Source organism: Phasianus colchicus, chromosome 1 (assembly GCF_987193195.1).
Source record: "Phasianus colchicus chromosome 1, bPhaCol1.hap1.1, whole genome shotgun sequence".
NCBI lineage: Eukaryota > Metazoa > Chordata > Aves > Galliformes > Phasianidae > Phasianus > Phasianus colchicus.
This window is the reverse complement of record NC_143436.1, coordinates 180238854-180527211: the sequence shown is the minus strand read 5'-3', so window position 1 is coordinate 180527211 and position 288358 is coordinate 180238854. Positions and strand designations below refer to the sequence as shown.

At 39.5% G+C, this 288358-nt stretch overlaps 7 protein-coding genes across 21 annotated transcripts; 4 read left to right on the top strand and 3 right to left on the bottom strand.

Annotated features, from left to right (window-relative positions):
• The first annotated feature begins 46421 nt into the window (after positions 1-46421).
• On the top strand, positions 46422-93839 carry RNF17 (ring finger protein 17). Of its 4 annotated transcripts, none has more exons than XM_031610556.2 (38): positions 46422-47417; positions 47686-47774; positions 48352-48425; positions 50374-50432; positions 51949-52004; positions 53322-53421; positions 55298-55378; positions 56482-56582; positions 57334-57505; positions 58770-58846; positions 59522-59596; positions 60558-60826; positions 63499-63576; positions 65779-65940; positions 67079-67268; positions 67528-67693; positions 69022-69212; positions 69779-69917; positions 70347-70500; positions 71191-71306; positions 73512-73632; positions 74781-74895; positions 76981-77202; positions 77610-77760; positions 79547-79665; positions 80485-80575; positions 81082-81197; positions 81497-81786; positions 82889-83052; positions 83828-83947; positions 84961-85041; positions 85699-85824; positions 88586-88696; positions 90221-90377; positions 91112-91247; positions 92140-92329; positions 92695-92796; positions 93165-93839. In XM_031610556.2, exons 2-37 carry the CDS (start codon positions 47695-47697, stop codon positions 92791-92793), a joined length of 4749 nt encoding a protein of 1582 aa, XP_031466416.2. In that variant the 5' UTR covers positions 46422-47417; positions 47686-47694; the 3' UTR covers positions 92794-92796; positions 93165-93839. The 4 variants fall into 4 exon arrangements, with proteins under 4 accessions (XP_031466416.2, XP_089989997.1, XP_031466415.2 ...); XM_090133871.1 differs by lacking the exon at positions 46422-47417 and adding an exon at positions 47429-47563 and having other exon boundaries at positions 73512-73557; XM_031610555.2 differs by lacking the exon at positions 46422-47417 and adding an exon at positions 47429-47563.
• A 2390-nt stretch (positions 93840-96229) lies between these two features.
• CPAP (centrosome assembly and centriole elongation protein) lies at positions 96230-112828 on the bottom strand. Its single transcript, XM_031610560.2, has 15 exons — positions 111804-112828; positions 110709-110832; positions 108211-108343; positions 106638-106743; positions 104686-106300; positions 103219-103351; positions 100940-101105; positions 99836-100078; positions 99034-99133; positions 98563-98657; positions 97832-97930; positions 97583-97723; positions 97402-97486; positions 97153-97273; positions 96230-96571 (listed from the first exon to the last, which is right to left on the bottom strand). The coding sequence occupies exons 1-15, from the start codon at positions 112236-112238 to the stop codon at positions 96379-96381; spliced, it is 3789 nt and encodes a 1262-aa protein (XP_031466420.2). The 5' UTR covers positions 112239-112828; the 3' UTR covers positions 96230-96378.
• An 895-nt stretch (positions 112829-113723) lies between these two features.
• PARP4 (poly(ADP-ribose) polymerase family member 4) lies at positions 113724-156659 on the top strand. 3 transcript variants are annotated; one of them, XM_031610559.2, is made up of 36 exons: positions 113724-113866; positions 113964-114115; positions 115193-115325; positions 116908-117103; positions 118018-118141; positions 119162-119231; positions 119805-119918; positions 120543-120692; positions 121895-122032; positions 124000-124173; positions 126883-127043; positions 127404-127541; positions 129381-129479; positions 129712-129895; positions 130310-130472; positions 131019-131143; positions 132827-132958; positions 133175-133261; positions 133731-133895; positions 134761-134807; positions 137671-137749; positions 138166-138303; positions 138881-139076; positions 139310-139380; positions 140989-141176; positions 143593-143692; positions 144949-145119; positions 145516-145596; positions 147293-147373; positions 148334-148429; positions 149255-149410; positions 150415-151035; positions 151546-151647; positions 153483-153585; positions 154475-154607; positions 155932-156506. In XM_031610559.2, the coding sequence occupies exons 3-36, from the start codon at positions 115200-115202 to the stop codon at positions 156080-156082; spliced, it is 4860 nt and encodes a 1619-aa protein (XP_031466419.2). In that variant the 5' UTR covers positions 113724-113866; positions 113964-114115; positions 115193-115199; the 3' UTR covers positions 156083-156506. The 3 variants fall into 3 exon arrangements, with proteins under 3 accessions (XP_031466419.2, XP_089989991.1, XP_089989992.1); XM_090133865.1 differs by lacking the exon at positions 113724-113866 and adding an exon at positions 156521-156659 and having other exon boundaries at positions 113921-114115; positions 155932-156126; XM_090133866.1 differs by lacking the exons at positions 113724-113866; positions 113964-114115; positions 115193-115325; ... (2 more) ...; positions 119162-119231; positions 119805-119918 and adding an exon at positions 119958-120197.
• Positions 156660-156833: 174 nt separating this feature from the next.
• On the top strand, positions 156834-176720 carry MPHOSPH8 (M-phase phosphoprotein 8). The gene is made up of 14 exons (XM_031610562.2): positions 156834-157059; positions 160587-160742; positions 161598-162452; positions 165079-165175; positions 166194-166439; positions 166886-167011; positions 167098-167186; positions 167944-168084; positions 168863-168949; positions 170668-170822; positions 173061-173215; positions 173998-174125; positions 174808-174891; positions 175181-176720. The coding sequence occupies exons 1-14, from the start codon at positions 156841-156843 to the stop codon at positions 175220-175222; spliced, it is 2580 nt and encodes an 859-aa protein (XP_031466422.2). The 5' UTR covers positions 156834-156840; the 3' UTR covers positions 175223-176720.
• PSPC1 (paraspeckle component 1) lies at positions 172867-238080 on the bottom strand. Of its 8 annotated transcripts, XR_016463389.1 has the most exons (13): positions 237570-238080; positions 235524-235825; positions 233063-233158; positions 231167-231363; positions 226988-227072; positions 225387-225495; positions 207543-207600; positions 203262-203431; positions 180624-180727; positions 179750-179867; positions 178759-178865; positions 178382-178507; positions 172867-173253 (listed from the first exon to the last, which is right to left on the bottom strand). XR_016463389.1 is itself a non-coding variant. In XM_031610563.2 (9 exons), exons 1-9 carry the CDS (start codon positions 237945-237947, stop codon positions 199880-199882), a joined length of 1581 nt encoding a protein of 526 aa, XP_031466423.1. In that variant the 5' UTR covers positions 237948-238080; the 3' UTR covers positions 188894-199879. The 8 variants fall into 8 exon arrangements, 1 of the variants encoding a protein (XP_031466423.1); XR_016463394.1 differs by lacking the exon at positions 178382-178507; XR_016463393.1 differs by lacking the exon at positions 178382-178507 and having other exon boundaries at positions 172867-173248.
• LOC149920268 (uncharacterized) lies at positions 238038-242337 on the top strand. Of its 2 annotated transcripts, none has more exons than XM_090133870.1 (2): positions 238038-239651; positions 242253-242337. In XM_090133870.1, exon 1 carries the CDS (start codon positions 238038-238040, stop codon positions 238443-238445), a length of 408 nt encoding a protein of 135 aa, XP_089989996.1. In that variant the 3' UTR covers positions 238446-239651; positions 242253-242337. The 2 variants fall into 2 exon arrangements, 1 of the variants encoding a protein (XP_089989996.1); XR_016463395.1 differs by lacking the exon at positions 242253-242337 and adding an exon at positions 239852-241205 and having other exon boundaries at positions 238445-239651.
• On the bottom strand, positions 241935-252956 carry LOC116244219 (maestro heat-like repeat-containing protein family member 2B). 2 transcript variants are annotated; one of them, XM_090133868.1, is made up of 31 exons: positions 252754-252956; positions 252367-252488; positions 252107-252229; positions 251815-251980; positions 251582-251680; positions 250925-251076; positions 250430-250573; positions 249839-249931; positions 249587-249656; positions 249358-249471; positions 249199-249272; positions 248801-248920; positions 248559-248666; positions 248211-248370; positions 248043-248083; positions 247740-247881; positions 247286-247338; positions 246849-246956; positions 246452-246571; positions 246136-246258; positions 245845-246000; positions 245528-245650; positions 245138-245217; positions 244597-244732; positions 244389-244481; positions 243905-244000; positions 243617-243740; positions 243313-243422; positions 242716-242868; positions 242305-242459; positions 241935-242197 (listed from the first exon to the last, which is right to left on the bottom strand). In XM_090133868.1, exons 1-31 carry the CDS (start codon positions 252776-252778, stop codon positions 242146-242148), a joined length of 3435 nt encoding a protein of 1144 aa, XP_089989994.1. In that variant the 5' UTR covers positions 252779-252956; the 3' UTR covers positions 241935-242145. The 2 variants fall into 2 exon arrangements, with proteins under 2 accessions (XP_089989994.1, XP_089989995.1); XM_090133869.1 differs by lacking the exons at positions 241935-242197; positions 242305-242459 and having other exon boundaries at positions 242578-242868.
• Positions 252957-288358: the final 35402 nt, after the last annotated feature.

Below are 288358 nucleotides of genomic sequence, written 5' to 3'. Positions count from 1 at the left end.
TTAAATAAAGCCTAATTTTTCATTAAAGTTTCAGAAGTTACTTTAATTAGAAAAGTCTTTTAAACAGTACTTTGCTCATATATAGCACAGCAATCTGATCATGAAGAAGCAAATTAAGTATCAGTTCCCAGAAGGCCCACCACTGCTGAAAGTCTAGTCTTGTTCTAGTCTCTGGATTTCATCAGGAGAACTCAAAGCTTTCACCACAACTTCATGATAAGCTCCTTTCTATCATCTTGTGACCTTGGGAATTTTTGCTGAATGTTGGCAATTTGAATGAGTGTGTAATCTATACAATCAGAAAGTCATATAATAGTACAATACAGTACTGATGTTAAGTTTAGGGCATCTGTGAATTCAAACCCTTTAGCACCTTATTGAACTGACCAATATTATTGCCCTCCTTGATTATCACAGTAGGACCTCAGTTCTCTTCTTTGTATTTGCCCAGAGGAGCTCTTGCTCAGCCTCTGCCATCCATCGGTTCTTAAAACAAGGACACAGCTAAGAATGGATATATTGCTATCAGCACGAGACCTGTCAGGTTGTGGTCCCTTGTAGTTATGATGTGCACCATTTTCAGAAGGATCAAACAGACAAATGCCAAAGTCCCAGACCTTTAGAAAGCCTAGACCTTTATTAGCTTTGCAGGAAGACGTAAGTTACATGCTTCTAAATCATCTTTGAAAATTCAAGCTCTTGGTGGTGGTGTTTTTTTAAAAGTCTTCTGTAACTCTGTTTTTCACAGAAAAAAAATATTGGTATTATCCTATGAATTGCACACAGTGGGTTTTTGACAGTGGAAGGGGAAAGGATGCAGAGAAGAATCTGTCAGCATGCAATACCTCATTGTGACTAGAGGATTTATAGAATCACAGAATCTTTAGAGTTGGAAGGGACCTCTGAAGGCCATCTATTCCAACTCCCCTGCAGTGTGCAAAACACCACAGCTAGATCAGGTTGCCCAGGGCCTGATCCAGCTTCACCTTGAAAGTCTCCAGGGACAAGGCATCAACCACATCTCTGGGCAACCTGTTCCAGTGCCTCACCACCCTCACTGTAGAAGATTTTTTCCTTATATCTAAGCTAAATCTGCACTCTCTGAGCTTGAAATATTTATTTATGAAATAAATGATGTGTCTTACCGGAAGCAATGCTGATCCTCTCACATAAACTAATGTGCTCCAAGAGGTAAAGTGATGCCAGGCCTCTGTGCTACAGCTGGAGCTTTTTCTCTGGCAAGAGGGGAGATTTCTGAGAGGAGACAAGGGCACAGATCTGCATCATGCCCTTGCACTAGTGAGTTAATTCTGCTTTCAGTCCATGGAATACCTACAGTGAAAAGGGAAACTAATTGTGACTATCCTCAGAAACCAACATAATTGAAGCCAGACTTCTTCACTGCTGTAAACAGAACAAAAATAGCAATGCCTCTGTCAGCAGGCATGCAAAAGATGTCAGCAGGGATTTGGTAGGATAAGAGTTAGGACACATGTAACAATATGGTGGGTAGATGGGAAAAGCAGACTGCAAAACGTACAGGTTCAGACGGCACAGCCTGAGCCATGCTTTGCACATTCCACTCACTGCCTCTGAACGTCAAAATCCACTAAGAGGAGTAAGAAACAGACAGTAATTCTGCCTTGTTAAGATGCATCATAAGGAAAGGTCAGGATGCCAAAGCCAGATTCGTAAGTTCTGCCTGATCTGCAGCCACGCTGCTGAGATGCTGCACATCCCACAGTGACCTCAGCCATGGCACCAAAGGAAGGGCTGGGTCACGGAGAGAACCCTGGGGCATTGGTAACATGGTATTTAATGAGAGTTAAAAAGAAAAGGGTGAAAACAATTTATAGCAAATCCTCAAGTTGATTTTTAAATGCACGATTTGTGATGCACAATCTTCATCTGTCACATGAACATAGAGATTGACACAGTGGAACAAATCAGTCCAATTTAATTAATTAGCTGATGCTTCAGAGGAAAATATACGATGAAATATTCAGTCATACTATACCCCGTGACTGGCCTGTGTATTGAAACATAAGGATTACTAATAGTTGTTTTCTTAAACATCCATTTTATTTCCTTGTGGGTGCCCTCATTTTCCATATTATTCTTGCCCTAGTACCCTCTTGATTCCAAAAAATTTTACAAAAAGAAACAAAATATATTTAAAAATGCAATCTATACTTTGCCTTTCACTTCAGTTGAAAGGCATTTCTATCCACTGTGTTTGCTCACACAAGTGACTAAGAAAAAGCAGCAAAGAGTGTTAAAATATCAGTGATGGTCGCCTGGCCTTCCCTGAAATTTACAGATAATGACTTGATTTTCCTAGTGATTGCAACCCGATCTCAGGAAAAATCCCTCAACAATTTTCATGCAATATATAAAAGCTTTCCAAATTCTGTGTCATCTTGTATGTTTTTCTAGTGATTAGTGGGTCTATTTTAAGTGAGTAGTGGGTCTGAATGCCTCATTTTGGAGATACTTAGTTTTTTTTCTGTATGCAGGCTGGTTTATGCACTTTTTAAAGACAGAAATAAATGAATAAATTTGCTGATAATTAAAAATAATGTATAACTAAATTTACAGCTACAGTTCTTATGTGGTGAAGCAAAATTTCTCTCCTGTGAACAGTTATTGGGGGATTGTTTATTACAAATCCGCTTCTGGCAGAGCTGAGGACCACTTCTGAAGGCCTTGAAGGGCCCATGTAAAAACTGCTTCTTCAGTCTGTCTCTCGATAAACTACCTAGCAAATCCACTTGCCATCAATCTCCGATCTGGACAATTGTTTGGATTGGAAGGGACCCTCAGAGGCCACCTAGTCCAACTCCCCTGCCATGAGCAGGGACACCTACAGCTCCATGAGGTGCTCAGGGCCCCATCCAGCCTGACCTTCAGTGTCTCCAGGGATGAGGCATCCACCACCTCTCTGACAACCTGTGCCAGTGCCTCACCACCCTTATCATAAAAAACTTCTTCCTTATATTCAGTCTAAATCTCCCCTATTTAAGTTTGAACCCATTTCCCTTTGTCCTATCACAACAGACTCCACTGTAGAATCTGTCCCCTTTTTGTTTATAGGCCCTCTTTAAGAAATACTTGAGATCAGGAACTGTGTTGGATGCTTCAACACCAACCTGTTCCCAGGACCCTCTGGCAATGAATGCTTCCAGGACAGCTTGCTGGTGGGCCAGGGCTTTCGCCACAGCTCATCTGTGTGCTGAGAACTGAAAGTTTAATTCGTAGCCTATTTAAACAAACAGTAATTACACTTATTCCTACAGGCTCTGCCTTGGGATATTTAGTGAACAGCTTTTAGCTATTAGCTTGGCTCATTGCTAAATCACTTACCTGCAGGACCACTGCATGCCAAATTCTTCACCGTTTGCATCCCATCCAGCAGACACTGGCCTTGCTGGGCATCATCTGTGTGCCACAGGAATGGAAATAATGTTCAGAGTGCTTTGAATAAATTAACTTGTCATTGCAAATCTGGCACTCCTTTGCTCTTGTCAGACTTCCTGATACCATATTAAAAGATCAGTTGCTGATACCAATGACAGCTTTATTACTGCTAAGTGACAGCCTGCGTCAGCAAATCAAGAGGAAGCACAGCAAGAATGTGAAAAGGTTGAAAGCAATAAAGACAACACAACTGTTGCCATGGCAAAGAGCAGCATCCAGCAGCTGGCAGGACCACTGCATGACAGCCACTCTCAAACGCTTCCTTCTCCTCGGTCATATTTGTAAAGCTCACAGGGAGCAGGCAGGAATCTACCCGTACCGATGATTGGAGTTTGCATCTTCAAAGCTCACAGGGAATCTGGCTCCCACTCTTCCAAAGCCACGCTGTTTTCCTTTGTCTCTGTGCTTCACACACTGCTCTCTGTGCTGCTTTCTAGGCAGCTGTGTGGATAAAGGAAAACACGTCACTCACAGCATGTTGTTCAGTTCTAAAGCTTTCCAAATCTCTTAGTTTTTATTCTGAAAATTTTGCCTCAAAAACGTGGCAAAAAACAAAAGAAATGGCTCATTTAATGTAGGAGGGAGATTAAAACTGGATAAATGTCCCTTTAATTGCCAATATTCAATATTAATTTTACTTTTTGTCTATTTTGGATAGAAGCATTTCTTTCTGTTGAGGTTCATAGCACAGCCATCCATCTGCAATGACCTCAATAGCTAAATAAGGAGGAAGGATTACAGAAGCAGAAAAATCTTTTTTTTATGTGTGTGACTGAGCCTGATCTTTAATATCTTTACTGATGATCTGGATGAGAGAACTGAGTACAGCTTACCCTCAATAAGTTTGCAGATGACACCAAGTTAGGAGGAAATGTCCCATCTGGCAGTGTGCCCAGGTGGCCAAGAAGGCCAACAGCATCCTGGCTTGTATCAGCAATGGTGCAGCCAGCAGGAGCACGGAGGGGATCATCCCTCTGTACTCAGCTCTGGTGAGGCTGCACCTCGAGTACTGTGTTCAGTTTTGGGCCCCTTGCTACAGGAAAGACTTTGAGGTCCTAGAGCGTGTCTAGGGAAGGGCAACAGAGCTGTGAAAGGTCTGGAACACAAGGCTTACGGGGAGCAGCTGAGGGAACTGGGGTTGTTCAGTCTGGAGAAGAAGAGGCTCAGGGGAGACCTTACTGCCCTCTGCAGCTGCCTGAAAGGAGGTTGTGGTGAGGTGGGGGTCAGCCTCTTCTCTCATATAACAGCAGCAGCTAATGACCTCAAAGTTGTGCCAGGGAGGTTCAGGTTGGATGTTAGGAAAAATTTATTCTCTGAAAGAGTGGTAATGCATTGGAACAGGCTGCCCAGGGAGGTGGTGAAGTCATCATCCCTGGAGGTGTTCAAGAAAAGTGGAGATGTGGCACTTAGGGACATGGTTTAGTGGGCAATATTGATGATAGTTGGACAGTTGGACTAGACAATCTTTGAGGTCTTTTCCAGCCTTGATAATTCTATGATTCTGTGATTCTCCTTGTATGCAAGAAGATGGCAGAACCCCACCTTGCCACAAACAATGCCACACTAATAGTGACTTTGCAGTACTGAGGATACAGATTTAAGCTACTTGGCTCAAACTTAACAACATTGTCTTTAAATTCCTTTTTGGAATAAGGCACATTAGTACTTTATGTATTCTAACTATAATTTTAAATGAAGTTTTTACCAGAACAAATGCATCAGCTCACTGGCAGAAACTGCATTAGCAACTTCCCAGTGTCTCATGAAGGCAAGGATGGCAAACCCAGCCAATTTAACACAGGTTGACAACTGTTAGTCATTTATGCATCTCCTCTTACTCTCTTCCTAATATGACAGATACTGGGCTAAAACTTAATCTGTCTTTCAAGTAATGTCTTTGCAATGCTAAATGAAATGACACATTGCAAAGTAACAAAAGAAGTGATCATTTGTCCATATATTCTGTTATAATCTGTCCCCATGTGAAAGTATCTCCTACTTAAAACAGTTTTGAAGGGGGCAAATCAGTAAATTTCCCATAAAGACTCGTGTAACTTGTATCTGCAACTCCATAAAGATCCTAAAGCACACATCCTTCATGTTATCTTTGTAAATCCTATTCCAGCTCCCAGAACTCTAGTAGCTATCAGGAATTTAAATGAGGCTCTTAGTATATACATGATTGCAAAGTCCTTAATGTGTAAACACAGGAGTTCTGAATCTTAGAGAGAAGAAAATACACTTTTATAGCAGTAGAAATTTAGCATCACCACTTTCTTTTACATTTACAGGAGCACTGTGTGAAAATATAGAGAGCAATTTGGGCAGGCCTCCCAGCGTGTGCTAGGACTGTCTCTTTGTAGATGTGTGGTATTGGGCACCCATGCTTGGAAAGAGTAGGCAAAATAAGAACAAGGGTGTCTTGCATTCTTACTGTAGGAAAATTTTTCCAATGAGGACAAGATATGCAGCTCTAGTTTAACGGAAAACAGGGAAAGCAAAGCACTCCCAGAAGGCCTGCCACAGCCCTTGAGCTTCCCAGGCAATGACCTCTACCTCCCCAAAAGAAACTTATTGCAAGTGCTATGTTGCACGACAGCACAGAAGTCATTCATCAGAAAGGCAGGACAGCTTATAAAAGTGAATCCTTCTCAACCACATCCTCAAAATATTCCACGTAATATTTTAAGAGAGGAACATCATCAAAGAACTGCCCATTTAAAGGAAGGTTTTGATTATTTAAATGTTTTGCTATTGCTTTTTCTGAAATCTTGTTATGTGTTCATTTCTGCAAAATCACTTGCACCTTCTTGTTTCATGTTGCTATATAAAGGCTACAAATCCTACTAGCAAGTCTAAGCAAGAGTATATCTTGCAAGTCATAAGAATCAAGAGCTTTCGTGAGACTGTGAGTGGAGGACCATCATCAGATTCAGGCATTGTACATGGGGAGTCTGGATGATCTTATAGGTCTTTTCCAACCTTAGTGATTCTGTGAGTCATCATGGGGAATATGGCAGAGAGCAGATTGGAGAAACAATTGTTTTGTTTGTATGTATGGACATACACGTATACTGGAAGTGTACAGCAGAGAAGCTATGGGATGTCCACAACTTGAGCTCTTAGAAAAATGTCAGACAATTTGCTAACAAAATTATACAGGTCCTAGGGAAGACAGATGTGCAAACAGTCTATCAAGGTTCTTTCTTTTGCATTTCTGAAGTGCTAGGATTTTGAAGGTTCTTGTGTAGATTAAGAAAAAATTCCTCAGTAATTTAGTTGGATAGGCTGCACAGTGTGGGAAAGAAAATTTGTTTAATTATGCTTAATTGTCCTGAGCAAACAAAGTAAGAAAATGGCAGGATCCACACTACATTGCCAAAGTTCCCAAAGCAGCTTGTGACCCACAGCTCCAAAGTGTGATGCAGATGTTGTCCGGGCTTCATAGAAACAGCCTGCCTCACTCAGCTCCATCTTTAACACAGGTTTTCCTGCTGAGAATTAGGAGGAAAGAGGACATTTTTCCCCTTCAATTTTGACAGTCTCTTTGAAGCATCTTACCATGTTAGCTGAAGCAGGACTAACTGAGACAGCTCAGCAGTGGGTCATCACTTGCTTCCAGGTTCCTTTATGTGCATGAATTCTAATGCCACACACAGCTCACAGTTTAATTTCCTTTTCCCTCAACAAATAAAAGCTATCTTTCTTTTCTGTCCTAACTCTTTAATTAATAGATTGCTGGATATCAACATCTACTTCATTTCTATTAGTCATGCCATCACTACATCATCTGATTGCAATCCCAGGAAATCACAGGACTGCAGGGAGAAGACACAGTGGGAGGTAACCGCTGGCCTAGGAGTGCACAGATTGCAAGACACCAAGGAAATTAGAAATTAGAAGTGCCCTACACTCATCTGCCCTGATACAGACCAAGGACTGGATTCCCAGAAGCTGTTCTTCTAGAAATTCTCCCAGAAATGCAGCCCAGGAATAAATAATACATAAGAGCAAGCAAGCCAGCAGCATGCAGATGAACCAGCTCTCAGATTCAGTAATGACTCAACTCAAAGCCATTAACACCAAATACATATAACATTGGCATATCCTTGGGAAAACCAAAGCCTCATAATCTGGGAAAAAGAATTCCAGGCACTTTTTGTAATACCATGTACTACCAGAGGGCAAAAATAAACATATCTGCTCAGAATATTATTTTTATTACAGACTCACAGAGATACTCTAGAACAGGTGGACTGCATTCGCAGTTTCAGCCACTGATTTCACAGATTACAAAACTACATCTACTAGCAAAGTTCTTTTTGCCAGCCTGAAACCCCTCCTTAGTGATCCAGGAAACTGGAAGAGCTGAGAGCAGCCTTCCAATATCAAAAGAGGGGCTGTAAGAAAGAAGAAAGAAGGGGACAGTCTCTTTGGCAGAATCTGTTGTGGTAGGACTAAGGGAAGTAGTTTATAACTAAAGAGGGGAGATTTAGATTGAATGTAAGGAAGAAGTCTTTTACAGATGGCACAGGTTGCCCAGAGAGGTGGTGGATCCACCATCCCTGGAGACACTCAAGGTCAGGCTGGATGTGGCTCTGAGCACATATTAGAGCTGTAGGTGTCCCTGTTCGTGGCAGGAGAGTTGGACCAGATGACATTTAAGAGTCCCTTCCAACTCAAATGATTCTATGATTCTAGGATTCTACTGTCCTTTTCACTTTGACAGGGGCCATCAGCTCTGGTTCTTTGTGCGAGCAACTTCATCCCTCCTGGGGACATACAGTGCAATGGTGTCTGAGCCCTCAGGGCCTTTCCAACACTTTCTTCCTGATGAAGAGCACACTTAGCTGTAACTAATAATGACAGGCTGGGTCCATCATAAAGACTATCTGCAGTCCCCTGCTTCCTCTTGAAACCCTTCCTCAGCATCGCTTGGGCATCAGTCCCTCTTCTGCAATGGCTTTCACTCTGACTACCGAAGGAAAGTGCCTTTTGCCCTGCACTCCTTAACTTACCTTAAGTGAGCACAGAGAAACTGTCCTCCAGAGCACTTACATGTTGGTGGTCCACAGCATACATGATGGCATCACTTGTCATGCCAATAGAAGAAGTGAGCATAACAATTTAACCAAACCAGATTTTAAAACAGTGTCTTTGCCTCTGTTTAATGTGTGGTGTGTTTTGTGTCTCTGCTTTTGCTTTCCTGCCTCAAAAAATCCTGGCACTTTAACAAAAAATTAGGAAAATGAAGCATGCTCTCAAGCTAGAAGTAGATGAAGATCTTCTCCATGTTTCCATGTGAGGCATTTCCAACAGAACTGAGGGACACTTATGATACAGTTAAGCCATGCTTGCGTAACAGCAGATATAATAAATCTGCAGGCATGGTAGCAGAAGCAATAATATTTTTATACTGCCGTCTGGAAAAGCTTATTAGTATTTTTTCCATTTTGCAATTTTTTCCATAGCAGCATTGAAGAATGACACATACTCTACCTGTAGGTTTATTAGAAAGGCACCACATGCTTTCTACATGAGAAGATATTCACAGTATTTTCATCACCGAATCAGCAGTTTCCTAACTCCATGCAGCATGTTTACCCAGCAAATACGTGTTCTGGACACAGCACTTGCCAAATGCTGGTCACTGGGCTGTTAGTGCCCATTGTTTCCTGCCAAACAAAACTGAAGCATGTGCTTTTTTAATGAAATTGCACAGAAAGATATGCTAGAGCTTTCTATTAAAAAAACATGGAGACTCTATATGAAATCACAGCTCTTTATTCAAGCCATATCACAATAAACTTGATAATGTTTCAGCTTTTCTATTACTACCAGCTGTGGATGCAAAAGCAAGCCCAAACTACTCTCAGTACAGCCTTATTTTGCCCAGTATTTTATATGTAAACTGTGACCAAAATGTTTTTACAGAATTAAATACGCAGCGACAGGGAAAAATAGCAGTCTGAGAGGGGAAAAAAAGAAACAAAACAGCAGAGTCTTGCAGATTAAAGATGCAGAGAGCCACAGGTATTCTTGCAGGCAGCCGCAGCACAGGATCACAGCCAGAAGGATGCACAAAGCCAGGGAAAAGGTTCACGTCAGCTCAGAAGAAACACCAAAACCATGGCTGGACCTTCTGGTGCACGAAGCTCTTCTCCCAAGGTGTTCTCTGGGAATGAGGGCAGCCCTGCAGTACTCAGCACACCAAGCCAGTGGCCATACCTGAGGTTGAGGTTTCAGATGAAGCAGAATAAAATTAAAAGGAATTTCCAAATAATTTGTCTGACATAAAGAGGCAGACGAACCAGATGTACATTTTTCTACAATAAATTAAGTTAAGCATGCAGCTGTGAACCCAGAAAATGCATTTTGAATCTACTGCTATCTGTGGATGCTGTTCTCTGCCATGAGCTTAAACAAATTAGATGAAATAGTAATGGAACAAAACAGTCTAAATTCACTGTGACTGTCCTATTAGACATGCATGACAAACTGCTGGTAAATAGGTATTTCAAAAACAGCAGAGCAACACTAAATTAGATTTGTTGTGGAATGTCACGTTACGTATCATGGAAGCATAAAAGGAAAATTTCCGTTAATCTTTATGACTTACAAGAAATTGGTACATTAGGCAAAATACTGATGAACATTAATTGCTGCACATTTGCATGGAAGTTGCTCCTGAAAGCCCATCTTCCTTTTCACACAGAAGAAAGCGGAGAAATTTAGCATAAACAGTTAAATACACCTTCCTTTGTAACTTAAAAGGAAGTAAAGAAAATTCCAAATTTGGAAGAAAGGACTGATTTACATTATTTAAACATGGTGAAGAAACCTACATTTACTGCAAAGCAAACGCTGCAGAAAGAGACTTCCCATCATTGTCCAGATTGTGGGATAGGTGTTGCAGTAACAGCAGAGATGCTATGGGGCTTTGGCCCTACATTTTTAGATTCCTGGATCTTAAAATGAATACCTTTTGAGTAATCATAATGTAATTACTTAAACCAGGCTACTTAATTAAAATAGCATGTTAATATAATGATCTTGTCATTTCGATTTTGCTCTTAACTATCTTCCCTTTTTCCCTGGGTAATCATCATTACAGCAATGACAACAATAAAAGCCCATATGTTTCTTTGTCTTGTGTGCTGCTGATTGACGGAGTGTGGTGCAAGCTAATGCAAAATGAGCACTGGAACATTCTGCCCCACATAAAGAGCCCACAAAGAATGATGTGAGAACAACTGCTGCTTGTGTAATATAAATCTAAATTCCAATGTTTAGCAGAAAAATCCTGTACAGAGCTGCAGAGACGTTGTATCTCCTACACAGTACAGCTCCTGTTAAAAAAAACAAAAACACCTTGAAAAGATACCCTCATAGAAATACCCCGATGTTCACATATCCATCATGGCATTGATTAGTTAAAGAAAGAACCAGCTACATTCCTACCTAGACTGACTAAATTTTTTCTGGCATTTCAAATACTTTATTAGCTTCAATCTGCATGTGAGAAAAGCACTGGCATACACAGTTTTCATAAACTTGACTCAGATTGGTGCTCGATTTAAAGTTTCTTGGATTTGGTTTCTTCAGTGGGGTTGAGCATAATTGTTTCAGAATAACACAATCTGGGATATGGATGTTTCACCCTTTTTCAAGCCAGTCCCATACTGGCAACTAAACATCTCTGTTTGCATCTGAATATGTGTTCCTTGATGTGTGGCACGTAATCACATTGTTTTTCTGCAGTGTTCAAAGAATGAAAGGTAAAAAGTGTCACTGGAGTCCAAAGCACTCATGAGTTTGACTCCCATCACAGTTGTTGATCACAGAGAGACTTTCTCTCCCAGAGAATCTTGGCCTCATTAATGTTGACATTAATCCTTGACAGCAGACGGGAAGGACTGGCTCCTTAATTTAAAGCAGATCCATTGATTGCATTCATAAACAAGAAGGAAGAGCTGGAATTTCTGCATGACCTTTATCCTCCCCCTTCATTAAAAAAAAAAAAATCAAAATAAAACAAATCTTTTGACCCCATCTGGATGAGGTTTATGGATTGGGGTACTGTACTGTAACCACCAGCCCATCTCCCTGCATGAAAACCCACTATTGATGGATCACAGTCTTGATGGATTGACCTTGATTTTCTCTTTCCAAGTGAAACTGTATATGCTGCCTGGAAAAGAGTCCAACAGCTTGTTTAACTGTGCAAGGAATATCTTTGGGGTGGAGGCTGCACTTCTTGCCAACACCAATTGCCTTGCAGAAAGCTTTCTGGCTTAGGAAGGACTAAATGCTTCAACACCCATTGCAGCTTTTGCTCTTCTGTCCTCAAAGATGTGTAATCTACACTTGGGCAGGTACTCTAAATGAGGTGGGAGATCTCCCTTGGGGACAGAAGAAGGCTTCTTTATGAAAACCACCTGAAAGCCTCCTTCAAGGAGTCTTTTCTCAAGGCTGCAGATGATAAACCTCTATTTCTGGCATGGCAAAGGGAAGACAAGTCCAGCGTCAGCACAGTTTCCTATTTCACATCACAGCTGACCTCTCACCATGGCACATACTCCAAGTATATACCCAAAGCACATTTGTTGTTTCTGGAAGAATTAAGTCTGACAGGATAGAAGAGTTGCCCATCAAAAATTCAGGGTAGCCATTTATCAGAATAGATGTCAAAAGCATTAACCATAGCCAGTCAACCAAAGCTTCCTTGCTGATGAAAATAAAAAAAAATTTGATGTTGTAGATAAAGATGACAGACTTGACTGATAACTGTTGTTCAGTTTCATGCAGTTAGTATTTAACTTCATGGACAAAATCACCCTGCATTTTCAGCGCATCATAATTTTGAGGTAATTAAGATTACAAGAATGAGAATTTGAAGAATTTTTTTCTTATCTCTTCTTCTGAAAAGGAATACAAATCATAGAGATATTTTGGAGTGAATTGGTGAGGAATAAAAGAATCTTGGAATGGAGCCAGTCCTTCATTCCTTTGTTGCAATGTGAAGAGGAGACCTGACTAAAGTAGCACCATTTTATTCAACTTTGCTACTCTATTCTTGCCCAGACATACACAGAAGGGATCTAGGATGCTGTAAGTCAGATAAAGCGAGACAGAAAACCACAGAGATGGTCAGATCTTCTCAGAAAAGTGCTTCAGTTTCCAGGGCACCTTTCTGGCTGCCTATACGTAGTGATGTCTCTGTAGAAAGAGCTGCCACATATTGACATTAGCAGTACTTTCACTGTCTTTTTTTTCAAGCATATGCTTTTTTTTTTCAAGCATAAAACTTCTAAAAATAGAAAATAAAACAATTCCATGATTCTATAAACTTCTTTACAGAAAGGGTTGTTAAGCACTGGAATAGGTGCTTAACCTTCCCAGGGAGCTGGTTGAGTCACCATCCCTGGATGTGTTTAAAACCATTTGGATGTGTTACTCAGGGACATGATTTAGCAGAGGGTTGTTAGAGTTAGGGTAGTATGGTTAGGCTGTGGTTGGACTCAATGATCTTTAAGGTCTTTTCCAACCTGAGCAATTCTATGATTCTAAACTTCTTGTATTTAAGGCAATAGATGACAGAACTCAATAATTTTTTTTGTGGAAATACGAAAGTAGAAAAAATATGCAAGATAACTGAGTCTTGCCTTACTGTACATTAAATGTTTCATAAAGACTCTTATGAGGTAAATAAGTTTTCTCTCAAAATTTGTTAGGCTTTTTGTCTCCATTGATGTTGTTCCAGAGTCTCCTTTCTATGATGGATAAAACTGTTCTCTTCTTTTTCCACTTAAATTTACTCTCACAGCATGAAAGGGAACAGTTAGGTGGCTGAAGAGAGAGGAGCAAGTCTGTGAATGCTTGAGAGTGAGGTGGGCTAAGATCTGCCTTTCTCTTGGAGAGCATTGAAAAACTCCCAACCAACACACAAAACTTTCCAGAACTTATCCCTCCCAGTCTCTCAGCTTAACCAGAGCCTCCCAGATAGGCGCTGCCCAAAGCTTCCTCTAACACTTCTAGCCCCACAAGAAGTTGCCAGGCCCCTCCATTTGCTAACCTCACCTTAACCCATCACTGACCCTCGCACCAAAGTTGTCAATAGTTTTTAACTAATCCTAATTCCTTCTCCAACATTCATATTGCCCTTTCATTTTCTCCTCTCCCCTCCTTTCTGCCAACTCCAGTTAAATTATAGAGAACAATAATGTCCACTTGCTAAATTCAGCTCTCTAAGTCAAACCTAGCTCTTTTTTATATTCTCTCAGAAGATATCTCTTCTGCTTCCTCTATAGTGAAAGCCCTCCTTTGTGCCCATTCCTTTGTGACTTAATTCCTTCAGCACTTGCACAACACTCCAAGGGAGCACTTGTTGATGACATTATATCCAGTGGAAACATCTTGCCTTGTTCATCATGGGAACATGTTTGTGTATTTCATGGCCATAACACAGTTGTTGCTCATAGTGAACCCATGATTGCCGCTAATTACATCCAGCTCTTAGAAACATGGCTCTTTTTTTCAGTCAGATCTCTTTTAGTGATGAATTCTTACGTTACTGCAGATGTTTTTCTACTACTTTCTAACTGCACTGTTGCTCATTTTTTCCCCCATTTTTACTGCAGTTCTGAAGATGATCCCGTTCTTTCATGGAAGCCCGTGCCCTCAGTTTGCTCTTACATGATCCCACTGCCTGCAGCCATCACACCTTGCCATTCCATGGGCACCCCCATCTCACACGCTGCAGCTGTGGCAGACCCAGAGGAGAAAGAAATGAACAGATCTGTACTGCACTTTCTTGCATAGCACTTTCTTATTTCAAATTGAATTTCTGTCACCTGTTAAGCAAGAAAGGTGATTGCACTGACACACACCATCTGTGTACCCCAAGATGTAAGAAAGACCTTCTGCTGTCATTGACAACAGTCCAAGGGAGATGTGTTTTACGTATCAAAGTCACATTTGGTTTGGGACAGGAATGCATTTGGAGTTTCTGTTGTTTCACAGAAGTCTTCATCAGTTTTGTCTATTAACACTTTGCAGCTGCATTTTTTAAAAGGCTTTTAGCATACTTATTTTAATCCTAACAATAAACATACTGAAATTGTTTTTTCAGCTTACAAATATCCCCACTCTGAAATTATTGAAAGCCCTTTGCTGACATCAGCTCTGAGCAATTCGTGATGCTGGTTACTTAAATTTAGATCAGTCACTAATTCATGTTGGGGAATTGAGTTAGAATTACAGCAATGAAATGCCTCAAAGACTTGTAGGAGGATTATTTGCAAACTCAGTGCCATATACTCAGTTCCAAGAACTGGCATTTACTGAATGTATTTATATGCACCCCAATTGATCTTTTCATAGTTTCTTGAAGACTTCAGTTGGTTGAGATGAATAAATAAGAAAATACAGTGGATATGAGCAATGTCTTACTTAAATGACCTGAAAAGTTTATTTTGAGAAAGACAATTGAATGACTATAGAAATAGAATGACATTTAATGTGGTGTAGAGATAAGAAATGATTGAAAGATGGGATGAACAACACCAGAGTTAAATGGAAAGCAGTACTAAAAGAGCCATAATGAATATGAAACAGTTAGAAGTGGAAGAATTTGGAGAGAACTGGAGGGCAGCTTCTGTACTCCTACTCCAGGAAGCTCACTTAGTGCTACAAAAACCCCAGTGCTCACCCTCTGCAGCAGATGAAACACCAGCATTGTCAGCATGGAAAGGGATTTGGGTGGGTACCAATAATAATATCTGCAGCACTTCTTATTATGAAAGGATTTATTTTCTAACACATCCATATAAAGCCTCCCTGCATGCAAGCTTTGTGAAGGGAAGGAATGAGCCTTCTGATGTAACCACATAACTCTGAGGCAATTCCTGCACACCTGTAAGTGCTGAACCTCACTCGCATACGTTTTAGAAGCAATCTGCTTGACTCCCTCAAAATAATTGGTTTTATTATTTAAATTCTTGGAAGGTAAATTAATTAATTCAGTACAAAGTGAATAAAGAAACATGAAGGAGTGTGGAGTGTGAAATATGTATGCTATGGTCGTTGCTAAGTTGATTGGCTTCATAATGGTGAAATGTAGAGCAAAGAAGTAAAACTGCATCCTGAAGATCTTCTGCAGTAGACACTGCATTAAATCTCTGTATTACCTGCTACTCATAGCAGCACCACTACTCACTCGTAATTTGATTTCTTACTAAGCTCGTCTTCCTATCCCCAAAACATTGCGGGCACTTGGGTAAGGCTTTTCATACAGTAAATGGAGAGGGTGAGGCATATTTTATGGGAGACTGTAGGCATTGCATTTTATAGTATTGTGATAAAATAGTACTCTGCACAACTTGGCCTTTTCAAACCCCAGACATGAAGAGAGCAGGAGCTGCTCATGCCAAAGGTCAGGTATATGGACACATGCCAGCATAGGCACCCAACCTGAGTCTTCTCCATGGCCTTCCCAAAAATTGCTTCTCGTGAGGTACTCTTCAGTGGATAGATATTGATAAGGAGAGGAGAACAATGAAGAGAATTCGCAAATTGAAAAAAGCAAATCAAGAGATTGTGAGGTTTATTTTAAGAAATAAATGAAAAAATAAGAGCACTGCTAAAGAAAAAGAAAGCTGAGGCACTTCCCTGTGAGAGGTGCCCTTTGGCTCCCACCTCACCCCTCTCAGCCTCATCACAGCATCCTCAGATATCAAGGTACCTAAAGTTGTGGACTAAATTACAACTGAAAGGATATTTCAGGATTTAGAGAGTACAGTCAACATTAATACCATTGATTTTGCATCTATTTGGTAACTTGAAGAGTTTTAAAGACAATAAGAAGTAATTCCAACATCTTGGGACTAAATAAGTTTGCTGCTTTTGCAGCCTAAGCTTTTCTCCACTTGTTTTGCCTATTTTATTGCTAAGAAGATTCAAACTAATTCTGATCCATCAAACACCTCTTACAACGCCTCAGGGAAAACTTGAGCTTGAATCTTCAATATCAGGCAAAATCAGACCTGGTAGAGATTCAGCACATCACAAATCGTGCTGGAAAAAATGAACTTTTTCATGAAAGGATGATTCTCTCAGTCTAGACCTCCTTGGGAAAAAAACTGATGTAACAGAGTGGTTATGGTTACAGTTAGTAGTTGTGAACAGAGTAGTTCACAGTTTAATATAAGCACAAAAAAATATTCTTTCTGATATATCTGAAGTTATTTTATTCTTGCCAAAGAAAAAAAATGTGTTGTATGTTATTGTGCAGATTTTAGTGGTTTAAATATATGGTTTCTTCAAACCAGATACTGTATCCTAAAAAGCAAAATTTGTTATTTCAAAACAGCCCATAGCAACCTTAAAAGCAACTTAGTTTTTCACAAACTATATAGATATAATTTTATTTGTAAATTAATGAGATTAAATTCTTGTGGATACAATCAGTTCTCCTTGGAGTTGCTTGGAAACACTGACCTGACTGGAGATGTAATCTCAGCAGCCATAACTAAGAAGTAGAAAGTCTTTTCCATTGAGTGGCAAAATGTAAGTAGTGATTCACAGTGGTTTATAAGCAGGGAGATTAGCATCTTATAGCTACAGATACCACAAAGCATATTTCTTTGAAAAGATAGATTTCTTTTCCCATGAAAGGGACCAGAAAAACAGAGCAAAGCCTTGAGTTGTTGAGCACTTAAGAGGAAACCCCATAGCACCAGAAAGAGTCAATCACTTCTGCAAAGCAAGTGTCTTCCAGCAGCCTCATGTATTGACTTTCAGCCCATGGAGGTCCCTGAATTGTTCCAGGCAATAATGGCAGAAGACAACTTTCCCCTTTTGATTTGTAAGCAACGAAGACAGTTACATGGAACTGTTCAGCAGTCCCATTTCAGATATGTTATTTTTAAATACACTTTCCCTCGTTTGCTAAGCAAAAGGGCTGAAACAGATGGTAGAATAACTGAGGGAAATATAAAATTAACAAGATGCAGAAGTGCTCACACTGGGATCATGGAGGAAGCTTACATTTTCAAATCCAAGAGAGAAGCCAGAAAGCTCTAGTCTATCACTGTCCAAACTCTCTAACTGAACAGGCTGTACACCCTGTGTTTGGGTGCATGCATAGTCCAAGAGTTCAGCATCTTCCTACAGTCTCTTGCAGTCCAGATATTAGGCACATCATGCTGTGCTTTTACTTCAGTAGACAGAGTTGCAATTCTGCAATGCATCAGATGTGCAACTTTCTCTCAGGCATATCACAGACTCTTGCCCCAGATTCTAAGCAAGACCCTCAAAATAGGCAAAGTTTTTTACACAGATGTAAAAACAGTACAGCATCTTGCTTGAACCAAAGCTAGAAAAGGCTCACCAGAAAGTTCCATAAAGCTAATAGAAAGCCAATTGCTGATTTCTGTGTAATTTAGATCAGGCTTTAATTGCATTACTTATAGTTCTGGAATCCACAGGTGTAGAGAAGCTCTGCGTACAAATCCTTAAAAAACGAAATAGAAAGGGAACACCCTATGATTTCTCATTCTAGTTACAAATTTTGAAGTAAAGGCAAATAGTCAAAATAAATACATGTTTTCACAGCTGCTCATAATAGCTTAAGATATATAAAGCTTGAGTTCTAAGTGATTTTTCTACTTTAGAACTGCATCATAACTTCCGCCCCCGTATGCATTTGCTCACAGAGCCTGCTAAAATAATTTGCCAGGAAAGGGAGAGCCTTCCCATCTGTTAATGGTCAAATAAGATTGGAACTGGCTTTACCCATTTTTTTAAATAAAAATCTTGTCCCCATATTGCCATCAATTTCTTCTCATCGTCTGTCTTGATGTGTGTGAAGTATTTTCAGTTTCTGAGCCAATCCTTAGGTAATGAGTAACAGGAAGAATAACAACTTAGGCAAGAATCACTGGAGTCAGAGAGGAAGAACACTAAATGGACAAAAAAAAATTCTGCCTCCTTACACACTTGTATTTAGATATACTTTTTTTACAGTTTCAGAACATTTTATAGCACATCAGTTGTCAATGTTGCAGACCTCCATGTTCCTCCTGGTTCTTGTTAGAATTGGCTGTAATATAACAGTGCATCTTACCACAAAGCATTTTGTCACATCACAAGCATTTAGGATGAGCACTGTTGTATGTATTCATCCTGGTTTTGGCTCTGGCTCTTCTCTCTTTACCAAAGGTAGTAAGACATTGTGGCTCTGCAGTTAAATCTCTGGCTTTTCTAAACAAGGTTCTGGTGTGGAGCAACAAAAAAATGGAACCTACTAACCTGTCAGGAATAGCATCCTGACTGTTATTGAGTAATTAGGATTTAAGAGGTTCTTAAGAAAGTGAGGAAATGTAATGGGACTTCTGCTGTGTAAAGAATACAGAATCACAGAATCACAGAATCACTAAGGTTGGAAAAGACCTATAAGATCATCCAGTCCAACCATCCACCTGTCACCAATGGTTCTCATTAAACCATATCCCTCAACACAACATCCAAACGTTCTTTGAACACCTCCAGGGTCGGTGACTCCACCACCTCCCTGGGCAGCCCATTCCAGTGCCTGACCACCCTTTCAGAGAAGTAGTATTTCCTAATATCCAGCCTGAATCTTCCCTGGCGAAGCTTGAAACCATTCCCTCTAGTCCTATCACCAGTTACACGAGAGAAGAGGCCGACCCCCAGCTCGTTACAACCTCCCTTCAGGTAGTTATAGAGAGCAATAAGGTCTCCCCTGAGCCTCCTCTTCTCCAGACTGAACAATCCCAGCTCCCTCAGCCGCTCCTCATAAGGCCTGTGCTCCAGACCCCTCACCAGCTTTGTTGCCCTTCTTTGAACACGCTCCAGGGCCTCAATGTCTTTCTTGCAGTGAGGGGCCCAGAACTGGACACAGTACTCAAGGTGCGGCCTCACCAGAGCTGAGTACAGGGGAACAATTACTTCCCTACTCCTGCTGGTCACACTGCTTCTGATACAAGCCAGAATGCCATTGGCCTTCTTGGCCACCCGGGCACACTGCTGGCTCATGTTTAGCCGAGCGTCAACCAACACCCCCAGGTCCATTTCCTCTACACAGTCTTCAAGCCATTCCACCCCAAGCCTGTAGCGTTGCTTGGGGTTGCTGTGGCCAAAGTGTAGAACCCGGCATTTGGTCTTATTAAACCTCATCCCATTGGCTTCAGCCCAGCTCTCCAGCCTGTCCAGATCTCTCTGTAGGGCCTCGCTACCCCCAGGCAGATCGACACTTCCAGCCAACTTGGTGTCATCTGCAAACTTACTGAGGGTGCACTCAATGCCCTCATCCAGGTCATCAATAAAAATATTGAAAAGGACAGGCCCCAGCACCGACCCCTGGGGAACACCACTCGTGACCGGTCGCCAGCTGGATTTAGCTCCACTGACCACCACTCTCTGGGCTCGACCCTCCAGCCAGTTCCTTACCCAGCCAAGAGTGTACCTGTCCAAGCCACGGGCTGCCAGCTTCTGCAGGAGAATACTGTGGGAGACAGTGTCAAAGGCCTTGCTGAAGTCTAGGTAGACTACATCAACAGCCTCAGCAACCTACACAGCCCCAGGTCACAACCAGATATTTTTGGCAAAGGAGGTAATTCATATTTGTTCAGTACATGACAGAAATAGGAATGGTCTCATTCACATTTTGATAAAGAAGCAGCAAAGATGGAAAAACTCTTAGATACACAGCTGAGGTATTGCATCTCCAAAACACTCGTGCAAAAAGGCAAAGATGCAGCCATTTCCTTGGGATGTAAAAAGATATACATCATTTTATGCATCTTTCCATAGGCAGGTAGTTATGAAGGATTTAATCGAAAGCAATATATCTTATAAGCAGATACAGCACTAGTACAATTATGTATGACAATCACTGTTCCTACAAATTGATATTATTTCATATTTTAATAAATTCTTATCGTGAGTATCCTCTGTTTATCTCCCACTTACATCTACTTTCTGTAACGTGCAGGCAGAAGCTTTTCCCATATTAGCTTAAAAACAAAATGGTTGCTGGGTAGTGGATGGGGAAGATTTCTTTTGATTTCTCTCACTGTAGCTCAAATATCAATGCTCACTCAACATCACTGTCAATCATTCCAGACAATATGGGAAATCAGTCTGTTCAAGAGCAGTCTCCTTTCATTCTTAGGAAAAGAGATAGAATTTTGCTCGTTTGGACTCATTAATTGTAAATGTTGCAAGTGATAAATTAGATTTTGAGAAGTTTCATAAATTTGATTTCTAAAGTCTGTTTATATTCACACAGCATATATTATCACTTCTTCCTCATTTAAACAGTTTCATATGTGTTCCAAATAGATGGAATAGTGCCTGAGATATGAAATGTTGAGATAGAGAGCAAAAAGGTCATGCACTGCAGATAATGCACCTCAAATCCTTCAGTTCTGTCATTTTAAATGTAACACACTCTGTACAATGGCTGGGCTTGCAATAAAAACATATAAGCAAAGGACAGGTGCCTCAGGCTTTCAAACTTGGATAGCCAGATCACTATTATGTTCATGGACAGGCCGTGAAAAGTGAATGCCTGAAATGCTAGTACTGCCTGAAGAAGGGGAAGGCATTTTGCTACCTACAGTATGAGATGTATCCAGGTATGCTCATACTGCTTTCAGCAACACTGCTCTCTTTCAGTATTCTTCTAGTGGAAAGCAAGAATTAGAAGACTAAATTTTCAAGTGTTGCAGATAATTTTCTATCCCAAATTTTGGAAATCATCTGGATGAGCTTAGTGAAAAACAAGAACCTCAAAAGCTAAAGAATGCTAAGGGAAATTTTTTTCCTGAAATTGTGTGTCTCAAAGAACAGACATGACCAAAGTCTGTTTAGGACAAGTGAGTAGCTGGATCAGAGACTCTTTGCCAAAAGGTGTGTGGTCTGCTATCTTGGCTTCCTGAGGCCCAAGTAAGCATTTGGGTATAAAACCTGAGAGACACAGGACTTACACTATAGACTTGAACGCACGGTAGACATTTATTATGATCTGATGGGGATAAAAAAGTACATTAAGCTGAATTTTTATGTATTTACATTATTTCTTTATTGAGACTGATGTAAGACCATGTCCTGGTGTTGTTGGGCCAACAGATGCGGGGTTTTCTGATTTAGAGATCACAGAAATGCTTTGGCAAATTCTTCTCCTTCAGAAGTATCACTAACTCCAGTGATCGTAATGTTGTCCTTTGTTCGACGTGTTATAAAGAAGAAAAGAATCAAACCGAGGTATTTCCACAAATAACAGCTGTTGTGTTGACAGCTGCCAAACTTTGTCAGAGTTCAGGTAAGCAGAGAGAAGAATACAAATATCTGGAACTGAAATGGGGTAGCGAATAAAAATATCATAAATTTTCAAACACTGTAAGAGCAAGAAATAGACCAGAGACCAACAGAGATGAGATGATGAGGCTACAAAAGAAAGACTCAGGAGAAAAAAAAAAAAAAAAGATTTGAAGGCATAGCAGAAAAACGAAATGTGTTTCCTAACTGCATTTGCTTTGGGAAAAAAAAAAATAATAAAAAAATAATAATGAGAACACTTGGTAAATACATGGAAGATCTGTCTCAATTCAGAATATCTATAGAAGTGGTTACAGGGTGAAAGAAAGAACAGGAACAACCAGACAAGATGGTAGGAAGTCATGCTGGTAGGTAGAAAGCTAAAATTACTAGTGGGAAATATCAACACAACCTTCAGAAAGAGTCTTGTGAATCTACTTGCATTCTCTGATTACACTTCCAATAAAAATACTGACAAAGGAAATGTATTTGATGTAACCTATTTTCCACTCCAAAATGCTGTTAAAGAAACAAACTAACATAGACAAAAGGAAAAATCTTCACATAGCTAATGACTTGAAAGCAAAGACTAAGCATATATACTTGGTTTTAATGTTGTGGGAAATCACCATAAGCCTCTGCCTCGGGCCACACTGTTCCCCATATCTATAAATAGGTAGATGATATGCAGAAAGGTTGTCAACATTTGTTAAACAACCCCAGATTTCACAAGGTAACAGAAATGCCATCTGACTGCAAAAATGCAGATGGGCCTTACCACTGAGAAACAGAGGAAATGGAAGATCAAATTCAGGTAAATCTTAAATGACACAGAGGCAGAAAACCTTAGTTATATGTTTATGATGCCAGTCTCTGAGATGGTAGTTGCCACTCAGGAACAAGGCTATTAAGTAATTCCATGAAGTAATTCAATAACCTCATAAAAATACAAACTATTGTTTTTGAAGTACTGGAAGAGAAAGTATCACAGGTTACAGTACAATCAACCACATCTTCATTACTGCAGGAAATTCTTACGCCTCCATATCAAAATAATAGAAAAACAGCATAACTAAATGCTGCTCATTTCTTACGTTCTTACCCAGTATTGGCCTTTCTTTTTAGCAGGGCTTCATGGGCCTCCTATAATCTAATGAATTTTTTTTTTTTCTTTAATATCTTACAGTTTATCCATCTAAAAAAAAATTGTTCTATTACTGTAATATAATGCTTCAAATCCAGTGAGTAGTGTACCAGGAACACTTCAGTCCTCGCAAGTGGTGAGGCAGTGATTTCAGGATTTACAAGTCCTTTTAATCTATTAAAACTTTCTGTGCATATAAGAGTTTGAAAAAAACCCAAAATGGTAGAATTTAGAAAGGAAGATGCATAACACTTTGTGCTTATGCCAGTTCACATTCATTTCTGTCTGTAAGTTTCTCAATGCTTTTCTGTATTTTTAAGTTTTTCCATGGCTTATATATCTCATGTCCTTTCCCAGAGGTTGTGTCACTGTAATATTCAAACCCTATATGTGGTAAAGACATCTGTGAGAATTTTAAACACCCACTCTGAAATTGCGATCTTAACTTAGGCAAAATTTCCTTTTGAATAATGTGAATGGCAACTCTTGAAAAAAAGCCAGAGGCCTGTAGCTGTAAGCACAGGAAGAACTCAAATTGCTTTAGAAATAATGAAGTAAGAGCAAGTGTTTTTCAGCACACTTTGTACTAGGACTGCAATCTGATCATTACATCCACACTGTCCCCTTCCAACACAGAATATTCTATTATTTCACAAATAATCAGGTGGCCTCATTCTGAGCAATATGATTTCTCTTAAATACACTTGGACTGTTTCAAAATGAATTGCATGATTTTTCTTTGTTTCTTTCTACAGCAAAGTAGTATCCTAGTTTGACACTTAGGGATGTCTCAAGGAAAACTAAACAAAAAGATGTAAGGCAGTAACTAAACACATCTCCCCTTTACCACCAAATAAGCCCACAAAAATCTGTCTCACATATGTACATTGTATAGGCTTCCAGGACATTAACTAAAAAATAAGATGTCAATAGATGCTCCCAACACCATACCTCAGGGTTTCAAAGAAGCATAGGAACAGACAGCTAGACACTGCAAGAGAAGCTGCAGAGTGCTTTCCGATGAAGTTAATAGCAATTGACCTTCCCCAGGGAGAGCCTTCCAGCTTGAATTTCCCTATACAGTTCCTGAAAAGTATATTGGTCTTCATGTAAGAGATGCAGAAGAACCAGCAGGTGCTACATACATATCAGGAGACATCTCTGAAAAATGCTGTAATCTGCACTTGAATGCTGTAATCTGCACGGGAGGACACATGGCTCATGGCCATCCTGTTGTCCACCAAGACACGCAGGTCCTTCTCCACACATCTCCTCTCTAGTAGGTCAGCCCTACCTAACCTGTGCTGATGTGTGCAGTTATTCCTCCCTAGGCACAGTACTCTACATTTGCCTACATTGAATCTTACAAGGTTCCTCTCCACTCAACTCTCCAGCCTGTCCAGCTCTCACTGAATGCTTTCCGGTGTCTCAGCCACTCGTCTCAGATTCACATCATCAGCAAATTTCCTGAGCATGGACTCTATCCCATCATCCAGGTCACTGATGAAGATATTGAACAAGGCCAGACCCAGTGGCCTCAAATTCTCCTTAAGTCTTCCTTTTCCTATTAACATATGCAAAGAAGTCTTTCTTGTTGTCCTTGATCACTCTCACCAGATTTAATTCCAAGTGGGCCTTTAGTCTTCCTTGTTTAATCCCTGCACACCACGAAAATGCTCCTATATTTCCACCATGTGGCCAGACCTCTTTTCCACTTTCTATAGAATTTCTTCCATTTTTCCATGAGCTCTTTGCTCATTCATGCAGCTCTCAGCCACCTTTTCCTGATTTCTTACTCTTAGGGATGCACTGATCTTGAGTTTGGAAGAAATGGTGCTCTTGGACCTTACCTTCTAGTGCTCTAACTCATAGGATACCTACAAGTAGGTCCCTGATGAGGTCAAAGTTGGCTCTCCTGAAGTGCAGGGTTGCAATCCTACCTATTGTCCTGTTTCATGTTAGATCTTGAATTCCACTATCTCATGATCACTGAATCCAAGGCTACCCCCAATCTTTGCATTCCCAACCAGTCCTTGTTTATTATAAGAACAAGGCTCAAAAGTACACTTCTCCCTGTTAGCTCCTCCACACCCGTGTCAGAAGATTATGTTTCACATACTGCAGGAACCTTCTGGTCTGCATGTGCCTGGCAGTGTTGCTTTTCCAGCAAATATCAGGGTGATTGAATTACCCATGAGAACTAATGCCTGTAATCCTGAGGCCCCTTTCAGCTGTCCATGGAAGGTCTCTTCCTCGTCTCATCAACTTCCTCCTCCTGATCAGGCAACCTCACAGGCTGGGCTGCAGGTGTGATACCTGACCTCCTTTCATGTGCCTCCTCATTACATCCAGATCTGCTAATTCTACTTTCCTTGAAGCCAATGGTAAGAAAGGTGAGAGGGCTTGTGTATGTGAAGCATCAGCAGAGAAGGAGGTCTAGCTAGCATAAATCACAAAATCAGAGGAACTGGAATTAGAAATGGTTCCTGAGGAAAGGTCTCCCTGCATTGCATTGACAATTCAGTGAGGTACACACACAGTTACCAAAAGCAGGCATGGAGTTGGTAAGCCAGTGTTGGCCCAAGCAGTTGGAGCTTTCCATCAAGAGGAAAGTGAGGGCTGCAGTAACAGCCCCATTGTGTCTGTGCTGAGGTCAGAAAGCATCCCACAGCACCTCCACTGCAACAGCATCCTCTTGGGAGCTCTACTGTTTATACAGAGCACAAAGGCTGGCCTCTAGTGATGGAAAGAAGGAGAGCAAGTGCACATGTCAGAAAACATGCAAGCACTCGCATCAAAGTTGCTAACCCCCAGTAGGAGGTACTTACCATACTCTTGTAGTTCAGAAAGGTGCAGTGTATGCCATAAGAACCCTACTGTGCACAAGCTCCAGTGAAGACCACTGTGAAGATGAGAGTTTTCAGGCTAACTGGGAGGTAGAGTAGGGTTGGAGGTATCAGAATTGATAACACACTATTTTTTCTCAAAAACCTTCATTATATATACCGTGTAATAAAGACATTCCACAATGTTTTTGTGTAGAAAAAAAGTCTGAGGCTTTTGGATGATTGTCTCTTTGACTTTGCTCTGGAAGCTGGTTTAACCTCAGAACCTTTGCTCTGGAAGCTGGTTTAACCTCAGAACCTTTGCTCTGGAAGCTGGTTTAACCTCTGCTGTGTCACTATTACAGAGTACTTTAGGCATGCACAGCTCATTGTAGGAGAGGGAACAAACAAGACGAACTCTCATAAATGCATTCTCTCACTTACAAATACATATAAAGTGCTAGCAAAACTGAATCTAATTCAGTCTAACCTGATCTTTAACAAGAATGTTCCAACTAAGTATTGAGAAGAAGAAACGTACGTTTACTGGGACAATATCAAGCATTTAGTGATGGACTGAGTAAGGAATATGTTATTGTCAAAATAATTGGGCTAACTTAGCTTTTCTGCTAAGTGATTTCCTATGTTTGATTCTCTATAATATCTTCAGTTATTTTACACAACTCATGTGACATTGTTTTACTCATGATTAAAAAGAAAAAGAACACCGAGAGAGAAAAGATTCAGAAACAAAAATAAATAAACAGAAGTTTCAGTATAAATTCTTGTAATGTCAGGCAGGCAACATGAAGTGATAATTGTAGCAGCATAAAGAAATTAATTCCAAATGATATATCTTGCTTTTTTGCTGTACGAAGGTGGAAAAGTTCTCAAAGCACTGGGTCTGCCAGAGGCTCTCAGCCACTCAGGAGCTAACAACTGCCCTTCAGAAACGTGCATATGGCAAAAAGGTACACAAAATACTGTCAAATCAAGGCTGTACAGAAGTCGATCCACTGGGAGCAGACTCTTTCTGGACTCATGCTACTGATATAAAAGTGCCTCTTTGTAAGCCTGCAGGTTTCTGAAGAGATCTGGATTCATGCGCCTATTTTGGCATCTTCTGGCACCCTTCTCAGGGGCCTTGTTTGTGGTCTCAGAACTCTTGCAATCTTAGTATTTAGAACTTCCAAAGTGATCTCCATAAGCTGAGAATTTAGAACAAAACCTTTTTTTATCAAACTGGTACATTTGGCGATGTTGAGTGTCTGCTTTCAATACCAAGACAAAGACACACACACACAAAAAAAAAAGTCTAACGAATAAGCTTTACTAATACATGCACAACTACACAAATCTAAGCAATGATATGTAGTCACATCAACAAGATCTCACCATTGAGTGTGCAGTGGTCAAACAATACACTGGATCTGCAGTTTTGCTATTCAGTATGAGAGGTGGTGGTAGGATGGATATCTCAAAAATGATAAGAGAGAACAACAGTGTGAAAAATTACACCGATGAGGAAATAATGAAAGAAATAATTTTCTTTATACAGAGTAATTCACCTCATTATTTAAAATATTTTTAAAACTGTGCTTGGAACATAATATATATTCCTGTCTCTTTTTGCTAACAAGTGATGAAAAGGGGTTTCTAGGAGGATGCTAGGAGTGTGTAAGGTTACATACCTACCGGGGATCTAAATGATTCAATAAATGGCTGCTATGTCAGGAAATGATTTATTAAGATATTTGTATAAATGTTATGCTTATTGGTTCTTTGTGTTACTACTTCTGTGTCCATCGCTGTATATTGAATTGAAGATTTCAGTATCTTTTGAAAGAAAGTAATTTGTAGGTCAAAGATTGCAGTATTACACATGCTAAAGAACAGGTGATGCTTAAATCTTGATAGTATGCTACTATAAAGTATCATTTATCAGCTCAAGGATTCCACACATATGAGCAGATTAGGTTCATTGTACAAGAGAAAGGAAATAAGGAGAAGCTACTTCCCACTGTTCTTGCTTTTCTAGTTGTTAAAACTCAGTGCCTGAACTGTGGTATCTGCATCCTGCTGAGCTGTGTTCAGTTGCTGGATAGGTGTAATATTTACATCAGAAAAGAATTAACTTGGTTGTTGTTACTTCCTCTTTTTGTTTATATTTATTTTCATTTGTCTCATCTGTGAATGGCCATTTTCTTACTTGTTTTCTACACATAGTGACATTTCTTAAATTCTATCACTGGTGGATAGCATCAACAGAGAAAACAGTTTTGAGCAGTACAGTGTGACATATTCACTTGCAATGTTGATGCTCTTTAAATGGTGTCAAGCTGACTAGAACTGAAACTGTCCAAGTGTGTTCTAGGTCAATGCATTTAACCATAATACTTTGATTTTGAAAATTCTTGCAATCAATTTTGTCTTGTAACTTTTGTTAGTTATGACGTCTGTGTAATACATCCTTCAGATATGCCCTAAATTACAGAAAGTAGTTATTAATAACAAGTCATCATTATTATTATTCATTATACTCCGTGTTAGCTGTTAATGGCCATGTTAACAGCCTTTAGAACCGCATCCAGTTTTGCTTTAAAAACTGTATATTATAGAAAACCCCTCATGCTCCTAAGCAAGTTTTTAAATTCGCTGTTAGCTCTTTCCACCTGTTTTTAGGATAAAGTCTCCAGGATCTACATGTTGAATCACATAATGTTTGTCATCTGCTAACTTAAAGATTCATATACTTTTTAGAAATTTAGAAATCTACAGACTGACCAAACTCTATTCACCTTGCAATAGATAAACTGATAACCGATAAACCTGCATTAGATCAAGCTTTCCATTCCTTAATATCAAAGCTCTTTCTGGATATGCTACAATTGTTTGAACTTTCTGACCCTTTGCCAAAGTGATGTGAGGGCTGGACAAAAGACCATGTACAGGATAACCACCACTTCACCACTATTAATGAATAGTGCCTGTTAATGCACTCTAAGGTTGCGTTTCAGATCTCACCTAGAACTGAATGGCTCTCAGCTTATATTCAGTTCATTATGTTATCACATCTTTGTCATTTTCTCTGCTTTCATTGGTAGTTTCTCATTTGCCAAATTCTGTATATATATTTTTAACTCAAGTTTGCAAACACGTGAGTTATCAGTGCTACATGTAGGTATTTGTTCAGTTATACCTTTGAAAATGAAGTGAGAGGAAAATTTTCATTATAAGAATATGAAATTCATTATGAGATTATGGAAAGCATGAGTGGAGATTTAAAAATTAAGTGCTCCTTTATCGTCCCTTCTTCTTGTACTACAAGTTCTGAGCCTAATGATTTGATTTGCCAGACAAACAAGTAGAGATAAGGAGCCAGAGATTATTTTAGGTTCATTAAGATGTCTTGAAAAAAGTGATATGGTGGATGGGGATGGTATTAGTAATATAGCTCCTCTAATTGCTCATATGCCCATATCTGTTTCATATTTTCTGCCACACATTCTGTGGTGATGATTGTGCTGATGGACACACAACAATATTTCAGGGTTTCATTCTTTGTTTTCTGCTTGCATTTTTCTGCTTGCCAGTTTGCAAATGTCTTTTTTCAAGTCTAGTTGAAATTTTCAGGGTCATGTACAGAGGTGCCAATCACCAGGGAAAATGTCAGTTTTGGTTTAGATGTCAGAAAAGTCCCAGCTATTGTCCTGTCTAAAAAATAGAGTGGCTGAGTACATTTCTTACTAAAACATAATCATATTTACAGCTTTTTATAATGCTTAAGATATATTACGTAGGGAAATGTTTCCCACAGAAATTCAGAAATCATTACTGGGTCCAGTTCTCTGCTGTATTCCTTTTCCTTTTTGTTTTACAATTTCATTACTGTAAGTGAAGTCAAACTGACAGAAAGCTGGTGTGAGGGAATGGAACAGCAGATCCCCTCTGAGTGCCCTGATTGTCTTGCAATAATGTGTTGTGACTGGAGTACCCTGTTCTGACATTTAGAGAAGATAATGTAGCTGTGAAAATGTCATGTTCATTATCAAGATCTGAATGTCAACATCCTTTGACCTCCATAGGGATTGGTAACTCCAAAAAAGTTGTTGTGTTTTCCTTTCCTGTTTGTCTTCTGAGCAGAGTTACTGCTGTTTCAGGAGCTGCACTGACATTTATTTGAGCGGTAGCCACCAAATGTATCCTGGAAACAAACATATAGAAACTTGTTAAGGCATGCTGGTAGTTAGGTGCTTCAACCTGTGCTACTGTTCCGAAGGTCTCCATAGGCAGATGTTTTGTAGAAAACAGGTATCTTAGAGGACATCTGAGCAAAACTGATAATACTGCCTTCTTGGTTCTTATGAAATTCTTGACTTCTGGTAGATTATGCAATGAACCTAGGCCAGACTGAATGTGAGATTATAGGCTCTTCATATGGTGGCTTTTTCTGGCAAGTGACTGATTTGCACAATGGCTAGAAAAACTGCTGTACTGCAAATGCTAATGCAGTCTGTGACCTTTGCATAATAAGAACATTGATTGTGGATTTTCCAATGGTGCATTCATTAATAAAGCATAGGGAACAGAACTTGTACAACGGGTGTGAGGCAGATATAATTAGTCACTATCCTTAATCATCTCTTCTGGATGACTGAACTGCTACACACGCATTTATCTTGGAGGTATGGATTGGGATAATAGATAAGAACTCTACAATCTCATTAATATCCAAGTAAATATATGTTTTCAAGCATATCATGCTTTTCAAAATGATGATAGACACTTGTCTACATCACTGTGAGTCAACAGATGGGACATGTTCAGTAGGTTATTGAGTCTTCTGTGAGAATGAAGGGTAATGCCATACTGAATGTTCTCTAGAGTTCTCTCCTATTATAGCAGAGCCACAAAGAATGAATTTTCATTGAAATATCCTGTTAATGATCTGCTAATTTGTACTGCATTTTACTGAAAGAGAATACTGACTTCATCCTAACCTAGCAAGGAAGCCACTCTTCTTCTGGAAACAGTGCTTTCCAGGGGGGGGAGAAAAAAAAAAGTAAAATGTGAAAGTTCCCATAGGAATGTGGGAGACAACATGTATTTTGGTAGGACTTAGAAGTAATAGCACTAGTACCATATATATTGTATACAGAAAGAATCCTCCTCAGGCTGCATTAAACATGCTATTGGGCCATGTGAGATTTGAGAAGGATCCAAAATGTAAGATAGTAAATTAAGAAAGCATACTCTGGCATAATCATACAGGATTATCAGACATAATAATCATACCTAATTACATTATATGCATCATAAATCCCATTGGTATCACAGAAATAGATAAATAAAGTAAATATTAATCTGTGAAGCACTGATTAGGCCATTTATTCCAACTATATGAACATGTGAGAAGGCTGAGCTCAGCCACGCTACTTTTGTTAAAAGACATTTGATTCTTTTTTGAAAAGGGAATCTGAGATTCTTAGTAGAAACTTCTATAGTCTCATAGTCATTTCATCTCTTACCTCACTGCAGAGTTGTTTTGGTAGCTCTTCAGCAATGCAAGGCTGTACAGTCACACAGACCTTTCCTGTAAGAGGTTAGTTTTAGATAGAATTTAGACTCAGGAGTGGACTTGGTAATTATTTGAGGCTGAAGATATTGCTAGCTATGACATGCAGGCTGTTGTTCATCAGTGGCAAAAATGCAGAGCTCATGGTGGTGGCTATGTTGAAAAATAGTGTTTTATAGCTGAGAATTTTCTATGTCAAACAACAGAGCTATTATGCTCTTTGTATCTGTGGCTGTTTCCATGGAAATGGAGGCATTACTTTTGGAGCAACCTACATAACTGTATTAGGGCTTGAGAGTTGGATAGTGGAGGGAAATATTATAAATAATAATAAGAAAAAGAGAGAGAAGCCTTTTAAGGAAAGGAAAAGAAGGAGCAGAGAGGCAAAACTGAACAAAATTCAATACAGTCTAGAGTAGACCAGTTTTTCTCAGTGAAGTGCAAATGTAAACAAAAGGTATCGAACAGATAAATCGTAAGGACCTAAGTGTTCACATTCAGCCTCTGATCCCTCTGCATTTTTTCTACTGATATCAGCAGTTAAGAGTTCTGTGGTTTGGGAATTTCTGTGTTACGTTTTTAATTAATATTTAGCTTCCTCACACCAGAAAATAAGACAAGCTGGGGGAAGGAGCAATATGTACCTGTACTTTTTCTTTCTGCATCCACTGTTTATCAGACATTCCTTGAGATGAAAAGGGACCTCTGGAGATAATCTACTCCAACAGCCTTGCTCAAGGCAGGATCACCTGGTATAGGCTGTTCACAGCCATGTTCAGTCAGGTTTTGAGTATTTTTAGGGAGAGAGATTCCACAACCTCTCTGGGCAAACTGTTCCAGTGTCTGACCACCTCTACCATTAGAAAGATTCTTATTATGTTCAAAAGGAGTTCCCTGTTACTCTAGATGTGCCCATTGCCTCTGGTCGTGTCACTAGATACAACTGAGAAATCTCTGGCTCCATCTTCCTTACACATTCCTATCAGGTATTTATACACACTGATGAGGACCCCTGAGCCTAATGGTCTTAGCACAAAACTTTATCACTCAACAACATCTGAAAAAGATTGCCACTAGACACAACAGGTGCAATAGCAGCCACAGAGGATACATGGCAGAAGTGAGTAAGGGCTGCTTCTATGCAGCAAAACATTTTTCTTTCTCAGAAGTGTGTAGCACAATTAAGAATCGCACACTGAAGACTTCTTCCCCTTCTTTGAAGTGAATTTAACTGTATCACCTTGCACAAACATAGTGCAGGATAATAATCTATTATCTTCTATGTTTTTGTTGAAGACAACATCTGTAACAGCTATCCCTGTTAAATAAAATCTTTATGTTTGTTTCAAATTTCTGCAAACACCTTCTCATTATGAATTACTTGCTTCTTGCATGACTCCTTAGTGATGAAGCACTGGTATTCCTGAAGGACAAAATGTGTTTAGTGTCACTCTACTTTCTCCATCCCAAATATTCCATGATTCAGGCTAAGATCAACATGAAACACAGATCTTGTATCACTCATTCAATAGCATGCATTGATCACATTGCTTCCCAAAAGGGAGAAGCCAGAGGAACACCTCTGGCACAACAGCACATTTGTACTAGAAAAAGATCCACTCAAATGGCACTGCTTACATCAAGGGTGTCATGCCCAAGAGCTGACAGAAACCAAGGCTGTAACAACTTCTCCTGAACTTTGTTTAGAAAGGTCTTCAGGTTGCTTTGTTTACTGAGTAGATCCAGCTTCTGAGATCAGAGAGTAAGCTAAATATTTAAAAGCACTGAGACAAGTAAACTTCTATATGACGTGTCAGAAGCTTGGGTTCCCATGTATGCATGGGCATGAGAATTGCTAGGGCCACACTTTTCTGCCAGTCTTGTGGAAGCGCAGCACTTCTGTATATCTAAGCCATTGTTAACATAGTCTATCAATTACATTAAATGAGGCCTTATTGAAGTCAAATGATTATTTTCACTTCCTTCTTTGATGCTGCATACAACTCAACCACTATTAGCATTGTAGCCAGAGCAAGGATAAAATAAAGAAATAAAGGAACAACAAAAGTTGTATCTGGATTTTGATGGAAATTATGTATATTACACAAAGACATCATATGATTCACGCCTGGGACTAAGTAGCTCTCCTCCTCTCAGTAATTATGTAGGTGTCCAAGGTAACATGTTTACAAACGCTAGTGATCTTGGAAATACTTATACTAAACTAGGAGCCCAGTTTCCTCTAGTTTACATTTTCCAACAACATCTATTATGGCTTGCCAAAGTCTTATTTCTTATCAACCATCTGCAGATTTCTCTGTTGTGAAAGAAAAAAAAAAAAAAGAAGAAGAAGAAAACTTAATTTTAAAGTATTACCGTTGATACTTTATCCTGGGGAAAGGACAGGCAGCAATATCCATCAGTCTTTAAATCCCTTTGTTTACTGTACCACTAGACTTTACGTAATGTTGTTTTTCTTCCTGAAATACATCTGCCAGTGATATGAAATGATTGCACTGTAATACCCTAAATGTTTTCATCATGTGTAATTATTTATTTTCTTGCCATTTTGAAATCCTAGGCAGATTGCTGACTTGATGATCATGTTTTCCTCTAGAAAATACTTAATAGGCAAAGAAAAAAGCCTTAAAAGGACCAGAGAATATTGTTTATGTAACCTGCCACTTGAGCTATCAGAGGAATAATACTAAATTTTATTAGAAAAATACGAACAAGTTTTTCTTATCACCAGCTATTAACTGTTATTGTTTGTCTGAAACCCTTATCAAGTAATTATAGCATTAATTACAAACAGAAAATAAAATGAAATGAAATAAAACGAAGCAAAACAAATGAGTAAAAGCCAAGCTGACTGAACTAATATATTGTCTTTTCAAACTCATCAAAAGGCTGAGTAGTATTATTAGTTTAATTGAATGCTTCTAGAATTTCAGGTACACTAACTCAATTCACAGAAATTTGTGAACAAATTTTACAATGTAGGCCTTAGATGTTAACTTGGATGAGGAATGAAGATAAACCAGTAGTGGCACCACAATCCTGTTTGTTTGTGGGGAAAAAAACAAAACAAAATGATATGAATGTTGCAAAAGATGGTATTGTTGGAAATATCCCAACAATTTATCAGACAGTATCTCTGATAAAGCAGATTTTATTCGCAATTGCAATGGCCAGTGTCCTGCAAGCAGGAGCACATGCATAAAACAGTGTTACACCTCTTATGCCCTATTACTCAATGGTTATCTCTTCCTCCCCTGGTTGCTCACTGGCTGAGTACTTTAGGTTCACAATCTTCCTGACACTCAACTATACATACGGATACTGGATAAACATAAATTTTTTGCTAGCTAAGCATAAATCACTAATTATTTAGTTTCTAACATTTTCTCACTCAACACTCGGTCATTATTTCTGGACATCGGCTCGTTCTTGGTTAGAGATAAGTTTGGAAGGAGGATAGAGGGGAGTATCTCGATGCCTGCCTGTTGCATCCCAACCTACCCACAGAGCAAGGCAATCCAGCCTTGTGTGGAGATCCTGGCTTCTTTAATGCTTGTTAAGTCTGTTTTTCTTTTGCTGAGAGTCTCTTTTCCAAACAGAATAGCCTTACAATATGCTTTCTAGTTCATAATACTATACCAAACTGTTTGCAATATTTAAAAACTATTGCAGTTTTGCAAGCAAGAATTAATCACATAATTCAATGATTATATTTCCAATTTCCTGTTGTGGTTAACAGAAAAGAATAGGTAGTGTCATTCAGCAGTTTCGCTTTAAACATCTTGAGAATGTAGACTGGTATTCTAAAAGTGACTGCTCCTCTTCAGTTGTTACAAGAGGATGAATTATGTCTAGGTTGCAAACATTTATGTATCCATCCACTTAAAACCAATTCTCGAGGTACTGAATGCCTGTTATGGCTGCAGACATGATAGCTTTTCATCACAAGTAGCAGAGAAGTGGCATTCTGCACTCCACTGGGTCTCACGTTCTTGTTAGCTGTTTTAGTTTCAGCTGCGATGGAATTGCTTTCTTCAGAGTGTCTGGTATAAGGATATGTTTTGGTTCTAGGAGAAAAACAGTGTTGATAACGCATTGGTGAAAAACTAATGACATATGCGAAATAAGTGTGTGTGCACAAATTTTATTGTATGTATGCTAAATCATCCTGTGCCACAGTTGAATTTAATTCTTCAGAAACATAACTCTATAACTCTATAATAACTTTATAACTCTAAAATATTAACTTACATATTAGGCCTTCTTTGGATTCTTGGGTTCAGAATATGTTAGTATGGAAATACAAGCAAAAATATACTGTTTCATACCAAAAGACAATTTGAGAATGTGGCCTTATCTCTGACATTGACCACAAGTGGCTGTTTAGAGCAAATACATAAAAATGGACAAGGGTGGCATGATGTATCTTTTAGCAGACTTGATAGCTATCAACACTTACAGATATAAAAGCTACAGAAAGTCATGTCTACATCACCCTAACAGTTCAATTATTGGACCATAAAATTGATCAAATTTTAATACATTTATACTTCTGTAGTAAGTAATTTTTATTGTTAAGTTATGGATTGTTTTCAAAAGTGCTTCTTGTTTAATATAAGTCTACCACTTGATCATTTTAACAGATGCCTTCTGGTTCTCATGAAGAAATGAATGAATATGCCTGCCCACAATCTCACAGAAAGATATAATATACTCTGTTCCTTCATCAATATTCATCCTAAGTTGCAGTCTTCCCATGGAAATCTCTGTATACTTCTAACCATTCACAGTGACCTTTATCTCTGCCTTCAACTGAGAAAAGAACAAATGCTCCTGAGGGTGCTTTGGAGTCATATTTTCTTTACTGTTCCATATTCCATATTGCAATTATTAACCTCAATTTTATGCTCAGCATCATATGAATGTATTAATGATAGCTTTTTAACCAAAAAAAGTTAGCTGTATATTTCAATCTTCATTCCAGAAAATATCAGAATGACAGAGAGAGATAGGTACGTGAAAGAGGAAGTAGTAGCCAGCAGTACCAGCCAAGTTAAACAAGAAGCCTTTCTGTTCATTATATTTTCTTGTATTTTGAAAGTGAAACTTAAAGTACAGGTCTTTTTGTCTTTATTTTACTTTTTTTTTTTTTTTTTTTTTTTTTTTTTTTAATTCAACCTAAGTTCTCAATGTGATAATTCTCTGTATGCATAGTAACAAGACTTTCAAACAGCAGATGTGCACTCAAAAAGTAAGCAATACAGCAATCATTTCTGGGAACAGTAGGTACAAGTGGCATACAATCATAGCTTCCTCTGGGACCACAAACACAAAGTTCTTTGTGTTTTTAATATAATATATATAATTGTATAGGGAATCATAGATTTAAAATTAAAATGCTCTCATTCCTGAGAATGTGCCCCACTTGCTTAGCAGCCTCTTGAAATTTTGATTCTCCGTTTGTCACTGATTTCATTAATCTTCTTCTTTTTAACGTATGAATAATATCAAAAAATCTTAGGACATGGAGTATCTTTTAGTAAAACGCTTAAACATTTTTCCTAGAATAGCCAGAATTCTTAGTTATTACAATGCCAGAGATTTGAATGGGTATGGAACAGGGCAGTAATACTTTTCTGTTAAGCAACATCACTTTTATTGGTAATGCAACAGAATTCACAAATGGTATGTGACATTTCTCATGGGTAGTCTAACTCCTTTATCTACAGTTTGGGACAGAACATCACAAAACAACAAAAATGCACTAAGAGAATTGATGACTGAATAACCAGCTTGCTTGAGGTTATACAAGGAGTAAGTGGGAGATTATGATACTACACTCTGAGTTCACAACTTTCATAATCCAAGCTCAAAACCATCAGACATAACCTTATTAACTATAGGAATAGCACATATTCTCCTTTCATTAATTCCCATTTTCAGTGCATTTCAATGCAAAAGTGTTTGTACAAATGAATCTTCATTTCAGAATCAGGATAATCAGGAGCACTTTAATTTCAAGGATTTTTAATTTTCTGTTTGTTTCAAGATATGAAAACGTTTATATCACATTTGTTCTTTGTATTAAGGAAAGTTTCCTTTTATGGACTACTGTTTCCATATTGATTTTACAATGGTAACTCTTCCATAAATTATAACAAATTTGAGACACTTTCTGTTTGAAAACTAGATCTATAAGAGAGTGCAGCTCTAGCACCACTGACAGTTGAAATAGGAATTACGAAAATCCAAAAGGGAAATAAGAGGAGAAGACATTGAGATATGGCATGCAGTATCTGATAACTCTCACCCTCAGTAGATGGAGCTAAATGCACTGAGACTAACAGAATTTCAGCTTTGCCGTGGCACATGATTTACTCTCCCATTTCAAGGTCTTTTGTCTGGCAGTTCATCTGATGTGCCCTCAGCCTTTGCCACATAAAAATCAAAATGTGGAAATGGCCAGAAAATGATTTAAAACAAAAAGCATAATTAAAAAGCCTGCAGTTCAAGACCAGGAATGTGCATTTTCAAACAGTCAAACTAGTGAAATAAAAATCAGGTGCATTATAAAAAATCATAGCCTCCAGTTGAACAAGATATTTGAACATGAATGACTAATCTAGAAATATAAATGTTCCTTTTAGCTTCAAAGAAGCAAACTGATTTAAGAAAACTATTCATAGTCCTAAAACTAGGTATATGATGACATAGCGTGCTGGATGAAGGTCAGGGGTTATCAGATGTGTCTCGAGAGTAATTCAGCATACAGTAAGAGACTTAAACACAGGTCAGCTCCAGATTAATTCTGTGTTTTTGAAGATCCCAAATCTGAAACTACCACATTATCTCAGTGCATGAAAACAAGTTGTTACACCAAGATACAGCGAGCCCCAAAAAGATGATTCAGATTCTGCATTCTTTATGCCATCATGAACAATATTTATTATAGAATCACAACATGATTTAGGTTGTAAAAATGCTTGAGATCATCAAATCCAACCATCACTCAACACTACAAATACACCACTAAATCATGTCCCTAGGTGCTATATCTGCACATCTCTTAAAATCTTTGGAGGATGGCAACTCTACTTTTCTAGGCAGCAAATTCCAATGCATAACCACCTTCTCCGTGAAGAAAATCTTCCTGATGTCTAATCTAAGCCTCCCTAGGTGCAACTTGATGCCTGTCACATCTCACATGAAAAAACGAAACCGACATCTACCTCACTACAACCTCATTTCAGATTGTTGTAAGCAATGAGGTCTCCCCTCAAACTTCTCTTATTCAGACTAAACAGCCCCAGTTCCCCAGATTCTCCTTATAAATCTTTGTTTCCAGTCCTTTCACCACATTTGTTACTCTCCTTTCAATGCATTCCAGATGCTCAATTTCCTTCTTGTTGAGGAGCTCAAAACTGACTGCAGCATTCAAGATGGAGGCTTAACCTGCGCCAAGTACAGAGGAACAATCACCTCCATAGTCCAATTGCCTGATCACCACAGAACTAACAAAATGTTAAGGAATATTGAGGGCATTGCTCAAACGTCTTTTGAACACTGTCAGGCATGGAGCATCAATCACCTCTGTAGGATTCTGTTAATTCCTCTGTAGGAATTAACAGAATCATAGAATCACAAGGTCGGAAATGACCTTCAAGATCATCTAGTCCAATTGTCCTCCCCCTACCATTGCTACCACAAGCTACTAAACCATATCTTGTAGCTCCTCCTCCTCCTGAGGGGCCCAAAACCGAACACAGTACTCAAGGTGTGGCCTCACCAATGCTGAGTACAGGGGATGATTACCTCCCTGCTCCTGCTGGCCACACTATTTCTAATGAAGGCCAGGAAGCCGTTGGCCTTCTTGGCCACCTGGGCACACTGCTGGCTCATGTTCAGCCCAGCATCAGCCAACACCTCCAGGTCCCTTTCCTCTTCACAGTCATCCAGCCACTCAGCCCCAAGCCTGTAGCGCTGCATGGGGTTGTTGTGGCCAAAGTGCAGGACCCAACACTTGACCTTACTGAACCTCATCCCATTCACTTCAGCCCAGCGATCCAGCTTATCTAGATCCCTCTTAAAGGGCCTCCCTACCCTCAGGCAGATTGAACCACCTCCCACCTTGGTGTCATCTGCAAACTTACTGAGAGTACACTCAATCCCTTCATCTAGGTCATCAATAAAGATATTAAACAAGATGGGCCCCAGCACCAACCCCTAGGGGACACCACTTGAAACGGGTTGCCAGCTGGACCGAACTCCATTAACCACTACCCAGTGGGCACAGCCCTCCAGCCAGTTCCTTACCCAAAGAAGGGTATACCTGTCCAGGCCACGGGCAGCCGTTTCTCCAGAACAGTACTGTAAGAGACTGTGTCAAAGGCTTTGTTGAAGTCTAGTTAGACTACATCAACAGCCTTTCCCTCATCTACAAGTCTGGTCACCCAGTCATAGAAGGAGATGTGGTTGGTCGAGCACAGCCTGCTTCTCATGAACCCATGCTGGCTGGGCCTGATCCCCTGGACTCCACGCGCATGCCGTGTGATATCACTCAAGATGAGAGTCAGTTCCAGTGTTTAAACAGTAGATAAATTTTTCCTAATATACAATCTGAACCACTCCTTGTCCAGCTTTCTAACCTCACATTCTTTCTATTTTAGCAAATAAAAACAGTATTACTATCTTGCTCAGTGATTGTTGGGAATTTTCTTATTCATAGGGCCATATCATGCATTCATCTCAGCATCCATCATGATATACAGCACATAGATGTTGATTCAGAAAGACACTGAAAGAGAAGGGAGAGGAGAAATAGTTTCTCTGCAGGTGAGGCATTCTGGTTACCTTTACACAAAAAGTTGCAGCGAAGGTATAAGCTAAATCTCTCATGTTTTTCACACATAATCTCTGAAGATTCAAGAAGAGACCACATCTGTTTCTCAGAGTGCTTATGTTTTTCTTAAGCCTTTGGCTCCAAGACCACTGATTTTGACTGGCTAATAATTTTCATCTTTGAAAAACAATCACACTTGCGGCATGTGGTTGCAATATGTGTATAACTATCTTCAATCCAGTTAGTTTGGACAGTAAAACATGAAAAAACAACACTGCAAGCTTCATTGTGGACTGAAAAGGTTACTAAGGCACCTGGCTGCCCAGGTTACCATGTCCCCACTGTTTTGCAAACAAATTGTGTAAAATATAGCTGGAGCTGTTCCTCCATGCATGAGCAGAAATAAGGCAGTCAAAACTACATGCAATCTTTACAGTATTGTGCATTATAATATTTTATGCAGTATTCTATTCCACAGACAATAAAATCACTATTAATATCATCCATCAACATACTTGATTTGTGAAAGCAGTTGCATGGTGCCATGCCCTAGTTTTCTTTTTCTTGGAGAGTTTATAGTCATTTTAGAATACACACACATGTAAGCAGTTGAAATATTTGTTTCCAAAAAGTGTTGCTTGGCATTTTTCTGTTTTGGGTTCACATGCTATTCACATATTGCTATTCCTTAGGCTCTAGTAAAGTTTCCTGAAGACTCTGTGTACTTTCAGTATTTTAGAGCTACATTTTAAAATGATCTGAACAATAAAGGAGAAGTTTAAAGTTACCCTGTATGACTGAGTGAAAACAAATTACAAGCCTACTCACCAGCGTGTTCCTCTCAGCTATGTGTTTAGAACCAAAGAACATACGCTTTTTTTTTTGTCTGTTGTACTAACTAAACAGTAATTTACACTCCAAAGATTTGGGGGAGGGAGGAAAGAATATTTCATGAAGAAGAATCTCAGATTTTTAATGTGAAACCAAGTTTCTTAAACATTTTAAAGACCAAAGGGAAAGCTTGGTTTGCAATTTGGGTTGCAATTTTATTTCCCATGGCTGATATACAACCTGCATCTCAGAAAGATGTCAACATCTTTTACACACATAAATATAATCGAAAGAATGCCAGACAAACTTCAGTGACTACACAAAACCTTGAGCTAGACCCCACACGGCAATGCAGTCTCTCTGATATCCTTTCTGTATCTGGGCCCAAATTTGTGTCTTGCTAAACAAATAAGTTTTAGAAGTTGAATGATGAAGACAGAAAAAGGTTTTCTTCTTGTTTAAAGAGTCTTTCTTTCCAGATGTCTTTCTCCTATTCATACGGTGTGGTTATAGTCTTTTGAATAGTAAATCAAATTGGTAATACATGCTCAGCCTTGCTAGTGGATAGACATGGAGACATGGAGCTGCAACCTTACTTCTGCTGGGCTCCCAGATCTGGCAGCCAAGCACAACAGACAAAGCTAAGTCACAGTCCAACCTCTGGCTGCCATTTTCCTACATGGAAAAACAGCTGGAAGTTCAACAAAAAGTACTATGTCACAGTCACAATAATGAGTTTGTAAGAGGAATGTTAAGGGATGAAAGCTTGACTCAAATGTGAAAGGCATCTTATAAAAATCACAGTAATATTTTTAATCAAAAGCTTTTATAACCATGAGTTTTCATGCCATATTTCTTGTTAATACATCTGGAGACAGATTTACCAAATTTCTTACACTCTGTTTAAGTCAGGAAAAAAAAATGCATGTAATGAAAACAGTCTCTGATCAGCACTGAAGGACTAAACTGTCCTCCATTACACTTACAGATGGTTTGTTTTAACTGGCAGGGTGGGTGAGAAAAGGATACCTGGCAATTATTAATTTTTATTTTTATTATTTATTATTTTTATTAATTATTATGCAATTAATTTCATTAGTAGAAAATTAGATACATAACAGCTACTCAATATAAGCAATAAATAACTGATAGTATGAGGAAATGCCCACTGAGAACAATTACAGACTGTATTGTTAAATGGAAGGATATATGCAAGATATGTGCAAGAAATCTAAACAGTTACATAACTGCAACATATGGATCCAGCTCACTGCATGGTTCCAGAATCATAGAATCATAAAATCATAGAATAACAAGGTTGGAAAGAACCTATAAGATCACCCAGTCCAACCATCCTCCCATTACCATTGCTACCACAAGCTACTAAATCATATCTCATAGTTCCTCATCCAGACACCTCTTGAACATTGCCAGGGATGGCGACTCCACCACCTCCCTGGGCAGCCATTCCAGTGCCTGACCACTCTCTGAGAGAAAAAGTTTTTCCTTATGTCAAACCCAAACCTCTTCTGGTCCAACTTGTGGCTATCTCCTCGTGTCCTGTTTGTTGCCTGGGAGAAGAGGCCAAACCCTTCCTTAGCACAACCTCCCTTCAGGAAGTTGTAGAGTGCAGTGAGGTCTCCCCTGAGCCTCCTCTTCTCCAGACTAAACAATCCCAGCTCCCTCAGCCGCTCCTCATAAGGCCGCATAAGGCTCCAGATTCCTCACCAGATTCAATGCCCTTCTCTGCAAATGTTTCAGGGCCTTAATGTCTTGTGAGGGGCCCAAAACTGAACACATACTTGAGGTGTGGCCTCACCAGTGCTGAGTACAAGGGGATGATTACCTCCCTGCTCCTGCTGGCCACACTATTTCTAATGCAGGCCAGAATGACGTTGGCCTTCTTGGCCACCTGGGCACACTGCTGGCTCATGTTCAGCCAAACATCAACCATCACCCCCAGGTCCCTTTCCTCTTCACAGTCATCCAGCCACTTAGCCCCAAGCCTGTAGCGCTGCATGAAGTTATTGTGGCCAAAGTGCAGGACCCGGCACTTGGCCTAGAAACACTCGTGGTAACACAAGGAAGGGTAAATATACATCTGGGACCAGAAAAAGGCGATACTTCCCTTTTCAGAAACAACACAGTTTTATATCAAACTTAACTGATCCTGAAAAGTCTGTTTGGGCACAGTGGTGAGAGCAACATTTTGGCTGAAGATGAGTACACATGAATGTTTGAATGACAGTAGGCGGCTAACACTGATGTATAAGTCAGCTACTTATAATGATAGAAACTTCACAGAAGATGCTACAGAAGAAATGAGGCAAATTGGGTCATTTTAGAAATCACTAATATGTACATACTGGTTAACTAAAAAAAACCACCAACAACAAAACCCTGACATTCTTTGCAAGTCTGATCTCTTTTGTAGTATATCATCTAAACCTGCGATACTTCAGAAAGAAAATTTAAAATAGCATGAACCAGAAACTGTGGGTGATGAGTTGAGACCAAGTACAGTGTGCTCCCTCAGGTATCAGCGTCTTTCTGTTAGGCACCATAATGTCCTGAGATTACGTGTCTAGCCTGTGTAAGCCTCAGAAAGAAGACAATTCAAATGTTAATCCTCTGGAATCATTGGTAAAATTATTCTTCCAATAAACCTGCACATCCCCTATGTACAAACATTTCTAAACATTGCTTTTAGTCTCCCTTCTTTAAACATGTGTAGCCCTTCCCACAACATTCATAGGAAAACTTTTTCTGCTTTCCATAGTGATTACATACCAAATAACAAAGACTTGTATTTGCAGAATCTGACAAAAAGAAAAAAAAAAAAAAACCTGTCCATCTTTAGTGCATCCTATGGTTAAATTTAGAAAGCAAATGTTATTCTGAGAAAGGACAAGATGTAGAGGATGAGAAAAAAGGGCGCTGCATGTTCCTGGCTGGAAAGATGATCTACAGAATAGATATATGCTTTCAACCTAGATTAGACTATGATCTTTAAATATAACCACGCTGTTTATACCAAAGAAAATAGTCTGCTCAGTGTTACCATTGTACTATATTGTAATTGCTATTGTAGACAAAGCTACAGAAGTGAATGAGATCACCCTGAAGTCAGCCCACCCGCGGTTAATCCATGCTGCCATCTTGTGGCTCCCGAATAGATTGACTTTATATATATAGCGTTTTAAGTATTGGAGTGTAAAATCTGGAAACCATGGTAATGTTCTCTCAACAGCTAATTTCACAATTAGAAAATGTTCACTCTATTCTGCATAATTACTGTTGTCTGTTCTAAAATATTAAACCATGTTGCCACTTTTGTCTTCATATTCTCAGTGGTATGAAAACAAAATTGAAGAGATGAAGTACATGTTTATTATTTTATGTACATGCTGACATACATACAAACAAGATACACATGATAGAATAACGTATATGTATGCATTCTATAATTCCTTCCAGTTTCTGGGAGATGCATAGAGAACATCAAGCATAGCTATATTTTTATGAATTTTAACTAGCAATGAAAAGTATAATGATTATATACTAAAAACAATTAACATAAAATTTTAAATAATACGAACACTTGTTCTTATTGTTCATTCATTTGTTAAATGCAACTAAAGTTAAACGAAAAGCAAGGATGAGCTATGATTTAATCAAAGAGCTAAGTAGGCCAAATTAGACTTCTCGTCAATGAGCCAGTTGGGCTGCTTTCTAGACAATTTTAGGCACTCGGTTTTAAATTGCATTCAGATTCTGAACACAGAAAATCTTTCCCATCATTTCACTTTCTCAGGTACATTCAAAACAGATCTGACATTACCTACCCTATATTTAACCCATTGTCTACTATTCACCATGTTCTTAAGTAACATTTATTAGAGGTTTTTGGTTGTTTTTTTTTTTTTTTTTAACAAGGAATTAGCTCAGAGTATAGAATAAAATGGCAAATTTCACATTCACAATTCATTTTTCAAGTTTGAAATAGAGGAAGCGGTTTTCAAAGCTAAAGAGAAGGTGAGAAAACTCCTTAGATGTTAACTTCATTGTGATAACTGGTTGGACAATCTAAAGGATAAAACCACTGGGATTTATAGTGAAAGAAGGGGAACTAGCTCCTGTGGGAGTAGTCAAATATGAGTTAATCAAAGATGTGGAAATGATAATGTGCCACAGAACTTGTCTAAGTTGAGTCTATGAATTTTGATGTCAATATATATTTCAGTTCTCACTCATGTCTTTCAAAAATATTTTACAGAAGCCTTCTCTAGTACATTTTTGATGTATTAGGGTGGGTTTGGTTTTGCAGTGATGTATCTTCATTTTTACATTGCACTTTGCTAGCTACCTTTGTGTAGAGACATCTCACTGAAAAGGTGGTAGCTTCCAAATCAAGGTGGAAAGTTAAAAGTAGACCACTTCCCAATGTTTTCCACTTCTAGATGTTGAAGATGCCATCTGTGTGCTAGAGACAGAAATGTAGAACTAAAAGACAGCAGCTTGTGAAATTGCTGGAGTTGTCTGGAAAGGGAAGGTATTTGGGAATCTCTCTTCAAAACTGGAATATAATCTGGTGTTTTTCACAGAATCACAGAATGGCCCAGGTTGGAGGGGACCTCAAGGATCATGAATCTCCAACCGCCTGCCACAGGCAGGGCCACAACCTCCCCATTTAATACTAGACCACTTAAATACATAGACCAGTTTTTCTTGAGTTTAATCAGGTCCTGGTTAACAAAGAGGCTTCTTGCATAAATTGCTGAATCAGATTAGGATAACTTCTAGAAATTTCTGTTCTTCACAAACAGATCATGCTGGAAAGCACATTCAGGTGCACCTGTAGCATTCAAGCTCACCTGGTTTTATTTTCAAAAAGCAGAGAATGTAGTACCATAGGATTGTGTGATGTGGAACTTTGCTGCTCTTTTTAAGTTTTTTTTTTTATTTCCATTGAATATTCTACTCAAGGGATGGAACAATCCTAATATGAGGACAGGCTGAGAGACCTGGGGCTGTTCAGTCGACAGAAGAGAAGCCTCCAGGGGGACCTGAGAGTAGCCTTTCAGTATCTAAATGGGGGTATAAGAAGGGAGACAGATTCTTTAGCAGGGACTGTTGTGATAGGACTAGGGGAAATGGTTTCCAACTAAGAGAGAAGATTTAGATTGGATTAGATTGGAAAAAGCTTTTCACAATAAGGGTGGTGAAGCACTGGTACAGGTTGCCCAGAGAGGTGGTGGGTGCCCCGTCCCTGGAGACACTCAAGGTCAGGGTTGGACGGGGCTCTGAGCACCTCATGGAGCTGTAGTGTCCTGTTTGTGGCAGGAGAGTTGGACTAGGTGGCCTCTAAAGATCTCTTCCAACTCAAACTATTCTATGATTCTATGGTGAAACAAGAAACCTAAGAAGACATCATGTGATGTTTTCAATTCTGCTTTATTTTCTTCATCAAAACTCCAGTCTAAGAAACTTCAGTACACTTAAGATGGGCTTCAGAAGAAAACTACTTTTACTGTGTGAACAGTGGAAAGACACAGATAATCAAGGGCTTGTTAGGTAACCTGCTTCTTGGTTTAGAGGCTTGTGGTAGCAATGGTAATAGGAGGATGGTTGGACTAGATGATCTTGCAGGTCATTTCCAACTTTGCAATTCTATGATTCTATGATTCTCTTTGGAATCTGGCCTGGCTTATGATTTGGCAAGAAAATCTTCTAAAATTGAAAGGGGATATAAGTGGTCTTAGCTGTGTTTTACTATTTCTGAATTAAATAGAAATGTGGAAATTAGCATGATAATTTTATGATAGCCAAAACAGGAATGATAGTACACTGAAAGTTGTGCCAGAGGAGGTTCAGGTTGGATATTTCTTCTCAGAAAGCATGGTGAGGCACAGGCTGCCCAGGAAGCTGGTGCAGTCACTGTCCCTGGAGGTGTTCAGAAAACATGAAGAGGAGGCACTGAGGGCCACGGTTAGTGAGCAGGATGGTTAGTGATCTCAGCGGTCTATTCCAACCCTAATGACTCTGTGATTCCTGATCTGAAAGAAATGAGAATGCGTATGGAAAACAGTAACGCCGAAGTGTGACTTGACGACTCTTAGCCATGGCAACGCCTCGTTTTCACCGAAGAGCCTCAGCCCTTGCAGCGCACGCACGGCGGGGGAAGAGGGTGGGAGGAGGTGAGGCCGGGCAGCGCCTCACAGCGCCGCGGCGCACTCTTCCCGCGCGGCCCACAGCAACCGCCTTCCCGCCTCGCTGGGATTGGCTGCGCCGGGAGCAAGGGCGACGAGGCGCTCGGTGATTGGTGGCGCCGTCGGTGCTTTGGTGCGCGATCGGCGGTGCGAGGTGTGTGGGTACTCGTCGCAGCCACGAGCGCTGCTGGGCGGCGGGTTCGGTGCTGGCAGCACCGCTGTAGCGGTGGGGCTCCGGCTGAGGGGAGGGACCGCCTCTCCTCTTATATTCAGAAGGCTTTATTTTCAAGGAGAAAACAGGTGTTTTCTAGAACCAAGTCTCTTCCCTTTAAGCCTTGCCATGGGATGTAACCAGCAGTGTTGGCTGAGAAGTGTGTAGTGCACGTTTGTCACTTTTTTCTTCTTTTTTTTTCTGTTGAAAGTGTGACGACATGCTGAGAGGAAAGCAGGGAAGCCCTGTGGATGGCGGTAATGTGGAGGAGCAGAAGAGGAGAAAGCTGAATGCTGTCAGGTGTGTGCCTTGAAGGCTGGTGAGATCAATCTGACTGAAGTTCTGACAGTGTAATTATTGGGAAACAGTACTGAGGGAATGTGAATAATAATGTCTGTGCTGGGCTGTGAAAGTATTTTCCTTTGTAACGTCTGTAACATTAGCAGTCAGGTATACCTGAGCACTTAGCGTTTAGGAGGCTTGGGGGAAAACATTGTGAATGTCTTGGGATATTTTCAAGTATGGAGGTATTGGGATATGAGTATCTGACATTGATCTGAATGCGTCCTGCAAGTAGAAAGCTCTGTTGGTAGGTTCAGTATGTAGTTAAATTAGTTATACAGGATGAATGTCATTCATACTGTTATACAGTCAGTTTCCTAGTGGTGGTTCTAGTGATCCGGTTCCTTAAAATCTCCAGTGCTGCCTTTGTGGGTGACAAACTGTTAGTTTGTTGTTTGTGGCTCATATACTGAACCTTCCTCCTGTGTAATGCCATTTGGTAAAATTGGGCAAGTAGTGTTCTAAGAGGGCTGGAAATCACCAGTATTTGTGTTATGTTGGTGTCCCTAATGGCTTTAAACCTTTGTTTCTGAAGGCAATGCCTTAAGATTCTAGAAGAGGACTTCACAGGACCAAGTTACAGGAGTGACTTGAGTCGTATCTCAAAAGGTATGAATATGAAAGGTTAATTTTTTGGCTCTCTTATTTCCAGCAGTTTTGCACGGTGTAGTATTTATTATTCATTCACTAGCCCTATGGTCTCCCAGTGACAATAGATAGCCTGCAAGATGTGATTAAAGTTACTCTGATGCCTTCTCTTAAGAGTAGTAAGTTCTGTTGAGTATGTGCATGTGTAGATACTTCATGAAACATGATTTTTTCTTAATGTACCTGCATATTTTGAATGTGTGTTTTCTTTTGCCATTTTATTTTCACTTTCATATTTTTATCCCAGTAGCAATAACATTATGCAGCTAATCATACAGATAATACCGTAGTCATTAAACACAAGTAAGTTTTCTGTATTTTCCATATAATTTTTGTGCATTTGTATGTGTGGACTTACATCATGTGTGTCCAACCTTCAGGCTTGGCTGGGCCACATTGGGTGAAGAAGAATTGTCTTGGGCTGCATGAATATGCTCTGAAGTTTCCCATTCATTTATATGGAAATTAGAACTGCTACAAAGAGCACGATAACACTGTTTGACAGAGCAAATTCTCAGCTACAGAACTCTGTTTTTCAGCGCAGTCACGACAATGAGCTGGGCATTTTCCCTAGCCATGAACAAGAGTCTCCATGCTGCGCTTGTAACAATGTGCACCAGTAGAGGTGGCCCACGGTCACCACTGCTGAAATGCATTACCCACTGCCTCACCATGCTCACGTGCACTGTTTGGTCTCCATAAGTATTCAGCAAGCATCAGTGAATGTCAGTGGGTGCCATTTTTTCAGCATGGAGGAACTCACTGACATATCCTTGCTTCATACACACTCGTGTCAGATGCCATTTTGTCAGACCTCCTCTCTGCTGCCACCTGTCACATGGCCACAGATGCAACAGTATGGATGAGAGGGATCAGCCTCTCCTGCCATAGCACCACTATCTGCCTCTGATGTAACAACATAAAGTAGGAGGCATTAGTTTTGGAGCAGTCCTCACAAAGTATATAATGTAGTTCATATATATAAGTAACAAAAGTTATTTTAATCTTCAGTATACTAGTTTAAATTAAAATCAAAAACGTAAAACAGGTGGGATGTTTGACACTTTTTTTGAAACTATTGAGTCAGTCTGGTTCAATGGAAGTAGCTGCAATTCTAATTCTTAAGCTGCTCGTTAGAGATTTTTGATTTCTTACTCTTCCTGTATTTCATCCGTGAAAATTGTTCTTCACATATGTGTGTACAGCCATGCCAAAAAGCCGTGACATGAGTAAGGCATGGTTGTGAATAAGGCATAGTTGTGAAGCAAAGGATGTTCTCCTTTGTCAAGAGAGAACTTAAAAAGTTTGATAAAGAGGCATGATTGAATTACTGAGTTGAATGTCTGATTGTAGCTCTAAACGTTCCAGATAAAAATGTGCAGGGAGTGTATTTATATTAATTGAAAACAGTGTCACAAACATCTTTTTTTGTGATCTTGAAACCTTTTTTCACATTCTTTCATTAAAACAGAAAGCATGGCTGTGTATTCTTCTCTGTTCAGAGCACTGTTGTTAGCCATGCCTCAAAATGCAAACAACTATTTGCCATCTCTCAAGTCAGCGTTGCCCTCCCCGTGCTGTAGTTTCAGTCAGCACAGTGTTAATAGCACACTGACAGTTTGGTTGTTGCTGAGTGATGGGTGTGTGCCCAGTGCTGCTGTATGGTGTAGAACTGCTGCCACTACAGTGGAGTTTGGGTGGCATCATGAGCTGTGCCAGGCTGCATGTCAGATGTGCCAGGTTTTCATAATACACCATCACAAAGGCGAGTGTCCAAATTCCTGTTGACTTCACTAAGTTTATGTGCAAAACTACTGTAGTGATCATGTATTCCTGATTGTCTAAGTGGTCAAGATGCCTTCCAGTTTAAATCCTGACAGTCAAGTGCTGTCTGTGCTTGCTTTTACAGAGTTGTGCGATGTTGTGAACAATGAAGAGACTGATTTGGGGGGTTCCTCTTCTGCAAAAGTAGGTTGATCTAAACCTTTCTGTTCAGAAGTCATTGTGATGCTCTGAAATAGTGGTATTACAAGGTCTTCTAGTTTGTTGTTGAACGTGGTTCAAGTAAACTCAGCTCCCGTCAGAGATAAGTGTGTGCTGTCTGTGGCCTCCAGCTCTCCAACCGAGTCTTTGCTGGCACATCTACAAGTGCAGCATAGATATGCAGTTCACACCTGGCAAAGTTCAAAGCCTGGTTTTGGGAAAAGTTACTCTTCATGGCTGTTGTCAGTGTTCCTTGTTGCCAGCTCCATTCCACTTTTTCACTTTGCTCATTGCTGTGCAAGAAAGGAACCGATACATGTGTGTTTAAAATACATAATAGTTCTCCCTTTTCTGTCAGTTCCAAATGAGCTGTTGGAATGGGTCCAGTAGAGGGCCACAAAGATGATCAGAGGGCTGGAGCACCTCCCATATGAGAACAGGCTGAGAGAGCTGGGGCTCTTCAGCCTGGAGAAGGCTCCGAGGGGACCTTATTGCGGCCTTCCAGTACCTGAAGGGGGCCTACAGGAAGGTTGGGGAGGGACTGTTCATAAATGCATGCATCAACAGGATGAGGAGAAATGGCTTTTACTGGAAGGAGATAGATTTAGATAAGACATCAGTTAGAAATTCATTCTTGTGAGATTGGTGAGACACTGGGACAGGTTGTCCAGTGAGGTTGTGGATGTCCCCTCGTTGGAGACATTCAGGGCCAGGCTGGATGGGGCTGTGAGCAACTTGGTCTACAGGGAGGTGTCCCTGCCTATTGCAGGGGGTTGGAATTAGATGATCTTAAAGGTCACTTCCAACCATTCTATGATTGTGTGAAAAAAAAATAAATTATTTAATTAAAAAAAAAAAAAAACCAGTAGTGTGTGCCTTACAATTATCTCTCTTCTAGCATTTTTAAGAAAATGCTGTACTTGTAATGCAGAAAGGATTCACTACATGCTGATAGCATTCTGGAAGAAACCCATGTTTTGGACAAACACTTGGAATATTTCTTAGGTGTTTTTAATGTACCAAGGATAGGATGTGGGCATTCTGGCACTTCCATTGTGAAACTCAGATTTGGCCAAATGGCACAATACAAATACATTAAGCCTTTAAGGGAATTACACTGTGTTGTTAAATTTTATTGAAGTTATTTTAGTGAAGTTGTTGAAAAAGTTTACTAATGCAGTATGTGGGGAGCGTTTATTTGTTTTGCATAGTAGTGAGGAAAAGTACTTAGTAAATAGGAAATGAGCATTTTACTTTTACTAGGAACATTATTTACCACAAGGAGAATGATGGCTACAGAACTTCAGCTTGAGATCTGTTTTCTTGCACCACTGGTTGCTCCTGTGAGCAGTGGTTACTGTCAAGCTTGGTCTCATAGAAATACGTAGAGGGGGTAATTTACTGAAGGTAGAAGCAGGCTTGTAGGGTGTTTTATGTTTGTTTTTTTACTGGGATTTATATCTGTATTTGAACTTGTTCTGCTTTTTTCTTCTGACTGTAGACCAAAACTGACGTTAAATTTGGACTGTGTGATGGCACCTCAGAAAGGGTAGCAAGGTAAACCTTTTTTTTGTGTGTGGTTAGATGCCATGAAGGGTAGGAGGGTGTAGTAGGAATGACTGAGTGTTTTCAACAGCTTTTTGTTCACTGACTTTTTTGGGTCTATTATTTTAATTAAGATTTAAGTATGTTAGTACTAATGTGTTCCCAGTGTGGCTTTTTAGTGCTGCTAACACACAACTGAGGGCATCAGACAAGCACTGAGGGCCTCCTGCATTTCTGATGTTCAAATGCAAGTCATATTTCATTGAAAGGCAAAAAGAAATAAGCCTGGTTTGGCTCAAAAATACTTGGATCTGAAGGTTTTCTATGCTATTAATGGTAACTCCATGATAAGGGATCTGGGAGATGGTGGAGAAGTGCTGAAACACCACAAGCACCAACGTGGGTCCTCCAGTCCTTCCTGTGCCTCTGCACATTCTGCCTAGGTGACCAGTTCCAGCTATGAAGGTTAGATGACAGCAAGGTTCTGTGGTCACACTTAAATTACATTAATTTACATACTTGGCTTACCTGTATGTGAACTTCATGAGAGTATTAAGGAGAGGGTATGTTTCCCTTAATGCCATTGCCATTGGAGGTTCATTGTGATAGAAATAAAAATAGTCAGAGGTGATCTTTTGAAGTTCCTTTAAAAGTATCTGAGAGATAAGTGCATGTAAGAAATATTGCTGAACTTCATAGTAAGATGCAACCTCAAAATATCAGTTCTGGCTGCCTTTGCAGTAAGGTTCTCCAAGTTCTTTTGCAGTCCATTAGAAATAAGCTGAGCTCAAGAACAAAGTGGTCCTTCCTCTCTGCAGTTTCGTTGGTTTTTGTAGGCTGGTTTTGTGAGACTCTTGGAGGAGAGCTGGGATATGTCACTACGATAGCATTTAACAGCCTTTCTACAGTGTCAGTAGATTGTTTTGAGATAATCTGTCATCTGTTAGAAAGATTTTTAACTGCTTCATCAATATTTAGATGGGATATCTAAAAGAAAATGTTTGGGCAAACAATGAAAAATAAATGCTGGAATCTTAGTAGTCATACATGTTACTTTCATCTAGAGTGTAGAATCATTATTGACCTTGTGAGCTTTTGTTTTGCCTTGCCAAAATTGTTCTATAAAGTAGTAGATCAATTTTAAGATGGTGCTGGTAGGAAGGAAACTTCAAAATGAGGTTTGTCTGGTATATCACCATGTAAATTCAACTCTGTGTGCGTGTGCTTAATGAAATGTTTGGAAAGGTCCATTGAGCATTAAAATCTTTGGGGGAAGTTTGTTATTTTATTGAGAATGTGTAGGTTTTTCCTTGGAGTTTTGTTTTGCAGGCCCTTCAGATCTATCACTGGAGAGAAAAATGTTGAGCGCTTGGTTTCCTCAAGCAATGGGCAGAAGTCTAAACTGTCTCTCGTTCCATCAGCAGACACGGTGTGTTGATGTTCCATTTCCTTATATTTGCCCTTAATATTTTTGTGTGCATGATTAATACTGCATTACTTAAAATAGGAAAGTTTGTAACTTCAGTAGTTCTGACTTGACATGGATTTCTAGTGCAGCTGTTACATTAACAAGGTAAAAGAATTCTGCATGCACCTAAAAAAAAAAAAAAAAAAAAATCATAGCTGAAGAGGGTTAATGTGTTCAGTTGGCTGTGCTGCTATGTATTTTGAATTTAATTTGGAGAAAAAAATTAAAAACCTACACACTTGAGGCTTTACAGTATTTGGTTGAGATTTTTTTTCTTTCCTCTCAAACTCAGTGTGCAGCACATTCTTGAAGGAATCTAGTAGTTTCTCATGGCAAAAAGACTGTTAGGCAAAACAGTGTTTGAATAAAACAGTGTTTTAAGAGAGATCTGTAAGTTTTCTAAGCAGGTATTTCTGAATGAAATTTGTAAAGTTTCAGACAGGGTGAAAAAACTTTATGCGTATTTTAAACTGAAGAATAAATAGGAATTAGTGGTATAGCTTCTACCAGTCCTACTTCTTGCATGGAAATCATCCTGTAAGGTTACTTTGAAAGCATGTTAAGTTGTAAGTGTCTGTCTTGGTTTCTTACGTAGTTTTTGTAACAGTGCACATTAAAGTTTGAATTTTTTCTGAATATTTCTGGAATGTGTCTGTTCAGAATACATTTGATACGTTAATGCTGACAGAATAGTAAAGCAGATAGCCTTAGGTCATCTTTGGAATACCTTCAGTCAGTGATCATAAGTAATTCCATGGTATTTTTACCTATTACATCTCCTTATGTCTTCAAAAGAAGAGTGGTATTGGTTGGCAAAGGGAAGTGTGACTTGGAGGGTTTTCTGAACATGAAATACAGTTTAGTAGCTTAAAGACTAGTAATGGTGATGGGAGGATGGTTGGACTGGATGATCTTGTAGGTACTTTGCAAGCTTGTGATTCCATGATTCTGCCAATTCTCCTTGAAAAGGACACACAATTGATTTGAGCTGTTCAGATATCGATAGTTGGAAATATCTTCCAGAGATGAAGGTATAAATAAATGTCTTCAGTTAACTACGTGTCAGTGTGAATGTTTATCTCTCCCAGATCGTGCAAAGGTGGTGCTTCCTTTCAGTTCTCCTGGCGTTTGGTTAGAAACAGAACTGTTTCAGGTTTTCAAACTCGAGTTTTAACCTCTGTCTAGTTTGTGTTTGTTCTCCTTAACTGGTAAGGAACTCTTCAGAGATTGAAGACATTTGTATATTAAGTTGTATTTTGGCAGAATAAGTTTGTTTTCTAATAGTGCCAGACTTGACCAGTGCTTGACTCTTTTGGGGCATCCTGAACAGATGTTTTGTTCTAAGCAAAATGCCAGAACTCTAACAGACACCCTTAACACAAGCTTTAGTATTGCTCGTGGCAGAAGAATGCACTTCTGTATATGTTTGTATTTACTTCTATTTCAGTTGATAACTCAAATACTTGTTTTTCTTGCATGACACTGGGAACTTGTTAATTTTTTTGCTGTTGTTTTTATACCCCCCCAAAAATCCATAAATATTGCACTTTGAGAGGACTGCTGTATTTTTTTCTTTCTTCAATTTGGCATACTTTCTTTGCTTTGTGTTAGTAATTTTGTTCTGGTTTTCCTTCATGAGCTATATTTGATTCATTATTTTTCTGTGTGCATGCATGCAAATAAATTGTATGTATTCAGCAGAATGTGATGTAGATGCTTTAGAAGATGGATGGTACCCAACTCAACTGCTTGTCTGTCAAAGCTGCAAATAGGTTTAGCCCATGTTGTCTTCTAGTCACGTAAGCAACTCACTATTCATTGGCCAATCTTTCCCTAGGAAAATGAAACTCTAGAAGATATTGATGAAGCTTTGTGGGCAGGTGTTTGTAATCTCAGCTGCTTACAAGATGCACATGAGGTGGGTGAAAACAAACATTTTGGGTTTTGCTTAATACAATATTAGCCAAGGTAAAAGCTTTTTGTTTTGACTACTTGCACACAAACGCGTTGTTCAAACATGCTCTTAGTGGCTTTGTTTCAGGATCTTCTGCACTTAGGTGTTAATACTGTTACTGTGGGTGTACTGCATTAAACTCCAGGCTGAATGGAGTACTTGAGCCTGTGCATAACTCGAGTTACTGTGTCAGTATTTCTGCTGTACATCCAGCAGAGCTATATAAGCTATTCTTTGAGTGTTACATGTGCTTTTCCTTGGATCAGGCTGAAAATCAGCATTCACTTATGCTCTGGCAACTGAGTTAATTCTCTTTTCTTTTGCTTCATTTTGGATATGAAGGTGGAAATTATCTGTGGACAACAGAAAGTAGTACTTTCCTGGAACAGACATGATAGAAAAATCCATGCATTTTTATTCACAATGTAATAAAGAATTCTGAAATGCTGTATAGTGCTGTTAAGAGATTTTACTAGTTGTCATTAACAATCACTATTTCCTTTGTACTTTTAATTCTTAGTAAATGTGCCATGGAAAAGCTTGCATTTCTGTGTATGCTATTTATATTTCACGTGTATTGTAAGATAGACAGGCACAGAAATGTTCAGTGATCCAAAAGCTTAAAGCGAGACTCATTCTAGTAATCATGGCATTGAAGTGTCCTTAAGACCTGCCCAAGGCCACATCCAGGCAGCTCTGGAAGACCTCTGAGGAGGAGAAGGCACAGCCTCTGGGCAGCCTGCGCCTGTGCTCTGTCACCCACACAGCACAGAAGGGCTTCTTGTGTTCAGAAGAAACCTCTTATGTGTCAGTTCCTATGTTTTTGTTTGAAATTAGAGAAAACAGAAAGGGTTAATAGGCTCCTGACTATTGTTGTATGTTATTTATATAATCATCTTCTGATTTCTTCTTTTATAGAAACCACAGTACACTTCAATGTAACTCTGCTGTTAATTACTGTCTTTCTGTTAATTGATTCTGTTCTGTTTCGTTCTGAATTCAAAATTGGAAAAAAAATAACCTGAATAATGAACAAATACATGTTTATTCTGTGCTGAATGAAATAGATGCTGAAACACTTGGAATTGGAAGTGAAGCAGGAAGGAGGCAAAGTTTCAGAAACTGTGGATAGAAAACTTGATGAACTTACTACTTGTATCCTGTCAAGGTAGTGTTCTCTTCTGAATGGGATGTGCAAGTTGTTTCAAGAGCTTTTCAATGTTCTTCAAAGCAATTTCATTCAATCTTGGCTTTACTTGAATTTTTTTGCAGTATTTTTGCCTGTTCATAATTGTATGTGAATTCCTGGAGCTGGTTTGCGTAGTTGGAAAACACCAGCATATGCAGCCTCTGTTCTTCAGAAAAATAATAATAATAATAATAAACCTCACAGTATTAATGATGATCAGTTTAATAGCAAGGAAAGCTTAAAAAAAAAAAAAATTGCTTTCTACAAATGTTGACCTGAGGATTCTTATTTCCTCATCTTTAAGAATATTTGTCTTTCAGATTAATAGATACTTAGAGTGCTGTGTGCCTTTGTTGCAAAGCTTAGTACTCCAGAAGAACATCTGAAAGGCCGATCTTCAAACTGAGTTGTAGAATTCAACAGTTCAGTTATCTACTGGATGTGTATGGAATTTTCTGTAGGCTTGAGTGGAATTGTGATTTTAAATATGGAAAAAAATCATTTATCCAAAGGAAACAGCTTTTCTCTATAAGTTCTCTTAAAGTTCTTTGCTTTCTATGACATCTGTATTGGGTTTCTATGCTGTCTGCTTTTTACTGTGTGAAGTAAACTGTGTTTTGGTGAGTTGCATCCAGCTAGTATAACCAGTAATTGCATTTCATAGTCAAGAGTTGGAATCTGATGTGAAAAGTGCTTAATAAATTTCTGAAAAGTAATGTTTTTAATACAGGAAAAGGAAACTGCATGCAGAATTAGTGAAGAGCATTGACAACTACAGTGTTGGTATTGCAACAGCTAAGCAATACATAGAAGAGAAGAAAAAATGCTTGATTGGTGCCATTAGGATCGCAAAGGAACTAAAAATTACACCTTCTGTAAGAACCTATTGTGACCTGACACAGGTAGGGAAAATTTGGTAACAATACAAATCTAAATGTGAGAATTTTCATCATCTGTTTTTTTGATTTGTTAACTTAAATACTGAGATTTTTGCAGTAATGTGTTCTGTACACCTCTGCATGCATCCTGCCAATTAAAGGTTGATCCTGGCCACAAATTTGAATCTTGCTATTGACATGAAACAAAGAAGATGGTCTGTGCTTCCTTTATCTGTAATGGCTGCTGGAGGAGAGTGAGAGGAAACTAAGAGAGCTTTTCAGTGAAAGAAAGGGCAGTGTTGTCATGATTTCACGCTCATCTCAATCCTTGTCCATTCTGGAGATCTCCAGCCTTCTCACTGAAATATGCCAAAATTCAGTATGCTCTGCAGAGCCTCCTGATGCTAGACCTTCACTTGCATGATTCCTCTACATTAGAACTGTTAATTACAGAAATACATGGTACCTGCCGTATTGTATCAGACCAAAGCTCCATTCAGTGAGGTCACCTCTCCTTGCTGACAGAGAGGAAAAGATGTTTGGAGGAATTGTCTGTGAATTTGGTCATTGAAAGGTTGATTTCTGTAGTGTATGGACTTTCATTTGTGTATTATGTGTATGTTTGCGTATGTAGTGACACTTTGTTCCATGTTTTAATACTTAAATGTATATTGAAGAACTTCCTCTGTTGTTCTAAATTGATCACCTTATTGTTTCATTTGGAGTTTTTTAATTCTTGTGTTAAGCAAAATCATGGAATCATTGTTTGTTATTCAGTCATTTTTCCATGCAGTTTGATTTTTAGACTGTCATATTTTCTGCATCCCGTGTCACTTCCCATGTGCAGAAGCTTGGTGTCCCACATCTGACCCAGGAAGGAAGTCTTATCCCTTACCCCTTTCTTTTTGGCATTTGTTCTTAACTTTGCTCAACCTGAACTCTGGGACCTTGCACCCACAGTTATCCTCCTGTAGGCCCACCTTTTTATTTAGTAGTCACCTTCCAAGTGGCTGTCAGGGCAAAGGAATAATCCAACTCTTGCTTCTAGTTACGTGCTGTGGTTACAAAATCCCCAACTGTGAGTGTTAGTAATCCAGGAAGACGTACCTAAGAACTGGCTACTGTCTTCTAATGAGTACGTTTCTGGGTGGTTTGCTTTTTTTTGGTTGGTTGGTTTTTTGATAGAATTAAAGACATTTCATTCTGACTTTATCAATTTGTAAATAAAGGTTCTTGCATGACTTGCTTTTTGTATAATAACAACCAAAACTGCACTTGCTAATTTCAGGTTATTCGTGATTTGACGTTTCCAGTTGATACTGAGCTCTCAAGAGTGAAGAGTTTGAAGGAAAAAACAGTTCCAAGGTAAAGGACTGACTGAAGTGGATGGTGTATTGAGAGCAAAATGGACACACTGTTTTTTTTAATTGTAAAAGCTTTTCTGTTAATAGTAAAGCAGCAGAAATCAAGCTGATTCATTTGCATAGTTCTAAAAAGTATTAGTTCAGACATCCACAAATAAATTGCTGGAAAGGCACAGTTGCCTTCATCTGAGGCATCAGGAGAAAGCACATAAAATGTGCTGATGTGTAGAGAAATACATATGCATTGAAAATACCCTTGACAGAAATCTGCCACTTCTAAACTTAGTCCCCTTCCCTTACAACTAGAAGTGTGAGAGGAAAATGTTGGTTGGATTCTTATCCTTGCTATCCGTTCTTACCTGCTGCAAAGATGAGTGCTTCTTGTTGTCTGAGAAGAAATCTGTGGTGCTGGATCAAGTAGATGCAAAAACTGAGCAAGGAAATGTTGGTGTGCCCTGTGCATGAGAAATAAAAAGCAAGGGAAGGCAGGAGAATTTCTGTTATGTGTGTGAAAACAAATGAGCTCAAAGTTCACAGGAGTGGAAAAATGACGCTGGAGTAATTAGTCTCTTCTTTTGCCTGTCCATGTCAATTTTGTGCCAAAAAGCATCATGTGTATTAAGCTGCTAGTGATACAAACATTTGTGGTGATGGCTGTGATTGTTTTTCTCTCGAGATTGTTCCTGAACACAGATGAGATTATGTCATTATTACAAAATATGGGGAAGATTGAATGGGAAACATCGGTACAGTAAGTATTTTTTTTAATGAAGAGTAATAGGTACAGTAATTTAATAAGTATAGTAATTTAATCGTTCAATGACTGAATATAGAGAGTAAATGGGAAAAAAAGCTAATGTTTTGTAAATGTATAATGAACCAAACTGAAACCTGAGTATTTTGTGTTTCGGTCAACATTTCATTAATCCATTTAGGTTTCAGTTTTGATGCTTCTGTTGTACTTCTTTTTTCACATAACTGTTATCTCCCTAAAGCAATTCGGTTTTCTCTAATTTTTTTTATGCTGTGTGTTTTTCAGATTTGGCATTTATTGATAACAATAGAAATGTTTATCACTTCAGCATATGAAAATTGGCTCATGTTACTGTAAATAAATCTCTCAAATCAATGGCAAATACTAAAATTTGTAATGTTTTGGCTTTGTAATCTAAACTCTGGGTTGTCACAGACCCAAATAAGTGACCTAAGATGAATAAGAAGGAAAATACTTTCAAGATTACAATTGTTTTTATGTTATTTGTCTCTTGGATTTATTTTTTCCTGCAGCCTTAGACAAAAACCTGAGAAAATGAAATGGACTTGCTGTGAGGGCTCTTCCAGTTAGCTCTGGTTATATTAAAAAGTGTTACTACATGCTGTAACTGTCAGTAGTAGGGCATCTAACAAGCCTTTTGACTTTAACATGAACTGCCTGTCATGCTGCCAATGTTTTTCAAATACTTCATGTTGTGTATACTCAGCTGTGCCTAAGAATATGTACCCAATAAGTGCCAATCTTTTTTAGGTTTCAAAAATTGTGTTGCTGTTCTGCTCTCTTGATATTCAAGCACTGTATAATACAGTTTATTTCAGCCAGCATTTATGAAGTGTTGTTAGAGTATGAGGATGTTGTGTGAATAAAACCTGCACTTTGACTTATGTGTTTCTCTGAAAACAGACTGGATTAATTTATCTCGTTTTCCCAAATACAGTGAAGATAATGGACAGCGTGCCCTGGCCTTTGATGACAGAGAAAAAATGCTACACTCTGATAACCGGTTACCTGTAGACAATATGTTTCCAGTACATAAAAGAGAAAGTAAAGAAAAGGCTATGGCTAATAAACTTGGTATTTGTGAAGGAGTGAAAAAGGTTAAGGAATCACTTCCTGTGGTACCTCATCAGAATATTCATGCTGTATCCAAGTCTCCATCCAGCCCTGACGTAATAATAGAAGAAATATATGAAGATAATCTAGAAAGTAAGCTTCTTAATACCTGATGCTTTTAGTTTTCAGATGTCGAGCGTTTTTATCAGCTGTGCTTGTAGCTAGCTCAGAGCAAAGTCTTCAATAATACTTGTATTTCATTATCTTTGAATTATTCCAGTACCCTTTTTTTTGTCCTTTAGCTTGGCTAAGCAAAAACTCCCAGATGTTCTCCTGAACAGGAGTTACGAGTGACCTCCACCTGAACAGTTCCTTGCCTTTCTCAGTCATTCAGGCTCTCTCAGACTTTCTGTCAGTAGTTCCTGGAGGGTGTGTTTCTGGCCGTTCTCTGGGCTTCAGAATCTAAGGCATTGTCCTAACTGGCAAGTACGGTTAAGCTCTTCAGTTTGTAAGGTTTTTACTGGACTCTGTTATTAATGAAATGGCTGGGAAGTGTCCCTTCCCCTTTGATGGGCACTTTTGAGACTGCATATGGAGTGCAGCATGCAGTTCTGGACCCTGCAGTACTGAAAGTCTTGAGTGAGTCCAGCAGAGCCTACCAAGCTGGAATCCTGGAGGTGCACAGTAGTAGAGCAGAAGGTACTAAGAACAACTCGGAACATGAAAAATTCCACTGAGATGACAGGAAATAAAAATATTACAGGGGTGGTCAGTAACTAGCATGGCTGACGATAATGAAAAGAGCAATACTCATTTAGATTTTAAAAAAATATATCAGAAATCATAAGGAAACTGAATATTCTCAGGCAGAATAAGCCATTGATGTTATTGAGGTTGATGGAGCAGTTTTAAAATCAGCAGTTACTGTCCTTTGAGAGTAATTGAGTGACTACAGAATTTGTGGAATGCCCAGGTAGTATTTCTGAATGGTTTGCTGTAGAAATGGGAAGGGCCTGAACCTCTGTGAACTGATGATACTGATTTGTTGCCTTCAGTAACAGCTGAGTTAATGACAAGAGGCTGTTAAGAAAAAAAAAAGTCAGGATTAGGGTTTCAAATGATCTCAGGAAATGCTTATGGAAAAATAGATTATCATTTGATATTGTTGAATCCAGTGTATTTCAGTCAGGCAGAAGATGTTACTTGTACTCAAAGCTGGAAAATGGCTGTTATGACATCAAATCTTCAGGAGACCTGATAAGTGTTTGTAGTGAATCATAGCCTGTGGCTGCCAGGTGCTTATTCATGGACAGGAAAAGAGCAGTAATAGTAGATGAGATTGCTTGCCGTCTTGTAAAAAGGACATTGCATGACTCACTGATTTAAAAGAAAATTCTTAGAGCAGGGAAGGATTTATTTGTAGAAGCCAATCTAACTAAACAGGGAAATTTCATACTGGGGGTTGGGTCTCATCCTTTCCTAAAGCTTTTCTTTCCTCAAGCTTTTCTGAACAGTATTGAATGATAGTAGTCTTTTTCACTGCCCTTTGGAACTCAGTTGTAAATTGAGGCATTTGTGCTTTACAGATGTTGATACCTTCCAAAGGTCTTGCATGTGTGCTCCCTCAGTGAATAATCTAGACTTTCTACAAGGCCTGAATGTCTGTATTCCTGGTCTCTGTCCAGAGCTAAAAGAATGTGATAGAGAAGTCTGAAGACGATGAACCCTTAGGTTTCTGTTCAGCAGTCTTGTTTTCTCCTATGTTCATAAGGGAGTATTAGTTTTTTCAGATCCCAGTATGTCTGTTTCCTGAGAGCAGAGGGATTACTGCCTGTGTTGGCAGCTTCTGTGCTCTCTCTGAAACAGCGGAACTCAGACAATTTTCCATTCATATTGCATTGAACTACAGGTAAATGGAGGTTACCAGAAACTGTAGCTATTCCTGTCACTGAACGCTGAAGATTTTAGCTACCTGTTGTCACTCAAGTGATATCCTTGCAAGGGTTCATGATGTGTTAGATGAAAACTTCTGCATCAGCCACTGAGTGCTGTACTGTAGATAAATGCAGTGTTTCATGATTCAGGGCATGATTCAGAGTATGTTCTGGAGTGTCTTCCAAAAGTATGCACTCCAGGGGCACTTCTTCTGTCACATTGCCCATAGGAATGATAAGCTTCTCCCAGAGCTGAATCTTAAGGTCGCTGTCAATTTAGGTATGACAAGAAATCCTTCTTGCAGCCTTAAAGGAAACCTCCAGTGATTTATGGATGTACTTGGAAGGCTGGAGTGCAGAGTATATGTACTAAAAGGCAAAGTAAATATCCAAAAGCTATAAAATATTAAAAAACTGGTGAAAAGCCAACAGCAGAGATGCTGAGAGGACAGATGTTGGGTGACATTGGTGGCCTTAACAGCTGCTTGTAGTCATGGATTAAAGTGTCCTTGGAGCTGCATGCACATCTGTACAAGCACTGTATGCCATTCTTGAAATTCAAAATGGAGTAACTGTAGTTAGTTGAAAGAGTGTGGTTGAAAGGATGCCTGCTTTGGGATAGATGGATGAGGCTTTTTTTTTTTTTTTTTTTTGAGACTTTTGTAGAATAAGTGTGTATTGTCAGCATACTGCAAAGGCAAAAAACATAATTTCTGATGGAACAAGCAGATACACTGTAGTAGCGTGGATACAATTGTGAGGAAATTTTGATGGTTTTGTAGCTTATTACTGTAATATGCATCACTTCTCATTATTTTGTTGGCTGCTTTACTCCGTATGTATAAAAACTAGCATTGATTATACTTTTTTCTTCCTAAAACAATAAAACAGAGTTTCCCCCAGGAAATCATCATGACAAACAGAGGAAGAAACTTTTCAAGAAGGAAACATACGCTGAACACAGAGCTGGTTAGTTGGTTTTGTTTTGTTTTCCTGTCAGGTAAACAGATATATTTGTTTCAAAAAAAAAAAAAAAAAGCATCCTCTAAGCAGTGAGGCAGAGCTCTGGAATTACTTGCAGAATTAGACATACACATCAACATTGTAATTGAGATCAGGAATGTACTAAGAAATGGATTCTGATTTTGGCCTGTTAATGTGTATTTGCTCACATGTAAGAGTAGTCTTGGGTCACATGAATTACTTTCAGTTAAACTGGTCTGGGATTTGCTTATCCAGCTGATGTCATTCTTAGGACCAGTAGTTTTACTCTGCAGAGGTGCTCCCTGGTTGTCTCACTTCCAAACTGTATTATCTTTCAAGATCATAGAATGGCCTGGGTTGAGAAGGACAACAATGATCATCTAGTTTCAACCCCCTGCTGTGTGCAGGGTCACCAACCACCAGACCAGGCTGCCCAGAGCCACATCCAGCCTGGCCTTGAATGCCTCCAGGGATGGGGCATCCACAGCCTCCTTGGGCAGCCTGTTCCAGTGTGTCACCCTCTGTGTGGAAAAACTTCCTCCTAGTATCTAACCTAAACCTTGTACTTAATGAGAAGATGTAATGCACCCGTTCCCAAGCAACTCTTGGAAACTCAACATTGGCAGTGTTCTCAGCACATGGTAGACACTCAGTGCATCTTGTGGGCAGTTGGACCCATTTCTTAAATCAGTAATTTATTGAGTTTTGAACTGCTGCTTCTTTCCATGTATGTTTAGTATTCTGAATTATGAGTGAACGTGCACCAAACTGAGTTGTCTGATTACTTGATTCACAAATTTTGTAGTCATCGTTGAGTATAAGAAATAGTGATAAAGGTTGAGTAGAGATCCCAGTGTTGAAGAAGGAAACTGACATAAAAAGTTGATAGAGGAGGAAGCAGATCTGGGTCACAGTATTGGCAAAGAAAAGATGTTGAGAAAATGCACCGTTGTTTCCTATGTTTCAACCTCAGAATCATGTAAAAGCACTCCTAACCTATCCGTTTCATCTCAAGTAACTTGTAACTCCACTGACTGCTCTATGAGAAGTCTGGGCAGAATGGTTAGGAGATGGTGACTTCCAGCATAGGTGATATGGAAGAGTTAGTGTACCTGTAGGTTAAGTGTTCTAACTCATTTGGACTTCAGGTTGGAAGAATCTGTTCTTCACTATGGGAGATGTCCAAGAGTAATCCTGGGTCTATTCTGGATGCTACATTTCCTAAGTTTCAAAAGTACAGTTCAGTGTACTTTCTGTGGTAGTTTCGAATGTTGGATTCTTTATATCACATTTAGCTATGGTTGGTTGTGGCTCTGGGGAGCACTGGAGTTGAGTTCTTCAGATTTGTCAGTTACCTGCACCCAAGCCAATCACACAGGTGACACTGGATACGGTAGAGATGGCAGCTGTTTGTAGTAATGATGCACTCCCGTCTTTGCAAGTATTGTGTTGTAAAATACCCTTGCAGGAACTGAGATGCTGGGCTTCTAAACCAATCACACCTATCCACTCCCTTTGGTGACCAGCTTTAAAAGGATAACTCAGTATTTTGGATCTCAAGTCAAAAGGGAGTTAACTGCAGTACATAGGGTCAGGGTGCTGAGTCAGAAGTAGTGTTGTACAGAAGAGAATCTTTAAAATAGTTATAGGACAACCAGGACTGCCAGAGTTCAAGGAGCATTTGGACTCTGCTTTCAGACATATAGTTTCATCAGTGCCAGAAGTTTGACTCGATCCTTCTAGGTCATTTCCAACATATCCCAATGTTCTTTGTGATATTCTTCGGTCTTCATACAGTGGTACAACAGCTGTACAAAAGTCCTTATGATTCCTGCTCTTACAGATAGGTGTATTAGGCTCTCAAATCTACTTTCTAGAAGCCTCTAACAGAAGACTTGTGTTAAATAAAGGGATAAGAGGTCTGAATTACCTACTTAAGATCAAGAGGCCACTTTGTAAGAAGTGAGAGTTTTGTGGAGTGGTTTAAGGGAGGTAAATCTTAGTGATCAGAAGAGCAGATTTAATCAGGTTGGAAGTACATAATTAGAAACAGGTAGGAGCAAACTGTTTTGGTTTGAGCGGTGTGGTTATAAGATGTCATGATTGCAGTGTAAACTTAGTCATGTGTGTAGTAATCTCTGTTGGAACCACTTGAATGGTGTTTTATGTGCTCTTTGTCCTGCTCAGATTCAACAGAACTAGTGTTTGTAAGTCATGTTGTAAATCCGTGCCACTTCTATATTCGGCGATACTCACAGAGGAAAGAAGGTGCTTTTTTGGAGATGAAATTGAATAATTTCTGTTGTAATAAAAGTTCATATTTCTTGCCTTTGGATGTTTTGGAACCAGGTAAATTAAATATTTCAAACATTTTTTTAAAGCCTGAATTAGTTTAAAATACTACCTTGCATAATGTCATCTTTAGTAAAATATTCGTTCCTTATTTCTTTCTGTTTTCTATTCATTTACCTAGGAAAGCAGTCTAGGATGTTCAAAAATCTACAATTAATGGGGGAATGGAAGGGAGCGTTATTCTGTACTGTTCTGTAAAGTGGATTTAAATCATACAAAAGAAAATTATGGAACAAAAAAATGCATCTTCAGTTCTTTAATAATTTCGGTGCTTAAAGTAACTAAAATTGTGACAGACAGGTTTTCTCTGCTGAAGTTTTCCAGCATTGGGTGATACTTTTTAACTATTAAGGTCTTTTTCAGTATACAGATTTTAATGACTAGACCAGATTAGTTCTTTGAATGCTTCAGTAAGTCTGCTTTGTCTTAATGCAAGCTGTTTTCCTTTCTGGGGGATAGGTGGTGTTGTTTACAGTTCACTAACAGAATAGGAGCTATTCTAGAAGTAAAAATGAAAAACAGTAGAATAATACATTGCTAAATCATTACAGCTGTTCTCTGCCTCACATGTTGTTATTTCTAGAAGGTGTTCAGAAAAGTGACAAGTATGTTATAATCCTGAGTTGGTAGTGTCACTGAAAATTACCTTGGAAAGCATGAATAATTTTATTGGAGCGATTTTCTTTGTGAATTTTGGAGATAGCACACCCAAACTCTTGGTTTTATGCAGAAGTAGGGAAATTGTAGGAAGATTTGAATTTTGGAACTTTTTGATGTTGTGAGGAAGTGGTTTAGACTTTCTTAAAATGGTGAGCTTTGACTGTATTATTTGCAAATGAACTAGGCTTTAATTGGTTCTGGCATTTTGGTAAAAGGTACGGAACACTTGCCAGAAATGATTTCTGAATACAAGCCAGCCACCTGTAAGCTGTGCAGGCAGCTGTAATGAATGTGGGGAGAACTTCTGGCAGATACGAAGGCAAGGTTATTAACATCTTTGTGTCTTCATTTTAACAGCACGTCTTTCATGGAAGGTAGAAAGCAATGAAATTTTTTGAAGATCTGTAGTAATATTTAAAGCACAAACTATCTGTATAGCCTTAATTTACATTTTTTATTATTTGTTTCCATAAAGGTGTTAGAGCTTTTATAAAAAGGAAGGAAACTGGAATGTGGTGCCGTGGAACTATCACTAAACTAATTCCCATAAAAACCAAAAACAAGCAGAAGTCTGGTGGTCCAATGAGATGCAGAGTTTGTGATATTGCAGTGATTGAAATATTTCTGATCGATTTTGGGAGTTCTGAAGTATTAAATTTCTCAAGGTACGTTTACACTGGGAGTTGTTCATCTGCAATGATTGTCCTTTGACTGTTGGTACTCAAGAGGATCTCTGTGAAGAAACAAATCCTCAGCCAGCCAATACTCTTGGCACAAGCTGCTGATTGGATATGCACGTGATACTGGTGTTCTGTAGCTATTTCCCACTATTAGCTATTTTTTTTGAAGGGGGGAGGTGTTTTTTTGAGGTTTTTCTTGGCATTCCTTTCAAGTTGGTGCTATCTTTATTTCTACTGGCTTTAGATATGCTCCTGCTGAAAGGTCTGATCTTGCTGCTCTACAAGCTGTTCAAACAGATGACATTTGCTTGCTTATGAGGAAGCCTGATCAGCGTATTGAGGCTGAACTTGCAGCTATTCCTCCTTTAGCAATACTGTGTTCATTGAAAGATATTGTTCCTAAAAATGCAGTAAGTAAAAGCTGTTTCTACTACTGGATAATGATTTTTTTTGTTAAGATTCATATTAAAGAATTTCAGAGAAAGATATATAATTATCTTATTCCAGTATAAACAGAAGAAAACTTCTAACAGTGTGTATGTGTGTTTTCGTATGTATACATTTATATGTATATATGTACTTTAAAAGACTGGTTACACTGCTTTATTTGGAAGCAAATTTACAGCAGTCTGTCTTTAAAAGCCTCTAGGTTTATAGATATATATGTCAGGTTTCAATCTGATTTCTTTGGCTCTAGGCTTGTCAAATTGAAAGACAAATTTTAGAACTTATTTCATGGCTGGCTGACAGCTATGTGAGTAGTAACTTTGAAAAATCATCCAAACAGAGAGAGAGACTCGGGATTTTTAAGATAATTTGTTCAGAGGTTTTCCTTTTGTTACTTCAAATTTTGTGCCACAATTTAGAAAGTGTTAACTATCATTATAGTAACAAGTAACGCTGTTAGCCTTTATTCCCTTGGAGAAAAGGGACGTACATTGCAGCATACTTTTTAAAATATTTGCTTACTTATGAGACCCTCTTTTATTTTCTCAGCGTTGGTATGAGAGTGGATTATGTGCAGTGCAGTTCTGATGTATATTTCTGATGGTATAACCTCAGGGTTGTTTTATCATTTCTTCAAGGTTTTTTGCTTGGTTGTCTGTTTTTCTTTTTTAACCTGATATTTCCTGAGATGTTTTCAAGTAGGACAGATCAGGAACAGTTTTCACAGATCTGGATAAGATGTTGTGCATGTGCTTGGATCCTAAGACCCAAAAAAGAGAAATTTTGAACTGTCAAATGAGAAATGCTTTAGTTTGATCCAAGGGAAGTAAACTTAGAGAGGCTGCTCCAAGGTAGATAAAACATCAAAAAGGATATTGTGGAGAGAAGGAATGTTCAAGCTGGCCAAATTAGGTTGTGCATTTGTATGAAGATAGAAAAGAACAAACTTTCAGACAAATCAGGAGAGTAGGAATGCAAATCATGAGATGAAACAACATACGACTGTTCAAGTTTATCTATCAAAAAAATCATGGGGAATGAAATCTTGAGGTTTGAGTTTAAAAGAAGCATTGCAGAAATTGCATCCCCGTGATTTGACTTCATTTTACAGTTAAAAATGTTTTAGAAGTCCTCATAAAATACTATCTTGTGCTTTCAGATCAGTGCTTAGATGGAATACTGAATGCTCTTCTGTTCGTCTGCTTCTGTGCTTATTTCCATGCTTATTTTTTTAATGCTTTGTTTGATAGTCTTAGACCTCTTCAGTAGCTCTTTGTTCTTTTTAACATAGAGTGAAGGCTGGGGAGAAGAAGCAAAGAAAATATTTCTAGGAATGGTAAATAATAAAGTTGTTTTAATGACCGTATTTAGAGAAGAGGACGGCGTTCTCTTTGTGGATTTAAGAAAACCTCCATGTAATAAAATATGCAGTGACATGCCCACGTCTCTCAAGGATACATTAGTTTTCTTAGACGTGGCAAGGTACGTGGTCTCTTCTGGTCTTTGCTCTTAAGTCACAGATGAAAATGGCAAGCTTTGTAAAGTTCACAAAGCAAGTTGTTTTGGAGGGTTAAGAGAGCGGGAGATGCTTTGGTGTTTGGATACAGCAGTCTGCAGGTCTTCAGGAAATTCCACTGCAGGCAGAAAAGTGTATGTATTTGAATGTAACTAGCTGTGGTGATAGCAGTGAGAGATGGTTTTTAGGGCTTCTGCACTAACTGTGGGAAAGTAGATTTTAAAATGGTTTTGTCAGTGTGGAATTCAGTGGGTGCTGGTGTTTTTTAAGACAGTTTAAATGTACAGTGCTGCTTCCCAGATAACAATATTCTCAGGAGTCAGCTGCCATACATCATTATTGCTATGTTACATTTGTGGCAGGAAAAGCATTAGACCTGGTGTCACAGACTGAAGAGAGTTCAGGCTATTCATATGACTGTGGAACAAGTTTTTTTTTGGAGAACATATTTGTTTCTTTGCAGTGAAATCAACACGAGTCTTCCTTCTCAGTTAATTTTCGCATAACTTATTTATAAACTTCTTTATCTTAGGTTTAAATCGCATCTTCCCAACCACTTAGAAAACAATACAGTGTTGCAATATAGTGCACCTAAGATGCCACAAGAAAGAGAAGTGTTCTCTGTCACAGTTTCTCGTATTAATAGTCCGAGCGATTTTTATCTCCAATTGGTAAGCTTAGAAATGTACAAATATTTTTATGTTGAGCTAATTCAACACTTCAAATGAGAGATGGTTTCTAGTTAATTTCTGTAATCAGTATAGAATTCCTAGAATTAACAGATTAATTCCTAGAATGCTAAATTAATCATAATAAAACCAGGAATTTCTAGGTCTTTTTTTTTTTTTAACTTTTTTTTTTTTACAGTATTAATTTGTGTGTGGGTACATAGTATTTCATTCCTTAGAGTGGTGATTGAACAAGGCAGTAGTGAATAATTCTTTAGGCTCTTCAGTTCATTTTACGCATCCATAACTGCTTTTCCAGAGGAAAACATTACATTACCAGAAAAAACGTATCCCTTAAAAGAGCAAAAATACAATTGTAGAAATTAAGAAATGTTTGACATATCATAGAATGTTTAATTTTTCCTATTTTAGGCAGGTAGTCAGGTGGATTTAGCGTTTCCAGTGAAAATTGAGGAAATCCAGGAACGTCGGAATAGCAGAGACAAGACAGTTGCTTGCCCAGTTGAAGGCCAAGCTTGCATTGCAAAACACAAAAGTGGCAATTGGTACAGAGCACAGATCATAGGTGAAGTATTGATTCTTTAACTGTAATGCTGAGTTGCGGAATCAGATGTGATACTGGAGCAGAGTTGCCCACCAGATGTGAGAAGGAACGGATACTGTTTTCCACTGGGCAGTCTTAAGCTTGTAGCTTTGTCCATAAATTCAGGAGCACTGATGTGTGTTTTATGTATTTATTTTTTTCCTGTTAATGGAATGTTTTATATAGTCTAGTTTAAAAAAAAATACAGTTAATTGTCAGAATCTTCTTGAAATTCTGTTACATAATTAAATACCGTTTCACTGAGTATTACAATTTGATCTTCAGGTTTGTCTGTTGTATCCAGTCAGGAATTGCAGTTGGTGTGGGTTGATAATTTCCCACAGTAGTCTCCAAGTGCATTTATTTGTGGTAATCTCCAAGTTTAACTTCCCTGTATGCAAACTTGCATATGTATCTACTTGTAGTTAATGTGGCAGCATCTTTGGAAATGATATGTCGGGTTCAGAATGCTAAATCTTATTGTCTCAGGAATTTGAAAGAACTGGCTGTTAAAAATAATACAGTTTTTACATTAGCTTTTGGAGTACTTGAAAATACTATGTTTTCATTGGGGGGGTGTAAATTACTTTGGAATTCTAGTGCTTAAGCTTAGACTTGATAGTCCTTGATTTTAATAACTTGATTTTGTCTGTGGGTTTTTTTTTCTTGAAGGGTTGCCACATCCTGAAGCAGTTGTGGTAAAGTACATTGACTTTGGCAGCATTGCTAACGTACCTCTTAAAGACATACGTGATACAGCAGATGAGTTCCTGTGCTTTCCAGGAAAGGTAAGCTGGTGATTGCCCAAATTAAATACTGAAAATAAATAGAATCCCAAGGGATAGAAAGGGAGTTAAGGAATTGTCAAAGTTATGAAGTAAATAAAATGTGAAGCAAGTTCCTTTACAGATGGGTTTGTGATACAACATTTTAGATGTTTTTTAGGCGTAGATTTATAACTTTTTTTTTTGGTAATTAAAAAAACTGAGATGATGGGGGTTTCAAATAAAATCTAGTATCACCTTGGGGTAGGTGGCATGTGTATATATTTATTCAAATAACTTCTCTTACACCATAAAAGGGATAATTTTTACACTTTTCCATTTCTAAATAATAAGCTAATCTAATTGCATTTTTGTTTGCTTCAAGGTATTTGAATTTTTTCCTAACTTCTGCATCTTACAGGAGTTTCTCCTTTAACAAGAGAAAATCGTGGAAAAAGAAATGAGAAAGCGTTCATTAAATAAAAAATACACATAAGCAGAAAATAGTTACTTTTCTTCCACTGCTCTGGTTGCTCATACTTCTGATGCTGAACTTTAGAACTTCACATGTTGATAGTCTTTCATAACCTGCCATAGGCAACAGGGCTAATGATTGCTGCAATGACAGTCAGCCAGCTTCTGTTAGTGAAAATAGGGTTTGGTTGTTCATATGTCGGACAGAATGTTTCTGGAAAAGTTTCAGCAAAAATAATTCAGCTTTTATGACAGCAAGGGAAAGGAAACAGCGAAAACGGCCAAATGTTCTCATAGTTGCAATGTCTTAATACTGCAGATCAGATTGATTAATGAATAAAGGTGCTGGGATTTTCATAGGCATTATCTCATCATCCCAGTTAGGTACTTATTTCTAAAGACAATAATATCTGTAAGGTAAGAAATACAAATCCTTAGAAAAATCTGTAAAGTATTTTTCAACTATTGAATACCTACTACTGGGTCATGTCACTTTGACCAGAAGGGAGTGTGGGCCATGAAGGTACTGATACAGAACGGGACACGAGCACTAAGGAAACTAATTATTCTCAGCATTCTTCATGCCATCCGTAGGTTGGCAAGAAGTCTAACAAGATACATAGGTCAAAAGTTTGCATAAGAAATAAATTTCCTATAACTATTACTTCCAACACAGATATATGAAGATCTGCAGGCCTGCTTATGTGTTGCTATGATTTCAGATCTTTCCAATTTAAAAAAAAAGATTTGAAATTCTTTGAAATATGAATGAACACAGCATCACAAAATCGGATGTTCAGAAGGCAGGAGTACCAGCAGTGAGGTTGCTTGTGCAGGTCTGGTGTTGGTTTTTACAAGAGATTTGAATTGGGCTGTTATAGGAAAAGTTGGACTTCTTACAACCCATTAATACAGTTTGCAGGTATTTCAATGAACTTTGCTGCTGCAGAAATGTTGCTGACCCTGAAATGAGCAGTGCTTAATGTAGTGCTGGGTTTGGCATCCACAGCCCTTTTCTTTTAATGTTATTTAAAATCTCCTGTTTTATTCCTCACTGCCTGTATCCTAAGAATATCTTCACTATATACTTATTTCCATTACATTGTTGTTGTTTTTTTCCTTCCTTCCTCTGCCTGCGTTACTCTTCTTTCTTTTAGTGCAAAAAACGAGAAGGACGGAACAGTGCCATCCACAGTTAACTTAAAATTGAACCTTAGTGTGGCCACTGATGTTTGAAATAAGAATGCTAAGGAATAATTATTTTGATCAAAGTACTTCATCAGATTTCCTATTTGTGTGTTGTTTTGTTTGTTGTTTTGGTTTTGTATTTTGTTTTTGTCTTCCTAATAGCTTTCCAAAATCTGGCAGGAGTGTTCTAACAGTTTCTGCGGTATTGTGATGTCTCTGTATGCAGTCCTTCAGACTTCCACAATGGTACAGCCATATTAAGCTTAAATGCATTAAGTGCATGTCACTGCATTCTCTGTGTTAGTCTTTCTCGTTGTCTGCAGTCAATTTTAGGTCTTTATAAAGACCATAAACAGGGGGCAAGGAGAGTTAATCTCTGTTCAAGCAAGATTCATCCCTGCAGTCCACCTGCAGGGATGGAGGATCACATGGGTCTTGGATACTAATAATGTGGATCCAGAAGCCTAGGTCGTGTTGTCTTTGCTGTCTTGCATAGCTGTGATTTTACTGCAATAGGATGATATTGAAATATGTGCTAGCAGGGAATTAATTAGCGTTTTTCTTCAGGTGATCAAGTGCAGGCTGGCTTACATTGAACCTTGTGAAGCAGCAGGTGAGTGGAGCAAAGAAACCACAGGAAGGTTCAAAGAAGTGACTGAAGATAAATTTATGGTGTGCTCAGTTGTTGGTAAGTTACCAAGAGTGCATCAATTTCTGCTCCAGTATTGTTAAATTTTCTCACATATAGAAATATATTTCACATGTAGAAGTAGCCTGGAGAAGAGAAGGCTGCGGGGTGACCTCATTGCAGCATTTCAATACCTAAAGGGAGCCTACAGAGGGGAGGGGAATCAACTCTTTGAAAGGATTGATAACTGCAAGATGAAGGGAAATGGTTTTAAGTTGAAGGAGGGGAGATTTAGGTTGGATGTCAGGGGGAAGTTCTTCACAGAGAGAGTGGTGAGGTGCTGGAACAGGCTGCCCAGAGAGGTTGTGGATGCCCCGTCCCTGGAGGTATTCAAGGCCAGATTGGATGGGGCCTGGGGCAGCCTGGTCTAGAATTAAATGAGGAGGTTGGTGGCCCTGCATTGTGGCAGGCCGTTTGGAGATGCATGATCCTGGAGATCCCTTCCAACCCTGGCCATTCTGTGATTCTGTGGTATGGTTTTCATAGCTTAAAAACAGCATTCATTTGAAATACTCATAAGTAGGACAGGTAGCCCAGTGTGAGTGATTTCAGGCAGGAACTAATTGAAGCAGAGCTAACAGACATACCTGTGATTTTTATTTAGGGCCATGCTAATATTAAGGGATTTAAATAGTCTGGTTTATTAAGATTGGCTTGTTTCCAAACCTCCTAGCTGTCTTTGGCAGTTTCTGACTTTGTTGGTAGCTGTGGATGTGATCACTGCTGCTCTAAAATATCCTCCCCTTGTGCCTCAAAAATTGATTGCTGTGTGTGTGTATGTGTATGTATATACTGCTGTATAATTTTTATATATGTATGTGCCATAATATATTTTTTTCTCTATGCCATTTATTGTTAGTAGGTAATTATTTTTCAACACCCATGCAGTAGTGGTTTGGAGCCCCTATAGTAAATGAAATTACATGCAGCAGGTGGTTTCCAGTAATTATTGGTGTCTTTTAAGTTGATCTTATAGTTATGTGCAGAGATACGCTTCTATATATTGTTGATTTTCAGAATCATCAGTCAGGTTTAATTCCAGAAAATTACCTTTCTTCTTATTATTTGCCGTGACTCTGAACCAATAGTCTTTAATGGATCTTTGATTGCTAATATTGTTATTTGTTAATTATGTTATTAATTCACAGAGATCTTAGATAATGTTTTGTCTGTTGAACTTTTTGACTCCCGTGCTGCTTGTGGAAGAGGCTCAAGTATAAACTGCCAGCTAGTCAGAGAAGACCTTGCATCCTACATACCTGGGTAAATACACTGTGCATAATTTAAAAGTTTTTGGAAATACTAGATTTCTGTAACAGAATATTTGGCTTCATTGTATCACCTTCAGTGATTGGAATTTACCACATTTGTGAAACATTCATCACAGTCATCAACTGAAATAAGTTGTGGTTCTGCTGCTGCATAACTGAATTCTCAAACCAAATCTTGCTTAATAGATACTTTGCTAAAGTGTGATGGAATCAGAAGTAGCAGATAAAGTGTTTGCATCATGCTTCTGATGTGCTTGTAATGTGCCAAATCTTCCCTGACTGGTTATTATGGTTCACTTTCCCTTACATTAAGAAATACCACCTTTGTTTGAGCTGCACCTCAAGTACCTCATCTCTTTGGAATCTCTGTTATTAGACGAGAAACTGTCAGATATGCCAGCCATGGACAGAGAAGAATTGGGAAGTCTCATGGGAGAGATGAGGCTGATAAAGAGATTACTCTGCCACATATAATTTGTTTGCTTTTGGAAAAGACAATCCATGAGTTATAATTATGAAAATCAATTATTCTTTAGTTAACTTTTTTACTACTAACCTGATGAGAATAAAAAGATTCTTAAATATGGAGTTTTCTTTCAAAGAAGAAAATTTCTGAGTTCTGTTGGTTTTGGTCTGTTTTGTTTCAGGAGATGGCAAGTAAATGGATTTTCACCTTAGTTCAGAAATAAACTAAATGCTAGGAATGCTTGTCTTGAGCTGGTGACAATTTTTAATAAGTCTTGGTAAAGTTAGGTGGTTTTATCGGAACTTTAATAGCAGAATTGTTGTCATGACTGTATTTTCTTGTGTTGCTATTCAGCTATAACTAAAAGCCTTGCTAGCCTTAATTAAATACGAGTTTCTGTGTTCCTTCACTAACTTTGTTTTTGTTTTCACTCTCTTCTCCATATTTGTACTGTGGGTAAAATAGAATCAGGAATAAGAGAACTCATGGAGTCAAAATGAAAGACAGGAAAAGTGCTTGCCGAGTATTGTTGCTAGCAAACAAACTCAGCTTGGGGAATTTAACTTGACTTCTTGCTGATTAGAATAAGTATTTTGTTACAGATTCAGATGTTGGCAGACATAATGCCTGTCCTTCCCTGTTCAGCCTCACTCCCAATGTCACTTCATTTCAGATGCCTGCCCCCAGTTTTTAAGTACTGAAACAGTAAGGAATGCTCTCGGATAAAGCAGTTTGCTACCTGTGAAAGACAAGAGTGGTGTTGGATCTCTGAAAAAGTTTAGTCTTGGAAGCCCAGAAGTGCAGTTGAAGCTTATGCTTGCTGTTTCCTTGGGGCTTTGTTACTTAGAAGAAGTCAGTTCTGCATTTAGAGATGATTTTCCAGCTCTTCACATGTCTTTAGTTGATGCTGTTCCAGTCATTTACTAGGCCAGGCTGTTGCTCACATAAATTGGCAAATACCAGCCAACTTCTGATGGCTTTATTCTGTTCAGTTCACACCATTAGAACAAGTTCGTATCAAGGTATTCTTTGCATGATCATGCTGAATTCAGTTCTCCAATAAGGAAAATCGCTGTGTTGTGTTTATGTTCTCAGGGAATGTTAGAAAGACAAATGCTTCACTGGTTTGATATTCTTAATTATTATTCTTAATATTTATTACTTCTGAAAAGAATATTTACTCATCGTAAAGGCGGAATGTTGCAAATTTCCCTCAGATGCAGCATTGATTTCTAGAAGTGTGATTTTAATGATTTGATATTCTGAAGACCAGATGGTGAGCATTGATGTTTGGCAGTCCTTTTTATATCAGACTTGCTTCTCTTCTGGCAGCCTACATTGCATTGTGCTTTTGTCTTATAGTAAGATTTACAAGAAGACTTCCTGAAGATGAGTAAAAATAAGTTACCATCCTGAATGTTGCAGAACGAACATTTAGAAATGCTTATACTTTTTGTTGGGATTATTATTTTTTTCTTTTTTATATTACTCTCTTCTTGACTCTTCATGTTGAAGTATTCCTGTCTTGTTGAATTATGACTATTGAGCAATATTTGACTGTTGAAAAAGTGTTTGAATTGTTTGATCCTGATTATTTTATACTCCATTTAGGTACATAAAAGGTACTCCTGCAAGTTCCAAGGAAACATGGGACACTTCTCTGGAAGAAATTCCTGAAAAATTGAGAGCTTTAAATCCTGTAAACATGAAAGACCTGGACAGTCAGGATTTCAGATCACTTTCTAAGAAAGAGTTACAGGTGATAATTAGTCATGTTGTGTCTCCTAGTAAATTTTTTATCCAGTGGCTGTCATCAGAAAGCAAACTAAAAAGGTACTAAAATTCAAATGAATTTTCTAGAGTTAAAGCATTTGTGTTACTTATTTTTTTTAAGTGTAATTAGAGTAAACTCTGCCATTGAACTAGTCATGGCTTTAAATGGATACCACACCCTTTCATGTTGTCAAGAGAAAGTAGTCTGTTTTTCACATAAAGGGATACAGTGTCCATGATCTCTCTGAAGAATTCAGCTGTTGAAGGGTTTTAATTGGATTGTGTCTGTTTCACAGCTTCATTTCATGTATTTCTAACATGCCATAAAGAAAAACTACAACCTTATGCTTCTGTTAAACAGCTAATAAAATTTTACAGTGTGCTAGTTAACCAGTCATTGGCTAAATAACATTCATAGCTCATTTGAAAAAATTTTACCACTAGAAAAATGTATTTTTGAATATTAGTTTACAGGAGAAGATGGATGCCTTCTACAAAGAATCCCAGCCGCAGTCTGTGAAGTGGGAAAATAATATGCACTGTGCTGTTTATGTACGTGATTTGAAACAGTGGCATAGAGGTCAGATAAGCAGAATTGTCTCTGAAACAACTGCTGAGGTAATCTCTCATTCTTACTTTCCTAAAATTTGTAAGCATTCGTTGATTAAAGTTTGCATCCTCTGCATTAATACTTTCTCATACAGCCTTCTGATCATTGTCAAGCTGCAAATAAAGTTACTGCCCCGTCAAAGCTCAAATGCTCTTTGCAGGCAGCCTGATAAATGAAAAGGGTTGATGAGGTTTACTTTGTGTTTACACTTTGCTTTGCAACATGACATAGACTCTCAAGCTACAGCCTAGCAGGTTACCTTAGATTCCAGTGGGAATGTGAACCTGTCTTTGTAAGTCAAACTTAATGATCCTTGCTTAAAAAAATGGGGCCAATTGGACTGAGTGCTACACCACAGGAACAAATGTAATCATGTTCCTTGAACTCTAAGCTGGTGGTGATGTACTGTTCCATGTGAGTCTAACATCTGCCTTCTCACATAGTTCTATTTCAAATGTGTTTGGTTGCATTTCTTTGTCAAGAACAAAGAGTGCTGGGGGAGGCATGTCATTAATAGGTAACAACTTGCATCAAAAGTAAGAGTAGTCTTACAGTCATACGGGGTATCCAGACTAGTTTGCAGCTGGTTCTTTCAAGCTTCACCACGTTAGTACATGGGACTTGCTAGAAGGAACAAAAGCGTGACTTCATCTGCTTGTTTTGCAGTAGATTATCTGCTTCCTGAGGCTAAAAACCCTCAAAAAAGCAATTTTAAAGCAATTGGAAATGCTGGAATTACACTATTCTGTCGCTTATTAGCACTAATTCAGAGGATAACAATTCTTGTTGTTCTGTTATATGAAATGACAAAGGGGCAGTCATCCTTTATGTGAGATAGCTGCTAGAGCATACAGAGCTTTACCTAGGGATAAGGAATGAGCTGGCTTAGAGTTTATGGTTTTGAGATTAGTGGCAAACCAGTTGGATTTGGCAGTTGTCTGCAACAGATCAACTAGGAGGAAGCAGCAGAGACCTACAAACAACTGGGAAAAGCCATGTGTTCTAAGACTGTGGTCCTTACAGGCTTTTATATGTTAGAAGGGCAACACAACAAAGCACAAGCAATCCAGGAATTTTTTCTACAGTGTGCTGTTAATTTTATGACATAGATGACTGATTAAGGAGCTGAAATTGGAAGGTTCTTTTGAAACTGATGCTTTTGAACATGTGAGAGCTGGTCTGGGACATGCGGACGGCAGGCAGCCTTGGCTGCAGCGATCAGGAGGCAGTGGAATTTGGGATCCTGAGAGGAAGAAGCAAGGCAAAGAGCAGGATCGCAGCCCAGGACTTTAGGAGAGCAAATTTTGGCTTCCTTTAGGAATCTGCTTGAATGGTACAAGTAGGGAACATCTGAAGTGAACAGGGGTCCAAGAGCTGGTTATTTTCAAAGATCTCTCCAAGCTGAAGACAGGTTCATCAGCATGGTTTTACAAAAGAGAGAGAGAGAGTGGGGATGTTGTTTTGACTTTAGCAAGGTTATTTTAGTATTTTTGGATTTACACACTTAAATTCACCAGCATAACTGAGACAGCGGAAAAGAAATGAAGCAGGTGACAGTCTTTGAAGTTGTTCAATCCTTTATGAAGACATCAGTGCGATTTGTCATCTCAGCACTGTGACAGACATCTGCACAAATGCCAGCTCTGTTCTTCATGTGGCGTCTGTTAGGAATCTTGGTAATATTTGTCTCAGTCTTGCTTACCTGTTCAGGAATGCTTTAGGTTACCAGGTGTTACAGGTAACACCAAAAGTGTGTGTGTGTGTTTGTTTCATTGTATTTCTTGTTTGTAACAGGTACTACTCTATGATTCTGGAGCAGAAAAAACAGTGGATATCGGTTGTCTGAGAGAACTTCAGGAAGACATGAAGAGAACTGAAACATTAGCAATAGAGTGTGCCTTAGTAGATATAAGGTAGCCTTCCTTACCTTTATGCTGAAATAACAACATCAGAAACCTGATAATGATAGAACTTAATTTTTTCCTGTAGTAGTACTGATGATCTGTGATTTGAATATGATGGTTTTGGTATGGGGATGCAGGAAGAGGGGTTGGATAAAGAAGAGAAGAGGTGGGAGCCTCCTGTCATCTTTTTTGTAGTAAAGTGTTTGTTGGGGTTTTTTTTAAGGGTTATGGTAGATACCAGTGGAACAAAATATGATACATAAAGAAAGAATGTTTTATAGGGTGAATTATAAAACGCTAGGGAGATGCTACAGGTTTCCTAATTTCTCTGAAAACTTGTTTTCCTTGACATGGAATTTGAGATGAATTAGATCTCATGAAAGTGTATAGGAGATCTTTCTTTTATAGACTACAGACAAGGAAGAGAACTGGGGTATTCTCTCCTCCATTTTTTTTTTTTTTTTAATATACCGTAAAGAAGTATTTGTAATACTCCATGAATGGATATAAAAGGCTATTTGCAGGTGAAGTATGCATTTTTCTTGATTCTTTTAAGACAGATATTATATTTTTAGATTGCATGGTTCTCAGTTTAAGGTATGGGATGTCTAGATTTGAATCCTTTCTGTCCTATGGATTGAGAGGCAAAGTAACTTTTTACAGTGTTGACTGTAATAGAGTTTGAGGTTTGTTGGTTTCTTTGTTTTTCCCCTGGCAGTACAGGCAGTCTAAAAAGAACATCAGTACCTCAGCAGAGGGTAGGTTTTGTGCTTAAAGTTTGGGTGCACTGCCTCCTCTTTCAGTAAAGGAGATTATTGTTTCCTTTAGACCAACAGGTGGAAGCATGCAGTGGACAGCAACAGTGTGTGAATGTATATCCTACTACCTAACCGGGGCAAAAGCGAAAGTAGTAATACAGGTTTGTAATCCAGATCGGCACTGCAAGTAGTCATTTAGCTTCTCACTTCTTTTTTTTGAGAATTTTCACTCCTCTAGGAGTCCTGAGAGGAACATGCTTAGGTTGTTGTTTGCTCTAAGGTTTTTTGTTGTTCATTTGTTCTACTTCTGTTTTTCACTAGAACATTCATGTACCCAGAATAGAGGGGGGAAAAAAAACATCTTAGGTATACTTAGTTACTGAAGAGTAGTATTTGCATCTACATGATCTCTGGGCTCTGGCAAATCCAGCAAACAGCTGAGCTTCAAAGCACAGTTTTACTCTGTTACTTCTTTCAATGCCATGTTTGGAACAGTGTGTAAAATGATGAGGACAGTGATATGGGCTAAGTAAACTTTGTATGTTCTGATTGGAGCACAGGCATTCAGAGTGTCATTGGCAGTCTGCCCTGATGAAGTGAAAGAAGTGCCAGTAGTTGAGCAGAAGTGCATATGAGAGCTGTAAAACACAATTATAACTTCTTGCAGGAAACCATTGAGGGGAACACATTGCCTGTGAAAATCCTTTGGAAGGATGAGGCAGGACAACTGATTGATTTTTCAGAACACCTTATTGAAAAGGGTTTGGCTTTTAGAAACACAAGGTTTGGATACATTTTTTATATCCTTTCAGACTCTCAGATCAACATTGTGGTAAAATAATTCAACTTTCTGTTTTACTTTTTATCTTCTACATTGTACGTAGCAACGAAACACCATCTTAAGTAATTTACTCACATAACTTCAGAATTTTATATGTTCCACATTTCTGTTTAAGCTGGTAGATGTGAAATTTGGTGGTGTGTAAACAAGGATTTGCCAACTTTGTGAGTTTGGTGTTTTTTTTTTCTTGCTTTCCACATTGTTCATCAGTTAATATATTGATATGATTTGGTTGTGCTAGAACTGATAAAGCTGCTGTGGCTTATGCAGTCCCTAAGAAACATCCTGAAGTATGTTTAGAGCAAGTGAACCCTCAGCTGAACACCTGTAACTCAGAACCTGCATGTGCAAGAAGCAGCTCTGATGAACAGGAAGACATTAATGTTTCAAAGAATGAACAGGAGTCCAAACTGCCTGTGGAAATAAATAAAACATACAAACCTCCCATTATACCTGAAGAAAGAAACTTTCAGGCTGTAGTGAGTTGCGTTGGAAATGATGGAACTCTTTATATAATACCAAAGTCATCTGGTAAGTTTACATGGAAGGAAACCCATGTATGTCAATGGATCCGATTGTGTTAGTGTATCAGAAAATGCCAGATGTGTTTTATTGTATGTGTTCTGTATTGAAACGTAGTTCTGAAAGTTTCCTCTTAGGGAATGCTGTACTTCAGATACGGTAAGATTTTGGTCTTGAGAGTGAGGGCTGTGCCAACCATTGCAGCTTTGCTCCTTTCAGACTAAAAAGCCCAAATCCCCACCAGGTGGCGCCGCGCACTTAAACAGACCCAGATCAGCTGTCCTGTCCTTCGTCGCCCCATAGATCGGGAGCCCCGCCATCGGAACAGGCAGGCTGCCTGTCTTGCTTTTCTACGCCGTGTTGGCTAAAGCAGCACGCATTTTAATTTTTTTTTAATGCGTGGTTCTCTTATATTGCTGGATTTTTTTTTTTCAATTTGAGCCCAGGGTTTTTTGTTTTTAATGATTTTGGTATGGTAGATTCTGTATCTCTTATTTTCTGCTGCAACCCTTTGAAAGGTGCACTTCAATCTGGCAGGTGCAGCCAGTCTTCAGTACCATGGTAATCTGCTGTGCTGAGGAAAAACAATTTTGCCAAGAGAAAATTCCTTTTGTCACTCTACAAATCTATTTAACTGTATGAAAAACAAATTACAGTAATCTCTCTGGTCCAGCGCTGTGTTCTTACAATGTTCCTTCAGAGTATATCTGGTGCTGAGCAAGATTTTTTTGGCACGTGTTCTGTGGTGGCTTTTGTCCTCTTGTGTCTGAGAATCTGCTGGTTTGTTCATGCGGAGACTCTTGTATTCCTCTTGCTAGGGTGTCAGCTGCAAAGTTTATAGACCCATTTTTTCAGAGTTTAGAACCCACAGTTATTAATATTAGAAAAGCAACTTCCTTCTTGTTGAAGTGGTAGCTGATTTGCTTATAATACAGATTGGACATACCTACTGTAACAGTCTTGTAAAACATCATTTTGGAATAGCAGATGTACTTAATGCTTATACATATCTTTGAATGTGCTGTCTCTCTTAGGTCTCTCTTTAGTGATCAGAATAATTTGTACAGACTTTGAATTTCATACTGTGCTGCTTTTTTTTTTTTTTTTCCAGAAAGTGAACTAAAGAAATTGATGGTTGAAATACAAAGTAACTTTAAGTGCCTGGGTCTTCTGGAGCCTTATTCTTGGAAAAAGGAAGAAGCTTGTGTTGTAAGAGGGTCAGATAGCCTTTGGTATCGAGGTAAAGTTGTAGAACACGGTGGTGGTACACTGCAGGTAAGTTTGATTGTATGTCCCATGTGGGTGTATGTGAACACATACATGTTTATTCTGTGTATTTGCAAATAATATATTTCAGTGCTTCAAATTTCTGACTCTTTCTCTTCAGCTGACTTCTCTCTCCAGATGCTCATTCTGTTTGAAGCTGATCAGTGTTCAGATTTTATATTTATCTTAAAGATGAATCCTGTCTGCTTATTTCAATTTTCAAATTTTTCCCATAGTTTTTTCTGTTAATGATAAATGTTCTTAAGTAAAAGCTGTCTTCAGTCCGTTGATTAACTGCAAGTAATCTCATTTGATTTCCTGTGTATGTTCGTTTTTTTTAATATTTTTGTTATGAACATAAGCAGAATGCATTGAAAATACTTCTTTAGTTTCCATCTGACCAGCCAGTAGTGGTTGTCTGTTTGAAATCTTTCTATTGCTGTGGTATAGAGCTCCTTTTTCTACTTAACTGCTACTATTAACTAGTCTCTTCTGTCTGCATGTGCTTTTTTTACTATAGCAAGTCTGGCACTTTCCTAGTTCACAGTGTTATTTTTAGTTAAACTGTTGTAGATTATCACGAGGCAGATTTTGTGTAAGACTAGATTCTGATCTACCATGGTGGTTCTTTAATCTTTTCCTTCATTTCTACTTCGTCACATTACACACGCATCAGTAAATGGTTGTTTATCTTCCAGAAGAGTGGATGCTGTAAATGAACCCTTTCTTTAATTGAACTTGTTCTTAAAAACAGGAATGATTTTAGGAAAACTTTTTCATACAGGTACAGTACGTAGACAGTGGTTGTATAGAGAGGGTCCCTCAGTGCCACCTGTATCCAACTACATTGTATACCTCTATTCCTCCATTTTGCATACCATGTCAGCTCTACAAGACAAAACCAGTGAGTAATGCTAAATTTTGAGGCTTTTTAGCAGGCAGTTATTCAAACTGATAGTAATGTTTTGTCATATAAAGGTTGAGTAGTTTGCTTGTATTTTTGCGTGCCTCTGAGAATTCAGAGTAGCTGAGGAAGATCATTTCATCAGGGCAGTTTTCTATCAGAAAGTGCTCGATTGCTTTCAGAAGTGACCATGCTTCAAAAGCAGCCATCATTGGAACAAAGACCTTGTGAGACAGGACGCTGCAGTGGCTGGTGGTTTGCTGCTCCAAAGTGGCAGTTTGTTCTACAATAGCAGCAACAAAAAGCAAGTCCTGGCTTTCATACTGCAGATCAGAAAATTGTATATTTCCAGTTCTTGGGAAAGTGATTCTATCATTTTGAACATAGCTGCATGGGAAACAATTTGTTTTGCTAAACTAATATAAATAGTTGTTTTAAGGCTTTTTTGTTAGACTCAGTAAGTAATTCACGTGATAAACTGTGAAGATGTTTATGTATGTTACCCATTTTTTAAGAGGTGCATTTAAGTGTAGACTACTGAAATAACTAGCTGACTTTTAAGACTTAAATTACTAGAAGACTTCAGCAGTTCAGTTGATTAATAAAGGTAAGCTGTGAGTTAATAAAGGTGTGTGGGTCAGGAAGCAAATAGATACTGCTTAATATTTGAAATATTCTGTCTTCTGCTCCCTGCTGTATTCAAGTATAATTCTGTGTCTTTGGATTATGTTTCACAGAACTTATACATGTACATGATAACTCACATAGTACCATCCCTTTCTGAGCCACTTCAAGATTTGAAAATTGCTGAATCAGCATTGCCACCCTGTAAGCTTTAGTGTACCAAATAGCAGAAAAAGTTACATTGTTCTAGACAAACCAGATTGTGTGTGTTTTCAGAGAAGCTGTTCAATGATAGGCACATCTTTTTGTAGTAGTATTTTAAGAATAATAAGAGCATACTATTTGTTAGCACATGAAAGTTCAAGAGTTTCTTCCTTCTTACCAAATAGATTGGAAGTTCTTGGCAGCAGGATGCAGTGGATCTCCTTCGAAAGCTACTTAGAAATGAGGAGGTTGAAATACATGTTCAGGTAGTGTAATTTCATCATTGGTGTGGAATGAGGCTTATCTTTTTTCTTTGTACTTCTAAACCTGCATTATGAACACTAGCTGAAAGAAGGTAGCAGTAAGCGTGTTGCTTAAATAAAAAATTTTGTCATCTTCAGTCTTTTGTTATGTGTGAGAAGGAAGGAGAATCCAAAACTAAAATTGCTTTCTCATGGTTTTCAGGCCTTAAAATATATCCTTGTGATGTAAACAATTTTTTGCTGATGTTTGTCTTCTGTTGTCATTCTGACATAGTAAATTCTTCTAAATCCAGCTTTTAAGTGATGAAATTTTGACATGTTAAGCATGGGCGTGTCTAAATTCATATATTAGCATTACAAATAGATATTTATTTTGTCTGAAAAACCTGACATTTCACATAACTTCTAATTGTGAAAGGAAGAAACTTATTATGGAATGAGAAACATGAGATAATGTTTCAGTGTTACACTGAATAGTCACCATTCCAAGGCAGACTGTCATGTTCCAGTTGGTCATAATTGGTGTTAAGCCATCCTTACTGTATTTGTACCTTTGAATGTATGTGCATGGTGTCGTTAGATTAGCATTTCCCAGCCACTATTTCTAAAACCTGACTGCTGTTATTACTGTTGTAATCTTCCTCTGCCTGTTGTAATCAGGAGCTCCCTGATAGTCCCTGGGGAAAACTGTCCATCTGCCTGTATTTCAGTGGAATGTCAGTTTCTTCCTTCATGGCAGACCAGAAGTACTGTGTTGTTGATGACTGTCAGGAAATAGCAAAGCAGGTGAGGTTTTTGTCTCTTGCAGCTATTGGAAGGAATACGTGGTTACTGTGAATGTTGATGATTTTATTTTCTTACACTTCTGTATAGTTTTGCAGCAAGACCAAGTATAGCAGCTCCTGAGCATAACAAATGTAGGTGTGATAGCTGCTAAAATTGTATGAAACAGTGAATGGCCAAAAGTTTGTTCTTGAACCTGGTACTGAAAATGGATTTTTAGTCTGCATTTCTGTTCAATTTGTATGTTCCTCTAAAACTTAATTTTTAAAGGATAGGAATAGTATGAAACTCCTGTCACTTTGAAGGGATTAGTTAATCCTAGAAAAGCATCTAAACACAAATTCATGAAAAAGTTGTTCATTGTCTCATGTAAGATATTGTGAGTTGGCTGCTCCAGGTCAGATACATGTCTTAAAGTTCACCTGTATAACTGACTTCACCTAGATAGGGCCTCTCTTCAGATGGGAGGAGGTCGATGTGGAAAGTATTTTCTCTTCCCCCACATCCTAACTCCTTATAAATGCTGCTGTTCACTTCTTTCCATCTCACTGTGTCCCAAGACAATCAAACTGGCGGAGGAGGGGAAAACTGATAGGAAATTGAATGCTCTCATTTCTTTCTGGGAGCAAAAGTTGGCAATGTCACCAGCAAGGTAAATCAGATGACGAGTGAAGGCTCTCCACGTAAACCCAACAATCTTTAGAATTAATTAGATTGTCCATTTCAAGTCTTTAAAGTATTAATTCAAGTGATAACTACTTTCATCTAAATCATTTCCCATTTATTTTCCGATCAGTTTCCTAATATCTACAATGAATTTGATGAAGTGCTTGAGAAAGTAGAATGTAAAGAGTAGTTGAAGGATATTTAGTAGTTGAACTGTATTTTTTTTTTTCCAGAGTGAGTCTTACTTCAGAAAATAATTCTGCAATATAATGTATAGTGCTGTCAGTCTCTGCCAATGCAAGTCTTGGAATGTATGATGCAGTTCAGAGAATGTCTGTGTGTATTAGGACTGAGAAACCACGGAAAACGTAATGAAAAGTAATCTCAATGTTTTCATGATGTCAGCACGTGACACACAGCTGTCACTGAGCTAAATATGAATCTTGAGATTGTTCCATGTAAATGAAACATGGAGAACAAAATTTCAGAAGGAAGCTGTGAGCAAAGAGCAGAATTCAGAAAGCCTGGAGTACTTTCTTCAAGCAGATCCTTTTCAGGAATAAGTTGTTCTGAACAGTTCATAGGACAATGAGTATCACAGATGTACATCTCCTGAGCCAGAAAAGGAGCAAGGCATCTGGAGCTCAGGCTGGTTCCAGAAACTGTTTGGAATAACAGGTGGATGAAGCTTGCAGCTCTGGGTTTATCTGTAGAGACTGAACAGCCATCATCACAAGCCTGGTGATAGGCTGACTAAAAGATATCATTAGTATATAAAGCATATCCATTGTAGGTTTTAGTGTTTTATAGGGTTTTGTAACCTCATTTCATTGCTTCTAATCTGTGTGTTTGTTTTTTTTTTTTTTAAGCATACTGATAGGCACTGTGCTGTATTTCTTTGTTCTAATTCTGTTAGTAATGGTAATAAGCTGGTTATGCAGAATCCACTACACCTGTGACCTGGTACAGTGTGTTCTTGTCTTTAAGATAGTTTCCTCTAAAGCTGCAGAAGTTGATTTTAGGAGCTGCTAAGACTACAAACTTGTCTTTCCTTGTAAGGAGCAGCGGAGTGCACCCCAAGTGTCCTGGGGAAGCTTAGAGCAGTGATTCTTATTGGAGGTCTTATGTACTTGTGTTCATGTGTATACATGATTGCATGCATATATGTGTGTGTGTATGTATATGTGTATGTGTATATACACCTATATATATATGTATATGCCATTTGGGGAGACTGCAGGTTTTGATTGAATGTCATTGTAAAAGCATGCTGCTACGTGCTGCCTTGTGCTCGGACATGGGCGGCTGCAATCTTGCTTCATTCAACAAACAGGTTTTTAATGTGTTTGTTCTGAGCTCAGATCAGACTTCTAGAAATGCTTTTTTTTTTTTTCTTAATAGCATATATAAACTATTTCCATCCATTTGAAACAAAATCAGCTCAATATTCCTTAAACCAACCATTTCTGTCTGTATTGATGTATTTATTTTGTATCTGTATTTTGCAGTACATATTGTTCCCTTTGCTGTGAGGCTCTTGAAATCTGCAGATATAAGCTCTTAATCTGAGCATCTGTTCCATCTTAACCTGCTCCTGGAATTGACAGACTGTTTTTAGTTGTTGTTGTTGGAGGTTTGGGGGTTGGTTTTTTTTTTGTTGTTGGTTTTGGAGGCAGAACTAGGGAAAGTCTGACTGTTTTAGATCAGGAGAGAGATGAGCTCCAAACTGCAGCTGATGTGGTAGTTACTTTCAGTCTACTGACAATAAGAAAAAAAGGCTTAAAAGCAGAAAAGTGAATCCAGGTCTTTAGACATCATGAAGGGGCTGAGGTTGGCAGGGACCTCTGGGTCCATCTGGCCAAACCTCTGCTCCAGCAGGGAACAAGCTGAAATGTAAGCTGAGTCTTCATAGCTAGGTATAATCAGGTTGCCTGTCACAGCGTTCTTGATTTTTATATGTGTATGTTTATCAACAGCACACTGTTCACATTATCAGAATGATGTTATTACAGTAGTATTTGAACGAGAAATCATACAGACGCCAGTTTGCATTTTTGTAACAAAATATAATGCTTGACTGAAGTTTGTCTTGATCTAGGTGCTGGTTGAAGGACACACTCTTGTTTTGCCTTCATACAAGTTGCCACCACTACCTGTTCAAGGAGATATCTTTCCTGTCAGGGTAACCCATTTTGTGACCCCTAAGGAGGTATGATTTTTGAACATCTCATGTGCACTGTATTCAGGAAACACTGCAGTCTCATCATGCTGGTGAACAAGATATCAAAGCTTTGAATTTCAGAAAATACCAAAAACAGTGTAGCATTCTTTTATTGCTCCAGGTGATTAGGTAGTTCAGCTATCTGAATGAACTCTTACTAGGAATACTCTTAGGAGGCGAGGGAGACAGAGAAATAAATATTCCCTATTGACCTGGCGAGAAGTGGGGTGGGGAGGGGAAGGAATTTTAGGAAATAGAAGGCTGTAGTGTGGTACGTATTAACCCTGTATAGTAAGAAACTAGGTCATTGGGTTTCAGTTTCACAGAACACTAAGGATTTTTCTCTTTATTCTCCAAAAATGAAATTGCTGGGATTTTGTACACTGTGAACCTTTTCTTTGTTCAATGATTGGTTGTCGATTTTCATACGATCCATACATAGCTGTCCTCTCTAGTCTCCCAGGCAAAAGGCTGAATATTGGCTGATTAAATAAAAGATGCCTGTGTGCACTTCAAATGTTGGATGAAATACAAAACCAGAAGCAGTGAGAAGCTGATTGTGATACAAAATCTGATGTTTTTTGAGCATATTGTATACACTTTTTGAGCACTTGTATACATCATTTTGGTAAACCAAAAGAAAAAGTTTGACATTCTTGAAGTGATTGTTTTAAATTCAGCATTATGTTTTGTTGTAAATTCACCACATTTAATTTACTTAAAGCATCTTAACCAGAAATGTGTATTCTACATAGTCCTTTGTTTGGACTAAATGCAGGATGCAAGTATCTGGATGTTTTCTTTGATTGTCTGGTCTGCTTCCTCTCTTATGGGAGAAAAATTATGATGAGTATTTTTTTGTTCATTTTGTGCACATTATTTGAACTCCTGCTTCTGATCATAGCATATAATCATAAGCACTACACTCTGCTCTGGACTCATTTATTTAAGCACCATTGGTGGAGTTCTAGTTTGACTGTATGTTTGGTACAAATTAGAAAATTGATTTTCTTCCTGGCTCAGAAATACTAATAACTTACTCATCAATTATTAGGACTATCTGTGGAATATCATGATGTTCAGAGATGGCTCAGGTGGATTTCTTTGATTTTTGTTTTTTCTTCTTTAGACCCAGAGCATTATGCTTATGACCTAATGATACATGAGGGGGTTGGAACGCCTTGGCATAGCAAATACAAAAGTTTCAAAAGTTCTTCTTTCAGTAGTTTTAAAATTAATCTTTGGTTTGCCATTATGAAGTGAGATCGTTTATCAAATAGCAGGAGGGAGAGGAGAAATGTGATTTTGATCAATGGTTACTTGCTTCTAATTTGGGGGAAAAGATTACATGAATACAAAATTTATTCATAAGAAAGAAGAAAGGGAAGAGATTTGTGTGCAGAAGCCTTTCCAAGATGGGAATAAATACACTTCCAGTAATCCTCGATCACTGAAATTCGAAGGTTAGAAGAAGCCTGCGAAGTTTGTAAGATAGAGCCTCTTCTTGAATAGGTATATATCTGCCTTAATCCTTCTGAGAACCTTACCAAGCAGTCTGTCACAGAGGAAGATGTCAGCTGTTTATCAGAGTTGAAGACCCTTGATGAAGCCCTGAAATGGTGCAATAAATATGTGGATACTCTTCCCCTTCTCACAGACTTCAGAACAGGTAGATCAGTGTGTTTATTTCCCCCTTCTTGTTCCATGTGGATGTTCAAAAACCTGAAATTATTTTCCAAGAATAGAAATAATTCTATTTCAGTGTAGCTTTAAATAAAAGTCTTTCAGAGTGCGTAACTGCATGATGATTATGTGATACACTAAATTGAGACTTCTTTATTATATTTCTCCACTGGAAAATGATGGGAAGAACTCAAATTTCTGTTGCCTGTTGAAGCTGATAAGAACAGAGTTTTGATTGTATGTGACAGTAATAAATCTCTTCCCTGAAGCCGTAACTGTGGAAGTCTTTTTGTCAATACTCAGAAGAAATAAGACACTTAGAAAAGATCATGTAGCCAAGAGTTGAAGTGATGTAATCCAAAGAGAGTGTCACTTCACTTTAATTCTGAATTTCTCAGTTTAGGCAAAAGACAGATTTCGTGAAGAAACCAGTCAGTGCTAGCACTGGATTTCTCCAACTAATAAAATTCTGGTTGGGGCTTGATGCAGTATTTGGCTTGTGTGTTCCAGACTCTTTTCTTCTCTGTTGAAAGTTTGAACGTGAATCAAAGTTGTAAAGCTCTGGTACTAAGCAGTCTGAATCCTTCTGGTAAAGAAACCAGACTATAATTGCATACTAGTGATAGTGAATTAGAGCTCAGAGGGAATTTGAAGACGTGTAGAAGTAATAGTGTGAGTTAGAAATGGAAGAAAACCTGAATTTTTGTGTTGTTTTTACAGAAATGCCTTGCCTTGTAGAATACGAAGATAGTTTATGGTACAGAGCGAAGCTCCAGTCTGTTGAAGAAACTGACACCGTTAAGATCCTGGTTCAGTTTGTTGACTATGGCAATTTTTTAGTTGTCCCAACAAGCAAGTAAATATATAAGAAAAAACAAATGCATGTATAACACGAGTGTGCACGTGTGTGTGTGTGTGTGTGTGTATACTTAGAAGTATAAGTGTTTGTTTTTACCAGTACTCTTATAGATACATAAGTAGTAGTTCATCACTAGATGCCTGTTCTGACTGGTGCTGAGCCAGTCCAGGAAGAGCTTCTCAAGCACCAACCCCATGCACTGGTCTCAGCTGGATATCGCAAACACTCAAGACTTTTAGGGTCCCCTAAATGTCTTTGAATTTTCTCTCTTGAAGTATTTTCTCTTCATATAAATACTGCTCTGTCATACTGACGTGCTCTTGAGCTCATTCAGTAACTATAGTTCCTTGCTTAAGGTAACACAAGAAAAATGGGGATTTGAATAGCTACCCTGCTTCTCGGACTAGTTAAGATCTTGGGGAGAGGCTTCTTGCTCAGTTTCCACATTCCTTTCTTTCTCAGATAAAAAGACTGTGATGAATGGAGAGATGATAATATAAAACAGAAGTGCTCTATCAGGTATTCTGACTTGGGCACTTCAGAGTGAAGTGTCACAGAATTCCACGTGCACCAGCTTTGGAGATCTACATTGGATGCCTCAGCCTCCCCCCAGGCACAGTAGCGAAACCAGTGTGCTCAGCAGGCTGAGGGCTCTGTATGGAACTGGCCCTGCTTTTTGATAGTTGCCATGCTGAAGTCCTTTGAGAGCCTAGTCCTCCAGATGGATGAGTTTGATGTGACACCATCAAGTTATTGTAGAGCAGGGACCCTGATCCCAGCCTCCTCACCTTAAATCTTTTGCATCAACCACTGAGTTTTCTGTTCTTAATAATGGTTTTGATTGACAGGTAGATTATTGCAGGAAAACATTTTTCTTTCTTTGTTGTAGATTGCGCCAGATACCTCTTCATTTGCTGAAGTATCCTGTTCAGGCAGTACACACCATGTTGGCTGGCTTTAAACCTTCATTATGTGATACAAATGTAGAAAGAATTCCTTACTGCCCAGAATGGAGTGTGAAAGCATTGTGGACTATGATGGACTCCACGGAAGGAAAACAGCTCTCTGCTTCCATACTTGTGAGAAGCATTGTTGTTTTCTCTTAGCACTTGTTCAGCCTGAAATTCTTTCTAGCAATCAGTATAATTTCTGACTGTTCTGCTGTGGACCCTCATTATTTAAAATTGTGAACCATTTACTGTGAAGGAATTGCTGTTGAGGAGAGAAAATCATGTGGCTCTTTCCTTTTTCTTGGAATCAAGATGCTTCTGAGTATCCCTTTTCTTTAAAAAGCAGTTTCCTTTCCTAAAAAACAGAAATACTCTACTCCATGCATGCATAGAACTGTGAATAGAGCCAGTGAAGTCGTCGTTAGTATTGATTAGCTTGGAGATCTAAGGGCTTATTGTCACAGTACTGAATAATGTCAACTTCTGATTTTCAGTCACTTTCACCGGAGGTCACAATTTTCCTGTATGGCGAAGAACAAAAACTAGTTCATATGAAACTGATAGAAATGGGACTTGCAGATTTGGATGAATGAAATGTAAGTACAGTGAATAAGAACTACAAATTTGTACCAACGTTAAGGGCATTATTTCAAAAACTTTAAGCCAAGGTCTAAGTTGTCATTTAATGTTAATTGACCACAAGCAAATTACATGTATTTAAAAAAAAAAAAAAAAAAACACCTCTTCTGTCCCCACTTCTCTAACGAAATAAGAGCCGCTTAAAAGTGGGAATTACTTACTTAGATATTATTGAAGCCCACATAATAGCTGTAAGAAACAAGTTACTAGAAGTGTTAGGATAACAGGAAGAACACTTCCTACTACTCACTGAAGAAGTTAACTTGCAGGTGAGCAGCAGTATCCTCTTCCCAAGTAATTTTAATAAATTGTTCTTCATTTTCAGCATTTGTTCTCAATGTCTGTGCCAGTGGTTCTCAGACTGAAATCTGTGATTGTTTATGAATGTCCATCCAGTCAAACATGAAACACAGCAAAGGGAGGCTTTATAGTAGGTGTTGTCTACAGAGATACTGAAGGATTGCTTCGTTCTGGTTTTTGGAGAGGTGGTTGGTTTTATTTTTAATCAACTCAGTGTTGCATAGTTCTTTTCCCTCCCATTTATTAAGCACTCTGGTTGTTTGTTTTCTCTAGTTCTGAATCTTGAAATAAGTGAACTTACTCTAAGCCACTTTTGACCTTAAAGCCTTAAGTATTGTTCTGTCAACTGTTCTTGTGAGAGCAGATGGAATGAGTGTGAAGTAGTGAAGAAATAGATACAGAAGTAATGTTGGGCACCATTGTTCATTATAATAGGTGAAGGGATGATGATACTGTGCTGTAACTAGTTTATATTTCAGGCATATTTGATGACAGTGCTGCAGTACTAGTCTGGAACTACGAAGGAACAGGTGGGAGAGGGGAATGTTACTGCTGTTGTTGAGAAACACATTTGCATTGTTGTGTTTTGGTTTCAGTACAAGATGGATGCGTTCTGTTTGTTGTTGCACCTCTTCTCCTCCCTTATCTGCAGCATTCAGTTGAAAGTGTTAGAATAAAGAGGAAGTTGCTCAGCATGAAAGATGGTTTCTTCTCTTTATATAAAAGCATTCAGATCTTGCTAATGTAGCATACACACCTATATAACCTTAACGTTCAGGGCTCAACTCATACAGTATTTTGTTTAAATTACTAAGGAAAGACAAAAATCAGTGCACCAAAATACAGATCTTGAAATCTTAGGCATGGAGGAGGTGAGAGCCTTCTTTTAACAAAACAAAGTTATGTTACTTTCTCAGCTATCTCTGAAACACATTCCTTCACCAGTACCTAAGTGCACATACCCATCTAACACAAGACAAGGCTTGAATCTCACTAAAATCACCCGAGTCCTTTTACATTTTCTAAAAATTGAGTAGTTTCAGTCTGCGTCTCTTGCTTCAGTTTTGCTGATTTGATCCTCCTTCAGTTCTCAGGCAAAGTGGCTGTTTCAGTTCTCAGGCAAAGTGGCTGTCTACTGTTTGTTTCTTACTGTAACCATAGTACTTAAAGATGCCCACTCTTCACTGTAACTGTCACATAATCCTGCATTCAGTACAGGCTTCCTCAGTGCATGCACCGCACTCTGCATTCATTGACTGCTGATAATCCTGTCCTGTGCTGTTATTTATAGCCTTTATCTGGAGTGTTTATGCAAATAATTTCAGAGACATGCCCGTTCATACATCTAAGTAATGGTTAAGAAAACCTTGAAACAGCCTGTTTGGGTGGTAGCAGAAATAACTGTTACTGCAACTGGAACATCACTTTGGGAAGATGCCCTCTGTAGGGGTGTTTGCTGTCACAGGGTGTCCTTAACTTCCCCATTTTTTTGTGTGTAACAGGAACTCTGTATGCACAAGTTACTTTTATATCTTGGCTTTCTGCAAGTTTAACAAGATGAACCAAAATGGAGGAAAGACAACATTGTCTGTCTGTTTTTAAGCTGTTGCTTTTGTCGCTGACTCACATGTTGCCTGCATGGCAAAACAGCTTTTCCAGATCTCCACATAGAACAGACATGCACAAAACTTATCTGTAGAGATCAAAGCCAACATCTTGCTCGCTGTTGCACAGGTGTGCTGTACATTTACATCATGTTTTTACTAGCAGGGGAAAGGTTATTTCATGGTCTTTGTCTATGTTCTGGTATTGAAATGCCCTGCGTGCTTCTGAAAATACCATACAAAACCGTTGTCACCTTCAGAATGTAATGTCCTTACTTCAAGATAGCTGTTTATAATTAAGAGACAGACCTAATTACATGAAGAACTGCCATTTAAGACTGCCAGAAAAGAGTGCTGGCCTATGCAGACAACCATGCAACTCCTAGTTGAGTAAAGCAGAGGTCCTAGTCCAGTTTTACTTACTTACCTCTTCAGTAAACCAGTGCAGGCACAGTAACTGGAGCTTGCTTTCCCTGAGGAAAAGTGGGAATGGGAGAAACACAGTGTGAGGGGAAGCAGGCATCTATCTTAGTTCTATTGCACAAAAGAAAGTGAGTTGAATGTCAATATCTACTGCACTAGAGGATTGCAACAGACACTACAGCAGTAGCAATATTTTGCTTAGACATACTGAGGAGGTTTTAAATACAAGTCAGCTTACAAGTATTACATATTTCCTTTGGTGATGCACCGAAAAGCAATAGTGCCATTCACATAAAATGAAAGGATCTTGAGCTGCAAGAGGCCATGAGGGTCACTGAGTCCAACTCCTAGTCCACACAGAACCATGCAAAACCAAACCCTGTGATTGAAGTGTTGTCCAAACACTCCTTTAATGTGAGTGCTGCTCTGGGAAATCAGTTTCAGCATCTAACTGCCCTCTGGTGCAGACCCTTTCCCTCACCCCCAGCTGCACCTCCCCTGATGCAGCTCCATGCCATTCCCTCAGGTCCTGTTGCTGTCACACAGAGCAGAGCTCAGAGCTTCCTCTCTGCTCCCTGTGACAAGCTGCAGCCACCATCAGGCATCCCCTCAGCCTGTTCTGCTCTGAGCACACTAGGGATCTCAGCCCCTCCTCACACACCTTGCTCTCCAGCCCTTCACCAAGCTTCTAGCCCTCTTCTGGATGCTAACAGCTTTACATCCCTTATATTGTGTACCCAAAAGGTGAAGCTGCACAGAGCAGAGTGGAACAACCCTTCCTTCACCTGGATGAGGTTGTTAGGCCTGGTGCACCTCAGGGCACAGATGGCCTTAAACTCTAGACAGCAAGTAAAACCAACATTCTGCTACATTAGGCCACACAGGGTTTTCAACAGCACAACCTTTTGTCTTAGACTGAAAAATCTTCTCTTGGATCTCTAAAATAAGGTCAGCTGCAGCTGTTTGACACATTTTCACTGGTAGCCAAGGATCTGAAAAATACCCATTAAATACAAGACAGTAGTGAATTCATAAAATCCTTCTGAAAGGTAGAAACAGGCAAAAATAAAGCTGTTGTAGTAGCACCCAATGAAAAATAAGTTTATTTCAAAGAAAACTATAAATATATACACAGCATACAGTTAAAAGCATTTGTCATCTTATTTACAGGAATGTACATTATTTCTGTTATGCTAACAGAGTCAGTGCTAATTACAACTTAGTGTCCATGAGAATATTACCATCCTTATCCTTTACTCTTACTCTCCCAGAGACATACTTGGTTTCCTGGTGTCCATTTGAGTACACAGTCTTAACAGTCCCATCTGGATACTCCCGTCTCTTAAACTGCGATGTGTGTAGTTCTCTCTGACCATTATTGAACTCTATAGTTTTGCTTCCATCTCTGCATTAAATACACATATGTAAGATGTCTTTTGTAAAAACCATTGTAAGGACTATAAACAGGCTTAAGCTTATTCTCAGAACAAACAGTACAAACATAAGCCTAAAGGAAGAAATGAAGAAAAAAATCCAGTATGTTTTGTTAAATACCGTGCTATTTTGTTGATATTCAAAAGCATGTTTCTGCAAAACTCATGCAACTTCATTATACCTGAGAGCCTCCATGACACATTCTCTAGTCTAACCCTGTTGCTGCAACAGTTCAGAAGCTTAATATTTTGAGTACCATCAGTTTGGATCTGAGCCCTGCATGAGGTAAAGCTAGGTACTCACATGTTCTCTAGTATTACATACAAGTCAGAAAAGTCATTCAGGTTAGTGTAATAGACATAGGAGTTCACTTTCCTTTATCTCCTTCACACTACAGAAAATAAATGTCAAACAGCAAGCACATCTTCACAGAACAGTATATTCAAATGTAAGTTTTAAAGAATATATCACTATATACTGCCTCTGTCAGTGAGCTCTTACCTACTACTTCCCCATCAACAGGCCAAGGGTACCTGAAATTACAAAGCTTACCGCTGAATGCGAACAATTGTGCCATCTGGAAAGATGCTTTCTTCTTGTCCATCCGTAAATAAACTTTTGATAGTTTGATCAGGGAAAGTAATTTCTTTCTTGCCATCAGGATAATGTTTCTCTAGAATGTGTTTTGCAACAAGTTACTATTATATAAACACAGGTGCGTTTGTGTGCATCACACACTCATACACACACACACACACACCAGTAGTTTTGGGGATTGGCTGGGCTGGATGATTTCTTTACCTATTTGTCCATTTGAAAATTGCAAAACCTCTAAGCCATCAGGATATGTAGTATGTGTAGTCTTTGCATCAGCATAATAGTAAATCTGAGGAAAACAGTTGAAATTAACTTATCTCGCCAGAAATTGTGTGTGTACACACATGTAAATATTTATAGAGAAATGTAGATGTAGTATACGTACCACTGTTTGATCAGGCATAATCTGCTTCACGTCTCCATTAAAGAAGGTTATTGTTACAGTTTTCCCATCAGAACCCACTTTCTTCCACGTTCCATTAGGAAGAAATATGAGGTGACAGCCATTTTTCAAAACCTTTTCGACCTAATGAATAGGTTACAGAAGTCAGTATTAAGGCATCACATTCAAGTACCCATTGATCTTTCACTTCAAGTGTCTCGTGGAATTTCAGATTCCACACTTTCATTTTACCCTTCCATCAGGATAAGCAATTTCTCTCTGTATCTCTTCACTGTCTGTATGCACAGGTCCAGACTGTACTGACACGAGAGCTTCAGCAGGAGGAATGTCCTGAAATGACAGCAATAATATCAGCTTAAAAAAATCAAGCTTTGTTTTCATACATGTTTCGTTTCATTTCATAGGCTGTCAGGTATTTTAAGAAATGAGCATGATAGCAGGAAGACAAATACAGGAAGTCATAAAACCAGTGTGGGTTTTATGCAACTCCAAGTATAATTACAGTGATGCATTAAGGCCTGCAGTAATCTGAGTGTGATCAGCTTTTGTTCAGACTAAAATGAAATGAAATTGCTATGGCTTGGTGCCAACTGACTGAAGTTATTCATATCACAGTGTGAAACAACTGATAAAGTTTTATAACACCAAATGCTACCTACAGCATTCCAGAATTAATTCAACTACATGAAGGATTCTTGCATGGTTTCCCTACACAGAGCATACAAATAGCCAGCCTCTTAAAATGGAAAACTTTGCAAAACTCTAGAGGGTAGGAGATTATTATTTTTTTCCTTACCTCAGCCACAGGTAGAACATTCTGCATTGACTACCACATAGCCATTTTCATGACAACAACAGCATTGCAATTAAAGAATATAAAAAGATGGAGTCAACAGCTTTCCAAATTTTAAGTACTGAAAGCTACTCCCTTAAGAACCAAATCAGAATACAGAACTTATTACCATAAAAGTTTTAGAAGAATCTTCTAGTGTCATCACTGTCTCAGACTTGGTGTTGTCCTTACCAGGTGCTGATGCAGGTCCTCTAGGAAGCTTTCCTACTCAGATAAATGTAATGAAGTTAATTTGGTCAGTAAAGTACAGATTAAATATTAAAATCATATATGAGGTCAAGCTGTACAGGACACCCATATTCTTTAAGTGAAGCAGAAACTGAAAATAGTACATCTACTAAAAAAAAGAATCACCATATGTCAGCTCTCTGAGGTAAGTCATCTGCCACCAGAAGCACTTTCATTCTGAAAATGGGCTCCTAACAGCTTTCTCCAAAATCTTGCCCTGGGACATGTCTATCTGTGCACTCAAGTTAATTACAGCTATTCCCTATCTATTTTAGATGGTCTTTTAAACACATGCAAAAAATCCACACTTATTTTCTCTGTTAAAGAATTAACCAACTAGACAAATGAGTACCTTTTGCCTCTGAATAACCTTTGCCATTTATCTTGCCACACTTCTGAGCTGGAGGAGGCAGAGGTCCAGTTTCACTTTTCAGGCCTCTATTTTGCGGACACTGGAAGTAAGGAAGTTACACTTGTGGTTTATGTGACATTTATTCTTAAATGCAATTGCAATAAAATTTGTAGACAATTTGAGAGGAAATTCACTGCAAGCTTTCTTCACAAGCTGTACATTTTTGAGATTCAGACATCAGAAGAGCTTGTGTGATGAGCCCAAAAGCTGTATTTTGGAATTGTCTGCTGCCTTATGACCAAAAACTGCAGAATGTTAATTTGATGCAAGAAATCCAAAATAACAGTTACATTTCAAAATGAACTGTAACTACTTGAAGCACTGGTGAACTGCCTGATTTGCCTGGCTGATCCTTAAGGTGCAGAGGTTCTCAGATCTCACCTATATGCATTGTTTGAATTTCTAAGAAGTTGAATTCCTCGACAAAGGACACTGCCCATAGTGACGCGTCCTTGGAGATGTTCAGAAGCTGTTTGGACATGGTCCTGGGCACCCTGCTCTGAGTGTCCCTACTTAAGCAGGGGCTGGGCTGCATGCACGCGGAGAGCCCCTTTCACCTTAACCCATTCTGTAAACATTTATATTTGGAGAGAAGGTACCATAAAAAACAGTTCTGTCTGGCACCATCTGTAGAACCTCAAAATTAGTGAATTAAAAATCTAGGTTGTACCTATTAGATTCTAATTTCATGATCCAAAACACAGTGTTCACACAGACATAAACACTGAGATGATCAACTTACTACAGGTTCTGTTCTTTTTGAAGTCATCCCAGAATTTTCCACTTTCTTCTTGTTTCCAACAGCTTCTACTTTTTTCCAGGCTTCTAGACGAAACCTCTCCATAATTTTGACTTCTTCTTTCAGCTCCATGTTCTCATTTACTAAAGCATCTATTTGATCTTTCAGGCGTCGATGGGTGGTTGACCATTTTGCTTCTTTCCGTTTAAAATCTTCCTGTAACTCCGCAATCTGCTGCTTTAAAGCCTTAGAAAAATATGTTTATAAAATGTTTCATTTCTTTAATATATTAAAAGATATTGAAAAGAGATTGAATGTCTCAACTCCAGTCACAGGAGCCCCTGTGATCATCACACTTTCCTCTCAGCCTCCTTTACACCTCATAATCAGGCCAGCACAAACACACTTGAGGCAGAAATATGCTATATTTAAGGCTAATCTCAAAAGGACCCTTAACAAATCTTGGCATGAGAAAACAGAGAGGACACAGTCACATAAAACACTCATGAATCCATTTAACCCATTTTTCAAACGTTACTTCCATCTATTGAGGTAGCATCAAGAAGTGATATCCACATGTGAAGTTTGATACAACTTGGCTGTGTACCTGGTGAATCTTGACAGTGAAGGAAACAAACAGATCTTGTTTCTTTAACACCAGCATTTAAAGATTTACAAGTAAATAATCACAAAATATAACTTTGAAAATTATAGATGATAACTATGTTTACTGTGGAACAGTTACAGACAAAATTTAAACACAGTTGTAGTCTGTATTTTCATTTACTATGCAAATCAAAACTTGCAATGTTATATGAGCTACAGTAATTTTGTATCAAATTTGAAGATCATTCTACCATAGTCTCATGCAGTTTTTATGCATAGAAATGTGACAAAAATACTTCTAAGGTTGTTTTCTTTTTTTTCCTGGAAAGCACCAAATAATGTTGTGAAGACTACAATTGTTTTCCCAATTAAGCCAATCAATTGCCACCCTTCAAGTGGTTGGCCTAAGTTAGAAAAGTTAGGTTAGAATTAGTTCTCAGTTGCCTTTAAATGAATTACAGTTTTCCTGTGTAAATAATAATAGTAACTGTTTTTTCATACCTGAATTTCATCACGTTCTTTTTTATCTGGAATTCCTCTAGCTTCTATGGTATACTTTTCAAAAACTTTACGTTCCTTTTGCAGTTTTTTCATTTCTTTTTTTCTATATTCCTCTATTTCAGCAAGTTCTTGGGCTTTCTGCTGCTGAAAGTCTGCAATTTCTTTCCTACAGTTATAAAAGAAAAGCTTTGTTTTAGCCTAAAACTATACAAACCTGGAGTGAGAAAACAGACTCTAAATTTTGTAGTCAAACCCAGCATGTTACCCTTGGAAGATTGGCTTATAAGCAGTATTTCATAGAATCATTTAGGTTGGGAGATTTCAAAGATTGAGTCCAACAATTGTCATACAGCTAGTGTTCGATGTCCAGCTATTTCTGGATCTGTACTTTAGTCACAAAAGTTATCCAGAACCTAGCAAAGCTTCCTATGGAGGACTTGGGGATCCTAGTGGACGAGAACTGGACGTGAGCCAGCAGTGTGCACTCACAGCCCAGAAAGCCAACTGTGTTCTGGGCTGCATTAAAAAAGGGGTGGCCAGCAGGGAGAGGGAGGTGATTGTCCCCCTCTACTCGGCTCTTGTGAGGCCCCATCTGCAGCACTGCATCCAGGTCTGGGGCCCCCAGTACAGGAAGGACGTGGAGCTCTTGGAGCGGGTCCAGAGGAGGGCACTAAGATGATCAGAGGGCTGGAGCACCTCTCCTGTGAGGAAAGGTTGAGGGAACTGGGCTTGTTTAGCTTGGAGGAGGCTCCAGGAAGACCTCACTGCAGTCTTCCAATACTTGAAGGGAGCATATAAACAGGAGGGGGAACAACTGTTTACATAGGTGGATAGTGATAGGACAAAGGGGAATGGTTTTAAGCTGAGACAGGGGAGGTTTAGGTTAGATATTAGGAGGAAGTTTTCCATTCAGAGGGTTGTAACACACTGGAACAGGTTGTTCCAGAGAGGTTATGGATGCTCCATCCCTGGAGGCATTCAAAGCCAGGCTGGATGTGGCTCTGGGCAGCCTGGTCTACTGGTTGGTGACCCTGCCCATGGCAGGAAGGTTGAAATTAAGTGATCTTTGAGGTCCTTTTCAACCCAGGCCATTTTATGATTCAGTAAAGCCTTGTGTGCAATTGCAGCTCAGAAGGCTAACAGTATTCTGGACTTACTAAAAAAAAAAAAAAAAAAAAAAGAGTGGCAGCAGGGAGAGGGAAGGAATTGTCCCCCACTGCTCTGCCCTTGAGGCTGCATTATGTTCATCCAGGCCTGGGGCCCCAGCACAAGAAGACTGTGGAGCTGTAGGAGCAGGTCCAGAGGAGGGCCACAAAGACGATGAGAGGGATGGCGCAATTTCCTGTGAAGAAATGTTAAGGGAGTTGGGCTTGTTCAGCTTGGACAAGGCTTCAGGGAAGCCTCATTGAAACCTTCCAGTACTTCAGGGGAGCCTATAAGCAGGAAGGAGGACCAACTTTACACTGTCTGCTAGTGACAGAACAAGGGTGAATGGCTTTAAACTAAGAGGGGGAAAATCTAGGCTAAGTGTTAGGAAGAAATTATTTTCTCAGAGGGTGGTGAGGCACTGGCACAGCTGCCCAGAGAAGCTGTGGATGCCCCATCCCTGGAGGCATTCAAGGCCATATTGAAACTGGATGATCTTTGAGGTCCCTTCCAACCTAAGCCATTCTACGATTCTGGATTCTATGAAAGCTTGCCAATATTCCTCAGAGCAGTGGAACAGCATTCCACCAAAAGCTGCTTGTAAAAGAACCAGTGACTAATAGAAACAAATTAAACATTAGCCAACAACATGATGCTGTATCCAAACAAAACAAAATTAACTTCGGCAGAAATAAGTATGCCACTTTTAAATCTCCGCAGAATTATTCTGCTGTATTTACTGCTTATAACTCCCCTAGCTGAAATGAATAATAGTACTCAGTTTGTACATCCAAATGGGCAGCATCAATCACATTCACGTGAAATCTTTTATGAGACCAATTTAGTACTATGTTATTGCTCAGAACAAAAGTATACGTGAGAAATTCTCACTGGCACAGGCTTTAAGGATATCATATTAAAGCAGCAGATTGGCAGTCTGTTCATGAGTTATGACAACATTTAATACATACATACAGAAACAACCAGTTTCTTGATCTATGTCTCCACTGTTACTAACATACATCAATTACTTAACTATTGTTTTAACAGTATCTAAGTAAAAACTGCACAATGTATGGAGCATACCCATGTTATTGAATGCACCAAGCTATTGGTTTTCAATTCAGGATTACCTGATGCTTGCCAAGGCATGCTCTCTTTCTTCACGAAGTTTAGTTAGAATTGTGTTTTCAGCTCTGAATCGCTCAATTTCCATTTCCAATTCAATGAGTTTCTCTCTCAGTATCTGGGATGGAACAGTGGATCCTGCCATAGAACAACCAGATTCAAGTTGTCTAAGAGGCATCCATTAGACTGAAGAATTATTAACACACTAATTTTAAATATATATATACTATTTTATAGATAGCAGTAGCATTGCAAGAAAATTCTAGTACTGAAGTGACATTTTGAAGTACCCTGCACTATATACTCAAGTTCCTCATCAAGTTCATCTATAATATTTGTAGAACTAAACATATATCAGAAATCAGAATGTGAAGGACCTGTAGAGAAATGAAATGAAGATATGATAAGAGCAAAGCATCAAAGAGGAAAGTTACAACTGTAACTGTTTTTCCAAGTTTACTCACAGCACAGTCTGCTTGAACCCATCACTGACCTGAAATGCATTGTAGAGGCTCAGAGTATTTGTGGGCCTCTCTGCCATTCTGGTTTCTTGTTCAATCACTGCTTAACACTCCTAAGGCTTTCATAATTTGTTTCTGAGCATGCAAAAAGAAGAGCCTAAGTACCGATGCTGTAGTGGAGTTAGTTGCCTTGTTCACTCGTAAATGCTGCTAGCCATTACTTCCAGCAACAAGACCCAGCAGATATCCTTCAAAAGTCCAATAAAACAGTTCTCCATAAACCCACTAAACCTACCACTTCTGCTTCATATGAACTTATCAAAAAACAGAAAAAATCCTAAACATTCATTGGTGCAGAGTTTGAAACTGACACCTCACCATCTTACAGAGAAGACATGCTAGGCTACATCATCATGTTGTCCGTACTAGCACAAACACAACAGCTTTTATGGGAGAATTTAGAGGCAGCCCTTCTGCATACCATAGCCGTATGGCTGAAGTGGTTGAAATCAATTTGAGAAGAGCAGAAAAATGAACTTGTTTCCTATGTTCCAGGTGAATACTCTACATACTATACTACAAACAGAAAACAGACATTGCTGACACATCCTATTTTACTACAGGAACAACCTAACCTAGGAGTGCATGGCACTACCCAAATGCACTCACTGGAAAGGGAGGCACTGCTTCATTTTCAGCATGCTTTTGCCTCTTTGCTTGAGTTTGAAACAGTGGTCAAGCACCTTCAGATTAAGTTAGTTGAATGAGGTGATGAGACAAAAAAAGAAAACTAGCCTTCAGGGTGAAAATAAAAGTTTTCACTGAACTTATCATTTTGCAAGCTGTGTAATGACTGCATCTGGCACCAGACACAACCAGAAGAGATGAAGGGTGCCTACAGTAGAAGTCTGTACCTTTTGGTGAAGTATCAAGTTGCAGCTTAAGCCTTAGAAGGAAAGACTTCTAAAACATGTTTTCTTCAACATTTCCTACCAGTTGCTGTACTCTCACCTCCTGACCCCTGTTCCACGTTTGATTTGATTTCATGCTCTGGATGACAGCCTGTCTTCTGTTTTGGTTTCAGTGCGGGAAACAGTTTCACCATCAGGTTGGATGGAGGTCCATTTGAATCACTGTCCACTGCAGCCTGTTTAGACAGTTCTTCCCCCCTCTTTGAGGCAACTTTTCTCTTTAATGCTTTATCTGGGAAAGGTATATCATTCTTACTGAAAAAGTCAGTCTGTGAGGGCATTTTAGTGTATTTTTCAGGTAAATCATCATGAACATAATTTTCATCAAGGTCACTCCATGTTCTCTCATCATCAAACTCAAACTTATTCCTGTTTACACAAGACATGCTTCTTTGGTGGTCTGAAGCATGTCTAACCTTTTGGTTTGACTGTGCACTACTATCTTTGTCTGACAAGTCAGGGTTGGCACTTCCATTTTTGCTTTCTTTGCTGATATCCATAGCAGAACTTCCATAATCTAACAATTCTGGATCACTTTCTCTATGGCTCATAAAGGATGTCTTAATATCTTCATTTTCATATTTTAAAGTGGTCTCAAATTCTTGCTCAGAATCTGTAGTACTATTACCATTTTCTTCATCTTTGTCTTCATTTACAATCCACTGAGTACATTTTAAAGCAGGAACTGCTGTCATGGAAGAAGCTGAAAACATTATACTATCTGCTTTATTCAATGGATCCTTTAGTCTAGAAGCTGTTTCTGAATTTGAGATTGTATGATTAACTGCTTTATCATTTTTATTTCCCACAGCCATACATTCTGCCTTTTTCTTATTAATGAGTTTAACTGCAAATTCCTTTACTTGCTGCTGTTTTGCCTTGATGGGGGTAGAGGACATTCTGCGTCCTTGTGAAGTTTGCTGATCTTGATCTAGGATCCTTTGCACAAATGAAGAATTACTTGAGAAAGATATTTCATCTGCAGCTTGTTCTAGAAACAAAAATTCATCTAATTCCAGGTTCTCTTTTTCCTTTTCTTTTTCCCAGTTTTCCAATTTATTCTGAAATGAAACTTCAAAAGACAGTTCTGAATCCTTTACAGAGTGACTCACAGAACAGTTAGAATTAGAAAAGGCATCAGCCATCTCACAAGAAAACGGAGGCTTTTCTGTGTAAGGTAGTTTGTTTCTGATTTTGCTGCCAGTGCTAGACTTAGTAAATTCCACTACATTCTCTTTATTTTCTACTTTATTGTTGATTTCTGATGAAAAAGAAGCCTTAATCTGTCCATCAAGATTTTTTCCTGGTTGCATTCTTGTTTCTTGTGGCAAGGAATTTTTTCCATTGTGATTCCTGAGTACCAGGGTCTTCTGAAGAGGAAAGTGTTTTGCTTTGTCAGGCTGGTTATTTTTTTTACATGGTGTAGGAGAGTTCTCAGAAACCAGTTCTTTGCCAGAAGGCAGACTTCTCTTTTGCATTTGTGATCTGTCCACTCTCACATTTCTGTCATCCAAAGCCCTCTGTGAAGGCTTCAGTATGTTTTCCCCAGATTTTGCTACCTTAGATCTGGCATTAGTAAACCTTATTAAGCCTTCTCCTCTTTTTAGGAAGGGTCGTTTGATCATTGGTTTTTGAATGGCTGATCCATATGTCTCCTGAAAGGGGATAAGGAAAAATTAACATACATTCAACATTAAATTCCTCAAGCAGTTTTAAATCGCTGAGTTTTTGAATCTGGTTGTTTTGTTTGCTTGTTTTCCAAATAAACCCCACATATTAGTAGGAATTTATAAAGTACGTTTACTTCTACAGGATTTCTAAATTATCTCAAACAAAATAGTTAGGACTTCTTGTTTTGTTTTGAAGATGAATTATTAAGATGTGAATATTGCAGCGTTAGCTTTTGATGCCAGAACCTGCCATCTAAGTTCCCAAAGCACCCGTCACACCACGGTGTAATATATAAAAAACAAGTTAGAAAGAGTAGAAAACCTGTAACTTCTGTTTTTGCTTCAGACGCTGCTCTTCTATCTGCATCTGTTCTTCCACAAATTCTTCAAAGGTCTGTTTTTTCTCCTGAATCGCAGCTTTAATAGGTCTATAGTAATTTTAAAAAAGTTAATTCTTACATTTCCATATAATTTAATTGCATTTAACATCACCTGCTATTCAAAGACCTAGGATACAATTGCATAAACGATGATTTCATACACAAAATATGAAGTACTTTAGTCACTGAGCAGCAAAGCTAATTTGAAAAATGCACTGTAGTAATAGTTGATTATCTTTTGATAAAGTTATTCATACACAGCTAAAAAAATAGCAAATGCAGGTTTTGCTGTTTCATCTTTCACTGCTTTTCTCAATGAGCCATTCTTCTGCCAGAGCCATCAAACTCACACTCAGATTTTAGTCATACTGATAATTTCTACGGTATGTCCTCCACATCAATTCACAGAAATCCTACTGAGATCAGCCTGTATACTGGGTCTGGCTAGGATGGAGTAAACTTTCTTCATAGCAGTCCATATGGTGCTGCTTTGGATTTGTGACAAAAACAGTGATGGTAACATCCAATGTTTTTGCACTGTTGTTGAACACTTCTTGCAGAGCATCCAAGTTTTCTCTGGTTTCTCATGCTGCTCACTCTGTTCACCCCATCAAATAGGCTGGGGATGGGCAACAGAGAGAGGGCAAAGCCAGAAGAACTGATCCAAAGTGACCAAGAGTTCCATGCCACACATCATCATGTTCAGCAATGATAACAGTGGATTTGGTTTTCTAAAACTACCTGTTGCTCAGGGACCAACTGTGCATCAGTCTACTTGTAGGAGATGAAGAGTGGCTGCCTTCTTAATGCTGGGGTCTCTTCCCCTCTTTTCTTTACTTGTTAAACTGTCTTTACCTAAACCCACAACTGTCATTTTACCTCTTCTAATTCACCTCCATTGAATTCTGAGGCAGGGTGACCAAGCGGCTGCCTGGGGTCAACCCTGGGTACCACCTGGTACAAGTATTTCTTGTTATGACCAGGCAGACAAGGCAGAGCTTCAGAACAATACCAACCACTACTTTTATTCCATCAACAACAACAACAACAACAAAGCTTCTAACATCCATAAGAAGGCTTCTCCCCCAAGCACTATTATTTCTTAGCCACACATAAAAGGTTAAACAACATAACTCCTGGTAAACTGAAAAGTTGTGGCCTCACACTCCTCCTCCACATCACTACTTTTGCTGTGTAACAGCGGAGAGGAGATTGTACTAAAGCAGATTGAATACAGTAATTGTAACTGCTAAATACTAAGCCTATACCAGAATGTGCTTCTACACTATCATTACCCTATGCTGCACACACCTCTTCAGCCAACACAGCACATCTGTCACAATCTCAAGCCAGAGCCTCTCTTACTATTGGTCTCCATTGTACTAGTGAAACATAATCCCTGCTTAAGTAAGCTATACAAATTGAGAATATCAGACTCTTATTTGGGACCCAGAATTCATTCAAACTTGCAGTATAAATTACTTATACTTTTTACCAAATCACGCTCTGAATTACCTTTCCTCTGCATTAGTCACCCATAACTGTTTTCCTCTATTTTCAGAGAGTTCTGCACAAAACGAATCCACAGATGGATCTTCAGTCTCCATTACTTTTTCCATCTTTTGTTCTGGACACCACATGCTTTTTCCTACGAAATCAACAGAATACAAGTTTGGTTTTTTTCCTCCCAAAAGCATGCAAACAAACAGTCAGCTTTCAGCTTGCATTTTAAGTGGCATTCAGACTAGATTAAAACCAGAAGACAGCTTCATGGTCACGTAGTCTGAATTCCCACACAAAAGAAGTCCTATGATTTTTCCAAATTTACTCTTCTTTGTATTTGAGCACTCTTTTTAAAGCAATATCCAACCACGTTTAAGTTTTCTCCCCCCAGACACACACCTTGGCACTCCATTCTGATTCATCATCTTTGCTAACTTATGGCTTAAAGGTAAAATAACTGAAGCTTGGATGTCTGTTATACTTAAAAATTAAGGTCAGTTCATCCTTTCACATCTCCTTAGACCAAGATTAAAAGCTTTTCATCATACTTCATATTTGTAATGCACTCTCATTTCTTTTCTCTGAAACCTCTACAGATTTACAAACTCCTTATTAAATTTCTAGATTAAAGGCAAAAATGCTATTCCCGTCATAACAGCATAAATAGTAATGCGGTGCCTATGTGTACAACTAAGAAAACAGCAAAAGGTGAAGAACTCTGGTGCATTTCTTCCGGGGTATAAACAATTCTTAATCACCTTTCCAACTCTAAGGACATTAGGACTCTACGCCATAGCATCTCTTTGCCAGTCCAACTTGATTCCTAATTCCAATTCAGTTATTTAATCCTCACAACGCAGTTGGTCTGGAGACATTCTATATCCCCGTATGGATTATTTTCTAATTGTTACTTGAAAATATGGTTTCAGTTCATTCTAACTTACCAAATAACGCAGCTATCCAGTATCTGTCATTATTTTACCATTTTCCCAGTCTTTATCATACATAAGTTTTAGCAGTAGTGATTTTTTTTGCCCGCTAGAACAAACATTTCATGCTGATGGAAGAACTTGATTTTTCCTCCTGCTGCTTTTAACAACACTCATAGGAACACTGAGGCTTCTGAGCTGACCATATTCAGCAAATGAAACCAAAATTTGTATACAAGCAATGAGTTATGCTCAGTAACTGGGGGGGGAGGGGATGGGAGGAAGGGAATACACACTCCAAATTATTTTCCTCCAAATGACTAACCAATGTATTTGTCATCTTCACTGCCTTTCAAGCAATTCTTGAAGTATTCAGGGGCCTTGCTTTTTACAGGCAGACACTACTGAACAACTGTTGTCCAAAGATGAGATGCATTCTGCATTGTTTAACTTTTATTATAATTTCACTGTGTGTGTGGAGTGAAATTATATTGTGAATACTGTGTATTCATATTTTGTGTATGTGGAGACCAATTACTCAGAGCATGAGCTTTGTTGTCCCTGTAATTCTATTACTCAGATGACTTGTAAAAAAAACTTGTCATGCCCAACAAATGCCCAGGTCTTAGCTTAGCTTTTTACTTTCAGCCATTAGAGTACAGCCTTCAAATTAAAACAAACAGGAACAAAAATAAACAATAGGACAGGAGGGCAAGAGCCAGCCTCCATCCTCACGTTCTCAATTCAGAAAAAATCATTAGGCAATCAAGTTTTTGTTTGAAACCTAAACCCTAAATTCAATTTCTCAGGCTATGTAAAAGAAATATAATCATTTAAATCAGGTGGGTCTGATAATACCTGCAAGATGCCCCTCCCACAACTCTGGTGGCTTCTTCCAGTCCAGGACTGTCCTCTCCCTGTGCACAAGCTAAATTGGACTGGAACACTGATCCAAGTTACAAATGTTTGTTTCTCAGTATAGATGAGCTCCCCAGTGTCATTAAGTTCATCACATGAAAAAACATGTGCTGTGAGCACAAACAAGGAGGTACCACTTCATTTGGATACAGTGATGGCTTAAAGCAATCAGAAGTATTGAAAGAAATGCAACTGCTTATTTTGTCTTTTATACTTAGAATATTTTTTTTTCAAAACAAGGGCTCCCATCATTAACTTACAATTAAAGTTGGCAAAAGGATAGCATTCTTTCAGCAGTACCACACAGCAATCAGTCATTAAAATGATGCATTTATCTTTGACTAATCAAGTAGTCTTAAGATGAACACTGAATACACTTTCTAACTTAAACAAAAACAATAGATCACATTCTTCAGTTTAATAAAGTACATATTTTTTCCACACAGAGGGTGGTGACACACTGGAACAGGTTGCCCAAGGAGGTTGTGGATGCCCCATCCTTGGAGGTATTCAAGGCCAGGCTGGATGTGGCTCTGGACAGCCTGGTCTGGTGGTTGGCAACCCTGCACATAGCAGGGGGTTGAAACTCAATGATCATTGTGGTTCTTTTCAACCCAGGCCATTCTATGATTCTGTGATCCTATGCTTTATTTCTCAACTTACCATGAACTGCTGTCTGACCAGATACCATGCTAAGTAACTTCTGCTGTTCTTCCATTAGCCTTTGAAGTTGTTCCTTCTGTTGTTTTTTTAGCTGTTCCTGTTTCTGTTGTTGCAATTCCCTCAGCTTTTTAAGAAAGAAAAGGAAAAAAAAAAAAATCAATATACTGTGGGGTAAGTATACTTAGAATGCACCAACACATAAGCATCATCAAGACAAGTTTTAAAGACATCCCATTATCTAACTGTAACATGACATGTTGCATACAAAGTGCTTTGATGAATGAAATTCATGCTGTTTCTAGTACACCCTAAGCCACTAGTTTTTAATTGACCAATTGCAAATAGTAGAAATCAGAACTCTCATTTCTGCAATTTGGGAAATGTTCATCTTTTGAGGTAAGAAGATTCTAAGAGCAAATATGCTGGCGCTAAACGTAATTTCATTTTGAACTGAAATCTGTGCCTATGAAAACTAACTAGACTCTCAGTAACAGCATGTTATGAGGAGGACACTAACCTTTATGCATACGTAACTGACTCAGGGCTTGCTCTTTAAGCTTATGTTCTATAAATACTTTCAGGTATGAAAAATTATAGAATACTAGAATCTACTTAGAGTTGGAAAGGACCTTTAAAGTTCATCTAGTCCAGCTCCCCTGCAATGAACGGGGACATCCACAGCTCAGTCAGTTTGCCCAGGGCCTGATCCAGCTTTGCCCTGGAAGCCTCCAGGGATGGGGCATCAACAACATATCTGGGCAACCTGTGCCAGTGCCTCACCCCCCACTGTTAAAGCCTTTTTCCTTATACCCAACCTAAATCTCCCCTCTTTAAGCTTGAAGCCATTTCTCCTTGTTCTAATTCCACAGGCCCCGCTGAAGAATCTGTCCCCTTCTTTCCTGTAGCTCCCCTTTAGATACTGAAAGGCCACTCTCAGGTCACCTCACAGCCTTCTCTTCTCCAGGCTGAACAGCCCCAGGTCTCTCAGCCTGTCCTCATAGGAGAGGTGTTCCATTCCATGGATGCACAGGAACAGAATAAATGTTAATTTATGAATATCAAGAAATTCTAGGATTTTTAAAATTTATTTATTACCCGTTCAAGCTTTTGTAAGAGAGGATCATTGCAATCGGATTTATTCTGAGCATCCATTTCACTGTGGCCAAAGTCTGCTTTAGAGCTTCCTACATTATATGCTGTTGCTGGAAGAGACGTTTCAGTGCTATTTTGCTGAAGTGCACAGGAGCTGCCACACTCAAGCAACTGTTCTTCACTCAAGGAGTCCTCGCTGACAGAACAGCTGTCTGAGAGATGCTGCACTCCACCAGGGAAAGCCGTGATGTTTTCAGGTCCAGGTAACAGATTTTCTGTGTTGATTTTCAATCCAGTGAAACGAGGATCTAATAAGACACCAGCACGGGAATTATTGGACATCCAGTGTGCAATGAAGTTTTGTTCACTACTCAGATCTTCAACAGTTGTCATTCTGTAGATTATATTCCAATGCAGTTGCTGATGTAGCATTAACATAACACAGCGTAGTGCTAGGGGAGTAAAAGATGCAGTCACAAGTATCAGGTACGGGTGCTCACTTGTTCTTAGCACCGAGAAATTAAGCAGATAACTACAAGAAAATATCTACAGGAAGAGACTCCCAGCATCAGAAAGTCCCTCTTAAAACCAGCCGGTTGTGTTTATAAAAAGCAGTCAAGCCACAAATCTTCGCACTAATGCAACGCTGCAGAGATGCCGACGTACCCACGATCACTTTACTGCGCATATTTCAGCGCACTGAACCTTCCCGCGGTAACTCCACAAATAGCCGCGCGTCCGCTTCTCACTGCTCTTCCACCATCACCGCCCGGCGGCACCCCGGGATCCCCGCAGGAGGCCCCACGGAACTCCTACAAAACTCCCGTACGAGCAGATTTCGAAACGCTCAGAGTTTCCCCAGAGTGTCACATTCCAAAGGGCCGAAGCCGAGGCCGCCGCAGCAGCGCCGCCACTCAGCACCGCGACCGCCCGCCACTCGCAGTTACAAACGCGCCGCCATGGCACAGCCTGCCGCCTCCATAGGCTGGGCGCCGCGCGGGGCATGCCGGGATTTGTAGTCCCGAGCCGCCGCCCGCCTCCTGCAGCCCCGTAGCGATCTCTCGGCGCCCGACTACAGCTCCCAAAAGGCTCAGCGGCGAGAATGCCGTTAATAGGCTGACACTGCAAACCGCCCAGCCCTGCCTGGGCTTCCGAGGGGCGGGGAGAGACGCGCGAGGGCGGTGACGCCTGTCCCGTCCCCCTCCCCCCCACCCCGTCCCGCCCCGCTGGTGGGGGAGGGGCCGCTTCCCGCTCTGCGGGGGCGGCTGTGAGGAGATGACCGCGGACCGAACCCGCGCGCCGTGCCTTTGCTGGGCGGGCGGGGCTGTGCGCTTTCAGCGTGCCTTCCTTGCAGTTGGCTCTGCCCTTTTAATCTTTAAATAGCTGCAGTAAGGGTGGAGTGGAAGGATAAGTGGGCAGACAGCGTACAGAGTCACAGAAGCCCCTGGGGTTCTTTCCATCCCCTCAATCCTGAATGGGAAGGGGCCCATAAGGATCACTGAGTCCAACCGCTGGCTCCGCACAGGACCACCCAAAAACCAGTCCCGTGTCTGAGAGCTCCATGAGCTCAGGCAGCTCGGAGCCGTGTCCACTGCCCTGGGCAGGCTGTTCCTGTGCAGGTCCAGGAGTTAGGCTCGGTGATCCTTACGGGTCCCTGTTAATTCAGGATATTCCATTAATCTATGTTGAAAAACCTTTTCCAGACTACCAACCAGACCCTTACCTAGCGCTGCATCAGCACCTTATTCCAGATATAAAACAGTTTACCATTCTTCACTCTCACATTAAATATTGTTGTTTTCCATTCTGATTTTGAATTTTGGAAACTCTGCAGTTCAAGAAGAGTAAAGACAAACACTTTGCTAAAATTCCTTGATAAGTTTGATCCTCAGGGGAAATTGGCTAGAGAAGAGAGGCTAATATTGGGTGGCAGCATTTCATCAGCAATGAGAGGGAATAAAGCCCACTTCACTCAGCAGAGAAAAGCTGTGGGTACAGACTGAAGAGGTTTCAGCTTTACTTGCTGCTGCCTGGAGCGTCTTTCAAAGTTCACTTGCACTTTAACAGTGAGTTTCCTCCTCCCTCAAGCACCGGAAGTGTCAGTGTTCCTTATTCCGCAGCAGACTGCGCGTCACTTGGTCACCTGGTTTGTTTATTTGTCAGGGCTGTAACTGCTGCCGCTGTGCCTTTGGGCGATGTACAGGTGGGTGTGAGCTGCCTTAGCCCATCCTCCCTCCCTCCACCCAGGCTCTTCAGTTGCACCTCGCTCTGCTGGGGAAGCAGAAGGTCCTTCAGGCAGGGAGCTGCCTGAGCAGGTTAGTGTAAGCTATTTTTCACCTAAAACATAAAGAGGGAAGTGGGATCAGGAGTCATTGGATAGCTGTCAGGCTGGGAGCACAGGCAAGGTTTGTTTACTAAGTGGGGGGAACTTCACTTTGCAGGCAAACTTTGAGGAAGTGAACCTGCCCTTCCCTCAAGCTTTCCTTTCCACTTACTGGCACATTTAAAGTTTACTTACAGATCAGTTCTCTCAGTCTTTTTTCTTAGTTCTCAGCAGTATAACTTTTATAAGCAAATGTCGTATAAAATACTCTTGTGGAGGTTTGCACCACATTCAGATACTGCTTGAGTTTCCGGGTAAGATACACTGTGTTGTCAGGGCTTGTGGCAGCTTGTATGTATTTCAAAACCTTCCTAATAATCTTTTGGGTTAGGCTGTATGAATGGAATCCATTATTTCCGGAGGAGGTGACTTCTGCTGAAACTTCAGCAGTGTCCAGAATCTGCTGTAGAGAATTTGCAGAGATCGGTGCAAAAGGAGGCAGTGCCCTCTATGCTTTTAATATCGGAAGCTTTTGGCAGTGGCACATTTGCTTTTGTATATGACTCAAATTAATCTACTTCAGCCAAGTTATAAGTGGATCTTAAAAGATTGTTACCATCTCAGATAATGTAATATCTTGAGAAAACTTCTTCCTTAAAATATGGAAAAAAAGAGTTACAGGGTTTTGTGTTTTTTTTGTGCATGAGCAGAGTACTTTATGACAAATGTACTGCTAATGCCAGACAATAAAACACAAGAGGCACAAAATATAAGTATATAACAATTTAATGTGCCCTTTGATCCTCAAGCTGCTATATACCTCACCTCAACCAGCACGTTGCTGGTTCTCTCAGATGCATAGGGTAGTAGTTGATTTGGGCCCTTCCTATAGTTCAGATTATACAGGCATATATAAAACTGCATCTGATAGTGTTGATTTTCTAGGTTTTCTTGGAACCCCAAATTCAAATGAATTGTTCTCTCTCCATAAGTAACATCTTAGGTGGATAATAGGAAATAAAGCTTTCTTAGCCAAAAGAAAAAAATAAACCCTTTTCTGTTTTAACAGGAGAGCAATGACAATCTTTGCAAACTGTGTGTTCTTTATTAAAGTGAAGTACTTACCCATTCAGAAGAGGAACAGCCTGAAAGCATGCATAAAAGAAAATGGTGGAGTAATTAATTTTGTGCTTAATAACAAAGTAAGTTCTAGATTTATTTCTGAGATCTCTGAAGGAAAAAAACAAATGTTGAAAGTATTATAGAGTTTTAATTGTTCCTCATGTGGAGAAATATTTCTCTGTTCAGTATTTCACTGGAAATATTCTGCTTATATTTCTAATTTATCTATTTCTATGGTACTGAAATGTCTCCTTAAAAATAAATAAAAAATTAATAGCAATATTCTCTCTCTCCAAAAGAACCAGGAAGGGTTTTTTCTTGCATAATCAGGAAATAGAGCATATAATTGAGGCTATTATCCAAATGTCCCTCGAACACTGACAGCCATAGAGCATCACCCATCTCTCTAGGAAGCCTGTTCCAGTGTCTGTCCATCCTCACACTGCAGAAATGTCTCATAATGCCCAGTCTGACCCTCACCCGGTACAAATTTGTGCTGCTTCCAGGAGCAGAGCCCAGAATCTCCCTCTGCATCCCCCCCTCAGGGAGCTACAGAGACAAATGAGGTCACATGTTGGCCTCCTCCAAACTGGACAACCCAGGTGTCCTCAGTTCTCCTACCAGGATATGACTCTATGTTGAAATTATGTGGATAGTTTTAACTTTCAGCATATGTATGATTCCAGTAAAGCAGTGTAAGGTTCCTTAAAAGCTACCAGAGCACATTATGATTCTAAAGGATCCTAACAAGCTTTTTTACCATTCTCCCAAAAAGGTTTTGGTTTGTAACTAGTCAGCTGCTATAGAGCTTGGCCCATTATTGGACCTCCTGTGTGCTGCTGAAAGCTCTGCAGAACATTAGACACCTGGTCATCCTCAATCTCTGTAGTTACTGCAGAATGATGGAAGTTATATGTGAGAGCTGCTCTGGAAGTAATGTCTCCTATATTGTGCTGGCCCGCAACATCAGAGGCTGACGCTGGTAGTACAGCAGTAGAGGCTGAACCTTCCCACCAGTATTCCATTACATTTGTTGCCATGTGACAGATGGCAGCAGGGGGGCAGTCAGAATAGCATCTGACATGGAAGTGCAGAGGTGTGCCATTCAATTAATCGATGCTTGCTGAATGTTTCTGGAGACCAAACAGTGAATGTGAGTACAGTGAGATGGTAGGTGGTGCATTTCAGCAGTGGTGACAGCAACAGTGGGCTGCCTCTGCTGGTGCAGATTTTTACAAGAGCAGCATGTAAGCTCTTGTTCCTCACTGGCAAAAATGCATATCTCATGATGGTGACTATGTTGAAAAATAATGTTTTGTAGCTGAGAATTTACTCTATCAAATAGTATTATTGTGCTTTTGGTATCTGCTGTAGTTTCCATGAAAATAAATAGGAGGCAATACTTTTGATGCAACCTACATATATTTTAGTTTATCTGAACTGTCATCTGAAAGAATCCTCTCTGCTGACTGTGGAGGAAATGCAGAGGTATTGTGTCTCTAAATTAGATGTTTCAATTAACATCCAGTCCAAAAATGTTGTGTTTTTGAATGTTTCTTTTAGACTCTAGGATTTTACCAGCATGAATTGCAAATAAACAATATTTGGATTAACACTGTAGTTTTGTGTGCATAACGACTCTAATTGTTACTTGTCTTTCAGTGTACACATGTTCTTGTGGATAATGCCAATGTCCTCAGTCGTCACGATCTAAAACTTACTCAGAAATATCAGCTGCCTGTTTTATATGCAGATTTTGTCTGGAAATCAGTTGAAAATGGGAAGCTTTTAACAACTGATGAATTTGAGGTTAATACATCACAAGGCAACATTTCTAACCAATGGCCAGGTGGACATGGTAGGTGTATTTGCATGGTTTATCCATTTACCTGTTAGTTTGGGAAATAATGTTTTAGAAAGTCAGTATTTCAAATAGACTTTTAAGAAATCAGCAGCCATAAATACTGGAAGTAAAGGTGACATAAATATGATTTTTTTCTGAAAAAAAAGGTGGAAATGTGTTGGAGGAATGAATCCTAGAAACCATTCCTGAATGCTTGAAGGACAAGAAGGTCATCAGGGGGTATTTGCATGGATTCATCATTGGGAAGTCTTGCCTAACCAGCTTAATAAGCTTCTGAAATGAAATGATTGGCCTCATAAATGAAAGATGGGCAGTGGGTGTTTTCAAAGGCCTTAGTGAAGTCCAAGCAGACATCGCTTCCTATAAGATTCTCATAGCGAAGCTGTTGAATTATGGTCTGGACAGTGAGGGGAATTGAAAACTGAATGACCAGGCCTGGAGGACCTGTCGTGCAAAGTCTTGTTGGAGGCCAGTAAGGAGCAGAGTGCCTCAGGGGTCAATATGTAGTCCAGTCCTCTTCAGCACCTTCATTAGTGATCAACAAGTTTGCTGGTTACACAAAACTGAGGGGAGCAGCTGATAGACCAGAGGGTCATGCTGTCATCCAGAGAGACCTGAGCAGATAGGAGAAACAGGCTGACAGGAAGCTCAGGTTCAATAAGCTTGCACCTGAGGAGGAAGAACCCTGTGCACCAGTACATGCTGGGGGTCACCCAGCTGGAAAACAGCTTTGCAGAACAGAACCCAAGGTCCTGGTGCACAACAGGTTGAATGTGAGCCAGCAATATGCCCTTGCTGTCAAGAAGGCTAACCAAATTAGGCAAAGTATCACCAGCAGATCAAGGCAGGTGGTTATGTTAAATTAGTGAAGCTATATTATATGAAGTAAATAAAGGTTTTGATTGCAGGTTTGGAATACGTGTCATCTTCTGAAAATAAAATTGCCACAAATCAAAATGAAAGCAATGATACCAATCTTACTGATACAGGAGAAAGTGACAAGGGAATTGAATTCAAAGTGGGAACTCTCAGGTAAAATAATACAAAATTAAAGATGCATATTGATACACCTATGTAGATAATTATATAAAAGAAAAAAATACACCTTCCATTCTGTTTCAGTGTCAGAGATGATTCATCGCCTTAAAAACAGTGCAGGGGAGGAAAAAGCTTTTTTCATTTTCTATACTGCATGTATGAATTTATAACTGTTTCTATTTTATTTTTACCTTTGAATCCAACTGTGGAAATTAATTTTGCAATTTTCCTTCTCAGAAAACATCTACATTCCAGCTTCTACCACTTCTTTTCTTTTTTTTCCTTTTCTTTGTTCACAGGGGTTTTTACTTGCAACTCAGTCCAGTTCATTGTTTTTAGAAGTCATGAGCATCTCTACCATGAAAACTTGGGGGAGCTGAAAATCATGATCATGAGATTGCTGTTACTTGATAGGAAAAGAGTATTGTTACAACTGTTTCTAATTATTGAATTAAAGGAACAGAACCAGCTTCAACATTCCTGTTTTTGAATCTATTAATAAAATGCAGCTTTCACTTTCAGAGGCTGCTGTTCAGTGTTAAATAAGGTATTTAGCTATTTTCCAGGAATGTACTAGAATTTATATTTGATCTAAATGTTCTGATGCTGAATGATACGATTACATGTACATATCCTGATATGAAAGTTAAGAATGTGGGAGGGCTTAGCATTGGACACCAGAGGTAGCTGATGCTGACCAAGCTGTTAAAAAAATTCACATGCAATCAATCAGTAGAAGTGCATTTACTTTGTTGCTTCCAAAGTGTTTCTAAAGAATGAGGTCTGAAATCTAGTTTATTATCTTCGAGTTCACACCAGACACTTGCTTCTCCTTGTGTGGGTCAGCAGCTTGGCAGTATGGGATTTCTCAAAGCTTTTTTATTGTTATTTTGTGGCTTAAAAATAATTTTATTTTCTTATATTAATTCTTACCGTAGGATGTGATCTTGCAGCCTGTAATAGCACAGTATTTACTGGGTATGTGTGGTTTTAATTGTTCTGATTCTATTCCAGATTTTACAGTGAAAATGCTCCTTTTTTTCCTCAAGATTTCGAAGTTGCAAAATACAACGTCCTTGAAAAAGTAAGCTTGTCCCTTACTGTGAGACAGTGTAGGAGGATCAGTGGATGAGTAAAAGTTTTGTGATTTCACACACATCAGCAATAACTCTTTAATGTTACCATGTCCTGCAATGCAAAGAGCTGTATTGAAAAGAACTTCAGTGCTTCTGTCTTTCAGCGCAGCCTAATTCTACTAAAATAAAACTTCTCTGTTATCACTTTAGTGTTCTCACCCAATTATTGCAGTAGAATAACAACACTTACATGCTTCTGGCTAGATATATTTTATCATGGCTGCTATGTTTTAAGTCTAATTTAAGCATTAATCTTTTTTTATTAAAAATCTTTTGAAACACAACAATGATGGAATTGTACATCACTCAATACAGTGAAGCCCTGAGAGGAACTTCTGCTTATTACTATGAGATAGAAAATAATAATAATAATTCTGCTTGTTTTCTTAGCCATTGTATGGTTCCAAGTGGGTTGAAAAATTAAGTAGGATGTGGGAAAGTATGTGTTGCAATATCATGTGAATGAAACGTGCCTATGTATTGAATTGTGGGCTGAGGTCTTCATTCCTCTCTCCATTCAGATTAACTCCGAGGGAAGCAAGGATTTTGTAGTTATTGAATTACATTGTTCTCAAGAACAGTTTGAGTTTCTGTTTCGATTATATGCACACTTCAGTGTTTCAAATGGAACCAAGGTATGAGCTGCTTATTGACACTGCCTGTTTGTTTCTTTGTACGCCTTGAACACTCCTGTTCTGGAGAGCACTAGGCATTCTTCATTTTTTACTTGCAGGCTGATTCTTATGTTTACATAGTAGGAGGTCATTGTCTTAGCTTTAAAATATGAGGTCTGGTTCATACTTGGCCCCTTTACACTGTGTGTTTGCCTGCAAATCTCTTGGAAGAACTGTTTGGGTGGCAACACAGCATGGTCCTGGATGCACCTGCCTCATATACTCATATACAAGTGCCTGGTAACGACTAAACTGTATAATGGCATGTTTAACTGTTAAAATGCTGCAAAGGATGATAGATTGGACATACTCCTGAGAGTCAAAGGAGGATGCATTTGGAATAGCTCAAATGATAGAACAAGTTTTCCAGTACACATTTAGGTGAAACTATCTTGTCACTGTGGAGTTTGTATGAGGAGCTCCCTGTTTGTCCCATGAACCCTCATGGTAGTAGTGCCTTGCTGGCAGCATGTTAAATCACATCCCAAAAGTGGATTTGTCAACTCTTACTGTAGTGTCTGGTAAATTGTTTCAGCAAATCTGTATATCTGTTTCTTCATGTAACTTTATTCTTTCCATTTTCAGAAAAATAAACAATTCATAATAAATAAGACTGCTGAAGAAATAAGAGAAAATTATGATATTCTTGTTGCGAACCTGCAGAGCCAGGATTTCCTGCTCAGAGAAACTTTTCCACCAGAAGCAGAATGTTTAGCTTCTACGAAATTACAAAAGGCTTGTACAATTTGTCTGTTTACACTTTTCTGTCCTTAGTTATTTGTTTCAGTTTCCAGTTTTTCTGAATGTGGTAAACATTGTCTGTACTACAGTGATACAGTCATATGTTAAAGGAAATTGTTCATATACAAACGTTCTGATTTTTTTTTTTTTTTAGGAATATTGACTGAATGTTGCAAGTCATTAAACACACTAAAAGCAAATACAATCATATTCATTATAGTTTTTATTCTCAGTAGGTCCATTACCTACTGAAAAAAAAAGAAGAATATACTAATATAGCAACCAGAATTCTTGTGTCATGTATGACTTTGTTGTAATTATTTTGCAACTATACAGATATCATAGGCTTGATGTAGATGTCATTAAAATCTATAATGGAAGTCTGCCCAGTGGCAATAGCTGCAGAATTCTGCTCTCTGAAGTAGTTTTCATTCAATGAAAATGTTTACTGCTGTTTAGAATGGTTGCACTGTAACCAATTTTTTTTTTTCCATTTACTTTCTCACCGTACTTCATCTGCTTCTCTCTCCCATCATGGCTAACTTATGTTTTAGGACACAGCTGGAGGATAGATCTGTCCCACATCCATGTCATCTAGTGACCACAGGGGCCATATGGTTTATAAACAAGTAATGTAGAGTGTCCAAATGTGTGAGAATTGTTTAACTACATCAAGTTTAATGGTAGTTGCTAGAGTTAAAGAATAATGATAAAAAGCTCAAGTAAATATTTTAACAGTGCTCCTTAGATCACAAAATCTGTTTTCCTTCTGGATGTATGAATTGCAATGATATTCATGGCCCTTCTATTCTACTTTTGATATACTGTTCCAATTTTTTGTTTTCTACAGTTACATTATCTCCAGTGTTTATATCTGTCCTTTTACCTGCTGTGTGAAAATATTAGGCCCTTATATCTGTTAGTACTATGTAATGATAAAGATATTGAGCAAATCAACTTTTGTATTCTGCAACAGGTTATATCTGAAATTTCGGAAAGACAGATCATGGCCACTTGCCTGCCATGATCTTCACTTGAAAGAATTTATAAAGACAAATTTTTCCCTTCAAGTCGATAGGACTGAAGCAATTAAATTAAGCATTAATGCATATTGCAAACCGTATTGTTTATGTGAACAAGAAAGTTCTCACATTACATTTTTGTCTATCCACTGATTTGTGCTTGTTTTACTACAGTTGCTTTTAGAAGAATCCATCAATTCAAGTGCTGTATGTCAAGAAGTTAGTGATTTTGTGGAATTGATCTGGGCAGAAGCTCTTGGCCACCTGGATAGTCTACTGCTTGAATCAGTAAACAACATCAGCCTAAATGATGCAAGTTAATTCTTTTTTACTCTATGAGAACACGTACATGAATGCTATTATAAGTCATTTTTCCCCAGCAAACAGGAATGTTGTGTTTCACATTGGAATTGGTAATTACACTGGGTATTCCTATATGACAATGTATTCATGCTTCAGAAATTTTAACCTTAAATTTTGCTTTAGAATTATGACACTAAAAACATACTGTACTCCCTAGAGCAGATGGCTGTCTTTTCCATTTTATAGAAATTTATACAATGTTTATTGTAGGCTCCCTTCCGCGTAATAAATCAAGTTCCCTAAGAAGATGGTTACAGAAAATGGTGCATAATAGCAGTTTATTGTCTCCTGCCAATATATTTCAACCATATTTCAGTCAGCCACTCTCTAGTATTAGAAAAATCATTTTAATTATACTGCATTTGTGTATTATCAGACAACACATATAATTAGCATTTAATTAACTGTTGTTAAGTTCTTCATATAGTATAACTGTTAATGAGAGTAATTGCTTATCCATCCCTCATTAACTCTATGGTTTATTTAATCCTATTTTTCCACTCACCTCAGTGGTTTTGCTTTCCTTTCTAGACATTTAGGAGTCTAATGTTTATTCATTTAACTTAACTTATAATATAATTCAAGTTATAGCTGCATAAGACTGCAACTTTGTTAACTTCTGTTACTACTGAAGGAAAACATAACCTGGAAATTAGGTTGATTTTAAACTGGAAAAATTTTTGCCAATAGAAGTTCCCTAAACATAGAATGATTTTGCCCTCATACTAAGATATAAGACTCTTGATTCTCTTCAATTGTCTTACATAGGAAAATATTACTTTCACTTTTCGATACGGAAATATACGTTTGTGTAGGTTCTGATGGGTAAGTAGTATATTAGTATTGTTTTATACATTTGCTCAGAGACAGTAGCAAGTTCACTTTATAAAACAGTAAAAATAGGAAGGAAATTCTGCTTGTGGTAGATGCTTTTTGTGAGGTGCATTTGGTTTGGTTTTCAAGATCCCTACCATATTTAAAATAGGTGAAATTTGATAAATATTTGATAATTTCATAAAAAATGCCCAATCATTGACAGCTTTTGAAAAAGCTGAATCACAGAACTGCAGCCTGATGCATCAGTCTGTAGGGATATACTAAAACTGTTTTCACTACCTTTTCCCACTTGTAATTAGTTGGCAAGAGAAATAGCATTTGTGTAGAAAGAAAAAAATCAATGGGTTTTTGAAACAAGGAAGTGGATTGCTGTTCAGTTAGATTAACCGTCCAGTTTTCTCTAAAGGCCTTTGTGAGACTGAGTCCAGCCTTACGTCAATATTGAACTGCAGTAAGACTACTATGCTTCCTCTAATGACAGCATCTTACTAGCTGGTGCCAGTGGTTATAATAAACTGAAATAATAGAGTATTCTGTGAGACATTTCCAATTGAGAATTAATATACGGAGACACAAGCAAGTCTATATCCTACCTGTCTAGACATAGAAAATCATTCATAAGATTATTTTTGATCACTAGGTTGCATTTTATGAATGGTACTTTGTTCAGCTTTACGTATTTAGGATAAACCAATGCACTTAGAAATTTATCAAGAGATTTATTATCATGTTATTTCTGCAGTTATTTCAGTGATACATTAAAGCTAACAGTGTGAATTGAAATAATGTCAAGGGTCATTATCTTTCAACATGATTCAAACCTGTTTTACTTTTGAGGAATTATACTGGCTCTTAGCTCTTCTGGGTACTGTGTCCAGTATGAGAGCTGAATAATATCCAACTTTTTAAAACTGGTTTCATATCTGAGATGCAAGTAAATTTTTGTGCACATTTCACTGACAGAGAGTTTAAGTTTTATTTCAATATGGAATTAATTGACTCACGTTCAGTTTTTATTGCTTTGTGCTCTTTCATTAATTTTGTAATGTTTTTCAGTTTAGTAATCTCTTCTTTTAAAGGTGAGCAAAGCAGAAGGTATTTTGCTTCAGGTAAAAAATGCACTCAATGAAGGAGCTGATGAGGCAGCACTACGAGAGATGATGATGGAATTCTACCAACTTATACGTCACAAAACTGAAATAGACTATGAAGTTTCCAAAAGGCTGTTATCTAGAAAACAGGACCTGTGCCAGGTAACTTTTCCAGACTGCTGCTAAGCCCCTATCTACACTGTTACACCAGTATTGAACACAATCAGTTGATAAATTAACAGGACATTTTGCACTGCACAATCAATCAGACTGTGGGTTTAAAAAATAATTTACTGAAATCATAGAATCATTAAGATTGGAAAAGATCCACTAAGATCATCCAGTGCAACCATCAGCCCATCCCCACCATGACTGCTAACCTTGTCCCTCAGTGCCACATCCACTCTCATCTTGAAAACCTCCAAGGGCAGTGACCCCACCACCTCCCTGGGCTGCTTGTTCCAGTACTTCACTTTTTCTTCTGAGAAGAAATTTTCCCTAATATCCAGCCTGAACCGCCCCTGGTGCAATTTGAGGCTACTGTGCCTTGTCCCATTGCTGGTCACCTGGATCAAGAGGCCAACACCTATCTCACCATAATCTCCTTTCAGGCAATTGTAGAGAGCAACTAGGTCTCCTCTGAGTCTCCTCCAGACTAAAAATCCCAGTTCCTTCAGCTGCTCCCCATAAGATTTGGGCTCCTGACCCTTTACCAGCTTCATTTGGGCCTTTTTTGGGCATACTCCAAGACATCAGTGTCTTTTGCATAGTGAGGGGCCCAAAATTGAACGCAGTACTCGAGGTGCAGCCTCACCAGTGCTGAGTACAGGGGTATGATCAACTCCCATGTGAATCTTACAAATAGAGTAACATTCACAGGGGGAACTGAACTGAATACATTGAAGAGAAAGGCCAATTGCCATCTAGATGTGGATAGATTCCACCACAATCGTTGTGAACGGCATCTGAAGCTGGATTAAATGAGACTCACAAAACTGATGTTTATCATCCTGCTGACGCTGGCAACCATCCAGCATACACACAATCAGTTTATATTTGCTGTTATAAACTATATACAAATTGAACTTCCTGTGTTTTACTTTGTGCCCATTGTCTGTTATCTTGTTGCTGGGCACCATGAAAAAAGCATGGTCCCATTTTCTTGACACCCACCCACTAGATATTTATAGGCACTGATAAGATCCCCCTTCAGTCTTCTCCATGATGAACAGCCCCAGGTCTCTCAGCCTTTCCTCCCAAGGAGATGCTCCAAGCCCCTAATAATCTTTGTAGCCCTCCCCTGGATTCTCTCCAGTAGTTATATGTCTGTGCAGAAACAGTTTCTAGAGATAATTTAAAGTTAATTATCTCTGTACAGTTTGGTCTGTTCCTACATTTACAACACAAACAACCTAGGGGAGTTCCCTGGACTGCAAGCAGCATCTATCAATAGGTCTAAGCACAGCTGCTCTGCCTAGGGGCATCTCTAGGGATCTCTCCCACAGCTCCACTGCTCCGGTGCTAATTTGTCACTTCATTTTTAAGCTGCTCGGGAGTTCAGTCAATTGGGTGTTCAGCTACTCTGCTGCAAATCAGTCCATTTGCAGAAAGTAGCTGGGAAATTCTCAGCCTGCCCGGGGGAATGACAATCAGGTGCGCTGAGTGTGCACACAAATGCAGCCCTTGCACCCAGCGGCAATGAGGGCAGAGAGCCAGGGTTGGAGTGAAAGTGAGCAAGGCTAGGGCAGTCACTTCACTGGCAGGGGAACAGTCCCACAGCACCCAATTAGGATGAGCAAAGCAGCTGACAGTGACTGCTGGTGACATTGGACAGGGTCAGATGAGCCTCATTGTGGGCTTGTCTTTCTGGTCTGAAGTCAGACAGGGAACTTAAATCCGCAGGATCTGGTCTGAACATATCTGCAGTATAGCTCAGCAAAGAAACCAAGGGCAAAAGCCTCAGCTTCAAGGTATCTCTTGAATGGAGAAGGAGCAGCTTCTCCTGAGTCGTGGCACTGCTCTCTTCCAGGCCTCACAGCTGCACCATCAAAGCTGACCCTGAACCCCAGCAGCCAGAGCCTTGGGAGGGGAAGGGGACACTCAGGGCTCTGACACTGCTCTCACAGTTGTAACTATAGAGCAAACTGGAGTGTTCTTTGTAATTCAGTTATGTGAATTCCATAGATTATGCCAGTGATAGCTCTTGGTTTTGGTAAAAGACACTCAGAAGTGAATCTTCTGTAAGTTACAAGAAATTAAGGGGAAAAGAGGAAGAGAGGAGGTTCTTTGTTGTTCTAAAAGAATAAATATTAATGGTGCTTTTAACCTTGGAAACTTTTGGTAATAAAAACCGTTTGATACTTCTAATATAAAAAAAATTACTATGTTCATAAAGCTTTGCCATGACTCAGTGAAATATAACTTTCTTTGCTTTGTTTATTTGTTCAATGCCCTTCTTTCTCCTGATGTGAGAAAATTCCATGAATGCCATATGCTACTGCCCTAACTGGATGGTGGCATCAGGGACAATATGACAAATTTGCAATCTAAATAAAAATTGTCTCAGAAGCAAAAGCAAAATGATATCCAAGCACAAATGCTGTTTGGCGGAGCTGTCATGAACAGGCTCCATCCAGACTTTGATTTGGAATTGTACAGAAGTAATTTATCACTGTTATTCATACACCTTTTTAATTCTGATTTGTTTTCATGGGATTTAGTTTCACTTTTTTATCTAGTAAGTGAAAATGTTCTTTTGCATGTTCTTTTCATTGTTACTACACTGTCACTGCATATAATTTTATTCTGTTTTGTGTGTTTTCTTAATTAAAATGTACCAAATATTCATAAATTTCTGTCTTCATTTCCTAGCTCATGCGAGACATGCTTAATATACGGGAAACAAGTATATCATGCCCAAACCCATCATCTCTGGCCAAATACCAGGCCCTGAGGTGCAAGATTGATGCCATTGATCCAATGAGTGACGAATTTCTCAGTGTTGAACGACAAGTGTTAAAAAACAATTACAAGTGAGTGTTTAACAGTTATACAATGATTCCTGTAGCATGCAAGTTATAATGCACAAAATATTTCTAAGTAGGATGGAATTATCAGGTTCTGCTACTTAGTAGCATTGATTAACTAATAGGATTGCAGAAAGGCGTATTTACCTATGCCAGAATCAGATGGAAGTTGAAAAAACTGAAAATGCTCATATTCAATTTTTCATGTCTATTTATAGGAGCCACTTGAATAAGATACTTGTCTTTTACTTTTGCTCACTTTCCTTCTCAATATTTATTTCCAAGTGTTTTACAAAATATTTGGGAAGTAATGAATTGGGCTTCAGATACCAATTTTCTAACTCAAAGATCTCAAATTGTTTGCAGTGGCTGTTCAGTGAGAATTTTACAAGTATATAGGATTGGCAGAGTAAGTGAAACAGCAGAATTTCTGGGCAGTCTTGGAAACGTTCGGTCTTTATTCCATGCATCATCTGTAAGGAATTTCATGGGAATTCTTTCCAGGTAAAAATTTACATTCCATTTGTGTGTGTGTGTGACATGGGATATGTTTTAACTGTATCTTATTAAGTATATTTTCATTTTTAAAAATGCTTTTTTTTTGAAGCTCTTTTGCATTATGTTTAAACTAATTTTTACTGTCAACATTTATATGAATGCTTATACACTTCTGCAGGCCTGTGGAAGGAAAATCAACCTTTTGTAATTACCTTACAGCTGGATTAGCATTGAGATGCAGCTGTTTGATTACGACGAGGAGGAGTGAAGTTTAAATCCAGATGAAAGATGACAAAATTGAGAGAGTAGGAGAATAATGACCATGTGGATAATTTATTCTCTTTTAGGAAATACATCCATTGATGGTGTCCTCCTACTTCTGTACATTATTTGTTAGAGCACGACAAGAGAAAGGCCACAAAAATGACCCAGAGGATGGAACACCTCCCCTACAAGGACAGGCTGACAGAGCTAGGGCTGTTCAGATTACAGAAGTGAGGGCTCCAGGGAGATCTGATAGCAGCATTTCAGTATCTGAAGGGGGGCTATAAGAAGGAAGAGGACAGACTCTTTAGTAGGGTCTGTTGTGATGGGACAATGGGGAATGGTTTCAAAATGAAAGAGGGAAGGTTTAGAATGGACATAAGGAAAAAGGATTTTTACAGTAAGTTTTATGAGGCACTGGAGAGGTGGTGAAGATATTCAAGGTCAGGCTGGATGGGGCTCTGAGCACCTGACTGAGCTGTAGGTGTCCCTTCACTGCAGCTGGAGTTGGTCCCTTCCAACTCAGATGATTCTATGATTCTATGATTTGCTTGTGACCACTTTAAATGACAAATTTTTAGATAATTTCCTTTTATAACAGAATATCTAGTTGTATTACTGAATTCTATGAATTCAGGCCTGGTAATAAGATTCATAGCTAAAATCTAATACAAGTTGCCTAACATTTTTAAATCCTCGTCATCTTATCATCCTGATCAGCATCTTATGCAATGAATGCCAGCCACTGAAAATTTAAGAATGTTGGAAAAAATGTGTGACACAGTACTATCAAAGTTGAAATCATCTCAAAAGACATGTTAGCATTGTTTTCCTTATCTTGCAAATTTTTTAAGTGACAAAACAGTTAAACTTAGTTGAATGTTTTGTCTTCTTGCATACTTTGTATCTGAACGGCTTTGTATGAGGATCAATCAGCAGCAAATCAAAGTCTCTCGAACAGTCTAAGAGTGGTATCACTACACTAACAGATGTGCAAATCAAACACTGGAGAAGTTTCTAAGCATCCATTCTCCACTACCTTAAAAACTCATTCATTCTTTTACTTTGATATAGAAGTTTCATGCAGGTTGTTTGAAATTTAATACAGCACAGTTGCTAGGAATGTAGAACTTGTGTTCAGGAGACATACAGGTGTGGAACAAAGGAACATGGTTTAGTTGGGAAATATTGGTGGTAGGTGGATGGTTGGACTAGATAATCTTGGAGGTCTTTTTCTGCTTTGGTGATTCTATGATGCTATGAACTACTTGTCAAATAACTCACCTAAAAAATTATTTTGAATATTTGGCAGTGAGTCTGGGAAATGTATTGTTTTCTGCTGAATGAAAAAAGCAGTCTTTACTGCTTATATAAGCAGTGTCTTGGTGATTCATGTGGCTTTGGGATTTTTTTTTTTTTTATGATTATATACTTTATTTTTCTTGAGTCTCTGTTGTTTCTGTAAGGTGTATTTTGATTTAATCCTCTGTGGTTCATAACTGCACAGTATGTATTAGCCCACATACTTTATGCATAATTATTTTGAACTTGATTCATTGTGTGACTTTTATTTCTCTCTAGAGGACTCCTAATGCCAAAAGTGGTTGTTGAAGATCATGGTGTGGAAAGAACTGACACTGGGAATCTGGGAAGTGGCATTTACTTCAGCGATTCTGTCAGGTCTGAATAATGACAATATATTTTTACTTTATGCTTTGTGTATTCTTCTTACTTTGCAAATGAAGTAGATATAATGTTTAATAATCTCAAAGTAATTTAATTATATTTAATTAATTTAATTATAATTTTTCCTATTCATCTGTTTAGAAGTACTTGTGTAACCATAAATTCTGATGGTATTTACATTAATATCAATTGTAATAACGTATGCATGATCTTTCTTTACATATAGTGCCAGTATTAAGTATTCTTCACCCAGTGAAATGGATGGAACCCGACTCCTGGCAGTTTGTGATGTGGCACTTGGATCCTGCTTAGATTTGTATGAACGAGATTTTTCATTAACTGCTGCCCCATCAGGTTACAACAGTGTGCACGGAGTCCGTAAAACAGCAGACATCTCTTCAGACTTTGAGGTATTGATCCTACAGTACTGCATACTTGAAGACACAAGGAACACAAAACTTGAAGATTTTTTTATACTGTTGGTAGATAATAGAACTAGTATAACCTCTATATCTCAGTTCAGACACTAAATCACTAGACAGTAAAATATAAAATCATTTTTGTCAGGTTTACAAGTAAGGCTGTAAGTTATTTGTCATAAAGAGATTGGAAGTTCTTGCTGGAAAGTAATACTTAATATATTAGTATTCTTTATTTATTGTTACTTAATTATCCTGTAAGTATCAATCTATGATACTGAAATTATTACTTATTATTTATAAAAATGATGTCATTTAGGTTTACCTCAAAATAAATTGACATCTTTTAAAATGTTATCTAGAGCTTTGTTCTTATTGTAAAATAGCTTTCTTTGTTTCTACCAGGATGATGAATTTGTTGTGTACAAAACCACACAGGTTAAAATCAGATATGTTGTTAAGTTTTGCCTTGCTGAAGATCAAATAAAAGAATTCCAGCCTGGAACTGGGGTGGAAACTGAGCAAGATAACACTGAGTTGGAGTCACAGTGTCATTCACAGAATGAGAGTAAGAAATGTTTTCTGTTTGCATATTGACTTGCTACCAGAGTTCCCTATATGTATGTCACAACTCCTTTTAGAATTCTTGCATCCAGCCAACTTATTAAAAAATAATTTGTAGTTTATTTGTGGATGTTACTAAATTAGTCATTACCACGTAGCATCTGTATAGCATCTATTTAGCAGATTTCCTTATAGGTCGATTTCCCAGCAGTTGTTGCAGCTCCTCCTGTCACAGCATGTTTCAAGAGAAGCACAGGAAGCACTTCTGCATAAATCATCAAATGGTCTTTTAATAATTCAAATGCAGGTTTTTAAACAAAGACCTTATAAGACCTTAAAGACCTACTGTGAGCTCTTGATCCCTTAGCCTACAGCTCAACAATGCAGTGCAAGCGTTTGTGACAGAAAAGGAGTGTTACTTTCAATTTACGTGTTCTGAATTGCATAAATGAATACAGGCCATTAATACAGGATTACTATCAAACTTGCTTCCAAATGAATATTTAAAAAAAAAAAAAAATTATAACATTTTGCACACTCTTTCCTTTAGGCTATGAATTACCCAGTGCAAACATTTCAAATACAGTGAAAACTGGTCTTCAAGACAGACTGGGAAATCCTGTTCCTCTGGAAAGTGTTCATATCAAGGCAAGGATAATAGACTTTGTAGTGCAGGTAAAGTATGCTATGTATTGTCTTTTTCCATGTCAGACCTGAAAAAAAATTATTTCAGTTCTTAAATAGTGTTTTAATCATTAAAAAAATAAAAGAGGCAATTCAATCTTTAAATAAAGGGAAGTCCTGAAACTGAGTGGAAGCTGTTTTTATTCTCAGAAATGTATTGTCATACAGGTGCCAAAAGCTCCTTGGTCAGTGAAAGGCTTGGCTTTTCTTTTTTTTTTGTAAGTTTTCTGTCTCCTGCAACTGCAGATAAACTTTCCACTGTAGCATATGCATTCTGTTCCCTTTTAAGGACCTTGATGAGTTTGCCACCTGAAACTGGTGAGAAATACCTAGCATGATTAAAGATTTCTGGAAATATATTTGTGTGTTTTGGCTTTGCCTGCGGTTGGAAAACCTAAAATAGCTGTTGCAAGTAAAATAGCAATTAATACAAAAGAATTTGCTATTGTAGCTCTAAAGTTAGCTAATAAACGTTAACCTGGCAGGCTAAAAGTAAGAGCCCATGGTCTTGTAGATTGGTTTTAGTTGTGTTTCTTTTTTTTTTTTTTTTTTTCCAGTATATGTGCCCTAAGGACACATTCCATCAAGTCACCTGCCTTTTTCTATCCTGAGGCATAATTCCACAATCTACCCCTGCGGCTGAGTTCTGCCTGGTTAGGTCTTCACCATGCTAAAGCTATAGTTCCACTGACTTCTGTCATTTCTGTCTCTCTGCACAGGAATCTGTGTTCAGGGGTTTCCAGAGCTAAAGTAGATTCATAAGAGCAAATCATGCTTTCATTTCTCCTGAAGCCTTAAAAAGAAAAGCAGAGAAGAAACAGGAGAGAAAAGAGTTTGAAGAATTGTTGTCGCATGAGTTAATGCTTAAATTATTCTGACACTCAGAATAATTGTTGTCTGATTCTGTTTTTCTCAAGGGGCATTATCTTTATTTTTTTTGTTTTGCTTCCTATGGAATTAATTACTTTACAGTATCATCTGTTCTATTGCCCAGTCCACCAGAGCAAAAAGCAACCTATAAAGCTGAGGTGCAAAGCATAAACCAGAAATGATGAGATAATAAAGGGCAATAAGAATGACAGCAAACGGGAATGAGGAATTCCTGGGGTTTTGTTAGGACACAAAGAAAGTAAACAGAAGAGCAGATGTGAAAAGAAAGTCAGATGCAATCTGCTAACTCAGACACAGAAATTCTGTCACTGGAGGACAGATGCTACACGTGCAGAATTAACACAGGCTTTCACAAACATCCCCTTCAGTATATCTTAAAAATAGATCTTTGCAATTTGGTTTATTCTTCCTTCTTGTTTAGATGTTACTAGCTTTGAAACTATTACAGGCATATGGCAGTAGTGACTACTTATTGACAGGCAATACCTTGGCAGCTCCAGCTCTGCTAGTACATCAGATAACTTTTATAAGGCCATGGTTTACTCTTCTTCTAGAAGAGATTTGATTAAAGATTTAGAGAGTAAAAATTCTGCAGCTCCTTGCATGCTCATGAGATATCAATTTGTCAAGCACTGGTGAATGTTACACCTTAGTTTCTAATGTACAAATAGATCTTTAGATTGTGGCATATATTTCGGTATCTTGCAGTGTAATTATTCTGTTAAACTGAAGGTATTGATGTTTTAACATTGCAGAATTGTGAAAAAAAAATGTTCATTTCAGGTAGTGATGTTTCAGACCTACACCAATCAAAACAGTAGTCCAATTGAAGCTAAGTATGTTTTTCCTTTGGATGATAAAGCTGCTGTTTGTGGATTTGAAGCTTTTGTCAATGGAACACACATCATTGGGCAGGTAAAATGTTACTGTACATTAAACTTGATGCAGCTCCTTCAGTTTCAGGATTTGAAAGCACTTGTTTAGGAATGAAGATGTGCAATACCAATGTTTTGTTCTCTCTCAAGTTCTTTGTTGTTAGCTCTTGACTGGTAGTCATGTCACGTAAGAGAATTTTGGCTAAGTGTTCTGTATACAGGGATGAAAGCACTCATTTTGGAAAATGTTTCATAGGTTAAAGAAAAGAAACAAGCACATAGAGAATATCGCAAAGCTATTAGTCAAGGTGATGGAGCTTATCTCATGGACCAGGATGCACCGGTATGTTAGAAATCATGGTTTCTTACCCATTTGATGATTTTGCATTTCTCACATTACAGATAAATCTTTTCTGATTGTGAGTCATGTTTTTGTTGGGAAGCTGCAATTTATTTGGACTATGCATTTGATCCTTGTAAAACACTACTACTGTTTCTTTAAATACGCACCACACCTTGTATAAAACAGGAGCTTACCTTTGTAACAAAATCATAACTTTCTTTTAATTTTATTTTAATAACAGACTTTTAAATTCAGTTATTTTTGATCAGATTTGCCCTGAAATCCCAAAGAGCTATTGAAAGCTTAACATTTCTTGTCTTACTATTATTTTTCATTACACTTCTGCAAAACCAAGTGGTATTTTCTTTGTTAAGATTTGGTTTAAGTGTGCTTAACCATCAATTAAATTATTATTTTGGACAACCTGGGCTTTAATAGTTTCATTAAAGATAGTCTTTCTTTTTTTTAGGATATTTTTGTAATAACTGTTGGAAATATATGTCCAAACTCTACAGTACTGATCAAAGTCACCTATATCACTGAACTGAGTTGCCAGAACGGTTGTATCACCTTTCATATGCCTGCTTCTGTGTCACCATGGCAACAGGACAAAGCATTGAATGAAAACACACAGGTTTGTTGGAATACAGTCTTGAAATAGCATCTTCTTTTGAAGCAAAAAAATTGTACCTAGGGGATTGCAGTTACACAAGAGTAAGTTCATGATTGCCTTTTAATATCTTAAAGATAACCTTTTGTGTCACTTGTTATGACAAAGCAATGTGAACACAAACTTAGGAATGGTGTGATTGGTGGAAAGTCTGTAGGGTCTCTAAGGATTTATTTACTCATGCAGTACTTCAGAAGTTGACTTGAGTTGGAACATGTTTAAAACTAGATTTTGTATTTTGAATTATCTGCTGTATCTGTGCTTCTGTTCTTCCTTTAAAGCGCTTACAGGAAATCAGGCATTGTGAATTTCCATCATTAAACAGCAGCTAAGCATCTGCTGAACAGTCTCTTTTATCCTTATTTCTCTGACAAGGTTTCCCATCTGTTTCTTTGGATGTCCCTGATGGCTCATGCATTGTACAGGTGGGAGGGGAGGTCATCTCTGTTTAAATGCTGGCAAGGAGCCAGAGGTGGTCCTTGTGGTCCTAGTTCTCATGAGATCATATAGCTGTGTCATATGTCTGACTATTCAACTATGTCTGTATGTCTGACTATTCATGCCTTCTGCTTCAGAGCTGTATTATTGGGAGTTCTGAAGTTCATTGTGTCTTTGGGAGACAAGTATATGCAAATTCAGCTGAATTTTAGCTGCAGTGATACTTGGATGACAAGGCTGTATGAATGAATGATGTAAAGAAGGTTCCAGACAATCCCATTTTAGTGATAGAATAAGACAAAGGAGCTCCAGCTGGACAGAAGTGTCAGGAATTACATGCCAATATTTCATAACTGGTGCAATATAAGATTTCTTCTTTTTTTTTTTGTAGGATACAATAAAAAAGATTTGTGTTAAACAAGTAGAAACACTGAAAAAGTAAGCTGCTTTCATTGATGTTATTTTATTTATTATACCTTTAAATCATTCACTTAAAATGTGTACATTTAACCTTGTTCTATTTATACTGAAATTTGCATTGAGAGACTAGTTTAATCTCATCTTTCTTTCTAATCTGTTGTTATCCTTAGATGGGTAATAATCATAAATACTTCCCTTTGTTTCAGAAACATTTCTGTTACTAAGGATTATACGTAAATTCCCAAGTCACAAAGCTTAATGAGCCAACATGATCTTCATATTTTCGTATCATTGCACTTAACATTTTAGCCTTTGCACTTGCATTTTAAATTAAAAAAATACAATTATCTGAAACTATGATGCTGTTGTCAAAGTAAGACTTCTTGTAAACAAAATATTCCCAGAAATGTTTGTGCATAAGGCCATCCTCCATCAGAATCACAAGGAATGCAGGTAGGAGTAGATATGTTAAAACTTATGTTTTTCAGGGAATTGAATTTTCCTTACTAAAAACACATGAAAAGAGTTTTTCATGAGCATGTTCTTGTTTCTTCTCTGCTCTACCTGCAAAGCTGGCACAAAGCCACATCCATTGCAATTTTCTCAACTTGTATTTGATCCTGAAATAATCCTCCCTATTATTACCTTGCTTTTATTCAGTACAATTACTGTTGGTTAATAGAAATATTGTACTGATTCACTAAAGATTTGGTGCCATTTCTGGCATAAATACATCAAGAATAAATTTACAAGTTCTTATAAAACACATCCTATTTTAGAAAAGATATTTAAAATAATGATTTAATTTAATTTTGACGTGAAAGGATAATTCAGCTAGTAAATATAAGTAAAAAGTGGGAAACACTTAACAGTTATTGTGTGAGGACTGAGATCAGGTATCACTACTTCACTTTTTCCAGAATCAGCAATACAAAGGCATTCAAGTTAGCTGCAAATGTTTATGTAACATTTAATGATATATGTTTTCTGGCTTCAGTCTGGTTCTGCAGCTACTCTGGGACTGTGCATACACGTTGTACATTTTATCCACAAGCATCTTAAGGATAATGGAGGTGTGACTATAAATAGAAAATAATTGCTCATACACTTTGCAGAGGATACACGAATTCATCGTACGTTTCAATAATACCAAGGTTAGGACTCTAAATAGTCAAGAGTATTTTTTAAAGGGGGCTCATTTGACAAAAGTGTTGTAAGGCTGACTAATGCAAGAATACATACAGAGGAAATAGTTGTAGCCCTGTAGACCTACATCCTGGGAGATTATATCCTGGAATATAGTGACTATCCATAACCCAGCACTGCAGTGAGTAAACAACCAGGAATGCGCAACCATTGTGATAATATGGCAAAAGTAGCTAATGCAATCCCAAAATATGCTAATAAAGAAGTAGTGAAGGGGGAAAATAAACTTATGAGGCCAGCCTGGCTGAAATTAAAAAAAAACAACGAAGAAAAAAACCATCACCACCAACAAAACCAGCCTGAAAGCCATACACATTAAGCTCCAGCTACAAACTGGGAAGTGTTTCCATGACATTATATGCAATCTTGTGTTTTGTATGCATCTTATTTCTTGTTTTCTGTGATACCACCTATCAAATTGCTTTTTGATGTCATTACAGAAATAAACTAAGAAGAAAAGACTGGAAGTTCAAGCTGAATTAAAAATAAATACAGCTTTAGCAGTGAGGATTGTTGAAACAGTTACACAGGGAAATATGATGAACTTGCCTTCTCTGAAAGCTAGTTTGATAGCCTCTTAAGAAGTTTCGCTTTAGATAAATAAAAGCATTGGGTAAAATGAAGAGATAGTTGGCTGCATTATGTAATGCATTATACTGACAACCATGTCAAATGACCTCTTTCTCCATTCTGACCTTTTAACCTGTGAATGCCCGTAGTGAATCAGCATGGTAACTCTTTTGGACAGAAACTTATCTAAGTAGTTCAGTATTCTTCATTCCATCCAGACAGTTAAATAGGACAGGAAATATAGCTCATTCTCGTAGTGACATCCTCACATGCAGATTAATCATTATTTGGGTGGAGAGGAACTTTACGAGCTTCAACAAGGGCAAGTGTAGAGTCCTCTCCATCTGGGAAGGAATAACCACACACATTAATACAGGTTAGAGGATGACCCGCTGGAGAGGAGCTCTGTAGAGAAGGACCTGGGTGCGTTGGTGGACAATAGGTTGGCCATGAGCCAGCAGTGTGCCCTTGTGGACAAGAAGGCCACTGGTATCCTGGGGTGAATTAAAAAGAATGTGACCAGCAGGCCTAGGGAGATGATCCTCTACTCTGCCCTGATGAGGCCACATCTGGAGTCCTCTGTCCAGTTCTGGGCTCCCAAGTTCAAGAAAGACAGAGAACTACAGGAGAGTCCAGCAGAGGGCTGCAAAGATGACTAGGGGCCTGGAGTACCTCCCTTAGAGGGAAAGGCTAAGAGACTGTTCAGCCTGGAGAAAAGAAGACTGAGAGGGCATCTTGTCAACACTCATAAATGTCTAATGGGTGGGAGCTTGGTGGATGAGGCCAAGCTCTTTTCAGTGGTGCCTGGTGACAGGACAAGAGGCAGCAGGTACACAGTGGAACACAGGAAGTTCCATACTAACACAAGAAGGAACTTCTTTACTGTCAGAGTGACAGAACACTGAAACAGGCTGCTCAGAGAGATTGTGGAGTTTCCATCTCTGGAGATACTCAAAACCTGGATGCTTTCCTGTTACCTACTATAGGGAACCTAATTTAGGAGAGGGTTGGATTGAAGGATCTTCAGAGGTTCCTTCCAGCCCTGCACTTCTTGATTCTATAATTCAAATGACCACCATTTACTTCTATTCTCTTTATTGAGCAGATTCTCCTTGGATATGTCTATTGAGATGCCATATAGAATTGAAAGCCTACACAGTTGGACACATAAACTTAAGATAAAGGTAAATTAATTTCTCTATAACTGCCTCTGCCTTAGAAGTTCTGCCATGTGCTTTAAAAGGAACTTTAATCCTAGGAAATATGTGTGCAAGATTTGTGTGACTTTGTACAGTATTCATTCCTCAAACTGATAGGTTCTCTGTTTTTCTCAGATGAATAATTCCGTTGTTTTTGAATCCTTTCTGTATTGTTTGTCTTCAAGTGAATGATATTTGAAAGAATATAATATGTAAATAGCAACTGTGCCTTTAAAGATTAATACAATCTTTCTGGAAAAGATCTCTGTTACTACCCCTATTAAATTTTCTGCATTCATTCCCTATCCTCATGAATCACAATTTTATTTTGTACAAGTAAAAAATATTCACTGTATACTTACTAAACTGAGATTACATGCCTGTTTTTTCCTCTCTTCCAGAAAACAGAATGCAAGGCTGTAATTAAGACTGTAGATAACAGTTGTTTGGACAGTAGTGGCTTTGGTCTAGATATATGGATTTCTCATGCCTATGTACCCCGAATGTGGGTAGAGAAGCATCCCAACAAAAATAGTGAGGTATGGCATACCTGTCATAGAGTTTATGAGGTAATATGTTAAAACATAACGAACAGATGAACACAGATAGGCAGTGTTCGATAGAATCTTGGTGATTTTCTTTTATTCTTTTCTTTGGAATAGAGTGAAGGTTGAGGTGCATTTTCAACAGTGTCCAATCACATTTCAGTTGAAATGCTTTTTTCTAACTAACTGTTGTGCTGGTGCTTGTATTTCACAGAAATGTGACTGTACTGCTTACGTGGATGGTGGCAGTTATGACTACAAGAGATAATACCTGTAAATTGTTTTTAAGTTGGAGAATAGAATTGAATGCTGTTTGCCAAAGAGTGAATTGGATTGTAAAATTAAACAACAAAATTCCATTTTCAATTTTTCATGTGGAACTTGAGGTATAGGTAAAGCATAGGAAAATTGCACTTTTCAGGAATTTAAAGTAAATGAAATATATTTGCTAAAATTTTCAAATATTACTTTATTCTGCTCTCATTCTGTAATGAGGAAAATGAAGATGCATGGGTACATTTCTAGTGAAAAAGTATTTGTTCACTCACTGATTTTGTTTCTCTCTTTGTAGGCTTGCATGCTTGTATTCCAACCAGAGTTTGAAGCAGCATTTGATGAAGAGCAGCTGTCCAGTGAAATTATTATTTTACTAGATTGCTCAAATTCTATGGCAGGTTCAGCTCTATTGCAAGCAAAGCAGATTGCTTTACATGCCTTAAAACAGTTTAGTTCCAGACAAAATGTAAATATAATCAAATTTGGCACAAGTGAGTTTCTTTGCTTCTTTCTTAACTGTAAGCCACTTTTTACTTGCCATGACTTAATTTTATGTGCATCATTATTATCAAACCAACTTAATACACTGAACTGCAACTTGGAACATGCAGTAGTATGATGCATTTCTATTCTGATATTCTAGTCATGAAACTTAAACTTGTGTTTCCAAGTGTTGATAGATACTTAATATTTCAGTGCTCTTAAAATCTATCTTTGTTTACAGATTTCTCAGAATTTTCTTCATTTTCAAAGAATACCTTAAAGGATTTGGCATCACTAGCTGAGTTTATTACAGTAAGTAAATCAATATGGTTGTATTCTAAAGAACACTTCTTTGAAAGGAGTGGTTATCATTACAGAAGTTACCCAACTTTTTCTTTTCTTTAGGCTAGCTTCTAAGGATTTTTTTTTAATAATGTTATAATTTTTATAATTATTTACCCTAGTAACAAGCACAACCGTATCTAAATATTAATTCCACTATGGTTTAAGATAATTGCTTAAGTTGTTATTTTGAAGGTAAGTAGGTATCTGTATTAGGAAAGATTACAGTGTTTCCCCCTAAAATAATCCTTTGGAATTCATGCTTCTTGTTGCCTGCCCACAGCAGAATAGAGGAAAATATTTACTTCATATAATCACAGAATGGCTGAGGCTGGAAGAATCCTTTGAAAGTCATCTGTTCCCACCCTGCTTGAGCAGGGACACCTAAATCAGGTTGCCCAGGACCATGTCTAGGTGGCTTTTGAAAATCTCCAAGGAGGGAGAGTTTACAGTTTCTTCAGTCTGTTCCAGTACTTTGTTATGTGCACAGTAAAGAAGTGCTTCCTGATGTTAAGCTTTATCATTTGTAAAAGAAGACAGCATTTAGATAGGCCAGAGGACTTTTACTGAGAAGAAAAATGCTTTTGTCATCAAAAGATTAGGTGTAAACTATTTAAGATGAACAGTTTTGGTTAGTTCTATGTTCTAGTAGGCTCTTCATCTGCAAATAAAGCTTATTGATGCTAGCATAATACTTCAGATACTAACATAATGCATGGTAGGATGCAAATGATTGATGCAAAGTAACACAGAGGGGAAAAAAGTGCTAACTGTACCTGGATGATGTTGGGCTTCCTGCAGTAGAGAGATGCTGGAGCCACATTAAATAGCCCTTTTTAAAGCCCACCATTCAGCAGCAGGCAAACGCTTATGTAGCTGTATAAATCTGCGTTGCTCTGGTGTCTTGAATACTGTAGACACTTTTAGTCACTCCATCTCAAAGCAAAGAGCTGGAGATAGAGAAAGCAAAGATAGCCAAGTATATGGAAGACATGCTGTGTGAGGAAAAGACTTTTCCTGATTTTTTTAGTTTCAGTTGCATCCTTATATAGTCATCTCTTCCAGGATAAACAGAGAGGAAGAGGAGAATAGGAGTGGTTATTTGCTGTTTCTCACCTCTGAGGGTCATAGCACACACAGCAAATGATCCATCAGCAGATTTCAAAGAAAAACACTTGAGGGCAGATTATTCTTCAGTTCAGAAGTGGGATAGGCAGATTAAAAGATAGAGCTGTAAACAGCTTGTGGATGCAGTAAAGTGGATAAAAACTCCAGAAATTCCCAAAGCACAGATTACTGAAATTTCTGAGAATATTCTGGGAGATTTTATAATTGTCATTATGTATTTTGCCTATGAAAAATGTTTATTGCTTAAACCAGAGAAAATACAGAATGTGATTAACCTCAAGGTCCACCTCTAATTGTAATTATGGAAGAGCAGAAACAAAATAAAAATTAATAATTAATAGTTTATATTTAACTAAATATATAGTAATGAACAAATCAATTATGTATTAGGTGTTATTTTAGAAAAGATCAGTTAAGTTTAAACTAAAATTTTAATACTTCATTTTTCAGTCTGCTACAGCAACAATGGGAAACACTGATTTATGGAAGACCTTGCGTTACTTAAGTTTACTATTTCCTTCTCAAGGACATCGTAACATTCTTCTTATATCTGATGGACACATTCAGAATGAGAGTTTGACCTTCCAGCTTGTGAAAGATAATGTCCACCATACGAGGTTATTTACGTGTGGTGTTGGGTAAGTAGCACAATTTGATTTTTCTTTTAAATCACTGGTATTTTATTTGAAGTGAGAGATTAGTAAGCTGGGAAGTGTCAGATGCTTGGTTGTGCTATCTTAAAGATCTATATATATTTAGATTAATTGCAGAAATTTTTGCATACGTTTAATAACCAAAAAGAAAAATATGTAAAATACCTACAGTAAAGTTAATTCTATGTTCAGATAGCCTTACCTATTCATATCTTTCTTCATTATAACAACTTTTAAAAAGTAAAGTAAAATCGGAAAATATGAGCGTTAATACTTTAAAACATTGTGTTTCATGTTTTGATATAGTATGATTTTGATGGTGCATTTTCAATGTAACGTTAATAGTTGTACAATTTCATTATTTCATTTTCATTTGTTTTGTAAAGACAGTGTAAGCATTAGGTTCCCAAACATGTGGTACATTTCACTGCTGGAATTCAAGCTACTTCAAAATGATGTGATAATGAACCTCCTCCACTACAAACCAGTCTTTGTCTTTCAGAGCAAATCAGGGAGTGACTGTTCCAGTACAGTCAACTTTTTTGCTAAACATCCAAATTCACACTTCCTCCTCTCAAATGGAGACAGGAGAAAGGAGACATAATTTCTCTATTACATGTGCACTCCCTATCCAGAGGAGGGGAGGAAGAGCAACTGTTGTCACACTGACTTAGCTCACATCTTCCACAATGATGGAAATATTAGAGAGAATGAAGCTTGGGAACATTTGATATAAACTATCTGTGTTATAAAGACCTCTTAGCAATCACAGGAACAAGTAAAACCTCAGTGAAATTCATTGTAATGTACTTCAATTGCTCAGTATTTAAAAAAAAAAAAAAAAAAGGCAAGATATGTACACATCTGAAATGACTTTGGAAAAAAAGGCTTACAGCTAGGTATTTCACATTGCCAGGCGAAAGTGGGAAGGAGTCAGATAGTATTAGCTTCTTACTATTCCTTGGGAGGGAATGCATCAAAATAGAGACCAGTGGTGAGGATCCTGTTCTTCTAGAACATCCTTTACCTTCTGCATGGCTCCTTCAACATTCCCCAGTTCTCACAGCCATGAGCCCTCTAACAGCACTGCACAAGCACACCCCTCAGCCCACAGGCTATGCATCCCAGTACACTTCCAGTGTAATCACACATTTTAACTGTAACAGAATTTGCATCAACTCACAATAAAGAGCAGATGGTGCGTGTCTCCTTACATGCTAACATCCTTTTTAACATACTTGCAGTCATATTGTGTTCATTTTCAGTATGTTCACATTCATATTCTTGTTATGACAGAACTAGGCCTGGGGATGAATTGTCTCAGTGCTGATAGGCTAAGAAGACATGGCTTTTAATAGTTCCTCAAAACCTGTAACACAAATATAATGGTGCTAATGTGCAGTAGTCTGCTTTCAGGAGGTGGGATCTGTGCTTAATGTGTTACATTGTTAAAGAACAAATTGAGAAAGAGTTGTGAAAGAGAAGTTGGTCTATGGATAATAGAGTTGTTTAGAAGGCTGTATTAGTACAGAATAGTCATCACAGTTTTGTCTGTGACAATTCTCTTCAAGTGAATGAAAAAAATCATAGAATCATAGAATAGTTTGTGGTGGAAAAGATCTCAAAGACTATCCAGTTCCAACCCACTGCCATGGGCAGGGGCAGCTTCCAACTAGATGTTATGTGTTCCTGTTATAAAACATAACTGTACTATTTGTACAAATTCAATTTTTTTCTCAAGGAGGTTTGGTGACAGTTCAGTAGGTTTCTCTAAGACAGTGCTGTGATGCTGTCAACCACTGAATCTACCTGTCTGACAAAGAATTAAGACGTAATATTCTGTTTCTCACAATAATTTTCATCTGCTTAATTGTTCTCCTGTAATACTCCCTAAAGCTCTCTTTGTCTATAGCTTCACAGTAGTCAGAGCTGGGGAGCAGAGCTGATAAGTGTTATCATATCAATTATGTTTTCCAGAAAGTAAGATTCCCTAATTGATTCTGGATTTAACTGTAAGATGATTGTGCCCATACTAAATAGTTCTGCTGAGACTGAGGTTAATTAGATGAATCAATTAGTTAATGTCATTTTAATTATCTTTATTAGTGTTGGACATTGGTTAATTTCTCTTCACATCCTTGCATTAGGACATGGAGATACTCATGTGCCATGTAATTTCCTCAAATATTATTGGGAAATCTGTAATTCAGTAGCACCTTCATTGGCTCAGTTGCTGTCAGTTGGTCCATATCCTGAAAAAAGTATGGAATTAAAAGTATTTAAATTCAAAAACCTTGCAAAAAAACCCAAAATATTTTAAATGGTATGAGAAGTAGAGAGGAGATCATATGACTTAATGATTTGATTCAACAATTACATGAAATTTTGTTTTTCTCTTTAGTTCCGCAGCAAATCGACACATGCTGAGATCTTTGTCCCAATATGGTGCTGGAGCATTTGAATACTTTGACTCGAAATCAAAGTATAACTGGGAGGCAAAGGTACACTTACAAATGTTGAATATATTCAATATGTGATCATTGTCTGATAGATCAATATCTGATACTGAATATTTTCAGTATCTCAAAATGGGAATTACTGCTTCTTCATTTCATGGGTTAGTGGGGCTTATTACAATAAGAAAAAAGGAGAGGCATTTGATAGAATATGTAGGAAGAAATGCTTGTCTGTCAAGCCTTCTTTTATTGTAAATATAAATGCATAAATATTCAGAAAGGGAAGTATTTGGTTTGAGTGTTACACAGATTTCAGATGCATGCCTTGTTTTCAGTAGGAACATGTGCTACAGCAGAATACTGATAAGTTCTTTGATAAGGGAAGGAATTTGTCACAGTACTTGCCCCACTTTCCTATTCATACTGGTCACTGAATGTGTAAAAGAAAACAAGAAAGCCATGAGTTCATTTTTCTAGTGTCTTTGAAAGAGGTCTGCACTTTTCCTGAGTAAGTGCAATAACCCCAACTTGGAAAAAAGACGATGAAATTTCAAACTTTGTAAGTAATTCCCCCTGCATGGAAAAATATAGTTCCACTTCTTTCTGTCATAGCTCACAGTCTATTTACAGCATTGTCCTTGCTGTAATGTTGAGAACTGTAGCAACTGCATTCCATAACTTTTGATTGTTGGTACATCTGGCAGTTACAGACAATCTGGGACTCCATATGCAGTGCTTCTCAGTTTCCCAGTATAGTTCTGTGCCTACAGCTCTGTCCTGTGCCTTGAATCTGGTCCCTCCTGAAAAAATGACAGTAATAAAAGGGACTGCAGCATGGCTAGTATCTGGCATGTTATTGGCCAGGGGAAAGGACTGAAAATGTAGGTTTATCCCTTCACTAGTCTGGCTGCCATTTGAATGATACATGCAAAATTATCCAAAGCAGACCATGGAGATGTGCAGAACTGTTCACACATTTCAGAGTTCCCACACAGGAGGTGCTGGGTGTAGCAGACCACATTCTCTAACTTTTTTACCAACCTGAAGAAACTTCAGTCTCATATCTCACTTAAAAGCCAGTGCAATAATGGCTGTGTGATTATCCTCACTATCTCCAAGCATCAGACTCTTTTTTACCAATATGTGGTAACAATTTTACAAGTATATGCCCTTAGTTGTACCAAAAATAAAAATTAAAAGAAAAGGAAAATGGAAATATGTTATTTTTGTATCGAGAGACTGTAATTTCTCTTAAAAGCCTAGAAGCAAGCAGAGCTAATTTGTTTTTGATCTTTACACAGATACAGGGCCAGGTGTCTAGAATATTTTCTCCAGGATGCAGTTCTGTTTCTATTAAATGGCAACAGTTTGATATAAATGCACCAAAGCCAATGCAGGCTCCTGCTCAAATACAGTCTTTGTTTACCAATGAAAGGCTTCTTGTCTACGGATTTGTTCCTCACTGTACTCAGGTAAAGACTGGGATACATACTACTGGATGGAAATTCACAACTGAAAAGTTTGCAAGATGTATTATGTTATATTATGTTATGCTTTATCCAGCACACTTTTAGCTTCTTCACTGCTAAATATAATTCAATATTTAAATTATTAGTCTTCCTAGCAAGATGCAGAGAGGAAAAGGATACCTTATTTAATGTTCAAATCACTGTATTTTGATAAATACAGGATTCCTTTCTTTGCAACTGTCCCCTTGTTGTAAGGGGAAATGTTTTTAAATATAGACATGCAGGGAGATACAGCTCTTGAGTTACATTCAGGAATCAGAATAGCATTCATGTGTTCCGGTTGCACAACATAACACAGAGAGGGAAACTTGTTTGTTTGTTTGTTTGTTTTCATTATAGGCCACCTTAAGGGCGATAATAAATGACCAAGAACTACAAACTGTGGTGTCAACTACTGAATTACAGAAAACAACGGGAACAGTGAGTTTGTCCAACACTGTCTGTACATAACTACAGTGGGTGAAGCTGCTTTAAGCAGCAACATGCTGCGCTGTGCTTCTTTGAGTGAACTGAAACTTCTGTTTTCAGTAACTCTTCTTTATTTTTGCTGCTGATGTTTTAGCACAGATCAGCAGTCTTCAGGCTTTTAAAGGGAAACTGTTTTACACACAAGCGTCAGGTTTCTAACTCAAAACTTCAGTTTCTCAAAACAAGAGATGCCGCTTCTTATTCTGATAATTGATTTGGGCTCTAGTTTTATCCATGCATTGGCAGCTCTTCAAGTGATTTCTGCATGCTGCATCATTCTCTTTCGAGTTGTAAATTTTTTTCATGTGGACAATCTGCTTACTAGTTTTTTAATCGTTTGAAATGTCAAAACATTAAAGTGTTACTAGCCTTTCAGCTGCTTCAGTAACAATGAAGTAACTTAAGGGTATTTATATAGAGAAAAGCACAGCACCGATCTTGAAAAGGCAAACAAGCTAAAAAGAGCCATTTATTAATCTAATGGGTGTCTACACTTTAAAAACCAACAGAATAGTCAGCCTTTAGTATTGATTCTGATGGGCTATCATCCTTTCCCCACTGAAGAGCTGATTTGTTTTCAAATCAAAAATATTTTGCTCCCTATTTAGTGTAGTCCACTTTGAAAACTAATATTGTGGGTTGCAGTATTAGAACAGATAGTTTCCCAGGACATGCTCTAGACAAGTGAAACTGGCAAGTAGAAGCAATGTGTGTGCTTAACACGAAGGATTTTTTTTTTTTTTTAAATTCTGTGGTACAAATTCCAGATGTAGTTTTAAAAATAGAGCTTTGAAAGGTGTCAGGTGATATGACAAAATGTTGAAAAACAGGACCAAATTCGAAACCATTATTAATTCTTGATGTTTTAGATGAACACTGAGCATTCCTACCTGTTTCTTTTGCCAGTTCACCTTAGCTCAGAAGTAACTACTTGCTTATGAGGTTATCTTAAGAAGTGGCTCCCTTCAGCATGGCTCCCTTCAGCATCTATTGTATTCTTCCAAAAATGAGCAAGTAGGAATGTTGGGCAATTGAAACTGGAATACAACAGTACTTTGCCATGTCACCTCCATGGTGCTCTTTCTCTTTGTTACCTTTAATATACCAAGCCAACAAAAACCATTTTTCTTTCCTATGAATGACTGGTTCCATTTTAAAAAGCAATTTCTAATTAATAGAATTCAGTATTTCCCTTTTCTGTATACAGACCCTCAGGTCAAAACTGACTTGATTGTGGTAGACCTAATGATTCTTTAAAAGTCAAACTCAATGTACTTTTCCCCAGAATTCTGTATTTTTATGCACAGGACTCATTTACCTAAATCCAGCTATCTAGATATTCCTGTTTAAGTCTGAGATGATTGTCCAGGTTCCATTTGCAGTTACTGGAGAGATTTTTTTTCTTTCAGAAAGGGAATTTTCCCTACTTTTTTAGGTAGCTGTTTCAAAATGAGATTAATTACCTGAATTTTGTTCATTCATTTATTTGCTTTTTCTCATCCTTGACTCTGGTGAGAATGTGTGCAACAAGTGAAGACCTGATTATCTTTTACCTTGATAACATTAAGTGAAATAAAAATACACCTTAGGTGCAATATATATATATATATAATTATTATTATTATTATCACCTTTGTTTTCTTTCTAGGTGCTACACAAACTCACAGCAAGAGCTTTCATTAGGGACTATGAAGATGGTATTCTTCATGAGAATGAAACAGAACATGAGGTTTGATAATCTAAAAGCAGAAAATGTGTATTTAAAATGTCAAATAGCAAACGTTTCAGTCGAATAGAGATTTTTTTTGCCATGTTTAACATGACTTTTAGGTTGCAGTTCCAGTGTCACTTTATGGTTAAGGTTACCATATAGTAATACATTTTCCCACTAAATGAGATTTTGAAGAATTTTGAGACAGTCTTGTGTTCTTCCCCATTATAAGAATATCTTCTCTGAGCATAATGTGTATGTATTTTTCCTAACCTATACTTGTCATGGCAGGCTGTTGGTGGTTCTTCTTTCCCTGTGGCATATAAAATTTTTGTTTCCTGTAGTTCATACTACTACAGGAAAAGTCCTTATCTTTTGTATAGGATAGGGTGGAATACAATGACACTTCTCTGTGTCCAGTTCTGGGCTCCCCAGTTCAAGAAAGATGGAGACCTACTGGAGAGAGTTCAATGGAGGGCCACAAAGAAGATGAGGGACCTGAAGCATCTCCCTTAGGAGGAAAGGCTGAGACCTGGGGCTGTTCAGCCTGGAGAAGATAAGACTGAGAGGGGATCCTATCAATACCTATAAACAGTTAATGGGTAGGAGCCAAGTGGGTGGGGCCAGGTTCTTTTCAGTGGTGCCCACAGACACAATGAAGGGCAATGGGCACAAATTGGAACACAGGAGGTTCCATCTGAACATGAGAAAAAACATTACTTTGAGGGTGACGGAGCACTCGAACAGGCTGCCTAGAATGGCTCTCACTAGAGAAAATACATGCCCCTGTCCAAAGGTAAGAGTAGAGAAAGTTAGAAAGCATAGAGAGTTAGGCAAGCCAGTATATTCACGAGCTCTTCCTTTTACATATCCCTATTTTGAGTACATTTGTGTGTTTCTATATTCAGTTCTTACATCTGTTGATTTTATCTAATTATGTTTTTTTCTACATCCTTCATTTAATCGCTAACAATCTAGATGAAGAAGCAAATCTTGAAGAACATGATTATACATCTCAGTTTGGAGAACTCGATTATAACCCAGTTTACAAGCTTCATTGCGGTTGAGAAGAGGGTATGTTTTCTATTAAATGTCTTGCTCCCTCTATCTTATCTGTCAGAAGACTCTAAATTATTTAACCTTACACACATCAAAACCAATCCTCATTTAGCTGAACAATGTTTATTAGTTTAGAAATAGAGACAAAGCTATGATTTTTGAAAATATTTTTATTTCTTCTGCAATGCAGTGAGTTATTTTTGTTATCTTTCTGAGTTTACGACAAAACCTTTTCAGTCAGCATGTTCCTGTTGGGAATTGCCACAAAGGTTTGCAGTTTGTGCTAGAGCTGTGGAAGCCAAATTGTTCAAAGAGCAAGACCATATGAAGTGCAGTTATTAATCCTTCTTCATGCATAAGCCACAGAACAACTTTTTTTCATAAAGAAGTCACAATACCAAACTGTAACAAACTGGCCACCTTGGTTATGAATTACTGAAGAAATGGGTTTTGTATGGCAAAAGTCATTTGAGGAGAGTCTGTGTTGGGTGGTAATCACGGAAGGAAACCAAAACTTGATTGTATTAGTAATAATTATTAGTATCAGTATTCCTGTAGTATTAGGAATACTATATAGTATTCCCTTTACTGGGAATATATTGTTCCTCAATATAGTCAAAAGTCAGAAGTTAGATTTACTGCTTATTGGTATACACAGAGTATTTTTAATGTTCTACTGTATCTGCCTGTTCTGTTTTCAATATGTTTTGAATGCACAAATAAAAAACTCACTCTCTCTGTTTTGGCAGATTTTTTTGGTCTAACAGCTATCATAACTAAGAATTAAACAAAGACTGAAGAGAATTCTCAAGTTTATAACTGTGATGAATTTTATTTTAGGATACCAATGAAATTTGTTCTGCTAATGTTCCAAACATCCTGGAAATTATAGCTCAAGAAGATGTTGATTTTTTACCTTACATGAACTGGGAACAAAAGCCAGTGGGATCCAGCATCTTATTCTCAGGAGTACCTTACGGGATGCCTCCATTTGATGTATGTTACTAACATTTCTGGTATATCATCCAGTTGTGGTGCTGTATTGCATGTGATAATATACAGTTATTGTTTATGACATTTCTTCAATTTTTGAATTATCTAGAAAGAAATTAATTCCATACTGGATGCTTCTTCATTTTTTTTCCTCCTGCTAGCAGATAGTTGGATAGAGGTACATGGGGAGAGTGGGTCTATCAAGGAAGATCAAGGTTTTGATGAGATGAGGAAATCTTGAATTAATGAAATAGGATGTTTGCTAGTTATGGTAGCTCTTACCTTTGGAAACTAGCCAGCAGGTATCATTGTATTACTTCTTAAAGTCTTAACAGGTAAAAGCTTTACATCTCCACATTTCATAGGGGAATCATTTAAATCATTATTTGTCTATTAAATTATCTTGTACATGACCATGATGTGCATTTAAAACAACTAGAAACATCACCTTAACGTGCAGTCTGTAATGTAAGTATTGAGATTGTGGATTATTTAGAATTGTGTCTGTGTGTTTGTACTGTAACTTAGGTAAAAAGAAGGTAACTTGTCAGTGGGTATAAATACATGAAGCAAAGGTGCAAAGAGGAGGGAGCCAGTCTCTTTTGAGTGATGCCTAGTGCCAGGACTAGAAGCAATAGCAGTGCATCATGTGAGCTTCCCAGCTTGAGACAGCACAAGCAGGATTCACATTTCAGTTTGTATAAATCCATCTTCTGTATATGTAAAATAATATGGTGTGGTAGAACTTCCTTGGATCAAAACTATCATTATAGTCATTGTTTTTATCTTAATAATGCACAACACTTCCCCATTCGTATTTTGTCAGGCAAATTTCACCTTAGTAAGGTAGAATAAGGTAGGAATTTTAGTTTGATATACTACTTTCATCTTGAATTTAAGAATGTAATGATATGCACAACATAAGAAAAATACTGCATTGATTAAAAAGAGAAAAATACCTTACTAATTCTGGTATTATTTTATTTTCTTGTAATTTTACTAAACAGGCAGTTCTGCAAGATTCTGACGCTTGGTCAGATTGTTTCACACCTAAGAGATGTGAAACTGAAGTCTTCCAATTGCAATTTGAAGAACTTCCTGTTTTTGAAGAATGCACCTCACAAGAAGTCACACCACAGGACTTTGGATTTCATGATGGTGACATCAGAATGATGAAATGTTCAAGAACAATGTCATCTTTACCATGTAAATCTTCTGTGATGAATTATTGCAAGACTGCTTCATTATCTGGCTCTGGACTAGAAGCAGGAGGAGAAGCTGATATAACTCAAAAAGATTCACTTCCAATACCTGCAGTTCCAAATTCAGGTGCCCATCTGAGACTTTGTGAACCTCCCTTTTATTGTTCTCCTCAAATTCTGTCTGGAGGAATGAAATATGATAATTCTGGTGTTGATCACATTCCGAATATACTTGTGTTTAGTTCATGTACAAGCACGTACTCTTCTGATAAGACTAATGCTGAAAAACAAGTTACTTACAATTCTCCTGTTCCCCAACATTGTAAAAAAACAAAATTAAAGCCAAAGGGTAGGAAGAAAATGGCAAGAGGTCTGCACAATGCTACAGCTTCTGAACAAGAATTTCCTGAGAGCGCTAAACTTTTGGTAAGTCTTCTGTCAGGAGTCTTCTATATAGAGGATGCTATGAGCGTCATCTTGAAATCCAAGCTGCATTCACCTAATGAAAACTGCCATAAAAATGCTTTTGTTTCAAGGTTCATTGCTGTACAGCAGAACAACAACATGGTAAGGGTGGTAATGAAACTTCTTTCAAGAAACCTGAACCGCATTATTTTTGTTTGTTTTTCCGTTACTGTTGTTTAATGTGAACTATGTTACAATCTGAATTCTGTCACTTGTTCCTTACTGCTCTAATAGGTAACTTTTAAATGGAGAAAAAATGCCTCATTAACTGTGAAATTGCAAATACTTTCCTAAGTGGAAAAGAATGAACTTAAAATCTTCAAATTTCAACTTGAAAAAAAGAAGTCTGTTTTAAAAAGAAGTTTATTTTAAAACTTTTTAACGCAGTTACTTTTTACCATGATGCAGTAGCTGCATGGGTAATGGTGGTAGAATAAGATTCTGATTCTGACTGAAAATTATCCTCTTCAGGTACAATCAAGGTGTTTTATAACAACAGAGAAAGAAAGAAGCCAACAGAAATTTGAGTTTACTCTTGTAATCTGGGAAGAAATTTTTGACCTCCAGAATCAGGTACAGTAGCAACAGTCTTTTTGTGTATTACTTACAGTGAAATACATGTAGAAGAAAAAGTATTTTTACTTTATGTCTGTCCCGAGATAAGCATTTTATAAATGTATCTGTTTTTTTTTCCCTTACAAATTGGTCTTAAGAAGTACATAATGACCTCAAGGTCATGTTATGTTATATTGCTGTCACAGGCAACTCATCAATGGGTGCCTAAGAAACTGTAAAATTAGAGCCAAAAGTAGTGATATAGCTCTGATTTACAGCCCCCATCAGTTTGCAGATTGGAGACTTCCTAAAATGTGTATGAAAACGTGTAGGGGAAGACAGGCAGAAGTAGAAGATGCAAATAAGGCTTATTAAGCAAAAAACTTAAAACTAATTGAAGTTTGGAGAATTGGAGTGAGTGCAGTGGGAACTTCTGCAGGATAGTCAAACCAGCTGAATGGCTGATGAATTTCAAGCAAGCAGAATTGAACCAATGCTGTCCAAGAATCCTGCAGGTAGGATCAAAGCAGGTAACATTTCGCCTTGTTGAGTATGCCCCCTGCTGTGGAACAAGTCCCTGTTCCACCTTAACCATCATCAGTTTGGTGAGCTGACTAAACTAGAGGGTGATGTGATGATCAACAGGTTTCCAGGTGTATTATATGATCCAAGTGAAGAAACCACTGTGGTATTCCCTCAGTGGAAACTCCTGTCATGTGTCCACAGGGACTGGCCATTCAGATTGGTGATTTGTTCTACTCCCTTTTGCTCTGATCCAGTATGTCAGTTTGTATGTAAAAGTAGGAAAGTATAACTAACTTAAGCATCAAGAAGAGATACACATTTTCCTGTATTTTTGATGGGTTACTTTTATCAAATTATTTCTGCACATTGAACAATTACCATACGCTGCACGTGGGGATACAATGGGAAACAGACTTGTGATTGACTTAACTCACAAAGTGAGCTTCAAGATTCCTTTTCTTTTTAAGCAGGATTGCAACTGTTGAATTTTAGAAAGAAAAACAGTTCCTCACGGGCTTTTACACTGAATAAGTTTAGTATCCTAACAGAATCTCACTTTTTACATAGATTGGATGTTTAATATTTAAAGATTCATTTAAAATCATGTATTGTTTTCTAAATTACCCTAAATGAATCTGTAAATTGTTATCAGTTTGTCTACAGTTACAGTTATCTGTGACATACTACTGCAAGGGCAGATAAAAGTTTTGAAAGTAAGTAACACAGAATAAGTGGTTGAATATCCTCTCGGGAGCCTGTATTCCATCTCATCTGAGAGTAGCAAAATGACAGCCTTTTTTTTGGCAGGAAGAGACAGACAATATAGGATTGGTTTTGTTAATACTATATTTAACATAAACAGTAAACTAATTTTGCAGAGACTTTGCAATCCCTTTAGAGGAGAGAGATCCATTATTGCTTCCTTAGGATAAGACAAATGCTTATTTCTGAGCACTTTGAAAATAATTTTCTGAAAGAATTTGTTTGAAATAAATCTGGTGTGGCTGTGTTGTCATTGTGCATAGTTTGTATGCAAGTGAGTTCAAAATTAGTTCTGTCTGATTTTTTTCATAGCTTAACTACAGTTTTTCAGATCAAGTAGAAACATTGGGTGGTACATCAAAGATTTTTGAAGTTCAATATTTGAGTCACCTAATTGATCACAGGAACTTCTGTTTTGGTGAGCTGACTAAACTAGAGGGTGATTTGTGTTTGTGAAAGCTTTAAAAAACATTTTTAAATACTTGTCCTTTGTTTTAGGTTGTTCCTTACAAATATATTTTCAGTCTTCTCATCTTTGCTTACCCATATCTTTGTTTATTCCACAGGATGGCTCTTGGAATCTCAGTCCGCAGTTGGGAAAAATCTTGAAATTTGATGTTGATTATTTAATTAATCATTTCCTTATTAGAAAAGGCATTCAGTCACTCGGTAAATACTTTTTCTGTTATTAAAACAGCAGTGCACTGTATTACATTTCCTATCCTTCTGTATTATTACTTTGTATGCCTGGTGGAACTTTCAATAAGATATGCTCAGCATTTACGTGGATCTCATAGCTGTGTTTTCAAAAGCATCTGATTTTAATTACACATATTCATCTCAGCTTCTCTTGCAATATAATGTTGTGCTTGCTAAGTACATCTCCTGGAGAAGTACGTGGAGGATGTGAAATAGCTGGAATACTAATAGAGATTCTTTTCTTTCAATTATTATTTCTGCTGTGTTAATACCTACTTTAAAAAAAAAAAAAAGGTGGAAGGAAAGTTGGAAAGTCTCCTAGGAGAGAGACTGTGATCGCTTCTGTTTTCCACATTTCAAATAACATGAATAATATATAATTTTTTTTCCTATATGCTGTCTGTAGCTCATTCAGTAGGCATTCCGCACACTTTGTCTGCTGCCTGATTCTGTCAGTTGGTGCTCTTTGCTGGCAGCAGACCAGAAAACTTGGGGGCAAAAAGGCAGTTCATTCTCTGTAAATTATTGGAGGGTGCAATGCTTCATCAAAGGACAAAAATCTTATGTTTCCCATTCCTGCATGCATTCAAATCAGAGTAGATTAGAAGCCAAGCAAACACAAACTGCAGACATCCTAAAAAAAGCATTACAAGGCTTAAGTCTGAAAGTCAGTGCTACATTTTTTGGATCACTATTCTTGAATAGTGAATATTCTTGATAGTTCTGACTGTATCATGAAACAACTGGGTAGCATCAGAACTTAAAAATTTTTATAGCGATGTGGGGACACACTTTGCAGAAAGTCTCTTTTCTGCTGTCAAAAAATCATTTAAATGATTTCCCATTTCTTCTTCCTTAGGCACAAATGGAAAAGAAAAGCTACTGAAGTTGATTGCTACTCTTCTTGTGCTACAGTTCATACGCTGTGCAAAGGCACTGCAAGGAATAGTATTCAAATCACTGATGAAACTGGATAATTTAACAACTTCAAGGTGTGCTTTTAAAAAATCTTATAATTTAATATTGTAATATAAACCTTCTTAACAATGTACGATTAACCTCATTATAGAGAGTAAATGACTATGCTACAGAATATAGCTGCAGAAAAGGGAATGGGAAATGTTGGTGATAGCGGTGGCACACAGCTTCTTTTAGGAGGGTGGGTTGGAAGAAAGAATATTTTGCAAAATGTAATACAAAAATTGAGAAGTATTTAAAGTAGGAAAAGATTTGTACCTCTTACCAGAATCATTGAATAATTCACGACCTCTTCAGGTCATCTGTTCCTTAAAGCAGAGCCAACTCAGATAAATTGTTCAAAATCCTGCCCAGCTGATTTTTAAGGATGGAGATTCCACCATTTCAACTTTTTCTAGACATCAATCATTTCAAACTTTCCCTTCATGCCTGTTTTGGCTCTTGGTCTTCATCCCTTCTTAGCATTTTATTTATGCATTGTTGATCTTCACAGGTGTACACCATAAAATACAATACTTCTGAAGTTCTTAGGACAGATGATTCATCCCAGCACAACTTCCATGTTTTCCACTTCCCCTCGGGAATACTGATGTTAGCTCATTCTAACTACTCCCACTTACTTCTGTATGTGCCAGTGCTCCATTAGCTTTTGAATATAGGGTTGCTGCATCTAGAAATTTCCTTTCACTTTCAGTGAAGCAAGTAATTGTCAGGTGGGAAGTTTTTTGTTAGAAAGGAAAGGCAAAGGTCTTAAAAGAAGCCTGAAGGAATAGGCCTTCAGTGAGTCTGGACTGCCCCAGATAGCAGATGATTGTGGTGCCAAAATGAGAAGCTAATACCCTTAATGCTTTACCAGGGAATTTAAGAAAAGAATAAAGAACCCAGGAAAGCCCTGCAGAGTCTTCTTCCCTCTCTTGAAACTCTCTGACAGAGGGAAAAATGATTGTATAATTTGGTCTGAACACAAATTAAATCACATCTACTGCTGGATGAAAGCAAGTGGAGTAGACCACAAAAGTGAAAGAATTCTAACATGCAATTATACAAAGGAGTCAAGTTTGCCATAATGGAATGTGTAGCACTTCACTGTGGGGACTGGAACAGTGCAAATGAATGCGAGTAACCATTATGTATAGACTGCTTCCCATATGGAAGACACTGAAAAGATGGGGCACAGAAAATGATGTTGTTTTCTCTGACAAATGATAGATGTAGGCTGTGTTTGCTGTACTGTAGACCACTTTCTCTTTCAAAGGATTATAAGAAATCATTTCATTGTACATTGTACATTACAATGTCATAGAATTTATTCTAATAAATCTCCATTTCTGCACACAGCGGTGTTCACTGGGCTTTTGAGTCCATCAAGAAAGCAACAGAGTGGGTAAGAAGAGTTGAGGGACAGTTTGCATCTATTTGCTATCGACTTGAACTTGGGAACAACTGGGATTCTGCCACCAAGAAGATACTGGGGATCGAGTGCAACTGACAGCAGCTCTCCTTCTTCTTGAATCACTTCATGATTGTGATCATGTAAGACAACAGCAACGTTAGCTTTTCTGGCTGCTTTACATATTTTAATTGAGTAATTTTCACTTTATGTTACTCTTGAATAATTTTCATAGTCACAGACAGATACTCCTAGTACTGTTATTGTATCTCTGTTGTTTTATTTCTTATCCCCTCTGTAGCAGCACTGTCAGATGTAACGTGTGTTCGATGGCTACCGGTGTGCTTAGCAAAGCCCTAATAAACGCCTTCGCGATACAACGCGTCGGTGCCCTCACTGGGATGCCTCCGTACTTCCTGCAGCGCGCCCTGGAGGAGCACAACGCTGCTTTCCTCCGCCCGTTTCCCTGTCGCTCACGCGTCCCTTCGCGGCCACCTTGTCACAGCTTTGTGACAGCACTTCTCACTTCTGTTCCAGCCGTGCCACCGGCGCCAGTTTTCACGTGGGCTGGAAGGCATAAGTGGCAGCACTCCTCGGTACGCTGCTTCCGGCACAGCTCTGCTAACACTCTGGCTCTGGCAGAGGCGATCAGCGAAGCAACAAACCGTTATGGCCTTTTCTCACACGAAGAACACATCGGCCCGACGCAGCCCGCCGCCCAAAGGCGCAGCCGCCCGCCGCACGCGGAGGACGCGTAGGCCCCGCCTCTCCCGTGACGTCACGGCAGCCGGGCGCCGATTGGCTGCCGCGGGTGTCGCAGCCGCTTTTCCCCATCGCCGTTTGAAACTCGGCCCAAAATGGCTGCGGCGGGGAGCGGGGCCGAGGCGGCGGCGGCCAGGCTGGAGGGGGCGGGGGAAGAGGAGGAGACGGAGACGGCGGCCGGGGACGGGGAAAACGAGGTGGTGGACGGCGGCGGGGCGGCGGGCGCCGGCGGTGAGAGCGAGGAGGAGGAGGAAGAGGAGGAGGAGGACGACGTGTTCGAAGTGGAGAAGATCCTCGACGTGAAGACCGAGGGGGTGAGCGCGCGGCGCCGCCTCCTGTCAGCGCCCGCCGCCCTCCGGGGGCCGCGGCGGCACCGGGAGCGGCCGCTGGGCCCTCCGGCGGCGGGAGGGCGGCTCCGGGCCGCGGAACGCGGCGGCCCCGGCGCGGGTTCGGGCTCCGGCCCCGTCCTCGGCTGCGCGGCGGGCTGCGGCCGGGCCGGGTGGGGCCTGGGCGGCCGCCGCTGCCCCCGCGCCGTGTGCGGGAGCGCCGGGCGCCGCCGGGGAGAGACCGGGCGCGGCTCGGCGCTGCTCGAGCGGCGGCTCCGCGGCGCGGGGTTCCGTCTTCCGAATGAGCGGCCGAACCCCGCGGCTCTCGGCGAAGTTTTCTTTTTTGTCGGCGGCACGAAGCCGCGCGCTGCCCCGTGGTGCCCGAGCTGCGGCGGTGCCGGGCTGGGCGGCGCGGCTGTGAGAGGGCCGCTCCGAGCGGGCGGACTTTTCTCCGGCTGAAATAACGGCTGCGGTGACCCCCGGGCTCTGTCAGGCGGGACTCTGCCTTTTCCCGTTCCGCTGAGAGCAGCCTGCGTGTTCTCATAGGAGTCTTTCACCGAATCGCTGAGGTTGGAAAGGATCTCTCAGATCACCCTGTCCAACCGCATCCCTCGGTGCTGCATCTTGAGCACCTCCGGGGATGGTGGTGACTGCACAGCACCGCCCTGGGCAGCCTGTGCCGCTGCCTCACCGCTCCTCCTGAGAAGTTCCTGACGTACAACTGAACCTCCCCTGGTGCGGCTCAGTGCCGTTCCCTCTGCTGCTGTCACTGTTATCCAGTGGCCGATTGGCCGAAACCCCCCCACCTCACCACGGCCTCCTTTCAGGCAGTTGCAGAGAGCAATAAGGGCTCCCCTGAGCCTCCTTCAGGCTGAACAATCCCAGTCCCCTCAGCTGCTCCCCATAAGCCTTGTGCTCCAGACCCCTCACAGCTTCATTGCCCTTCTCTGCACATGCTCCAGGGCCTCAGTGTGTTTCAGAAATTCTCTAAATTTCACAAGCAAAAAATAACAAACACAGCTTTTTAAAAACAATTTTTGTATTTTCTACTTGTTTATTTTAAATAGCTCATGTTTTGGTGCTAGGCTTCAGTCAGGATCACACGAGTGTGGAAGTCTACCCGCTTCCCGTGGAGCATCAGAGATACACAGCACTGATGTTGAGGAACCTTCAAATGAAGAATTGCTTTATGTATTTATGATGCTGAGGTGGTTTGGTCATATCTTGGCTGAAATGTCTGTGGCTTGAGAGTATTATGCTGTGGAGGTATGAGGTGTTAGCCACAATAGTTAATCTGGCCTGAAAGCACAAGCACTTTTCTTACAGTCAGAGATCTGAAAATCAGTCTCCTTGGGGAGGAGGATCATGCTCTGCACACACTTCTGAAGAGCACCAGAATATCTCAGGGAGGTGATCCTGCCCCTCTGCTCTGTGCTGGTGAGGCCTCACCTGGAGTACTGCATCCAGATGTGGAGTCCTCAGTAGACATGGACTTGTTGGGGCACATCCAGAGGAGGGCCACAAAAATGATCCAAGAGATGGAACACCTCTCCTATGAGGACAGGCTGAGAGAGCTGGGGCTGTTCAGCCTGGAGAAGTCTCCAAGGTGACCTGAAAGCAGCCTTTCATTATCTGAAGGGGAGCTACAGTAAAAAAGGGGACAGACTTTAGCAGGGTCTGTAGTAATAGGACAAGGGGAAATGGTTTCAAACTAAAAGAGAGGAGATGTAAAAATAAGGAAGAAGTTTTTTACAGTAAGAGTGGTGAGGCACTGGCACAGGTTGCCTGGAGAGGTGGTGGATGCCCCATCCATGAAGATACTCAGGTTTGGGCTGGACAGGGCTCTGAGCAGCCTGATGGAGCTGTAGGTGTCCCTGTTTGTTGCTGGGGGGTTGGCCTTTAGGGAGTCCCCTCCAACTCAAACAATTTTGTGATTCTGTTGTATATACTGAATAACATCTCCTAGATCAATCTGTGCTGTGTACAAGCCAGTGGCAGCTGCTCTGTGCTGTGCACACTGGAGGTTTCCAGGCTGGGTTGGAGGACGTGGCCACGCAGGACATTTGCTTGCTCAACATGTGTGGGTCCTGGGGGCTGTGGTGGCTTTCAAATGGGGGCTGTGCTCCTGTGCTACAGACGTGCAGGGCGTGGCAGGTAATCACTCAAGCCTGAAAGGAATGGAAAAAGCTGTATGCTGCATTCAATGGGGCGTATTATGTGCAGTCAGCTTTAGGCTGATGCTTTTCAGGTGCGTTTCAAAGCTGGGACAGATGCATAGAGCTGACAAGACAGGCTCTGGGCTCCTGTGCTACATCTGCAGGTGTGGGAACTGGAGGGTGCTGCATAGGGAAGCTCCTGTCAGTTCCCATGCTGATACTCTGTGCCTGGCAGTGATGGGTGGGTGGGAGAGACAGGGCTCTGGGGATGAGTCTGGGCTGGGGAGCTGCCTGCTGGCAGATGAACATGGCCTTGTCCTGCTCCAGGAAAATAGCAGCAGAAATTCTGAGCGTTTCAAAAGCTTCTGTACTGCATTAAAATCCCACTGAAGTGACAAGCTGCAAGGTGCAGGGTGACGTTCCCCCTGGGTTTGGGGAACGTTGACTGTTCTTTAATGAGCCAAAGGCATTGTTATTATGCTTCTCCAGAGGCGTTCTGGTTAACGCCTATGATAATTTCTTTTTAGAAAATAAGTTCTGGGATGGTTATGCTATCTTGTGTTTGCTATTACATTTCTAATGGAAAACAGATTTATCTTTTAAAGTTTGCTGCTGGTCATTGTCATACCTCTATCTAATGAGGCTGCATGGTCAGTGGAGGAAGGTGACCACACTGACTCCATAAGATGCATCTCTGCCACTCAGTGAAGGCTGGTGCAGAAGACACAGAGTGCTGCTTGCCTGGCTGCGGCAGGCTGTGCTCCCAGCAGGCCTAAAGCCTGGCATCTCAGCAGGGGAAGGAGTCCGCCCTGAGGAGCGACAGATTTGGGCTGTTCAATTTATTTAGGAGAAAATCAAGAGATGCTTTAGTGAAAAGCTTCCCTTGTTACCCCACCTTTTCTTTTTCTCCTTTTTTCTCCTTTTTTTTTTTTTTTCCTTTTTTCTCCCCTTAATGCTAACAGACTTCTTTTAATCTGGTGAAATTACTTAGGATGAAGCCACAATGACATTTTAGATACTGTTGAAAGAATTGATCTAGGGCTGCAATTACAATCTTTTACCAATATGTTTGCAACTAACTCAGATGCCCATACTCAGGTTTTGTCTAAATCTACATTTGACTTGATCTCATTGAAGGGCTTTCATTTCTGATTGTGGTATTGCAGTTTATCACAAGTGGCACTGATTGTAAATCTAACAGATTATAAATTCCAATTTAGAGCTGAGTGAGTAGTGCTACTGTATTACAAATCTTAAGGTTTAAAATCCTCCTCTTCACCATAGAGAAGCCACAAGAATTGAGTGGATGGAATAATACTGTGCTGTAACATGTTCAGTGTTTTGGTTCTTTTCTTACAGGGTGTAGTTCTGTACAAAGTCCGGTGGAAGGGCTATACCTCTGATGACGATACCTGGGAACCAGAGGTTCATTTGGAAGACTGCAAAGAAGTGCTGCTTGAATTCAGAAGAAAGTTTGTGGACACCAAGGCAAAGGCTGTGAAAAAGGACCTTCAGGTGTGTTCCTCCTCCTGTCGTCCTCAGTGGAAGACAAACTGCCTGCCTAGGCTCTTCTAATGGCTGGCATGGGAATGCAGGATGTTTGGGATACGGAAGTGATGACTTGGATGATCTGAGAGCTTTTTCTTCCAGCAGACCTCAGATGTTATTGCTGTTGTGTGGTTAAGGAGCTTTTTCAAATTTACAGGCTTGCTCGTAGAGTCTGAATCCATTTAATATGGCAAATTTAATATGGCTTCATTAGAAATTGAGATGATGATGTATGCTTATTTTAGTTATTTTTTGACAACAAAAGCAATCTCCTTTTCCCACTCACAGGTTTATCAGCACTGAAGCTGGGTCTGCTCTTTTCACCCTCCTTCTCAAAGCAGATTAATTTAATTCATCAGATAAGAAAAACACAGACAACTTTATTGAAGGAAGGCAATTTTCCCTTGTTTGTTTCTGTTTAACTGCTCAGTCATTTTCAAAATCCTATGTGAGAACCATTTTTGAAAGCTATTACCTTGTTTCTGAGAAATCCGTACGTAAATTTTGCAAAATCAAGGCAACTGGTTTTGATGTAAAACAGTTGAAATTTAGTTTGGTTCTGGAATCGAGATGCTGGGCATCCAGTTGGTTTGCTTTGCTTCTTTAGATGTTGGTTCTCTTTCAGGTAGCCAGTAATGTGATGTAATGTAAGAAAGTGAGTCAGAATTGTGCTTACAAACTTTGTGCTTTGGCTGCAAGGGATGTTTAAAAACAGTTTACTTTCCCAAGCACAAGCACTGCCAATTTTGTATGGCTTGCATTCACTTGATACAGTTTAATGGAGAAGTAAATATTTTCTTTTTTTTTCCCCCTACATTTTAGAAATTTTCTTTAAATGATGACGTGTTTGAAACAGAATCTGACATTGATGGGCAAAGCGAAACAAAAGAGGATGTTTCACCAAAGAAGAAAAAGAAAAAGTCAAGAGAGGGAGAGGATAGAAGTGCAGATGACCTGAAGAAGAAAAAGTCAAAGTCTGCAAAAGTCAAAGAGAAACTCAGGACAGAATGTGAAAGTTCTTCAGATACTTTGGGGTTGGATTCAAAACCCAAAAAAAGGACTTCAGAAACAAAGGAAGATTCAAAGGATTCAAAGAAGCAAAGGAAAGAAGATACTAAGGAAGTAAAGAAAAAGAAGGGAGAAGTTAAAGATGCAAAAATAAAAACTAAAGAAGATTCTAAAGAAAGTAAAAAATCACGGAAGGAGAAGCAAGGAGATGCTCAGTTTGACACAGAGCCGAGTACTTTAGATGATGCACTTTTTCAGGAGATTGACAATGAAAATCCACAGTTATGCTCTGAAAATAAAGAGGAGGAACAACAAGTAAAATGTGAAACAGAGAGGATGGAAGAAGAAATTGCTGAAAAAGATTCCATTGCTGACAGACAGCTTGATGGATCAGCAAGTAATGAAGATGATAGTGTCGAGGTTAAGGCTAAAAGAAAGAAGAAAAAAAATCAGAAAATGGAAGATTACAAAGAGGAGGATAGAAAAGTGGAAATCAAAGATACCTATTTGGAGAAGAAAGGCATACTCAAAAAGCAGAAAAGTCAAGAAAAAGTGAAAGTGGTGGCTGCAGAGTTGGAGAAAGTGTCAGCTGCTCCCGTGCTGGCACAGAAGGCTTTGAGGGTGAGCGATGAGGAGAGAGGATGCAAATCCATGGAGTCAGGAGAGGAGGTGAGCAGTGTGAGGGCACTGGGGAGCACTGGGGAGGGGGTTCAGGTCAAACACAGCTGAGGCAGAGGTACCTGAAAAGGCTGCTGTTTATGATGGCGAACGGAAATATAAGTGTCTGAAGGCTAATGAGATGGATAAAGCAAATGAAAGGTGCACTGCAGGGTCTATGGGCAGGATGGAAGAATTGGATTTTGAACACTAGAAAGAGGAGAGTGCTTTGGGACAGAGGAGTGTCTTTTAGGTATGAAAATGTGAATCTCTCCTTTGCTATGTGTATGTACTTAAAATGAAAACTTCTGCTCTGCAGATGCGTGTTGTCCTTTTTAGCCTCTTGTTTCTCCCACCTTCAACAGCTGCCTCAGTTTGGCTTTTGTCTGCTTGCATAGTAAGGCATTCAGTCTTCTAGCAGCTATCCAACTGCACAGTGGAGTATGCTTCTGCACTTGATTTCTCTCAGAAGCCAGCCTCTTGGTTAGACTTTGTGTGTGTTAGTGGCTTCAGAAGAACCAGAATGTTGAAATTGCTTCCAAACCCAAATTGGTGGCCCTCAGGGGGCTGGAGCTTGATGATCCTTGAGGTCCCTTCCAACCCAAGCCTTTCTGTGATCTCTCAGATAATTGCCCAGCTTGTCTTGTCTTGTTGGAATTCCTGTGCTGCTTTCAGGAGATTCTGAGCTGCACAACTTGGTGACTAATTACAAATGCTGTGCCCCTTCTAGCAAAGGAGCTAATCAAATACTGACATACTATTTAATTTCTGCTATTTAATACAATAATGTTTTAAGAAAAACAAGAAGATAAAATAATTTTTTTAAATGTCATTGTATATGTGGGGAATAAAGGAGAATGTTTATGAGGAAAATCTGCTGTTAGAGAATGTATTTTTCAGCTTCTTCAGACTATTTGTAGTTCTTAAAAAAGAATCATTGGCTGCCCGGAGAAACTCCTTCCTGATTTGTAACTGGGCTGCAGCCACGGTACCTTGGTGCTTATTGGATTATGTCCCACTGCTCCTGAGGCCATAATTCTGTGGTGACAAGTGTCTTGTTTCTGTAGGTTCAGTTGCAGTCCTCTGAGGCTGTTGTCTGTATGGGGTTGGCACCTTAACGTAAGCACCTTGATTTGTTTTGAACAGAGAATAACAATATTGCATGGAGTAACCTCAGAGCTGAGCAACACAAAGTACTCTTTGTGGGAGCTTAGTGGTGAAAGCTCTTCTAAACAAGGTTAAGCAATAGCTGTGGGGCATAGCTGGTTTCACACAGCTATTTAACTCATTTTCTTTACAGTAGTAACTAACTGAAATGGCACAGCCCTTCATTACTCCAAGTATTTTCTCATAGTTTGAGGCCATAGCATTCATAAGAGAGCAGCATCAGATAATCAGATACATACTTGGAATTCTGTTTATTACCAAGTGTACAAACCCTGTCACCACAAATATGAAGAAATCAGCAGCAGGGGGAAGGGTGGTTTTCTCACTGCTCTTCAGCCAGCACTCTCACTAGGTGTAGCTTGGAAGGCATTCTGCTTTTTGCCATCCATCTCCTGCATGCTGAAGTGGTGGTGTCTGTATCTGGCCAGTTACTGCCCAAAGCACTTGTGGGACTCTCTGCGTGTGTGGGCTCAGTGCACAGCTTTGGGGCTTGCTGTGTGTCATGAAGTTGTGGGCCCAAGCATATCGTTCTTTTGAAAGTAAAGCATGGCCTTTGTTTCAGCTGCCTGACTCTTCTGTGATTACAGAACACCGTCATGTCAATCTGTGGTACAGTATGCCCTGTCTGGAGTCATTTTGTGTGATGAACCCTTTCTTCCTTTTGATTTATCTTCTAAAAATAAACGTGTAGGATACACTGTGCATCTCATCAACATCAAGAAATCTGGAACAGAACTCAAGTTTTTTAACAGCCCTTGTGCTTAGCAGTATCTGGTAATCTTGTCATTTGTTTGCTACTACTGTGGGCACCTGCCTGGAATGATGTCTGTCTGTGCTGCTGGTTCGTTGTGTCTGTCACCAAAAGGCAGATTTTTGAGGAGAGAGAAGGAAGGCTTCATGATATACTGAATTCATTTAGTTTTTTACCTTTCTAAGAAATGGCAGCACTAATGATTCTGTGATCACTTAAGGACTTGAATGTTTATTAGTGCCTCTTTGAGTTGTAGTCTCCTTATTTGGTACCTTGAGATTTCAGCTGTCATCTCAGTTTTAGTAGAGAGATCACTTCTAAGAGAGGGCTCTGGTTTCTGCTTGCTTTGGAGTCACGAATGACACACCAGCTAACATTTCAGACTCAGATTATTAAATAGAGTGGTTTCCTGGTGTGTTTTGTCTTTGCTATGTGTCATTTTAGGAAGTGGTAACACAGCCTAATTGTAAATGTATGCTGGTTTTGATATGTGCGAGTGCTTCACGTGGCTGGGATGCTACAGAACTCCAAACTGAAGTTCCCTAATTTGGAAGATCTTTTCCTCTTAGTGAAGAAGCCTTCCCAGAGCAGCTCCTCTCTCACCCATTTAATTCTTTTCTTAGGATTGTGTCTGTAATTCTGTTGTCCATAAGGTTTCAGTAGTGTTATTTTCCACTTTCTCCATATCGCTCTCATTTGATCCTTTTTTCTTAATAACAGGAGAAAGAAATAAAGAAAACTGAAATGAAAGAAAAATCTGTAAAAAAAGAGTCTGAAAAAGAAGAAAAGAGTAGAAAAGAACAGAAGGTCCTGAAAAGTAAGTGTTAATTGCTTAAAAGAGAAAGGAAGCACCTTTCAAGGCATTCTCCTCTTATTTCTGTAAGGGCAGATACGGTACAACATTTCTAATACATGCTACAGAAGCAATTTCTGCTTTCCTTTTAAGAAATGAAAGCCTGCTTTTTTATGGCTTTGTGAGAAGGCTGCCTGAGGTATGAAAGTTTATATTGCCTGTAATGTTTTTATAGACAAGTCAAGATTTTGCCCTTTTTCATTTAGTATTGTTAACATGTTGCTTTATCACACCAGTGACAACAATCTTTTTGGGTGAGTTCATCCAACTACTGTCTATTTCTAGAAGCATTTTGATATCATTATAAGCACACACTTTGTATTTCTGGAGTTAGCTGGTAGAGGTTCACTTCAGGCAAACCTTACGCCTCTTGCTTTAGGGTTACTGTACAAGCCTCAAAAAATCACAACAAGGTGACTTGAAACATGAAACGTCTGGGTTGGGCTTCTGTTGTTAGTTTAGTGATGGGATATTAATGTTACCACTCTTGATCTCAGGAAAATTCTGAGTGAATTTTCTGCTTTTGGCATTCTGAATGGACATAGGAAGAGCTGTGGTGCTTCAAAAGCTATTGGCAGAGGAACAGCTTTCACTTAAAGGACGATAGATGCTAACAGCTGAAGAAAAGTAGCCAGCAGATGATTAATTCCTCTTTATACAGCACGTGTTCTTTGGTTGTCACAGGTACTGAAACATTTTTTCAAGGTGGTAATTTATGCATAATTCTAAATGAAATTTCTCAAGAAGATAATACTAAGTAGAAAGCAGTCAGAGCTCAGACTTACCAGGGACATTGAAGGTGAACTAACTGTCCCTATTTTGGCTTTTTTCTTAAGCTTTCTCCTGTGCTTCAGCAATGATTAACTTAGGAAGAGATAATAGACCTCTACTAAATGGACTCCAGTCACTTATTTAAACTTTGTTATGTAAAAGCCTTTAGTGGCTCAGGAAGTCATTCTTGGTAACTGTCTTAATGTTCTAGGCTATAAGGACATCAAAAGTGCACTTGACATGTTTAATGTAGCTTCAGAAGAAAAAAAGGAATGCTCTGAGAATAACTGCAAAAAAGAAGAACCCTCGCTAGAATATAAATTCATAGAAGAATTAAAATTAAAAGACAGCAAAGTGCACAAGGAGAGGAGGATAAAAGATGAAGCAGAAACATGGAATTACGTTGCTGCAGGAGGTGGTCGAGAAGTAGTGGATGTGTGTCAAATGGAGAACTCTGGTGAGCTGTAGAACCAAATCTAGGAGAAAGATGAGCGCTTGCATTTAATACTAACTCCATTCCTGCTTGCATCTTTTAATTCTCCAGTTCCTACTACCCCAGGAAGCTGAACCAGTATTTTCTTTTGAAACTCTTGCTAATTTTTAAGCCTATCAGCGTGTTCCCAGTGTATTTCTGCTATTATAGTTATGGAGTGTTTGCCATCTCTGATCGCTTCAGCCTAATGTCATGGAACAAACAAGTGGCTTCTTTCAAGTAAAAGCCTTTTTTGTGCTTGCAACACAGCTTTCATTGTTTGGAATCATTTCACATTGGCTTCCAAAATCTTGTTTGAATGAAAAAGAGTATGTTGTGCTGCTGACTGCTGAAGTAATGGCAAGCAGTGAATGATTTGGAAGTTTATAAGTTGTTACTTATTGTATTGTTTTCTTTTATAAATATGATAGATGGCAAGCAACCAGTTTTGAGTTTGGGTATGGACATGCAGTTAGAATGGCTAACGCTAGAAGACTTTCAGAAGCATCTTGATGGAGAAGATGAGAATCACATCTCAGCAGAACCAGTATCCAGTAGTAAGTAGTTGTTGGGAGGACTGGACTTTCCTTCTCCAGCATCTCAATGTGAGATATGCTTTACCTGCATTAAATTTATTTTCTAGCGCTCCTGAGGGATGCTGTCAAAAGTGGAGATTATATGACAGTAAAGATGGCACTTTCTTCAAGCGAGGAATATAATCTGGATCAAGAGGTAACTTTTCCATAATAGAGTTATTGAGTGGGGGAGTGTACAAATTTGGAGTCTTTGAGAAGTTCTCTCTTGTTGACCAGTAGCAGATTTAATACAGATAGCACAGTGAAAGAGTAGCACAGAGTAAAAGGCATCAGTATTTGTTCCCCATTTCCTTGAAAGAAGTGAATTTTCAAAGAAGCACCTTGTAGCTGGATCTGCACCAAATCTGCCCATTTTTGAGAATTGAAGTCCAACGTTTTAAGGACTGTTCACCATGCTAAGACTTCTGTTGCATGGTAGAACAGAAGATGCCGAGTGAACTGTTGAGGCAGGCACGTGCTTTTTGAATTGTAGTGCTTGGTGGGAAATGTAAAAGCGAGTGAGGGGAGAGTGGCTGCTCACAGAAATCTCTTCGCATTTTTCCTCAGATAAAATCCAAAAGCAGTGTTGTGGTAGCAGCTGGCTTAGACCCTTGGGCTTTTTCTCCAGCATTTGCCAATTTCTTTTTCCACTGTGTCGGTCTTCTCCCTGCTGTCCCATGCCTTGCTGCCTCTTATACTGGCTCGTTCAGATTTCCTTCGTATTTCTGGAGCTCAGAGTGATGTTTGTGAGTGAGAGGAGTCTGTGGTGATAGTTTGTCAGTGTCTGGCAGCTGTGCGTGTGTGAAGAGGGGAGGAGAATCTTGTGAAACCTGTTGTGTTTGGATTCGTTGTCTTGTGGCTGTGATCTGTCTTCAGATATTTGATTTTTATGGTGATGATTGATGTCGTTGCAGGATTCCAGTGGAATGACTCTAGTAATGCTTGCTGCTGCTGGTGGACATGATGACCTCCTCCGGGTCCTAATCAGGAAGGGAGCTAAAGTTAATGGCAGGCAGAAAAATGGAACAACTGCACTGATACACGCAGCTGAAAAGGTTGGCTCTGTCACTGTCATATTTGTAGTTCTTGGCTCTTTTGTTTAAATTAAAAGTGGTATCCTTTTTTTCCACCTCCCTTGAGTGATCCTTAAATAATTAGCAGGATACAGCAGGATGACCATCACTGCATAATATTGGTAGCTGTGGTTACTGTAGGCTAAATAAATTCTGTAGGTGATAGTAAAACCTGTCTATGTAGGGAATATCACAGGGCAGCTTGGAAGGAAAGCTGATGTAAGGGCTATCCCTAAATTTCTCTTTCATGGAGCCAAAGTTCTTGCAGTAGAATTGCTTGTTTTCTTTGGATAGGCAGGATCCAGACTTGTGAAACTTGGAGACCAAATCTCTGATTAAGCAGAGTTTGCTAATTGAGAGCAGGGGAATAGAGGTAGTGACAAGCTTTGCTCAAGCTAAGGCTAGCTTGACTTGACTGCTACATGAAAGGATGTTTGGTGGTTTCAAGTTGGTTCACTTACTTTCCCAGGTAGAGTAGGTATGTGGCCAAAAGGGAACTTGATTCCTGTTTGGTGATTAATGCAAACATACTGTTTGGTTTTGGGTCTTTTTTTTTTTCCCCCTGGGGTGTTTGTTATTACAAGGTTAAGTAAAAAATGGTAAATGCTCGTAGCATTTGCCTCAGTCTGAATTGATCTTTATGAGCAATGAAAGAGAACAGCATTAATTCTGACATGCATCATGCTTGTATTTTAAAATGAAAACTGAAGATGTTATACCTACTTGTCTTGTGGTTTTGTTTGTTGTTTTTTTTTTAAAGAACTTTCTAACAACAGTAGCTATTCTTCTGGAAGCTGGAGCATTTGTGAACATGCAGCAGAGCAGCGGTGAGACTGCTTTAATGAAGGTAAACTCAGTTATTTATCCTGATGTGATTTAGTTTGCCAGTTATTGTTGAGTATTAATAGTGTAGAGAAGACAGAAGTTTATTTTCAGAATTGATTTAGCTGGGACATACACTACATTGGAAATACAAGTACTGCTCTCAGATACATGAGGCAGTGTTTTAGTAGTTTGGCTTTTTCTAACTTACTGTTGTATCTCAACAATGCAATGCAGGGTTAGTGTGGTTTGGTTTCTTCTGCTGCCTGGGTCAAAGAAATGGTCCTGAAAGTGAAATAATGTCTGCCAACAGGAAAATAAAAACTAGAGACAAAGCCCACTTGAATATACTGTGATTGTCCTCTGTCTTCGCAGGAGAATGGTATTCTGTTGTTGTTGTTTGGTTGGTTTTTATTTTATTGTAATGGGAAAATTCTAAGACCCTTAAAGCAGTCTGTGCCTTTCCTAATAGGTTTTTGGTTTATGTCTATTAATTCCGCCAAAGTTTGTGTTCCTGGTGAACTTGCTGTATTTTTTGAAGGCTGTTTAAGGCAGTTTGTTTACAGAAGAGATTACAAGAACTCTTCTGTTCCAGACAAGTGGTGTTATTTCTCTGTTAACCTGCCCAAGGCTTAGGGAATTCACGTCTTCTGTACAGAAAATCGTGACGCACTTGTGGTTTCCTCTGTCACTGACGCCCAAAATCTCTCCATTATTTGACTGCCTCCATGAACCTCAGTTTTGACCTTCATAGTTTTTCAAGGGTATTTTCTTAGTGTTTGATGCACAGCTATGCATGCCCTCTAATTGGCAGCCTATGGAGACTTAATCCACATATTTGTTTTGCTGTGCAGATATGAAGAGTAGCGTCTTTGTTTCCAGCAATTTACTGGAACAAGTTTAGCTGTGTCTCGATAAACATACAAGTGCATTTATCAGGACACTCTTACTTAACTGTAGCAGTTGGTTCTTATCTCTAAAAAGAGGGGGAAAAAGTCTCAACAGTTCTTTTTTTCTTTTTGTTTTATCTGTTAAGGGCGAATGTTGGTTTTGGTTTTGTTTGTTGATGGAAGATTATGGATTCAAAAAGTACATATGAAAGTTCAGGTCTCAAACAAATGTCAGTTGATGACTTCTGAAAGGCTTTGTAAAGATATTCTGTATTGAGGTACTTGGAAAGCTGTCAAGAGCATGCTTGCATTCTTCAGAGCAAAGCTTTCTTTAGATTTTCCAGTGCCTTTTTCAAGTCTTCACCTAAACACCTGGGCATTCTTGCTGTAGGTAATGCTGACAGCTTTGGGCATGCATGCAGTTAATACAGTGACTGTCTAACATAACAAAGTGACAGTGTGAGGCAAATTCCATTCCTTTTCTGAAGTAACATTTATACTGACATTCCTAGAAACAGACACTTGGAAGTGTTCCTTCAGTCGTTCTGAATGCTTCTATGGAAATCCATTTATTCAGACCAGCTTATAGGTAGTGTACTCTTGCAGATTAGATCTTTTCAAAGAACTGAGTTTTCTTTTAAATTAAGTCCATTTGGTAACCCCAGTGTTGCTTCTGTGGGATCAGGTACATTGTGATTTGTTAGCGTTCACCGGGCGATTGCTTAAACTTGTTTTCTGAGTCGTAACTTAACTTTGGATTGAAATGTGTTTCTGCAGTTCTGCTTTCTTCAGTGTCATGCTCTTCTTTAATGGGATTTGTGGTGTTGTCCTCCCTTCTTGTTGCTTGGCACAGGCATGTAAAAGAGGGAATTCGGACATTGTGCGGCTTATGATTGAAAGCGGAGCGGACTGCAACATTTTGTCAAAGCATCAGAACAGTGCACTGCATTTTGCTAAGCAGTGTAACAATATCCTGGTGTACGAACAGCTCAAGAGTCATTTGGAAACGTGAGTAATGTACTTGGAAGTTTGGCCTGGGGAAGTGTGAATTAACTGTGCGTGTAATCATCTTGAGTTAACCAGGGGAAGAGGGAAAGGTTTTGGGAAGAAAGTAATGGAGTATGCCAGTTCTTCCCCAGCATGGTTCTAAGAAGGAAATCATGGTGTGTTGTATGGGAGCTGTTGAGTCACGGCCTGAACCACTGATTGATCACCTGAGGAAAGAAGTGGGTCAGCCATGGGAGCACAGGTGAAGGCAATTCAGCTGTGTGACCGGAAGGGGGTGGAGCCTGGCTGCACCTCTCCTAGACCCCATATAAGGGCTGACTGCCAGTGGGGACGGATCTCTTTCTGGAGATCCCTCCTCTGCGGGGTCTTTCCTACAAACCTAGATCTGTAGATAGAGATGAGCATTCCTTCCCTGTTTGTTTCTTTTCCCATTTTCACCACGACAATCTTTCTAGCTGTAACACCAACTGTAACGTGATTTCAGTTAGGTTTTTGAAGGCAACAGGTTTTTGAGAGTATACAGATAGAGCTTAGCACGTGCTGTTCAGTGAACTTAATCTTTCTTTCATTCGCTGTTTGATGCCTTCTCCAGTCCATCTGCTATTTAAAATCTGCCATCAAATGTGTTTTGTAAGATCGTGAATGTATAACTTTACCAGTGAAATGTCGTGTGAAACTAAATACTAGTAAGTGCAAAGTGATGTCTGTGGGGTATCACCAAAGTAATGAGCAAAATGGCTCCTGCCAGTTGAGAAAGCTTCTACGCTCATTGTAATCAGTGCTTTTTTTCAGTCAGAAAGGAAGCCAATGTAGGAGTAGTATAGCTAAAAGTAAAATCTAAATCCACGTTGCCTGAACATCTTAAATAGCACGTCCCATTTTGGCTACTCTGTTAAAAAACAGATGAAGGAAAAAAGGTGGAAAGAAAGTAGAGATCATCAGAGATGGAGGAGCTTCGGTGAGCAGACAGAATGAGGTGAGCATGTCCCCCTGGGACAGATTAAAAGCTCAAAATCCTTTTGAAGAACGGAGAAAATAAGGGGGGCAGGGGAAGGGCAGTGTGAAACAAAAGGCATGTTCCAGAGGCCATCCATTGAAATGATCCGTAGATTAGAAACAGGGAGATATTTTTTGCCCGGGAAAGCTGAATTATGGGTCTCATTGCAGAATGTTATTGTCACAGTTGTAGTTAAGAAGGGATTAAGTAAATCTGCAGAGATGTTCTTTGGCTGCAGTGTCTGATGCTGGATGCTTCCAAACCAGATGGCTGGAATCTGGGACAGCGCACCACAAAAAGACACCTGTAATTGCCCTTAGCTTGGTCTGGAAGCTGAGGTGGGCTCCTGAGCTTGTGTTGATGTGGCATTCTGGTGGTTTCTTTCCAGTGGAAAACAAGGTCAGGGTTCTGTGGACAGTGGTCTCATGCAGTGTGGAGGGGAACCATGCTTGCAGGAATGGCTCAGAAGGCTGCAAGGCTGAGGGTCAGGACTTTACCTTGCACAACCATCAAAAACTCATTGTGTCAAAGGAGCTTTCTGAAGTGCAGTACTCAGCAACTGGCTTGTAAAAGTGCTAGCTACTGCTGGTTATCTCAGTGTTTCTTCTGAGGGCCAGGCCGTGTGCTTACAGAAGCAGCCCCCCTACCCCCAAATAGCCTCCACCTCCCAAGCTATCTGAACGATGGAACTGTTGCTTTTTTTAGGGATGTGGTTAGTGGGCATGGTGGCGATAGGCTGACAATTGGACTAGATGATCCTAGTTGTCTTTTCCAACCTTATTGATCTGTGGTTTTAATAAAGCTTAATTTGGGAATTGCATTACACTAGTAGTAAAGGAGTGATTTGTTTACCCTGTACTTGCAGTCATTTTATTGGGGGGAAGCAGTCACCTGTTCCCATTCAGCCAGTGGTGCCTACTGGTGTTCCAGCAACACCTTTCCACATAAAGAAGTATGTGGTTACTGACACTTCTGGTGTCTGCTGTAGTGTGCTTTCCACAAAAGTAAAATGCTGAGGCCTGACAGATAGAACTTCATGAACAGGGCTCTGAGAAAATGTTTTATTAATAAAATGTTGGGACCTGGGGCTCATCTGCACGTAAGTGTAGGTGATAAAGTCCTGACAGCTGGGAATGTGGAAAGGAAATCTGGAATCGTTCTTTGTATAATCTCTCTTCAAGACTGTCTGCTGAAGTAATGGTACTGTGTGAAGTACAGGCCTCGCTTGTTTCCTCATGTAGACTCTCAAGAGTAGCAGAAGATACCATCAGGGACTATTTTGAAGCTCGCCTTGTTTTGCTGGAGCCGGTCTTCCCAATTGCTTGTCACCGTCTCTGCGAAGGGCCAGACTTCTCCACAGACTTCAACTATAAACCCCCACAGAATGTGCCAGAAGGTAGGGATCTTGCTGTGTGTTGGTTCTGCTTGCCTGTACTTCAAAAAAAAAAAAAAAAAAAAAGCAAAATAGAAAAAAATGCATTAAGAAATGGCCCTTTTGTCTTAATTACCAGCTGTATGAAATGCATGGCATGATATTAATGGTGTACATAACATTAATGCAGTACATGATATTAATGGTGTTCCCTGTATTCAGGTTGTGAAATGCAGGAGTAATATTTTCATGCCTTGTGGGTGAAACACTGCTTAAACTGGGATTTTGTAGGTGTTTGTCCAGGTTTTAATTGTTCAGAGTTGTAAGCATCTTCTCATTTTTTATGATACTTTACTGAATTAGGAAGCATTCTATAAGTTTATATACTAAAATGGGGTACTTGTATATATTGAATACTGTTGCTTATTGAATTTTGGCGCAGTTCATAAATGCCCATACTAGACTGAGCTTAGCACTCCTTACCAAGAGAAAAGATAAGCCAAATTACACAATGTTCCCAAACTATAGATGTACCTGTTTTGCTTTCGTTTCTGATCCCTGCGTAAGGTTTATTTTGCTGCCAAAACCCTTTCGCCTTGTGAACAGCTCAGCTGTGTTCTCTCCCTGGGCTCACTGGCTTGGGAGGTTGGATTTCCACATATTGCTTTGATGCTCCTTTGGAGTTTAATATTTATACAGACACTAAAGGTACCTTGCTGTTTGCATTCAAAAGTTTGGTGTTTGCAATTGTTCTAAATCATGGATCCCATTCCTGCTTTGTGTGACTGAATTGCCTTCCCTTCTAGGATGTGGAATTCTTCTCTTTATTTTCCATGCAAATTTCTTTGGTAAAGAAGTCGTTGCTCGGCTCTGTGGACCATGCAGTGTACAAGCTGTGGTTTTAAATGACAAATTCCAGCTTCCTGTATTTTTGGTAAGTATTTTTTGTGTGACTAATGGGCTGTAAAACTGTCTGCAGAACAGCCTGGCAGATGTTAGAGCCTCAATTTGGATTTTGAGTGTTAAAGTGGTGTTTTTTAATTTTGAAATGAAACTTAATTTATTTTTTTTTAATGGAGAGGAGTGCACAGCCTGTAGGCACTAGATTCCATGAAGAGTTAAATAAAAGGCAGGGCTGCAGCTGTGGGCCCCCTGCTCTGTGTGTCTATGCTGGAGCCCAGGTTGGGCCAGGGGGAGGCAGAGGGCCTTGCTATCCTGTGACTGAGTGATGCCAGAGCTGAGGCTTTGGGCAGAGAGGTGAGAATTCGACATTTGAAGGAGTATCCTTTCTCCAGCTCACCTTGTTTCTCTGCCTTTTAAAGCAAATTCTTTAGTTATAACCATTTTAATGACCTGCCTCATTTATGAGTCATGTGAATTTATTGTTTTTTCTATTAAATGTATCACTGTCCACACACCTGTGTCTTCTCTCTCGTTTTCTCTGTGATTGCAGAGTGCACTAACAGTTCCCTGCAATGTACACAACTTAAAAAAAAAAAAAATTTATATATATAAAATCTGCCCCAAAACAATCATAGTTAATTGTATTCTTTGACTCACACGGCATTTTGGACTATATCCTGCCATTAACTTTGTCAATTCTCTTTTCCTTTTAGGACAGTCACTTTATTTATTCCTTCAGCCCAACTGCAGGCCTTAACAAGCTTTTTATCCGGCTAGCAGAAGCTCCTACAGCCAAGGTACAAAATGCTTTCACTTCTGTACGCTGATCTGGTGCCCCATCCCTGGAGGCATTCAAGGCCAGGCTGGATGTGGCTCTGGGCAGCCCGGTCTGGTGGTTGGTGACCCTGCACACAGCAGGGGGGTTGAAATTCGATGATCATTGTGGTCCTTTTCAAGACAGACCATTCTATGATTCTGTGATCTGCTGTTCTATAACTCCTGTAATCTGTGTGCTTGCAGTTCAACAGGCCGTGTTGTTTGTTGGATGCTCCCATCTTCATGTCAAACCTGTGTTTGCTTTTACAGGTGAAGCTGCTAATAGGAGCATACAGAGTGCAGCTGCAGTGACCTCACAGTTGCGAGCCTGTTGAGTGGCCTGACACCTTTGCGATATACTTCTGAGTCCTTCGTTTAGAGACTGACAAAGCAGTTTGGAACTTTTTGGCACCACACTCTTAGTCCCAAGTTCCCATCTCCACGTTGTTCGTTGGCAGTCATACAGGAAATTGCGTGTTAGAGAGCAGCTGAATACGCTGTGCTGGTTGGGACAGGGTTGTCAGCTCTTTTTTGATTTGTACAGACATAGATGTAAGTATTTGTGCCAATACATACAATGCTGTCTGTCTTTAACTTGTTGAGTCCAGACTGCGTATTTCAGCTTTTCCACAATGTGGAATGGTGCATACAAGAACTATTTAAGGTAACTAAGTGAAATATCTTTTTTTTTTTTTTTAATAGAAGGGTCTTTTCCATTTGTAAACTACAATTTTCTACTTACTCAAATAACTGAACTGTTTCAGTGTAAAATGCAGGACTATTGTATTCTCAGAGCAGTGGGCAGGAATTACACCTGAAAGCCACTGCATTGCTTAACCATGAACTGCTGGGGGCCACATTCTGGTTTCAAACTCTTCCTGCAGTTGTTTCCTGGGGGGAGAACAGGAGGGATTGCCTGTGTAAAAGCCCTGCATGATTCCCTTTGAACAGACAGCTGGCTGCAGGAGTGAATGAGGATGTCCAGATAGGCTCAGTGAGTAGAGCACTGTGGTCAGATTCCTAGTTACATCAGTGCTTTAAAACTAATCTTGTGTTAGAGAAGCAACTGATAGTTATACAGGCATCTTAACTTTGGAGTTGTTAGTCAAGTGGCATGTGAGAAAACATTCAAATAGCTGGAACTAGCAAACCAGAAAATATGTTAACTGCTACCTTAACTGTGGGCAATGCTTTCATAGGTGGCTAAAAGGTACAGAGGAGTTCAGATGTTCTCAGCCTGACTGATGAGAACAGGTGTTGCCCTCTCAGTTTCTGTGTGCAAAGAGCTGCTATCTATCTATCTTTTTATTTCTTTAAGTGACCATTTTATCAGATGACAGCAGTTCTGCAATGGTTCCGTGCTGTAATACAAATGTAATACTTCTGCCTGAAGTACAGAGTATTTTTTCTTTGTAAATTAATTAAACAACATCTTGAAAAGTAAAGGAAAGAAAAATAGATTGTGCCTTTGCTGTTCTGGTTGCCACAAGTAGTTTACATGACACTATGTGCCTATATTGCTTAAGAAACTATTGGGGATAAATAATGTATTTGCACCATTTTGATGGTGAGCACTCAGTTGTACCCTTTTAAGAACTGTGACTTTATATTAAAACTTTCAGCTTACCACTTTTAAGTTCTGGTTCTTGAAAGTTTAAAACTTTCATACTAAGAGATGTCAAATCTTAGTAATGAAGCACACTATCATCTGTCTCAGTTTCGTGGAATGTTACATTTTCTGTGTAGAACTACACCAGCACCATGACATGCTCATTTCTGGTGTCATTCAAGGTAGTCAATCAAGCAGATTGATGGGTGTGTTAACAAGTCTGAACCTGCATCTCTCTGAAACCTGTGATACCTCACTCTCCTATGCATAAACACTGCAGTGCACAGAAAGCAGTGACTGAGAATCAGGACAGTCCTTACCAGCAGCTGCTGGTTTTCTTCTGAATTTCAAAGTGTAGGTCTTAGCAAATAGTCATGGAAGATGAATGTGGATAGGAGACATGCTTCAGTGTTTCCTTAGGGTGGAGTGACAGCTTTCCTGGGGTTACCATGTCCTTGGCTGTCCCTGCATTGTATTCTTAGGAGTACATGTGTACAGTGCCCCTCTGGGAAGAGGTTGAGCTCGAAAGGACTGTGCAGGTGGGCCCAAAAAGGTTTTGAACAGGTGTCCATGTAATTATCTTGAAGCAGTGCAGAACTGCTGTACAGTTTAACCAAAACGTTGCTCCAAGAGTTGACGTAGCAAGTAAGTTGTCAGAGGTGGTGCTGAGGGTGGTGGGTAGTGTTGGTTTGTTAGGGCTGTTGTCAGGTTTAATACTTCTTCCTGTCTTGAGAAGCTTAAGGTGCAGAAGGGAGTTTTACAGGAAAGAGGAAGAAAACCTGCATTCATAACATTGTTACTGAGGGATGGATTTTGCAGCCATCTTCCTCTTCTGATGGTGATATAAGCTCTAGCTTCCTACTGAAGAGATGTGAAAAATGTTTAAAGCTGACTTCTATCTGATTTTGCTACATCCTTTTTATCCAGCTGCTAAGGGAGAAGTTTTGGTGGACAAAAGGTAAAGAGATAGCTACAATAAAAATCACTTTAGGCACGGGTCAGAAGTACTTTCGGCATACTTGCTTGCTTTTTCCTTCTCCTGATATTTATCAGCAAGACTGAGCAGCTGGGATTACTCTCTGCAGTAGCAATAAATGGCTGTGAAGGTATGAATTCATTTGCTCTCACAGGTGCTGGAGCTTGCTGGGTAACATGGTGTCTTTCTGCATGGTCTTTGGTGCTGGACACCTCCATCCTTACCCTGTGGCCATCATGACCCTCAGCTTGGTTTTCATGATGCTGCTGCACTACTACATTAAATTATTCTATGCCCACACAACTTTGCTTTTTGTCTCTTAAGAGGTTCCCATCAGCTGCTCAGTTCTTGTTCACTGTCTTTGAGTTCAGGAAACAAAATTAATAAACAAGTAATAGGAAGTTTATTTGAAAGAGTTTCATTAGAAACAAACTCTGAAAAAAGGAGAGCTACAGCACTGCTATGTTACAATGCAGTTTTGGAACCTCATGGCATCAAAAAAAACACATTTTTCATTTTGTTTTATTCACTGTTTTTCCTCCTTATGAACTGTTAAGACAGGGTGTTTTGGTACATTTTAGTGTTTAATAATATTATCATCCTCCTTGGAGTTAAGCAGAATCAGTGTTTTTAAATTCAAACACAGTCATGGAAGTGATACTTTAATGTATGATTTACTGTGGCTCCTGCTCCAGAACATACAACTGTGAAGCCTTTATGAGCACCTTTTTGCAGTACTTGTGCTGGAGAGCCAGAAACAAAGTGTTCCTCATACGCTTTCAGTACAAAGAGAGGCAAGACCTCGGGTACACATCTGAGTTTCAGCCATCATCTCTGCTATATAAAGTGTTAGAAGCTGAACCCTGGAGCCTGAACATCCCAGTACCTGCAATTTGGACATTTCTGGCAAGGAAATGCCACCAGCTGTTTTTCCTGATGTGTCTTCTGCCCATTCCTGTGCTGGTAACCTTCCCATCACTGCCCGCTGGTCTTGCAGGGCTGCTGGTCCTGTCTGCAAGCATAAAGAATACAGCCCAAGGGAAAAAGCTAAATAGCAGAAGGCCAAATCGATCAAAGAGCCACTGCTCTAATTACTGTTTTACTGGATATCAACATTGTTCTTGTGCCCAAGAACACAGAACAAGGACTGGGGGGAAGAACACAAGAGACAGATAGTCCAGCGTAAAGAGAAGAGATGCCATCACAGCTCACAACCACCACTGTTATTTGTTCCACTTATTCTGAAAATCGCTTTTTTCTCACCTCAGGTGCTCGTTCAAGTTCTAACTTGAAGGGATGAACTTGCACAGTTACAACGCAGCCATCTTCCAGGATAAGGCTGTATGGCCACCACAAGAGTTCCTTCGACCCTAATGCAATAAAGAATACTTAGTAAATAAGTAGCTCAGCCTGAGGAGTTAGAGAGATACTGAAATTATTGAAAAAATTCCTGAAAAAGCACTTTGGCAACCAAAGTACAGCAACCATCAGGACTCAACTAGCAAGTTACAGAGCAATGCATTTACAAACACAGCTGGATAAAGGGCTTGGAAATGCTCATCCTAGCTAGCACTCCTGAGGTTATGTGAATCACAAGAAACATCGACAGCATTCTGACCTCTGTGGGAATTAAATCAGAGCCAGGTACCCCTCTTGGTATGGCAGAACCTTAGGAAATCTTATACTGACCAGGTGTAAATTGTATTACTTTAAGTGTCTAAGATCTGGCCGACTCACGGTCTTAGCAACTGCTTTAAGTTTGTTGCTGCACACAATCAATGCCTCAAATATCATGTGATCACTCACATTTTAATCTAATCTTGTCTGAGTTCTTAATGCCATTTAATTGTACCATTATGCTTTGCCAGCTAGGTTCACACTGCGATCTGAAGGGTACCCACACAAATGAATAGTAGGAGAAAGAGAAGGAAAGGGCTTCATCACTGCCCTGAGACAAGGAGTCACTATTCAGCCAGTCAAAGAAACATCTGTCTCCAGGGAGCCCTGGCCTTCTCTCTTCCCTTAGCAGGAAGGAAGGCGTGAGCTGAGCACAGAAAGATGCTGAAGCGCCTGGGAAACGTGCCCAGCACCGAGGCTGTCAAATAACCCTTTTGCTCAAGGGTAGTCCCGTGTGTGAGGGAAAGGAAGGCGACTGAGTTCCCAACAGCTACTTCATCATGACAAGAAGGCAGCTGGAAAGAGAAAAAAATGATGGCTTAAACCTCACAGAAGTGTATCAAGTGATTTTCTTCACCTTTTTCTGTTCTCGCTTTTTCTGAAAACTATTCTTTTTCACTTCTTAGATTTTCTAATTAAATGCTTTTCACTTTTTTCCTTAGCCTGGTGCACACAAGACTGTGATTTCGCAGCACCTAGAAAGTAACAGGGAACCTCTTAGTAAAGGGCACAGCAACACCACAGAACCAGGCTGAGGGAGAGGGCTGTTGCCATCATGAGGCTGCAGCCAGAGAGGCTCCTGAGGCCTGGGAGGAAAGTAACATCGCTCCTGGTTTCAGTAAGGTGGCTCCAGGGAACTGGGAAAAGCCTTGAGAAAGAGAGGAAACGCCACTCAGAATAAACAAGATGATGACTGGGAATAGTTGGCATGCATTTACAGAGGGGTGATGTGTAAGGCCTTAACCAGCTGGCTGTGACAGCCCTCTGTGACGAGGTGACCAGCTCAGTGGATACAGAGCAAGCAGTGGATATTGCCTACCGAGACTTGAGAAAGGTTTGATGTTATCTGCTGTAACACCCTCACTGACAAGCTGAAGCACAGGCTGGATAAGCAGACAGTGACATGGGCTGAGCAGTGGCTGAGCAGGCCCAGAAGGTTGGGTCAGTGGCATAAAGACTACTTGGATCCCAGCAATGAGCAGTGTATGCCAGGTCAGCACAGGGGCCAGTCATTTTCAAAATCTTTATTAATGACCTAGATAATGGGACAGGCATCCCATCATCCCAAGATGACTGTAACAGCCTGGGAAAATGGCTGGCATGAACCTCATGACATTCAACAGAGAATTGCCAAGTACAGTACAGCAGAACTACATCAAATTGCAGGTGTGAACACAAAGCCAGCTCCCAATTGCAGTAATCTCTAAATCCCAATATTTTACAATACATACCTTGTTCTAAAGCTTGGTTTAGAATTCCCTTTTGTATTCATAAGGCAGCAGCAGGATTCTACAGAAGCCTGTCTTCATCAGCATTTTAACATTTTAACAGTAACCTAAAAAAATAAAGAGACAGCAGTGACACAAACTAGAAAAAAGTTTTCACATACCCACGTGTATAAAATGAGGATATAAACATTAGTAATATACTTCACACCACCAGAAAAATCCACTTATTCTGTACTCGTTCTTACCCTTAGTTGTTCCTAGACACTTTGGCTTTAAGATTTTAAATTGAATTTCACTGCCTCACAGTTAAAAAGCAGCTGGTTCAAGAACATAAGCTCCTAATTTTCATACTTCAGCTTTGAGTAAATGCAGTTCTGCTCCAGAGCCTTGTCACCTCTTTGTATGGTTTAAAAGACACATACTCAAACAAAGCACGTTCTTCTGCTAGGCCTGCCAAATCTAGGCTTCATCTTTATCGCATTATTGCCACCAAGATAACTAGGATCCCCACAGACAACCCAGTGCTATTAATGATACCTGACATCTCTACTTTCAGCCTGGTTGTGGTGAGGTACATAAGCAGAACGGCAGCCTCCTCCATGTCCCTCAGACAGCTGCGGTACTGATATGTAACAGGAACAGAGCTATACGTGAAAATCCAATTGCAGTACAACGTCCTGCTTTAACAACTCGGAGCAGAGCTGTGCACAAGTCTCATGAAAATGTATTTCTATATTGATTTTGGACATAGATGCTAAAGTTTAAGACTTGTTATTTCAAAGCTTCTAGTATAGATCTGCTTGTGTTTGCGCTAAGTGCGGTCACAAGAAGGAGCAAACCAGAACGTAACTTTATTCCTGTAATTGGTAATTACAACTTATTGGAAATAAGAATTGCGTAAGTAAGAACCCAAAGTGTTAATGAGGACATTCACCTCGAACTCTGCATTGCTTCTTCTGCAGTCCATATGAAAAAGCTCTTAGTCCTTAAAATACAGTACTTCCCTGTGCTACACGTTCAGGTTTCAAAACAAGTTTCAAAACAACCCCCCAAATGCCTCAGATTTAAAATCCAGCTGCTGTGCTGGATGAGTTAAACATAGTGAATTGCTCTGCCTGGGGAAACAGACCCAGAAGCATGCTGCAGGGCTAAGGAGCACAACAGAGTCTTCATACAGAGGAAGACTAATGGGAAAAATGACCCTGATTACAGCAGCACAACAGGATGAAGAGCTCTCTGTCTCTCAGATAAAGGTTCCTTAGAGCAGTTTACCAACATCTTGAAGTCTTGCTTGACAACCAGAAAACCTTGCACACATGTAGAATACATGTTAGACAAAGAAGGACTCTAGAAAGCCACACACAAGGCGTATGTATTTGGCTGGCTTCACTTACAGGACAGCTTCCAAGAGCAACTCAGAATTGACTGGTGCAAACTGCAACACAACCATGAACATTATAGTGATTACCTTAGCAGATACAGCTGAAGAATGGCAGATGCTAGAACCTCAGATTAAGCACAGCTGACAAAATGTAATCCCTCAGTCCTATTTAAAGTGCTGACAACTTCATCCATTCTTTCCTTTTCATCTGGCCCCTCCCCCCATATACACAGTGCAGCTTCCTACATGCCCAATTTTAAAAACTGTTACCTATTCCATAACAGACAGATGAGTATCTTCTTAACAAAGCAGGTGGTGCAGAGCCTGTACTACTAACCCTTGGTTAACTACAGCTGCCATCCTGCAAGCTCTAATACTAAAATCCTTAACAGGTCAAAGACAAGTAATTGCCACAGCTATGGCTGTCAGGCTAGAACAGCCATCTAGAGAAATAATGGTAACAAGACAGCATCCAGTGCCTTCAAATGGTGAAGCTAATTCAGCCACTCAAAAATAAGTATGTACCCATCTTAAAGGGAAACTGTAACTACAGACTGTCATTCTTTCAGATTATATTTTAATATTACAAAAAAAAAAAAAAAAGCACTAACAATTAGGCTTTCTTTTCTTTTTTTTTTCCCCCTACATACAAACAGCAATCCTAGAACTCCAAAGGCCTTGCAGTCTCCAGATTCTGCAGCTGCCATGGCATACGTTTTCCTTTTGACCACTCAAGATTTACTGAAATCTGCAATGGCAGATTCTTGGCAGCTACAAGGTAGATGTTGGTGACGAAGTTGTAGCCAAACTCCCACATAAATGCTGTGTTTTTGAAGACCACCCCTAAAGTCAGCAAGCAAGACCATATGGTAGTGTTCCCAATTAATTCCTTTATCACAAGGCGTACTGTCAAGGAGATTACATAGTACTTGGAGGTTTTTCTGTGTGGTTGTTTTTTATTTTAATGCAATTCACCTGGCTCTGCACTACTGCTTCAGAAATGTATCCTTTCTAGAAACAAAGATCACTCCAAGCTCTCTACATTGCCTAAGGAACTTCTACAGTCATTACTCTTAGTCCTGGCCACATCCTGGCAGCTAATGCTGATGTGTCAGAGCTAAGAGGGACACAGCAAATGGTTATTTTCAAGTTAACAGGCTCAAATCATCTTCCACTGTATGATACAGCATTTCTTTAAGTTCAGTAAGTGAGGATGGTGCCAAGCAAAATGAATCTAACATGGTTAAGTGCACAATGCAACAAGCATAACCTCAGTCAATGCTGTGCACATACTGTCACTGTCATGGAAAAGTAGCAGCTCCTCAGTACAATCTAACATTAGCTATACATAATCAGTTTAGCAACATACTCTCCACTACTGGTTTTCTAATACAAACTTGCCCTGCAGACAAGCTCCACACTGCCAGGCAGAAACAGCCATGACAACCTACAACAGTGAAGGAACTTTCACATCTATCTCATGTACTAAAACTGTTACAGTCCTCCCAAGGCACAGAGTAGCTGTACAGCCTCGCTATCTTCCCTAGCAGAACAAGTTCTTTTGTGTGTGTGTGTTGTTTTTGTTTGCTTGCTTTAAATTAACAGGATCTTTTGCGGCCATTATAAGAGCTTCCCCCCTACGTTTCCCCATTTGTTTGATGTCTACTTGAAGAATTACCTAGCAAAACAGAGCAGCAGCAAAGGTAAACTCTGGCTTGCATGTGACATTTTGCCCCAGCAGGACGAGGCATCCTTCTGAGCGCAGCACAGCCACCATCCGTCACAGCACAGAAAGAACAACTCCCACTCTGAGCTTTTCTCAGGATAACATGCGGTCCCTTGTGATTATTTACATGGGGCTACCAAAGGGAACCTGAGACAGGTGAACCACAGACCTGCCTTCAGGTTTTCCTACCAAAGGGTAACAGATAACAATACTGGCTGACATACTAATGGAAGACAGTGCTAGACATTTTCAAATGCTCAAGAAACCATCTTCTCTTTATTCCCTCAGTTTTTAATCAAGTCTGGCCAAGCCTTGCTCACCTTAATCATGAACAGGCACTGCTGTGGACAAAAGCATGCATTTACAACAACATGCTGGAGAGTAAACCAGTTGTTAACTGGACTTCACTGCATGGCTGCCAGCGATCACAGGAGATGAACCCAATGTCATCTTTTCTAATCTCATGTTCCCAAAATGCTCCTTCAGAACATATCCTTGTGTACAACTAGAAACAAGTAACTCAGTACTATCAAATTAAGGCTCAGGAGGAAGACTTAGTTCCTAGAAAGAAAATGCTACTTGAACCAAGCCAACAAGCCATTCATTTGCTTTGACTATTAAAAGCACTTCTTTATATCTACTTCACTATTTCTTATTTATAAACTATAGTGTATCTGAAGTTATATCTTACACAGAAAAGTTCTTCTTTGCAATAAGATTTCCAAAAAGAAAAGGTGGTGGCAGTTACTAGAACAGTTACTTCTACTATTTAGGTAACAGAAAATATAGCAGTATCAGTGACAGCACTATAATCAAGGGACATTTATTTTCCTGTTTGGATTAGGTAACAAAACTTCACTCACGTGTAAGTTAGAAGGTATTCTGTATTTGGAGAGTTACAAATGTCTGAAAGTATTTCAAAAGGACAAAGATTTCATATGCGCTGCTCAAACAAAGCCCAAATTTTAAACCAAAAGTGCACTGTAAGCTTCTTAAAGAGTCATTTCATCCCTAAATGTAAGACTAAGCAATTAACAACAAAGGCAAATCCAGTTTTTAGCAAAACTGGAAGATTCCTTATAATTGCAAAGAACTCCATGTTTGATCAGCAGAATGGAACTAAGTCCTTCAGTTCTTAACATCACAAACTTTTACTGCACAAAGTAATATTCTACTTCATTGTTTTTATGAAATTTAGTGAACTTTGAAGCTGTAGTCATACATTCATTAAAATAATCCCATATGAAGCAGCAACTCCATCCCATACTTTGGCTTGCTGGCCCATCCCCTGCGTGGCTCACTAACACCTCTGCCTCGAGCTGAGGTATCTGAAACACCAGAATAGCTGGTTTTCATGGTTTTCACAATTACCCATTCTATGCACATCATCATTAATTCAGCAACAATGTCTTCAGATGTCCAGATTTGTACTAACAATGCCAGCATTCACGTGGAGGTATTTTGAGCAGAGTCCAAGCAGTAGTACAATTCTCTTCAGAAGTTCTTCAGAACTTCCATGACTTTTAAAACAAATGCAGTTCCTGAGCACTTTACCATACTTTATCACAAGCAGCTAAGTAGTACAAAGCTGCTGGAAGGAACAAGGGAGACGCCTTTCATTCTTATCATATCTTTCACCTAGTAAGTGATATAGACAAGAAACCCAACTGATCAAAAGCAGTTCTGTCAGCACTGAAGAGACTGTTAAAATTTCACGAACCTGTGTTAAGTTCTAGAAACTCTGAACAACTTCAGCCAATGACAATAACATACAGAGCTTAGAACAAATTATGTCTGCTGTAAAGTAGATAGTTAGATCAGCACAACTAGCATGTATTTGAGTACAATCAGCATCACCCTACTGCTCCAACAAAGGTCAGGTCAGTGTGGTACTATGCACTGCCCAAATAGGATTACAATTATGCTGAGATGAAATAACCACTTCGAAAAATCTAGAGAAGAAAATGTGTAGTTTTATCAATGCTGACTAAGCCTGATTTACAAACCATTTAAAAATTGTTTGAAGTACCAAAGGATGCATACAGTCAAAGCCTACAAGCTTTTTCTCAGATTTTACATTTTAACAACTGAACAACACCATAAGCTTTGCATATTTACACGTAGCTGTATGTAATCATCTAATAGTTTGAGGATATTTTAGATCTTCAGAAAACTAGGGGGATCTCTTTTAAAGGGAAGCTTCCTGGATTTTGCATAATCCAACCTCAATATCAAAACAAGAAGACAGCACTACTAAGGAATTATGAAACTGATATACAGAACACTTCTGAAATGTTAGCAGTGCTACACTATATAACTTTACACAATGTTCCCCCTTCCCTCCTTTAAGATTCCTTACCTGACATTTTTGCAGCAGGTGCCAAGTTAGGCTCGTGTCCTAACGTCCTCTTCCAAAGTAATGAGAGAAGAATTAGTGACCTCTGTGGGGCTACAACTTCTGAAGCCATAAGACTGTGTTGGGGACAAGGGAAGGGCAGGCTGCAGTTGTGTAGTCTTTATAGAGCTGCAATTCAAGTTTCTCAAAGAACTCAAAGAACTTTCATCTTTGAAGCATTCCACTTGAGAATGTAATGTAGCAATACTAAATGATTTATACTTTTGTATTAAAAGGAAACCTAGTAAATAAGCATTTAACATTAAAAGCCTATTACATTGATTCATACAGACCAAGAACAGCAAAGCTTTATTTACATCAAAGACTTAAGGCTGGCAGGAACCTCTGGGTCCCTCTGGCTCCAGCAGGGACACCTAAAGCAGGGTGCCTAGGACCATGTCCAGGTGACTTTGGAAAGATCCCCAAAGAGGAGACCTCACAGGCTCTGGGCAGCCAATGCCAGTGCTCCTGGTGTTCAGAGGGAACCTCCTGTGCTCCAGTTTGTGCCCAATGCCTGCTGACCTATCAAAAGACCTTGTGCAATTAAGAAGTTTCCTTCCTGTGCTTTTAAATCTGCCAGGTGACAATTCTTATTTCCATTTGCTTCATCATGACAAAAAGAAAGGATAGCTACTTCTATCTTCCATTGCAATATAGCCATACTTGTTAGAAAAAAATTAGGATCTTGCACTGGATTTGAACTACACAGAAAATGGAATCTGTACTTCAAGATGAAGATGATGAAACAGCATTAACAAATTTCAAGGTATCTTGCAAATGCCCTGTTAGTCCACTGAACACTTACCTGCTTAGGAAAACACAAACCAATGCTGAATATAAAGGTAACATTTTTCATGAAAATTGTGTTTTGTGGAGATGAGGGCATTAATTATCTGTTTCAATACACTACTGCTGGTCCTTGCCAGCATTTCTCCAATCAAAACAGATTTCTGTTCAGAAAAAAAATTAATGCAGCAAATTTAACATGGTGAACTCCACCATATAAAACCAATGAGCGGAGATTCTCAACTTGTGACTGCTAAGCAATCTTTATCATCTGGCAAGCTGGCCCTTAATCACACAATTGGACGTACTTTACTGGATGCTATGCTAACATTTCTCAACTTTCTACTACTAATTTATTTGCCCTATTTTAATAGGGTGGCTTCCACCCATAGGATAAAGTTATTGATCCTACCCAAAGTAAATGAAAAATAAAAAATAAAGCATTACGTCTCATATCTCATACAAAGCCAGGAAGCACCTGTTAACACATAGTGAAGAGAAGAGGACAATATTAACAGGAATTCTGAGTGACAGATTTAACTATCAAACACACTTCAGTACTTTCTAGGAGTAGTATTTAAATTAACCCTTCCTCTCCCACCACCCCTTAAAATGAGAATCCAGTTAGCTTTAACTTTCTTCATTTGAAAACAATGAAGTCTAAAAGCCTTAATAATGAAATCATGTTTGATCAGAACTAAGCCAAGAACAAACAAGAAACAGGGAATTTCCTTTTGTTACCGACTTACATACAAAGGTAGGTCAGATGGCATCGTATTCAAGATGAAAATGTTTTGAATCCAAGACAAACTGACTTATTTTTCACTGGAGTTGGTTCTGATTTCAAGATGCAAGCTCATACTGTAATTTCCACATGTTCAAAATCAGTTATCGAAAGTATGTGAAGTGACAAATTCAAACATATCAACACATTAACACAAAACTGTATGAACATAGCCTAAAACTTCCTTACCTGTTTTACATTTTTAACATATACAATAAAAACCAATCCAACATTGCAAATATCATTTGCTGTTTTGAAAAGAATCTCCATACAAGCAAAAGTTTCTCCATCAAAGTCCATACTTCAAACCAAACCTCAGTGTACCATCTGATGAGTCAACTGTGTTAGGTTAACAGAACATCAGATTCACCTATTGTTTTTATGGATCAGCAACAAAAGAGCTCAGTTAGCTTTTCTCTTCTGCTCCACTTCATTTTGGCCTTCTCAAAACTTTGTTTCCATGTTATTTAAGATCTATTTCAGTTAACTTGAATTTCAAGCTCTACAAAATCTTTCATCTGATCAGCACCTGACTGCTGACTGTACCTCATGGTATGCTTATACACATATACTTGAATAATTCTAGTTTGCATCAAAGTGTGTAATCCAGAATAAATGCGGATATCCAAACCCAGTTTGAAGATGAAATGGCACCTGGACACAGAATTAGAACCAGGATTTCACATTTTTATTATATAACTAGAAGACTGGACTACAATAATCACCCAGGTTCATTTTCTCTAGCACATCTAGAGAAGCTACTGTAGGAATTTATACTGTTGACAGTACAGATGTAATAGCTTTATATCACACCTCATGAGAACTCACATCTGTAATCCATAATAAGTATTATTTGGAAGTGACTGAAGAGGTGAAAACCAAATGGATTGCAGCTGGGGCAAAGTACTCCATGACCATACCACCCTCATCACCCAAATTGCAGCAGCTGCCACTGTGCAAATTAAATTCACTAAGCCAAAGAGGCAGAAAACTTTTAAAAGCATCCATATGGCCATGAAGAAACTTCATTACCTGAGGTGGGTGAAGCAACTGCTGAGGTAACCAAGAGCACTACCAGATTGGCAGAGTAACAACAGCTGTGCAGTAGCATACATTTCCAATTAGCTGACAAATCATCTCAGGTACTGGCCTTCAATTATCAAGTCCTCAGATTTATCACTGTGGCAAGATAATTCTGTGAATCATAAATGGAAATCCTGATGGTCGCATTCTGGTTGTTTGGTCACAACCAAGGCAAATCAGCAGAACGTACGTCTTGCATCTGTGTTATAAAGAACTCATCAAAATCTCATGACAGAAGTTATCTACTAGAAGAAGTAGAAAATTAAGTTTTACCTTTTTCTGCTTTTTTTTTTTCTCTCCAGCATGATTTTGGTTTGCATGTGCAGTCTTTCCTTACATTCCATTCATAAATTTCAATTTCTCCTCCTTTTACTTTATACACACTGTCATGGTTCGGCCCATGAAACCACGACATACAGACAAAAAATCAGGAGAAAATGTGAACAACTCGCCATTGACATTAGTCTTTGTATCTTCATGAAGCATAAGCTTTAAGGACTTATTTTGTCCATTAATGTGTGTGTTTTATTTACATATTTACATGGAACTAGTTTTATTTTCAAGAAATTTAGATAAAGGTTATCAGGAATCATATTTGGTGGTTCTATTTTTATGATGGCCTCCAGAATGCTAGATGTAAGGAACCAGAAGACATCATCTTGCTTTTCCGCAGTGCCATCTCCCTCCGCGGTAAATCAGAGAAATCATCTCTTTTGACTTCTCCATGCTACCTGCATGCACTAACAAGTCAAGGAAGGGTAGCTATCTGTTTTTTAAGTTCTCCTGCATTCTGTCACTTAACTCCTGTGTATTGACTTAGACAGATTTCAAACTAATCTAAAAGAACTACGTTTTTCCCCTCAGGAAGCGTTGTTAAACCTCCTTTCAACCATACAGCAGGTCATGATACAGTAATAAAACACATGGGGCGTAATGACTTGCCACGTAACTTGCCAATGCTTTTTACTCTAACCTATTTCTATCAAGTTTAGTATTGTAGGACCCAAATAGTCTTACATAGCTCATATTATCAGGAAAAGTTGAAGTCTTTTAGCAATAAATAAAACCTGAACAGGGAACAAAGTCCTAAACATAATGGATAAGGACATCTGAAGGAAGCTGGTGACAGCCTTTGAAGATGCACGGCTCTGCTTGACACTGAAGTTAGTATATGACATTACTTTACACATCTCTTCTTCTAGTGCTCTGGGGATTGCAGCAGGGGAAAAAACCCACAAAATTCTCACAAAAGTAACCAAAGGCTTGGGCTCCATAATGTCCTCGGGTCAGACCAGTGAAAGACTCAGAGCTCTAACTTCACAAACATCTACAATCTCTAGTAAAAAAGACAAACATTTTCTCATCTTCTTGGAAAACAAACCATTAGCTTGCCTTGACACTGTAGTTTTGAAGATCACTTTATTTTTTTTTGTACAGTAATACTAAGAATTTTCTGCATTACGAGCTTTCTCAGTTTCAGGCCTCAATACTTAAGCAGCACACATTGAAAGAATGCCACACTCTCCCCTAAAAACACCTACAGATGTTTCAAACCTATCAGCACTTCTGTGACTACAGAAACAAAGGAGAAGTGAAATGGAGCACTGCCATTGTAAGCAGTAGTTTTAATCAGTGTTTATTTCCAACGATATCAGACACCTAAAAAATTCACTTTTATGGTTAACTACAAGATACACGGCTTTATTTCAAAGGTATAGTAAGACTAATGCATAACACCAATTTTTATCCAACTTAAAATGCAGCAGCACTCTTCAGTAACTACTATCATTTCTATCATCCTATTTATGATATTCATACCATATGGCTTCATCTACACTCAAGTACATGTGCCTAATGCAACCAGTTCTATTTTCCTGATGCCACTACAGTGAGTTAATCATAATGACTGAGACAAAATAGAATAGGACAAACACCATTTGTCTTAAGTCTTTATAACAAACAGTTCTGTGCAAAGGGAAAAAATGCAGGCCAGTAACAAAACACAACTCAAATAAGACAATTTCTCCACAAGTTTGTACTGTTTTTCCCCACAGTGGACAGTTGTTCTCTCAAGTACAATTTTTTGATGTTTCAATTTAAAAACGATAGAACTGTTTTTGTTACATTTAGTATAACTCAAGGAGTTACAGCACTGTTTGGAGCAAACATCAAGTCATTCGTGATTCCATTACTGTCTTGCACGTGTGCTTGTGATTAAAAACATGCATGTAAATTCAACCTCCTTATTATTATCATTACTACTGAAATAGCCCCTAGGCAGGAAAAAAATCACGTGTAGACATGCAGAAAAGTATTCCAAATGATTTTATTCTAAGCTGTCATTTTAAAAACAGTAAGAAGCACCCTCAGAATTTCAGTTCACTCTCCTAATAAACACACTTAAAATGACTCGATACTTTTTCCCCACATGCAACAGGAAAAGTGTATTTTGCACAGAACAAGCAAAGTGAACACAAAATAAAGCAAGCTTAGCAAGGAAAAACACTTCTAAACAGTTACACAAGAGTAAACAAACGCTCTAGTTCCCACCTCCTGCATTTCTGCATTCAGCACTGTGAATACAAGGCGAGATTGTACACAAGTGTGATGCAAGAATTAACAAAACTGAACATGCATTAAGTGGTACTGCAAAAACTATGAACAAAGCATAACACGGCAACAATCAACCAGCACATCTAATAAGCAGCTCTAATTTCAACTGCCAAGTTGACAATTTTCACTGATAGACCAGTCATTTAACATATGACAATTATTCTATAAATTTTATTTCAGAACTCTGAACTTTCCGTTTTTGAAATGTAATCACTGCATTTGTCACGTGCTAAGTCAGAAACAACTGTATAATTTGGTACAGCTCTGGTTTGCAAAATTTTAGATGTGGACCCACCACCAGCACAATGCTGTGAGTCCTAGAAGGACAATGATCCATGCTGGAACAAAGCAGAAGAGGAGCTACCATTTCATTGTTACACTTTTCCTTCTGTGCTTTCTGGAAAAGGTTTTGATTCAAAGTTGCTCAAAACTGGAGATGCAGCTTACCTTTCATATGCTTCACCCCTCAGAAGTGCTTACAAGAATATCTGAAACAATGCAGTGCTATTGTATCAAAGAATGAAGAATGTCAGCCTTCTAAAGACAATATTTCCCATCTTTGTAACTGCAATTCAAGTTTTCTTCAAAGAAAAAAATACACATGAATAGGTTTGCTTCCATAAAGCAACTGTATGTATTATCTTTCTTGGAGAAAGCATGAAGAACACTATTTTCCATGTTTTATTGACTTGCATACAACCATAAAAACCACAGAAAGTGGACAGGCTAAGCTCATATAGAATTTGGCTCAACATTTTAGCAGTAAACCAATTCCTCATTATTCTGAATAGTTGCCCTCCTAGGTCAAGTATTTAACAATGCAAAATGGAACCGTATTATTTAGAGATCTGAGTCTTGAAATACATTTCCCATCTGCTTCTAAGCTAAGTTATTCTTCAAAGTATCACAGTACTGAACAGGTATGCAGTTTCACTTGATGAGAACAGACATAAAATTTCATTCTCTTTGTAGTACGTAGATACAGCACAAACTAACCCAAGTCTACAGTCATATCTCCTGTCTCACTGCCCTCCCTCTGTTCTTCCTTCCTTCTCCATGTAATGAGCACAATCAATAACATTTATGAGGCTCCTTTACCCTGCTCAGAGCAGTGAGCATGGGCACAGAGATGTAAGGGTGGCACAAAGCAAGTAGCAGAGATGTAAGGGTGGCAAGTAGCAGACAACTCTTCCTATCTGCAGCAATGTATTTATTCTTTTTATATGTACATAAAGACTTCAAATTTGTTCAAGATTTCTCATACAAACATATAAAACATCTGTAAGCAGCTTAAAAGAACAAAAAAAAAAGACTTCAGCTCTGAGTTCAAAGTAATTGTATTCTCCGATATCACAGTAACTGGTTTACATGCTCTTCTTTCTGTGATTTTATGCCAGAATAAATATTTTAAGCTTAGCAACAGCACTGCAGAATAAATCCTTTTACAGTAAATAATGAAGGCAAAGCAGTATCTATAATGGAGCTTAAAAAAAAAAAAGTGTATTAAAATGTCAATGACACCAAGAGCAATCAGCTGCAAAAATAATATAATGTCTGTGGTTTCTGCATCTTTTGAGATTACATTCCCTCTTTCCGTCTTGCTTAAGTATATATGGTCATCTGAACCCTTTGGTTTTCTTCAAGTATTCACTGAAAATAAAATTGCTTTCTCTTCCACATAAATGAATGATTACAATGAAATAAAAGCAAAAGAATCTAATGAAAATATCCTTGCCCTATTCCACATTTCACATTAAATACTATTTCACTTCGTACTTTCTGCTTCCTGCTTATCTGGCAATGATACACAAGCTTAAGTTTGGATTTTCGCTGGTTGGAGAAGAGAGAAATGTGAGGCTTGTACATTGTATCTAGCTGCTGTAACCAGCCACAAAATTCATGTCCTACTGAAGCTCTTCTAACGAGTAGCACAGAAGAAACGTATCCAATTGCAATGACCTTCCTACAACTCATGAACATTAAAAAGAATCCAATTATCTCTTCATTCCAGTTCTGATTTTCATTGGCAAAAGACTCAGCTCCTAGTTTAAAACATCCAAGAAATTAATGTAATTTCTGTCCTTCCTGTTAAAAATGAGTTTGTGGATTTCACAGAAAACAAGGATTCAAGTTACTTTTGCACATCTTATGTAGACATAGAATTAAACCACAATTCTCCCGTTTTTAATGTTTCTTTATTCCCCCACCCCATTTTCCATTTACATACAAGACTTCACATTTATTCCTGTTCAAATTTGCGTGTGATTTTTTTTAAACTGAGAAATCAATGGCAAGAATGATATCTTTATTCTGACTGCACTTCTTCCAAGCCCCACATACATTCAGCATGTAAATTCCATCATATTATACAGCTGTGCTTTACTCTAGAGAAATGAGACATAAAAGCACGCCAGTGAAACTACAAACAACAGAGCTGTAGACAAACCAGTTTCTAACACAAAGCAAAAAATCTTACCAACACTTGTATGCAGTAACACAGCTGAACTCCTTTCGAATCTCATACCTCTTAATGTATTTTGTCTCCTATTTCAGGCATTACACACAAATCAGCAAGTGTTTACTCACATTTACACAGCTGTTTTTCTGATACTATGGTTTGTATATAAAAACAATTGTGAAAAGCTTTAAAAATGATTTTACCTCTATTCACTTACATAACCTCTATTCATCGCTAAACTTAAACTGTTCCGAATGTTTCCTTCAATGAGGAAAAAAGGCTGCTGTTCTTCACTGCTTTTCTGAAGAACCCCACCTATTACCAATTTCAGAAATCAGGACAAAGTCATTCAAATAAATACCAAACTTCAATTATACTGAACACAGTTTAAGGAAGTTTAAGATGGAAAAGACCCATTAAATCTATCCCACTGAGAATGAACACGCACAAGGCTGGCTTTCACATGCTTCAAAAACAAAAACATTGTTTTCACAACAAATTAACAGTTTGTCTATCCTACAATTACATTTAGACATATAACTTTTTTTTTTTTTTTTAAATAAATGTCAGTAATTTGCAGATGACTATGAAAACAAACCTGAAATGCATTCAACTGTGATTTTCAAAATGTTCTATGGGAAACAAACAACACAACAGATTTCTTCACAGCAGAGGAAGGCCAAAGTGGGAGACAACCTATGTCTATTTTACAGCATATTCCAAAAGGCAACAAACTGCCAATCCTACGGGAAAAATTATGTATGACTCAGTATTATTCTTAATCACTCCTGCTATTAAGTTCTCATGCTTCATCAAATTGATTTTAATGAGAACAAATGCTTTGGGGATGATCCAGTGTCTCATATAAACCAATAATTTAACAGAGCAACGTCCAGCTCCTGATTCCCAAAGGCCACACTCACTGCCCCCTCACTACTGACAGATCTGGAAGTTGGGAGTGATACCGCATTGTGCCAGAAGCCAACGCACCACAGAAAGCATCAAATCCCAGGACTTTTTTTGGCAGCAGTGTGTTCAAATTAATAAATTCAGAGCACCTAAGAACACAATGAAATAACACTTATTTCAAATGCTATCTCAAGTCCCAGAGTCTTGGTGTGAGGCATGAGCTATGAAGACATCGTGGCTGCAGACTGTAAGATGATGTGTGGATACACACCATTCCAGACCTCAGGAATGGGACTCAGAATCCACTCACACCTATGGCTCAATGTAAAGTGACTTCGTTAGTCAACACTTGGCCTTCCCTTCTATTTCAACAGCTCTCTTGCTGTATATTAACACCTGTCATCTTAAACAAAAAGGAATTATCATCCAACTTGTTAAAAACATGTTTGTTAAGATGTATGCCAATAGACTAGTTCTCACAACTTAAAAAAAAAGAGCCTCACAGCATCAGCACACACTATTTCTTTGCTGAATATCTGAACCAAAAACACGTAATGTTGTTGCATGGCTTTTTTTTTTTTTTTAATAACATGAGAATGTCCTCTAGGTCAGTTACTTCAGCATTATTGAGCAGTTGCCCATAGGCAGACTGTAACTGGTTAATAATCAGCCCTTCACAGATGTACTCCTTTAATGTAGTACCTTTATTAAAAGAATTGCTAATTACTATTCTATTTTTAAAGCAACAAAGAAAAAAACAAAGGGAAAATTAGCTTGGTATAAGTTTGAAAATATGAGAATATACTTCAGATCAGAACACCATTCAATGAGCCTGTTCTATAAACTTCTATTAGACAATGGTTAAAATCAAATCCATGCAATATTTAGTTTCCATTGTGTCCTTGCCTTTTGTTACAACCCCCATCCTAATGAAGGTCTTCACTCTACTGTGTTTTTAGGTTGAACTGCATAGAATACAGGATTGCACAATAAAGAATAATTAAATAATTCACAGTAATTTTAATGTTTTTCTTACAAAATAAGTGCAGTTCAAGTATATGAGACACCACTGAGTTTCCCAAAGTACCCATGTGCTCTACCTAACGGGCACATTGGAATGAAGAACTATAAACAAATCAACTTTTTTGTTGTTCTTTAAATGACCATGGCAATAAACGCAAATGCAATTAACAAGCTGGACCATTTGAAAATGCTGCTGAACTGCAGTAGCAGCTTCTCAGTGTTTCAGTAGCTCTCACTGCTTTCCTTTCATCCCAGCAATGAATGCACATACCCACTAGCAAAGAAAACCAAACCAAAACCCAAAACCAAAAAAATTCCTAATGATTTTCTGAAGTATTCAAGAAAAGCGTTTCTCAAATATTTGTGAATTGCCCACGTAATATTTAGACAGGAAAAATGCACTGACCCACGTCAGAATACTCTGAATGTTTATTTATCAACATTTAATCAGGAATAACTTTTTTTTTTCCCAATCTGGGCAGCCACCTACTGCTGTCACACCAAGAGCTCGTGGATGACAAGCTAATAAATGAGCACAAAGGGATTTTCATTATTCCCAAATGTGCTCCATTTTGTTCCAATAAAAACAGAATACACAGTAGTGTTCTATGAGGAACTGCATTATTGGTTTTGTTTGGTTTTACTTATATGGAATATTAAACCTTTACAGCCTGCATGTACTGCAATTATATCTCACATTTTACACTGAAATCATAAATAACCTAAGAACTCAATACAAAGAACAGAAACAATTTTCTCATCAGTCTCGTACACCTTCCACGCTTATTTGCACTGCTACAAGTCACAGCAGCCAGGACCTCACTGTTCTTCCCAGTCTAACATACCAAGGAGTTCAAAAATCCAAGCACATCTGTGCACAGAAAAATTGATTAACTCCTTTTAATCTTGATGAATCACTTTGAGCATGTGGCCATTATCTTCAAGCAAAAAATTCTAATTCTATAATTTCTAAGGAAATTATATATTCATTGTACAGCTACATTCACTACCACATATGGCAAAACGAAAAGCACTGCCCTTACTGCTGAGCAGTATACAATCATGTTGATTGTATGGCCAGATAACGCTAAGAAAACTTATCTTAGAGACAGGGCAGCCTATCATTAGCTACAGATGGAATTCATTAAATCCAGAGGGTCCAGAGGAGGGCCACAAAGACGATCGGGGGACGGGAGCACCTCCCCTGTGAGGACAGGCTGAAAGAGCTGGGCTTGTTCAGCCTGGAGAAAAGAAGGCTGCAGGGAGACCTCATTGTAGCATTTCAATACCTAAAGGGAGCCTACAAACAGGAGGGGAATCAACTCTCTGAAAGAGTAGATAACAGCAGGACAAGGGGAAATGGCTTTAAGTTGAGGGAGAGAAGATTTAGGTTGGATGTCTGGGGGAAGAACTTTAATGTGAGAGTGGTGAGGTGCTGGAACAGCCTGTGGATGCCCCATCCCTGGAGGTGTTCAAGGCCAGATTGGATGGGGCCCTGGGCAGCCTGGTCTAATACTAAACATGGAGATTGGTGGCCCTGCATATGGCAGGAGTATTGGAGATCCATGATCCTTGAGGTCCCTTCCACCCCGGGCTATTTGTGTGATTCATTAAATCGTTAAATGCATCCAAATTCAGCATTTCTGTATTTCTTTCTTTCTGGACTTGAAGGCTTGGTTCATGGATTAGATGATTTTCTGCAGTAAGGGCAGCAGACAAACTCATTGCTAGCATGCAGTAGTCATCCAAGGACCACAGTTTAACAATGGCTCTTAACTACAGAATGAAAACCACCAGTATCAATTGAAATCTACAGTAATCTTCAAATTATCTCTGCTTGCAAACAAACAAAAAAAAAAATGCAGCACAAGTACATGCACTTAAAATAGTCTGTGGCTGGCTAGGAATTTATGAACCACTTCTGCAGTTTTGGTATGCTTACTGGGCTCCTGAAACATGTTCAGACACTACAAGGATAGTGGTTTATATACCTGAAATACATAGGAGTCGGTTAAAAGGTCTGAAGGACTGTTTTCTTCTTTGAAAAAAAGAGAACAAAACTCAAACATGGTACAGGTTACCTTATTTAAACCAAGTTCCCTTTTATGGTTTTGCAGTTTAGAATTACCAAATAACTTAGACCAATACTATCTTTCTCAACCCCCATTAAAAGTGTCATGTTCAAAGCAAGGCCCAATGAGTAATCTAATACTCACTAGTAAACTGTTTTCAACTGAATGCAGAACATGAAAGTAAAAAGCTTAAGAATTTGCTACAAATGCTTGTTCACACCTAATGAATAGTAGCAGTTTTACCAAACATTCAGTTTTAGGAACAGTATACTTAGTAAAACTGGTTATAAGGTTTTTGTTTGTTTGTAAAGAATGAGCACTATATTATGATACACGTATCAAGGAGGGAACAGTATTTCAGAATTTGAATCTATCTTGCTATTGCAATACAAACTATAAAGATGTGGCATGCATCTAAATGAGAGCAGAAAAAAAGATAACATTAGAGATGATTGAGAGGAAACTGCTTAGTAATGCCAGAAGTGAGTATCTAATGTACATGGTAATATTTAAATTCCATGAAAACAATGTCTATCTTTGGGCATACAACATTGACAATTTAAACAGTGTGCTTCCAAGATGCCAGTAATGCATCTTTCCCATTACTATTTATTCACAGTTTACCAAGACCATCACTGCTATATAAGAACATAACACATGCATGCTCTCTGCTGCTTGCATCCCACACTTCGAGCTACACACATACCATCTTTATATAATTAGAGAACAACATTACCTCAAATTAGTTTTGAATCAATTTAATACTACTATTCATGCAAAGAATATTCATCTTTTCTACTTGTGAAAACATGAAGCAAAAAGATAAAAACAGAACACTAATACTTTCACAGGAAGAAAAAGCAATAGTAACCAAAAACATCCCAGCTTTCTTGCCATTACAGGAATAGAACCAATAGGCCTTTTCCATCACCTTCCATGACTGAGGAAGTTTGAATACAGTAAGCTTCCTAGCAGTTTTATCTTTAGTTCCATCTTAAGACCTGATCAGCAAAGCTAGGCTGAAATGTTGAAAATGAGTGTGTCCCAAATTCATTGTTCAATAAAACCACGTCAAGAATCATAGAATCATATACTAACGTGCAGTCCTTCTAGAAGCATATGAACCCTCTACCTATGAGTGAACAATCATTTCAGCAGATTAATTGTCTTTGAATTAAACAGTTAATTGTTATAACAGACTTATTTCATGTCAACCACTGGGGGAAATAAGTACTCGTGTATACCTACAGTGATACATCATACATTAGAAGGCTTTAAACAAATGCTTCCTTCCCTTGCAATGCCAGGATACTTTAACAATCATTAGAACACATCACAACAACATTTCTTAGATAAATTCATTCATTCCATCATGAACAAAGTAAACATACAGGTTTCTTTTTCAGAGGTTGTTTTTCTCTCAAAGTTAATTTTTTCCAGTGATTGAAAGGACAGACACTGTTGGACTAAATTTGCAGAGGGAAGCTGAGATAAAAAGACACAGTATCCTTATAAGAACGCTTTGTATAAAACTTTATGCTCTTCAAAAGTTGAAGCAAACTTAAGCAGTTGCAATGTAAATTGTTCATAGTATGTACTGCTACATGCAGCTCAAGCTGAACAGATTCACTACTAAGAACGGACACAAGTAGAAACTGCATACTAAGAAAGAAAACGATGCTACTTATAACCAAGCATAAAATTATTCTCACTCAGTATTTGTAATAACATTCCCAAAATCCTTTCAAGTGAATTTTATATTTTATTGTAATCAGATAACCGCATGTTTTACAGCATAGTCACACACTGTATTTTGCTAGTCACAAACACATTGCCTTACATAATGATCTGCATAATTTCTGCTCTATACTACAAAGCCTATGACTGAATACAAAAAAGTTTTACAAAAGAAACTGTTTTAAAGACTACAGTAACAATAAAACCGTTTCCAGATAACAGCTAAAGTTATAAAGGCATATCACTGTATATGTTCACTGGAATTTCTTAACAGCAAGGAATGAAGTAAGTTTTAGTATCTGCGACGCTTGTTAGGTCCTTCAAAGTTGCCCCCTGGGTTTCCTCTACCAAAGCCACCGGGTCCACCACTCACGGTACCTACACCACTCATGGGCGGCTGAGGAGTTTCGGAGCCCGTTCTACTAACCAGAGGTGAGCCCATCTGTGATGGACCTCCTTGAGGGAATCTCTCATTATGCTAAAACAAGTCCATTTGGAACATGCCAAATGTAAGTTACAACAAAAGTGATGCAAGTTACACAAGTGATGTTGTCAGGAAGTTCAGCAGATAGTCCAGCAGAGTCAGGATCACACATAGAGGGAAGAAAGGAGCAATTCAATTAGTTATTATCAAAAAGGATGTGGAAATCAGAGACTGCTAACGTTATGCTCCAACTTAGTCAAGTAAATTCTTAAGTTTTTTAATTAAGACCAACTCCGGTGCTCAACACAAAGCAGTACATATATTCTATGTAACAGAAGACAGTGAACAGTAATTTTATACCCTAGTCTTCTTGTGCCTTATATAGTAACCACAATACTTCTCTATCAAAGAAGTTAGACACAGAAAAATTGTTCAACTAGAAAAGTTCAACTTCTTTTCATGTCTAGAGACTGCAGGTTTATTCTTTTAACAGTGAAGCAATCTTAGAACTTACATATCCACCTATTTGTAGTTCAAGTGTATTTCAATCCATACGACCTGGAGTTAGCCTTTTGTAATGAACCTCAGTAATCTTTAAATGGACTTTTAAAGCCCAAATCAAATACACTAGTTATAAAATGCATAGACTATGCTTCATTCAAAAATAAAGTATAATCTGAAATATGAATAAAAGATGAAAATCCAGTTAATGTGCCATGTGTTCCTTAGTTCCTTATCCAACATTAACAAAGATACATGTAGTTAGGCTTATTTGGCTACAGCAATAAAGACTTGAAACAGAAAACATGCATCCGAATACTTGTTCACCATTTAAGCGTTTAAAAACAGAATTCCACATAATGAAGTATAAAACATTACCTCAGCATAAGACAAATCATTAAATGCATAAATGTATGGTACAAACAGATTTTGAAATAACTCTTCAGCCACTGAGGACAGTTACAATTACACTTCCAGAAGAAATTCCTCTGAACAGAGAGCCAAACAACTGCCCGGGGATTGAGAGTTCAAAAAGAGCTTTAATAACTACCACTTTATTTATATGCCTGAAACAGAATCATTCTTCCAAAAGTCTAACTCCAGTAGTAATAGTAGGGCTCAAGAGTTCCAAAGGCACTTAAATGATAAACACGTATTGGTATCTATATTAAAGAAATTTTATATAATTTAGATCATGGTTGTGCATATATATGCATTACTTAAAAGCTCATATATCATAAATTATTTCAACAGCTGCATAAAGATCTGCTAATGTCCCAAATTAGCCTAAAATCTACAGCACTATTTGGAATTTGTTTAGAAAAGTATCTTAAATGAATATAGCTTGGTAGCAATGGATATGAACTTCAACGCATGCTTATCACATACTCATGGTCATATTTACCATTTCATTATTGGACAAAAAACAACTCTTTCTAACGAGGATAACTCAAGCCAGCTAAAGAGAAAACTACACTAATTATCTACCTACAATAAAGTATAAGGGAAAAAGCTATTTTTAATCATTATGTTCAAAGATATTTTAAAGGATGGCAGTAGAACAACAACAAGGAAAAAAATTCTACCTAACAAAATTCAAAGTCAAATTTAAAAATGAAAATTACACTTCTGGTCTATAAATCATATTCTATGTTTCTCTCCAGAGAAATGGAAAACAACTCTCAAGTGCCTCAGGAGACAGAGCTCAGACAATCTTTGAAGTGTCTTTCCAATGCCAACAAAAACACAAGAAGGACATATCCTTCTGTAGGCATTTGTCACCCAGACTAAAAGCCTTTAAAATCCAAACTGAAAGGGCATCTAATCTGTCCTTCAGTAACACGTAGAAGAAAATGAAAACTAACTGCTTCATATTTAGTGTGTATTTGTAAAGCCTGTAAATGCCCTTCCCTACATTTTCGTAACTGGAATGACCTTGTAGAAAAACAACAATTTCAGATAGATAACATGATTTATAACTCTGGTTTTTTTCCTCACACCTCTTTTCAGCATCTATATAAGCACAAAATAATGTTCCAGAGGTGACTGGTCGGTAACACAGCAATTTCCAGTAAAAGCATCTCTGCCAACAGTATTCTTTGAAGTGTGACCTGTCCCCCATCCTTGTGAGAAATTATGGAACTGATAAAACGAGCCCGTCATATGATATGAAGCACAATCAACTCCTCTCTCTGGGAAAGAACAGACTCATCATACATTTTGCACTCAAAATCTCATTTTTCCTTAAGGAACAAAGAATTTTGTCACAACTTCATTATATGATACCTCAGTCACAGACTGATACCGTTTAGAAGGCATACATAAACTACAGCTACCAAATACTTCAGTGTTCCAATTAAATTATAATGGAATCACTGCTGTATTTCATACTTCTTTATAACACACCACCACTAGAACATCTCAAGTATCTATTTACAGAAAAATACTTAAAGGTATGTAAATGTGAGATCTAAAATGATAGAGTTGTTTCTCTACATAAGACATTACAGCTAGGAAAAGGCTCTGGCTGTAAGACCAGGGCAAAAATAGCTAGTGCTTTAATTGCAGCCCAATGGCGTATCTGCTCTTGATAAAAGAAATCCAGATGTCTGTCCTACACTCGCAGTACCTTCAGCAACTGGGCAATTCTACTTTCCTGCATTGACCTGACAGTTATGCCTAGCAGCTGTTGGCGTACTTCTTTCCCAAGAGATTACTGTCAAACTCATGCTTTCAACACCACTAGGAAGAAAGTAGAAAATACTAAGGTCACATTAAAAAATTGAGTAGTTTACACAAAGATATCTTCACACTATAAACAGCTTCCAATATTTATTTAAAAAAAAAAACGCTGGTAATGCAATCTTGTTTTACAAAAGAAAAAAGCAGAAGCCTAATTTTATGGATTACTCAGGTACATGGATACTTCCTCATGTCTAATTTCCCTTTATTATCGTCTTTGATGATAAGTTTTACCACAAATACTGTGCAATCTAGCCCCAATTTTAAAAGTCTGCTTACTGATCAAATAATTTCCTCCTCACCTGAAGAAAGAGGAATTTTCCTAATTCTATTTTAATACTAAATATTTTCCTTCTGCAACATATTTCAGTGAACAAGTCTATCAATTACTTTCAACACAGTCAAAACTTTTAATGTGGTCTTATTCAGTGTGAAAATATCTTTGGTAATAAAAATGTGTCATGAGACATGACAGCTATTCAAAGTAATTAAATTTGTGATACGTTACCACTGTTCCATTATCTGGCATCATTGGTGTTCCCATATTTGCAGCTCCTTCTGGTCCCATGGAAGGACCAGGACCCATTGCAGGGCCAGGCAAAGTTCCTCTGTTGTTCATATTCATACCCATCATTGGAGGAGGGCCTTGGTTACCAGCAGGTGCTGGGCTAAACGCATCTATGCAAAACAATCTACACTTAGAGCTGTCCTATCTGAATTTTACAAAATAAACAAACAATTTATAATATTTTAAAACCCAAATGTACCAGACTTCCAATACGTGAAATATAAAAAAAAAACGTATTCTTTGGGACTGTACATTTATCTCAATCATCTGCTTTTAAACAGATTAATTTTGTATTATATCATCTGCCTTCTGTGGCTGAGAAGCCTAAACTTTGCAGCTAAATATAGCTGTCCTGTTTCCATGCAGAACATGAAGAGTTCACATAGTGTATATATGCACTCTACATTCAGAAAAAAATCTCAAGTGATTTTGCAGTAATTGACATCTACTAGGCAACTTGGCTCTTTAAGGATTACTGTACTAAATACAGATTTGCAAAAACTGTTCTGTCAGCATTAATGTTACTTGTAGCTGTTAATATATTGTAACATCATATAAAAGCAATAGCAATGATGATACTCAACTTTATAATGAGTTATCAGTAACACAACATAAAGAAATACAGCACTTCAATTATTTTTATAATAAAAATAAAAAAAAGAAAATTTTGTTGGTGCTAGAAGTTAAAAGATGAAAACTTCTCCAAAACTGTGATTCACATAGCTCAAGAACTTCTTTCAAAGAGATTATTTAGCTATAATATTGAGCTAAAAACACCACTCTGCCAGCATCTGCTTTTGTTATGAGAAAGAAAAGGTCAGATTATATAAATCATTTATATCTGCTATTATGACACGTCATCAACTCTAAGACTCGTGGTGATGCAACTTTTTCCCCCCACAAGAATGCACACTATTCAAGCAGAAGCCTGCATCCAAAATTTCACAAAGGAAGAAAACGTCTTTGGAATCTAGCATATGTTTCAAGTCCTGGCAATACACAAGGAGAAAAAAACAACTGTCAAGAAATTAAGACGTTGCCAGACTAAAATACATCATTTTTATTCCAACATATCAATTTCTTGCCTCTCATAATTTTAGTAATATACATGTTCATCATCATACGCAGTTCATTTAGTGCAAATATAGTACTCTGATTTTCTGCATGTATGTAAAATTGCATATTTATTATCAGTATTGAGCACCCATCCCATCTCAGCAGTCAGTGAAATCACCACATCAAGATATTGTTGCTAAAACTTAGGCAACTGCAAGCTGCTTATGAAAAACAATCCCAGCAATGCAGCAACACATGAACGTTATCAAAAGCAAGAGAGAAAAGTCTTGTAATTTTAAGAGCAGTACTTTCCTAAGCTTAGTGCTGATACTTCAAGACTTCTCCCTATAGCATGGAGCCAAAATAAAGGCATGTATAATTTGGATACTTCGTATCAACCTGCAAAGGTACCAATTCATTTTGCAAGTAAAAGATTGTGCTGAAATCAAAGAGACAATTATAGCTGAAAATCTCATAAAACTGTTCTTCAACGTCAATCATTCAAGAATTAAATGCAGAAGGAAAAGAAGGAATTTGAATTGACAAAATAAGGACAAACCTCTATTTTTAAAGGCTAATCATATCCTGTATGACTATAATGATGGCAGTGCTCACTGCTGGTAGCACAACTCAAACCAATCAATGCTCAGTGACCCGTTAAGACTTGCTTACAAGTATGCTCATTAAGTTTAGCCAGCCTGCCACACATGCAGATGTTCAGTCATTCTTCAACAGCAGTGAGTTCTTATCCTACACAGCCACTGCCCCCTGAGATTTTCAAGAAACACGTAAATGTGGCACTGAGGGACATGGTTTAGTGAGCAACGGTGACTGACTGAAAGTTGGAATAGATGATCTTAGTCTTTTCCAACCTTAATGATGCTATGATTCTTTACCATACAAACGTATGCATACTTCCTCCAAAGTAACCCATGCTAGAAAGCCTCTCTGTACTAGTAAGCCAATTTCAGCCAGCTATGATAGAAGGCAGGCAGCTGCAGAGCATAATATAAACTGGAATCCACAGCTTCTGTAAGAGGCTACAAAAGCTTCTTATCTATACCTCAGAAAAGCTCTCTAACAAATCTTAAGAGCCAATCACTTAACCGCTAATTCTTTTCAGAGGCACATTAATATTAGCAGTTTCTTCACTGGATGAAGTATAGAAACAGACAAAAAGCAGTCTATCAGGTTCATGCTGCAGCACAGACTAATGCACATCTCTGAGCAGGGCTGAAAAAATGTATTTTGTGTGTCCAAAACGTGCGTGCCAAGGTCTGGCACAGAGGGCAATAAATCAATAACTCTCATCAATACAGAGATAGTTCCTGAAATCAATTTTTCCCAGCTTAGGAGAATATTTATTAGCTACCTCTAGCATTACAGTTACATTTAAGTGCTATGATATGGTATTATGGAGTCTCTCAGAATGTGCTTGCTAAAGATAATATAAAAATGAGTGGTTCTGCAAATGTTAGTCTATCACTAGTTAAATCCACCTCAGAGGTGCCTAGCTTTCAAATACTGCTGTCATGTAGGTTTCCCATTACTGAAGATACTTCAGCTCCCCATATCATGAAAAGTCACAAGTGGCACATGTAAAAGCCAGTTAAAAATTACAATTCCAGCAGAAATGTTGTGAGAAAGTACGTTAGCATCAGCAATTAAAGGTTTATGTTCTGTTTTTTTCCCCTTTCTCATTAATTTCTTTTGAGGTTCCTGGGATTTCTGGGTTATTTTTTTGAGTGGTGGTAATGTTGTTCATGGCCAGGGGAAAACAAAAATCTCTACCAGGAGCTAACCTAAAATTCAGATATGGTGGAGAGAATCACTATCTTTACCTATTCAGAATACTTTTCCCTTTCTAAAATTGGGGTTAACTGTTACAACAGCTTATTTTGAAACCACACACTTATTTCTAGAATTTTCTTTTCTTTTAAAATCAAGTTTAAAATCTATAATCATAGCACAAAGCCTACAAGGCAAGACAATGATGGATATAGGCAAACATTAGAACTTGGAAAGTGCAAAGCTACGAACCGACAGCTATAAATATATATTTCAAATCTATAAAAAGTGTATCTTGTGGAAACTGCTAATGCTGGTTGGCAAGATGCACAATACCAATACTCACAAAGCCTCTTTAATTGAGATTTTCAAGAATCCACTAAAACAATAAACAAAATTTTAACTACAAAATTAAAAAGTCATCAGTTCACACTTCGGGTTACTACTTCGAAGTAACCTGATCTTGACAATGTCTTCCTTCGGAATTAATTCTAAAGTTCATCTTCTGCAAATGAATAAGCCTGTTTCCATTTTGCAGTTAGAAATGTTTCAGTGAATGCAAGTGGTGAATAATGTCTATTAAAATGGAGACTGAGCAAGTACATTCATCTATTAACCAATTCACATCACTCTGAGTAAAACCACAGCATTTAGTAAGTTCTGTATACGCTTTCAAATTTAATATAGAAATACAGAAAAAAACACTGATTATCATTTTAAGTTAATGTTAGTCAAGAAGCTTCCTAAAGATATTTTAAAAGAAATATTCTATATTTCAGTCTTGTTTAAAAGCAGATATTCTGGTTGAGTAATATTCCAAGCTGTTTCAATTCTGAGTGTACAAGGCAAATACTAATTCTTAAGCCAGTACTCGTGTAAATTTCAAGGCTTTTAGAAGTGACAATAGTTTAAGTCACAAAAGTAAACAGAATTACTTGCAAATACAGATTCACAATAAATTCATAGGGCACAGTTATTTATTAAACTTTTGTCAAGAACTGACCTACTTTAAGTACTGAATCATTTCACTGCGCAGTTACAGTTCCAGTTGTTCTGATCCCTCTAGAAGAACACCAAACACTCTCGAAACAGAAAATTCCTGTCTTGCATTGCATAATTTCTAGAGTATCATCTTCCCTCGCCTTTTGGTTTCTCTCATCTTGCACACAGCTTTTTTCCCCCACAGGTATTTAAAACACATTAACTGGAAATAAAAAAGCTGTTTGTAAGGAAATCATTTTTTGTTTCCTATTTCCCAATACTGTTTACTCCATTTTACCAGTAGTTGCCACTAATGAATTACACTTGAGTAACATGTACAGTCCCAAAGAAAAAGAAATTTTACATTACAGAAGTCTTTTTCCTTCAGATCCCTACCTCCCATGTTAATTGCTCCACGAGGACCCATATCACCCATTCTCATTTCCTGTTCTCTCTGTAAGTAAACATAATTTTCATGATCAACCTATCATTATTAGAATTGAAAACATTCCCATTTATTCAATGAAAATGAAAAATGTCAAGGTTTTACAGCTTCCATTAATTATGAAAATGTACATGGAATAAAGTTAAATATATTCCTCTGCTTGTATAAAATCAAATGTAGACGTTCAACTTCACAATACAGAGTAATTGTAATATTTAACCTTCAGTCTTATAAAACAAGTTTCACTTATTAGATGCAATCTCCAGTTCCCAAAAAGTTAAATAATCAACTGCAAATGACTCCAACTTCAGTCGATGTTCCTCATTAACTAGCAGTATAAATTGTCAATGAAAGTCTTATTACATTGTTGCCAAAAGGCCCATTGTTCAATAATACAATTAAATCTGTCTTTACAACTTAACCCAATGGTTTTAGTGGAAACCAAGGTCTGATGTGTTACATTATGGTAAGCAAATTCAACCTGCCAGTTCTACTTTGCTCAAATAGCTTTGACTTAACTAAGCTATGGTACAACTTTTTTGTCTCAGTTCAGAAACTAGCACAGAAATGTAGTATCAATGTAAACAGTATAACATGCATTTATACAAAAAAGAGAAATAAGTGAAATTGATTCTGATTCAATCAATGCTCAGCCATCCAACATTTAAGAAGTTCTGACACTACTGATCATAAACCATGTCCTGCTGTGAAACAACATGCAAAAATCATTACTTTGAGGAAAATAACATTCACCTATCACAGATTGCAAGAGATGCTGATATCACTGTTCGTATCAAAAAGATGAAGTAGGAAATTCACAGTTCATGAAAAACAATGAAACTTACACCGAAGAAATATATTCCCATGAATGTTCTGGAAGAAACATTAAAATATATTCTGCCCTCAAGTGAATATACATGCATCTTGAGAATAAATACAAAAAATTTACCTGATTCTGAAAATCATTCCTCTTAGGATTTACAAGTTCAAACAGTCTGTAAATAGCTTTTATTATCCTAAGCAATGGAGTCAGTCTTGCTAAAAGCTACTTTTAACTGAGTATTTGTGATTTCAAAATGCATTCCTCACAGCATTTTTAATATAAGATGACAGGACAATTTTGAAAGGAGTAAGGCTTAGTGTCGTGATGAAGAAAATAAGGCCTTGTAACTAAAAGACAAAGCCAGGTTTCCAGGCCCTGCTACAAAAAACTAGTTGATGAACAAGAAGAAAGATTTCTTCTGACTCTAGAACCCACATTGCAATTCCGTTATAGAAGAACATGCAACTATTTTGTCAGGTCTTTCAGAGTAATGTTAACCAACATTTTAATATATTATCATCAGTTCAGTTTGGATCAATGCATGTAGTTGAAAGATGAGCATACAATCTTGTTGATGTAAGCCTACTACTACACCTCAGCTCTGAAAAACAAAGAAGAGTATTCCATCCTGTCAATCCCTCACCCAGCAAAGTAAAAAGATATCATGGCTAAGGTTTCTGTGAACCAGACCATGCATGTACAAATGCATGCCTAGAAGTCCACTTGTGAATAAAAACTTTGCTTCTTCTTAGTTTTAAAAACTATAAACAGCTACAAATAAATGTACAGGATTTTGAATTACTGCACGTAATCTAATTTGGGAGGCTTCCAACTCTTGCAATATCAAATCAGGAGTGATGCCTTTGCAAGCTGTAAGGGTTTTTGGCTTAATGCTAATTTGAAATGTGTCATACAATGCAGGCCCAAATATAAAGGCAATTAGATGAAAACTTTCAAGTACAGAGCTACAAAATTACTGCTTCCTAGAAATCAGCAGTTTTTTTCCTCAGAAAGACTGAAGGCAAACTACATAATGCACACACTAAACTTCTTCAACCCAATAAACTAGTTTTTTTCTCAGCTTGAAATTCTACAAGTCTTTAAGTTACCAGTCAGTAAAACAGAAGAGGGAGGAAGGGTACGACTGATACCCATATTTCATTTTGTTTTGTATTTAAGTCTGTTGTTAATGTGATTACAATAAAGTTATTTATCATTTTGCAGCTTTAGCAATTAATTTCTACTATATAAAAATGTTTCTGGTGTAGACTTCAGACCCATGAACTTAGAATCTCTACCTGCTGATTTGTCTATGTACTTCAAAGAAATATTATTCCTATTGTTTGATGCTTACAATTTGTAGATTGTGTGTTTTCATAATGGGGACATGAATTATACAGCTAACAAATTTAAAACATTTAAAGTAAATCCCCTATGAAGAAATACTCAATGTTAATTGAAAGCATATCATGAAAGTGATTAAATGCTTGACATATTAAATATAAAAACTTCTACTTAATTTACCACAGCTTTTACTCAAAGGAATCCAGACAGTCCTACCCCACAAAAATTGTGAACTAACAGATTTTTACTATGCAAGTATGAAAAAAGAGTACAGATAAATCTGACTGACTATTCCACATCATTTATTTGAAACACTGCAAAGAAAGGAATATCAGCAGACAGTTCTGACAGAGCAGCTGAATTGCTGCTGACTGATGCTGTTGAACATAATGGTAATGAGGCTGCCTTTTAAGGGCTTCTCTTCCTCACCATGCGACTACCCACTGTCCTGTTGAGCAGCAGCCTGCTTCAGGCCCTCCCTGAAGCCACCCCTAACCATCCATTAGAGGGAGGTAAAATTGAGCAGCGAGAGTATTTTTCCTAGTGAAATACACAGGAAAGCTGTTAAGAAGCTCTGAAGTCAGCTGGTACCTGGAAAAAACAACTTAAACTGCAAGAGAACAAGAAAAAATGATGACACGCAGTTACAGGGGAGACAAAAAAAAAAGCTCTAAGGCAACAGATGAGTAGTAATGAATAGCTCCTTTTTCAAAAAAAGAAAGGACGCAAACAATGAATATTATCCTATTTTCAAATTACAATTCTTCCTACAAGTCAAAAGACTTCCAATCCCGTTGCATGATTTTCCTAAGATATTTCACAACTCACTAATACAAATAAATCTAAAGGGCCTGATTTATCCAAGTACTTTGCTTTCAGTAAAACCTATGATGGCCACTAACAATAGCACTATGCTTGCTAATCACTCCAGGTGCGAGCATTAAAAATTTTATTTCCTCACATTTTCAATTCCTTCTAATGTTAGCTGTAGAAATCAAATATACAAAAAAATTGAATAGTGTTTTCAAATTGCATATATATTGTGTATATAATACAGTACAGGTTCCCCCTGCTTCAACTACTACAACTGATATTTCTTGAGCACTGCACCATTATCACAGACCATGTTCTTGCACCCTCATCACCACTGACAGTAGTCTTAAGCATATAGAAAATTGCCAAGATAATTTTCAGGTTTTTAAACAGTATTAGTATGTTCTTAAGCACTATGAAACCACGAAATTAACAGTTTTGAACAGATAGTTCAGATGAGATAGAGGAGACCATACCAGATATATACCAACATAAATGTCAAGAAAGTAGATCATAAAGTTTTCTTCAAGTATCAGTGGCTAGAAGCTTCACAATTCACATAGAACTACTCACCTTTCAGCTAAGGAATGGTCACCAAAGCAATAAGGCACAGCAAGAAAACAATACCTTATATAAAAAATAACCCATCAACTCAGATTTGAGCGTTAAGAAATATTAACAGTTAACCGAGTTCTACATATAAAATAAAATATGATTCACACAAATGTTCATACTTATCTGTTTTCAATGAATTCAACTCCCTTACAGACTTTATAGTAGACAAATTAGGTAAGACATTTTTCAACCTCAGTGTAAATCATTACTTTCTTCAAAAGTTTCTTTTTCTTTCATTAAATTCTGTCTAGTTTCTCAAAAAAAATCCATTTGTCTCTACAGGAAGCCTAAGTAATTTTGGTGTAATCTTCCTCAATCCTCACACAAGATCATTTATGCAAAGCCATCTATATTTTAAACAAGAACTACTTAAGTGGTTAACATCACTGATTAGACACTCAAAAATAAGAGTACATGGGATCCTTCCGACTACAAATTGTTAGCCTCACAATATTCTGCCACTTCAATCCAGCGTCTCCAATTTCCAACTCACTAGAAGTTATGCTGCCAATGAAGAGCTGAAGAAAAGCCTTCTGCTACCCACTTCTGACAGCCTTTCCCTCTTAGATTTTTTCCATCAAAACCGACACATAAGATCCTGAGTTACAATATTACAAAATATTTCACTTTATCACATGAAAAATACCAATCTTATTTCAAAATGCAAGATCATCTTACACTCCTGACCAATGTTACTCAAATCCAGAGCTACTCATTCCTCCAAGGATCTTGTTCAGCCCAAACAATAATTGTATGGATGACAGCTCCCACTCAGGAAAGTTAAAAAAATCCCTTACATTATGTAAAATTATGCATACAAATGCATTAAACTAGATAAAGTAAATGTAGCCTTAAAACATATGTTATATGTGAATGGTTTAATAAAATCAGGTTTCATAAATTACGAATTGGACTCGGTCTTTGCAAAAAACACTGCAACGAGCCTAGAGCAGGCAGTTTCTTCCTCAGTGATTTAAGTAATGATGAGTTAGTTGATTGAAATGACTCACTACACTAAATGATTAAAGAATCCTATCAGTAAAAAAAACAGTAATAAACGTTGCACGAAATATATGCAAATATATATTTCGGTAAATGTTGGAAAAATATTCCTAATTAAAGCAAAAATTATTATTTGGCTGTTCACAAAAAAAAAAAAACAACCAACCACCATTTCCCGTATGAAAAAAAGATGCATGATTAGTGCAGCACACTCAGTTCACTGAAGACAGTTCTCAGCACCTGAACACCACAGAATAAAAAAGTACTTAAAGAAAGTCAAAAATATTTTCTGCTATTTAAGATGAAACTGTTCCCTAAGAAACACATATATTTTAAGAAACATTTTAAAATTGCTTCCCAGTTAAATATTAGACAGATGTAATACTAAAAATTTACTACTAAACATGCAAGACAGCATCATATCATCAGTCTTAACATAAACATCTCATACAGAATAAACAAGCAGAGAGGACAGCACTTTATGACAGAACTTCACTAAGTACTATGAACTAAGTGCTCGTATCATTTAACACACATTGGTGCTGGCTGATAGACTGCAGACAAAAATGGCAGGAAGGAGAGATCATACACTGCTGTTACAGACTCATAAGAAACTGTTTTAAAGAAGTTACATTATTGTAAATTCATTTTATTTAATATCAGTTATTTCTGATCTTTACAAGATGGAAGACAATTTAAGGTCTTCCTTTACCTGAGTAGCAAGCTAAGGTCTTCACTTCGCTTAGTTTCTACTTATCAAAGCATGCAATTTGGTTTCTTTTTGGCAGAGCATAGTGTTGAATAACTGTGACCCTCCCAGGTGCTTTGTTTTGCTAAGTCATTTGCCTACAGCTAGATCCAATGTAGAATCTGACTCTAATTTCAATATACACTGCTAACTGATGTTTAAGACATGTCTATACTGCCAGCTCCAGAAAACAGTTTAATTGCACTGTCCTCCACTTTATCAAGGCATTTAGGGGACCACTCACTCCTTAAATACTTATGAGTTCCCTGAAATAAACGACTATTTAATACAGAGAACACAGCCATCAAATAATCTTTCCACCTAGTAGATGAGGAAAGGCTGTAACCAATCTAGACTTTAGCAAAGCCTTTGACTCTGTCACCCACAATATTCTCCTGGAGAAGCTGGCAGCCCATGACTTGGATGGTTACACTCTTCACTAGGTAAAGAACTCGCTGGACAGCTGGGCCCAGAGAGCAGTGGTGAATGGAGCTAAATCCAACTGGTGACCAGTCACGAGTGGTGTTCCCCAACGCTGAGTCCTGAGGCCAGCTCTTTTTTGTCTTTATTGATGATCCTGACAAAAGGATTGAGCGCATCCTCAGTAAGTTTGGAGATAACACCAAGTTGGGAAGCACTGATCTGCCTAAGAATAGGACAGCTCTACAGAGGGATCTGGATAGGCTGGATTGATGGGCTGAAGCCAATCGTATCAATTTCAACAAGCACTGGATTCTGCAGTGGTCAGAACCAGCCCTGGCAGTGTCTGCCAAGGCTGTGCAGACAATCCAGCAGTGTTAGCTGCTGTGAGTTAGCAGTGTGCCCAGGTGGCTGAGAAGGACCACAGCATTCTGGCTTTTATTAGCAATAGTGCAGCCAGCAGGAGCAGGGAGGTTTATTTTTCTGCACCCAGCCCTGGTGAGGCCGTAGCTCAAGTTCTGTGTTCTGGGCCCTTCACTACAGGAAGACACTGAGGCCCTGGAGCATGTGCAGAGAAGGGTGATGGTGATGGGTCTGAAGCATAAGGCTTATGGGAGCAGCTGAGGGAACAGGGATTGTTTATTCTGGAAAACAAGCTCAGGGAGACCTTACTGCTCTCCACAAGTCCCTGAAATGAGGTTGGGGGGAGTTGGCCTCTTCTCCCAGGTAACAGCGACTGGCTAAAACAACCTCAAGCTATGAGGTTCAGTTTGGTTATTAAGAAAAATTTCTTCTCTGCAGCAGTAGTTATGTATCAGAATGTGTTACCTAGGGAGGTGGAGGAGTCAACATCTTGACCAAGAAGTTGAAGAAATGAGTAGATGAGGCACTGAAGGACATGGTTTATTGGGCATGGTGGTGATGAGTTGACAGTCAGACAGGATGATCTTAAGAGGCTTCTCCCAAACTTAGTAATTCAGTAATTATATAATTGTATGATTTTAGTAATTTTTTAAACTGACAGTCTTTGACTAGCTGTACAATGCAAATTATACTGTCAATTTATCTACTGAATGTGTCAATACTGATATAAGAGTGCAGATGGTTAGTGGGCATGGTGATGATGGGTGGACTACATGGTCTTGGTAGTCTTCTCCAACCTTAATGATTCATTTAATGATTCCCTCAAATCTGTAAGCACCAAGGAACAATGAGAAATCCTGTAACATTTCTACTAAACACTATTCTGACAATCTCATTTTTCACATTAACAATTAACACTCAAAGACTGTCACCTATAGCAACATCAGTCTTATTAATGAAATCTGTTAAGCATTAATAGTGCTTTCTTGTGTATTTTCATCACACTCTATCAAATCTCAAATTTATTTGCTGCAATTTTAAGACTAGTTTCAAAATTACTTGCAAGGTTTACCTCAAAATCTAACCTAAAGCACACCCAAGTGTATTAATACTTACTGTTATTACATATTAGCCAATATTTTTTTCTTACTTTCCACATGCCTGCTATTTATGAGATGCAGCAGTTCACACGTTGGTCTTTTGTTTATAATGCAGAAGAGCAAATATTTTATCTTCTAGATTTTACTTACATTTCAGGTGTCTCTCATTCTCTCATTTGATTCTTTTTAAATCCAAAATTTTCTATTTAATTCCATCTCTAAGAGAGTAAACCTGTGACATTTTGCAGAACACGAGCATTCGCTTAATCAAAATTAAAAATAAAACACATTTTATAAAATATGGATGAAAACACCATGACAAAAAACAGTAAACTTTTTTTTCCAACCCAAGAACTCCCAAACACTCCACTATTCATCAACTTCCATTTTGCACACTAGGTTTTCCAAGCTATAAGTGTGTTTTTCAGCTAATATTTCACAGTTAGTGAAAGGAAAACTTGTAGAAAAAATACTGATGGGAGAAGGCAACATTAAGAGCTGAGGTTCTTTCAAGAAAGCAACAACTGAAAACATCAAATATCATAGAGTGGAATGTATGTGCAGTAGAGTAACTGCCAGCGAATTATTAGTTTAAATAATGTCAAAAATCTGATAAAAAAATAAGTTTGAGAGAGAGAGTTAAAAAATAGATTAGGAAAACAAACCAAAATATTTGCAACTGTGGAAAGGAAGGAGAAATTTTCTCGCTGCTGTCAAGAGAAGCAGAAAATAATCACTGTGCTGAACTATATGGAATAAGGTAAACAAAGTAAAAATAAACTTCACTGTAGAAAAAAAATGAATAACCACTGCAATTTTTTTTTTTTAAGTCATCCTCTGAGCCAGAAAAGGCAGTAAAAAGGTCTCTGTTTTTATTCAAGACATTTATGAAGAGATAATTCTGAATTATCATAAAGACAACTGATAATTCAGATTCCAATTCTGATCAAAGATATTCACCCATCTTTAGCATTAAATACTGGTCATTACTATTAAAGAAGTTGTCTGCATTCCTATAGCAAATTTTTTTGAGCATCTTTATCTAGCGACCTTACATACTAAGCTTGAGGAATGCTATAATTTGCAAAAAATCAATAATTTGAATAAAAGCATTAATATAAATACATGTTCATTAAAAAGTCTGTGGGTTTTTGTTACAGTATTTTATCACCTAAGCTACTGGAACTTTGCTCATACCTTCAGACTGCTGTATTATATGCCCAAAATTCAAAAACAGTCCATACTCAGGTCTTTTCTGCTCATCTTACAGTTATTTGCTGCTTCTCTGAATGTTATTGTTATATTTAAGAACAATGCAATGATGTATAGTTCTTTCCCACATTACCACCACATTCACCACTATTTGTTATACAACAAAACACTGCATATGCAACAACACAGGAAAAAAAAGGCACGTTAACTGTAGTTCCTCACTTTTTCAAAACCTGTAGAAAATGTTATTCAGCAGACAAAATGATATAAACAAATGGCAAAACATGGCACCAAACAAACAACATATAATCCAGAATGACTAGGAATAAAATCCTATTAATTACGTTCTTCAGGCAATCACCATCACCTCCACCTATTCCACTAAAGGAAAAGCTTACCAAGCCCCTTTACTGTCTATGGTTATACATATAAAGAACAGGAGGCATAACCGCAAGACAGACTTTTTTCAGATGCCATCACTGGGAGCAATTTGAGAGTAAACAGGAACAGAGGTGTTCTGTCAGAACTTGTCCTTGATCCAACAACTAACACAAGGAAGGTAGACTTGTGCTTCTCCAATAATTAAGTGTAAAATTTGTTTTCATAGGACAAATGTGCACAAAGAATGTAACCACCTACAGCTTTGGAAATCCTCAAAGAAAAAAGCATATATCCATATATTAACTCTTGATTCTAACTTCCTCAATACAACATTCTGTCAATTAACTCAGATCCACAGGAGTTATGATCCTCTTTGGATCCACTCAACTGGTATCTAAATACACTTCTCCTGTTTCTAGTATCTTCATTTTTAAAATGATAATGAAATGAATACAAGAAATACATTTCAACTTCTGAACATTATCCTTTTTTTTTTTTTTCATTTATAATCAATTTAAGGCACTTACTTGCTCACTTACCTGTAAAACAAAGTAATATTTACCACACGTCCCAGTTCACAAATGCTATGCGTAATCACAGAATCATAGAATGGGTTGGAAGGGACCTCAAGGATCATCAAGCTCCAACCGCTGAGCCGCAGGCAGTGCTGCCAACCTCCACATCTAATTCTAGACCACTTTACATCACCATACAGTCAGGACATATTAGATAATTTTATGTATGGTTGGCCTTATATCTTTATTTTAACTAAAGAAATTGCATGGGAGTAGGTAAACATCAAAATACATTAGGACACATCCATGAAAATAGGAAAATAACCTTACTTTCACAGAGCAAGTTCCACTTAAGTACTCCACAATTCACCCTGGCAGGTGGAGAGCTAAAGGGCTGTCTAACCAGTAGCCCAGTCCAGATTAACTGTACCATCATGCAGAAATAAACTAAACATTTAACTGAAAATTGTGCTCTAAGACAATGCTACGTTTCAGTTACTGAACATCTAACAAACCTACACAAATTATCACAATGAATGTCTCAAAATGTTTTTGAACATCTCAAAATTACAATTTTCAAGAATTACAAGATCAATTATGAGATTAAGTGAAAGTGGTCAGTAATTACTTAGAAGACAAATTAACCAGCCAAGAATATAGCTGTATCATGAAGTATGTATTTACGTAAAAACGTAACTTTTTAAATTTGAATGTCACAAATAACACTGCAAAATCAACTTGAAGTAACTTTTACAGAAACACTAGTTACAGCCACAGTGATCTTTCCGAGGAAGATTCTTTTTTGAGTTCTGTATTTTTCTCCCCTTAGTAAATATGGTATTTATTGACTGAACTGTAACTAAATGTCCAATTGCCGATGCCGTTCGGTAGCTGTTCAGAGGCATCAGGTGATTACTACGCACAAGCATTTACAAAACAAGCTGAAAGTAAAAGTTTTAAACCAGGACCAAAGTGTGTTCTCAATATTATATGGAAAACTTTCAATAAACACACGTACTTCTTTTAGAAATGATACAAGTGTTCTTAACAGGCAGGATCGTTCAGTATTTAAAAGGTCATCAGCCAAGTTCTGGCCAGTCTACACAAAGTACTGAATGCATCCAAAACAAACAAAAAAAGGATCCTGGCATGGTATCGGGCTCCATATCTCTGCAAAGCTTTCCAGTGAACATTTTAATACAACCTGGAAGCCATTTACTATGAAATAGGAGGAAGATGAGGTACACTAATAATTTGATTAATCAGAGTTCTGAATAAAGAACTCAATAACATTGAACCAAACAACTCTAGAATTTTTGTAAGAACTTTAAGAATCTGATCATTTGAACGAATCCAAAAACACTACTTTGTAGTTAAGTCTCCTGACTGAAGTACATATACAGTAATTCTTGAGTTATAGTGTCTGCCTTCATCAACAGATATTTAAACAACTATTACGTTCATATGCAATATAGAACACAGAGTTGAAAATCATGTTAGAGACAACGGGAATCCCAATGTAATAGGAACAAAGAAGAAAACAGACAGGTTTTTTTGTAGAATATACAAGTTTCCATGAGGATTAATATATGCTTAGTAATTCAGAACGCAGGTGTGGGGGGGAAAACACACCAAGTGAAACCAAGTGAAAAAAAGACTACAAAAGCTCTAACTCATATACAAAAGAGAACCAGTAACATAATTTTGACCTTAGACTATCCTTGCCAGATCCTGCGCAAGACTACATTTAGAAGTGACAAGAGCTAACCTGCCACAAGTATAACCATCAAGAGAACTGCCTTCAGCACCCTCAGGAAAAGCAGCGTACTTCCTGTCTTGTACACAACAAAACTAATACAAATATTCTTCCACCTTACTCAACAGTAAAGCTAAGTTAACAAGTCAGTAGCTGCTGCAGAAATCACATTTGAGAAAAAACTTCTTTAATGAGAAATTTTAAACAAAATAATTGATCCTTTTAAAACTACCTGAGTTTCTATTAATCAAAAAATTAATTAAACGCGCCAGTTGAAGAGGCGTATGTCTCATGCTTTCCAAAAAAACAAACTAATTAAAAACATTAATGTATCTAACAATACCAGCAGATCTCTGGATAGATTAAATGGAACCTTAAGAAAAATATGACAAAACAAAAATATTACTTGTATTTCATATTGTTCACAGAAAAATTAGTCATCCAAAACAAGCATTAATTAATGAGGTAAATCTGCTCGATGCCTACACTGCAGCAATTAGACTTGTCTAAGACTCATTAAAAAAATGAATTTTAAAATATTAAGCAGTATTCAGCTTGATATGAGTGGAGAGGTAACCTCACTGAAACAAGCTCCTTTCTTGGCTGCAGTGCACTGTGTTATCACTATCAAAGTCTTCCATTCTGCCAGCTACTGAAGCAAAACAGAGGCTAAGCAGAAGGTCAGGTCTTACTGCTTGCACTAAGAAAAAAGCAAAAGGCACTGCATCCCAAGAGAGAGAAACCAGGAGTGTAAACAAGCTCTCCTCACATCCAGCAGTTCCTTCAGAATTCTATGGACCCACTTATCACTCTTTAGGTGTTTCGTTCTTCAGTGCAGACCCTTTAATAAAGGCAAACTTAGCTAAGTACAGGAACTTATTTTGGCTGCAAGTTTCAATTCAAGTAGGATCTCAGGATTCACACAAGTGGGTAAGTCCAAAATAGGTACTGAGTAGACAATTGAAACTGAATGTTATCTCTTCTTAGTCTGGATAAATACATGTACAAACTCCAAGTTAAACTTAAGTCCAGTAGCTGAGGAAAAGAAAATGAAAATGATTAAGGCAAGTGTTAAATTTAGTTTCTTAAATATGTACAGCATTTAACAAAACAATTACATTAATATGAGATTTTTTTCTATTCTACAAAAGCCTTGTTCTTATATGTCAGAAGACAGAAAACTCAAGGAAACTCAGTATTTGTGGAACTTTGTTAGATAGTTAACAGTATTTGTGGAACTCTGTTAGGTAGCTTTATTAAAACTTGTGAGCAGTACTTTCATGAACTACATTAAATGTATGGACTATAGTCCTCACATTTGCTTTCTAATGGAGCTTTCTAAATTGCACCTGCAAAATCCATTAAACAAGGAGAAACTAAGCAAGCAAGTTGAGTATTTTATAAACAAGCACTAGATGGCAGCTGAACTCTTTCCATTAATAATTCAACAAAAAAAGCATCTGCTTCGTCTGAGGCCTCATGAAAAACTATGACTGACCAAGGCTGATGGCCATTTGCCATTGTATAAGAAGCATTTTCAGAGAAATGTTCTTTTAAGTTTCCTGGTTCATCAGTTCCTACTGAAAATTAATTCATAAACAGAAACAACCTAAAAAAAAAAAAACAGGGACAAAATCTCTATCGATAACTGTACATGAGAACAAGCTCAGGAATGCCTATAACTAAATCTGGACTGGAGATCTATGCACATCTGATATAGCACATTAATGAACAAAAATGACTTCAGAATGGTCACTTGTTCTCTCTACAAGTTTACAGGAGGTAAATATTAGTATGTTCTAAGCATTCTGTGCAAGCATTACTGCACCTGAGTAGAAGATCCAAATTTTAGTGTTAGATATTTGTACTAAAGCTTAACACAGGGGAAAAAAGATACATTATCTAAAATATTAATAGCTTGCACATACTGAAATACCAAATTACTAATAAAATCTAACATTCCAATGATAATTTGCTCCATTACTGAAAAATCACCTCCTTGATGCACATCAATTTAGAAAGTCAATTATGAATCATGCTAAAATGGTCACAAAATTAATGCTAATTAAACCTCCAAAATACCAAAGCAATTTATGGAATAAGATGCATCACCGGAAATTTTTATGAATTTATTACTGCCGTAATTTAGTTTTTTCCTGAACAAGGTAAGAAAGAACTCTGCATACAGTGTGAATGCAAACTTCTTGTCTAACTGATGCTTTGGTAATGGATTAGAGGATGGAACAAAATCTATTCAGTTCTGTTCACTGAAGAGTCTAGATGTCCAAAAACAGACTACTAAAATACAGAGGTGTAAGAAAATCCAATTAACATTCTCTCAAAGAAATCTACTACTGAAGTTGTATACGAATGTAGAAATGAGCCATTCCTAGGACATACCACAGCAGGCTTGAAATAGTTGATAGGAGTGAGGAGGAAGCTTCATTTAGAAACTGCTCTTAAGGGAGACAGTGCTTAGAACAAAGACATCAAATTACATTAACCACCTTTCTGGCATTTCTCAAACTACAAACTTTGCTGTTGTTCTTTTCTGCGTTCTTTTCTGATGGCTCTTTTTTTTTTTAACCCTCATGCTCTCCACTGAGTTACAGCTTTCAAGTCTACTATATCTGTGCTGTTGAAGCAACCTCCACTGCTCCAGTGCCTCCCACTTCATTCTGCTATTAACGCTACTTACTCAGCAGTGGAGCTTTTGTCTAAGAAAATAAAAGGAAAGGAAACAGAGTTAATTCACACAAACAAGAAGTGTAAAAAATTAAGTATGAATAAAAAGTCTCCCACAAAAGGAGCAGTAAGCTTTCAGAAGTTGAAACTGATTAATTCTCAAAAAACAACTCCTTATCTCGGCAAGTTACACCTGAAAAGGGGAAAGGTCCCCTTGCAGGAATGGGAAAAGAGAGGAGAGAGGCACCTAAAAATCTCAATTCTATCTTTAAATCATCAGTAAGAAGAGCTGTAAACTCTGCTAAAGGACAGTATTGTAGCTACTGTTTCATTAAGTACAATATCCACCCTACAATATTTCACAATGTTAGTTTGAAAATAAATGTGTGTTCCACAAAAAAAGAATAGCATTTCCACAAATCCGGGGCTCTTTTGTAAACACTTAAAAACTATTTCAATACACAAGATGTAAATTATTCTCTTTTCATTCTTCTAAATCAGTGACAGCAGTAAAAAAATTATTCCTGAGCAATTATTTAGGAATTATTTAGCAAAAAGACCGATTCAGAATAAATGTGTATCTGCATAAGTTATTCACAACTGGATACTAATCATTGCACAGCAAATAATATATTAAAAGCACTTAGAATAAATATTTTTAAAATATATTTGTGCTGCTGAAAAACAGTGATGATAAACAGTATCTCCAAGCTCTCCTTTCAGGAGGAAAGACATATGCAAAATAAAAATAATAGGAAAAAGTTTCCTGATTAAGATATCATTTATTAGAATGCAGAAATATGTTCAGATATAATAGCAAATTTCAACTAAACAACCTTTATGTTGCAAGGTAGAAAACTCTAAATGATATGGAAATGTAAACAACAGCTTACCTACTATAGATTGCACAACTATCTGGACATCACTAGAAAGACCACTGGATCGGCAGTCAATGCAATCAGATGTTTTTATATACATACAACATCACCATGAATGCTACAGCAATGACAACACTCATACAGAAAACATTTATCAACTGTAACTAAACCAAACAACTGCTAATTGCATGAAGTTTCATTACAATGAATTTTTTAAAAGAGGTCATACTGAAAAATAAAAGTTTAACAAGTTAGGATAAAGACACAGAAAGAAGCTTTAAACAGGAAAGCCTGATACAGCAGCCTTATATGACAAGTTCCAACTCCGGTTGCCATCGCACTTACCATTTATGTCCTCCTTTTATACTGAACAGTAATAAGGAATAGGATATAAGTGAAGGAAGCTTACTTTTCAAAGCTTTTAAGAAACAAAAACAAGCATTAGAAAATTATCAGTTGCCTTCTAAATACATGGTTGGCAGAAGACTTCAATGTGTTACATAATTTAAGCCAAAAGAGTTTATCAAGACCGGATACGATTAAAAACTACACCCCAGTACCATAAAATGTTGTGCTAACAAAGAAGCAACTTTTATACTCCCAAAACTGAAATTAACTTTTGTCAATGTATGCACAATGGTAATCTAGGATGAGATGAAACTACCACATGGAGTCTGTTTACAGTAAACTAATTAAGAATAAATGAAAAAAAGTTCAGCTGTACAAGTTCTATTAAATAGAATAAAAGATGCATCATTTTGCAATCTCCAGATAACGTTTATAATTCTTACTGGCTCCAAAATGCAAAGGGTTTTCCAAACCTCCATTCATGTATCACAACCTCAACACAGATCTAAAGACAAATAAATAACAAACACTTGTAGAATGATAGGTCATGCTTAGTTTCATAGCTGCCCTTATTAGAAACATGCTAAAGTATATAAATAATACATTATTCCTAATGTTCTTAAACCCTTTAAAGAGGAAGCATTAAAACTGGAATCAAAGAAGTCATCACATGACTATAATATTCCTCAAAACGTTGGAAAACTTATTAATTATTGTATACATCACTTCAAGTTCACATGGTACAAAAAAAAGAAAACAGCTATGCTTCATATCCCTTCAGTTGACCTTTTGTGGCAGGTTTCTCACTCTACAACTACATCTATATATTCTCACAGCGTATGCTATTCCAGATGAATAAAATCCCAATAAAGGAAACTCAGTAGGAGAGCTACACACACTCTAGAACATTCTTCCACCTTTCTCCCCCAAAATTTCACTGTATAAAATCACATAAATTACATGATTGAAGTGCTTTCCACCTGAACTATTCCTCTTTCTTCCTTATGCTATGACTTTTTCCTATGTCCAGCACACAATCTGAAGAGCCTCTAAACACACAGGTTTCCAAATTTAAATATGTATAACAGCATGAGGATGGCAAGCAATTGAAGCTCATAGACTAAGTAACCTTATCTCAAAGAGCTGCACAAAGCAATTCAGTAGAGGCTGCTGCGGCCAGCATTATCCAGCACTCCCTCAACCTCGAGCTGCAGGGAAAACGCTACTACCCAACAGCAAAAGGAACTGAAAGGAGCTACTGCCATCTCTTTTCTGCAGTTCTCAGCAGTGAGCAACAGGGATCTTGTAGCTCAGTCACAGGATTATTTTGACACATAACTTACACAAAGTCAGACTGCCCCCAAAAGATGTTACAATACTGACATGAAATGAAATTACATACTTGGCTCCAGAGAAGTCAGAATCACTTCAGTATTATTTCTAGATTACATCAGATGATTGTTACGTCCTGTTTTGCAAAATATGACTTACCAGTTTAATAACAGGAATGCACTAAAGGATATTTTAAGTTTTCAGTTCTAGGTCATCATCCCCCCAGAAATGTATGCCTGAACACAGTTTTCCTTACAGTGCGAGCACAAAGGGAAATAAATTTCCAACTATTTCCAGCTGCAAGTTTCTCAAACGCAATCAGCAAAATCAACTGACAGCAGTTGGTAACATCACAAAGGAACTATTTTGCTTCCTCTCTATCTTTACTAAGAATCTTAAGTCCAAGTGGAAAAATAAGATTCCTGTTCTATCTTCTCTTAGGAGATCTCAAAACTTATTCAGTATTCTCTTCAGAGTTCTACAGGCAGAGTTATTGTATAGCATGTAAAAGAAACATTACTTCCACAAAGCACAAATCAGAAAGCAGCTGAGAAACCAGCCATTTGTTTCCATTTTATGCATCAAGTTGAACCTGTACAGAGGATCACTATGTGCATCACTTACTGCTTTCCCACTAAAATCCACTTTAGCAGTATGAGGTATGCTTACTACATAAAATTAAAGCACTTAACTGCTTTGTGCTCACTTCACTGCTCTGGTTGGTAGAAACCATACCCATGACCAAAAGAGATCCTAAAAATTTAGAAGCTGATTCCTCTGATAGTCCCATTTTGCTGTTCCCTCAGGACGAGACTTCAAAGGCTGAACAGACCTAAATACATTACTGCTACATTATTTAATGTAGAAATTGTGGCAAAGATCTTTTTCTTCCTTGGAACATTTTGGTCATTTTCAGTACAGATGTGGAGATTTTCCTCATCTAGACTAACAGTAGAGTCTCAAAGAAAGGGGATTTTAGGCTACATGTGAAGCTCCACTGCCTGTTTCTAAAGTATATTATTATTCATAAATTAAGCATTACATAACATAATAAGCAAACAAGCTTTGCAGTATGAATCATTTAAAAATTAAATTTTTCAGCCCAACTAAGGCACCTCCTCATGTCCATACTATCCAGTCTCTGACCTTCCACTTAAAAAAATTAAATGATTTTCTTGAAAAATTAATTTCCTGAATAAAAAAGGAAAATGATAATCTGAACACCTTCAATTAGCTGAAATGTTGAACTACTTATTTCCCTACAAGACAGTGATGTCATAGTTCAATTTAACAGTGCAATAGAAAATTGCACTACTAAATTTGCGTCACTCCACTCATAAGAATAATGGAGTTCTGAAGGAAAAACAGTACACAAGATGGCAGTTCAATAAGACAAAATATTAAAAAAAACTAAAAACTGGTATATTTACCATTTCAACTTCAGTCAAAGCTCTACTTACATTGTCCATGAAATTTGGCTTAAATCCTCCCTCCTGCTGCCGTCTCAATTCCTCCTGTTCCCTCTGGCGTAGCATCTCCTCTTCACGTCGTCTGTGCTCTTCTTCATGTCTAGGACATTTTTCAAAAATGACATAAGTTAAGACTCATGATTTATTCAGGCTCATAACCAGTCTCAGGAGTCAACATCAAGCGTATAAGAGTAACTATTTACTAGCTTTTAATACAGCATAAGGCACTAATCTACTCAACCTGATGGGCTTCAACATTACCAAAGTGTTTTTGTTTAATGAGTATACAGGTATCCACAACATTAATATTCTTGATCTTCTGGCTACAGTTAATCTGTACAAATGAGTAAGCAGGTTCAAAAGCTTTAAAAAAAATCACTATGGATTGCAATATTTCAACACTGCCTACAGCCAAACTGCTAACTCTACACATTATATTGTTCTTTTGTATTAAATATCTCAAGAAACAAGAGGACACAAGTAGTATGTATATTGCTTCAAAAGCAGTGCCTCCTATTTACTTCCACAGAAACTACAACTGATACAAAAAGCACAATAACACTGCTTGAGAGAGAAAATCTTCAGCTACAAAACACTGCTCTTCAACAGTCACCACCATCAGCTCTGCATTTTTGTCAGTGATTAACAAGAGCCTACATGACACACTTGTAAAAATCTGCATCAGAAGAAGTGACCCACTGTCACTGTCATCACTGCTGAAATGCATCACCCCTCACCTCACAGTGCTCACATCCTCTATTTGGTTCCGCAAAAATGTCCAGCAAACATCAAGGAATGTCATTGGGCACCATTTTTTCCATTCAGAGTTATTCAATGACAACTCTGCTTCATACGCACTTCCATGTCGGACCTCATTTAGTCAGACAACCCCTCTGCTCCAACCATCACACGGCCACAAAATATTACAGAATACTGGTGCAAAGGTTCAACCTCTACTGCTTTAACACCAACACCCGCCTCAAACATCACAGGCCAACATCATAAGATAGGAGGAATTGCTTTCTGAACAGCCCCTGTATTCATAAGAATCAGCTCGTAAAGAGAAAAGCAATACATCAGAAAACGAAGTGCCACAACGCACTACAGTAAGACAAGAAAACACTCTCAAAACTCCCAAAAGTCTTGACTGTAAATCTGCAATGCTACACTTCTACATGCAGTAGATGAATACCCCTCAATCTTTCAAGTGTGTTCTACTACAGCTCGATTACACCTATGCTTCCATCACATGTTGAAAAATAAGTCATCATACGAAAATTCACATTAAGACATTTCTAAGCTTTTTAGAAAACTCAGGTATTTACAAAACAACTGAGCTGAAATAAATGAAAATAATATTAGAAATATTCACACCTATTCTTTTATATTAGCATAAGTGACCATTTTTCTATGCAAGAATGTTAACAGAAATGTTTCCTGTTATGATTTTGAAAAACAATTTTTGAATGGTAGATGTTCACATTTTGTATTAAAAGCTCTGCACATCCAAAATATCTAAATTTGTGCAGGCTGACAGCAGATGCATGCTTTAAATTACTGCCACAACTTCATACAGTACAAGACAAAAATACCTCAACTGTATCTGCTTGCGTTTCTGAAGTTCTTGATTCCGAAGTTCTTCCAAACGTCTCAATTCTTCCTGACGCCGCATGAGATCTACCAGGATTCAAAACGTAATGAAGATAAAAGCTCTCAATTAACACCATGGTAACAACAAAAAAAATCACTATCAGATTACCATTCTAACAATAATCAATTTTAAAATTAAAACAATTTCTCAACACGTCTAACCAGCTCCTTCCCATTCAGCCAAGCTTGCCAAATGAAAAACCACAGGGATCCAAGGCTCACATGCTAAGGCACTACACTGACTATGCCTCCAAAGAAAATGATGGACACAGAAATTTCAAGCCCTCAAATAAGTAGAAGGGGAGCTTAAAAAAAAAAAGTCTCAATCACTTTAATCATGTCCTGGTTTTACAGCTTTGACAAGGTATCCATTTTCCCCACAATGCTGCACACTGCTAAAGTCCCTTTAGCAAGGAAACTAGTGCAACTCATATTCCCCATCATCTATTGCAGACAATTGCACAACACACCAGAAACAAGTGAAACAAACTTGAGGTGTACATGATCCGAACCTCTAGAGAGATTAATCATGACTGGTCTTACAGTCACTTAGAAATAACTATAACCATTAACACTACCAGAAAGAATAGCCACATTCTTCTTTAAAAAGCACTTTAAAACGCTCTTCAAAAGCAAGCCAGAACTAATAACAATTACTTTAGCTCTATTTGATACTGCCCAGTCAGATTACTGATTTCTGCCTGGAAATATTCACTGAAGAATGCGTGAGTTAATTCCACCTCTTGCCACAATAAAAGCAGCTGTTTGCATACTCCATCTTCATAGCACATTGGCCACGTTATTTACAGATGCCATGAGGAAAACTCCACTGTGGCACCTATTAGATGTGTTTTATGCTTGAGTTCAACTACTCCACACATTTTTACATGCATTTCTTCACCACATTAATTAAATCATTTTATTTACTCTGCAAAAAACTCAAGCTTGCAGCAGCACATATTATTATAAACTTTTATACTGCTACATTTACCAAAATATCATGCACTTGTTTTCTTTTAACAAAAATCACCAGAATTTTACCATATATTTAATAAAGTTTACCAGATAACATCCTTATGGACAATGTAAGTCTTCCCTCAAACAAGTTCTGCAGGCCTGCCTTTACCATCTCTGCAAAGTCAATGTATTTGAATGGACTAATGATTAAAGCAAAGATTCATTCAAATCAAAAAGTCACAGGACCATTTCCTTACAACAGTGCATACTATAGCAGACTTGGCCAATGCTATCTTCACACTCTGCCTCAGACTCCTTAAAATAACATTTAGATTGGTTCAGAGTATTAATGAGATCACAAATCGATCCACTCTGCATTCAGCGTTGGTCACTGTGGGAAAAAGTGTCTACTGCCTTCGTTTTATTTCCCACTTACCTATCATTCCTGTTTTCCTTACATTAATATGCTGCAACAGTTTCTACCTTCTCTCTACTGCTAAGTGCTATGAATTTATCATTTTCTCCCCTCTAAGTTCTACAGTCCTAATTTCACATATTTCTAAAAATTTTCGAGGCCTATTTCTTATTACTGTCTTTCCTGAAACTGTTAGAATTTAAAAGCTCAGCATAACAATTAGGTTTGGTACCACCTGACAATGGCAGAATCTTGACACGAAGCTTTACTAGCTAGACAAAAATAAAGATCTAGACGTTTGGGCTGTGCACAGAGCCTCTCAGAGGATTATATTAGAGGATTTGTAATACTGCTAATTCTGGACTGACATTTATTGGACACGGGTCCTTTCTCTGAACAGAAAAAAAACCTGCACTGATGCTGATAGCTGTGAAACAGATGGAAAGCATGACTATTGGCTTCTTCATCTTCTCATGCCTGAAGAAAAAAAGACAGACATTTTCAATATTCAACTTCCTGCAGATTCAAGGACTGGAGGCAAAACTGACCCCTCATCTCAGGAGTTAATCCTACACGCAGGAATACCAAGACCAAAAAGCTTCATTGTTTTAGCTGCTAATTTTTCTGGTTCTAAAAACAGAAAGCAAATGGCCAATTTCCATGCAGCTGATAAAGAATGAAGTTTCTGATTAAATCTAGTCAAATCTTCTAGTACTTTATCAAACTATTTCACTATCATTATGAGGGAATATTTACGCAACTCTAAAGCATACCAGCAATATGCAGATCAGAAATATCACGCCAATTTACTTACACATGGAAACACATATTCTGCTTTACAAATTACTTCTGACTCAATCTGTCAAAACATGACACTTAAAAGTGAAAAATTACACATGTTGAAAGAGTGAAGTCTTTATCTTCAGTGTTAATACCATGCCATGAAAATTCAGGTACTTCAACCAGCATGTTCCAGTGCAAGTCCCAACACCTCTGATAAAGCAGTTTCATTAAAACTTGTTTTCCTTTGTCTGCTAAAGTATATGAATTGTAGGAAACTCATTCTTCTTATCTTTTTAGCTCCTGCTAACTACTATGCTATAGTTTTACATTCCATGTTTCAGAATAACTATTTCAACAACCTTTGCAATCAATTGTTTGGTTTGTGCACCAGGTATGCAAAAGTAGTCATTCCAGGTTCTGATGCTTTATGTTTCACTGCATCTTTCTTAAAAAGCACACGATTCAATCTCATTATTTTCATATACACTGAGGCTGAAGAGTTGGTGAGAAAAAAAAAACAAACCAAGAAACATGCCTACAGCTCAGCTATTCAAATCCCTGCCTGTCAATAAGCTCAAATCTGAGCACCTGCACAAAATTCCAGGTTGTTTGGTACCAAAGAAAAGTGCTCCACTATAATCTAAGAGGAATGACTCTCTTCCCACAGCAACAAAAAGCTTATTTTCTCACTGGAATATTGGCACCAAAAGCATTCTTATTCCAGTGGCTCTTCAGCAGAAGGAATAGACTTTTTCTTTCTGTGTAAAAGTGCATCTTAATAGATATTCCAAAACATGAAAACCTTTTCCTTCAGCGTCCATAGAAGGAGCTACAGTAACTATTTGGCATTTGAAATTTGTTGTTTTTTCTTATTATTTTATTATGCTCTGCACTGCAGTACAAGATCTTTTTTATATATATATATATATATATATATATATGCTTGCATTAAATGAGAAAGTTTTTTTATATTTACATTATTATGTTTATATATATTTATATATATTATTATATTTATTATTTATATTTTTATGTATAAAAAGTTTCTCATTTAATGCAAGCATGCTCATTGAGAACCAATAAGACAGGTGAACTTCTTCCTAATGACAACTTTCAGTTGAAGCAAAACTAGTAAGTTTAAAAACTAAAATCAAATGGTGTTCTGTAGTTCTCAACTGGAAAGCAATGCAAACAGCAGTAATTGTGGGCCATCAACTTTTTGGGAAGAAAACTAACAAGCAGAAAATATCACTACTTGCCCTGTTTCTGCTTTCTCTGCCATAGAAATACAAGCTCAATTCAGCCCCATTTCCAAGGTAGGGCTTGAAAACAGTTTCTAAAGGACTATTTTTTCCCCCAAAACTACAGAAAGGGAACATTATCCACAAAGTTAAATAAGAGTGATGCACCATTTTATACCTTCAAGAATAATGAAGGTTAATGACAACTGTCACTTATTTTGAGTTGCCTACAATAATCGTGCGTACAGATTTCTCAGTTGGGTTTCAAATGTTTAAAAAAAAGAGTAAAATTATTTTGGATTGTATTGGAGAGGCACAATCAGCTATAACTATGAGCTATCATTTTACAATTTTTTTCTTGCCCAGGGCACACAGACAGTGCTTTGTCCTATCTAGTACCATAAGCAACACCAACAAAAAATAATTTTACAGATGAATTTGAGGATACCATTCATTCTTGTTATATAAACTATTTACAGCACAAAAACTTAAGTGAAAAAATACACCTAGGCAACCTCCCTTTTCTCAGCTTCTTAATCCATTACTGCAAATCCTCAAAGACTATGCAAATAGAGAAATACTACTTCCTTTGCTTCGGTTCAACACATTTAATTAAATAGCATCTACCAGAAATCTCTGCATTTAACATACAGCTCAATATGCTACAGAAAGAAGATTTGTGAAAAAAAAAAGAATTAATGCTAATACATTATCTGATTTTTTACCTTGCCTCATCAACATTAGCTGATGCTCATGTCTAGCTGCTTCCATTTCTGCCTCTAGTTTCTCTTTGGCTTCTCTAATGTTCCTGTCAACCTGTTCACGCTGTTGCTTTTCCATCTCATCAAGAGCCTTCCAACGTGAAGCATACTCAAACTCAAATGTTCCAGGTTGAGCAAAACGTGGAGGCTGTTCTCTTTCCCTAATAAAAATTTTGCAGTTAAAATGTACAGAAGGACACGTTAAGATCAACAGCTGTAACAGCCAAAGAATTTACAAACAATCACTTCAAATATAGTAAACTGATGCAAAGTCAGATGTGCGTTGCAAACCAGTTTGTCAGAGTTTAATTCAGCTGTTAATGCGATAAGTAATCTGATCAAAGAAATCTTGCAAATAAATATCTACTCAATTTATATAATCAACATAAAAATGTTTAATTACCATGGTACGAAACATTTAGCTGTGACATTAGAAGGGCGAACCCAGTTAATCTGAAGTGGTCACATCATATAAGAAATTAAATGCATATTAAAGCTTACTAAACAGTTCAGACTGTTAGTACGAATATTTAAATATTTAAAGGTACCAACATTTTATTTACATTCTAACACTAATGTTGTAAAGAACAATGATTTTTTTTTTTTTTTTCAGGTATTACTCTACAGGTTTACCTGCTAACCAGAGTATTTTAGTTTCAAGCAGCAAGATTTCTAAATAGCAATCAGATCTGAATGTTAGAAGTAATATTCTCTAATGAAGTGAGGAAAACCCTCTTTCACCTCATGCTAAAGACTCTTTTTTGCTCAAAATTACATCTAAATCACAGAAGCTGCCAAGATTTACAGCCCATTGACTCTACAAAGAAGGTGGTGCTAGTCAGAGGACAAAATGCTGTGGGTGTACACATCTCTGCAGGATCAGACCGCACCCCAAGCTCACAAAAGACTATCAGTGACTGGCAGTAAGCTCCAGCTGATTTCAGCAGAGACCAGGAATCTCTACTTCAGTAAAATAACAGAATGCTAAACCAACAAGACTCCATTTTACTATGATTAGGAAAACTAAAAAAGTTGCTTGTTAATCTTTAGACAAAAACCAATGTAACATTACAATAGTTAAGTTGGAAGGAGCCTAAAAGATCCTAAGATTCAACCGCTGGGACGTGGGGGTGCTGGTGACCACAGCTCAGCGCCAGCCAGCAGTGTGCCCCAGCAGCCAAGGGACAAACCACCTTTTGGGGAGTATTAAACACAACATGGCCAGCCAGTCCCATGAGGCGATTCTCCCACTGTATTTAGCACTGGTGCAGCCCAGCCTTAAGTACTGCATATAGCTCTTGGCTCCAAAGTATAAAAAAGATGTAAAGGTACCCAAGAGCATTCAGAGGCAGACAGTAAAGCTGGCAGGACTGCAGGGTACATCCTATGAGTGGCAGAAGACATTGTTTATCTAGTTTAGGGAAAAGGAAGGGAAGTGCAGACAGAGGTACCAGGCTCTTCTCTTCAGTAACCGATGACCAATGGTACAAAGCCACACCAACAGAAGTTCAGACTGGATACAAGGAAAAAAATTCTTTGCCATGAGGGTGGTTCACACCCTGTGCTTGTTGATGGTCAAGAGGCAGCTGGATAATAGTGTAACTTTTGGTCAGCCTCAAGTGCTCAGGCAGTGGACTCAATGATCTTTGAAGGCCACTTCCAACTGAACTATTCTAATGCCAATTCTGTGTACAGAAATGACACACTGCTTTTCTGCAGGAAAAAGTTAACTAACCTAACAACTGGCTTCCCCTTGGCTGTACAAAATAAACACACACCAACCTGAAATAAAAACGTTAGCTTACTAAATACTCTCTTAGTAACTTAATTTTATAAAGTTAAAAGTCAAACTGAACTTACTTGTGATACTGTTGTGTTTTCTGCATTAGCTTCTCTGGGAGCCCATCTTCATCATCAAATTGCTCCATTGGCTCTACAACAACAGGTCGAGGTGTTCTGGAAGAGAATTTCAATTGAATATCTGAATAATGAAAGGAACAGTAAAATAAGCTGTTTTGGTATTTTGAAGCAGCACTCTTGGAAACTAACATATTATCTCATAGTTCTGCAAATTCTTCTGAAATAACTCCAATTAATCCTAATTTCAAAAATCATCTTTGAAAGTGACAATTGGTTCTACACCCAAAACCAGCTAAGCTCTTCTGTATAGAAAATACAACTTCATGTAGTTTTGGCTGCTGAGAAGCATAGGAATATTTGAAGCTGAAGAAGATCTCACAAATGTTACAAATTATTTAGACAGTGTGGGAACGATGATTATAACAGTACAGCACCAAACAAAGCCAAAAGGTAGTAATATTCACTCTGCTCATACTTCCACAGAATATGAACAGATTCTAATTATGGTTACTCTACAATTCAAAACAGTTTGATATTTTTGCAGTGATTTTTCAAAGATAGTTCTAGAAGAACTTCTACATAACGTAGACTGCATTCTTGGAGTTTGCAGTATTTGAAGTAATCAGAGTCAAGTATTAGCTAACAATGGATAACAATAAAATCTTGTATATAACAACTACACCAGTTCTGGGAGCATATAAACAATACCTTAAAATTTTAAGAGCTACAAAGCTCCTACTGTCAAAATGCCAGCACTTTGGATTTTGTTCCACAATTATTATTATTTTTTTTAACTGTGCAGATCATAGAAAACAAAATGTTTATGTATTTTAAGAACATGGACAGCTGGAAAAAATCTTTAGGCATCAGAGTAGAGGGGGGGGAAAAAAACAGCCTGGAATCATAATACACAACACTGCAAGTATTTCTCCTAAAATTTCTCCTTTCTATTCAGAGATCTCCCCTAAAATATCAAGTTTCTAATTTTTAAAGCAAAACAAAAACCATCACAGCACAAAAACCATCATAGCAGGAGATTCACATTAATCATGTTAGCTTAGGTGTCTGATGCGTTTCCTAATGTGCAGCTGAAAGACAAAGATCAAGTGCTTTTTATTCACTAAGTCATGGTTAGATGATCACTTCCATCAAACAAAGCTAGCAGCTACTGAAACAAGAATATCCTCCCTCGTATCCAGCTTTTTTTTCCCCTACCACATCTCTCATGCCAAGAATAGTACTCATGTAACACTATAGCATTCACTGAACTAGACTAGTTGCCTGGTTTGGCTCACCATGCCTCCACTCAAACACTAACGCCAAGAAAATCCACAACAAATAAGAACAAATTGCCAATGCCTACTGATTGTAGCAGAGACTTACACTGAATTTACTATGTACTCACCAGGTCAGATAACCAAGACTCAGTCCAGTCGCACATACGATTTATGATGTTATTATCAGCAAGAGGAGTTCCAAATCCTCTTTCCATGTCCATCTCATCACAGCAACATATTTTCCTGCCTTATCCTCAGCTGGACCTGGTGCTCTTAACACCCAGTAAGCAAACACCTTCACTTTCTAAAACAGCCAGAAATGAATATAACAACAGAAGCCACGTACTTTTCCTCTGTTTCAGTAAGCACAGGTGGCTATTGGAAGTATCAAACAGTTCTCAAGATAAAAGCAGCCTGAATCAGAACTGCAACTTCCCAACACTATGGCAAGCCTTGACACTGTGAAACTGCAGCCTTAATTTCCCAAATTATAGGGGGTAAAAAAAAAAAAAAGAAGAAGAAACAAAAACATTCCTGAACATCTACCATTTTACTGAGCTTTTATGAAAATATTGGAAGCTGTCCCTAGCTACCATACAAAAAAGCACAACAGTTAACAACTCTTTTCAATGGGCACCAAAATAAGAAATGGTAGAGAGAAGTACTGTAAATCACAAGCTTACTTGACCTTGAAATTTTTCCAGAAATTTCTGCCATCAACTTGTGCAAAACCTAGGTTCACATTCAAAAAGAAAAATCCTACATCTTTGAAAGCTATAAATAAAGCTTTCTTGAAGACAATAAACCAAATAACATTTTCCCGAGTTTAAAGAAATATCAGCAAAGTCACACAGTCCTTTGCCAAGGAGAACATCCTTACCAGTATCATTACTGGGATCAGGAAGAGTGCAGTCAGTGAAAATAAAGCCTCATCAAAAAAAGCCCTATTAAACAGGTTGGAATCCAAAATTACAAGACTTATAAGCAGAAGAGTGGCTTTATTTTTTTATTCTCCAGTGTGGAGAACAACGTATTTCAGGCATTCATGTAAAGCACCTTTTATTTCTGACCTCACTGCTTTCATCATTTGAAAATAAGAACTATGGAATGCCCTGGAATGCTATTTTCTTTCACATGAGAAATGCAGACTCAACACATATGCAAACAAAATCCCGTGAACTTACGTTGTTAGCAAGAATGCACCATCACTGCATCTTTCTAGAGCTTTCCGTGCCGGAGGTTTTGCCGCAAACTCTACGAAACCTTTTCCTGTAGCTCTGCCGCGATCATCTACTACAACTACAGCTCTCTCCACTGGTCCAAACTGAGAGAATGCTTGTTCCAGCAGCTCATTAGAAACCACAGGTGAAAGATTCTTGACCGTTAGGGCAGCTCCATGCGTAGCAAATCGAATTCGAAGTGGTCTGCTCTTCAAAATAGTACCATCAAGTTCTGCTTTTGCTATTTCGGCCAGTGTCCTAGATTCCTTTGTTAAGATACAAAACATTGTATATGTTTTATTTGCAAAGACAACAGAGATGGCTTTTGTGCTGTTGTTCCTCCCCTCCAAACCCCAGAAAAGTAGCATTTTTTCTTTCTTTAATAGGAGCTCATTTTCATTAGGGTCATTTAGCACTCATTTTTCCCTTCCAAAAGTTCCTATCCACTGACTGCCACAATATGCACTTTTCATCTCCTACGATTTAGTCTAAAAAAAGTTACTTGGATGCACATTTTTCTTACACATTGGAGGACATAACATTCTCATCATCACAGATACGTCTGTACTGTGCTGTAAAGGCTTTCAACAGAGTTGAGAATTTGACGCCTTTTTATATTTACCTACTGAAACCCTTAGATTCACACAGGAACTGTTCCTTACAGGAACAGTATTTTCAGAGATCACACTACAAGATCTAAGGTGCTGGTGCTTTCTGGGATGTTTTTTTAATCAATGAAAATATCCTTTGAAAATAACTTGCTTGTTGCTACCATTGGATGAACTCTCCACGTATGTCTAATTCTCATCATTTCTTGATGAAATTACATTGTTACTGCTCTATCAATTCCTCTCACACTTACGGGTTTTCTGCGCCCACATCCATGAGACAAGTCCATCTCAATGACTGCCTTTTTCTCATTTCAGAAATCCTCAACTAGTTTTATACCCGCAATCCCAAATATTTAAACAAGTAATTCTCAAGGTGGCAGACATTTTCTCCACGCCTCGACCAACCACATAAATGGTTTAAAAATATTACCCTCTTAATATAGTGCAAAAGGGACATTTGGATAGATGCTAATCTCTACTAAGTGCAGAACTGAGTAATATATACAAATATATTGCTCTCCCTACAGAAAGCTGTTAATCCAGGTTGGGAGTATTCAGTCACAGTAAAAAAACAGATAGCAGAATACCACACTTACATGTGACAACCAGAAGATTAAAAGAAATCCTAACCAACAAAATATGCAGAAAAAATCCTAAATAGGGATGGCACAGAAAGCACTTTAAAGCTTTTCTCCGAACTCTGTAAATCAGAGCATCCTAGATGTGGCAGTCAGGAAACCTAATCCTGCACATGGAACTGAAAAATGTAAATGCAGCACGACACGCATTGAGGATGATTTCTTTTTTGAACGCTTGATTTGAAGTAATACTGGTCAAAATGTATGAGCCCGAGAAAATGCAATCTCATTAAATTCAGACAGTTTCCATTTCGGTACAAGTGTGAATTACGTGTTCTGAGCTTTCAATACGTGTGACCAACGGTATTTAAAACAAACCCGTGCAATCTTTAAAATTAACCGCATGAGGAAATACTCATAAAGAACCGCACAGACCGAAATTTGCTTCGGCACTGAGAGTCCTGAAGTACAATAAAACGCTCCCAGTTAACGAAAGAAAAATCTTTTGACGCGCATTCAACGAACGGAGCGGATCGCACAAGACCTCCCACCGGCAGAGCTGCGGGAACGGGCCGAGCAGCGCGTCAGCGGGGTCGGGGGAGGGACCGAGACCCGCACAGCCCCGAGGGGGGAACGCCAGGGGCTGACGGCGCGGCTCGGCCGGGGAGCGCGGGGCGAGGGGGCGGGAGGGGGCGGAGAGCGGCGCGAGCAGCGAAGGACAAAAAGGGAACGCGAGGCGGCGGCTGCGCCTCACGGCCGCCCCTCGGGGAGAACGCGGCGGGGCGGGGCGGGGCGGGCCGCGAGCCCCGCGCGAAGCTCACCAGGCGGATGAAGCCGAAGCCGCGGTCCCGGTTGATGAAGACCTCGCTGGGCTCCCCGTAGCGCTCGAAGAGGCGCTTGAAATCTTCCTCGGTGATGTCGGTGGGCAGGTTGCCCACGAACAGGCGGCAGCGCTGCGTGTAGCTCTTCTCGCCGGGTTTGAGAAAGCTTTTGATGTCGATGGTGAACCCGCCCTCCTGCTCCTCGTCCCCCCCCTCCTTGCCCGGCACCAGCGCCATGGCCGCCGCCTCGTTCTCCGTCTCCAGGCCCCGCAGCCCCTTCAGGCCGCCGCCGCCACCGCCGCCCCCCACCATCCCCAGCGGCGCCGCCGGGGAGCTGTTCTCGATCCGCACTTGCTTCAAGTTCCGATTCGCCGCCATGTTCGGCCCTCGCTCCCTCCGCCCCGGTTTTCTCGGAGGACGCGGAGCCGCGCTCGGCAGCCACCGCCTCCGACCCGCAGCCGATTCAAAATGGCGCCGCGGCCGCCCCCGACGAGTTGTAACGTCCCCGCGGCCGGCCCCGCCCACCGGCGGCCGCTCTCCCTCGCCGGCCGCCGCGCCTGCGCGCTGCGCTCCCCGCGGCTCGTCGCGGGGAGGGGGGAGCGGGCTGCGCACGCGCCTCGCCGCGCGGCACGGCGGGCCCGCGGAGGAGCCGCGGCCGCCCGCGGCGGGCCGGTCCGCTTCGGGCGCCGTCGTCGCCGTTCGGCTGTGGGAGCCGGGCGAGCCCGCGTCAGACCGCGGGAGAACGGCCTTCGCATCTTCGGGGCCCTGCGGCTCGGCCCGGCCGGGAGCTTCCCCGCCGCTTTCGGCCAGCGCGGCTCCCTCGGGCCTTACCCACCCGCCGCGAATCCCGCCGAGCTCGGCGGAGCGGTGCTCTGAGGCGCGTCCCGATCGCGCGCGCTCCGCCGCGGTCCGTAGCGAGGCGCGGGAACGGCCTGCGGGGCTCCGCGCCGAACGGAGGGCGGCGGCCCGGCGGGACCCGCGCTCGACGCCGAGGAGACTGCGGGGAACGGCGCAGGGAGACGGAGAGCCGAGCGCTGTGCAGGCAGAGGGAGGGCCCCGGGCTGCAGGAACGCGCCCACTGTTGGGTGCGGGCGGCACGGCTGCGGGGGCAGGCCTTGCTGCGCGGGATGCCGGCACGGCGCTGCCCTGCCGCTGCTGCCGCCCTGTGAGGCGGCGGCTTTCGTTCAGACAAAGCGCTGTGCTCTGCCTGGGCCTCGCAAGGATCTGGTAGAAGTTGTTCTTGCTTCCGATTCCCATTGTGGCCTGAGCACGAGCCGGGGAGAAAACAACTTTTTTATTTATACAGCTATAACAATTAAAAAGAAAAAACACATCTCTAGAGAACCTTCAGCGGTTAGTATTTACTTAGCTAATCCATGACATGGGCTGTTCTTTTTCAAAGCAACAATAAGCGTGATACTGAATTAGTTGGCTCCACGGCAGGTGTGAGCGCTTTGCTGAGCAATTTCACAGGATCAGAATGTCCTGTGTTGGAAGGGAGCTGTAAAGATCATGAGTTCAACTCCTGGCTCCACGCAGCACCAGCCGAGAATCAGACTGTATGTCTGAGAGCATTATCCAGAGGGAGCTGGAGTTATACAGTTTGGAGAAGAGGAGACTCAGGGGAGACCTTATTGCTCTCTATAACTACCTGAAAGGGAGTTGCAGTGAGTTGGGGGTCAGCCTCTTCTCTCACGTAACTGGTCTTAGGGCTAGAGGGAATGGCTTCAAGCTGAGCCAGGGGACATTCAGGCTGGATGTTAGGAAATACTACTTCTCTGAAAGAGTGGTCAGGCACTGGAATGGGCTGCCCAGGGAGGTAGTGGAGTCACCGACTCTGGAGGTGTTAAAGGAACGTTTGGGCGTTGTGATGAGGGATATGGTTTAGTGAGAGCTATTGGTGATGGGTGGATGGTTGGACTGGATGATTTTGTGGGTCTTTTCCAAACTTGGTGATTCTATGGTTCTTTCCAGAAGCCTGTATCTGGATGGCATAGATGCTGGCATTAATTGGCTGTGCGGTCCTGAGCAGCTAGGAGATAGTCTGAGCCTCACTGCCACTGGGCACAAACACACAAACAGGTGTGCACATGTGTATGCTGCCTCTATGCATATCAAGGATAAGAGGGTCAATAGAGGCAGACAACATGGCTTCACCAAGAAGTCATGCTGGACCAACCTGATAGCCTTTTATGAAGATGTAACCAGGTGGATAGATGATGGTAAAGCAGTGGATTTGGCCTGTCTTGATTTTAGTAGAGCATTTGACACTTCTCCCACAGAATCCTCGCAGCTAAACTGAGGAAACGTGATCTGGACAATTGAGTTGTGAGGTGGACTGTGAATTGGCTGAAGGAAAGAAGCCAGAGAGTTGTGGTCAATGGGACAGAGTGAGTCTAGTTGGAGGCCTGTATCTAGCGAAGTCCCTCAAGGGTCAGTACTGGGACCAGTGCTATTCAATATATTCATCAGTGAGTTGGATGAGGGAGTAGAGAGCACTGTTAGCAAGCTTGCTGATGACACAAAACTGGGAGGAGTGGCTGACACGCCTGCCACCCAGCAAGACCTAGACAGGCTGGAGGGTTGGGTGGGGAGAAATGTAATGAAATATAACAAGGGCAAGCATAGAGACTTGTATGTGGGCAAGAACAACCCCAAGTACCAGTATAGGTTGGAGACTGACCTGCTGGAGAGCAGCACAGGGGAAAGGGATCTGGCGGTCCTGGTGGACAGCAGGGTGACCATGAGCCAGCACTGTGCCCTTGTGGCCAAGAAGGCCAATGGCATCCTGGGGCATACTAGGAGGGGCATGGTTAGTAGGTCAAAAGAGGTTGTCCTCCTCCTCTATTCTGCCTTGGTGAGACCGCATCTGGAGTATTGTGTCCAGTTCTGGGCCCATCTGTTCAACAAGGACAGGGAACTACTTGAGAGAGTCCAGCGCGGAGCCACAAAGATGATGAAGGGACTGGAGCATCTCCCTTATGAGGAAAGGCTGAGGGACCTTGGTCTCCTTAGCTTAGAGGAGCCTGAGAGGTGACCTCATTAACGTTTATAAATAAGTAAAGGGTGTGTGTCAGGAGGATGGAGCCAGGGTCTTCTCAGTGACATCCAGTGACAGGACAAGGGCAATGGGTACAGGCAGTAACATAGGAGGTTCCACATAAATATGAGAAAAAACTTCTTCATGGTGAGGGTAACAGAACACTGGAGAGGGCTGCCAGAGAGGTTGTGGGGTCTCCTTCTCTGGAGACACTCAAAATTTGTCTGGACGTATTCCTTTATGACCTAATCTAGGTGTTCCTGCTAAGGCAGGGGGATTGGACTAGATGAGTTTTAGAGGTTCCTTCCAATCCCTGACATTTGGTGATTCTGTGATTCTGTAACTGGTATGGAGAAGAGACAGCAGCTATTAAAATGAAGACTTGGTAAAAAAAAATACTCTCTTCACATCTTAGCCAGGATTCTGGCATTTATGTTTTTTTAATAAATAATACATTTTTTTTTAGCTCATTTTCTCTTCTCTCCTATTTTTCTCATCCTCTCCCCTCCCCTATTCCCTTCTCTTGCCTTCTCTTCTCTTGCCTTCTCTTCTCTTGCCTTCTCTTCTCTTGCCTTCTCTTCTCTTGCCTTCTCTTCTCTTGCCTTCTCTTCTCTTGCCTTCTCTTCTCTTGCCTTCTCTTCTCTTGCCTTCTCTTCTCTTGCCTTCTCTTCTCTTGCCTTCTCTTCTCTTGCCTTCTCTTCTCTTGCCTTCTCTTCTCTTGCCTTCTCTTCTCTTGCCTTCTCTTCTCTTGCCTTCTCTTCTCTTGCCTTCTCTTCTCTTGCCTTCTCTTCTCTTGCCTTCTCTTCTCTTGCCTTCTCTTCTCTTGCCTTCTCTTCTCTTGCCTTCTCTTCTCTTGCCTTCTCTTCTCTTGCCTTCTCTTCTCTTGCCTTCTCTTCTCTTGCCTTCTCTTCTCTTGCCTTCTCTTCTCTTGCCTTCTCTTCTCTTGCCTTCTCTTCTCTTGCCTTCTCTTCTCTTGCCTTCTCTTCTCTTGCCTTCTCTTCTCTTGCCTTCTCTTCTCTTGCCTTCTCTTCTCTTGCCTTCTCTTCTCTTGCCTTCTCTTCTCTTGCCTTCTCTTCTCTTGCCTTCTCTTCTCTTGCCTTCTCTTCTCTTGCCTTCTCTTCTCTTGCCTTCTCTTCTTTCCTCACCTCACTTCTCCTTTTAAATTTCCCTTTTCGTTCCCTTTTTTCTTCCCTTCCCATTTCCTCTCCCCTCCCTTTTCACCTCCCCTCATCTCTCTTCATTTTTTCCTCTCCTCTTCTCCTTGTCCTTCTCCTTGTCCTTCTCCTTGTCCTTCTCCTTGTCCTTCTCCTTGTCCTTCTCCTTGTCCTTCTCCTTGTCCTTCTCCTTGTCCTTCTCCTTGTCCTTCTCCTTGTCCTTCTCCTTGTCCTTCTCCTTGTCCTTCTCCTTGTCCTTCTCCTTGTCCTTCTCCTTGTCCTTCTCCTTGTCCTTCTCCTTGTCCTTCTCCTTGTCCTTCTCCTTGTCCTTCTCCTTGTCCTTCTCCTTGTCCTTCTCCTTGTCCTTCTCCTTGTCCTTCTCCTACTGACTCCACCGTTGAAGAGAAAACTCTCTTATTCTCCTCCATGTCTCGCTAGAAAAAGGAGAGTCACAACTTGAGTAATTTTCTCTCTGGATCTCTCTGGCAGAGGCAAACTACAACTGTGACCGCAGCTACAGCAAAAGCAGGAGTGCCAGTACCTGTCTGTGGGCCCAAGCAGCCGGGAGAAGTTGTCGATCATGGCCTCTGTGTGACAGCGCATGAGGATGACCACTGCCTGGCACAGGAAGGGCGTGAACGTGCTCTGCTGCGCAGACGATGTGCAGCTGCGCAGGATGTAGAGGATTGGAGGCACCTGAAAGAAGAAGGGGAGAAAGAATGACTTGCTGCATCCTTGACTCTGCAGGGAGTAACCATGGACATTCAGCGCATGAACAGTGCCTGCTCCCTTGACATGCTGCCAAGGCCTAAGCCTAAATTTCATGCCAGCCACCCTGTCCATGTCCTGGCTCTGCACTCTGGCTGTACTTCTTTAGCACAAGAGGCAAATAGCACAAGGCATAGTGCAACAGCCAGCAGAAGTCCAAGATATGTGGAAGAAAGTCTCTTACGTCCCGACAGATGTCCTTTCCATACATCTGCAGAAAGGTGGTCATCCACTTCCCAGCAGCACGCACACGCACTCCTTTGGCTCTCCGGAAGATCTCCTTGATGGCCATCATGAAGTCGACGGTGCGTTCTAAGGGGAAGTTTCTGCACACGATCTGCAGAGAAATGAGAAACAAGAGAGATCCCGTCACTGCTCTGGGGCAGCTCTTCAAAACGTAAAGCAGTCTTGAGGGCATTCTTAGTTCAGCAGCTTGGCGGTCATTCAGGAAGCCATCAGTGCTCCTACTGTCTGTACCCTGCTATTTATACAGAAGGCGTTTGAGCCTTCTCTCAGCTTCTCCACCCGTGGTGTTTGCTTACATGCAAAGCCTACCTCCCAGCAGCCACAGTCACACATGCACACAAACACACATGGAGTCAGCTCCTTGCACTGGGCACCTGGAGGCCAGACATAGCTCAGAGCCTCCTGCTACTTGCTCAGAAAAGCAGTCTCAGGGTGACAGCTCATTCTGGAAATGGTGTGAGAGGCTGGGAGTAGCACAGGGTCGTGCAGAAGCCCATGCACTAAGATCCCACCACCCCTTTTTGGGTCCACTTACCCTTGCCATTTTGGACGAGGTCTGGAGCTGACAGATGGTGTTGCAGGCATGCAGCCCCTCATACAGACTCCTGGTGTCTCCTGTCTCGATGTCTCTGTTGGCTGCTTTGGCTGGAAAGAGCACAGGGAGAAAAGGGAAGTCATGCTTCTGGAAATGGAACTGCTTTCCACGGGGGAGAGACAGAGGACAGGATGGGGACAAGAAGAGAGCTGTGCATGGTGCCTCTCCCTCCTGTAAACAGGGCCCAGCCAGTGGGGCTCTGGTAGTGCTGCGGAGGAGGACAGGACACGCCTGCTCTACTCACCTTGGATTCGGAGAAGGGAGCTCAGACAGGTGGCGGCCAGCTGGCGGGATGTGGGCATAGGGTCACATGTCAGAGGTGCCAGCAATCCCACCAAGGAGCCAAAGTGCTCACAGATATCTCCTCTCTGCAGGGGTGAGAGGCAGGAACAAAGCTGTAGGCGACCCCAGCTTCTCCCGCCTGTGCCTTCACCACACCGTGACACAGCATGAACAGCTAAGTGGAGCTTGTCTTCCAGCTCAGGGGTACTGGGGAGGGAGCAGAGGGCATGTGAATGGGCTTTTTACTCACTTGAAGCTCTTCACAAACAGCCAGCAGCTGGGAGCAGGTCTGCAGGGCCCTCTTGCGCTCCCACACGTTGTCTGATGTCATAGATCTCTGCAGGACCTGTGGCAGAGCATCTGTCTCACTGAGGACATCTTTTCTTTCCCTTCCTGCCACCCCTCTCCCTGTCCCTCCTTTCCTGACACTTTCCCTTAGGGCCTTTCCTGGTTCCATGTGGCCCCCTGCCTCACTGAGCACCAGCACTGCTGCCCCTGCTCTCTGCAGACACTCCTGCCTCCTAACCCAGGAGCTTTTCCTCAGCTGTGGTTTGCCAGGGCTGGCTCCTGCCTTTCCCCCTGCAGGGCTCATTTCTCTGCCCATTTTTGAGCTCGCAGTGAACTGGCATGTCAGCAGGAGATTTCTCCCCCTCTGACTGTCCTCTCAGTCCCCAAATCTCTGTCCCCGCTATTGACAGTTACCATGCTTTCTCCCTTGCCCCACATATACTCACATGGACTATGTTCTGGAAAAAGCCACAGGTGGGCTCTGTCTTGAGCAGGACCGCCATGAGCCGGCCCAGAGATTTCAATGATGTTTGCTGAAGCTGAAAGCAGAAGAGGAGATTGAGGTGTGCATCATGGCTGCTGCCAGAGCATAGGTTGTGTGTGCTGAGGTAGGGTTCCGACCAAGAGGTGGCCGGGAAAGTTACGGCAGGTTACCTGCAGGTACTGAGCTGCTTGCTGTGACTTTCTGATCTTCAGCATCATCTCCACTGAAGGGTGCGTCACAATGTTCTTGCAGCACAGAACCAACATTTCACGCATATCCTTGTTTTCTAAAGAGGGCTTCAGCTTGCTGACAGGAGGAAAAAAGGAAGAGAAAGCAGAAAGAGCCTTTACCAGTGCTCTCCAGACTGGTTCAGACAACATCTGAGTTTCTCCTAATCGACAGCTACAAAGCCAACACCCCCAGCTCATGCTGCTGAGCACTGTCTTCACTTCCAGTAGCACCCACCTCCTCCCTGACAGCAGTGAACCACCTCCCACCCTGAAGGGAAGGAGACCCCAGGCCTCCTTCTCTTCCCTGTCAGGGGACAGAAGCACTGAGGCCTTTCTCCCTGCCCAGAATCTCAGCTTCTCTGGGCACAACAGCCCAGCCATCTCTCCTGTAGATGCGGCTCCTCACCCCCACCCCCTCCAGGCCTTTGGCAGCTACCCAAAAACAGGGACCACCATCCTGCCTTGCAACCCCAGACCTTACCTCAGTTGCTCCAAGGCCAGAACCACCTTGAGGGGCACTGGGGAGACGGGGATGCCTGAGTAGTACTTCTTCAGCAAGCCCTGCAAGTCCCAGAGAGACAGCGTCAAAGTGGGCAAGGGGCACATGAGAGCTGTTCCATCCAGCCCAGAGACAGACACAACTGCCACACACCAGCCCCATCACTCCCACGTTTCCCACAGTGGCACTGCAGGATGCAGCATCTCCACAGCTGGTGGACCTAGCCCGCTGCCCAGCTGCTGCCTGCCAGCACCCAAGGTCCCCACCAGCTGGAGACGTGTGGCTGAGGGAGACCTGTATGCCTCCAGGGAAGTGAGCCCCATGGCACAGCCTGGAACTCTGCTGCAGACAGCCCTGTCTCTAGGCACTCACCATCAGGATCTCCAGAAGCTTGCCCTTCAAGGTGGGGTTAAAGCAGGCAGAGTCATCCACAGCTTGCAAGGCTGAGCTGAAGTCAGTGATGCTCTGCACCAGCGCAAGGTTGTTCTGCAAGTCCTGAGGCCCAAGAGAGAAGAACATTCTTTGAATTGCGAGAAGGCCGAGGGCTGCAAGGGGGACACGTGGGCAATGCTACGGGAAGGCTTGGATCTTCATCTGGGCACAGACGGTCCCCCAAGGGACCTTTGGAAGAGAAGGCCCATCTCAGCATCCCCCCATGTGGAGGGGCTGCATCTGCTTTGAACTCTCACCCGGCAGCTGCAGCTGTAGAGCATCAGGATGTTGCCCACGATGTCTCCCTCCAGGTGGACAAGCAGCTGTTCCTTGGAGGCACGCAGTGCCAAACTGCCATGAGCAAGCATGAGAGCACTGCGTGTGGCATGAGCTCTCGTGCTTTCCAGCTCCATCTGTGTGGGGAGAAATGCCTTGAGACACTCGCTCAATGGCCCCCAGTGCCCCGCAATGCACCTGGGCTCCCAAGGCAGGAGCTGCTGTGAAAATAAGGCAGAAGAATGCCAAGATAGAAACCCGTAACACTTTACCTTCTTGCGCCTGGAAATCCTTGCATTCCGGCCTTTGCACAGCCTGGACGCAAACATGGTGAGTGTGTCCAGGACTGGGTAGAAGTTGCCCTCAGCAGCATGGCTGAGAAGAGAGATTATTCCCTGCACAAAAGAACAAGAAGCAGTTGGCACAGGCCTGAACCTACTGGCACGGCCAACCACAGTGGCTGGGCCGGTCCTTGCCTGAGGGAAATGGCAGCAGTGAGGAGATCAAAAGGCCCGGAGCAGGGCCAGGAGAAGCCCTCTGCCCCAGGGACAGAGTGGGGATGCTCACAGAAGCTGGAGGAGAGCTCACCTGGGCCTCAGATGTCTCCTCTGCATTTGCTTCCTCCAAGTGCTGCAGCAGCTTCTCTTGGATATGAAGGACTCTCTTACAAGCTCCCAGTGCTGTCCCCAGAACCTTGTACAGGAAAGCCTGCATGGGAAGGGAAGGAAGAAGCTGAGATGTGGCAGCAGCCTGATCTGCTGGGAGAGGGCCAGGTGGGAAGGACCCACTTCCTGGGAGTCACTGAGAGCAGCTGCAAGGGCCGAGCTTTAGCCAGCCTCCGGGCAGACTGCAGGGAAAGGCCCTCTGGGGGGCACGGACCAGGGAAGAAGCATGAGCAGCCCACGTGGGCAGAGCACCAGCCTCAGCTCCAGTCCCAGTAGGGCACCTGCAGCTGCACTGCTGGGTAGAGACAGGGGGAACCCACCTTTTCTCCAGAGCTGCTGGGAGAGCTGCTCAGCCACCGGCTCAGCTCACAGCTCAGGGCCTCGATCCAGGCCTCATCCTTGATGGTGTCCAGCGACGCCCTCAGGAACTGTTGGAGAACAGGAGAAGCCAATGTTCCCTTGCCCTTTGCCTCTTCCCTCGCTCCCAGGTTGCTGCAGACTTCTGGGGAGAGTGCCTGGAAGAACAGTCTCTCTCCCAGCTGCCCCAGCATTCCCTCCATTAAAGCCGCCTGCCTCTCTTCTCCTAAGACCCCCCTGGGCTTTGGACAGGAAGGAATAGGCAGCGCCACAAAGGCGTGCAGCTGCTCTGCTGCAGCATTTGAGAGGCTGTTCCTGTCCCGCCGTGGCTCATATGGGAGCAGGGCTCCTTGAGGCAGGCAAGCACTTCTCTGCACTGCGCCTCCCAGCAATGCTGTACCTTTAGCAAACGGCACTCCCACTCTGCAGGGTCTGGGAAGCTCTCATCTTTTCCTGCACAGCAATAGGAAGCAAAAGACCTTTAGTTGGGATCAGTCCACAGAAGAGCTGCTGCAAACCTGGCTTGGCCTGGGCACTCAACACTGCCAAGCTGGGACCTGTACCCCCTCCACAATGACCTGTCCCTGCCCACAAACACTGTCCCTGCAGGAACACAGAACTAACTGCTCCAAGACTGCTGTCTAAGGGGACATGAAGGGCCCATCCATGTTCCAGAACAGGCAGATCCCATGGGGGAAAGGTCCCTGGGCCTCAGTGCTGCTCCCTGGAATAGGAACAGCAGCAGAGCAAGCACTGGGCTGCAGGAAAGCTTCCCCTCTGCCATGCTATAGAGCTGCATTTTCACTCCCCCCTCCTTCCCTGCCTCAGGCTCTCCCTCCCCACCACCACTTTACCTTGGAGACACTGCAGCAGCAGGGGGATCTCTGCAGCCCACATGGCCCCCACAGCTCTGTGGAACCTCCTGTGCAGGTTTTGCATCAGTAGTAAGGCAGCGGCTTGGAGTTTGCTGCCTGCAACAGGACTCCCTGCCACCACCTGAGCAAGAGCAAGGAGAAGCAGAGTCACTTCTGCAGCAAGAGCAGAGGGAAGCAGCTTTGCTCTGCCCTGGTGGACAAGGAGCAGCCAACAACTTTGCCCATGGCCATGCTGCTTCTTCCTGGGGGCTCGTGGCATTAGCCTCTGGAGCACCAACTCACCAACAGACGTGCCAGCAGTGTCTGGGGAGTCAGCAGTGGGCCTGCGAGGAGAAAGAAGCGCTGAGTAAGACTCCAAGACACTCCATGCCCTGCCACGCTCAGCTCCGCTGTCCCTTCTGGGTGCTAACACAAGTCAGCAGAGCTCACTGGGGGAGTTTCTGCTCCTACCTTGAAACATGGAGCTGACAAAATGAGGATCTAGATCTGCTATCTGCCGTGCTGTCAGGTCCTCTCTCTCAGCCAGCGCTTGGATGCAACGGGAGACTGGAATCAGCATGCCCGTGTACTGGGCTGGCACCACAAACAGCAGCAGCCGCGGCCACAGGAGCTGTAGGGAATGAGGCAGTTGAGCATGTCAGCATTCCTGCCTCTGCTCAAAGATGAAGAAGACTCTGTGAGTTTCCTTAAGTCTTGTGTGCTTCAGAGCACGTTGGAGGAGAGACCTGGGGTGTTGGAATGGGATGAGGAACACATGATGCGAAGTCAAGGAGCAGCAGGGGGCAAAGTGTGACTTACTTTGGACATCCCTCTCACAGAGAGATCCAGAGACTCCAGGATGTCCATGCACAGCTCCTGGAGAGCTCCTTCTTCCTTGGCTTCCTGGGCAGAAAGGTCTCCAGCTGCCTGCACAACAGTGGTGTTGAAACAGTTACTCTCAGTTCTCAGGAGCCTCTCAGGAGACTCAGGTGTGGCCCCACCGGTGTTTCTGTGCCAGCAGCATGGGTCTTCCGAAAGAAGATGCTGCCTACTGTCCTTACCCTTCTTCCTGTGGCACGGCTGAACTCATTGAAGATGTGCCCCACCACATCCCAAGCTGAGCAGCTCCGGGGGTCAGCACTGAGCAGATCCTTGATGAAATACAGAACAGCTCTCCTCACCTGCAGGGGTCAATTGTGGGTGTGATTTTCCTGGTCAGAAGGCAAAGGGAAGCCACCTGCTCATTGGGGCAGCCCTTTGGGCATGAGCAGAGACAACAAGAGCAGAGGTCCATGCACAGCACAGGGACCCATCCTCTCCTCTCTGCCTGCTCTTCCCACAGGAGCCATAGTGACCATGTGGTCAATGCCCCAGCAATCTCCCTGGTCACCCCAGCCCTGCCCGTGTTGGCAGCAGCATCACCACCCCAACAGCGCTTTCCTTTCCCAAAAGAGCTCACCCGGGTCCTGGGGTCATTGCACACACACCGCACAGCCTCTGCAACCTGGGGCATCATCTCTGTCATCACAGGCTCTGCAAGAGATGCACAAAAACATGCGTGGAGGCACAACCCAGGTGGCAAAAGGGATCCCTGGAAGTCCCAACCCGAGGTACTTACCATCAGAGCAAACCAGAGCACTGAGCAGACCCAGGGCGGCCACACATCCAGTCTCCCACTCATCGCCCAGCTGTGACTGCAGAAACAGGAACGTTTCCTCTGGGCAGATTCGGGCTGCAGGAAGGAAACCCCACACTATGTTAGCATGCAACTCATGTCCATTTGTGAGGTTTGAGAGAGAGGTTTTGGCCAGGGCTCCAGCAAGCATCACTAAAGCTCCTCTCCTTACCCTGCAGCAGTATGCAGTGGGTCAGCTCTCTGCTATCAGCCTCGCTGTGCTGCTTGGTGTCATCAGAGAGCTGTGGGAACAAAGTCCAATTGAGAAAATCACATCAGAACTGAGGATGGAAAAGACACTGGAGCAGCCTCGGGCAAGAAAGAGCTAAGGCTGAGCAGCCATCAGAGGCTCGGAGTTTCACAGTCCTCCTGAGATTTAGCCAAGGGGGAAACAGCTGTAGGTGCAAGGATAGGCTCCTCTTACCTGGTAGAACACGGCACTGGTGATGTCCAGAAACTTGTCCTTCGGAATGACAGACTCAACTCCCTCTAAGGCTTCCAGGAAGATAGTGAGGCTCTGCAAGAGACCAGGAGAGCCACATCTAGCCACTTGGGAGCGGAGAAACTGTTTCCCAGTGGTTTGTCTGCTGGGAGAAGTTCCTGCACAGGTGTTCTTGTTTGTGCCCCCTCCCAGCAGCACCAAGAGAGTCTCTATGCTCTCAACTGAGCCATGCTTGGGCATTGTTTGCAGGCATTTCCCACCCAGCAGCCCTCTTCTCCCCCATCAGATGCAACTGGATGTGGTCCTCCCAGTTGTTAGCACAGAACTCCTCAGGCACTCAGAGCCCCACAGTGGTGGCGATGAAGCCTTTCATCCCCAGGAAATGAGCCCCAGTGGCTCCCTCCTGGCTCCTGTCCAGGTTGTTCCTTCCTTGATTGAAGAACTCAGGAAGCCTCAGACCTCCCTTGAACACCTGTTCCTTCTTTCTCCAAGTGCTCCCTGCCTCCTCTTGCATCCCCCTGACCCCTCATGGCACTTGCGTGGGCTCCACACTGAGCCTGTGCAACATCTCACCTTGGCCATCCTGCAGGTGTCCAGGACTTCCTGACATGGGTGCACGAGCCACAGGAGCTGCTCCCAGACGTGCTCTCGGTGCAGCTCCTCTTGCAGGAGGACAGCCATCATGGAAGCCACAGCCCCGAGGACGGCCTGTTTGTCCTGGAAATGGATGGCCCAGCATCAAATACTGAAGGTCTGCCCTTCCTACAGAGAGGGCTTTCTTTTCCCCTTCCCCATAGCCCCACGTCCAGAAGGAGATAGGCTCACTTTCTGTGGGCAGGCAGGTTTTCCCCACACCCTCATCCCCAGCTCTCCCCGCCACAATATTGTGACATACAGCTGCTTCCTGGCAGGGAGATCCAGCCCCGAGCACAGAGCCAGTTCAGGGCCCTTTGCAGAGCCAGCCCACTCCCTCTCGTCACCCCTCTGCTCTCAGCCTGCTGGGCTGACAGAGCTGCCGACATGGATGCCCCCGCTGCCATCCTGGGCTGGGAATGCAGCAGTGCTCACCTTTTCCTCCTTGCAGTCCTGCCAGTTCCTCACCACAGAGAAGAAGAGCTCGAAAAGATTCTCATAGATTTGTTCTCTCTCTGTGGCAGGCCAGGGGCACTGCTTTCCAGAGGACAAGTAAACCGTAACTCCTTCCAACCACTGTTTCACAACTGAAAAAACAAAGCAAAACAAACAAACAAAAAAAGAATAATTAATTAAAAAAAAAAACAAAAACAACAAAACAAGAGAAAAGTCAGGGAGCCTACAAACAGGAGGGGAATCAACTCTTAGAAAGGGTAGATAACAGCAGGACAAGGGGAAATGGTTTTAAGTTGAGGGAAGGGAGATTTAGGTTGGACATCAGGGAGAAATTCTTTACAGAGAGAGTGGTGAGGTGCTGGAACAGGCTGCCCAGAGAGGTTGTGGATGCCCCATCCCTGGAGGTGTTCAAGGTCAGATTGGATGGGGCCCTGGGCAGCCTGGTCTAGCATTAGGTGGGAAGGTTGGTGGCCCTGCATGTGGCAGGGGGGTTGGAGATTCATGATCCTTGAGGTCCCTTCCAACCCTGGTAATTCTGTGATTCTGTGATTCTGTGAAAAGGGAGCCTGTGAAAGTCTGCAGCAGGGTGAGGTGCAAGGCTGTCCCGATCCCCCCTGCTCTGGGGCCGGCACTCACCAGCACAAGCGATGCGCAGGGTCCGGCCGCTCCTCACCCGGCCCACCACACTGCGCAGGCCGGCCAGCGTCAGCCACACGAAGGAGATGCACTGCGGAGCTGCAGAGGAAGGAGAGGGCCAGGTCAGAGCCCCGGCAGTGAGGGAGGAGGGGCTGCAGCCCTGCATCCCCCAGCTCAAAGCAGATCGCGTGCGGAGGGGAGAGGTAGATGTCAGGAGGCTGAGGGCACTCTACCATAGCTGCTGAACAGTTTGCTCAAGGTGATGAGCACGTACTCCTTGGACATCTCCCCGGTGGCCTTCAGGTGGCTCTGGAGCTCGGCCATCACCAAGCTGAAGTGCGTCCGGGCCAGAGCCACCAGGACATCGCTGGCAGCCGTCCTCACATTGCCTGTAACGCCCTGAAAAAGAGCCACTGGTGACACACGGCACAGGAGACTGCCTGAGGCCCTTGGAAGGGCTAAGCCACCGCCGTCTGCCAGCAGGGGGGCAGGCTGCTCCCTCTGCCTTCGGGAGTGACCCCTCACCTGGGCTGCTGTCAGGTCCTGGGACACCTCTGCCAGCAGCCGGTTCACCACTCCGCACGGTGGGCGGCTGCTGTCTTCCCACAGGGCGCTCTCCAGCTCACGGTACGCCTGCGCTCGGTCACCCTGGGGACAAGGATCAGTCACGCTTGCTTTGCCCTCTGCCACCCATCGCTGTGGGGATGTGCTGCCGGGGCCTGGCACCCACGGGACCGCAGCACTGGGCCAGGGCAAGGACTGATGGTTGGATGTCCCCAGCTCACCTCCTGATCTTGCAGGCGCTGCAGCAGCAAAGTCACGGCACAGGCTGGGACAGGGCTTGACACCCTGCCTCTCTCCCTGCGACGCGTACCTCTGGGCACACAGCCCACACAAGCAAAGAGACCTGGAAGGAAAGAGCAGAGCAGCTGCCGCTGGTGTTGCTTGGAGTCGGGGCCGAGCCCCACAGCACAGGGTGAGCTGAGCTGGCACATTTGTAGTTGGTGGGGAGAGGGGACAGAGCCTTCCCCTTGCTGAGGTACTGGGAAGCCACCATGGGCAGCTGCACTCATCAGAGCAAGGACAGTGCTGCTGGCACGTCCTAAACAGACACTGCAGGCACACACGTGCTCAGGCAGCGTCACGGCGTCCAGAGAGGTGGAGGGACTCACCTCGAAGGGCTCTCAGCCGCTCCATCACAGCAGGATATCTCCAGACAGACACAACGCTCTCTCTGGCTCCACTTCCTGCGCGTCCCACAAGCGGACTGGGCCACCGCTCCCAGCGCTGCCACAAGGGACAGCCGCTGTGACATCTCACCGCGCAGCGTCACCTCACAGAGAGTGACGTGTCCTGGGGACCAGGCAGCACTCCATGGATTCTGTGCTGCAGAACACTGTGGCAAGCCTTCCGTATCATGGCGGGGTTCTCACCTGCCGCCGTTCCCCCCTGGCATTACCTGCAGTTCTGTTTGGGTCGTGAAAAAAGCTGTGGGGCTGGGAGAATTCGAGAATAGGTTTCAAGACTGCCAAAAATTCATCAACTTTTTTGTTTCTTTGCGACTCCATTTTTCACTGACATAAATACATTACTGGTCCATTCTCAAATGGAACATGCAGAGCTGTTGAAGTCTGATCTCTTTATTAAACAGTAAAAATTAGGGGAAAAAAAAAATGGTTTTGTTACTTATTGTATTATATGATGGATTTTCTGAGGGTTGCTCCGAAAGTAATGCCTCTCATTGTATGGTGTTGGGCCATGACATCAGAGGTGGATGTTGGCAGTGTGGCAGTAGGGGTCGAAGCTCCCCACCAATATTCCATGACGTGTTATTGCCGTGCGACAGATGGCAGCAGAGGGGCAGTCTGACATGGTGGGTCTGACATGGAAGTGGACATGAAGCAGAGATGTGTCACTGAACTCCTCCATGTGGAAAAAATGTCACCCACTGAAATTCACTGATTCACATGGAACACTGAAGAAGACCAAGCAGGGGATGTGAGCACAGTGAGGCAGTGGGCAGTGGCAACAGCAACAGTAGGTCAGCTCCATTGATGCAGATTTTTACAAGCATGGCATACAGGCTCTTCTTCATCACTGGTGAAAAGGCATAGCTCATGGTGGTGACAGTACTGTCAGCCTTTCCAGCTGCCTGATCACACTGCTGATTCATGTTCAAATTGCTGTTGACCAGTGTCCCCAAGTCTTTTCCATCAGGGCTGGTCTCCAGCATTTCATTCACCAGTCTGTATCAGGGTTGCCCCTTCCTAGGTGCAGAATCCAGCACTTGCTCTTGTTAAACTTCATGCAGCTGAAGATCACCCTCTCTTATTGTCTAGCTCTCTCTGCAAACCTTCACACCTTTAGTGGAATCAACAATTTAGTATCATCAGCAAACTCACCCAGAATACCTTCTAGTCCTATAGCCAAGTCAATTATGAAAATGTTAAAGAGAACTGGTCCTAAACTTGAGCCTGGGGAAACCCTCTAGTGACTGGCCAACAGCCTGATGTAACCCCATTTGCTATAAAACTTTGAGACTGATCTGTCAGCCAACCGCTCACCCATCACATTATGTTTTTATCTAGCCATATGCTGGACATTTTATTCAAAAACATACTGTGAGAATCAGTTTCATAGCTTTACTGAAATCCAAAAAGATAACCCCTGGTCACCTAGATATGTGATCTTGTCATAAAAAACAATTAAGTAGCTAAACAGGACTGTTCCCTCATGAATCCTCCTCGTTGGCTGTGATCAATGGCTGCATTGACTTTCAGATGTTTTTCAGTAACTCTCAGCCATCATTTCTCCATCGTTTTACCATGCACTGAAGTGAAAGTGACAGGTTTATAACTAGCAGGGTCTATCTTTTTTTCCCTTCTTGAAAATATGAACATTTTCCAGCTTTCAGTCAACTGGGACCTCTCCAGATTCCCAAGACTGTTGAAAAATAATTGAGAGAGGTTTCGTGGTGACATTGGCCAGCTCCCTGAGTATCCTGCGACAGATCTCAGCAGGCCCCCTGGACCTACATGAATCCATTTCTGTGTTTCATGGTAATACTCTAAATTCTCCTATTTTTCCATTTGAGATACAAGGAAGATCTCATTCCTTTTACGGAACTTCCAAGCATGTCTTAAGTATATGGAAAAAATGTGAGTTCTCAGACAGCAGGAATCACTTCCTCAGCCTACCTGTTTCTGAAGCAGACTCCTGGGTCTAGCGCATTGAAATAAATACAGATTTCAAGCTCTGAAAATCAGAAAATAATGACTGAAGAAGGGAATCTACTGACAGCAAAGGCAGGAAGTTAGCATAAGAACGTGGAAGGTAAAAAGCAGCAGTGTGGGATCCAAAGAGGTATGTTTGTAGTATATTTAGCATTCAATAATGAATGATGAGTCAAAGAAAATTAACTACTCGGAGAAAACCAGTATATATATTTTTTTAATGGTGTGTAAATGGAGTGGAAGATACCTTAGAAATGATGGGACAATACAAGTGAAAGCTCAGTAGATTGGGAAAGGGAGATACATCAGTAGTCTACTTGTTATCGCCAATGTTATTTAATAATGTTGCCATGATTTTCAGACAGTTTTACTAATTGTGTAAGAAGTAACAGTAATTTCACCATTATTTCACTATCATAGAATCATAGATTCATAGAATGGCTTGGGTTGGAAGGGACCTCAAAGGTCATCTAGTTCCAACCCCTCTGCCATGGGCAGGGTTGCCATCCACTGTGTTACACTGCCTGGCCTTGAACACCTCCAGGGATGGGGCATCCATCCACGACTTCTTTAGGCAGTCTGTTCCAGTGCCTCACCACTGTCTGAGTGAAGAATTTCTTCCTAACATCTGAACTAAACCTCCCCTCTTTCAGTTTAAATCAATTTCCCCTTGTCCTATCACTATCTACCTCCATAAAACAACGGTCTCCCTCCTGCTTATAAGCTTATAAGCTCCTTTCAAGTACTGGAAAATCACAATGAGTTCTCTCCAGAGCCTTCTCCTCTCCAAGCTAAACAATCCCAACTCCCTCAACCTAGGAGAGGTTCTCCAGCCCTTTGATCATCTTATGGGCAGCCCCAGGCGTGGGCACGATGCTCCAGATGGGGCCTCATGAGAACAGAGTAGAGAAGGACAATCTCTTCCCTCTCCCTGCTGCCACCCCAGTGTTGATGCAACCCAGGATATTGTTGGCCTCTGGGCTGCAAGTACGCACTGCTGGCTCATGTCCATTGTACATGCACTACAGTCAACGTTCTAGGATGATACACAAAAATAACCTAATTTTTGCTATATTTAAACACTTCTTCACCTTCCTTTACACTGTATCATTTAAGGCTTTGCTCATTCATATGAACAATGGCAGAGCTCATCTGGCACCTAAATGCCCAGAGTCCTTGTGGCAAGGTGTAACACCAGTTAGAAAAACAAAAACCATCTTGAAAGGGGACAGAATGGATCCCTCGGTACAATCTTTTCCTTCTGTTATAAACATCCATAACAATTCTTATGGCTTACTAGTTGCAACTTGTATAATTAGAGGAGCGCTGCCAAACTGTTCCACCCACCCCCTAAGTTTGGTATTGTATCTGATACTTTGTATGCAGATGAACTACAAGGAAGTCATTTCAGAAGAATGAAGGAAAGGTAGTTAAGATCACACAGCAATTTGTTTTCCCTCTAATTCTTGAGTTGTTTTGGTTTGTTTGGTTTTTTTTTCCTTTTAAGTCTAAGTTTATTCAACTTGACATTAAAAGGCGAGAGCAGAAATCTCTAGTTGTGTACTAACAGAACTGGTTTGGGCATAGAATTTATTTTAAGACCAGAAAAAGGTTGTACCTTTTTGCATTAGGAACATACCACACTTCCAAGCGGTAATGAACTCCCTTCTCTGCAGTATGTATAGCTTTGATTTATGATCTAGCAAATGGTTCTATTTTTTATTTTTTTAACATACAGTATTCTACATATGCACAGCTGTCCACAGCACAATCACTATTCACTTGAGAACAAGATCATTTTAGTAGTAGAAAACAAATGTAGGATTGTGAAAATCACCGGTATTTATTGTTTTGTTCTCTCAGTCTATGCTGAAGTGTTAACACTAACCAGAGATTTGGTTGCATGTCCAAGACACACTCCATCCAGCTTTGTGCCAGATGAGACAGTCAGAGGCAACTGTTCTGTCTTTTCATTTCCTGTATCACAGCATTAGTTCCCTACCAAATGCATGAGTCCTGCTGGAAATCAAGGAGACACAGACATTGATCTGCAAATAAAAATCCCAAACTATATCTATTTACCTTTGAAACAACTTCAAAGTGAGTGATTGCTCAGACAACAGCACCTCAGTGGTGATAGCAGAGTTACTGCCATAGCCAGCTTCTCATCAGAGGCAATTGCCCTGGATCAGGTGGCAAGTAGTAGGTTACTGTTCAACACATTTATTAGTTCCCAGGTTTCTTCTTTTTACTTCCTGCATTAAACTGTGGTTTGGATTTGTACTTGTAAGTCAAGCTGTAGCAGAAGATCGTGACAGAATATACCAGGAAGCACTAGAGCACGAGAGCTGATAGGAAGAGTGAAACAAGGTGAACTATGAAATTGTGCATTGAAAAAGTAGGAAATGTTATAGGCAGTGGCTGACGGCCAGAAGCCGGGAACCTATTCAGAAGGGTGGGGCAAGGGAATTAAGGCACACCTCTTTCGGGTGTGTGCAACACCTGGCACAGGCAGGAGCTGCTGCTACTGTTCATCTCTTGCATTTAGGCAGTGATTGTCTGCAATATATCCCTCATATATACCTGGGCAAATTAAGCCTGGTGTAGGTTTTGGTCTAAATTATTTAATTATTCTTACAAAGTTGAATTACAAATATTAAAAACACAAGCGATCACAGCCGTGCCAGCAACTCTGAAGGTATAAGCATGACTGTGTTGAGAAATAAGTGCCTAAAGCAATGTGACAAAGTGAGCAATACTGTATAAGTACCTGATGAATGCCTGACTACTACTCTGGACTCAGGAGTGGTTACAAGATAATGTCATTGTATTGCCATCTGGCGACAAACAGTGGAATTATCAACAAGAACTTTAATGGAATACATCAAAAGAAAATAAAGATTGAAAGCCTGCAATGAAATTATCTCTCTGGTCCCAGATGGACAGGATGACTTGGATTTTCTATTTTTAAACCAGGTGGGCAGGCCTCCTTTCTCTCTTCTCCTCAATACTAGCATATTTCAACAAGATAAATTTATTGTGTTGACATGAAGAGAAAAATGTATAAATCACATTTCTAAAATAATCTGTACAACATAGCAGTCAGTAGCTACCTGCTGGCATACCGTTTATACATATATTTATGAATGACAGTCCAGTATTTCAGAATTATTTGAATATCAGAAGTCAGTCTCACTCCTTAAAACAAGGAGTTTTTTTCAGGAAAACAAGGACAAGGAAAAGATATGTAAACATATTTGTCTGTAAAAACGTATGTCAGACTGACATTTAGGCTTGACAGAATTTCCTGATTTTCCAAAATTAGTCACTATTTATAATCAGTGCATACAATGCAGTAATTTTTGATTATTTTTCAGCATACAGCCTTTACCTGTTCCCTAGAACTTCTCACTAATAAAAGTGAGAAGTTGAAGCCTTAGGAAGCATTCCCCAAATACATTCAGCCTTAAATTTCTCTCTAAGCAGTCAATGTCAGCACATCAGAGATTCCCAACAGGCCTGGGATTTGTCAGTAGGAGCAGTTTGTAGGTGATAAAGAGGGCTGTGAAAGCTGAAAGAAAACCACACCACACCCGTGCTTTATTCAGGTGGTTTCCATCAGAAGAACTTGAGGCAAACTCAAGCAGTTGCAATTTGCTGTAAATCTGGGCACTTGACCTGACCAAAATAGCCTGCAGGCCCCCAAGGCTTTCCCCTTTGTACTTCCTACTGTGCAAATTTGCCTTCCTCTGGTCCCAACACCCATCTCTTAAGTCCCCTTCAATCATGTGACATGGGCAAACTTTAAACAGACTGACTCTTAACCCTGATATGAGCTGCTCCAAATCCCCAAACTCCCTCCTGTTCTTCAGTATGTTTTGCACAGTATGGAAAGCACCCAGCACCAGTCTGTCTGTGGTTATGACCTCTGCAGAACAGCTGCCATCAGAATAATCACAAGCTATGGTGATGGAAACCTAGTACAGTGATCTCTGCAGTGAAATAATTGCTCAGAACTGCCATTGGTACCACACTTAGAAATACTAACTCTATCACCCATTGGGTATTTTCTTCCTCAGTACTTGTGATGCCATTTATGATGCAGGAATGATTTGTCATTGGAATCATGTAAGTAAAGGAAGGGCACTGGGCAGAAGATGAGGATTGTGCTTCCAGCCACTGAGGATGAGCCCTGGAAGTGCAGCTTGATGCAGAGCTAACGTGACTCTTGCTCCATGATGTATTTAGATGAAGGCTGTAGAGAAGTGTTGACTCACCCCCACTGGAGCAGGAGTTCACCAAGTAGGAGAGGGCTGTGGCATTGCATTGAGAGATTGTGAGAAACAGCCTTTGGTCCAAAACATGATTAGGAGTATCATGGCAAATGTGTGATACAGCATCGCTGGAGATGGAGAAGGAAGGCTGGAGATGTTAGTAACAATTAATGCTCAAATGGTAGCTAAGCATAAGACACAGCTGGTGATTACACTGTTGATGTTGAAGTAATGTAGTTCCAAAAATAGATTATCTCAGTTTGTTACTGTGAAGATTTATGGGGATAGTGTGCAATTCTTTTCAGTGCCTTCTCTGTTTCCCCAGTGATTTTGAGTAAGATTTCACTGCATTAGCGGACAAGAAGTATGATGGGCTTTGAAAGAGCTATCTGTGTTCTCTTTCTTTAATTAAAAGGATGGATTCCTAGTCTGCACAGTGTGTTGATGATAGAATCACAGAATGGCCTGGGTTGAAAAGGACCTCAAAGATCATCTAATTTCACTGCCCCTGCCACGGGCAGGGTCACCAACCACCAGACCAGGCTGCCCAGAGCCACATCCAGCCTGGCCTTGAATGCCTCCAGGGATGGGGCATCCACAACTCCTTGGGCAACCTGTTCCAGCGTGTCACCACCCTCTGTGTGAAAAAATTCCTCCTGATATCTAACCTGAACCTCCCCTGTCTCAGCTTAAGACCATTCCCCCTTGTCCCATCACTATCCACCCTTGTAAACAGCTGTTCCCCCTCCTGTTTATACGCTCCCTTCAAGTACTGGAAGGCCACAATGAGGTCTCCCCAGAGCCTTCTCTTCTCCAAGCTAAACAAGCCCAGTTCCCTCAATCTTTCCTCACAGGAGAGGTGCTCCAGCCCTCTGATCATCTTAGTGCCCTCCTCTGGACCCGCTCCAAGAGCTCCACGTCCTTCCTGTACTGGGGGCCCCAGGCCTGGACGCAGTGCTGCAGATGGGGCCTCACAAGAGCCGAGTAGAGGGGGACAATCACCTCCCTCTCCCTGCTGGCCACCCCTTTTTTAATGCAGCTCAGAACACAGTTGGCCTTCCGGGCTGCAAGCGCACACTGCTGGCTCATGTTCAGCTTCTTGTCCACCAGGACCCCCAAGTTCTTCTCCACAGAGCTGCTCTCCAGGAGATCTTGCCCGAGTTTGTACAAACCCCTGGGATTGCCCTGACCCAAGTGCAGCACCCTGCACTTGGCCTTGTTGAACCTCATTAAGTTCTCATGGGCCCGCTTCCCCAGCCTGTCCAGGTCCCTCTGGATGGCTTCCCTTCCTCCCGGTGTGTATTGACTGCACCACTCAGCTTGGTGTCATCTGCAAACTTGCTGAGGGTGCACTCGATGCCATCGTCTATGTCACTGATGAAGATGTTGAAGAGCACCAGTCCCAAGAGCAACCCCTGAGGGACACCACTTGTGACCGGCCTCCACCCTAACACAGAACCATTGATCACAACCTTTGGCTGCATCCAGCCAGCCAATTAATCCATCAAACAGTCCATCCTTCAAATCCACACCTCTCCAATTTAGAGAGGAGGATGTGGTGAGGGATCATGTCAAAGGCCTTGCTGCAGTCCAGGAAGATGACATCCACTGCTCTCCCTCTGTCCACTGAAGCCGTCACTCCATTGTAGAAGGCCACCAGATTGGTCAGGCGGTCTTGGTGAAACAAGGAAGAAGCTGATTTAGTAATAATGCTCACACTATGCTTAAGATACATTTCCACAACCAGTGGATCTGGTCTGATATAGTTCATCATCATAGGAGTAGGCAAAGCAAAGAGTGAGTAAACATTCCTTTCTTTCCTCTACTGCTACTCTCTTCCCTGCCTTCCTCTTATCCTTGGCCATACAGTGCTCATGCTGGCTCATGTTTGACAGATTCATCTAGGAGCTAGTTAGCTCATTAACCAACACAAATATGTATGATATTTTCTGCAGAATCAACTTCTGCTGAGTTAGTGAATTGAATCAAAGAGTGGTGGTTAGGTGGTGATTAATGAGTTGATTCTGCCCCCCCAGAGCTTCCTTCTGCGGAGCACTGGCACAGGCTGCCCTCAGGCAGTGCGGGCTCCTTCTAGGGATCTCCCAAAGCCACCTGGATATGGCGCTGTACACCCTGCTCTGGGCGTCCCTGCTGGAGCAAGGGTTGAGCCAGAGGGATCCAGAGGTTCCTGCCCACTTCCACCACCTGTGAGAACCGTTTGGCTCTTAAAGGCTTGCATTTAATTAAAGGACAATTCATTAGTTGTCTGGATGTGGTAGATGGCTCATGGTGTGTTGTCTTTTCTCCAATTTCTTTCACAATCTGCAGAAATGTATTTCTTGCATTTGATTATTTGCATCTTCTCTAATCTCTGATTAAGGTAATTATTGTGTAAGTTTTCTTACATGATTCATACAGGTACAGTAATACCTTTTCATCTTCCTTTCTACTTGGGAATATTTCTCTGTGAGCTGACTTACTTCAGCCACTGGAGCTGAAAATGTTCTATAACCTGAACAATCTAAGGACCTTTGCAATAGGCAGTGACTACAATTTGGAAAAGTATGAGAGATTTATCTGTATACTTTTTTTCATTTTCAAGTCAATGATAGGGGTTTGTGTTTAGGAAGAAAGGTAACTTAACTCAGTTAGAAACGTGTGAATTCATTTTTCAGTAGTTTATCTAATGCTTTTACCTAAATCTCTTTTATTTCCTTCATATTCATCAGTCACTCTTACCACCAGACAAGAAATAGTATTTATAATCTCTGGGCATTTTCTACAGGTCAAAATATTCTACTAACCTAGAAATTAAATGATTTTTTTGAATGAATGAATTTTACCTATTCAAAACTCTGAAATAATGTGAAATTAGGTGAGCTGAAATGCAGTTCTGATGATTATATCTAATATTTAATTTCACTTTCTTGAACTGTTTTTGAGACAGGCTGTGGTTTGTAGTTGAGCACACAAGTGTTCAGGTACTGCTGTAATTGAGAGATTCCAAAGCTTGTTTAGTTCACCATATTATCTTTTGCCAAATGTTTAAGAGAAAAGTGCTGACCTATACAGGGAACAGATTCATTTCATTTTCATGAAACTCTTGAGAATCTAAATCTTGTGACTGTGGTTAATGCCACTTACACTGTTTTAAAGATGTCTGATCCCTTCGTTCTCCTGACATTTCTTACTGTCTCATTCAGGTGGGTTTTTTTAACACTCTTCTCAGCTTCTTATAAAGCCACAAATTAATGGGATTGGAGAAATAATCCACCTAAAGAAATAAAGTAGTGGGGAAGATAAAGAGCAAGGGGGTGGTTGTTTTCAACAGATGCTGATAAATAAATGTAGTACACATTTTATGTGTGTCTGAAGCAGCCTTTGTCAAAGAGGCTTTACCTTCCCTGCAGGCAAGGAAGAAACACTCCCGAAAGTAAAGGTGTCCCTGAATGCTATCTCCTTCGAGATCAGGAATTCGGATGTATCCATCTGTCTGAGCACGACAAAGAGTCTGTGCCTACAACAACTGCACCTGAGGAATTTGAGGAGGAAGCCTAGCACATCCTGCTGCAATTTAAAACAGAGTGAGAACCATTTCTCTCCCAGTTCTTGCCTACTTTCTGGTACGCAGCTTGTCAAAGTGGACATGAGCTAAAACAGTAGGCTGAACTGGAACAAATGAAGCACATATTTCTTGCTACCAGCTCTTCATGGATTTAAGGTAAAGTTACCTTGACAAAGAGGTATCTCAGCCATCAGCCAGGCTGCAGAGAAATCTAACACACTGAATTGTTGCAGTAAAATTAACCAAAAACTTTGAGATCAATGAAAACATTAAATGTAGACACACTTCCCCCCTCCCCCCCCCCTTACTCCCCCCATATTATGGTCCATATAATATAGTTCATATAATATAATTTTCTCTTTTTCCAGACCGGAACAAAAAAAGACCACAAGCGTCCCAGTTAGCCTCTCAAGCAAGCTTTAATCCCTAAATAAATGGAGGGGCAGTTTAGCTCAGTTAACAAACACAATAAATCACCACTCTGCATGCCTCCAGGTCAGGCAACTTGCAGCGATAGCCTGATCTAGAGAAAAATATCTGTCACTTCAAGATGACCCTCCTGTAGCAAGCCAGTTCTTGTTTCTGTTGGGTGGCATATTTAAGCCTTCTAGCAGGCAATTGTTGCCCTGAGTGCTTCCCTGCCAACACACCATTTACAGAGCTGCTCCCATGTGTCCTCCTACCACTACCGCACCGTAGGACAGTTACTGCAAGTCACTGGTTACATCTGCACAAGAGCAAGACTGCTTGGCTGACCAGCAGTGAAGAAATCTGTTAGAAATTGTACTTAATGTCTCACACGGATATTAATGCATAACATCACTTCCAGGTCAATGACATGCATGAGGTTTTTGCATTTTTGTTTTGTTTTGTTTTGTTTTGTTTCTGTTCTGGAATGTAAGCACAGTAAAGAATGTCAAGGGAGGGATTTTGTTTGAATGTCAGATCAAGCAAAGGCAGACGCTTCCTGCAGACACATTTACTGCATTACCCTGTCACCGAGGCAATTTACTGAAGTGAATTTTCAATAGCAGGTGACAAAAGCTAGAGGTTAATCTTAGTGGAAGCTGTAAGTATTCACTACCTTCAAAAATAAGGCCGTTTTTACATTGGTGTCTGTAAGACATGCAGTCTACAAAATCTTCATCTTCTTCTCATCTCAGTTTCTGCACTAAGGGAAATGTTTACTTGCTTCACAAGGGTAATGTAATGTAATATGAATTAATTTCTAAGCACTCTGAATCCTCAAATGAAAGGAACTCTTCCAGTATAAATTCCCATGATTAATAGTATATTATCACACACAGAATCCCAGTTATTCTATCAGAGTACTGTGAGCAGGACAATGCCCAAAGCAAATAATGTTCACTAGGTGTTCCAATTCTGACAAAAATTGGGACACTGTGGTCATTTTTTTTTTTTTTTATCAGGCAAAGGACTGAATGTACTGCATGTAGGAACACAAAAGAATTCAAAAAATATAGCCAGATTTCCCTATTGCAACTGCAAATCAGCCCATGTGATCACAGTGCCTCACAATGAGGCATTCTTGATGCAACCTACATTGCAATATGTGTGATGCAAATAAGGTACAAAGCACCACATGTATGCAAAACCAACAGCCAATAGCATTTACGCCATAGGATGCACACATGCCTGAGCCTAGTTAAGGATTTGGGAATCAGTGCTTAGTTTACAGTGCATGTAAAACTGTGTGCAGTTTGAAAATACGTGATGATCCAGGAGCACCATGAACTCAGTGGTATTCCAAGAGCCTGCAAAATCCAATGTTCCGTGTACAATTTCATTAGACATCGTCAAACCAAACTGGAAGTACTCACAGAAAGTCAATAATTTAGCTTTTTACAGATTGACTTTCTTGATGGATACTCAAAGGAGAGATGTGACCAGAATAGTAGAAGCACTTGTTCTTAAGCGAAGCCCAATGCTCACACAATATGCTAAGTGTGCTAGAATGTAGAAAGAAGTGAGGAGACTCTCCTTGAGCATATTTCACACTTTCAAAGGCAATCTTTAGTCAGTCCTTGAAGGAGAGGCCAGCTGAGCTGGGAAAATAGACTGTCTGGAGTCCAGGTATGAAGGAATACTGCTTTCTAAACCTGCAGAGGGACAATAGCGCTAGTGAGAGAAGGCTGCTTTATTTGGATACCGATAACTTGATGACTCTTGCCTGAGTTCTCTGTGGTGAAAATGTTTTTTGTTTCAGTATTTGGCATGGCTCAGAAGAAAGTAAGAAATCATGTTCTTTTAAGATTACTATTGGATTTCCTTTTGCTTTGTGAAGTGACCAAGTGAAATCTTTCCGTAACCTAGCCCTAGACAAGGTTACCTCAGTCTGGCTGGTGGCCAGGCCCAGAAAGGCAACACTAGGGCACAGCATTCTCTCCCAGCCACTGCAACAGACTCTAAATGCATTTGCACTGAATGTAATCAGAGTATATGCAAAACTGGCCATAAATAAGCTGCAAGACAATATTGAAAGCGAAGTGGAGAAATGGAACATTCATTTGATGGTTTCAAACCACTGGTATGCATCCTTTCAGGGACTAAAAATTTGGTAATCAGTAGGCTAAAAAAGTGATTCTCTATTTTCAGGAAGAACAACAAAAGAACCATAAATAGTATGTTTGAATTAGGAAGATAAGGCAAAGTAGAGTTCCTGCTATGATCAGAGACAAAGATCTGATGTTACTACACACTGCTGAGCATATGATCACTTTGTTAGATTTAAAAGTGGCAAACGAACTTTCCAAATTGCACTGTCAAATGAATTGTAAGAGGAAGCTACACAGGTCAATAATAATGACAAAATGGAAAATAAGTGGTGGCATCCAGCTCACCTATCAAGACAAATAAGGGCCATGTGTAGAACAGTGACGATAAAGAACCAAGCGCACTGTAATCTGCCCTGATTTGGAAGGGTAGTAAACAGATTGTGCATGAACGCTGCTAAGGACCAACGTGTACAGAAGCTGGATGGAAGTGTTACATACTGGACTACTCCCAAGACAGACCGCTTGAGGGACAAGGAGGTGGTTTGTCAAAATATCAAACTACATTGAGGGCAGACGCTATTTTGCCTGGCATGGGTTGTATCACACTACCCTCTTTCCCAGAAACAATTAAACACTTACATAAAAGACAGAAGGTTTAACTAATTTTCTCCGTAATTCTACAACTGCATAACCTTCTATAGCATCACACACCATCTTTTTAGCAGATGTACTACCATAATTTGTCTTTTAAAATACTTATTTTGCGCTGATGGTCCAATTTATTTTCTAATTATGACTTTTCCCCCCTGTAGCTGCAGGCTTATCTGTAGCAGCTGCTGGCACACAAGGTCTTGTAAGGATCCTCATGAATTATTGATCCCTTCCGCAATGCCAACGCCTCCATTCATCTCAGCAGGCTGAGCTCACAGGCTGACAGCGTTCTTTCCAGGACAGCCACCCCCGCCTTTGTTCTCCGGGCTGAGGTCACCGCCCGCCCCGGCTCTCAACATGGCGGCCCGCGGGTGATGGCGGCTTCCCTCCTGCTGTGAGGGACGGGCACCAGCCATCATCTTAAAACGGGCATAGGCTGCAGATTTCAACAACACTGGAATCCACATTATTTTCAGAAGAGGGTAAAATTTAGGAGAGTAAGCGTACGCACAGTATAGAAAATTTAATACAAATAATTTTAACTGCTAGGCTTGATTTACATGATTTTATAATTGACTTTGTACTCAAGAACAAAGCACTGAAGTCTTCAGAAAGGGGGCAGTAAAGCAGCGACCATGCTGGTAACTCAGGGCAAGTCTGGGGCCAGTGGCCATTTCCTGGCACAGAATCCAATCAGCTGTCAGTGCTGAGCTTCACTGGACTTGGTGATGCCTTGTCCCTTTGTGTGCTTAGACTTGCAAGATACAGCTGAGGGAATCGGTTGCTTTTGCAACAGGCAATGAAAGATAATAAAGTTATTTTACAGATTCCTTTACCATTTAACATATTTTTCTGGAGAACGTTCCCAGTGCCTTCAAGAGAGGGCTGCAGGCAGTCCAGGCCTATTTCCTGCTGCCTTGTGCACGGCACACACTGGCTCTGGGTACATTGACTTGAAGAAGTGGCTGCAATGCCAAGTGCCCAGCAAGCCAGCGACCCGACAGCATTGATCCTACAGGAGAATGGGAGTGGGGCAGGAGCTGTGAGCTCATTTTTATGGTGCTGCATGTTCAGCGCATCTTGTACATGGGGTGTAGAAGGATGAAACAATTGGCTTTTATTCATTTAATACCAGCACTTGAAGCACACATTTTTTTAAGTGCTACTCATCAAAGTAACTTTTAAAGGAAAGCATATTATATCAAGCTTCATTAGGCACTTACAATCTGGAGTTCCAACTGCTACAAGTTTCAGGTTGTGGCTGATGGATCTCACCTAACAGAGGGCATGTACTGATACTCTTACCACTTCTATACATATTTGTGTAAACTCTACGATGATTTTAAAGATAGAAAAGAAAAGCTACTCAAACTTCAAAAATTTCGAAGACCATATAAACTGTAATGCACTATATATGCTTACTATTTAATTAGTTTTTAGTTAATGAGACAGATTGGGGTGATGTTTTGAAATAAGACAGAGATAAAAATAACATTAAGTCTCTCAAAAAATTATTATATCACAAACTCATTTTTAAAGTCTGTCAAATCACATAGAACATTTAAGTATATCTTTATACCATTGGGTTTATCTTGTTACCAGTACAAGCATACTGAATATTGCATTGTAAGACCTCATAATTTATGAAATAAAATTGCATTAAATGCAGAAGGATGAGCACTCAGTTACACACTCTTATACTCTATACATAACATTGGTTACTAATTGCTACTTTTTAGTGAGACGGCAGTTGCCAGGATGTAATCTGAAAAAAAAGCTGGGTTTAATTTAAAACTTTACTGCCAGATTTCACACTTTATACTTAGTAAGAACTGTTTCTTACCAAATGAACTTTCAGAAGACCATGCTGTGCAAAATGGGTGATGCTGCATTTGAAAAATAAGCTTAAATCTGTGAACACAGACTGCAGTCCATCCAGACAGCAAGAATGTTTAACCTAGGGAAGAGCTGCCTGTGAGAAGCACTGTATTTATTGTTATAAAACACTCTTTGTGTATTTCAAAATCAATTCACAGAAGCCAATTCCAATATCTTCAGATGCAGATTGTTTTGAGAATGTGACAAAAGTTTTAGTTAATCAAGAATTACTTCTCACAACAGAAATGTTTAAGGATCAGAAGAACAAACAGCACAAAAGAAAGAAAACTGAATACACTGTGGAAGTTCAGAAAAGGGTCACATTATACAGAGGAATGCCACAAGGCCTTCAAAGGCAGCAAGTATTCTTTTTCTGAAGTTGTGAAAAGAGATTGAAACTCCTTCCAGTACTTGAAGGGAACCTAGAAATAGGAAGGGGACTGACATTTTACATGATGGGATAGTAACAGGACAAGGAAGAATGGCTTTAAACTAAAAGAGGGGATATTTAAATTAGATATTAGGAGGAAATTTTTTACTCAGAGGGCTGCCAGAGAGCTGTGGGCACCTCGTCTCTGGAGGTGCACAAGGCCAGCATGGATGGAGCCTTGGGCAGTCCCAGCTGGTGGGTGGCAGCCCTGTCCACAGCAGAGGGTTGGAACTTGTTGGGCTTCAAGGTCTCTTCCAACTCAAGCCATTCTGTGACTTTATGATTTTATGATTCTACGAATTGCAAAACTTACTTTCCAGGCAGTTAAATAAATGGATGAATGACATAGAGGGATTAAGATTGAATGAAGTCTCAGTGAAGAAACAAATTCAAAGATTATGAAGGTCTTCTTGATATGCAAAGTTGTTTTATGTAGAATGACAGAAATTGTAGCGAAAAGTGGTTCAGTGATCATCACTACTCAGTCAGCTACTTGAGCTACACAGTGAAATAATGAAGAGCATCCATCAGGCCACTTAGCTGCCACTCTTGGAGGCTAGAGCTGCTGCCAGTCTACATTTTTATAGGACTATATGTTCTGATTTTGCATTTTTCTCCATTTAGTGGATTTAATTATGGAATTGTTTGAGTTGGAAGAGATTCTCAAAGGTCATCTAGTCCAATTTAAAGATTGGTATGGACTCTTTGGGATCTGGTCACAAAGCTATTCACCTACAAAGACACACCTGGTATCCCACGTGCCACATATTCTAGACAATGTGGTTTTCAAAGGTATGCATTCTTTTTTAGATGCAAATATAAATCAATTTCTGTTCACCTCTCAGGTAAAACTCTCAAAGACTGTTTGGTGGTAACCATATAGTAAAAAAAAACTGTGGTTACTTAACTGTTAGGAGGCAGAACAGTCTACTTCCATTTAATCATCTGAAGCTAGGATGGGTCTCCCATTCTCCTAGCCATTTCAGTACAGTACATTGTTCTTTTACTGTAGAGAAATGTGCAAACCAGGTTTAGAATTTTTGTCAGTACTAGGTTCTGTCTAAATTTTGTCTTTTGTCCTGCAGTGTTTTACTTTAGTATATGTTTGATCAGAAAAGTTTGACTGACTAGCTCTGAGCTCTAAATGATGGAGAAGAAATCCTGGTGCAGCACAGTATTGACATGTGTGTAAACTTGCTTTGATCCAAAATATTGAAGATATTAAAATGCAATTTTATAGGCAAATACCATACAAGATTGGACCTTAAGATCCCTTAATTTGAAAAGATCACTTTCCACAATGATCATCTAGTTTCAACCCCCCTGCTGTGGACAGGGTCACCAACCAGCAGACCAGGCTGCCCAGAGCCACATCCAGCCTGGCCTTGAATGCCTCCAGGGATGGGGCATCCACAGCCTCCTTGGGCAACCTGTTCCAGTGCGTCACCACCCTCTGTGTGAAAACTTCCTCCTAATATCTAACCTAAACTTCCCCTGTCTCAGTTTAAAACCACTCTGCCTTGTCCTATTGCTATCCACCCATGTAAACAGTTGTTATAAAACTATAAATAATCATGATGAGTGTATTTTAAGAGCAGTTAAGTAGCCAGTCATTTACTGATCACTTACAAATAACAAGAGCAGTCTCAGAATGTGGTACCAAATTTATGCATATTGGATCACCCTACAGTACAGATTTATTGTAGGGCAAGCATTAATACAGCATGGCATTTCTGTCATATTACAAGAGCACTTGCTACAGTGTTTCTGGTGCTTTTCTACTAACTATCCTTTTTTACAGCAGGACAAAAGATGTTTGATTCAGCATGAAGTCAAAAGTAGCCTGGTGAGCTACTTGCTCCAGTATCAAATCCTCTAGGACCAAGTTAATCCTCACATATTTTACGTACACTTGAAGTTGCATGGTGAGTTTGTATGAACTCAAGATTCTGCATAATGCATCTGCAATGCTTTTAATTCTATACTGCTAGGCTTCCTAGAATGAGATTGACTGCCTTGTGAAACTACAGCCTTATGGTCTGTTTCCATGAATCAATCAGAGGAAGAGCATCGTCAGAAATCAGCTACTGGATATTATTTTAAATTAAAGCACCTAAATAGCAATTTCAGCAGAACTGTATGAAGTTTATTAGAAAGAATGATTCTGAGCTTATGTATTGAGAAAGTAAACAGGGATATTTTCAAGTGAATTTTCATTCTCACAGCAGGATGTGCTGCATGCAAAGACCATTTTTTAATCTCAGGGCATGGAAGTTCTTTGGTATGCTGGAAACTGATGGTAGAGTCATATTATAGATCCTTAAAAATATGACAGTTTTCTACTGGAAATCTGAAATTAGTATCTTATGTCTATACTTCAGTTTCTAAATAAGTTCTCACATATGTAGTTCGAATCAACAGCTCCCATTAAGTGCATTAGAAACTGTCAGGAGCGTGTCACTTTTGAAAATACAATGTCTATCTCACTATTTTACTGTTAGTCTACCAAATAGCATGATAGAAAATCTATCTGATTTGAATAATGCATTCTAAAGTTTTTTAAGATACCGAGAGCTAAATTTATCTGGACTGGGATTAAACACAGATATTGGATCCCAGTGCCTGCTGTCTACCTCCGGTAGCAGTGTGAATGCTGTATTTAAAACTTACAAAGCAAGTTTTCAGTCTTGTATTTGTGAAGAAAATAATATCAAAATCATGAGTTAGGTATGAGTGGTTGAGGGTGTTTTATTTCCTAACCTAAATAAGAAATGTGAGCCGCAACCAACACTTAGAAAAAGAACTCTGTGAACAGACAAAAGAAGTCACAGATGGCTTCTTTCACACACAGAGACACACATAGCAGGGCTGCAGAGGAGTCCTACACCTGCTTTTCTGTACGGAAATGGATTCCTGCAGTCACTGTGTTGTTCCAGAGAGGAGGCATCCCCTGGGGCTTGTCTGAGAGGAGATAACAGCTTATGCCACTGTTCTTGCCAAGCTTGTGAGCCAGTGAAGCTACTGGGAACCTGTATCACGCTATACCTGAGTCCATAGGCAACTTCAAAGGCTAGGAGAAGATGTGTCCAAAATCAGAACATCACTTAGGTTGCAAAAGACCCTTAAGCTCAAATCCCACCATCACGTATCTCTACCAAGTACAACACTAAGGCACATTCCTCAGTACCACATCCACATACCTCTTAAATACCTCCAGGCAGCCCATTCCAGTGCCTAACCACCTTTTCTATGATAAAATCCTTGCTGATATCCAATCGAAGCCTCCCTTAGTGCAACTTTAGATGGTTTTGTTGTGTCCTACCACTTGTCACCTGAGAAAAGAGACAGACACCTTCATTGCAACCTCCTTTCAGGTAGTTGTGGAGAGCAGTGTGAGTTGTGGATAGCCTCCTTTACTCAAAAATGTATGGATAATACAACTAGAGTTTGTCAGACAAGTCTTTTAGGAACTCTCTGACCTTAATGCAGAAGAAGAAAGAGAATAGGGAAGCTTCTGGGTTCTTGCAGCATGAGAACTTACAGAATTACGTGAAGATTTTAAAATAACCAGAAGCCCCAATGAGTGTTCATGGTTAGCATGAGCAAGAATTAATCTTCAGCCTTCAGGTGGTGCTTAGAAGATGAACCTCTCCACCTAAATACAAATAATTCCTAAGTGACTGTGTTTAAAGACCTGGAAGTCTTAATATATTGAGTTCTGATCAAATTGGCATGACAGATTGTACAGTTGTGCAGGAAACTATGCTAGTAGGGTAAAACCTGTTGCAGAAGGACAGATAAGGAAATAAGATTTACCTTCATGATGAGCTGCAGATGGACATCTTCTGCTACAGACCTCTGGACAAAGAATAAATGAAATATGTATGGGTTTTACCATGGTCGGAACCTATTACAGATTAGCAAGCCAAAAGTTGTGGTTAACTGGTGGCAAGTAGTCAAGTGGTTCAGAGCAACCATTTAATAGTAACAGTGATTATTAATTAGGTTTATTTGTTGAGAACAAGCACAGTAGGACACAGGCTACCCTTTGATGAAAACACTGATACAGAAGGGAAAAGCATCTTGAAGGAAGCTTCTACGAGATAGATCTTTAACCAACAGTGAGGTTGAAAGTGGGAGGTTAGGAAAACAAGGTTGGGAAAGAGAACCTTGAAAGTAGGAATCCAAGATCTTTCAGGAAAAAAAAAAAAAAAAGCAGCAGAAACAGGAGACAACCTGCCAGTTCTTAAAACAAATATTTTACATACTCAAATGTGGGCTGTTTCATTACATAGGAAAGATAATGAGTGTACAAAGAGAAAAAGCTGGTTAAATCATCATTCTTCCCAAACAAGAAAGAACCATAGAGAAAGTACAGAAAAGATCAAATTACCAAGGATGAAATAAAAATATATAGCATAAGTATATACATACAAAAATAAGAGAGGTCAAGACATACATACAACAACAATAACAACAAGAGATAATGAACTAAAAACATCAAGGAATAGTACGTGTCTATTTAACTACATTAGTAGTAACACAAATATCAAGAAAAGCATCAGCTCACTAAGCAATACAGAAGAAAATGATCAGCAGATCTAACAGTTAATGCCTTTTTTTCATCAGTTTCTACTACCATGGTTGATTGAGTCAGATGGTGGCACAGTGCTGTAGTTTATATCCAAGTATTCAGCCTAAAATTAGAAAAAATGGATCAGAAAATACTTTAAATTGTGGATTCTCAAATTGTCTATGCCTGAGAAATTTCAATCTAGGATACTTAGTTATCTTTGGCAATTTGTGAAAAGTAATGAGAGATAGAAATGGAAAAACACTGTATTTACATTTGCAAAAAATGAGAAAAAAGATAAATCAGGGAATTCTAACCCAATCAGCCTGATGCATTTGGGGTAAAAACATTAGAACAAGCAACCCATAAGAACCAGAAAGAACAAAAGTAACAGCCAAATCAGACCAGTAAAGCAAACCATACCAAAATAATTTGATTTCTTTCTGTATCAGGTTAATTGTTCTTTCAGATGAAGAAGCAGTCCAGATAATCCTGTAAGTGAAATTCTAATAAATAACCTACAGAACTATGGCCTAGCTCAAACTACTGTAATGCAAAACTGTACTAATAGAGTTGTCACTGATTGTTCTCTTTCCAAGTGGGTGAGTAGACAGACTGGAGTTCTGAAGGAGCTGAGCTGCCACGGCTCACTATTTCAAAAAACACCTGAGTAGTTAAAAAGAAAATACAAATTCGCAGGCAACACAAAATTGAACAGATTTTAACTATGTTTAGTCAGGTTTATAATTTTAAGAGTGCTGGTAAATTATAGAAGTAACCTGGAGGGAAAAAAGGATATAATCCAATAGGGAGAAGTGCAAGCTGCTACCTATGGGCAAAAGTCATCATAGTATGGAGAATAATGACATGCTCAGATGATTGTTCTACAAAGAAGGATGTGAGACTCCTGATTCATTATCTACATATAGTGGCATTGCAAAACAAAAAGCACCACCACCAAGAAACACCAACAAAAGAAAAAACAAAAACCACATGATACTGAGATAGATCAGCAGGAATACAGTCTACAAGTCCCCATCTTATGTGGCACTAAAGACTCTTTAGCTGGATACTGTGTGCAGTTCTAGACACTCAGCAAAGTCATACGTCAATTAGCAAGTGCCTAGAGGACACTAAAGAACAAGTAGGTGTAGCAAACATGGTCTGAAAGAAATTAGGAATACCATTTGGAGAGATTTGTTTTGAAAAAGATATATGTCATAAGATTTCAAACAGATCAATGGGCAATATTTGGAGGAAGGTAGTACTCCAAGTTCTGTGTCCATTTTTCCAAGGTGAGACATAAATGGTCTTGATTTTCAGCAAGAAAGATTCAAATTGAATGTCAGGGAAAATTTCTGAACGTTGGAGATGTTGAAATAAAATTATAAGGTTGTAGAGGTTGTTTAAAATCAAGCTGACAAGTTTTAAAGAGCAGTTCCAGGAATGATAAAGATATAAATAATTTTGCATTGGGCTGGAGTGATGGACTGCATGGCCCTGAGAGCCCTTTCAGCTTAAGTGTTCCTTGTTTTCTCTGCAACTTAATTAGCACTATGAGATTGCAGCCTGGTAAAGCAGAGTCTCTGCTTCCTGTCCTAATTATTCCAGTTTTTGAAATTTCTTTGGAATATTTTTTTCTTTTCTACATGAAAACTGCTTGCTCAGATGTTTTTAGCTGTGACAAGTCAGTCATAATATTTATTTTCAGTATCCTTCTGTAGATGAAGGATTAAGACATCCTGGTGAGGCCATAAATTAAGTCCTATAAGCAGTAGCACGAGCATGTGTTCCTACAGACAGAAGATGATTGTCTTGTAACGAGCTTGAGCTAGAAGCCTAACAGCACGCAGGCATGGAGCACAGATTGCCTTCTCAAATGACTGAACGAATCATTTCACTAATCCATTCATGGCAGGAGGGTAAGAGGCTGATGTGTCACTTTGATACCGTTTCCTTGAAAAGCAGCTGGAACTCCTCGTATTTGAACTGAGCCATTGTCACTTACAGTCTGTTCAGGGAATTCTTGTTCTTAGGCCTTATTACTTTCCTATTTCCAGTTCAATGTCTGAATTTGCATAAAATACTTATGACTACTTTCGGCACCTTTTGCATATGAAGATTCAGCACAGTAGCTGAAACTGAATCAATTGTTTGTTTGCCAGTGAGTATCTGGGAAGTGCCAGGATATGTGTTTGATGTTCTCAAAAGAGCCAGTGCTGCATACTGTCACACACTGACCTGTTCTGATCCCTCACTGTGCACAGGCTGCTACAGAGTAATTAGCTATTCCCAAAGGTGCAACACAACTTACTGTGCATGTCTTACGGCCGTCATTCTCCTTGATTCTGTCACTTCTTCTTATCTGTGGAACATACTACACTGTGCTTATGACAATGACTGCCATTTTTACCACTCCTGGTGATAAATTTCCCCAAAATAGTTTTCCCAGCAGTAACTGTTCTGGTTCTTCTTCGGTACATACTAAATTATCAGTTATATGCAAATAAAGTTGGATTGGTTCTATTTACTTCTGTTGCACCCTTTTTCTTATTGTAACACCACACAAGTTAGCCAACGTTGGTACATGTTTGGTTTCACATTTCATCTCGCTGTTCCCATAGGATTCAGTTTGTGCCACACGCAACAGGTGATGAGTTGCTTCCAATTTTGTGTCCTGATAGTCCAACGTGCCATCACTGATGGAAAATGTGCTAAGACCACATTACTCTGCTGCTTGTTACTTTTGGTCTCTGTATCTTTATCAGTAAGTGCCCATAACCACCACTTGTTTCTCTAACGGTACATCTGCCACTGTAGGAACTCCTCCTTTGGATTACACATCAGGGTGGAAGGTCCAAGCTGCATCCCTCCCTGCATCCCTCCCAGCGCCTCAGTAGCTGAGCTACACTCTTTGTATCATGTGGCATATAAAAGAGGGGACATGGATACAGCTCCCATTCATCACAGGAGCTGTCTCCAGCCATGAAAACCAAAACCTGTAGATGTTACCTACAGACGCAGCAAGTTGCTACCTGAATCAGTCTTCCAGTTCTCAGAATTTGCCAGTGCAAACTTGACTGTTTTCTGCAGAAACAGAAAGAAATTTAGAAGTAAAAGTATAAACATTTTCAGCATCGTTTTCAGATATACAAGGGCTGCTCCAGAAGTAATGCCTCCTATTTTATTATGTCGGCCCACAACGTTGGAGGCAGATGATGATATGGCAGTAGGGATTGAACCTTCCCACCAATATTTCATTACATGTTGCTGCTGTGTGACAGATGGCAGCAGAGGGACAGCCTGACACAGTGGTGTCTGACATGGAAGTGAGCATGAAGCAAAGGTTTGAATTCCTCTATGCAGAAATATCGTCATCCACTGTTGTTCAGCAGTGCTTGCTGAAGGTTTGTGGAGATCAAAGAATGACTGTGAGCACTGTGAGGTGGTGAGTGGTGCATTTCAGCAGTGATGACAGCAACTGTGGGTCACTTTTGGTGTGGATTTCTACAAGTTTTTTTTTTTTACTTTTGCAGAACAGGGGCACGTTCACTGCTAGCAAAAATGGATAATTAACATTAGCAACTGTGTTGCAAAATAACATTTTGTAGCTGAGACTTTGCTCTATCACATAGAGTTATTGTGTTCTTTGTATCTGTTGTAGTTCCCATGGAAGTAAATAGGAGATACTACTTTTGGATTGACCCATGTACAAAAATACTGCTTATCCTGTTCCCAGAGCACGATGACAACATATATGCAAATATTTAGTAAGATACGAAAGGATCATTTTGGATTACAGAAGTGTAATGATAATTGAAAACTTTGGTCTGCTGAGCCCAACTGATTTTTTCTTGACTGTATATTTCATTTGAATTTACCTACTCTGTCTCAGTTTTAAGTAATGGAACTGCTGCAATGACTGTAATTCCCAGAAATGAGCTGAAACAAATCATACTAAACAGTCAAAATGACTGAAGACAGCTTCTCCCCAGTGGAATTCATCAGCGGTTTTGCCACAGTCCACAGCAGAACTTTTGTTTTGTTTGAAGCCTTTTGTTTTGTTTGCTGTATGACCATCCTCAGAGCACTTCAGAACACATTTTGGAGTTGAGAAGTGCTGTTTCTCACTTGTGCCACTGAGGAGTAAATGGTCCAAATAGCATCAATAGTTAAGAATTACACCCTGTTGTGTCCTGCTGTCAGATTACTCTGGGACTTGCCTTGTGGACTGAGAACTCTGTAGCTGATCACAGCGGACAAGCTGACAAGGTAGAAGCTGGCCCTGAAGCTTCATCCCCTGCATTTCAAGGTCTCCCCCATACATTCCATGTATGCTGGAGTTCTACTACTTCTTCGCTGTTTTAAGTGTAGTCCAGCTGCAATCAGGCTCTGACTTCTGCTTTTGAGTCCTTACTGATCATATTCTTGAGATCTGCTTTCTGTTCCGTGTTCTTTCTCTTCCCATTCCAGGACCGCCACTCATTTTTGACCATATCATTCGTGCTCCCTGCACACACTGCAGCTTTCTTTGCTTCTTTTTATCTTTATCAGCGGACAAAATCATAACTGACTCCTTAGTTTGGCAAATCCTTTGACAGTTCTGGCTTCCTGAGCTCAGCATCTGCTTCTTCATTTACAGCGAAACCCTGTGGTTTTTGCTGTGGTCTACTTTACATGGTCTATTGCTTGTTGAGAAATAATACGCACAGTTATTAACATATATATGGTTTTAATTTCAAAATGCTACTTTTATTCACTTGAGCTGGACTGAAGATAGAATAACGCTTGTCAACAGCTTGTAAGTCAAATTTATGCAGCATTTTGGGCAAAGAGGGTTGATCTCAAGACAGTATTAGTTAACCTTGGATATAAATCAAGAATGCTGCAAGAGATTAAATTTTATGTCTCTTTCTCTACAACACAAAATGTACTAGTTTAGCTTTGTTCCATATTCAAGCAGTACTGCATTCCTGTGTTTAAAAATCCTGTGCCATGCAGAAGAAAATCACAGTGATCTTTTCTAAAAGGTTAAATACTTCTGTACCGCTCTGGAGCCTTTTATTCTTTTATGGCTCTGGAGAGTGTTTAGAGGAGGGCCACAAAAATGATCCAAGAGAAGGAACGCTTCTCTATGAGGACAGACTGAGAGCTGGGGCTGTCTAGCCTGGAGAAGAGAAAGCTTCGGGGAGACCTAAGAGCAGCTTTTCAGCATCTAACAGGGCGCTGTAGGAAAGAAGGGAACAGACTCTTTAGCAGAGTCTTTAGCAGAGTCTGTTGGGATGAGACAAGGAGAATTGGTTTCAAAGTAAAAGAGGGGAGATTTAGATTGGATATAAGGAGAAAGTTGTTTTCAATAAGGTGAGGCACTGGCACAGGTTGCCCATAGAGGTGGTGGATGCCCCATCCCTGAAGTCACTCAAGGTCAGGCTGGATGGGGCTCTCAGAAACCTGGTCAGGATGTAGGTGTCCCTGTTCATCACAGGGGGTTGGACTACGTGGCCTTTACAGCTGATTGGCAGTCAGACTGTTGCTATTGCATTTACTGCAACTCTTTGAAGCCAAACATTTAGCCATACTGTTCAAGAAACTGTTCATATATCATATTCTGTATATGTCCAGCTGTATGCTGGAAGTTTATTCAAGATTCCATGGGAGGATGTATCAAAAGGTTTCGGAAAGTCCAAAAACCCATCTTTCCTTCTTTTAATTAGGGGGTAACCTTGTCGTAAAAGGATATAAAGTGAGGCATGACTTTCACTTCATGAACCCACACTGACTTTGACCAATGACTGCACTGACTTTGAAGTGTTTTTAAACAGCTTCCAGAATAATCTTCTGGAAAACAAAACAAAACTTGACAATTATTATGAACCATTCCTTATAAATGTGCTTATTTTGGAATTTAATCATCCTTGAAGCAAGATCTGTCACCAAAATGAGTAATTCCTAGAAACTGGTCAACAGAAACCTATTGAGTAGAAAACACAATATCATTATTAAGTTTCAGCAGTTAACCCAAACTTGGGTGTTGATCTGTTTCCTCCAGAAGAAAAACTGATAACTGATTCAGTTACTTCTTGATGGAATCCCACGTACTTCCAAAGAAACAAAAAAATACATATTCTGATTAACATAAAAACAATTCTACCTTCCATAAAAGAAGAGAAAGAAAATAATGGTAACCCTTTTCTAGTAGTTTCTACATTCTAAGTTCTTTGATCTGCAGTTCTTTGGTGTGACATCTACAAATGTATACTCACATCTAAGTGAATAGTAATAAGAAACTCATCAGTCTACCACTGACAAACTGATTAGACCACATGTGGCTTAGGTGTCATTTTGTCATAGGACATTTTTCTGCTTTTCTTCCTAACTCTTGATTCTAGTTACACTACCCGGGCCCAGTGCTAATGAGGAAAGGATAATTCATGATGTCTTCCTTGATCAGAAAGCCAGAATAAACTGTTGCATCCCTTCTCCTGACTGGTTCCAGAATAGATGCTTGGCTGCCTAATCAACACAGACCAAAAGACTTTGTCCGAATGAACTCCTGTGTGAGCTATGTTAGAATATTTAGGGGGAAAAAATATAATTGTGATTAAAACACAAATTTGTAGTGATGAAGAATCCACAACAAACCTTGATAAGTACTTCCAGTGCAACATATACCTTATTTTGCTCTAATAAGTCTTACTTCATTGTCTAAGCAATAAACAAGGAGCTCTGGCACTACCAAATATAAGTTTCCCATGGGAAACCATCAAAGTTAGAATCTGTATGAAGCAAGAGCCAGCTGAGCTTCCCAGTAAAATGTTGTATCCCACAGCAGATTGGATTTGCTACTTCAGACATTTAGAATAAGTAAGTGTCACAACTACCTCTAGAGTCAATGGTGAGAGAAAAGTAGATGATGAAATACTGCACTGATAACAGGATACTGCAGTTCTGTGAGATGAAAACCACACTGTAAGGACAGTTCTCCATTCTTTTATTTGTTCTCTACAATCTTCTCACTAATATCCTCTAATTTTTCCTCATGTTTTGGACCACATTCTACAGTACAAACAGTACTTTACACAATTGTAATATAGTTACACAACAACCTGTTAGCATTATTTTATTTATATGTTTAAGGATTATAGTGGTCCTCTTGCCTACAAAAGCATGCTGAAGGATCACATTTCCGTGTGACCCAGTTAGCACTGGACAGCACAGAGCCACCTGGCCTCTGAAAGACTGTCAAATTTCCACCAGACTGATAAGCTTGCAAGTAAAAGTACTAAAAAGCATATTTCTTTCTTGTACCCCCTTACTAAGCAATCATATCATTCCGTATGTGACATGTCCTTACAAATTAACTGTATTAATCAACTAGTTTATAGTCAGAAAACAAAGAAGACTCCTTACTACATTTTACAAATAGAGTAGTTCAGTTGGAATGGACCTGCAAAGATACATTACTGATAGAAAATGTATTACTGGATCACATTGTGCTACAGTTCCTCTAACTTATGCCATCAGGATGAGTTTTGTTACTATCCGTGACCTAATAGGTATAGAGTAAGAAAACTCTTTGATACTCATTCCTTTCCCATTCACAAATTCCTTACATGATTTCCCCCTCTGCTGCCCTAGTCATATGCTTAATGGACATCATTCTCTAATTATCTCTAGACTTTTCAAACTTTGGATGTTGAAAACTTAGTTTGTTGAGCAAAATTTCAATCCCATGATTCTTCCTCACAGATATCATCATAGTTTTACCCCTCTTCCATACTTACGTTTTACCAACATAACTAGAGTCAAATACTCTATTTTCTCAATCTGTAGAGTATCTCTGTTTATATTCTCCCAATAAATTAAAGGTCTATAAAGTGTAAAAAATTATAATGTATGGCCTTCAACTGTGTTGTAAAGGGATTTATAAAAAAGTATATCTTATGTTCAGAGTAAACATTCTCCTGTAGATGATCTTGTAAGCTTCTTCTCCCACATGTCTCTCAGAATGCATGGTCCTTTCAAATGCAGATTAGGATCCAGGATTCATGAGTTACTTGGCAAAGAGACAACGTAAAATGTTAGTTTATCTACCCTTAATGATTGGGTTCCACAGAACTCACAGATGATAGCTTTCTACTGCTTTCATTTGCTATTAGCTCGTGTCAACAGAATTTGTTGAGTGAACTCCAGAGTTTTGAACTTTTTTGATGAACCCCAGATACGTCAATTTGCTCCTACAAAACAGAATTTCTGTTGGTGGTTTTCTGGATTGCCTTTTAGTCTAGTACCTCATAAAGTAATTTGGAGAATATTAAGAAACTAGAACATTCAAAAAGTAGAGAGCACTAGAGCTCAAGCTGCTTGCAAAAAATCAATTCAAACTCCTGGAATATATGTACCATACTACAGCCCTTCAATGGTGAGATCACATACTATTTTTACCACAGGGCATTCCTTCCTTCAGTACAGAGGATACCTAGTGTACAAAGTATGAAGTCATGAAGTAGCCTGGTGTTTGTATGATCCTGAGCTCATCTAGCACAGAAACTATAGAAACCAGACGGTGCAGAGAGTGAGACAGAGATTTCAAGAAGAAAAAGTTGATCTTTTGCTTTGGGCAGCAGAGGGAACGTCTCCTGTGTAGCTGGACTCTATCCTCCAATGAATCTTGGATGAGGCTGGAACCAATTTAATTCATATTTGGAATAGGTGATGAGGATATTTTTCAGCTCCTAGGTGCCCAGCCTCATGCTCTAGAGACTTCTCAACTGAAATTGAAGTCAGTGTCAGATGTGACTGCCAAATAAGTGTAAAAATAAATACTATATCCTTAAAAAAAGTGGGCACACAAAGCAGGCACAAAAAACTAACAAATGTTTGACACTAATCTAACTTTACCTTAGTTCTCTGTGTGTAAATAGTGCTAAATGAACTAATAACATTTGTTAAGCTCTCATCTGCCAGTGACAGGAGAAAAAAGAAAATTATTTAGAGCACCTGGTTGTGTTTCTTAAATAAAATATGAACTGAAATACCCTACAAGAATAACACAAAATGCCCTTTAACAGGGCATTAATCAATGTCACTCACCTTATGTACTGAAAGGCAAAGGTGATGGAGTATTGCAGCAATTAGAGAATATAACGCAATGCTCGAATGTGCACTGCTGATTAATAACTAATTCAAGGTGTGGAAAGCACAGGAGAGTTTTGAGAGTAGAGCTTTTTTTGTCTGACTCAGCTGTGAGAAGGAGCTGCTCATTGAGCTGAACATGGGCAGTGTGACTCAAGCACAGGGGACAGCAGCTCCAGGGAGTGGAGGGTATAGGAGGCAATTCTTACAGGCCATTTCAGGAATTGTCTGTAATTTTTGCACTGGCTTTATAAACTAAATTGAAGTTGCACGGGCAAGCAGGGGATCATAGAATTATATAATCATTAAGGTTTGAAAAGATTTCTAACATCATCTACTCCAACTGTCCACCTACCACCAATGTAGCCCTCTAAACCATTTTCCTTAGTACTGCATCTCCACATTTCTTGAACACCTCCAGGAATGGTGACTCCACCACCTCACTGGGCAGCCTGTTCCAATTTCTCACCAAATTTCTGAGGAGAAATTTTTCATAATATCCAACCTGAACCTCCCCTGGTCAACTTCAGGCCACTCCTTCTTGTTCTACTTCCGTTATCTGGGAGAAGAAGCTGACCACTACTTTTCCACAACCTCCTTTCAGGTAGTTGCATCTCCAAACCTGTAAGCATTTAACTTTGCAAACTTACTATTCCTTTATTTCCTTTTTCAAGTATAATAAATATTTATTTACAACAAAGAGCACAATAATATTTTAGAGATGAAAATTATCAAAAGGTTTGTGAAAGATTAATAGAGTAAGAGCAAGGTATTGAAGGGAAGATACGTTAAGAGATACTAGAAAATTGAAAGGGAATGATGGAACATTGGAGGACCTCAAAAGTAAAGAGAAAACTCAACAGATTCAGAATTTGAGACTGAGAATGGGGGGAAATATCACCAGTGATGGGACTAAACATGAGAATTGAGCATCAGTTAGTGCAAAAAACAAGAAAGAAAACTTTTGTATATGTGGAAAAAGAGGGTTTGATGACAGATGTTTAAAGATTAATAATTTTCTGGACAAAAGTGAAAGTCTCATTTTATAGTCATTCTACAAGAAGAAATGGTATGGTCAGTAAAGAGTCTAACAGGAGACTAGGATGAGAAGTAATGACCTTTAAGATGCAACAGGGGAGGTTCAGTTGGATATTAGGAAAAATTTCTTCCCAGAAAGAGTGGTGAGACAGTGGCACAGGCTGCCTGTGGAGGTGGTGCAGTCACCGTCCCTGGAGGTGTTCAAGAAACGTGGAGATGTGGCACCAAGGGACGTGGTCAGTGGGCATGGTGGGGATGGGCTGATGGTTGGACTGCATGATCTTAGAGGTCTTTTCAAACCTCAAAGATTACCACACAGTATAGCCTTTTGTGGAAAACAGGCCTGGATCCAACCTACTTGCAAGGCTATATGTAGCACATGTTTCGCATCTCATGACAAATGAGTGACCATTGAGCATACTCTCTCATTCACCTTGTAGTTCAGTGAAACATTGGTGGAAATATCCTGTGGTAAATTTCTTGGCTATGTCTTGCCCTAGCTGATTTTTCCAAATGGTCATTTAGTCTATAAAACAGAAATGCATTAATCTGATCTGAAGGTGCCAATGACCATGGCATAGTTCTCATCCAAAAGGAAAGGACAAGTTGCCAAAAAAAGTAATGCTGTTCACTGCTAGAACAGGCTGAGATATTTTGAATGAAACTGAAGAACAATGGCTTTGCTGTGAAAATAAGGTTTACAAAAAATAACCAATTTTCCAGATTTTTTCTATAAAATATATGTCAAAATATTGTCAAAACCACCATCACAATGATTTATACCAGGAGATTTTAAATGATTTTTAATGATTTTAATTTTTAATTAGATTTCCTACAATAAATTTTAAATATTTTAATAACCTACACATTTTAAGCCTTATGATGCATAATTAGCATCATAATTCCATATTTTGCATTTTCCCCCACAGCTAGCTCTAAACAATATTAATAACTAATTAAAAACTTAACTGTGGGTCCTGCTGAGACAAAATAGAAGCCAGATCACTAGTCAAAGACTACTCATTCCTTTTCATATACGTAGCACCCCTTTGATTTGCACAGGCTAGCTGTGCAGTTTCATGGATGGTATAGGCACTCTCTTACCTGGCAGTATCGCACATTAAGACAGATCAATGTGCACATCCCACTGAAAACTGGACAATTTTTAGCCACGAGTATTTGTGTCTGCATAGAAAGGTGACAAAAATGTACAGTCAGCCACAGAGGACAGAACAAGACTGCTACTTCTGGCAACAGCTTTATCATGCAGCAACTTGCCTGGTAAAGCCACAGGCTAAGCCTCATGAAGCCTGATCTCACTCAAGCTCTTTAGTTTTACAAATGACAGGAAAATAAAAAGTATATGCTGGATCTAATGAGAAGAAACAGCTGAAGGTTCCTATGTACTGACACTTCCTCTTTCAACACTGCTCTTACAGATACCGCAGGAGACCTTCACCCTGCTTGTAGAAAGCTCTTGTTTAGGAGGAGACTTGTATCTAAAAGTTTGATTTACCAAATGCAGTACTTGATTTACAATTGTCATCAAATAATGTTTGAACTCCACTAATGGAAGCGTAGAAAGAAATTGTATTTAGAAAGAGAAAATAATTTTTATAGATGCCTACACATACATACATAGACGCCACTCCAAAGTTAGGTTGTGGTAAGATGAGAGGCTGGGGTCATGTAACAACTCCTCTTGCTGAAATGAAGTAACCCCACCTTCTTAGGCTGCACTGCCTTCTGTGCTGCCTCTCTTGAGGCTTTGGCAGCTGACATAGAACTCATTTCAACTTAGTAAGGTGACAAAAAGCTATTCACATTGTTTTGTCGCTGACTAGTTTAGTAGGTTGGGGAATAAATGTTACTCATCATGACAGCAGGACCCCAAGTACAGCTGAATGTCAGACTAGCAGCTTCTCTCAGCAAAATGTCACTAAACCAGCATGGAATAGGGCTATTTTAGAGTTGGATGGGCTTATATTTTGAGGATGGTATAAAAAAACAAGTTGTAGATTATCCTGAAATTGATATAGTGTAAAATTAATGGAAAGTAAGCAGAAGCAAGTCTGTATCTAAACCTCTCAGTTTCGTAAGGCAAATTTTAGTAAACTAAGGGACCTAGATAATCAAGTCAGCTGGGCTGAGGAGGTCAAAGGTTTGAAATTGAAAAGGCTTACTGTTACTTCAAGGGGCATAGTTGAGACTAAATAGACAGCTTTAAATGGGATTAAAAAAAAAAAAAAAAGACTGCTTTGCTTAGCTAGCTACACATCCAGAAGCACAAAGGTGGGACAGCATTTGCCATTGTAGAATGAAGGAAATGGCAACAGGTAGTACAGAACAGCAAAGTGTCAGACTAGAGATTGTCTGCTAGCATATTTATTCTTGGGATTGATCTTACTGTTTGGTTAAGGAAGAGAAAACAAGCTCATTGCATTGGCTGGTTTCACAGAGTTAGGCAACTGCAGAACTGCAGAGGGATAACATGGAAAAACAATGACAGACCTTGATGACTGAACTAACGGAAACAAAAGCTGCCACAACACCAAACGCAAGGTCACACACTTGGAGAATAATAAAAACATTGCCGTTAACTGAGAAATTTCCCAATAAATGAGCAGGGTAGAAAAAAACATAGGTGTTACTAGACTAGATGGTGGTTACCTCATGTAGTTGCACAAAAAGGCAAGTACACACAAAACGCTGAGATATTTTCTGGAGGTACAGAAATATTACTGTATTGCACAATGTACAACTTCAATTTAAAATGGAACTTTATGGACATTTAAACCCATGCCCAAGATAGATGAGTTTTGGTTGGGAGAGGGGAAAAGACTAGTGGGGGGATGAAGATCTGTTGAGCAAGAAGAGACTAAAAGATTTTTGTTTGGACCAGCAAAAGGGAGGCTGAGAGGGGATATGATTACTGTCTATAAATATATCAGGGGGTAAACACTGGGGAGGGAGAAGAGCTATTTAAACCAGAGGACAAATACTGGCACAAAAACAAATGGACTGTTGAATAAATTTAGCTGGGAAATTAGAAGAAGGTTTCTAACCACCAGAACAATGAAATTCTGGAATAGATTTGCAACAGGAGTAGGGGGTAAACATATCAAACTACCATTAAGATGGAGCTTGAACAGTTTCTGGAAGGGATTATATGACACAGTTTCCTGTAATAGCAAAGAACTGGACTCACTGACTTGGGATGTCTCTTCCAGTCTTAAGGTCCTGTATTCTGCTCTACATACAGTGTCATTTCTTAGCCATAAAGACAAGATATTTGTCCAACGAAAATCATTTGTTTACAAGTGAGTAAAAATAATTTGCAAATAAAAATAACGTTGACTATTGCAGAACTCACTAAAAGTGATAGGATAAATTAAAGAAAAGGATAAACAACACCTGATTAGGTATTACATGCCTAGTCTTTATTGGTATGACTTCTGTGAGGAGGTTGCCCAGTTGCTCTTTATTTTTTCAAAACTGAAATGTGGCATAAGGGACATTTCATGACATAGTAAATCATTCAATGAATAATAATCTTATAGGATGTTGTATACTGTCTCACAATTTGAAAGATCACTTTTGGTTACATTGCAAATTAAGCAGCTGATTGCAACTTACTTAAACACATATGCTTATAAATATTATGAAAAGCATATGTAGCTCAAAAAACATAATGAAAACCACAGATAACATTTTGTAAAAAACAATTATTCTTTTCGTTTTTTCTAATAGTCTGAGGTCTGCTACGTACTGTACAAACAGGTACATATGCATGGTCTTTATCTTAAGAGCTTAGTCTATAAAGAATAGCTGAAATACCAAATGAATGTCAAAAACAGTAATACAGGTAATATTATAGAAAAAAAATCCAGAAAGATCAAGATGTTACTGATCACATATGTTTTAAAAGAATTTATTTGTCTGTTTTTGTTGTTGTTGTTGTTGTTGTTGTTTTTCCCATCTTTTTCCTTCTGCTGCTACTTCTTGAAGTTGTGTTGGTGAATTGACTAGTAGAGCAGAACTCCACTATGCCATGAACATGACAACATGACATGTTCCACCACCAACTACAGTTTTTCCTCATCTTTCTTTCTGATGGTCAAGGAAAATGCCAACAGGATTGAGGCTACAGGGAGGCAAATAAGTGAGACAAGGGACACAAATAAAAAGAAAGTAAATACCATCAGAATGGTAGGGGGGGAAAGTAGAGAAAATAATACGATAGTGGATAAATAAAGCTGTTTAAGACAGAAAGAGTAAGGTTTGTGGGACAGGACAGTATAGAAGAAAACAGTGACATAGAAGAAATGTTAGGGTCACACATTTTACAAAGGATTTGACTTTGCTTTCACTTTCCACTTGTGCTGGAAACACACATTTTTATAAACTCACATTTTATTTACCTTCAAAAAATGAGTTTTTTTCCAAGCCAATCTTCAAATCAGCTGTAACAATCTGTGTTCTGAAGGGTTCCAGGAACCACTGCCTTTGGAGCGTTACATGGAACAGTGAAAGACATCTTGTTCAAGTATTTTCAGTCCTCAGAACTCCATTCTACACACTGAGGCAATTATATTGATGCAAACCAAAGCAGCACTCAGGCTGAATAAGTCCTTTAGGAAATAAAATATGTTTACTTCTACTTCTGGTATAAAACCCACTATTTTAAATCATAAATAAACATTGCTGATGGCAGGACGTAGCTTTATGTGCATTCTGATCCTATTTACTGTGCATCACTTGGAAGCTGGCTTGGTAGTCTTCCTAAGATTACTGCTCAAACACCAACACTTTAAAATACCATCACAGAATCATAGAGAATGACTAAGGTTGGAAGGGACTTAAAGATCAGTTCAAATACAGTTGACTGCTTTTTGAGACAGTTTTACTCTGTGACAGAGAGAAGGATGTCATTCTTCTCATAAGTCATAGAGCATACTGTTAGTTCAGCCTTGCAGAATTTGTCTACTGCCAGTCAATATGTATGAAGTTTTTAGTGAGCTTGCTGACATTAGGCCTTTCCATGGAGACAGTGGTGTGGAGACTATAAATACATCCATTTTGGATCTGTGGCATTCATGAAGAGATTTTATTGCTTAGTATTTGAGCTAATGTTAGCTTTCAAAACATAAAATAGAATGACTTGATCTGGTTTGTTCTTCAAAATAACTGACATGGTCTTACAGATGAGGGAGAACTTAGTGTCTGGACATTTTTCTCCTTTCTCCTAATATCATTTGAAAAATTAATTGCAAAAAATACATGCTGCATTTCACTATTCGTGTCTACTTTTGAACATATAAATTCAAAAATAGGGTTATATGTCTATAGGGGGACTAGGATTCTCTGAAGTTACAGACCTTTATGTAGAAATATATTTCAGTACAGTCCAAAATTGCAAGCAAACCATTCAAAATTCTATTCAAATGGCATAATACAAAACATCAATGGAAAGGGTCTACGTTG

Bases quoted from the DNA above. Each gene is read 5' to 3' on its own strand.
- RNF17 (XM_031610556.2), top strand. From the start codon at position 47,695: ATGCTGAGAGGAAAGCAGGGAAGCCCTGTGGATGGCGGTAATGTGGAG. The intron at 57,506-58,769 runs GTAGGGAAAATT...TGCTAATTTCAG, and splicing joins CCTATTGTGACCTGACACAG to GTTATTCGTGATTTGACGTT. The intron at 65,941-67,078 runs GTAAATTAAATA...GTTTCCATAAAG, and splicing joins TTTGGATGTTTTGGAACCAG to GTGTTAGAGCTTTTATAAAA.
- CPAP (XM_031610560.2), bottom strand. From the start codon at position 112,238: ATGTTAATGCTACATCAGCAACTGCATTGGAATATAATCTACAGAATG. The intron at 106,301-106,637 runs GTTTTCTACTCT...ATCCCCTTTCAG, and splicing joins AGCAAAAACAGAAGTTACAG to GAGACATATGGATCAGCCAT. The intron at 98,658-99,033 runs GTACTCATTTGT...TTATCTGAGTAG, and splicing joins AGGTTATTCAGAGGCAAAAG to GAAAGCTTCCTAGAGGACCT.
- PARP4 (XM_090133865.1), top strand. From the start codon at position 115,200: ATGACAATCTTTGCAAACTGTGTGTTCTTTATTAAAGTGAAGTACTTA. The intron at 127,044-127,403 runs GTGAGTGTTTAA...AATTGTTTGCAG, and splicing joins GTGTTAAAAAACAATTACAA to TGGCTGTTCAGTGAGAATTT. The intron at 154,608-155,931 runs GTGTGCTTTTAA...TTCTGCACACAG, and splicing joins GATAATTTAACAACTTCAAG to CGGTGTTCACTGGGCTTTTG.
- MPHOSPH8 (XM_031610562.2), top strand. From the start codon at position 156,841: ATGGCTGCGGCGGGGAGCGGGGCCGAGGCGGCGGCGGCCAGGCTGGAG. The intron at 166,440-166,885 runs GTGAGCTGTAGA...TAAATATGATAG, and splicing joins GTGTCAAATGGAGAACTCTG to ATGGCAAGCAACCAGTTTTG. The intron at 174,126-174,807 runs GTAAGTATTTTT...TTTTCCTTTTAG, and splicing joins TCCAGCTTCCTGTATTTTTG to GACAGTCACTTTATTTATTC.
- PSPC1 (XM_031610563.2), bottom strand. From the start codon at position 237,947: ATGGCGGCGAATCGGAACTTGAAGCAAGTGCGGATCGAGAACAGCTCC. The intron at 231,364-233,062 runs GTAAGTTCAGTT...AATTTTTATTAG, and splicing joins AAAACACAACAGTATCACAA to GGAAAGAGAACAGCCTCCAC. The intron at 225,496-226,987 runs GTATTTTTGTCT...AAAATGTCCTAG, and splicing joins CGCAAGCAGATACAGTTGAG to ACATGAAGAAGAGCACAGAC.
- LOC149920268 (XM_090133870.1), top strand. From the start codon at position 238,038: ATGGCGCCGCGGCCGCCCCCGACGAGTTGTAACGTCCCCGCGGCCGGC.
- LOC116244219 (XM_090133868.1), bottom strand. From the start codon at position 252,778: ATGGAGCGGCTGAGAGCCCTTCGAG. The intron at 248,921-249,198 runs GTGAGCTCTTTT...TGACCCCTGCAG, and splicing joins GCAATGACCCCAGGACCCGG to GTGAGGAGAGCTGTTCTGTA. The intron at 244,001-244,388 runs GTGAGTATATGT...GCTCTGCCACAG, and splicing joins TTTTCCAGAACATAGTCCAT to GTCCTGCAGAGATCTATGAC.